The sequence below is a fragment of the Heptranchias perlo genome, chromosome 9 (genome assembly GCF_035084215.1).
Source record: "Heptranchias perlo isolate sHepPer1 chromosome 9, sHepPer1.hap1, whole genome shotgun sequence".
NCBI lineage: Eukaryota > Metazoa > Chordata > Chondrichthyes > Hexanchiformes > Hexanchidae > Heptranchias > Heptranchias perlo.
This window is the reverse complement of record NC_090333.1, coordinates 58,217,510-58,503,956: the sequence shown is the minus strand read 5'-3', so window position 1 is coordinate 58,503,956 and position 286,447 is coordinate 58,217,510. Positions and strand designations below refer to the sequence as shown.

Sequence of the window (286,447 nt, the reverse complement as noted above, 5' to 3'; positions counted from 1 at the left end):
ACATTGTCGTTAAGGAGGAGGAGTGTGAAATATTGGATGGGATAAACATAGTGAGGGAGGAAGTATTAAGGGTATTAGCATCTTTGAAAGTAGATAAATCACCAGGCCCAGATGAAATGTATCCCAGACTGTTAACAGAAGCAAGTGAGAAAATAGCGGAGGATCTAACCATCATTTTCCAATCCTCTCTGGCTTCAGGCGTGGTGCCAGAGGACTGGAGCACTGCTAATGTTGTACCGTTGTTTAAAAAGGGAGAAAGGGATAGACTGAGTAATTACAGGCCAGTCAGCCTAACCTCGGTGGTGGGCAAATTATTGGAAATAATTCTGAGGGACAGTATTAATTGTCATTTAATCAAGGACAGTCAGTGCGGATTTATTAAGGAAAGGTTGTGTCTGACTAACTTGATTGAATTTTTTGAGGAATTTTTAGCAAGGAGTGTCGATGAGGGTAAGGCATTTGGTGTCGTCAACATGGATTTTAGCAAGGCTTTTGACAAGGTCCCACATGGCATACTGGTCAGGAAAGTAAAAGCCCATGGGATCCAAGGCAAAGTGGCAAGTTGGATCCAAAATTGGTTCAGTGGTTGAAAGCAAAGGGCAATGGTCGACGAGTGTTTTTGTGACCGGAAAGTTGTTTCCAGTGGGGTTCCACAGGGCTCAGTACTCGGTCCCTTGCTATTTGTGGTATACATCAATGATTTAGACTTAAATATAGGGGGCATGATTAAGAACTTTGCAGATGATACAAAAATTGGCCGTGTGGTTGATAGTGAGGAGGAAAGCTGTAGACTGCAGTAAGATATCAATGGACTGGTCAGGTGGGCAGAAAAGTGGCAAATGGAATTCAATCCGGAGAAGTGTGAGGTAATGCATTTGGGGAGGGCAAACAAGGCAAGGGAATACACAATAAATGGGAGTGCTAGAGTGGATAGGGAGGATTTAATTCCCTAAGTAGAGGGCTTAGTGACCGGGGGCATAGATTTAAAGTAATTGGTAGAAGGATTAGAGGGGAGCTGAGGAGAAATTTTTTCACCCAGAAGGTGGTGGGGGTCTGGAACTCACTGCCTGAAAGGGTGGTAGAGGCAGAAACCCTCAACTCATTTAAAAAGTGCTCGAATGTGCACCTGAAGTGCGGTAACCTGCAGGGCAACGGACCAAATGCTGGAAAGTGGGATTAAGCTGGATAGCTCTTTTTCAGCCAGCGCAGTCACGATAGGCTGAAAGGCCTCCTTCTGTGCCATAAATTTCGATGATTCTACAATTCTAATGACAGTAGTAAGGATTGTAGGACTGTCGGTGTATTGGGGATAGGAGGGATGGTTCAGGTGATGCGCTCTTGACTGAGCTGGTCTCTGAGATCTCTGGCAGCTCGGGGCACTGATGGTTGATGCCTCTCCTGCCATTCCTTTTATTCATGCTGCTCCTGCTCCTGCCCCTCCTCCTTCACCTCCTGCTCCTCATCTTCCTCTTACTGCCTTTCTTGCCGCCCAGATGGTGGCAAGGGCTGATTTCTTATGATGGTAAAGTTATGGAGCATGCAGCACTCGACCACTAATCTGGATACCTGCTTAAGGGTGTACTGCAAAGCGCTTCCTGAACGGCCCGGCAGTGGAAACATCCCTTGAGCACGCTGACTGGCAGTTCGATGACATTTTTGATGGTAGCATAGCTCTCGTTGTAGGCCAGTTCTGCAGCTGTGCCCGGCTGGTTTTCTGACAGGAGTCATAAGCCATGTCCTCAGGAGATATCCCTTGTCACCCAGTAGCCAGTCTATAATCTGACGGCCTGTTTGGAATAAAGGCGGCACAGAGGACTGGCGCAGGATGAATGAATCATGACTGCTGTCAGGAAACCAGGCACAGACCTGCATGATATGCTGCTTGAGGTCACAAACAAGCTTGAGATTGAGGGAGTGGAATCCTTTTCTATTCAGAAAGATGTCAAGATGGTGATGGGGTGCATGCAAGGCAACGTGGTGCAGTCTATGGCACTGTGCACCCTAAGGAAGTCTGCAATATGATAGAAGCCGAGTGATGTCTTGTTCTGCTTTGCTGTATCCAGGGGAAATAGATGTAGGTGTTCCTCCTCGGGCAGAGAGCCTCGGTGAACTCCCTGATACAACGGTGGACTGCAAACTGGAATATGTCCCTGATGTCACCTGCTGCAGCCTGGAAGGAGCCTGTGGCATAAAAGTTAAGGGTCACGGTGACCTTGATAGCCACAGGCAGTGCTGTCCATGCCCTGGTTTGAGGCGCGAGTTGTGACTGCAGCAGGTGACATAGCTCGGTGATGGCCTCGTTTGTAGAAGGCGTTTGAGACGTTGTTCCTTAGAGAAGTTGAGGTAGGAGAAGTTCTCTCTGAAGACCCGCTATGGTATGTCCTCCTGCGAAGTGCCTTCCTCCCTCTTCTCCCAGCTTCTTCTGCTCTCTCATGTCTGCGTTGCTGCTCACCCTCATCCTCTGGTCCCAAAGGCAGCCTTCCAGACCACCCATCACTGCAATTAAACTTTGCAAAACAGCCAAAAACAGTCCAGCACCACCAGAAATTTCTTCTCAGAAGTCAAAATTAAGTTTTATAAGTCAGAAAACAGGCCAAAAAACACCGAGGTTAACCAGCAGCCTAAAAGGACAAACCATCAACAAACATGTATCTAGTGGATATGCCCTTTAAATAGCACTGCTGAAGGGTCCTTCCTGCCTGTTAGCACTAAGAGTTGCTGAGTGAGTTTATCACCTGGCGAGTCACGCACCAGGGCAGACCAATATCACAAAGGGTCCTGCAACAAGCATAGGTCCCTTATTTCAATATTTTAATCATCATTTTACATAATTCCAGCATGAGCCCTGGATGCCCGGGGAGCAACGTGATCCAATATGGCGGGTGGCGCACTTCCGGCACGGAATAACAGTGGACGTCTGGCATATTGGACATTTAGCGCCTGAAAAACGGGCATGGCGCCAACAAATTTCCAGACCATTGTCTTCAGCTTAGGACACCCCACCTTAAAGAAGACATCAATGCATTGAAGAGGACTCAGAGAATAGAGCAAGGATGATTCCAGCATTTAGGGCTCTACCTTAGTTCAGCACAGGCCAGGGATTGAACATGGGACCTTCCTGATCTGTGTTGCTTAATAGCTCACCATGTAGTGCATTTATTCACTAAGGCATCAAGACAACTACTAGTCCCACATTTTAAGCAGCACTAATTCTATGGATGTGTGATCAAAATTGATCCTGTTGGGTTTTACAGCAACTTCCCTCCCTGACTAAGCATTTGTACTATAGTGACAAAGCGATATGAGGAAACAGCTGTCCTTTTCCTGGGGTTGCAATGTGTGATAGGCTGGAGACTGGCAAGTGGATGTTCCCCACAGAGAATATGTAAATAAGGCCAGTTCCATTGAAGTGAAACACAGAAATTGAGGCCAGAGCAGTTCAGGACTTTGCAGCAACAAAGTATTTGAATACATTTGAGTACATTTAAAGAATGTTATGGATCAACAAACTTGATCATATTTAATTAACTATGATGCTTGTTACTTTTTCCTCCTAGTTTACTCCATTCCTCTCCCAAAGGTGTTGACTCTTGGTGAGGTGAGGTTTTATAAACGTTGGTAGCTGTATGGCATTTCACCCAAGTGGCCGTTCTTCATGTGTGAGCCTAGTTACTGAGTGTTAATATGGGGAGGAGGGGCTCTTGGCTAAGGCTGGTTGTTTTGGTGATGGTGCTCCCTCAATTGTGTTAGTTAGATTAGCTAACCTTGGACCTTCCTGTTCTGCATAGTTCAAGGACAGTGAATTTATCAACTGGGCCATTAGGGACCATATCTGATGTTTTTTAAATAAACTAAAAGAAGCTGTTATTTATAACCCTAGTACAATAAAAAATCAAATTAAAAAAACTTCAAAATGTTAATGAATTTAGTAATTGCTAAGGTGAGGGAGGTTGAACCGTTTGGTAAACATTTGGAGGAGTTGTAGATTGTGACAGTATTGAGTACTACAATCTGGATCTTTTATAAGGCCCTGAAACTGTATAACAAATGTCTTTTTGGTTCTTTCTTTGAATGAATTCATTCATATGGAAAGGCAGCATATGGTCACAATCTTGTGTGGATACTGACTTGCTGTGATCACTGCCTAATTAACCCTGTAGCTACTAAATTCCCAGTATGTTTGAAAGGTGATAAACTGAGGAGGAAATTTTTGGTTATGTCGGTGTTGTTTGTGGTGGAAATGAAGCCCCTTTGAACATGCACATTGCTTCTGCCTTTTTGGGCACAGGATGGCCACTGTGGGATCTCAGCCTCTCATTGCGTTGCAGCTGTTGCTGTTTCAGAGTAAATGTGACATTCGTTCAGCTTCTGTCCCCCTTCTCCCCACACAGTTTCCTCCCAACTTCTCCTGAAGGCACGACTCTTTCAAGGGTTAGGTTCCATGAGCACCTAGCAATCCCCAGAACCTTAATTACATGTCCATTCTTGATATGTTAGTGGAATGTGAGGGTATCATCATAGAGACCAATCCTGACCACACATGTATTCTTTCCAGCAGAGGTCGCTAGATAGTGATCACGAACATGAACCTTGGGTGATTCTTTTCCCCCCTTACTCTAGCCCAAGGAACGCTAAGGCCAATTGGAACACATGTACCAGTAACCCTCCCCGCGCCCCACACACACACACACACACACACACACACACACACACACACTTCCCTGAGCTGAGATCAGTTAATTCAACACAGATCAGCAATTGAACCAGAAACATTTCTGGTCTTTATGGTTCAGTATCAGAGTCTGAAAAGTATTTAACAAATGGAGTCAACGGGAGAGCTAATCCTGTCAGATGTCTAGCCTCTTTGTTTTTATCTATGTACAACGGAGGATTCATTTGAAATACTACATAAGAAAGCATAGGATGAGAAAAAGAACATTCATCCCATCAAGTACAGTTTGCACTGTTATGAACTCTCCATAAATTATTTAATTTCCTGAGAAGTACCCAAACAGGGAAGCACAATCAAGACGAGAGAATTCTGTGAAGCCATTTAAGCAAAAACGCCCATGATATCAATCTAATATTATTCAGCCCTGACTGGCCTTCCTCAAATGACATTTCCATGGTCCCAAAAGGTCAGAAAGCTTCCTGCTGTATGAAGTATTTGATGATCTCAGCCTAAGCTTACCCTTATAATCTTTAATCCTGTCCTTAGCCAGTTGTTCATCCAGATCCTTTCAGAGTTTTCTTGTGATGTTGTGTATTAGATATTGATCCAAGTTTATTCACTGATGAAACGTATGATTTCTGCCGGTGAATAGCTCCCATCTGCGACGTGCCTGCGTGGAAATTATTTTTCAGTCCTCAGGAGGTTCATGTAACCATTTGAATGTTGAATTTCCCCTGAGCAGCTTAAAAGCTTGCTGTCTTTGAAATGATAAATCCCGTTATTTACAAAAAACACTCATCCAAGTTGCATCAAACTGCGGCATTCTCCTTGAATTTCCCGGGTTCTCTTATTGGCTGCTGGCCCAAGCTCCAACCCCCTGTTGTACCCCTCAGTTACAAAGCATGCTGCTACATCTATTGAGTGATGATTTCCATCAGTAATAACCTTTTGTATCTCTTCAGGAGTACATTGGCTTAAAACCAATGAATAAATTTGAAATTGAACCGTTGAATTAGAGAGCATTCTCTTCTTGGAAGTGCTCTTAGCTGGTGAAGTAAGTTGAGGAGAGTTCATGACAGCCCATTCAGCTAGTTTGTGAAGGCATACCTATGTTCTTATCTGCACCACAAATGAAAGATTGTCAATTACTCCGGTAGTGAGTTTTAACACCCACACATGCAATATGAACCTATAGAACATCCGCTTGCGCTCATGAATATTTTATACTTTGTCATGGGCATTTCTAGGCCTCTTCCAAATTCTGGCCTCTTGCAATCACACATGTGGGGCCCACATGTACACACATCAGAAGACAATAAGCACCACAAGCAAACATGAAATCCAGATAAAGGAACACATGTAGGACGCTTGCATCAACACTATTTTTAAATGAACTGAACATTCTTGAGTGTTTGAATTTCTGTTTGGTTCGCAGTAAATCAGTGCAATACTGTTGTCACCTTTCAGAATATGTAACGGGGGACCCACAGCGACCAACAAAACCCAACGTCTGTAATTTCAGGAGAATGACATATGGGTTACGTATTTCAAAAAAAACGCACAGGACCTTGAAGAGTTATGGTCACGTTTGTGCCAAACTGTTGTTTTCTTTTCCAGAAGTCTGCCCAGGTCCGTGCTCCTTATAGTGCACAGGTGTGATATATCCTTGTGAATGTGCAGGCTGATGAGACTCTGTCTGTGTGTTTGAAAAAGCAGTCAAAGGTCGCAGACATGAAATAGTATGAAACAAGAGGAGGCCACGCAGCCCAATCCCTCCTACAGACCATGTGCAATTTTTCCTATCAGGGACTCTCCCCAATTAACCTGATCACCTGAAGGAGATGCAGAACCACAAGGAAAACTTCCAAGGAAACAAAACTCCCTGAAATTTTTCACTGACCCCGTGAATAATGAAGCCAAAAATCCACAACACCAATCTAGCACTGCTGTTCCACATGTGAAGTATTTAGAGAAGATCAAGGCTCATAGATTAGTAACATATTAGCCAGCTACCTGGAAAACTAGCTTGGTTTTTGGACCTTTTGGGATCAGGGAGAAGTTGTGCAAAACTTTCCTTCAGGAGATTAAATGGGTGGGGTGCATTCCATGAGAGAATAAATTGTATACGGTTTGTAGAAGGACTGGGCTAGAAGAGCCAAATTACCTTTTGACATCACATGTTTCTGTTATGTTCCTAGTCCGCGTGTATGTGTACATGTACATAACGCATACAACCACATTCTTTTGAATGAATCTTTTCTTTATTCTGCTTACATAACAACAGTGACTACACTTGAAAATTAATTAATTGGCTGTGAAGCACTTTGGGACTTGAGGATGTGAAATTCACTATATAAATGCAAGCTCTTCCTTCTATTGAAAACAAGTTCCGTTTGGTGAGTCTTTCCTAATAATGTAGAGTTGAAGTATTTGTAAGCCTGAGTGATAGGTGTTTAAGTTACCTCAATGTCAGCTGCTGAGTTAATGCAAATGGTTACAGTGTTAATGGAGTTATGTGAAGTGGAGCTGAGGATATATTCCTGTGGATGTTATTTTACAATCCTTCACTCTCACTGTACATTATATAGTAACAGCAGCCACTTGCAGGTAAATGCATGTTGAGCATTGGGAATGTTACAAAATATACCAACATTTTAAAATAATTTCCAGTTTTGATTAGTATTTGATACAGATCTTTTCCAAAAAGTGATGATATCAAATTATAGTGCAACAATCTGTCTTAATGTCACTGGTTAACAAGGCCATATTATTTGTTTGAAATTGCTTTGATGTGTCCACATCAAGCACTCACTAGAGCATAATTTAAGTGCAGCTTAGAGCTTCTTCTAAATTATCCTTTACAGTATATGTTTACTTCAGTCTCAATTGTGGAAGAGTGCTCCCAGCTGCACCAGTGTGATATCTCCATTTCTCACATCATCCATTCTTGTGAGCTCTTTGAGTGAGATTTGCAATTTAGTTCTCAATTTTGGACAGTGTTATGGCATCTGAGCGAGACTGCTGAATTTGTTCCGAATGTCAGCAGTTTTACACTTTGGACATGTAACCACTGGAAGCTAAGTTGAAGCTGCCCCCAAATGATCTCACCTCAGATCTGTACAAACTTAGAGAGAGGAGACTTTGGAGGTAATTTTGACTTTGGGTGATAGTGTAAAACTGGCAATATCGATTCAGCCCTCTGCTATACATCTCTGCCGATTTCATTTCCATTGACTTCAATCGATAGCGTTCATTTTACACTACCACCCAAAATCAAAATTATCACCATTGAATTCCGTTCATTTGGGCTGTGTTTGAACAAATGTGCCAAAGATTAAAGAGAAAGTAATTTAAAAACTAAAAAGGTCCATTGATACATCAGGGCATTTCATTAGAATTGAGATACTTTTTCAGCTTGTCTCTTTCTCCTGAAAACCAAATATCTCCGTGGTTGTAATTTTCCGACAGTTTAAACCCCAGTTCTGACCCAGTTTGGCTAACCTTATTTTACCCTCATCCTACTTCCTACTCCATCAGATATGGCAGTATCTTCTTTTGAGTTGATCCGCGTTTTTTACTTTTCATGTGCTCCAAGTGTTCTAACCCACTGACCCATCTAGTTCTAGATTTCAGATTGGCTTCCATTTCTCATAACCTATGGTTTCTCGTTCTAGGAAGACTCAGTAAATATTATCCATAATGGAAGCCTTTGCTGGATCTCTGTTGTGGACTCATTTCAATATCAACAAGCTGTTAAACTGTCACATCGTGTGTGTTCTCAGTCTGAGATCTAAGTGACTTGACTATTTCAACCCGGCTACTGAGAGGGAAAGGGCATCACTTGCTGAATTTTAGCATAGTTCAAACCATTCATGAATAAGAATTCAGAAACCATTTTTGTTTCAAAAATAAACTTGTATTTTCTGTGTTCTTCATTTCATCTTGTTATTTTTCAAGAACACGTAATCCATGTAGCTGTAATTTCTCTTTGTAATTAGTTCTGCCTTCTCCCAAGCAGCTGATTCGTGCTGAGGTATGATTCCACAGCAGCTCTCCAACACCTTGTCCAGGTCGCCATTCTTCATGTGTAAGTGTTTCACAGTCTATTTAACAGAAGAAGACATCACAGCCAGGCCCAGTGCTGTTCATAAATATTCATGTATCCACACTTACCGGCAGAGGTCACTGGAAAGTGAACAGGAGCAGCAATGCTGGCCAATTTTACCCCGTCTTAGTTCAGACACTAAGGCTAATTGAAGCACAGCCATGTAATCTTTGTGTATGTTCTCTTTGTGCACGATTGCTCCTTGTGAATATGAACGCTCATTGTGTACACAATCACTTGTGTCTACAGTCGCCCTTTGTGTATATGATCTCTCATGTCTACGGTCATTCTTTATGTATATGATCTCTCGCCTCTGTGGTCACTGTGTATATGATCTCTTGTGTCTACAGTCGTGCTGTGTGTACATGGTCTCTCGTGTCTACTGTCACTATTTGTGTATACGATCTCTTGTGTCTATGGTCACTCTTTGTGTATATGATCTCTTGTGTCTACGATTGCCCTTTATGTGTATATGATCTCTTGTGTCTACGGTTGCTCTTTGTGTATATGATCACTTGTGTCTATGGCCACTCTTTATGTGTATGGTCACTCTTTGAGGTGGATTTTCCCTAGAGCGGTATACGGCCAGTTGCCCGATAGTTCCACCGGGAGGCCTGATCCATTTTGAATACTGGGCATCATTTGCATCAGGCTAACAGTCTGTGACCAGAAACGAACACCCCGGGACAGCCCACCGGCTCCTGGCCATTGGAGTATCAGGTGGCTCTACCAGCCTCCAGGCCGGAGGAAGGTAGGTTCCTGGGGAAGGGGTGTGCCCAATCTATGGCAAAGTGGGAAGCTGGAGTGGCAGTGGTCCAGGCTGTGTTTGTGGAGCCTGAAGGAGCACTCCTGCTCCTCCTGGCCCCACAAAAATGAAGAGGAACTCATCTTACAGATCCTATTTGACCAGACCTGATGCTGGTAGTTGTGCGCACGGCGCACAATCCACCCAACTGAGGTCAGAAATGGCAATCATCCTATGTACATCAATGGACATAAGAACATAAGAAATAGGAGAAGGAGTAGGGCATGCAGCCCTCGTGCCTGCTCCGCCATTCAATAAGATCATGGCTGATCTTCGACCTCAACTCCACTCTCCTGCCCGATCCCCATATCCCTTGATTCCAAATGAGTGCGTCGCAATCTACGATCGCAACTCAGCCTTGAATATACTCAACGACTGAGCATCCACAACTCTGGGGTAGAGATTCACAACCCTCTGAGTGAAGAAATTTCTCCTTATCTGAGTCCTAAATGGCCGACCCCTTATCCTGAGACTATGCCCTCTAGTTCTAGACTCTCCAGCCAGGGGAAACAGCCTCTCAGCATCTACCCTGTCAAATCCCCTCAGAATCTTCTATGTTTCAATGAGATCACCTCTCATTCTTCTAAACTCCAGAGAATATAGGCCCATTCTACTCAATCTCTCCTCATAGACAACCCTCTCATCCCAGGAATCAATCTAATGAACTTTCGTTGCACCGCCTCTAAGACGAGTATATCCTTCCTTAGGTAAGGAGACCAAAACTGTACACAGTACTCCAGGTGCGATCTCACCAAAACCCTGTACAATTGCAGCAAGGCTTCCTTACTCTTGTACTCCAATCTCCTTGCAATAAAGGCCAACATATCATTTGCTTTCCTAATTGCTTGCTATACCTTCATGTTAATTTTCATGTACACAGATACCCAAATCCCCCTGAACACCAACATTTAATAGTTTCTCACCATTTAAAAAAAAATTCTGTTTTTCTATTCTTCCTACCAAAGTGAATAACCTCACATTTCCCCACATTATACTCCATCTGCCACCTTCTTGCCCACTCACTTAACCTTTGCAGACTCTTTGTGTTTTCCTCACAGCTTACTTTCCCACCTAGCTTTGTATCGTCAGCAACCTTGGATACATTACACTCGGTCCCTTCATCTAAGTCATTAATACAGATTGTAAATAGATGAGGCCCAAGCAGTGATCCTTGTGGCACCCCACTAGTTTCAGCCTGCCAACCTGAAAATGACCCGTTTATCCCTACTATCTGTTTTCTGTCCTTTAACCAATACTCAATCCATGCTAATACATTACCCCCAACTTCATGAGCCCTTATCTTGTGTAACAACCTTTTGTGTGGCACCTTATCAAATGCCTTTTGAAAATCCCAAATATACGACATCCACTGGCTCCTCTTTATCTACCCTGCTAGTTACACCCTCAAAAAACTCGAATAGGTTTGTCAAACACGATTTTGTTTTCATAAAACCATGTTGACTTTGCCTAATCATATTATGATTTTCTAAGTGCCCCGTTACTATGTCCTTAATAATGGATTCCATCATTTTCCAGACGACTGATGTCAGGCTAACTGGCCTGTAGTTTCCTGTTTTCTCTCTCCCCAATTATCATTTTAAATGGGCCCACTGCCTGTCTCGGGGCAACTCTGGCAAACCAGCGGTACATCCAGGGGAACATTGCCGTAGCCACAGCATCGGTGGGAACAGGGTGGTAGGTCATTGCCACCGTTTTCAGGGTGTTATAACCCCGTTTCCTCTAGGCATGAGGCCTCAAAATTCACCCCTTTATGTGTATGATTAGATTGTGTATGATCACTCTGTGTGTAGGGTTGCTCTTTGTGTGTATGATCACTTTTTGTGTCTGTGATCGCTCTCTCTATGTATCATCACTCTATGATTATATGATCATCCTTTATTTGAATGGCCACCCTTTAGGTGTATGATTTGTGTCTGTGATCACTCTGTGTACCAACACTCCTGTGTATATAGTTGGAACATGATTTCCTCTAACTTGTACTCTACTGTTCTGCTATATAGGTCAGCATCTATTTACTTTGTCGATTGTTGCTCTGCAGTGATTGGACATGTTGAATATCGAATCTATTAAGAAGCTAGGTCTCTTTCAACTTCCACCTCGGATATTTCAATACCATTCATGAAGTATAAATGACCCATTTTTTCTTCATATGTGCAGTACTTTACAGTTGTCCAGGTTAAGCTTCATCTGCCACTGTTCCTCCTATTTACATGTTTTATCTTAATTCATTCTGAAGAGACACCATGTGATAGGACTTTTCATAGTCCACTTAGGAGGTCATTTCCTCAGCGTCAGTGATGGTCAAACAGGACCTTCTCCTTTTTGAGAATCAATGCAGAGCAGGATCGAACGTGGGCCCTTTTGTCTATGGACTATCAGTATGCTGGGCATTAACCAATGGACCCTCAGAGCAGCTGCTCTCCTGTTCTTTCGGTCATCATCTTACTGTATTTTAAAAACACTTATATGTGCTGTTTTATAATTGGACCAGGACTGCGCCAAAACCTATTTGATTAATCCTTGCAGTGAATGTAACCAGTAACATGGCTAATTTGGTAGAAAGAATGTTCAGAATATTGGATTAATTCTAAAATCTTGCAGTTGAAATCTGATAAATACAGAACAAATGTTTGAAGAAATTTAGAAGGTGCAATTGGATAGCCTGCCGGCGCGAACTGGGCTATGGGCCAATCCCTGCACCAGAATGGGTAGGCCTGAGGCACACCCAATATTGGACCCTGTGCCTCATTTAAATTAGACCACTGAGCTGCGGATGCCTGCTGGGTGTCCCCAGGGAGCTCAACGGCAGCGGCCCACAGGTAGGTCCTGGGAGTTGGGGGTGGGGGAGGCGATTGGAAGGGTCAGGCGAGATGATCGGGAGGGTGTTGAGCGGGGGCAGGCAAAGGTCTTTTTGGCTGCTGTGGAGCTATGAGGTGCACCCCTGCTCCTCCTGGCGCCACATTCAGGTAAGAATTTTTAAAAAAAGTTACCTTTTTGATGGCGGCCTTCAGCGGTCCCTTTAAGGACCGTTGGTTAGGCTGCATGTAGATTGGTTTTCCTGAACACACCGGCTGCGTTGAGGGCAGCCCAATTTTGGGGAGGGATCCTGAAACAGGTGTTAGCCCCCCTATTTGCATATGTTATAGGACCCCGAATATCATTTAGAATGGGCCCATCACCTGGCGTCAGCCCTTTCTGGTGGACATGAAAGATCCCACGGCACTATTTTGAGGAAGAGCAGGGAAGTTTTCCTTGGAGTCCTGAGCAATATTTAACCGTCAACCAACATCACTAAAAATAGATGATATGGTTATTATCACATTGCTGTTTGTGGGGCCTTGCTGTGCTCAAATTGGCTGCCGCGTTTCCTACATTACAACTTCAAAAAGCACTTAATTGGCCGTAAAGTGCTTTGGGACGTCCTGAGGTAGAGAAAGAATAATAGAATCATAGAATCATACTGCACAGAGGGAGACCATTCAGCTTATGGTGCCTTTGCCAGCTCATTGAAAGAGCTATCCAATTAGTCCCACTCTCCTGCTCTTTCCCCATAGCCCTGCAAATTTTTCCTTTTCAAGTATATATCCAATTCCCTTTTGAAAGTTAACATTGAATCTGCTTCCACCACCCTTTCAGGCAGTGCATTCCAGATCATTATAACTTGCCGCGTAAAAGAAATTCTCATTTCCCCCTGGTTCTTTTGCCAATTACCTTAAATCTGTGTCCTCTGGTTACTGACCCCCCTGCCAGTGGAAATGGTGTCTCTGGTTACCGACCCACCTGCCAGTGGATACAGTTTAGTCAGTAGTAACATCGATCATTTAATATTATTTTCAAATAAATATTAAGGGACATCTCTCGATGACTGGATCTGAGGACAGCAGTATTGTAATTACAGCCGATGAGCGTTTCACGGCAAATATCATTATTTGCCGTGAAACACTCATCGGCTGTTATTACAAACTGGAAGAGAATTATAAACCTGGAAGAGAAGTTATTTGTGCATCTTCATACAAGGACCAAAGTTAAGAGGGGTAGGTGCTTAAAAAATTATCCTCATCTCCCCCCTGGTTCTTTTGCTGATTACGTTAAAAAGGTGCTATATAAATGCTAGTTCTTTCTTCCTTTCTAAAGTGGTTAACAGGATTGCTTCTCCAATGGCTGAGTGTGTAAAGGCATTACCCACTATAACTCTAAGTCATACAGACCAGCAAGACCACAGGTTTAACACCTGTTTTATGTGGTGACAGTGGGACACTGCACTTAGCCTCAGCCTCTGTGGTAGCGAGAAATTCAGCCAAGGTTCCCACTCTTGATTGCCATCCAGTGACAGGATTGCACTCAACTCTGGTGCACCTTCATAGTTGAATAACCTGCTAACATTCTTCCTCTGGAACTGCCCATGAAGAATGGTCATGTGAGTGAGATCCCACAGGGCCAGCAGCACCAAGGACACTTTACCCGAGAGCATGGGTTGGCACCTGGGAGAAATTTGGGAAAGAAACATAACAGTAATGAGTTCAGCTTTAACTGACTGACTGCCTTGAACAAATCTAAACGTAACCTGAGCCACTCGTGTGTGGAACAAAAATAACATAGTTATACTTAAAATAAATTATATTTTAGCTGGAGGTTTTTGTGTTCTTATTAACAAACGGACCCTAAATCAAATAAACTTTCTTGGTTTGTCAACCGTGCATTTTGAAAAGGCTCGATTTAGGATTACAAGAGAAGAGGTGGTTTAAAAAGCAACAGATTGTGGCATTATCCCAAACCATTAAATGTAGATTTAAGAAACAGTGACCCTTATCCCAACCCTCTTTAGGAAAGTTTGATTCAGCTACTGGAAATCTCTTTTCCAGGGCTTTAACCATTTTAATTAGTTCCAAAAATGGGCAAAATACCCCTCCCCCTCCCCCTCGCTTCCCGTGTATGTTAATTTCTGGATCTAAATGCAGAGTGTGTAAGGGGCTGAATGTGATCTGAAAAGTGGATGCTGAAGCACAGACTAGTCTGTCGTGTTCATCAGACTGCACTACACACACTTGAGTGTGACTCACAGAACAACAACGTTGGGAATGAGCTCAGTTTCAAATATTAAATGATGCACTGCGTTTAAAAAGAAAACTCACGCATAGGAAGGATATTACAACCCTGGTCATTTGAGAGTAAAACCTAAGCTCAACACTATGGAAATAAAATTAAAAATTACAATTCTGATCTCATCTGGAGCAGTGGTTGGGGCAGTAAAAATTGCCCTCAACACTCCCAGGCTAAGAAGGAGAAATACCAGCCAGGATTTCTGCTTCTGAACGCAGGTGGTTACGCAGGAGAATGCGCATAAACTCATGTTGGATGAGAACAGGACGTGATGCTGTACATAGTGGAATAGCCAATCAAATCATTGTCGGCGGTTAGAGATGAAGAGCGGGCACTTGGACGATGTTAAGGAGGGCAGTTAACACTCTTTGAGCCATACCCCATCAAGAGCCATTGCTTCGGGAAGGGAAGGGAGATAATAGGGGAAAAAATAATCTAAAACAGTGCGGACTTCACAGTTAACATTACCTGCACAATTCTCCAAATGAGAAAGAAAAAACACAAATGATTGCTGGAAATATTTGATGCTTTTATTTTTTTTATTTTCAGATGGAATATTTGTTTTACAAAACTCCAATATATCAGCAGTCTGTCTCTTGGTAATCAATCACAGATTGCGAATCACATGAGGAACAAATCTCCAAGATATGTTCTTCATGTCTAGTATGTTGGGTTATTTTCATGTCTTGTGGTTTGAGTTTGGCTGCTATCATTTCAGAGGAATTTCCTGCCATCTGTATTCAATAGAATTTTCTCACAGATTTGTGCTTGCTAGTAAATATTGGGTTCTGGCAATAGATGCTTTGTTCATCTTCAGTGACAGCCATTTTAGTCAAACTGTCAACAGAATTTTGGCAAAATCCATTAAGTCTGAAAGAGCTTCACACAATTATTTTTTAGAAAAACGACCCTAGGTAGGAGTTTGTGTAACTTAACGAGTGCATGACAAAGGAGAAGCACTGTTAAAATTCAACAATGGAGCAGCAATAAAACAACTCCAGAGTAAGTGTCAGGCAGAATGGTTAGAGACATAAATGAAAGAGTAAACAAGTGCTGCGTTTGGTTAAAGATGTCCGTTTGATGTTTTGGGGGAATTATTATTAACACAAGTATTTATTTATCACCCTGGAATTCAGTGCATTGGTTATCGATTCCCCGAGATGGTACCCATTAAACAGAGGAATGAAACGTTTTTTCGGTTTAAATTGAACAAAACACGTAGAGAATTTATTTAATGCACTGAACAACAATCAACCTCCAAAATAAAGAAATACAGTTCCTATTTCGTGCATGGTATTATTTATTTATACACAATAGAAATGAAATATTATAAACATGCCAAAATAACTTGAACATGGATTTTGTTTGATAATATGAGTAAGTTGTGCAAAGAGTAAGGGAATTACAAATCTAATCAAAGGGTCAGATGGTTTATATATCGAATAACAGATACCTGGCAGTGAGTTAGAGGCTGGGATCTAATTAAAGGGTGATGATTTATGTATAGAATAACGGGTACTTGTGAGTGATCAAAGGACTCAGGTAATTTATGCAGATATTAGCAAATACCCAGAGCAAGTATATCCATCTGAAAATATAAGGGCTAATTCCCCGATTGTTGCATTACCAGTGAGGAGTGGCGCTCACAGAGATTGCTCGTTGGGAGATCGTGGGCTTTTTCTGTTGATTGGTTTAAATGGACGGAAAAGCCAGGGCCTGTGACCAATGCTCCTTGCTGAGAGCCCCTGATTGTGAAATCAGCCTGATCATCAATGGCTTTGGATAGCATCGTAGGTCATGAGAAGCTGTTATCTTGATCCCCTGCATCCTTGCATCTATGATCTTTTCTTTAAGTTTTTTTATATATAGCCTGTATGTGCGAGTGTGTGTGTGTGCACACCATCTGAAGGTATTTGTGCAGGTGGTCTTATTTGGGTTGGGGTCAGGTTAGCATGCCAGACTGTGGTATATCAGCAGCCAGTGCTCTTATTCAGCTGATGCGCAGCGAAATAAATCCACATTGATGGATTAATATCTGCAGTGAAATTATTGCAAGTTTATTAAACAGTTTATTACCAGCATATAATGCACCAAATTTCACACCACAACATGTTGACCACCTAATAACTGAAACAGGAGGATTATAGGGAAGCTTGGTGCAGTAGGTACATCTGAAACCTGGATCTGAATGCAGCCAAAGCAGCGATAGTGAATATCTCCTTTGTCTGCTAACTTTAAAGTTTCTTTGTGAAATGAGTTTGGCAGCTTCAATCCTGTTCCTAAGAGGCACATGTCCCTAATTTGGCACTAAGTTGGCATCTCATTCAGAGAGGATACAAGAAGGATGCATGGAAATTAGAAATAAGAACATGTCACATTGTGGCATATGGGATTCTTTTGGGAGGTTGGGGCATTGAACAGCAAGATTCATTCGGTATCTAATCAAGTTATACCTAAGATTGCATGATGCTGACACTGAGTGCTGAAATGGAAAGTGCGGCATCCCTCAACACCAACATCCCTCAACACCAACATCCCTCAACACCAACATCCCTCAACACCAACATCCCTCAACACCAACATCCCTCAACACCAACATCCCTCACCACCAACATCCCTCAACACCAACATCCCTCAACACCAACATCCCTCACCACCAACATCCCTCACCACCAACATCCCTCAACACCAACATCCCTCAACACCAACATCCCTCAACACCAACACCCCTCAACACCAACATCCCTCAACACCAACATCCCTCAACACCAACATCCCTCAACACCAACATCCCTCAACACCAACATCCCTCAACACCAACATCCCTCAACACCAACATCCCTCACCACCAACATCCCTCACCACCAACATCCCTCACCACCAACATCCCTCACCACCAACATCCCTCAACACCAACATCCCTGACCACCAACATCCCTCACCACCAACATCCCTGACCACCAACATCCCTGACCACCAACATCCCTCAACACCAACATCCCTCAACACCAACATCCCTCAACACCAACATCCCTCAACACCAACATCCCTGACCACCAACATCCCTGACCACCAACATCCCTGACCACCAACATCCCTGACCACCAACATCCCTCACCACCAACATCCCTCACCACCAACATCCCTCACCACCAACATCCCTCACCACCAACATCCCTCAACACCAACATCCCTCAACACCAACATCCCTGACCACCAACATCCCTGACCACCAACATCCCTGACCACCAACATCCCTGACCACCAACATCCCTCACCACCAACATCCCTCACCACCAACATCCCTCACCACCAACATCCCTCACCACCAACATCCCTCACCACCAACATCCCTCACCACCAACATCCCTCACCACCAACATCCCTCACCACCAACATCCTTCATCACCAACATCCCTCACCACCAACATCCCTCACCACCAACATCCCTCAACACCAACATCCCTCACCACCAACATCCTTCATCACCAACATCCCTCACCACCAACATCCCTCACCACCAACATCCCTCAACACCAACATCCCTGACCACCAACATCCCTGACCACCAACATCCCTCAACACCAACATCCCTCAACACCAACATCCCTCAACACCAACATCCCTCAACACCAACATCCCTGACCACCAACATCCCTGACCACCAACATCCCTGACCACCAACATCCCTGACCACCAACATCCCTCACCACCAACATCCCTCACCACCAACATCCCTCACCACCAACATCCCTCACCACCAACATCCCTCAACACCAACATCCCTGACCACCAACATCCCTGACCACCAACATCCCTGACCACCAACATCCCTGACCACCAACATCCCTGACCACCAACATCCCTCACCACCAACATCCCTCACCACCAACATCCCTCACCACCAACATCCCTCACCACCAACATCCCTCACCACCAACATCCCTCACCACCAACATCCCTCACCACCAACATCCCTCACCACCAACATCCTTCATCACCAACATCCCTCACCACCAACATCCCTCACCACCAACATCCCTCAACACCAACATCCCTCAACACCAACATCCCTCACCACCAACATCCCTCACCACCAACATCCCTCAACACTAACATCCCTCAACACCAACATCCCTCAACACTAATATCTGTCACCACTTATATCCCTCAACACTAACAACCCTCACCACTAATATCTGTCACCACTTATATCCCTCAACACTAACAACCCTCGCCACTAACATCCCTCAACACTAACATCCCTTAACACATGATGTGGAGATGCCGGTGATGGACTGGGGTTAACAATTGTAAACAATTTTACAACACCAAGTTATAGTCCAACGATTTTATTTTTAATCCCACAAGCTTTCGGGGGAAAGCCCCCGAAAGCTTGTGGGATTAAAAATAAAATCGTTGGACTATAACTTGGTGTTGTAAAATTGTTTACAATCCCTTAACACAAGCATCCCTCACTACTGACATCGCTCAACAGAAACGTCCCTCATCACTAATATCCCTCACCACATCCCTCAAATCTAATATCCCTCAACCAAAGCATCCCTCATCACTAATATCCCTCAATACTAACATCCCTCAATACTAACATCCCTCAACACTAACATCCTCACCACTAACATCCCTCAACACAAGCATCCCTCGCAACTAACATCCCTCAGCACTAACATCCCTCAACACTAATATCCCTCACCATTAACATCCCTCAATACTAATATCCCTCAACACTAACAACCCTCACCACTAACACCCCTCATCACTAACATCCCTCAACACAAGCATCCCTCACTACTAACATCGCTCAACACAAACGCCCCTCATCACTAATATCCCGCACCACATCCCTCAAATCTAATATCCCTCAACACAAGCATCCCTCATCACTAACATCCCTCACCATTAACATCCCTCAATACTAATATCCCTCAACACTAACATCCTCACAACTAACATCCCTCAACACTAACATCCCTCAACACTAATATCCCTCAACACTATCTTCCCTAAACACAAGCATCCCTCACCACTAACATCCCTCGCCACTAGCATCCCTCAACACTAGCATCCCTCAACACTAATATCCCTCACCACTAACTTCCCTCACCACTAACTTCCCTCACCACTAACATCCCTCACCAATAACATTCCTCAACACTAACATCCCTCAGCATTAACATCCCTCAACTTGTTCAATGCAAAATTCACAACAAAAAAATGTGGGAACAGGAGGGTTAAAAGCATGATGTGTATTAGAATGCTGTGGGAACGAGCAATGGGCCAACATTGTCTGAACTGATTTCACTCAGTGTACTAACTAGATCCATCACAGAACAGTGAGTTGCCTTTCCCCTGCTCCGTGTTGCCATACTGCTACTGATGTTTGGAATTACAGTGCACACTTGGTCCCTTAGCAATGGTCTGCCCTATCAGATCTGTGCTGGAATTTTCAGCAAAAATGGCTAATTGCTAACTGAAGATATAAAATTAGGGGAAAACAATCCACTTGCTTAGGAATCTTTTAACATTCGGTTTCAATTTCATCCAAGAAGCTCACCAGAATTTTCAGATTAGAATACACTCTGCGAAATAAGCATCCCTTTCCAATTAGCCGGACTTGCTGTTTAAATGCTAAGTGTGCCTGGTGAGATTAATAGATGCAAGGATTTGAGAGTTTTTTTGACAGACTTGTTATTTGATGTAACTGCATTGTTCCATGAAAGAAAGTGAAGTGTATTTTGTTTCACTGGTGAAATATCGTGCTTATCAAGGTGAGGGATGTTAGTGCTGGGGAATGGAACACTTTTCCCAATTCAGGCATCAAGTGTCAGCACTGCGCTCTCCCAGGTCAGGTTCAGCACAGATGAATGCAACGTAAAGATTCTTCTACATTGTCCCATCAAAGCTTCCAGGTCAAGTACATGATAAAAATCTCTTTACACTGTCTTAACAACGTGCCTCAGCCCTAACCTCAGAAGATCAGACACTACTGCGACAATGTGTCATTTCCAATACCCCGCACCAGCCATCCTATAACCTGCCTGAGATTGCCAATTTGATGCTACTTAGTGTCAGTTTTGCAGTGTGGGCTAATGCTATAATGAACTGGCTTGAAATTCATTTCATGCAAGACTCTATTAGCAGGCAGACACCAGTCTTGGCTGGATTAGAACCCAAGCCTCAGAGGTGAAAAGATGGCATACCATCTTGCACCCAATCATCTGGGACAGTCCATTTTAAGAAAGCTGGAGCGTCACTTCACTCTCTCGTCATACAGAACCAGTTCCCTCAAACCCAATCGAATGGCGTAAGTCTTCCTCCATGAGCCAAGAAAATCAACTTTAGCACCACACCAACATTGGGCTGGTCATGAAAGTCTACTTGCGATGTCAATTTCTGTATTTCATTTACTCTATTTTATGAGGAGATAAAATACAAGATTGCCCAACTGCTCAGTGGATGAATGTACCATGTAATGTAATACTGTTTCCCACAAACCACAACAGTCCCAGGTTCAATTCCTGGTCTGTGCTCAGATTGGCAGTGATGGAGGTGCTACATTGGGCATGATTTTAGCTGGGAGTTTGTCCCATGATATTCACATGGGGAGCCTGGAAGAATATAAGAACATAAGAAATAGGAGCAGGAGTAGGCCACACGGCCCCTCGAGCGTGCTCCGCCATTGAATAAGATCTTGGCCTTTGTGTCGGTAATGAAATGCAGCAGTGAGAAGCCCTCCAGGCCTGAAGATCTGTTGGGAAGAGCCCTTCCTTTCCTTGCTACTTGGGTCCCCTCAGATCCTCCAACTTGAGGGAGTCCCAGGCAGAAGGCCCACCACCAGCATCTTCAGGCTCCTCTGAAAATTGGAGCCCTTCAGTCACACGAACAAGAAAGTGAGATGGAAGATCGGGAATGCACCCCCCCCCCCCCCCCGCCTTAATCCTATTGCTGTCCTGGCCAGCGCCTGTTTGAGGCAGAGGCGCAGGCTCATGGTGGATGTGCAGGCGCATTGCTGCCTGTTTAGAGAAGCCCTGAAATTCCAGGGTAACGTAAATAGAGCGGTTACATCACATCCCCACCCCCTTTACCTCTCCATGGTGCCCAGGAAATGAGCATTTCCCATGTGCTAAAGGGAGGAATATCTCGACCATAAACTCCAAATGCTCCTGTGGATGAACTTCATTGTCAAGGAGGAAATAATCATTGTGATGCCATCAATGACCACATTATTTCTCAGTTAAAATATCACTGCCACCACATTGGTGACTTTAAGGGCAAGTTAAGTTCCTGGAATAAGCTGCACTCATATCTCAGAGAGACTCTGCTCTATTGCAAGTGTCTTGCAACACTCAAACTGACATGCCCTTTAATGCTCCAGCACACCGCTTCACACAAGCACAAGATTAAAATATGTAAGGCGAGAGCAAATTCAACAACATTATCCATAATTGGATCTCGTTTTGTTTCTTTCTCGGGATGTGCGCATCACTGGCAAATTTGGCATTATATTGCCCATCCCTAGTTGCCCTGAGAAGGTGGTGGTGGGCCTTTCATTTGAACCGCTGCAATCTGTGTGGTGAAGATGCTCAACGGGAGGAATTGCCTGAGGGTATCGTACATTTGTGGTGAACACACATTTTAGAAAATGTGGTACTATTCTAGTCAACTTCTTAAGAAGAAAGGTTATTTCAGTTTCCAGTTTTATGATTTCACTGTGTAACTCGGCTTTCTCCCCTCCAATTTTCTCCTCCCCACCTCAAAGGCTCCGACTCCTGATGGGTACGGTATCACTGGTGCCTGCTGCATCCACTGCCTCACCCAGGGGGACATTATTCACGCATGTATCCAGACCGACAGCAGTTGTTGGGGGAGGGGGCATCAGACCCAAACCTCATCCTGTTCTCACCTGACGTCCACACACGTTCATTTTCTATTCAGATTCACTGGACTGTGATCAGGAGTGGGAGCCTTGCCTGAGGTTTTCCTCTGCTAAACCCAGGGGCGCTGAGACCAATTGTAGCCCCCAACTACTGCCCTGTGTGGGATCAGTAAGCTCAGCACGGACCGGGTGTGTGTGCCTCAGTAGCACACCATACAGTCGGGGTTGATTGAAACAGCGTTTCCAAACCAATGGACGGGAACTTTTATTGACCAGAGTGACTCACTGTGGGTGCCACCCAGTGCTGTACAATATGAAACTAATTCAAGCAAGACCCTTACTATCTTTGATTTGCATTTGATCTTCCCCTTTGGAGTAAAACATAAAATATTTAATTATCTGCAGCCAGTTCATTGTAAGATCCCTGGTGCCACATGTTGTGTGGGCTTAAATTGAGGTATCCCTTTCCTTTGCCTCCAATTAAGCCCGTACCGGAATCTATAACAAAGCACAATTTGTCTCCATTTGAATTCAATTTATTATTTAATCTCAGTAATTTTTTTTCTATGTTAGTTGAATTTTATTGTTGTAATCTGTTAATTGGCTGCTATAGTAAGTGGATTGATTGATGTATCAGCAATGAGGGGGAAATAATAGCTGGAGAGGAGTTTATTTGAGTTTGTTGTGACACTCTTCAATGCTTGGCCGAGTGAACCCCAAAGAAGAGAAATTATCCAAATTTGTCAATGGTTTTAAATCTTTTCTCAGATGAAATTCCTGACGACTGATCCTTCACTCACCTCTCTCGCCATTACAATTTTTCTCTTTCGATGTATCATTGCTCATCTGAACATCCCCCTCTTGCTCCCAAACTCTAAGTACACTGTCCTACATGCTGTCCTTTCTCCCCATAAAATTGGGTTTTAAAAGCCTGAAGATTATAGGAGGAGAGATTATAAGAGAATTCTGAGAGCAGGTCTACAATTGGCCTCACTACCTTCAGGCTGGGAAGAGGTAAAGCCAGCCAGGTGTTCCTACTCCTAATCACTGTCCAGTGGCCCTAGCTGGAAATATATGCCCATTAGGTGAGGGCAGGAACAAACTTGGCTGTGATGCCCTCCATGGTAAAATAGCCTGTCTGGGATCACACCTGAAGCGTGGCTAGTTGGGTGAGGCACTGGAGGGCTGACGGTACCTGAAGTGACAGTCAGCACCTTCAGGAGATGAGGGGAGAAAAAGGTGAGGCAAGAAATTGTGCCAATAAGCGTATCGTTCAAATAACACTAATCAGGAGATGGCTGGGTTTAAGTTAGGCAAATCTGATTTGATAACACTCAGATGAAGATAAATGTCATGAAGCTTTAAACCTCTTGAAGTACATTGGGGTTGATGATCTAACTGAGTGAAATATATCTTTCAAACAGGAATGAAGAGAGGCAGCCACTGGGTTCGTTTTGGTCATTGAATACAGTATAATCTGATTATCGGAATACAGCAGTTTTGCATTTTTCCTTGCTCCCATTCCCCACCGTCATGAATTAGATCTAATTTATAATTCACAAGTGATATGGAAATTTACAGCAAATGAATTGTGCCAGTTTTATCTCGACAGTTTGTGCTTGCAGTTTGAAGTTAGTGTTCAGAGATTGAGAATCAGGAAGGGATTTGCTCCTGCAGAATGTTTTTTTCCAACATTCAGGCTGCTACCAGTTTTATGGGAAACAAAATCATTGTTTTAGCTGCTAATTATGAAGCTAAATATAGGTCAGTTATACTGCAGTTTCAGTCGACGGAAAGTTGTTATTGTGCAGTTGCAATTGGGCTGTGAGAGGTCACCCAAAATACACTAAAGGCAAGAGTTGTGAGACCATCCCTCAGAGACAGGCTCCCATTGCTTCAGCTTTACACTGCAGTGCAACTACAGCCATTTCAACAAAAAAACTCCCAGGTAGTGAGTGCTTTGGACCAGAATATCATCATTAACATTTAACTATCATTCAGGTGCTGGTGAGTGGAGCTCTGCGTATGTACGCCAGCATATGTTCCCAGGCTTCTGTTGGCCCTTGGGCAAAGAAACCAGCAGAGTAATCTGGGTTGGTCAGCGCTCCAGCCATTCTATACAGGTACCAATGTGGGCTCAGCACACATAATATAACTGGCCCCTCAATGTCTCAAACATAGGTCGATATATAGTTACAGAAAATACTTTTCAAGTTCCACTATTCATTTTATTCAAACCAGTTGATTTACGAAGGGAGAAATTCTTCACATCATTGAAAACTAGCTTTCACTAAAAAGAACAATATGATATTCAGGAAACTGTGGTTTATACTTGGTGATGTGCCAATTGGATAAAACAGATTTCATTTCTTTTGTGTGTGGCACTTCACATACTGCTTGAACAAAAGGAACCACACTTAAACAAAGCACTTAAAGATTTTTTTACTGTAATCTTATTAATCCTACATCATGCAGCTGCGGGTGTACAAGGATCTCTTCTAAATGATTTTATTGTAATGTTTGTTGCAGTACTCCCCATAGATGTTCTGGCTCTGTGCTTGTGTTCTCTGTTGATGATGTAAAGTGAGACTGATAGTTTATCCAGTCACAACCAGTTGTCAGGATTCTGTCCAAAGTTTTAATTTCCACAAACCACTTCAAACAGGACTAGCACATAAACTGTCTGAAAGGAATTACCCAAGTGACTAGGGGTGAACATAAGTGTCTTATAATGAGGTAGATGAAATAAGGAGCGTAAAACCAACTCCCACAGGAGAGCTGATAAGTTAAACTTGATTACTTTGTTAGAAGGAACTGCATTTTCTCTTAGTTCCAATTATCTCCCTTTACTGAAGACACTGACGCATGCTAGGGTACTGTCGCATGGGCACTGGCATTCTTCTGATAACTCACTCAAGTGGCCATTTGTGCGTGGGCTTAGATTTGACTATGTCTTGTTGACAACCATGTCCCGGGGTATAGGGGGGGGGGGGAATGTTGGATGAGACATTACAGTTGAGCCATATCCTGTTGTCACCCATTGTATACATATGAGCATTTTCCAGCAGGGGTTACTAAAGAGCAATCAGGAGTGGGAACTCTGGAGGAATTTTCCCCTTACTAATTTTATCTGCTCCACTCATCAAATGGGTACCTTGTCAAAGTGGCCATTATTCACGTGTGGTCCTTGACAGTGAAGCCCCGGTTTTGCAGTCTCAGAAAAACCCGTGCCTGTGCCCAATCTGGCTGGGCCTGCTCATGTGAAGAATTAGCATAAGTTCCCAGCACAGCTTAGGTCTTGCACCGGCAGCTTGCCTATCGAGGCCGATGCAAAACCCGGCTGACAGCTCAAATTTAAAGGGATGCACTTACTTAAAAATGAGTGGTTGCATATGGGGAAAATATTGTTTCAGCCTGTATAAAACTTCAGAATGGAATTTAAATATCCTCCAGCCTTTGCCAGGCTGTGGGAATGTCAGGGGGCTTCAGGGAAGGGTGGGTGGGTGGGGGGGAAGAATAGCCAGGCAAAAATGAAATGAAAGGAGATCCTGTGGGGAAGTGACAAAATAGCACAGCACCAAAGTCCCTCTTTGATGGTGGTAAAGTGGGCATGTTACTCCATGAAGGTGGGTGTGAGGAGGGTTGCCTGTTTGGCACTTCAGGGCACCCTCCCTAGATGTCAGCAGTGTACTTTGCCTGTCAGGAGATGGCTGCCAAGCTCACCTGTCTCCACAATACATGGGCCATCTACACTGTTGGGAAACCTGGCACAAGGAATACGTTCTGTGCTTGGTCAAGCTGGTGTCAGTGTTCCACATTGAAAGTGCTGAACATTTTGCCTCTTGTAAACAAGGCATCTGCCATTTGCTTGATGCATCAGCTGACTGACTGATTTGGTATATGTCACCACTAACAGCTTGGAAGGATCCAGTGACAGAAAAATCTAATGCAGTAGTGACCTTCACACTCACAGGAAGAGTTATCCCTGTGGTCCAAGTTGGCTGCAGATTGCTCTCAAAGAGATTGTATAGAGATGTGCCAATTCCTTTGGGAAGTGGAGGTGTTAAAGATGGGTCTCCTCTGACATGCCAAGGACGGACTGTCTGGGCCAGTAAATGCAGGTCCTGGGGTAACGGAGGCTGGGTATGCAACGTCTGAAGCACAGTCACATTTGCCTTTTTGTCCCCTCAAGAACTATTCTTCCTCCTCCAAATCTTGGAGCACCATAGAAAAAAAATAGAAGCAGGAGAAGGCCATTTAGCCCCTCGAGCCTATCCCGCCATTCAGTTAGATCAAACCTGATCTGTACCTCAACTCCATTTACGTGCCTTTGTTGTATATCCCTTGATACACTTACCTAACAAAAATCTATCGATGTCAGACTTGAAAATTTCAATTGACTCAGCATCCACAGCCTTTTGGAGGAGCGAGTTCCAGATTTCCACTACCCTTTGAGTGAAAAAGTGCTTCCTGATTTCACCCCTAAATGACCGAGCTTTAATTTTAAGATTATGCCCTCTTGTTCTAGATTCCTCCACCAGATTAAATGTTTTCTCTGTATCTACCTTTTTTAAAAACCTCGATTAAATCACCCCTCAACCTAAACTCTAGGGAATACAAGCCAAGTTTATGCAATCTGTCCTCATGATTTAACCCTTTAAGCTCTGGTTTCATTATGGTGAATCTGCTGTACCTCTTCCAAGGCATCTTTCTGCAGCAATGGAAACCCCCAAAGGAATTGCCTCCCTACTCATCTTGGTTACTGCCATCAAAATAGCAACTAGAAGCAAGGTGGTTATAAGAAACTGCGTTGGAACTAAAAATCTTGCAGTGCAAAAAGATTCGGGCTTAAACAGCAACACAAATGCGGAAAAAGCTATCCAACCAAAAATTAAAAAGTGACTCACCTTTAAGAAACCTTCTCCCACAGGCCACACCCTCCATGAACTGCAGCGCCCATTTTGACCGAGCGAGCAGCGATTCTGGTAATAAGATGGCCAGAAAATCGCACGGACCAATGAGGGACCTTTTCAATAATTTTTGGAACCTTAATGAGACATTCATGGGTGAACAGCACAGCCCCAAGGACACTAGCTTTCCTTCAGTGTACTGAGCAGATTTCCCAGCCAGCACTTGCCCTTAGTGAGATTCTCCTCTGCCAGCATGGGCTCGTACGATCAGCCTAGTGTTAGCCGACTATTTGAGGGGTGCAGTCATCGCAGCCAGGCCTGACCCGATCCTCACTCCATGTCCAAATATAGATGCTTTCAGCAGATGTTGTCAAATAGAAATTGGGAGCAGGAGTCCAGGTTGATTGTTTCACACCCAAACCTGGGGCACTGAGCCTAATTGAAGCATGCCTACTGCACCTTCCCTCTATCATAAGGTCAGAAATGGGGATGTTCGCTGATGATTGCACAATGTTCAGTTCCATTCACAACCCCTCAGATAATGAAGCAGTCCATGCCCGCATGCAGCAAGACCTGGACAACATCCAGCTGATAAGTGGCAAGTAACATTCATGCCAGACGAGTGCCAGGCAATGACCATCCCCAACAAGAGAGAGCCTAACCACCTCCCCTTGACATTCAGTGGCATTACCATCGCCGAGTCCCCCACCATTAGCATCCTGGGGGTCACCATTGACCAGAAACTTAACTGGACCAGCCACATAAATACTGTGGCTACAAGAGGAGGTCAGAGGCTGGGTATTCTGTGGTGAGTGACTCACCTCCTGACTCCCCAAAGCCTTTCCACCATCTACAAGGCACAAGTCAGGAGTGTGATGGAATACTCTCCACTTGCCTGGATGAATGCAGCTCCAACAACACTCAAGAAGCTCGACACCATCCAGGACAAAGCAGCCTGCTTGATTGGCACCCCATCCACCACATTCACTCCCTTCACCACCGGTGCACTGTGGCTGCAGTGTGTACCATCTACAGGATGCACTGCAGCAACTCGCCAAGACTTCTTCGACATCACCTCCCAAACCCGCGACCTCTACCACCTAGAAGGACAAGGGCAGCAGACACATGGGAACAACACCACCTGCACGTTCCCCTCCAAGTCACACACCATCCCGACTTGGAAATATATTGCTGTTCCTTCATTGTCGCTGGGTCAAAATCCTGGAACTCCCTTCCTAACAGCACTGTGGGAGAACCTTCACCACATGGACTGCAGCGGTTCAAGAAGGCGACTCACCACCACCTTCTCAAGGGCAATTAGGGATGGGCAACAAATGCTGGCCTTGCCAGCGATGCCCTCATTCCGTGAACGAATAACAAAAAAACAACCATAGTTGAGACCAACAAAGTCAGCACAAGACAGACATTGAACCTGGAACCTTTTTGGTCCGCGTGGCTCTGTTACTCCCTGGATAAACCTGCTGAGCCAGTGAGGCAGTGACAGTTGGAACTTGGATTTAAATAGAGCTGCTAAAGGAGATAAAGGTCCCAACGTGCTTCACAGAGTGTAAGAAAAAACAGACGGTGAGCTAAAGAAAGAGGGATGCAGAGGGGTGACCAGAAGCTTAGTTGAATAAATGGGTTTAAAGGAGGTTCTTAAAGGAGGACAGGGATGTGGAGAGTAAGGGTTTAGGGAGGCAATTCCAGAGCGTGGGACCTGGGCGGTTAAGTGCGCGGCCGCCAATGGTGGGTCAAAGGGAGGAGGGCTTACACAAGAATTCAGAGTTGGAGGAATGGGGCATTTGGGGAGTGGGGGAGGAAGTTGTAGGACTTGAGAAGGTTACAGAGATAGGGAGGGGCAAGGTCATAAAGGGATTTAAACACAAAAATTCATTAGAAGAGGGAATAGTGCCAGAGGATTGGCAGACAGCTAATATTATTCCTATATTTAAAAAGGGAGATAGAACAAGTCCAGGGAACTATAGACCAGTTAGCTTAACATTGGTGTTAGGAAAGATAATGGAATCTTTACTCAAAGATGTGATAGAGAAACATCTAGAAACTGAAAATATAATAAAGAATAGTCAGCACGGATTTGAAAAGTGAAAGTCATCCTTGACCAACCTTATTGAATTCTTTGAAGAAGTAACAGAAAGAGTAGACAAGGGTAATATAGTAGATGTAATATATTTTGATTTTCAAAAGGCCTTGGATAAGGTACCGCATTGTAGACTCGTGGCTGAAGTCAGAGCACGTGGAGTCTGGAGAGGTAGCAGAATGGATAGCAAGTTGGCTACAAAACAGAAAACAGAGAGTAGAGGTTAAGGTAGCTACTCAGACTGCCAAAAAGTAGGAAGTGGTGTTCCACAAGGGATCGGTGCTGGGACCACTGTTGTTCACAATTTACATTAACGATTTGGATTCGGGAATCGAAAGTACAATTTCAAAATTTGTGGACAACACCAAATTGGGGGATGAAGTTAACACAAAGGAAGAATGTGTCAAAATGCAAGAGGACATTAATAAACTTGTAGAATGGGCATGTAATTAGCAAATGAATGTCAATATAGATAAATGTGAGGTGATGTACTTTGGTAAGAAGAAAAAGGAGACCACATGTTGCTTGGATAATAAGAGTCTACACGGAATAGAAGATCAAAGGGATTGAGGGGTACAGATATACAAATCACTAAAAGTAGCGACGCAGGTTAATATGGCTATAAAAAAGGCAAATCAAGCACCAGGGAACATTTGTAGAGGGATAGAATTGAAAAGCAAAGAAGTTATGTTAAATTTGTATAGAACCTTGGTTAGACCACGTTTGGAGAAGTGTGCACAGTTCTGGTCTCCATATTATAAAAAGGATATAGTGGCATTTGAGAGGGTGCAAAAAAGATTCACAAGGATGATACCAGAACTGAGAGGATACCCTTATCAGGAAAAGCTGATCAGGCTGGAACTCTTTTCTCCAGAAAAGAGAAGGCTGAGGGGTGACCTGATAGAGGTCTTTAAGATAATGATAGTGTTTGATAGGGTAGACATGGAGAAAATGTTTCCATTTGTGGGTGAGTCCAAAACTAGAGGTCATAAATATAAAATAGTCGCTAATAAATCCAATAGGGAATTCAGGAGAAACTTCTTTACCCAAAGAGTGGTAAGAATTTGGAATGAGCTACCACAAGGAGTAGTTGAGGCAACTAACCTAGATGCATTTAAGGAGAAGCTAGATAAGCACATGAGGGAGAAAGGAATAGAAGGGTATCCTGATGGGGTTAGATGAAGTAAGGATGGAAGAGGCTCATGTGGAGCAAAATGCCGGTTTAGATCAGTTGGGTCGAATGGCCCGTTTCTGTGCTGTAGTTTTGATGTAACTTGATGTAACAAGAATGAGAATTTTAAATTTGAGGCATAGTGGGACTAGGAGCAGTATTATTTATTCATCATCTCAAATTGCTCTCAGAACATCCACCACCAGTGACAGACATGACACCATGGGCACGATTTTAACTTTGAAGTCCAAGTGGGTTGGGGCCGGGGGTGGGGGGGGGGGCAAAGAAAATTGGGCATTTCTGGAGCAGGAAGGAATCCCGGCTCCAACCCGCTGGTAAATGCGCACGACCCAGACCCATCTGAAACACGGCATGGGAAACACAGCGGGTTGCATCCGGCAGCCATTTGGACATTTAAATCCCCATTTGGCCTCATTACAGCCTTGGTCCAAACATGGACAAAAGAGCTGAATTCCAGAGGTGAGGTGAGAGTGACTGCCCTTGATATCAAGGCAGCATTTGACCGAGTGTGGCACCAAGGAGCCCAAGTAAAATTGAAGTCAGTGGGAATCAGGGGGAAAACACTCCAGTGGCTGGAGTCATACCTAGCACAAAGGAAGGTGGTTGTGGTTGTTGGAGGCCAATCATCTCAGCCCCAGCACATTGCTGCAGGATTTCCTCAGGGCAGTGTCCTAGGCCCAAACATCTTCAGCTGCTTCATCAATGACCTTCCCTCCATCATAAAGTCAGAAATGGGGATGTTCGCTGATGATTGCACAGTGTTCAGTTCCATTCGCAACCCGTCAGATACAACATCCAGGCTTGGGCTGATAAGTGGCAAGTTACATTCGCGCTAGACAAATGCCAGGCAATGACCATCTCCAACAAGAGAGTCTAACCACCTCCCCTTGACATTCAATGGCATTATCATCACCGATTCCCCCACCATCAACATCCTGGTGATCACCATTGACCAAAAACTTAACTGGACCAGCCACATAAATACTGTGGCTATAAGAGTAGGTCAGAGGCTGGGTATCCTGCGGCGAGTGACTCAACTCCTGACTCCTCAAAGCCTTTCCACCATCTGCAAGGCACAAGTCAGGAGTGTGATGGAATACTCTCCACTTGCCTGGATGAGTGCAGCTCCAACAACACTCAAGAAGCTGAACACCATCCAGGACAAAGCAGCCCGCTTGATTGGCACCCCATCCATCACCCAAAACATTCACTCCCTTCACCACCGATGCATCGTGGCTGCAGTGTGTACCATCCACAGGATGCACAGCAGCAACTCGCCAAGGCTTCTTCGACAGCACCTCCCAAACCCACGACCTCTACCACCTAGAAGGACAGTGGCAGCGGGCACATGGGAACAACACCACCTGCATGTTCCCCTCCAATTCACACAACATCCCTACTTGGAAATATATCGCCGTTCCTTCATCGTCGCTGGGTCAAAATCCTGGAATTCCCTACCTAACAGCACTGTGGGAGAACCTTCACCACACGGACTGCAGCAGTCCAAGAAGGCGGCTCACCACCACCTTCTCAAGGGCAATTAGGGATGGGCAATAAATACTGGCCTTGCCAGTGACGTCCACATCCCATGAACGAATAAAAACAAAATGGGGATAAAAGGTGAGTTATTGCAGCAGGGCACTCATTTCTAACAGACAAACTTTTAGCTGGGAGATCTTTGTGTTTAGACTGAAAATTATTGGTTCACACTCAGAATTGTTCTCTTTACACATATTTACCTACTTTTTGGATGCCCTCAAACTAACACCATCAGGATGGGGTGGGTGGGGGGAGCGCAATGACTGCATTCACCAGTACATCCGAGGACGAGGAACATCACCATCCTCGTCAGGCAATGCGTGCACTTCTGCCACTTGGAGCTCCACAACACAGTGCTGGCCACAGGCACCTGCACAAGAGCACAGAGGGGAACGACAGAGGGACTGACATCGCAGGAGGCATTACCCTCGTGAGACGGTCTACAGACCGAGGCTGAGCTTCCTGGACCTCTTTGGGAATAATGCCTATGGAGGCTGAGAGTGAGTCGCCAGGTGGTCGCAGACATCTGAAGCCTCCTTCATGCCGAGCTGCTCCCAGCTGGACCTGGTGGCGTCACATTACCCGTCGCTGTTAAAGTGACCACTGCCTTCAACTTCTTCGCCTCTGGATCATTCCAGGGTGCCACCGGTGACATCGCTGGGGTCTCTCAGTCGCCTGCCCACAAGTGCATAAGGCAGGTCACCGATAGTTTGTTTCGCAGGGCGTTGCAATATGTCAACTTCCCCAGAGACGACCTCAGCCAGATGGAGAGGGCAGTGGGATTCCACTCTGTGGCTGGCTTCCCATGTGTACAGGTTGCAATCGATTGCACACATATAACAATCTAAGCACCTCCACATGAGCCAGGACTGTTTATCAACAGAAATGGATATCATTCCATCAACGCTCAGCTCGTTTCTGACCACCGCAAAAGATTTCTTCATGTGTGTGCCAGATTCCCTGGCAGCTGCCACGATTCATTCATTCCGAGGGAATCCAACATCCCGGCCCTCTTCCACGCACCAAACACCCTTAAGGGCTGGCTCCTCGGAGACCAGGGATACCCCCTGCATACGTGGCTCATGACACCTCTGAGGAACCCCATCAGCGAGGAACTGCGTCAATACAGTGACAGTCATATCACCACCAGGTCTGTCACTGATTATGCGATAGGAGTGCTGAAGATGCCTGGATCGGTCTGGGGGAACGCTTCAATACGCACCATCGCGAGTGGGTCGAATTATAGTCATCTGTTGTGTCCTGCACAACATAGCGCAACAGAGAGGGTTACTGGTTGGTGAGGCCCCATGCCTTCATCCAGCATCTACATCTGTCATCCACATTGAGGAGGAGCAGGAGGAGGTGGACGAGGAGGAGGAGAAGGAGGAGGAGGAACCCATCAGCAGAGCAGCGGCTCACCTGGCTGCTCGTGGGGCCAGGGAGTCACTAATATTTGAGCGATTCTCATAAGGAGATCACAAAGTGAGAATAGTCGAGTCCTCAGACCACCTGGAAAGAGCAGCGCCAACACCATCCCCTTCCCCCGCCTCGCACACAAAACAGGCCTGCAACTATACATACGCCCACTGTAAACTCACCCTCTGGGTGGCATCAAATCTCACCGTTCATGATGAAGCACATGAAAGGGCACTATCACAAAAGGTAGTCAAGAATGGGCAAGACGTGGCAGTAGTGGTGAGAATGATAACATTTCATGTGAATTTAATAAAAAACAAACATAAATGAAAAACCCTTGTGCATACTCTCTGTGATCACTAAACCTTCGCCTTTCTCTTCCTACTACTTCTATGTGGTGCATCCCCTGTGGCTGCAGCAGAGCTAATGGCAGATTGCTCATCTTCATGCCGTGATGGCTTAGATGCTTTCAGCCCACACCCTCTGGGTTTTGGTGCCTGTGAGGGCCCCTCCAAAGATTGCTCCACCTGCACCTGTGCAGGGGCAGATTTGGCCACCTGGAGAGGAAGCAGCATTGTGGGTACTGGTTGAGACGGGGGCAACGGGTGAGACGTGGGAGCGCTTTGAGTGGCGTCCCCACTTCCATGTCCCCTTTCACCATCACCCCTCTCCTGGGCCAGACCCACATCACTCCTACCATCTACTGGACGACAGTTTGGAGGACATGTGTGATGCCTTGGAAGCCCAGTTGTAAAGTTTTTGTCTGCCTGTTTATGGCGGCAGAATGTTGTTCACCCTGAGTCTGAATGGCCGTTGTTGGGCCTGAATGGACTCATTTGTGAGCTGTGCTTGAAGCTCAATGGAGGCTAGCCTTCTCTCCATGGCAGCCATTCCTGAACTTACTTGCAACACTAACTCAGACATTCCTTCATGTACCTGTGCCACTATTCCACTAATGCAGCAGTTGGACTCCTCCATCCTCTGGGTTATTGTGGAGAGTGTGCGTGGCACCTGTTCGAGTACCTCACAAATGTGCTGCTGACCCTTGATCATTCTCCTTCTAAAAGCTGGCCCCTGGGGTTCAGCACCTGCATCCAGCTGAGCAAAGCCTGGAGAGGAGTGCGCCCACCGACGCGGACTCTCCACAGCTGCCCCTGCCACCAGTGTCTGCTCGTGCTCACTTGTTTGTGGTGACTAACCAGGTGCAAACCCAACTAACAGACTACTAGGACCCACCGAGGTGAGAGTATCTGCGCTAATGGATGGCTCACTACGATGTGATGTTGCACCCTCAGAGGCCAGGAGCTTCTCTGAGGAATCGCCCTCTCCCGTCTCTGCAGTCATTGAAGGGCCTGCAAGAGAACAGAAGGCAATATTAAGCATCATCACAGATGTGTCATGTTGCGATGAGCACACTGAGGTGTTCAACATACCAATCATTGTTGACATCAATTCATGTTCTGTGTGTTGAATGTTAAAGTTGTATCACCAGACGTTTGTGGGGTGCCAGTCTCGGCGTCCCCAACGGACAGGCACTCGAGGATGCAGCTGATCTCCAGAGCCTCCTCCTTCACCTCTATGAGGACCACTATTTGTTGTGGCCCCCCTCCAGTTCTCACCCTCTCGCATCCATTTTGTGCTCTCCTACAAGGAGAGAAAGTACAGACATGTGAGTGAGTGAGGGTGAAGTGGTCAGCTGATGAATGCATTGCTTTGGGTGAGGCTGGCCATGAAAGAGATGCATCAGAGGATAACTATCAGACAGGGACATCACATTGGATCAAGATTGGGGTGAGTGGTTGTGGTGGATTCACAAATGGGGAGGTGAGGAAGTGCCCAGGAAGTGAAGGTAAGTTGAAGATGAGCCCTAAGTGGGTGTGAGGACTGAAGTAATGGAGTAGTCTTGGCAGTGTACAATGATGTGGGGGGGTGGGGGGTGTTGGTGTTGTGCACCACGGAATGGAGGAGAATCAGTAAGTGTACTCACTTTTGCTGATCTAGTTAGGCCATTGAAACACTTCCTGCACTAGACCCAAGTGCGGCAGATGTTGCTCCTGCTGGTGACCTCTCTGCCACCTCGAGCTAGCCCTTCTTGGTGGCAGAGGCAGGGCGCTTCCTCCTGTCGGCCGTGTAAAATAGTTCCCTCCTCCTCCTCACCCCGGCCAGCAGCACCTCAAGTGAGGCGTCACTGAATCTTGGAGCTGGCTTGTCCATCTGCTGCTCCATGCTCCAGCAAAAGCAATCGGTGCAATGGTCCTTTAAATCCAGATGTTGCAGCTGACAGCAGGTCACGCGGGTGCACAGTTCGTCCGCTGTGCAGCTTTCGGATAGCAAATCCGGAAACAACGTTAAGGGGCACCAATTAAGTCGCAATCGCGTGGGGAACGGTAAGATTTTATTATTCGGGTTTGCCACACGCCCATTGACCCCCCCCTCCCCCCCCCCCCCACCGCTGCCATCCCGCTGCCTTATTAAAATCATGCCCCATAAGTACTTCACCCCAGTGCTTTAATGATCAAAATTCTCACTCCAAACTTAAGTTTGGAAAGACAGAATCTGTATTTCTTATAATTTAACTGGACACACTAGAAACAATTCATACACCCACCATGACATTTCACTGAAATTCTAGTGACACCAATGCTACTATCCATTCGAGTTTAATCAATTTCACAGTCCCATAAATGGCAAGTTCTGTCTTATTTACTGTAGCAGTGATGCTTTAGTGCTTGATATAACACCAAACATCTGGGAATAGGATTGTGTTTGGTTAACAAATGGGATTGTGATCCTCATTTCTTCTGTTACTTTATGGTGCAGCAGCACGTACTCTGTTAAATGTTCTCAGCACACATGTATGTATCAAACTTGACTTATTTTTACCCCAACTTTAAAAACAAGCCATCCAGGGCATAGCTTTAAATGGTGGACTCACAGAGGACTCCTGAAGTAAACTTTTCTTACAGATTAGAGATTATTCCAGAAGCTTTCCCAGTACCTCAGTTGGTAAATATATTACCTTAGACATCAGATGACCCAGGTTCACATTTATCTCTGATCTCAGCCAGGGGGACAATAAGGGAGTCAGAATTGGCCTCAGTGCCTTAGGAAAAGGGAACGGAAATCAGTGGAGGCTCAATGCTCTGATTCAAGCGCATGTGAAATTCAACTACGGCAAGGGTGATCCAACAAGGGTGATCTAATAAGGGTAACCCAGCAAGGGTGATCCAACAAGGGTGATCCTTGAAGGACAAGAGCAGCAGGCACATGGGATCACCACCACCTGCACGTTCCCCTCCAAGCCACACACCATCCCGACTTGGAAATATATCGCCGTTCCTTCATCGTCGCTGGGTCAAAATCCTGAAACTCCCTACCTAACAGCACAGTGGGAGAACCTTCACCTCACGGACTGCAGCGGTTCAAGAAGGCGGCTCACCACCACCTTCTCAAGGGCAATTAGTGATGGGCAATAAATGCTGGCCTTGCCAGCGATGCGCACATCCCATGAACGAATAAAATAAAAATAAGGGTAACACAGCAAGGGTAATCCAGCAAAGGTAATCCAGCAAGGGTGATCCAATAAGGGTGATCCCATAAGGATAACCTAGAAAGGGTGATCCAACAAGGGTGACACAGCAAGGGTGATCCCACAAGGGTGATCCAATAAGGGTAACACAGCAAGGGTGATCCAAGAAGGGTGATCCAATAAGGCTAACCCAGCAAGGGTGAACCAACAAGGGTGACACAGCCAGGGTGATCCCACAAGGGTGATCCAGCAGGGGTGATCCCACAAGTGTGACACAGCCAGGGTGATCCCACAAGAGTGATCCAGCAGGGGTGATACCACAAGGGTGACATAGCAAGGGTGATTCTTAAGGGTAACACAGCAAGGGTGATCCCACAAGGGTGATCCAGCAGGGGTGATCCCACAAGGGTAACACAGCAAGGGTGATCCCACAAGGGTAACACAGCAAGGGTGATCCCACAAGGGTAACACAGCAAGGGTGATCCCACAAGGATAACACAGCAAGGGTGATCCCACAAGGGTAACACAGCAAGGGTGATCCAATGTTGTATTGGTGCTCTCAATGTGCTAATGAGCTAGTTCATTTCCTTTGTTAACAAGGTTATATTCGACGATTGGTTGGTTTATGAATGGGAGGTGCCTGCGTATTGCTGAGATATAGTTGGGATGTGGCTGGATTTGTTTGTCATGATATGGTTAGGTGTAAATGGGATAGAGCATGATTCAAGCAATAGTGGAATATGGATGGATTTGGCTGGGAATCATTGAGCTATGGCTGGAATTTACCAGGATGGTTTGACATGTTTGGAATAGGGCTGGATTTTACCAGAATGCCTGGGATATGGTTTGGAAATGCTTTGATTTGTCTGGGAATAGTTGGGATTTGGCTCATACTCGAGTACAGTGCCACCTCTAGTACCTTCCCCAAGATGCCACTTCTCATTTATGAGCCTAGCCTGAGTTTTGGCAGACTGTTTGACCTTATGGTACATTATGGCAAAAGCCAATCCTATCCTTATCCAAAGTCCACGCAAGTTAGAAGTAACAATCTTGGCAGATTTTTCCCTTTCCAGCTGAGCAGTGCCAAAAGCCAACTGTAACACTGCAACCGCTGCCTCGGCTGAGTCCAGCTAACTCAGCACAGGCCCGAGATTGGCCTGGATGACTCACTTATACATAAGGTTCATGGGAGAGCTGACTTAATCAGCCTGGAAAATATTATAAGCAATGTTGTTGTCCTATTTTAACAGAAGCAGTGAGCCTCCTCCACTGAAATTGCAGAAAGAGGAGGTTGAGACGAACGAACTGAGCATCCTTACCCTAACATCTGCCACAGTGATTTCCTGGCTATTGTTTTCTTAAACGGTCAAAAATCAGTATTTTATCAACACAGGAATCCTTGCATTTTGCAATTCAATCAGACACTAAGAGCACCATTGCAAAATAAAAACAGGTTACAGATAGTCTAAGACACAATAATGGAGAATAGAAGATGAGAAACATTTTCTTTGTGTAACATCCAAATCTTTTACTGGCGTTATCGAGCTGGGATAAGTTTAAAATAAAACGCAGTTATATATAAATTATTAACCAGCTCAATTCTGGCCATGTGATTTATGACTCCAGTCTATATGTGGTTAATTTGCCATAAACTATTCCCCCTACCATCCGTCTTCCAGCTTTGGCAGCTTTTTGTAACTTAGGCTCAGCTGCTTGCCTTGTAGCTTGCTGAAATTCCATTTTAAATAACTTAAATATACTGTGAAATCTACCCTCACATCTGCTTTTAATATCACGCATCTCGAAATCTGAAAGCATTAGCAGTTGGTTTTGGTGGAGGAGTGGGGGGGAGGTGGAACGTTTTCTATAGCCGTTGAATTTCTGCTTAAAGTACCTTAACGGGCTGCAAGAGAAAATGAGGTGTTGCTAAAATTAAACAACAAAAAATAAAATCACTTGTAATTATCATGGGTTAGAGATGTGGTTGCTGGCCATCTGCAGATCAGGGATAATTTCCCAAATGGGAGAAAAAGTATCTGAGGGGGAAGATCAATCAAATGTGTGAAGATAGAAGCTTTAATTTATTTTTAACATTCTGCTGTCCATCTGTTTTAAATGTAACTTGATTTTTTTTTTGTTGTTGGGGTGGGGGGTGCAAACGGGGTTTGTTTTTTCAGAGATACCCCATTTTATCACACCACAAAAGTCAGCTGCTTTAGAAGTTTTTTAAAGTCCGTGTGCTGATGCTTTCAGTTTTTAAACTGCATTATGCTCTGCACCCTTGTGCTGTATTCCACTATGGGCCCATCTGATTGACTATCCGTATCTGTTAGGGCCACATGATGAGACTGAGTGTTGCATTAGGCTAGGAATTGTTCTTTCAGCTATGTAACCTGGACCTGAATCCAGCCCAGACTGATGGGATGAAAAGCCACCTCGACTGGCTAGCTGTAATGAGTTTGAGCCAGTCTCAATCCAGTTCCCAGTCCCACAGCACAAAAAATGCCCAAACTTCGACGCAGAATTGGAGATAATTGTCAGTCTCACTCAGATAGGCCTTAAAGATGGCTGGTACAGTTGTGGTGCTATTTGAGTTTGAGGCTAAGACAAAATAGAGGGAGCTTTGCTCTGTGCATGATCTGAGCTGTGCCTGATCGTCTGACACTGGGTAAGGAAGTAGAAAATGTTCCATTCCGCAGCACCGACATCCCTAACCTTGATGAGAACAAAAAAGTTTCCGAAGTAATATTAAGTTATGTTATGTTAACATTGGGAAAAAAAAGAGGACTAGTTTTATGTTAATATCTTTTTGCAGAATTGTTCTCTAATCTCCCTACACAGACATGTATGCTGTCTGTCAGAGTAGAGTTACAAACAGCAGAATCAGAAGATCTGGTGATATCATAAACTATGACAGTGAATTTCAAGTCGTTTCTAGATGTCATCTGCACCCTGAGGTTGTATTACAAGCTTCTAAGGTCTCCCAGCATTATAGTGGCCTAGAAATTTGTTGGAGCCATACTTCAGGCACAAACCCAGGGCAAACTCGAACCATAGCACCGACACTGATCAGCTAGAGGACCACAGGAACACGGTCCTCTTGTGTCATCAGGCATGCTGGCAATGCCAGTCGCACCCCAAGAGGCAGAGCATTGGTCACGAAGAAGATGAATATTGGTCAGTGGGGACCGTGAGTTTGAGAACGGGTCGGAGGGGGAGGAGATCAGCGGGTGGTGGGGGGGCAGTGAGGAAGGAGATCGGGTTGGGGGGAAGGAGATCAGGATGGGGGGGAAGGAGATCAGGATGGGGGGAAGAGATCGGGATGGGAGTGAAGGAGATTGGGAAGGGGGAAGGAGATCGGGATGGGGTGAAGGAGATCGGGATGGGGTGAAGGAGATCGGGATGGGGGTGAAGGAGATCGGCGAGATGGGGGTGAAGGAGATCGGGATGGGGAGGGTAACGAGATCGAGAGTGGGGGCTGAAGGAGATCGAGAGAGGGGAGTAGAAGGAGATTGGGAGGAGAGGAGGAGATAGGGATGGGGGCTGAAGGAGATCGAGAATGGGGGGAGGAAGGAGATCTGGGGGGGGGGGAAGGACAGGAGGGGGAGGTGGAAGGAGATCAGCAGGGGGACGAACGGTAGCCGGCAGCGGCCTGCAGTTTTAATGTGGAGCCGGGAGAAACACTCCTGCTCCTTCTGGCTCCACATTCAGATAAGTAAAAAATGTTTTACCTCCAGTGGTCCCTTTAAAAACTGCTGTTTGCCTCCCCCCTGAGATAGAGTGCTAATTAAGAATGGAACACTTTCCACTTTGGGCACCCAATATCAACACCAAGGTTCAGATATAGCACAGTTAGATGTAAAATAAAGCTCCCTCTACTCTAACCCAACCTCAGAAGAGCATCCTTGTGATATTTTTCCATTTCTTACACTTGCCATCCTGAGTGACATTGCAGACTTAGTGCTGAGGGCCCAAACACACCAGAAACTGGGTCAAGATTGTCCAAATGTATTTCCCATAAGACCCCTTGCAGCCTATAGACATTCATTCTATCAGTCCAAGCTGGATTTGAACCCAGGTCCCAGAGGTAGTAGGCTACAGTCTAACCCATTGCACCGTCCTGTCCTCAAATGCAAAGTTTCCTAAAATCCAAATCTCAGATGTTAATGTTCTGCACCAAGCATCTATTTTCTGACTTGTTTGTAACTCTACTAGCCAAATCAAAGTGGTGAATGCTGCTCATTGAAGATTGAGTGAGCATTAAAATAAAAAATTCAGGGATTTGAGCTCATTTTCCATGAGCTCTCAGTAGCATATGATATAACATTCATGTACTTTGTCAATTAAATGCAAACTGAATTGAGTCACCTTAGCCTGGCAGAAACCCAAACAAAACGCTGTTTGGGGCTCAGGTTCTGAACTTTCTTACATGGATCCAATAATATACATACTATACTCAACACCCTCCCTCCAAAAAAAAACATTAAGTAAAAAACACAACCCTCCTTACCTAATTAAGCAAAGTCATTAAACTTATCTCAGCCACTGTTACTGAGACTCAGCTATAGGTGTGAACCCTTCGCAATAACAGTAGCTGCTTACAGCCGTTCTCTCTTGAATGGTTTGGTTTGTTTCCTCTGCCTGTCTTTTTATTATTTTTGATCCAATTTTAATTTTTCTAAATGTTCTATATTTGTTCTTTTATTTCGAGTCGGTTGTCAATCAGTCACCATACCCACACTGGCCAGTGATCCACAATCTCTGGCATCTTGTACTGTCCTCTGTCAGCTCCTGTACCTGCCTGCCTGGTTGTCAGTCTTTGGTCAGGTCTTCCTGTGCACTATCCTGCGAGTCCTTTTTCCAATTGCAACCCATCCCCTCTGAGGGTACCAATCTTCAACCATGCAGCACATATGCCTCAGCCATCACAATCCTCCCAGCTGTTACTGCACACCGACGACTCCTTCTTATCACTTCAGTATTGGCCACGCTATCTGTCCAGGTGATACGCAGCATTCTCTTTGCACAGCATGTTTTAGGGGCATTCAACCTCTGCCCCTGTGTCTTCATCAGGCTCCGGTCTTCAGTGTCAAAACAGAAGTTTCCACAGCCCTTCAAGACACTTTTAACTAGATCAACGTTTCCAACTGCTTAATGCCAATTTTGTTTTCACAACATCAACGAGTATTATAATTGGTATAGGAAAGTAGGTATTATTGCATTTCAACTGTCACAATGATTTCTGTTTAGTGGGAGTCTATTCTGCAGCTCCTTTGTCAATCCCAGCTTCTATGGAAGGAGGAAGCCTCCGAAAGCTTGTGAATTTAAAATAAAATTGCTGGACTATAACTTGGTGTTGTAAAATTGTTTACAATTGTCAACCCCAGTCCATCACCGGCATCTCCACATCACAGCTTCTATTCAGTCTGAGGACTTCATGTACACTTAAGGGTTTGGATTGTTTAATTGTTAACTACTGCTAATGGAAAATCTGTTTCACGTCTCAGCTAGCTGCAGTGCGAGGCACAAGCATAGTCTGGAACACAGTCTAAAGGTGATGTTTATTAAATTAGAAAGAAGCTTAGAGCAGACAGCATTAATTGTAAGCTTGATGCAGGTGCTGTATGTAATGGCCACCATCTCCTGAGTGTGAGTACACCATCTTGCGTGTGAGTATACCATCTTGTGTGTGAGTACACCATCTCTTGCGTGTGAGTGCACCATCTCTTGTGCGTGAGAACACCATCTTGTATGTGAGTACACCATCTCTTGTGCGTGAATACACCTCTCTTGCGCATGAGTACACTATCTTGTATGTGAGTACACTATCTTGTGTGTGAGTACACTATCTCTTGCTTGAGTACACTATCTCTTGCTTGAGTACACTATTTTGTGTGTGATTACACTATCTTGTGTGTGAGTATCATCTCTTGCGTGTGAGTACACTATCTTGTGCATGAGTACATTATCTCTTGCATGTGAGTATACCATCTTGTATGTGAGTACACCATCTTGCGTGTGAGTACACTATCTTGCGTGTGAGTACACTATCTTGTGCGTGAGTACACTATCTCTTGCGTGTGATGAATGCCTTTATTATTCCATATGTTTTCATAGATACTAGTGGTCATAATTTATGGTTTAATATCTGGGTTTGATTAGTAACTACAAATGAGCTGTTATTGTTCTCTCTGGCAGTGTTCCAACATTATATCGTTGGGGTATATTTGTATAGAACATTCCAGTTAACCTTCAGGATAGTTGGAATTGGTGCTCAGTTTTATATTGTGGAATTTTATTTTCGCCTCCAATATTTTGCCCCCTATCCTGGTGGCAGTGTCTGTTGGTGGTTCCATGGATGTTGACAGACCTTTGGTATCATGGCCATGTGAGTGTTCTTCAAGTGTGAACTCAGAAAGATGATTCAGCCAAGCCCGATCCTGTCCCCTTCCACTGTCCATACATATGCACTTTCTAGCAAGGCCACTGGACAGCGAGCAGGAGCAGGTTCATTTTCCCTTCCCTATCCCAGTGGGATAGAGGCCAAATGGAGATTCCCAACTGCTGTCCTGGCTGAGATCAGTTAACTCAGCACAGACCAGGAACCATGTTGAGACCTTCACATCTGTACAACTTAGTTATATACCAGGCGATACCTTTACTCACAAGGCCATCAGGAAAATTCTCTGTAAGATTTCTAGGTCTCACTAACTGCACAGCATTAAATAAATTATTTAGGATTATTTTGCAATCATTTGCATCAATAGTTCTTTGTTAAATGTGCATCTTATGCTGAATCACATAATTATACAAATCCTGACTGTAATTGAGAGTTATCAAAGTAAGCCATGAGTTTAGGTATCAGTCTTGACTCAGTGGTAGCACTCTTGCTTCTAAGCCAGAAGGTTGTGGGTTCAAGTTGTGCTCCAGCGACTTGAGCGCATAATCTAGGTAGTATTGAGGGAATGCTGCACTGTTTGAGGTACTGTCTTCAGTGCAGTATTGAGGGAGTGCTGTGCTATAAGAGGTGCCATCTTTCGGGTGAGTTGTTAAACCGAGGCCCTGTCTGCACAACTCAGATGGATGTAAAAGATCCCATGGCACTATTCAAAGAGGAGCAGGGGAATTTTTCTGATGTCTCTTATTAGTTATACACATAAATGATCTGGAAGGCATAACAAATTCTGACAAGGATTATGAAAGACAACAGGAGGACAAGATAGATCTGCATGATGGGCAGATAGCTGACAAATAGGGAAATGTGCAGTAATATAGAAATAAAAACAGAGAAAGGAAGTACACCTTAAGTGATAAGATTTTAAATGGAGTTGAGGAGCAGAAGAATCTTGGTGTACAGATACTCAGCTCAATAAAGGTGGAGAGCAAATAGATAAGTCCATAAAAAAAGCAAATGGAATCAAGAAGCATAGGAAACAAAAGCATGAGGTAATGTTGAACTCGTACAAGACCATAGTTAGGTCACAGTTGGATTATTGTGTGCACTTCTGGGCACCCTATTTTAACAGGATATAAAAGCAATGGAAAAGGTGCAGCATGGGTTCAGTCACAGAGAAACTTGAGAAGTTTAGTCTTTTGTCCCTGGAGTTGAGAAGGTTGAGCGGTGATGATCGATAGAGGTCTTCAAGGCTATGAACACTTATGATAAGGTAAATGGTGATACATTGCTTACACTGGTTGATGAAGTGGTAACTAGAGCACATAAACTTAAGAGAATCACAAAAGATTTAAAGGAGAGGTTAGAATTTTACACAGAGGGTGGTTAGAATGCCACGAACTGTTGTTAAAGCAGAGCGCACAAGTATCTTCAAAAGGTAATTAAATAGTTGCTTGCAAAAGAGGAGGGGGTCGGATTAGACTGGGTGACTCGTGGAGAAAAGTACTGATGGGCGAAATGGTCTGTTTCTATGTTCTAATACTATTCTATGATTCAATAAAGATATGAATAAAACTAATTAAATTGCCAGAATATCATTACATTTGTCAGATTTTCTCAGTGTGTGAAGATCTCTGTTTCTAATTTCTAGACCTCTAAAAGCTGTAGTATTGGATTTTGTTTGCCAGGAGTTACTCCCCTTTACTGTCCAATGTCCTTCTTCCAATATGATGTCACAGTGCCGTATTCCATCAGCGGTGTGGTAGCTTGGATGCATTAACAAGCTGAGAGGGGTTTGCTGATTTAGCTGTAGAAACGGCAAACTAGAGACAAGGAAAAATATTTATATAATTGTAAAAATGACCCTCTTTGGTATCAAGAGTGCCTGTTGAGAAAGTTGATTGGTCCTCTAGAATCATGTGGTATTATGCATCACATGGTTAATGTGAACCATATCACATATTACCGGGACTTGATGGTTTGACTTATAGGGAGAGGTTAGATAGACTGGGACTTTTTTCCCTGGAGAGTAGGAGGTTAAGGGGTGATCTTATAGAAGTCTATAAAATAATGAGGGGCATAGATAAGGTAGATAGTCAAAATCTTTTCCCAAAGGTAGGGGAGTCTATAACGAGGGGGCATAGATTTAAGGTGAGAGGGGAGAGATACAAAAGGGTCCAGAGGGGCAATTTTTCACTCAAAGGGTGGTGAGTGTCTGGAATGAGCTGCCAGAGGCAGTAGTAGAGGTGGGTACAATTTTGTCTTTTAAAAAGCATTTGGACAGTTACATGGGTAAGATGGGTATAGAGGGATATGGGCCAAGTGCAGGCAATTAGGACTAGCTTAGTGGTATAAACTTGGCGACATGGACATGTTGGGCCGAAGGGCCTGTTTCCATGTTGTAAACTTCTATGATTCTATATGAGCATCACAACAAAAAAAAAATCATAATTGCTCCTGCTTTTGAACCAACTTCAGTACTCTTGGGATCCAACCTCTGTACTCCCAGGCAGACTTGGGCCCAGCTTCCTCAATTTAGGGTTGCTGGCCATATTCCCTAGCCTCGTGCTATTTCCTGCCTGCTGCAAAAGTCCCAGCCTCAGCACAGGAAGCTCCACTCTCCTGGATTTAGTGCCTCTGCTCTGCTCTCCAGCTCCACATCTGCTTCACTCCTCAAGGCCTTAGTTGGTTCTGCTCTAATCCTCAGGTCACAGGCTGCTTATCCCCTGCACTCCTCTCTTGGTCGAGGCCCACCTTTGCTCCACACCCTAGGCCCAGACCAACTGTATTCCACTCCCTCAGCCCAGGCTTGATCTACCCTGCAATCTAGATCAGGGCCTTGGCCCACACCACAATCTGTCATTGCGCCAACTCTTGAGCACAGGCCCACTGTGATTTTGTAGAATGAATGTCCAGTAAGATTTACCAGCAGTTACTCTGGTCTCTTAGATTACATAATAACCCATAGGGAAAATATCTAGGAATGAGATCAGGTAAAGTAATGTTTATGTGCAAATTTGCTGAAAAATCTTTGCAACAATAGTCACAACTCTAACTAGATCACCACAGTCCTGTTTAGATTTATTTAAAGGGGAATGTCGCCCTATTTTTCATAAAAAAGGAGATAAAAAGAATAAGAAGAAGTCAGAGAGGTGGAGCCAGCGAAAACAGATTATATGTGAGAGGCATTGAGAAAGAGAGAGAGAAATAAACAGAAAAATTGATAGGAGACAAAAAAATTGAAGCGTGGCAGACAATCAGAAAAATATTTTTTTAATTTTTGTTTATGAGGAATGTCACAGGCGTTCAATTACTTGTTCAATGAATAATTACTTGTGTACAAAGTGTGTATTTTAAAAAAATTATAGGAGTAGTGGAAGGGTTAAGTGGTTTGTGATTTATTCTATCTATTATTATAGTGGATGATATTACCTGAGCCTTTCAATTGTAAAGGTAAAAGTAAATGTGTCTACCTTTACAAACTGACTCTATCGTAGCTGTGTGTGATTGATTGTAAAACTTAGTGATAAGTTTGAAAGACAAAATGTAAGGCTGACTTATAAAAGTGTAGTTCAGAAAAAGTGCTGAATGTAGAATTCCTTTAGAAATAAAAATTCGGTGAATCTCGTATTTTATTTTCCGTGCAGTACAAACCCACAGCCATATACAGAGCACTCTCTGTCCGTCTACTGTGTTTCACAGTGTGTGTGCAAGAAGAATGACCTCCCTGCACACAGACCTTGATGCACTGTGTTCAGGGCCTGCTCAGCTATGCTGTTGATTCAGGTTTGTAATGTTTGAATTCAAAGAGATCCATTTTTATTGAGAGACACTTTGGGCTTTTCAGAATTACATTTTTTTTGTTCTGCATCAGAACCAGATGAAAAATCAATCATGTAATGATGTATCACTCAGGGGAACCCTCTCCATCTGTCCTGGGCAAGCACTGTTAATACACAACAAGGTTTTTTCCCTCCAATTTTCTGTATTGAAGACATTGACTCATGTTTTGGGTGCAGTTCCATGGGTGTTGGTTGCCCTCCAGTGCCTCACCCAAGTGGATATTCTTCACATTGGAGTCTAAACATTGATTGTTGGCAGGCTATTTGACTACAGAGGGCATTATAGCACAGCCTGAGCCTGTCCTCCCATGATATGCACACATGCGCACTTTCCAGTAGGAGCTGTCAATGAACAGCGTTTGGGAAGGGTAATCCTGGCTGATTTCTATCCTCCCCAGCCCGGGGACATTAATAGCAATTGTAGCACTCAAACTGCTGCTATGACCAAGATCAGCTAACCCAGCACAGACTATGTCTGTACAGTTCATAACCGCACCGTGTGGTGCATTTAGAAGGAAAAAGAAAGAACTTGCATTTATATAGTGCCTTTCATGACCTCAGGACGTCCCAAAGCGCTTCGCAGCAATTAAGTACTTTTGAAGTTTAGTCACTGTTGTAATGTAGGAAACGCAGCAGCCAATATGCGCACAGCAAGGTCCCACAAACAGCAATGTGATAATGATCAGATAATCTGTTTTTTCTTATGTTGGTTAATGGATAAATATTGGCCAGGACAGTGTGAAATTTACAAACTGAGCTATTGGGGGAACTTGTGACACAATTTTTTTTTAACTGGAAGAATTTGAAATTCTCAAAATTGGTTTGGCTTTGCAGCTGGTTCACTAGTGACTGCACTAGAACAACACTGATTAACAGGTCACGTGATTGAACAGCATCGAAACCAAGTGAAGCTGGATTCATATTCAATTAACATTGTTACATTGTAAAGTATTATGAATCACTTTAGCTGTTCTAAATTATGAAAGAAAAAGAGAGCATTTTTATGAAATTCATGTGGAAAATAAATTGAAGTATTTCCAAAGCGAGAGAGAGAGACAGAAAAAACGTGGAGACTGTAAAGACCAAGAGCGCAGGGCTTATTCTTTTCTGAAGAACACGTTGTACAGAACAAAAATCCAGGGAAAGATCTAAATTACAGAGCAATTTCCTGCCCTCATTATATGCCACGTAATCTGACAATTTGTTCTTGAGGTATAACTTCATTGTCTGAGTACACTGTTTCATTTTTACACATTGATGGAATTGTAGAGAAAAAAGCAGAGTTGAGGTGAGGGATGATGTTGCTTGGGACCCGGATCATTTGTTCCTTCTTGTGTTGTGTGACAGCACTGAGCATTGAGACAAGTGTATGGTTGAGCTTCCTACTGTACCCTGCCATTGCACCTAAACCCCAAACTGAGAACTGTACCGGTGGGAATTTTCTTTTTGTATTTCTCGTACAATCTTGTTGTGGGCGTTCTGAGTAAGATTGTTGAACTGACACCAACTAAGAAGGCAGTTATGTGCTGCTGAATCATTTTTACTGGGAGTTAGATTGAGACCAGCCAAAATTATTACATATAGGACATCAATAATCATTGGAGAGTATGGAGGCATCACCATCGGCATTGGCTGGATTGAAACTCAGGTCCCAGACGTAAAAAGACAGTGCTCAAAGTTTCCTTTTTTTCTCATGATTGTTTTTTAGGTGGTCAGTTTTTGTGTTCGTAAGGTGAAGGATGTCAGTGCTGGGGATGGAACATTTTACCAATTTTGGCAGCATCAAGCACTGTCAGAACTTTCCAGGCTGGAGTGGAGTAGAACTCCATCATTCTTTTCCATCGACATGCCTTTTCCTCACTTTTAGAAAAGCACCCATAGTGCACCCTGTGACATTTCTGTTTCCTCCACCTACCTTCCTTATAGGCTTGTTATATTTACCTGTGCTACTTGAGTAAGATGCAATAAGTAACACTGCCTCACCCTGGCTGCCTGGGTTATATTGACAGTGCAGAGTGTTGCCTGGGTTTCCTGCCAAACTGTAAGTCCAATAGTTTTAATAGAAGGCTTTCACTGGCACTATGTTTGCTGGGATAGCCCAACCTCCATAACTTTGCTTCCTCTCGTTCCCTAGTGATTGAAATCAAGACAACTGTGAGGAATTACAAGTATAGCCGAAACAAGCAGGAACTTGTGATCCTCGGGTAAGAGTAATGGTGAAAGTGATCTCCCTCGTGTGATTCTCCCCCAAATGTAGAAAAATTCATAGTGCATCATGACATTGTGATGTCACAAAGCACTGGTGTGTTCTGCAGCTGCTGTGCGAACTCCAGCTGATCTATTGCCATCCCAATATGTACATTTTGGGATGCAGAGCACCTGAATAGGATGGCGATTGGGCTTCATTACACCAGGATTTTTATGCTGAATTTATGCCAAATTGCAGGAGAGTTTTTTGTGTCCTGGACCAACATTTGAGGTGAGACTTTTAAAAGATTTTGTTATCTGGATGTGGCAAGACCACATGTTTTGCTGATTCCACATTGCCTTGAGAAGGTGGTGGTGAGCCTTCTTAAACCGCTGCAGTACTAGTTAGTGATGGTGCTCCCACAATGGCGTTTGGTAGGGAGTTCCAGGATTTTGACCCAGCGATGATGAAGGAATGGCGGTAAATGTTCAAGTCAGGATGATGTTACTTGGAAGTGATCTTGTTCCCATGACGACTCCAATCACATTTGAGATGGGACGATTTCGCCCAGCGGAGAGAAACAAATGTTTAGTGAAATCATATACATGTTACACATGTCGATATCCTTAAAATTAAATTTATTTCAAATCAGTAAGTTCAGCGAAGGGCCAAGGTTCATAACAATGCAGTAGAAAAGAGTAAGAGAGAAGACGAGACCAATCAAGTTGTAATGGTTCAGTGATGGCAAGCTTGGGTTTTAAAAGCCTGTAGAGGAAGGGAAGACTGAGGGAGGTAAGGAATTATATTTTAAAATTTGTGTTGAAGAGATATTCACAAGTATGTTAATAATTTCAACATTCAACCATTCTGAGTAAGTCTTAACTATTCTCTGGAGCAGAACAAGCTGCAGCTATTCTTGCTACATTGGTGTGACAGATGTATCAGCCTGTAATCAGGTTATTGAGTTGTTGATGTGTGTCTATTTTTATATTTATCAATTGCTATATGTGTTAAGTGCTTTGTGTTCTTAGCCGTATTTCCGAGGCACTTTAAGCTCTTCAGGTAAGCAAATGGAATGCTGGCTGCATCCCCAACACCCCTAGTCAAGTTGCAGACACAGGTCTCTTTTCATTGACAGACACCATACCTTGATAGACTAGTGCGGTGCCATGATGAAATTACTGTGTGACCTGCCAATTCCTCTGAACTGTTGGAGCGCACAGCCCCTGCACACTCAGTGCTCTGTTACAGCTAGATTGATTTTTGTTTTGAGAAGTCAGCAGCTCCGGCTGTTAATGAACAGAAAAATCTATTCCTGTGTTACAATGTGGCTGCTTTATACCCCGTGCCAAGCTTAATCGCATGTCTCAAGTCAGAATAATTTTCTCAAAATAATGTTGTTTAAAAAATTACGCTAAATATTTTCACTGAAAAGCTCCCTCTATTTTTGTATGGCTATTAATATACTTTCTAACCATTACGATCTGTGAAGTTTTTAAAACCCGTGACGGTATTAAAAATTACATTTATTTACATAAGAAAGAATAGAATGAGAAAGGGCAATTTGCCCTATCAAGCCCACACTCTGACCTGTAATGGACTCTATCCCACATATTAAATCTACTGAAAGAAAATTCTGCAGTAGTATTTCCTTACCTCCCGAGGTAATCAGACAAAAGCAGAATATTCATCCATCCCCACAGATCCACAAATCAACCCTACCCTTTTGCGTTCTACAGACAACATTCCCTATTCCCTCCCCGCAACAGTACAGGAACATCATGTTTTGTGAAGTATTTGATCAGTTCAGTCGATATCTCGCCCTACAGCTTTTAATCTTTTCCCCAACAAGATATTTATTCAGTTCCTTTTTGAAGGAGGTAATCATCTCAGGCTCAGCTACAGAGCCACAACAGTAACAGCAACATGCATTTATATAGCACCTTTGGCATAGCAAAACGTCCCTAGATACTTCAGAGTTCAGGGTTGGACTCAGGCAGGAGCGGTCAAAGAAGTAGGCTTCAGGAGGATTCTGAGGGTGGGGAAGGATGAAGGATAATAAACTTGCAGAATGGGCGTGTAATTGGCAAATGAATTTCATTATAGGTAAGTGTGAGGTGGTATTTTGATAGGAAGAATAAGGGGGCCACATACTGCTTGGATAATAAGAGTCTAAACAGGTTAAAGGAGCAAAGGGATCTAGGGGTACAGATACACAAATCACTAAAAGTAGCAATGCAGGTTAATAAGGCCATAAATAGAGCAAATCAAGCATTGGGATTCATTTCTAGAGGGATAGAATTGAAAAGCAAAGAAGCTATGTTAAACTTGTATAGAACCTTGGTTAGACCACACTTGGAGTATTGTGCACAGTTCTGGTCTCCATATTATAAAATGGATACAGAGGCTTTGGAGAGGGTGCAAAAAAGATTCACAAGGATAATTTTTAAAAATTCTTTCATGGGATGTGGGCGACGCTGGCGAGGCCGGCATTTATTGCCCATCCCTAATTGGTCTTGAGAAGGTGGCGGTGAGCCGCCTTCTTGAACCGCTGCAGTCCGTGTGGTGAAGGTTCTCCCTCAGTGCTGTTTGGAAGGGAGTTCCAGGATTTTGACCCAGCGACGATGAAGGAACGGCGATATATTTCCAAGTCGGGATGGTGTGTGACTTGGAGGGGAATGTGCAGGTGGTGTTGTTCCCATGTACTTGCTGCTCTTGTCCTTCTAGGTGAAAGAGGTCGCGGGTTTGGGAGGTGCTGTCGAAGAAGCCTTGGCGAGTTGCTGCAGTGCATCCTGTGGATGGTACACACTGCAGCTACGGTGCGCCTGTGCTGAAGGGAATGAATGTTTAGGGTGGTGGATGGGGTGCCAATCAAGCGGGCTGCTTTGTCCTGGATGGTGTCGAGCTTCTTGAGTGTTGTTGGAGCTGCACTCATCCAAGCAAGTGGAGAGTATTCCATCACACTCCTGACTTGTGCCTTGTAGATGGTGGAAAGGCTTTGGGGAATGAGGAGGTGAGTCACTCGCCGCACAATACCCAGCCTCTGACCTGCTCTTGTAGCCATGGTATTTATGTGGCTGGTCTAGTTAAGTTTCTGGTCAATGGTGACTCCCAGGATGTTAATGGTGGGGGATTCAGCGATGGTAATGCCGTTGATCAAGGGGAGGTGGTTAGACTCTCTCTTGTAGGAGATGGTCATTGCCTGGCACTTGTCTGGCGCGAATGTTACTTGCCACTTATGAGCCCAAGCCTGGATGTTGTCCAGGTCTTGCTGCATGCGGGCTCGGACTGCTTCATTATTTGAGGGGTTGCGAATGGAACTGAACACTGTGCAATCATCAGCGAACATCCCCATTTCTGACCTGATAATAACAGAACTGAGAGGATATCCTTATCAGGAAAGGATGAACAGGCTGGGACTTTTTTCTCTAGAAAAGAGAAGGCTGAGAGGTGACCTGATAGAGGTCTTTAAGGTAATGATAGGGTTTGATAGGGTAGACTTAGAGAAAATGTTTCCACTTGCCGGGGAGTCCAAAACTAGAGGTCATAAATATATAAAACAGTCGCTAATAAATCCAATAGGGAATTCAGGAGAAATTTCTTTACCCAAAGGATGGTGAGAATGTGGAACACGCTACCACAAGGAGTAGTTGAGGTAAATCACATAGATGCATTTAAGGGGAAGCTAGATAAGCGCATGAGGGAGAAAGGAATAAAAGCGTATTCTGATGGGGTTGGATGAAGTAAGGATGGAGGAGGCTCATGTGGAGCATAAATGCCGGTATAGACCAGTTGGGCCGAATGGCCTGTTTCTGTGCTGTAGTTTCGATGTAACTTGATGAAGGGTTTGGGGGGCACGTTCCAGAGTTTGGGGCAAGACGGCTGAAGGCTCTGCCAGTAATGATAGAGTGAAAAGAGGGAGGGATGTGCAGTTGGATGTAACCAGGTATGTAGGAGATCTGAGAGAAGAGATTTGTAGACAAGGATTTTGGAGTCGATGCACAGAGGGATGGAAAACAACAAAGATCAGCGAGGAGTGATAGGTGAGCAGAGGTGTGGATGAATCGGAATTTATATATAGTGTTCCATGTGTGAGAAAAAATGGCTACTTTCACTTGAGGTCTGTTAGTTTTAAACCTGTGACCCTGTACAATAATGTGAGTTTATGTGGGAAGTATTGCGTGTTTGTGCATTTAATATTAATAAAATGATTAAGTAAAAGATTTAGTAGAAATGTTATGGATAGAATAATGGTCATGACCATATTGAGTAGCTTGTCACTCATGTGCCCTTGTGTATGTGACCAGAGCAAGCCTCGTTAAGAGGCATATTGTGGGGTGCGTTCATTTTAACATCCCTCTGCTTTTCTTCTCTCCTTTCCTGAAGACACTGACTTACACTAGGCTACAATTTCACAGGTGCTGGCTATCTGCCTGTACAAGACCCAAAAGCCACCCCTCATGCATGAGCCTTCGCAGTAAGTGACAGAAAGCTATTCAATTGTGCAGTGCATCACAGTGGAGTTCAATTCTTTTCTCACCAAGTCTCCACAAACAAGCAGGAGTTACTAAATAGGAGCAGGGGCTCCGGGTGATTCCCCCTTCCCAACCCCCCCCCCCCCCCCCACAGCCTCTCTAACCAAGGGTGCTGAAGCTGACTGTACCACTCTGATTGCTGCCCCAGGTGAAATCAGCTAACAACAGACTGGAGATGGAACCTGGGCTCAGGACCACCCCAGACTCACTGAGCCATTGGGTAGCTGGCATTCTTACCTCATGAATTGAAATGAATGTTAGCAGCTTCCCCAGCTTACTGTGCAGGAGGGGCAAGTAAATTCTGTTCAGTCCTTTGAAAAGGCCACACTGTAGCTGCTTAGGTTAGAAACTGCAATGTTTTTATTTCTGAATCTGTGAGGAGGAAGCAATCTCACACTAGTTGCTTTTCATTCTGTTACAGCAAACGGTGGTTACAGCCCGTGTTACGCTCTATCCAGCAAGAGGGATGAAATGAACCATGTCATGAGGAATGAGCCAATAGCAACAGCCAGATTGGAGCCAGTGATTCATTCAGGAAATCACATCAGTACCCGGCTGACTGTGCCCCACTCTGACACCAGGTTATTTTCTGCCTCCATTATCTATTTTGTATATGTCAAAAATCTGTACGTGGATGAAGGGTCCCAACTTGAACTGTTAACTCATCTTTTTTTTCCGACTTTATCGACTTGCTGTGCATTTCCAGCCGGCTGGTGCCTGAAAGAAAGTATTTACTTAGAATATTATCTAAGCTGAAATATATAACAAAAAAGTTTTATTACACTTTTCACTCGAACTTTGTCCGCTCATCTCCTGAAAATTTTCAAAGACTGAGAACGATAGATTTTTGTTGGGTAAGGGTATCAAGGGATATGGAACAAAGGCGGGTAACTGGAGTTGAGGTACAGATCAGCCATGATCTCACTGAATGGCAAAACAGGCTCGAGGGGCTGAATGGCCTACGCCTGTACCTATGAAAGCAAAGACTCTCCTGAGTTATGTTTCCATGGGTATTGGCTGCCCTTTGTGCCATGTCCAAGTAATCACACGTATTGGTGTGGTATTAATTATGCTTTTATTTTCAGACCCTCCAGAATATTCTATCAAAGAATAACAAAATAACACAAGAGAAGACATTGGAGTGTAATCCACAGCCAGTAGTCGAGGTCCATATCGGTTCAAACGACATAGGTAAAAAAAGGGATGAGGTCCTGCTAGGTGAATTCAAGGAGTTAGGAGATAAATTAAAAAGCAGGACCTCAAAGGTAGTGATCTCAGGATTACTACCAGTGCCATGTGCTAGTGAGTATAGGAACAGGAGAATAGACCGGATGAATGCGTGGCTGCAGGGATGGTGTAGGAGGGAGGGATTTAAATTCCTGGGGCATTGGGACCGGTTCTGGGGAAGGTGGGACCTGTACAAGCGAGACGGGTTACACCCAAGCAGGACTGGGACCAGTGTCCTCATGGGGGTGTTTGCTAGTGCTATTGGGGAAGGTTTAAACTAGAGTGGCAGGGGGATGGGAACCTGAGCGGGGAGTCAGAAGGGAGTAAAGTTGAGAGCAGCAAGAGAGGGGAAGACCCAGGGGAAATTTACAATACAAATAGTACAAACAGTTGTTCAAGAACAAGTGAAAGGGAAAAGCGTAGAGCAGCAGAAAGAAAGTGTACTTTAGGCACTACAGATAAAGTGAAAACTAGAAGGCGTAAGGGGATTAACCCAGCATCAAAGCTGAAGGTCAGGCTAGGGTGTGTGGCCCAACGAAGAGTTCTATATACAAATGCACGGAGTATAAGGAATAAATTAAATGAACTACAGGTTCAAATTCAAATTGGAGGGTATGACATGATAGCTATTACTGAGTCATGGCTGCAGGATGGTCAGGATTGGGAACTAAATATAACAGGTTACAAGCTCTACAGGAGAGATAAGGAAAATGGAAGAGGGGGAGGAGTAGCCTTAGTGATTAGAGATGAAATCACTTCAATGATAAAGGAGGATATAACGAGAGGTAAGCAGCCAACAAAGACCTTTTGGATTGAATTGAGAAATAGGAAAGTATCTAAGACTATAGTGGGAGTTGTGTATAGGACCCCTGGCAGCAGCTCTGAAGTGCTAGATTGTATAAATGCAGAGATTAGACAAGCGTGTAACAAAGGCATAGTGGTCTTAATGGGGGACTTTAACCTTCACATAGATTGGGAAAAGCAGACTAGCAACTGTCAGAAAGGTAGTGAATTTCTTGAGTGTGTCCGGGATAGTTTTTTACAGCAGTATGTCCCAGAGGCAACAAGGGGGCAAGCCATACTAGATTTAGTAATGAGTAATGAACCAGATTTAGTTAATGGCTTAACTGTGCGTGAACATCTATCCAATAGCGATCATAACATTGTCGAGTTCAATGTAGTGTTTGAAAGGGAAAAAAGTGAATCAACTGCTAAGATTCTAGACTTGGGTAAGGCTGACTTCAATGGGATGAGACAGAGACTGTCCACAGTAAACTGGGCAAATCTGTTAATGGGTAAAATGACTGATGATCAGTGGGAAATGTTTAAAGAAACATTTAACGAGATACAGAACTGGTTTATACCCCTGAGGGGTAAGAACTCTACTTGCCATAAAAAACAGCCATGGACAACTAAAGAGGTAAGGGACAGTATAAGACATAAGGAAAGGGCATACAGAAAGGCAAAAAATGGCACAGATCCTGGCGAATGAGAAAGATACAAAGATCAACAAAGGGTCACAAAACAGATAGTAAGAGCTACAAAAAGAGAGTATGAAAAGAAACTTGCAAGGGATATCAAAACCAATACGAAGAACTTTTATAGTTACATTAGGAAAAAGAGGGTGGTCAGGAGAAGTGTTGGCCCCTTAAAAACTGAAAGTGGGAATATTGTCATTGACAATGGGGAAATGGCGGACATGTTGAACAATTACTTTGCGTCAGTATTTACAGTAGAAAAAGGATAGCATGCCGGAAATCCCAAGAAAACTAATATTGAATCAGGGACAGGCACTCAATAAAATTAACATAAGTAAAGCAACAGTAATGAAGAAAATAATAGCACTAAAGAGTGACAAATCCACAGGACCAGATGGTTTCCATCCCAGGGTTTTAAAGGAAGTTGGTGAGCACATTGCGGATGCCCTAACTATAATCTTTCAAAGTTCTCTAGATTCAGGAACTGTCCCTCTAGATTGGAAAATTACACATGTCACTCCGCTTTTTAAGAAAGGAGAGAGAGGGAAACTGGGGAATTATAGACCAGTTAGCCTAACATCTGTTGTGGGGAAAATGCTGGAGTCTATAATTGAGGATAGGGTGACTGAACACCTTGAGAATTTTCAGTTAATCAGAGAGAGCCAGCATGGATTTGTGAAAGGTAGGTCGTGTCTGACAAACCTGATTGAATTTTTTGAAGAGGTGACTAAAGTAGTGGAAAGGGGAATGTCAATGGATATTATTTATATGGACTTCCAGAAGGCATTTGATAAAGTCCCACATAAGAGACTGTTAGCTAAGATAGAAGCCCATGGAATCGAGGGAAAAGTACGGACTTGGTTAGGAAGTTGGTTGAGCGAAAGGTGACAGAGAGTAGGGATAATGGGTAGGTACTTACAATGGCAGGATGTGACTCGTGGAGTCCTGCAGGGATCTGTCTTGGGGCCTCAATTATTCACAATATTTATTAACGACTTAGATGAAGGCATAGAAAGTCTCATATCTAAGTTTGCCGATGACACAAAGATTGGTGGCATTGTAAGCAGTGTAGATGAAAACATAAAATTACAAAGTGGTATTGATAGATTAGGTCAATGGGCAAAACTGTGGCAAATGGAATTCAATGTAGACAAATGTAAGGTCATCCACTTTGGATCAAAAAAGGATAGAACAGGGTACTTTCTAAATGGTAAAAAGTTGAAAACAGTGGATGTCCAAAGGGACTTAGGGGTTCAGGTACATAGATCATTGAAGTGTCATGAACAGGTGCAGAAAATAATCAGTAAAGCTAATGGAATGCTGGCCTTTATATCTAGAGGACTAGAGTACAAGGGGCAGAAGTTATGCTGCAGCTATACAAAACCCTGGTTAGACCGCACCTGGAGTACTGTGAGCAGTTCTGGGCACCGCACCTTCGGAAGGACATATTGGCCTTGGAGGGAGTGCAGCATAGGTTTACTAGAATGATACCCGGACTTCAAGGGTTAAGTTACGAGGAGAGATTACACAAATTGGGATTGTATTCTCTAGAGTTTCGAAGGTTAAGGGGTGATCTGATCGCAGTTTGTAAGGTATTAAGGGAAACAGATAGGGTGGATAGAGAGAAACTATTTCCGCTAGTTGGGGATTCTAGGAGTAGGGGGCACAGTCTAAAAATTAGAGCCAGCCTTTACAGGAGTGAGATTAGAAAACATTTCTACACACAAAGGGTGGTAGAAGTTTGGAACTCTCTTCCGCAAACAGCAATTGATACTAGCTCAATTGCTAAATTTAAATCTGAGATAGATAGCTTTTTGGCAACCAAAGGTTTGATAAGATCATGGCTGATCTGTGATCTTGCTCCATATACCTGCCTTTGGCCCGTATCTCTTAATACCTGTAAATAGATAAAGGATCGTTATTTTATTATTATGACTATTGTGATATAGAGCAAGTTGATAGAGTTCACAGAGAAATTACCTTTTATGTAACTGTCTTTGGTTTAGATCTTTTTGACAGTTTTATAAAGTCTACAGTGACCCAGTATTGGATAGCTTTCATAGATTGAAGGCATTAGCACATTGGGAAACATGAATTGTCTCCCTATTTATTTTTGGGAAGGTTCCCACAGTTAAAGAACTTATAAAACACAAAATAAAATTGTAAAAAGCAGAGAAGTGACAAAAATAACAGGTGCTGGAGGTGATTCAGCTCCATTTGTACTTAGCTGTGTTAGACTGGAGTCTCAACAAGTTTATGACTGTTTTTGTTTCAGATCTCTCACTTCTCAAGCTTCGTTGGCTCCCAGCACTCTTCGTTTGGATGAAAATCTCCCAAATCTACATATCAAACAGGAATGGCCACAAGGATATAAAGTTCTTCCAGCCCTTTCTGAGAGCGATGGGGTTTCCAACCACTCTGAGATAGGGGATGCCACCGGTCTGCCTTCGGAAGCCGAGCCACTGAACAGTGGCTTCACTAGTTCTTACTCATCGTATTTCTTCAGCAATGATATCAGCTCCTCTCCGGGCTTTGTGTCAAATGGCAGCCAACGTCACGTGGCCAAGCTGCAGCCAGGCAGTGCGAAGAAACGATCCGTTTCGATATCGCCGCTTTCGGCCGAAGGGCTTGACATCACAGCGATCATTCGCACCTCTCCGACGTCGCTTATTGCGTGCGTCAACGGAATGCGCAGCAGTTCCAATGGTCTGTTCCCTCACTCCGGAGGAATTGGTCATCTGGGAGCCCGGAAGAACTGCAGCTCACAGTCCTGCTCTGTGTTAGGCAGCCAGTGTAACTTGCCTTCCTCTGCGTCGTCTCTGTCCTCCTTCCCAACACGCAGTGCTGAGCAAGAGGGTGCTGAAGGCGAGCACATCCCTTTGCAGCAACTAGAGGAAAACATGGACTTAGGTTTGGTGATAGGCAACATGGTCGTGCAACATGGAGTGACAGACGGTTGCCATAAAATTAACTTTTTCAAACACGAGCCTATTGACGAATATTCACACGATACAAAACTGTTTCAGCACCATCATGGGCCGCCTCCCCCTTACCATTCCCAGCAGCACTTTGGTCAGGCCCATGGGAACATGCCTCACTTACACGGGCTGCCACCTAATGGACACATTCAGCTTGACGATGGAGGTGAGCTGGCCAAGAACAATGGGAAGCAAGTCTGTCGATGGATAGACTGTAACGCTGTCTATGACCAGCAAGAGGAGTTGGTGAGGCACATCGAGAAAGTGCACATTGATCAGCGTAAAGGAGAGGACTTCACTTGTTTCTGGGCTGGGTGTGTGAGGCGATACAGACCCTTTAATGCTCGCTACAAGCTCCTGATACACATGAGAGTTCATTCAGGAGAGAAGCCGAATAAGTGTATGGTAAGTCTAGTTACATTCTTGTCATTACAATTCCAGTAAAGTGTAATAGTGGACACGTAAAATTTTTGTACTGGGTGTAATTTCCTGAGGCTGCCTACTGGCAGTGGAAACTCGGGAAATGGGCCCTACTATCTCCACTTAAACTTGAAATACAAAAAGTACTAGAAGTAGATTTTGGAAATAAGTAGTCTGGAGAGAACACTTTGAGGTGTATAACACACTAGGGTGAAGTATTGGCGATTACAGGTCTGCCACTAATCGTAGCTGTGTGAGAATTTGAAATGATGAATTAAGAAGCATATCTCACATTATTGGAGTGAGTTGCCTGCCTTAAGTGTGTTTTTCCTGCAGTACATGCAGTAAATAAACATAGTGACCACATTGCACTTCTATACGCATACATTGATAGGCAGAATGGGCTCTTTGGATCAATGTTAGTAACTTTTTTCAAGGGCCTTAATTCCAAGCAGCATCTTGCAGTGCGACCATTTTCCAGAGTGCTGCAACCTACTGCCCTGTGGACATGGTCTCCAACTGTTATTCCTTACACTGCGAGTGAACCTTTGCCTGCAGTTAGGCTGCAGTGGGAAAATACTGAGTGGGCCTCTCACGTGCTGGAATAGCTTCTGTCTCTTAATAACGTTCCCTTATTTTCTTTCACTGGAAAGCAAAAGGAGAAAGAACTGAGCACTGAGTCCCGACTCCCACAACATCCTGAGGCCCAGAGACAAACGGAGTAACAATTCTGGCAAAGGCCACAGGTGAAGCACGAATGGGTGTGTTATGAGTAATACTGAATATGGCTGTAACACAGCCTGGATTCATTGTAACAATGTCATGTTTCTGGTTGCTTATTGTAGTGTTTTAAATATTCATGCTCGTGTCTCTAATTTCTTAATTTTAAAACATTGCATAAGTATCACTGTATGGTGTTGACATTTCCCACCTGCAATGACTTTGGATTAATACAGCGCTACAGCTCTGGTCAATATTGCATATCCCATATTATCTCAATAATCTTTCAGCTGCCAGAGAAGGAGAATGGTTTGGCCCAACATAATTCAGGTTTAGCTCTAATTAGCATATCAATCATGGGTCCTGTGAGCTCCTCGTTAGTTTTTTCTGAGGTTCTATACATACAAGGTTTCAGAAGGTTTGACCATGTATGTTATTAGACAGATAAAGAAATAGAGCAGCCCCCCCCCCGACCCCCACCGATAATTCAGCAATTTGATACGTTGAGTAGCTGCTCCATACAGACCAGGAGATTCTCAGATTTGATATGTGTTAGCAAATCTCAGCTGGGGTGAATGTATGGGTGTTAGAACTGGCCGTGGTGACCTACGTTGGGGTAGTAAAACTAGGCAGGTCTCCTGCTCTTGTTCACTATTTGGTGACGCTTGCTGGTGTATGAGTGTATGTGTGTGTGAGTGAGTGCGTGTGTGAGTGAGTGCGTGTGTGAGTGAGTGCGTGTGTGAGTGAGTGCGTGTGTGAGAAGTGCGTGTGTGAGTGTGAGGAGTACGTGTGAGAGTGTGAGGAGCGTGTGTGTGAGTGTGAGAAGGGTGAGAGTGTGAGAAGTGCTTGTGTGAGTGTGTGAGGAGTGCGTGTGCGAGTGTATGCGCATGCACCGCAAGGGTGGAATTGGGCTAGACTGTGATGCCCCTAGGATAGAATAGCCTGCCAGCAATCACTGTGTAGGCTCAAAGAAGAGTCAGTGCTTGTAGGAGAAGAAGGGCAAAAAGTAGGACAGTAACTATCATAATTCATAAAGCAACGTCACTTCTTCTATTCCCAGGAGTTTGCGTCCTGGCTGTATAATACCTGTGCCAGCTAGATGTCTCCCCAGATATAGATTTAAGAGCAGTTAGGAGAGCTAGGATATATTGCCTCTTCACCACAAAGCACAACAGGGGCCGTCACTATCAAAACAAAGGGAACGATTAGTTCACTACTAACATTCCAACTCTTTAATTTGTCTATCAAATAATATTGAGCTACACAATAATTACCTCAAAGATTTCAAAGACAGAGTTGGCTTAAATCAATGTTTTTCTTGGATGTTTGATTTAACGATACTGTACATGAAACCAGAATTAAATAAAATTACAATAACATTCGGATTAACTATAAAACATGACAGGATATTACACGAAATAGGATAAATTATGTGGTTTCCTTTCAAACATTTTCAGTGCCTCAAGCCAATTAAGAGGGAAAAAAGCAGTAAATTTAATGTCGTTTGACTGAAATTCGGTCTAATTTCTTACTATTCTGTTTTCAGAAGCTGGAAAAAAATAGGTAATCTATAAAGAAACTAATAGTTTGTAAGGAGCTGATTGTTACTTTGGCCAAGGGCCTGTTCCCAATATCAGATGCTGACTAAATGTGAAGCAGCTGTTTTGATGAGAGAATTCCACTTGCACTGGGAGAGGTTTTAACTCCCGATTATTTTATGGAAACTGTTGCTGGACGGATAAAAAGGGATTAAATAGGATTCTAAAAGACATTGACGTTTTTAACTCCAGTGTCTCATTAGTTTCCTGTGAGCAAATAGTTTGGATTCCAGGTTAACATTCAAGTTGTGCTGTACCAGGTAACAAACACAGCCATGGCAACGGATGCTATTCTCTCTAAGAATTTGTTGCACTTTGCAATTCTAATTTCCCTCCAGTTTCTCTGCCCTCTCCTGAAGGCAATAGCTTGGTTGCTAGGGTACGGTTCCGCAGGTCCTAGCAGCCTCTGCTACCTTGCCAAAGTGGCCGTTCTTTATATGCGGGTCCAGGCTGTGAGTGTTGGCAAGGTATTGCAGCTTATTCTGATGCTGTCTTCAACCGCTGTTTACAGCGATGCACTTTCCATTTGTGGGGGGGGGGGTGAGATTTGCTGGATATTATCATTAGTGGAAACCCTCACAAGCCCAGCAATACTGAGGCCAGTTTGTAGTGCCCCTAATTTTGCCCTGGCTGAGATAAGCTTACTCAGCACTAACTGGGGATTGAACCTGTGACCCTCATTGTCAGTACAGCTAAGTTCTTTTAGTTGGTTTTGAACTTAACCACTGAGCCATTTTTTGAGGTAATTTATTCCTCAGTTTACCTGTATGTGAAAACTGCCAATTTGAATCCCCAACCTTACTTCAAGTATCAAGAGATCTGTGTGTGACACAGGCCCTATAGAAGTTTGTTACTTTTCTAATATTCTGTTATACAGAGTACTGCTAAACAATAGCAGGGAACCAGAGCTGAAGGTACAAGGCTTTGAGTTGAAGCTTAGACAATCTCCTCTAAAGCTGTAGAAAGATGTACTGCTTTTGCATCTACAAGAACCCCCTCCCACCATCCTGGTGCTTTGATCTGAATAAAAGACCATAATTTCCTTCATCCACTGAGAGAATAAAAACTTTGAATGCTTTGAAAAAATAATGGTCAAAGTCAAAAATATCATTGAGTCCACAAAGTAGATCTGTTATTTTGTACATGCTTCTGATTTTCACTGTAATAAAGGTTGCTGCAGGAATCTGCTTCTGTCCCATCAAAGGGAGTGAGGAGTAATTATGAAAGACTTGCGTTAAATGTCAAAACATTTTAGACCCTTTTGAACGTGAGTAAAGAAATACATATAAAGACATGAACATCAGGATGTGCCAAAACGCTTTACAGCCAATGAATTACTTTTGAAGTGGAGTGACTGTTGTAATATAGGGTAACCGAGCAGCCAATTTGTGCACAGCAAGGTCCCACAAACAGCAATGAGATAGATACATGATCAGTTAACCTGTGTTGGTGATGTTGATTGAGGGATGAATGTTAGCTCGGACATGGGAGAACCCACTTGCTCTGCTTTGAATAATGCCATGGGATCTTTTATGTCCACCTGAGTGGGCAGAGTGGACCCCGGTTTAATGTCTCATCTGAAAGACGGTACCTCCAACAGTGCAGCACTCCTTCAGTACTGCACTGAGGAGTCAGCTGAGATTATGTGCTCAAGTGCTAGTGTGGGTCTTCAGTGTGCTACCACTGAGCCAAGGCTGACATGTGGAATTTTTGTTATATTATCGTAATAACATTTAACACATTTGTATCAAATTCCTTTGTCTACCATTTTAACAGTGGCGTTAATTCATTTACTTTAAATAGATTGATATCTTCATTAAAATAATAGACAAAAGAATTTCATAATGACATTAGTATTACACAGCGTAATTTCCAGGCTCCTGTAGGAGATTGAGGGAGGTTCCACAGTTTTGAGGTTCTGGGAAAAGATGATTTAGAGTAGGAGACAGAGTGATGGTTCTGGATTGAACACAGTGAGGATTCAGGGAAGAGAAAAAGCATGTAGGACAACATATTTGGAGGAATAAGAGAGGTAAATTCAGAGGAACAATGACCATCCTAATATTGATAAAAGAGGGAAGAGGGATTGCGGTAGAGAGGGGGTTGGAAGCTAGTGTTGAAAGCAAGATCACAGTCAGATGTCAAGCTTTTTCTTCTGTCCTGTCCAGGAATGAGAGAGAGATGTTGGAGGAGCCTCCTCGTATATGGGACCAATTTCACATTTTGGATGGTCTTAGGCTTAATAGTGAGTGAACAGTTATTGAGAGAGAAAAATAAGTATTTGGCACAAACGGAGATCGATGAAGATGGACTCGGGTGTGGAGACATCAAGAATTGTTTCTATTCAGGCTGGAATTTCAGGTGAAAATATGAAGAAAGTTGTACAGGGAGCTCTCACCTGTAGATTGTCACTTTGTATAAATTCATCCAGTACCACCAGGGGCTGCAGGTTATCCTTGTGACCTGCTGTTGTACCTTTTCATTAAAAAAATGTTTAATTGAGGAAGTGTCAGAGTGGGAGAGAAGCATTCTAGGGATGATGATGTAAAATGTGCAGACACTTCAATAATGTGCAAACAGTAATGTCAGAGAAACAGGGCTCATTGAACAAAAGTCATAAACCTCTGGCCTTAACATTGATTTTCCCTCTGACAGTAGGTGCTGGTAAAGTAGGATGGGTGCACCAGCGCTTCTGGGAATGAGAGAGGTTGTAGGTTCTGGGGACCCCCGATCGGTACATGGCCGGTAGGGCGGTCTGCACCCCTGGTGTCTAACTGCCTTTTTCTTCCACTGCACTCCCCGGCCTCTGGATCCTGCTCCGCTTTGCCAGATTTTTCATGCTGCCCTCTCCATCTGCTACTCTGCTGTAACCATTCACACATCCTCTGAGTCTCAGATACACCTTTTATTTCTCTAATTTCTCCCATCATGCCTCTTTTTATTTTACACCATTATCACTTCTTCCATTTAATCATCTCCTGTTCTCCAGCTAGTCACTTTGCGGATCATTCCTTTTCTTTATTTTGGGTATGTGGTCATTCTTTTCTCCCATCTCCTTTTCCCTTGCTCTGTTCTCCTTATAAGCTGTAACATCTTCAGGCTCTGCTGAAGGATCATGAGTCCTGAAATGTTAATCTTTTTCTTTTCTCCACAGATGCTGACCTGCTGAGTGTTTCCAGCATTTTCTGTTTTTATTTCATAAATTTCCATCTCAGAACATAAGAAGTAGGAGCAGGAGTAGGCCACACGGCCCCTCGAGCCTGCTCTGCCATTCAGTAAGATTATGGCTGATCTATAACCTCAACTCCACTTTCCCGCCCGATCCCCGTATCCCTTGATTCCCCTAGAATCCAAAAATCTGTCTTTCTCAGCCTTGAATATACTCAACAACTGAGCATCCACAGCTCTCTTGGGAAGAGAATTCCAAAGATTCACAACCCTCTGAGTGAAGAAATTCCTCCTCATCTCAGTCTTAAATGGCTGATCCCTTATCCTGCGATTATAGAGATCGGGCAGGAAAGTGGAGTTGAGGTCGAAGATCAGCCACGATCTGATTGAATGGTGGAGCAGGCTCGAGGGGCCATGTGGCCTACTCCTTCACCTATTTCTTATGTTCTTATGACTGTGCCCCCTAGTCCTAGATGCTCCAGCCAGGGGAAACAACCTCTCAGCACCTGTTAAGACCCCTCAGAATCTTATATGTTTCAATGAGATCACCTCTCATTCTTCTAAACTCCAGATAGTATAAGCCCATTCTACTCAACCTATCCTTATAGGACAACCTTCTCATCCTAGGAATCGATCTAGTGAACCTTCGTTCCACCGCCTCTAAGGCAGTATATCCTTCTTAGATAAGGAGACCAAAACTGTACGCAGTACTCCAGGTGAGGTCTCACCAAAGCCCTGTACAATTGTAATAAGACTTCCTTACTCTTGTACTCCAACCCCCTTGCAATAAAGGCCAACATACCATTTGCCTTCCTAATTGCTTGCTGCACCTGCATGCTAACTTTTTATGTTTCTTGTACGAGGACACCCAAATCTCTCTGAACACCAACATTTAATAGTTTCTCATCATTTAAAAAATATTCTATTTTTCTATTCTTCCTACCAAAGTGAATAACCTCACATTTCCTCACTTTATACTCCATCTGTCACCTTGCTTACTCACTTAATCTGTCTATAGTCCTTTGCAGACTCTTTGTGTCCTCCTCACAGCTTACTTTCCCACCTAGCTTTGTATCGTCAGCAAACTTGGTTACATTACACTCGGTCCCTCCATCTAAGTCATTAATATAGATTATAATTAGCTGAGGTCCAAGCACCGATCCTTGCGGCACCCCACTGGTTAGAGCCTGCCAACCAGAAAATGACCCGTTTATCCCTACTCTCTGTTTTCTGTCCGTTAACCAATCCTCTATCCATGTTAATATGTTACCCCCAACCCCATGAGCTCATATCTTGTGTAACAGCCTTTTATGTGGCCCCTTATCGAATGCCTTTTGAAAATCCAAATATACTACATCCACTGGTTCCCCTTTATCTACCCTGCTAGTTACATCCTCAAAAAACTCTAATAAATTTGTCAAACACGACTTGCTTTTCATAAAACCATCTTGACTCTGCCTAATCATATTATGATTTTTCTAAGTGCCCTGTTACCACTTCCTTAATAATGGAGTCCAACATTTTCCCGATGACTGATGTCAGGCCTGGTGCTTAAAGCAGTGGTGGCTGTTGGCTCTTCAAACATTCTGTTGTGAATTTTATGCTTGTCAGGATGAAAGATGTTCCCATTTTGGGCAATCAGTGTCAGCACCAAGTGCTTGCAGATCAGGTAAAGTAGAGGTTGGATGCACAAAGAAGCTCTCTGTGCTCTCTCCCTACTCTAGAGAGTGTACCCACTGCATCATTGTGCCATTTTCCATGCCCATACCAGCCATCCTTCGACATCTTTGAGTGAAATTGCCAATTTAGTGCTGAGCTCATGCCCCATCAGGATTGAGACTCCCTAACTTTATATCACATGGAGCTTTTGCAGTTGTCTTTAAATGTGAAAGAAATAAAGAACTTGCATTTATAAAGCACCTTTCATGACCTCAGGATGTCCCAAAGCATTTCACAACAAATTAATTACTTTTGAAGTGTAGTCAATGTTGTCATTGAGGGAAAACATGACAGCCAATTTGCACACGTCAAGGTTCCACAAACAGCAATGATATAAATGACCATAAAATCTGTTTTAGGTGTTGGTTGAGGGACAAAGGTTGGCCAGGACACCGGGAGAACTACCCTGCTCTTCTTCAGATAATGCCATTGGATCTTTAACATCCACATGAGAGGACAGACGAGGTCTTGGTTTAACGCCTCATCGAAAAGGCATTACTCCTAAGTGCAACACACCCTCAGTACTGCACTGAAGTGTCAGCATAAATGATGTACTCAAGTCTCTGGAGTGGGGCTTGAACCCATGATCTTCTGACTCAGTTGGAAATTAGCTACCACTGAGCCAAGTCTGACACCATGGCTGATAAATGTGGTTTATCTCTGTACTTTGAAGGAGTGCTGCCCGGTTGCTAAACTGTGGTATTACCTGATCTGGTTGTGTTGAAGGAGCACTGAAGAGACAGTTTTATCCTGCACAAAGGTTAAAAACAATTTGTACTGTAGAACAGTTTAATGCATACATTATATTTTTATACTCTTAATTTGTCTATGTGCTGGCAATGACCCCTGGGTCTCTCTCGCTCTTTTGTAAATACATTTTATTTGTTTTATGATGGTCTGTCTGTATTTTTGTCAAGCCTGGTGTCGGTCACAGGACATCACTGAGTCGACACTAAAATAAATTTGCAAATATTCAAAGTTCCTGCGTCAATAGTCAGGAGTCTTTGAACATTTTCTGGGAAAAGGACCTCTGGAGCCAAGTGCAGTCAGAGAGCACTGACTGGACTCCAAACATGCTGCATAATGTCTTAGTGAGCTCTCTGATTGCAACAACTGGTTTCTAGCTCGAGCGTGTTCAGCTAATAGTTAACAGTGTTCATAATTGTAGATTACTGTCTTTTTTAAAGTTATTTTTGGGGCTGTCGTTGGATAATTCTTGCCCTTTATTTTTCTATGCTGGTAGTTTGTAGCAAGCCTCCATTCTGCTCCTTCGCTGGCACTAACGCCCCTTGTAGCCGGCAACCAGCAGGCACCAGGGCTGCCAAAATGTGACTGTCTCCTCTCTTCTCCTCCCTAAAAAAAACTTACCTTTTGTTGGCGGCCATTGCTTAGGCCGATGCAGCTGCTGAAGAATCCGGAGTGGAGCAAGCCTGGCTCCTGCTCCACTCTGCGATGTCCAATTTAGCAGAGGCGGCCTAAAACAGGGAGAAACGGGACGTAAAATGGCCGCACGATGTCCAATTTCTATCCACATATCTTGTATTTGCGGATTTTGACTGATAAGACTAAGAAAAGTCTGTGTGGCATGTACGTGCACATCACTTCATAGCTGTGGCACTGAGCTGAATATGATACTGAAAGTTAGCATCAGACCTTAAGCAGAGTGAGCAAACGGACGTGACTAGGGTTTGTTAATAATTCTAAACTGTCAAAGGAATTTACAGATTAGCAGAATTCAGCACAGCTGTAAATGTGAAAATGAACAATTTGTAAACGTGAATTTGGAGAATGCCAGTAGTTAACACCAAAAACACTACTACACAGGGGTTTGGAGAAATTCTCCAGTGTGCTTTCATCCCAGATGGCCCCAAATGTAAAAGCACCAAAAGTGTTTTCTTTTCCTTTGGAAAATATACACAAATGACAAGGTTTAGTCTTGTCCAGCTTTAAAACACAAGATGTGAGCAGCAGCCAGGAACCTCAAAGGGATTATGTATCACAATCCTTGGGGTCTGGAGTTCAAACCCCAGCTTTGACTGAGTTGCATTTTTACTTCCATTGGGAAAGCATTTTTTATTCTTGGTCTGCCACTAAGTACAGCTTTAAACAAAAGCTATAGAGTTCCATCTCAAGGGGGATGAAAAACCATTAGGACAACTTCCCCCTCATACAGTGCCCATCAGCTGCTTGTGGATTTGGATTGGCTATTGCCATGGAGATGATCAAAGCTTAGACCACCTCCTGCCCTTCATCTGAAGGAGAAAACATGCACATGTATCTCAGTATCTACACCTCTTATTAAAAGCCTTGCGTATGGCTGTATTTCTTTACAATTTTGGAGTAATGTTTCGGTCAACATTTTCTCAAAATGGAAACACCATATAGAAACATTTTTGATGAAAACTCTGTATGTAAACATTTCACTGTCACACATTATTGATGAACCAGTCGAATCGCTCAAAATACTTTCTGAAAAGATTTCTAACTGCCATTTTTTCAAGGTAATTGAAACTGTTAATGTACAAATAAATAGTATAATCAAAATTAAAAATTCCAATAATTACATATTTCACAAAAGCATGATTAAATGTATCCATTGAATTGTACTTTGTGTCTTTTAATGTTCCATTAAAATTTTTATTTGAAGGCCACAGCTTCTGCTAGAAGCCTGGCCTTGGATTTGATATTTTTTGCCCAGAGCAATGAGTCTGAGAGTTGAAGGAAAATTGGGCTGGCGCATTACAGGAATTCGATCTTTATGCCTGATTTTCCTCTCCACGCAGGCGATAATTTACACTCAGGCGGTACAGATGAAAATCTACACTAGTGTATCTTCTGACTTGCTGTGAGCAATGCCACAAGAGATCTGCTGGTAGAGAAATAAAAATAATATTAAACATAAAAATGTTAAAAACGAGTAAAGTGCAATCTTTAACAGACCCAGGTGACCTGACGAAGGAGGAAAGCTCCGAAAGCTTGTGATTCCAAATAAAGCTGTTGGACTATAACCTGGTGTTGTAAGACTCCTTACATTTGCCCACCCCAGTCCATCACCGGCATCTCCACATCGAGGAGATTATAGGCTTTTCTTGCTAGGTGCGTGAACTTTGGTGGGCTGACTGGTCTTCCTCGGCTATTTATCTTGCCTGAGCTAGAGTTCTCACTGCACTTGTGGCTCTTCTTTTAATAACTAATAAAATGAATATATGTAAAATCTGTCCGATGAGGGGTATCACGTTCCAATCTCATTCAGATTTGAGTTCTCTGATTGACCAACAACTTTATCCACAGAATGAACAGACACATTTTTAGTGCAAAAGACAGTAGCAAAGGCAATAGTGTTTGATAGTACCTACTCTGTGCAGTACAGAGGGAGTGCTGCACTGTTGGAGTTGCCGTCTTTCAGATGTCATCTGCCCTCTCAGTTGAACGTAAAAGATCCCATGGCACTTTTCCAAAGAAGAATGGGGGAGTTCTTCTTTTGTTCTGGCCAATTTGTGTCCCCTCAGCCAACATCACTAAAAAACAGATTACAACATTGCTGTTTGTGAGATCTTGCTGTGTGTAAATTGGCTGCTGCGTTTGCCTCCATTGCAACAGTGACTACATTTCGAAAGTACTTCATTGGTTGTGAAGCGTTTTGGGAGGCTCTTGAGGTGATGAAAGTAAATGCAAGTTCTTTCTTTCTTTCTCATCTCCATTTGTGGAGGCAATATCAGGATAAAAAGGGCTTTGAAATTTTCTGTTTTAAAACTTTGGATGTAAAACATTCTTACAAATATTAAGGTGAAATACTTTTCTGGAAAATAAAGAATCAAAAGTCCACTATCAGTCTGTGTGTGTCTGTCATTCAGTCAGTCTCCTCTCTTTAACTCTCTTTCATTCGATCTATCTGTTTCGCTCTTTTGCCTCAGCGCCTCTCTCTCCTTAATCTTTCCCTTCCTTTTTATCTGTCTCCCTCTTTTTATCTCCGTCTCTATGGGATAGATTTTCAACTTGCTACCTGGGTGTAAAACTGGAGTTACAGATCAACTTCCCATTATTGAAACCACACGAGTTTCATTTCCATTCCATTCTGCCCCTTTGTAACTTATCCATTGCTTCACAATTCAGTCACAGATGGAAGTATCACTTGGTCGGTTTACATAAATAGAGTTACATAGAAATACATCGAGTTGCATAGAGTCTACAGCACAGAAACGGGCCATTTGGTCCAACTAGTCTGTGCCGGTGTTTATACTCCACATGAGCCTCATCCCATCCCTCTTTATCTAATCCCATCAGCATATCCTTCTATTCCTTTCTCCTTCATTTGCTTATCTAGCTTCCCCTTAAATGCACCTATGCTATTCTCTTCAACTACTCAAACAAGAACAAAGAGGCTTCATCAATCCAGGCAATTGGTCATTAACTTTTGGAGAAAAAAATTTAGGCTGACCCACCAGTAAGCAAAGGTTCCCAAATTGGATAGTAGGTTTATGTCCTTATGCTGTTACCTTGCAGGTTGGAATCTGCCAGGTTGTGCATTCTACCCTGCATCTCCCAAAGGTTATAAGTAAAACTCCAGAATATTCATCCATCCACATATCTCCACTACTCAACCCTGGTCTGCTTTTCCCTCCCCATCCGCACTGCACAGGGTCTCTGGCTAAATAGTGGTGTTTTAAAAATCAGAGTGTAAACTGGTTAGTGAAAGTCCTGAATAAATTATTTGGATGTGAAATAGTTCAACAATGACATGGTTTCCAAATCTTTACTCCTTGTGAATTGGGTATTTGTTTTTGGTTTAGAATTTCCAATCTAACTGCCCCTGTGAAGCTGCAGATTGTGTCTATTTCTCTTGGTGAAGGATGGGTGGTGCTGTGGTTTCGGCATGAGGTGAAAAGGCAACTTGTCATCAGCATATTTTAAGGATAGAAAACTGTCATCGGCAAGGGTTTGGACACTTTGCAATCTTTATTGTACACTGACCTGATTCTATGTCATTCGTTCTAAGCTTCTGTCTGTTTGCCTCTGTCTGTTTTATGTCTCTCTCTATGTGGTTCTCTCTGCCTTTTGTCTCTATCTATGCCCTGTGTCTTCTCTGTTTCTGTTGTCTCTGACTTTATTGCCCTCTGCTCATCATCTCTGTTCCCCTCTATCCTTCTCTCTCTCACTGCTTTCCATCCCTCTATGCTCTCCGCTGCCCCGCCTCTCTTTGTTTCTGCGTGCCTTTGCCTCTCTCTCTCTGCTCTTTCTGTTTCTGTCTATACCACTCTGCTCTCTGCATCTCACATTCTGTTGTCTGTTTTTACTTCCTCTCTCATTCTCTCTATTCACTATCGTATTCTGTTCTGTCTACTGATGTCTCCATATTACTGTGCTGAATATGACTTTAGAGGTCAGCCACAATCTTTAAAATGGGTGATTTCACCAGAATTAAGGTTACTGATAAAGTGAACTCGCTGATGGCTCAGTAGAAACAGTATGTAGTGTGATATTAATATATACATACCCAAAAGGTATCAGGTCTATTTCCTGGTCTGTGCTGACTTAGTAGTTCTCAGGATATGTGCCAGTTGGACATAACAACTGGCTTCTGTATCCCAGAGCTTTTGCTCCTGACCACCATCCAGGTACCCATGCTGAAAGACTGCTTATCTAATGCAGTACTGAGGGAACGCTGTATTGTCAAGGGTGCCATCTTTCAGATGAGATGTTAAACTGAGGCCCAGTGTACACTCTCAGGTGGACGCAAAAGATTCCATGGCACTATTGAAAGAAGAGCAATGTGGAAGGAAGGCATAAGGCCATTTAAGTTGGCTTGTGCACAACTTTGACCAAGTTTTTTTTGAGTTGAGTTGGCTGAAGTGTCATTTTAAAGGAATGCACCTGAAATTTCCATGGGGGTGGGGGGCTCTTACGCCCTCCCACTGTAACTTTGCAGAAACCCCTGAGAAATGGCGTAAACGGCCGTTTCTACTGATCTTCTGCCAAAGTTACGGTGGGTGATTGGGGAATCCCGGTGGAAATTCTATCTCATATTCTTTTTGCTAAATTGAAAAGTGATTTACAACATTAAACATGATTACCATATCTGTAACAGAGAAGAAGCTTTTATAAACAAGTCCTCTGTAAGGTTCTTGGACATTCTGTTGCCATCCAATTCTACCCCCATCTCACCCACCACTCCCAGTTTCAATCCCTTCAGTTTTACCTCTCCACCACTACCTTGACTGTTACTGTGCTGTCCAACTGCTTGTTCAACATAGAGTTATCAATGAGACAGAACTTTCTGCAGCTTAACACTGGCAAGATCAAATACATGGCAGCCACTGGAAAGGTAAGTTTTAATTTCTTTATTTACCTTATTGTGGAGCCAGGAGGAGGAGGACTGTGAGGGCTTGGCATGGCCATGTAGTAAATGTGGAACAGGTTGATAGGAAAGACAATGTGGCATGCAGTTTTGAGTTGTCTACCCAATACTCAGTTTTGTCTTACCTTAAAATCTTTTTATGCAGCTCTTCTCAGAAACCTTGTCGCCACCTACTGCCAGGAATGGTGTACTGCTGTCCTCTGCGGCAGGTACTCTTAAGAGACAAATAGGGCATTCTCCTCACATCCACTTCATGCAACTGCACATTTATTTTGCCAGCCATCAAACAGTTGGTTGAGTGCTGTACCACTCCATTACTTGCCCTCAGAATTGATTTAGTCCTCCACATTGGGTTTTCTTTCACTTCATTTTTGCCTGATGTTTCTTCCCCCCGCCAGGTTACCCCCAACTCACCCTTGGCAAAAACTGACAAATATGTAGAATTTATTTTGAAGCTTTATAAAGGCCAAAACAATATTTGTCCCCATATGCAACCACTTACCTTTAAGAGCACGCATAACTTTAATTTTTTTTGCCAGTTTATCCACATTCCCCTTTAGTCTGGCACCCTGCACAAGGCCAAAGCTACACAAGGAAACAATGAATAATGAGCTGACCACAAAAAAATTGCGGGTGGCAACTCACTGTGCTGGTGGTTAGGTTTGCACCAGGAACCCGGGCAGAAAAGCTAAAGCGCCACCCGGAGCAGAAAATGGGCCCTTAAAGCTTTGACTTAGATCTCTTATTTTATAGATGCCTGGTGTCGTAGTCATTCTGCTGAACTTGCATCCATGAAATTAGTGAAATATAGACCGGAGGAAGCTTTGTGCCCACTTCTCAGTCCAGCTTGGGCTTGCACAGCTCCACATGGTTTCATCGAATGAGCAGTAAATCTCACAATTTTGGCAACATAAAAGCACTTACCAAATCTGTAAATGATTACCATTGTAAATTGTCCTAGGATTGCTATCTTTGGCGTACATAGTAAGTTGAAAACGTTGGAGTGCATTCTGACGATATTTTACAAGCTGGTTTTAAGTCCCAGCTCAAAACGGAAAATATTTAAAAGCTGTATATTGGATCGGAAAGCCAAATTGCAGTGAGGTGTAAATTACTTAATATCGTTGCAGATATTTTCTTATAACATAAAATGTGTCTGAATGATTCATCATACTTTCGATGTGACTTGGGACTGAGAGTATCCTACTTAAAAAAATTATGGATTAGGACTTATAAATCCCTTTATACAGATCTTATATCGTAATGATAAAACATACTGTTGTATTTTAGGGTATTTTTCACTTTGTGTGTCCTTTCCATGTTTATTTTCCTATTGTAAAATGTTTATACTATTCACTGTTTAACATGAATAACAATGCACTTATTTTACATAGAATTACATAAAATGTGAAACCCTTCCTCTTGCACCATGTCTCTAGCCATGCATTATCCTGCCATGTCTTCCTATTTCTGTACTCACTAGTGCATGCTATTGGGAGTAATCCAGAGAAACTCCTTTGAGGTCTTGCTTTTTAACTTCCTCCCGAGCTCCTGAAACTCTAGCCGCTGGACCTGATCCCTTTACTTTCCTATGTTGTTGGTACCCACACGACCATGACATCTGGCTGTTCCCCTTCCCCCCGCAGAATGTTCTGCACCCTCTCCGTGATGTCCTTTACCCTGGCACCAGGAAGGCAACACGCCATGCAGGACTCACGTCGACGGTCACAGAAACGCCTGTCTGTCCCCTGACTATCAAATCCCCTATGATTACTATATTTCTACACTTCACCGTGTCCCCCCCCCGTGCAGCCCTTTGCTCCATGGTGTCACACTCAGGACTGCACTCCTACATGGGAGAACCTTCACCACACGGACTGCAGCGGTTCAAGAAGGCGGCTCACCACCACCTTCTCAAGGCCAATTCGGGATGGGCAATAAATGCTGGCCTTGTCAGCGACGCCCACATCTCATGAACGAATAAAAAAAAAGGTGTTGTCTCCCTCACTGGTATTCAATGCTGAATACTGGTTTGAGAATGCCACACACCCAAAAGATTCCTGCTCTGCCTGCCTCTTCCTACACTTTTGGATGGCCACCCACTTGCTATCCTGAACTCTCTGTGGCTGCGGAGTGACCACCTCCTGGACCGTACGATCCAGGAAACCTTCAGCCTCCCTTATGCTCTGCAGTGACTCCAGCTGCCCCTCAAGCTCAGAAACCCTCAGCTTGAGCTCGAGCAACTGAAGGCATTTCCTGCACTTGCGGCCCTCCAGGACATATGAAGCATCCTGAAATTCCCACATGGCACAGGAATTGCAGGCAATGGGTCTTAGCTGCCGTTCATTATATTTAGAAACCTTTATTTTTCTAAACTCCCTTTAGATTCTCGATTATTATTAATTTACTTACCCCGATTAACCTACCCTTTTATTCCAGGTCTTTCAGAGCTCCTTTCCCCTCTACACCTAATTCCCCCTCTCCAAATTCTCAAGTTGCCTCTCGGTTCACAATCCACTCCATTCGCAATGTGCTCTGTGCTTCAGCCCCTCATGAATCAGTGCAGTATCTAAATGATATGGTGCTATATATAAATAAGGGGATACTGTATATAAACGAGGGGATAGTGTATATATATGAGGATGTGCTACATAAATGAATCAGTAATCAGTACCATATATAAATGGGGGATGCTGTATGTAAATTAGGTGGTGTGTGTAAATGAAGGGGTGCTGTATATAAATGAGGTGGGTCTTTATGTAAACAAGGTGGCATTGTATATAAATGAGTTGGTGCTGTATATAAATGTGGGGATGTTGTATATAAAGGAGGGGGTGTTATATAGAAATGAGGACGGTGTTGTGTTGTATATAAATGAGGGGGTGTTATACATGTGTTATTTGTTCTTGGGATGTGGGTGATGCTGGCAAGCCAACATTTATTGCCCATCTCTGGTTACCCTGAGAAGGTGGCAGTGGGCCTTTTCTTGAACTGCTGCAGTCTTTATTGTTATCCTGTACAATGGAAGTACTGAAGATAGTATACCCATTGAATGTTATGTAGACAATCGTTCATTGTGGGATAATGTACACTCTATGAAGTACGTGAGTGAGAAAAGATTATGGATTGACCTTGCTGGCTTGAAACAAATGCTGGAGTGAAAGGAAATCTCTAAAATTAAATGGGTGGATTCAAGCCATCAATTGTCGGATTGTTTTACTAAAAGAAGTACATGTACAAAGAGATTATCAGGGGTGCTGAAGAAGGGTTGCCTCACAATGTAATGTTTTGAATAGTATAAGTTGTACAGAGTATGGCAGTGTTTGATTTTTGAAATTTTTGTTTGTATATATAAAGTTAATTTGTTTTTATTTAAATAGAGAGAAGGGAATCTGTTAATTATATCATGTGATTTATATCAATTAGTGTTAATTGTATTCAGGTGTGTCAATTGGGGACTCGCTTGCATCCTTTTTATATGAGAGCTTAGCTTGTGTGTGTGTATGAGAGAGGAAAAAAAATGAAAATGAAATATCTTTGGGAATTAAGGCTTGGAAACAGCTAAAGGACAGGCTGTAGTATTCTATGCTTCACCACATGGCTATCCAGTTTTAACATTTAGAGTGATGGTGTTCCCACAATGGTGTTAGGTAAGGAATTCCAACATATTGGCTCAAGGACGCTGAAGAAACAGCGATTACTTGTCCAAAGTTAGTATGCGGTGTGACTTGCTGGAGAAATTGGAATAATAGGGTTCCCACAACATTGTTGTCCTTCTTGATGGTAGAGGTCTTAGGGCTGGGAGGTGCTGCTGAAGTAAGATGGTGAGTTGTTGCAGTGCATGCTGTCCATAGTACATATTGCAGCCACATGTGCTAGTGATTGAGGGAGTGAATAATGAGTCCAGTCGCAGAGACGCCAATCAAGTAAACTGCTCTGTCCTTGTTGAGTTTTTGTGGCTGCACCCATCTAGGTGAGTGGTGACTATTCTGTCACGGTCCTGACAAGCTTTGTAGATGGTGGCGAGCCATTGAAGGGTGAGCCATTTGTATGTATGTAAATGAGGGGATGCTGTATATAATGTGGTGAGGTTGTATATAATACAGCAGGTTATGCTGATAGGGTTGGATGAAGTAGGCTCGTGTGGAGCATAAACGCCAGCATGGACTAGTTGGACCGAGTGGCCTGTTTCTGAGCTGTACATTCTATGTATATAAATGAAGGAGTGTTTATAAATGAGGGCATACTGTATATAATGTAGTGATGCTGTATACAAATTAGAGGTGCTGCATATAATTGAGGGAATGTGGTTTATAACTGAGGAACTGCTGTATGCAAATGAAGGAGTGCTGTAAAGAAATGAGGGGTTGCTGTTTATAAGTTGGTGCTGTATGTAAATGAGAGGGTGGTGTATATAATGGAGGGGTGCTGTATGCAAATGACAGGTGCTATATGTAAATGAGAGAGTGTTGCATATAATGTGATGATGCTGTATGTAAATGAGAGTGCTGTATATAAATGAAGGGGCGCTGCATGTTAATGAGGGGTGCTGTGAACTTTCAGTGTTTCTTTTCTGATTTTATTTCAAATTTCCAAGATTTATGTTTGTTCCATTTTACTTCTTTGTAGAAGAAAACATGTGTACAATTGGTATATATCAAGTACTAACTGCAAATACTAGAAATCTGAAATAAAACAGGAAATGCTAGAAATCCACAGCAGGTCAGCCAGCATCTGAAAGAGAAAAGGCAGGTTAATATTTCAGATCGAGACACTTCATGAGAACTGGTGATAGATCAACACCAAAGGATAGATTTTCTGATTCCTCGCAGAGTAAGCTGCATAGGAAAATCGTGGGCAGCAGCTCATGGTATTCCAACACGTGCTCGTAATGTGTGAGATACCCGGTCGTGTGCAAGGTATCAGACACTCGACCCTCAGACCTTAATCTGCCATTTCTCTTCACAGATGCCGTTGGAGCTATTTTGTTTCTCCAGCATTTCTGATGTATACTAACATGGATTAAAACTAAATTCAGAACAGAACAAAAAGAAAACAATGGCTTATACAGATTTACAAAATGTTTGCTGAATGTTCGTTCCCAAATAATAGTAATCCAGGATTTTGTCCAAAACTTGTATGTTTTTAGCAAATTGAGGTATCACAATCCTAAATGAGGCTGGCACTAAAATGTACCAAATAAAACGCTGTAAAGTAGTTTGCCAACTGATTCGGGTTTTTTTGTGTGATCGCCAGTTGGTTAGACTGGAAGATATCTGGAGTAGAATATTCACATGGTGTGTGGTGCAAGTATGTCACAGCTTTGTTGAACATCCTGACCTTTCCTGTACCATTCGAGAAGTATACCAGTTGATAATTTATTTTTTCCCCCCTTCTACTCCTGATGCCATTGACTTTTGTTAGGCCCTGGCTCCAATGATGCTGGCCATAAGCTGGTCCCTCAGCTTAACGGTCTCAATAGTGAAAGTTGGCAGACCATTGGAAACATCACAGTTGAGCCCGATTCTGTCATCATCCGCAGTCCGCACCTTTGAGCAGGAATCCGGGCCCGGATAGTGATCGGGCGTAGGAACCCTGGCCAATTCTTCCCCCTCCCTAGTGTAAGGGCACTATTTGCCAGTTGTGGTGCCCAGCACTGCCCTGCTTAACATCAGCTAGCGGCACATACCAAGTTGGAGCAGGATCTTTCAGGACTTGTGTGGCCCAGTTCCACACCAATTAGTGCACTTACCAATTGAGGCATTAGGGGAGCTCAAATAATAATCTCTCTTCAATTTCCTTAAAATAAACATTTCAATTCCTAAATAAACCTTGACACTTTTTTCAGCAATTTCTACAGTTAGTTCAAGTTGGACAGTAACAATCACTTTCGGATTAATAATCCATTTTGCTATTTTCACCTCAAGGGGGTTTAAAAAAATATAAATTATTGAAACATGTCTGAATTCATATATTCTTATTATGATCCAAAAAAGAAAAAAAACCTCAATTTTATTTTAATGTCCCACAAATGTCAAAATGATAAAAAGGAGTTTTTTATGCTTTGTCAGTGGGGACAACTCAGTCAGGACTTTTCCTTGCAGAACCTTGAAGCTGAGAGTGCATATTTGGAACTGTTTCAGAAATAGAACAGGTTTTCAGTTAACAAGAAAATAGTCGTTGGTTTTACAGAAAAAAAAACCCTTTAAAATATTTTCCTTTCAGTGTTGTGCAGACTTTCCAGCTAACCAATACTGGAATTGGATCCAGAAACACAGCCAGTTATAGACACAAGAACATAAGAATGTAGGGACGAGAAAGGACCATTCAGCCAACAGACCCTTCAAGCACTTGGCGTTCTCACAGATCTCTGCTTATAGTTTATTATTGAAAAGTAGTTTGTAAATTTGTACATTTGTAATCTTGGTTTCTTGTCCTTTCGTAGTTGCACATGGGGTGAAATTGTGTTGTGCGGTATTAGCATACAAATATTTTAACGTGTTGTCTGAAATTCCCTTGTCTGCTATGTTATCCTGTTAGTCAGTACCTCTGCTAAAATAGCGGGCAAAAGAATTTCACGTGACTGTATTAACTCCCTCATACACTATGGGGTACATAACGCGACCGGTGACACCCTGCATTGTGCGCCACCGATGCCTAATAAACACCTGAGGCGTGACAATGTACCCCAGAGTCTACTCAGGGCCTGTGCACAAAGCTCATTGTGCCCTTGAAAAATATTTAAATTCACGTTGTGCCTGAGCAGCACTTGAATTGCTCAGCACTCCAATGAAACAGGCGCTGGAAGGGAGGCACCTTCTCTCATCTTGAATCCTGGTTCTCAAAGTGGCCTCATGTTTTCCCAATAGCTGCCAGTACCTGCTGTACTTATTTGACCCAAATGAAAATAGTGTTTCGCTTTTTATCTGATTAGCTGTTTCGGGTCAAAGGAACTACCGACAGTCAGCTTCTTAAAGGTGCACTCCAACTGCTAGATCTGTGTGTTCTCCTGGAACTATCTCTTATTGCGTGCCAACTTGTCCTGCAAGCAAATTTAAAAGGGAGATACATTGAAACGAGGGCTGTAAGAGATGATGTATGCCCCTGAAGTGCGTAGGGCACTATTCACCTGTGAATATGCAGGCATCTTTTGCTGGCAGCATACTTGGTGCTTGTTGCTTGCCACATTTAATGGGCACTGCTTTTTGTTGCCGGGGCCCCTCACCTCCAAAAAGAGCCACCCTTCACTGCAGTAGGACCTCCAAAGTAGTGTTAATGAATTGTGCGGTCTCCTAAATCCCCCCCCCCCCCCCCCCCGCAAACTGCCTCCAGCCATCATTTCCCTCAATTGGTGACATATAATCTACCCCTGACCCTGTGGCTCTCGTAGTGTGAAGTGCAGCCAGAGAGCAGTAGCAAGAGGACTATTGTCCTCACTCCAATAGTTTTCTCCCCCTTCCTCTCTTGAAAGCGCTGGCTCATCCAGTGCTGCAATTCCAATCGAGTAGGGTTGTCAACCTCCCTGTATTATCGGGGAGATTCCCAGAATTGAAGGTTGCTCACCCGGCCATTGCTACGAGCAACCCGGGACAAATGCAGAGGGGAGAAAACCCGGGAAGTATCGCCACAAAGATGGTAAAATCCAGCCCATAAACTGGGAGGGCGGAAAAGGCCACGGACGTGCGGGTAGGGGTTATGAATTTGAGGCTGAAAAACTAACCTTCGTCCTTGCAGCGTTCCCATTCTACCCTCAATTTAAATTACCCGCGCGGAGTCATGAAAGAGGAGGGGGGGGGGGGGGGGAGAACCACATCAGCCACGTGGCTGATTGACAGGCAGGGAGGGGCGGGGCCAGAATAACGGACAAAAGTAAAGGGCGGCTGCGCAGTGAGAACTGATGGAAAACACAGGTAATGAGAGGGGAAAACATCGGGAATATGAGCGAAACGCAGGGAATGCGAGGGTGAAAGGGTTTGGAACAAATGGAAGGTGTTCTCTTGCTAGAGACCAGTTCAGCAGTAACCCCAAAAACAGCTCGGGGAATGGATCACCCAGACCTGCTTAGATTTATTAATTATATTGTAATTCATCTGACTGAAACCGTTCTATTCTATAAAACAAGAAGACTGAAATATTTTATTCGACCCTTGGTGATACTGAGACACTCAACTAAGGTGAATGCAATGAAAACACTTGCAGAAAGTGGGCAAATGTCGTGATCGGATAGCACATGATCAAATGTCACATGTTCATACTTTCAGGTATACGTCCAACCAGAGTTGACAATCCGACTTTCGACTGGCAAGCTATTCAACCATGGGAGTACATTACATTCCTGTCCTCACCTAACCTCCATACACGTGCACTTTTCAAGGGGTGAGGGTCAGGAGACAGCAATCAGAGCAGGACCCTTGACTGAATTTTATCTCCCTAGTCCAGGGACAGAGGCCAATCATATTGCCGCATCTATTGCTTTAGCGTTGCTAATGCCGGTTGGAGGCATTCCTGGAGGGTTGACCATATGACATATGATCACTTGATAGTTGATCACATGACTTCTACAAATGTTATTGCATTTAATTTATAAAGGTTGGGTCCCCTGTAGTTGACTAATTTTGCTTGTGATTTTGTGCCAGCGGTTGTTGTGCGACAAGTTCCAAGAACCAGGAGACCACCTATGAGCAGGGAAAGCTAAAGAACCCCCTCCGTTCCATTTCAGAGAGCCCCTCCGTTCCAGTTCAGACCCCCCCACTCCGATTGCCGAGACTCCCCGAATGTTGTCAACCTCGATTCCCGACTCCCCAGCCTCCTTCCAACTGCACTCCACGCAGTCTCCGCTCTGTGGATTCGGCGGGAAATTTAAATTGCTGATCTCCCGGCTGCTGGAGGCAGTACGATTCCGGGAAACTCCCTGTCATTCCGGGAGGGTTAGGAGCCCTATGTAGCTCCTTTCTAAGTGTTAACATAAGCTTTGCCAAGGTATGTGAATTACTGTGCTTCCAGTTGTATAGATCAGAATTTTTAGCAATTCGTCTTCCAACTGTTTTTCATAGTATCTGACTGTGGAAAAAATTGTTACTGGGACATGTCTGACTGCTTGTGTGCCACTGTGTCCATAACAGTGAAGCCTGAAAACACTTGATCTGCCCCTCCATCTGTCTATCTCAGTGTCTGCACTAATGTTGAACAAGAACCCCAGTGTGTTTCGTATCAACAAAATTCTGTGATGTTAGATTAAAAAGCTAGGTTTCCATCTGAGATAACTGTGATTTAGTACTTAATCCTAGACGTTGTAAATATACTTTTCTTTTATTCTAATGGCTTTAGTACAAGTCAGACGTGGAGTTTCCTTGGTGACATTTCATGGCTCATTATGACATCAATTGCTTAACAACATGTCAATGCCAGTTATAACATAATTTCCTTAGCAATAGGGAATGACATTTTTAAACATTTATTATTTGACAACACAGATTTACCTGTGATATTGTCAAATGTCAACAATGAATAATATATGTTATGATATCATTGACTCGTGAAACATACAGGCCTCAGTATAAACTGCCAGAGGCTGCTTACTGCACCATAACAAACATTACTCAATTGATGAATGTCTGTTTACGAATTAAACAAGCTTTACTTTCTCAGAGGTTTTCAGAGAAGTGACTGGGAAGACGAGGTAAAGGGCCAAGTCCAAGGTTGAAAGCAGTCGGGGATGAGCTCCAACAAGGTTTCATTGGCTAAACGGACAGTGTGCAATAGTAGTAAGCCATACAGACTAGTAGGGCCCATCTTCGATCTGTGGTCTGTGCTGAGTTTGCTGATCTCAGCCCGTGCAGCAGAAGTGCCACGATCAGCCTCAGTGTCTGTCAAAGATAGGTGGATTTTACTTGTTTCATTTTAATTAGAATTGAGATGGCAGTTCCCGCTCACCACATTAAGAGGGGTCGTTTGAGCTTGTTTCAAATTGCTGATTTAAATTGCTAATGGCTATATCAATGTAAATTGTGGAGTTCCCTTTATCTGGATAAGCTGGTGGTTATTCCATCATAGAATCATAGAATGGTTACAGCACATAAGGAGGCCATTCGGCCCATCGAGCCTGTGCCAACTCTTTGTAAGAGCAGTCCAGTTAGTCCCATTTCCCAGCTCTTTCCCTGTAGCTCTGCAAACTTTTTCCTTTCAAGTATTTATCCAATTCCCTTTTGAAAGCCATGATTGTATTTGCTTCCACCACCCTTTCAGACAGCGCATTCCAGATCAATACTACTTGCTGTGTAAAAAGGTTTTTCCTCATGTTGCCTTTGGTTCTTTTGCCGATCATCTTAAATCTGTGTTCTCTGGTTCTCGACCCTTCCACCAATGGGAACAGTTTCTCTTTATTTACTTTATCTAAACCCTTCATGATTTTGAACACTTCTATCAAATCTCCTCTCAACCTTCTCTGCTATAAGTCTATCCACGTAACTGAAGTCCCTCATCCCTAGAACCATTCTAGTAAATCTTTTCTGCACCCTCTCTAAGGCTTTCACATCCTTCCTAAAGTGAAGTGCCCATACTTGGACACATACACCAGTTGTGGCTGAACCAGTGTTTTGTAAAGGTTCAACATAACTTCCTTGCCTCTATTTATAAAGCCGAGAATCCCGTATGCTTCTTTAACCGCTTTCTCAACCTGTCCTGCCATCTTCAAAGATTTGTGCACATATACCCCCAGGTCTCTCTGTTCCTGCACCCCCTTTAGAATTTTAGCATTTAATTTATATTTCCTCTCCTTGTTCATCCTGCCAGAATGTATCTCTTCACACTTCTCTGCGTTAAATTTCATCTGCCATGTGTCCACCCATTCCACCAGCCTGTCTGTGTCCTCTTGAAGTCTATTACTATCTTCCTCACTGTTTACTATACTTCCAAGTTTTGTGCCATCTGCAAATTTTGAAATTGTGCCCTGTACACCCAAGTCCAAGTCATTTTTTTATATATATATAAAAAAAAGCAGTGGTCCTAGTACCAACCCCTGGGGAATACTACTGTATATCTTCCTCCAGTCCGAAAAACAAGTGTTCACCACTACTCTCTGTTTCTTGTCACTTAGCCCATTTCGTATCTATGCTGTCGCTGCTCCTTTTATTCCATGGGCTTTAATTTTGCTGACAAGCCTATTATGTGGCACTTTATCAAACGCCTTTTGAAAGTCCATGTACACCACATCAACCGTGTTGCCCTCATCAACCCTTTCTGTTACCTGATTAAAAAACTGATCAAGTTAGTTAAACACTATTTGTCTTCAACAGATCTGTGCTGGCTTTCCTTTATTATCCATACTTGTCCAAATGACTATTAATTTTGTCCCGAATTATCGTTTCTAAAAGCGTCCCCACCACCAAGGTTAAACTGACTGGCCTGTAGTTGCCAGGTTTATCCTTACACCCTTTTTTGAACAGGAGTGTAACATTTGCAATTCTCCAGTCCTCTGGCACCACCCCCATATCTAAGGAGGATTGGAAGATTATGGCCAGCACCTCTGCAATTTCCATCCTTACTTCCCTCTGTAACCTTGAATGCATCCCATCCAGACCTGGGTGACTTATCCATTTAAGTACAGCCAGCCGTTCTAGTATCTCCTCTTTATCAATTTTTAGCCCATCCAGTATCTCAACTACCTCCTCTTTACCATGACTTTGGCAGCATCTTCTTCCTTGGTAAAGACTGATTCAAAGTACTCATTTAGTATCTCAGTCATGCCCTCTGCCTCCATGCGTAGATCTCCTTTTTGGTCCCTAATCGGCCCCACCCCTCCTCTTACTAGTCGGTTACCATTTATATGCCTAGAGAAGACTTTTGGATTTCCTTTTATGTTAGCTGCCAGTCTATTCTTATACTCTTTCTTTGCCCCTCTTATTTCCTTTTTCACTTCTCCTCTATACTTTCTATATTCAGCCTGGTTCTTACTTGTATTATCAACCTGGCATCTGTCATACTCCCCCATTTTATGCTTCATAGTACTGTCTATCTCTTTCGTCATCCAGGGACCTCTGATTTCCCCCTCGTGGGAATGTACCTAGACTGTACCCGAACCATCTCTTTAAAGGCCGGCAATTGTTCGCTTACAGTTTTGCCTGCCAATCTTTCATTCCAATTTACTCGTGCCAGATCCGTTCTCAATCCACTGAAATTGGCCCTCCTCCAATTAAGTATTTTTACTCTAGATTGCTCCTTGTCCTTTTCCATAACGAATCTAAACATTATGATACTATGATCACTGTTCCCTAAATGTTCCCCAATGACACTGGCTCCACTTGACCCACCTCATTCCCCAGAACCAGATCCAGCAATGCCTCCTTCCTCATTGGGCCAGAAACATACTGATCAAGAAAGTTCTCCTGAACACACTTTAGAAATTTCTCCCCCTCTTTGCCCTTTACACTATTACTATCCTGGTCTATATTATGACAGTTATCAGTACTCTATAGTTCTTGCACCTCTCTGTAATTTCCCTGCAAATTTGCTCCTCCAAATCCTTCCCACTAGTTGGTGGCCTATAGAATACACCCAGCAGTGTAATGGCACCTCTATTGTTTCTTAACTGTAACCAAATAGATTCTGTCCTTGACCCCTCAAGGACATCCTCTCTCTCCAGCACTGCAGTATTCTCTTTAATCAAAACTGCCACTCCCCCTCCCCCTCCTTTTTTTCCTTCTCTATCTTTCCTGAATACTAAGTCGGTACCAACAATGTAGGTTTAAAAAAAGGGATGAGGTCCTGTAAGGTGAATTAAAGGAGTTAGGAGATAAATTAAAAAGCAGGACCTCAAAAGTAGTGATCTCAGGATTACTACCAGTGCCATGTGCTAGTGAGTATAGGAACAGGAGAATAGACCGGATGAATGTGTGGCTGCAGGAATGGTGTAGGAGGGAGGGATTTAAATTCCTGGGACATTGGGACCGGTTCTGGGGAAGGTGGGACCTGTACAAACGGGGCGGGTTACACCCGAGCAGGACCGGGACCATTGTCCTCGTGGGGGTGTTTGCTAGTGCTGTTGGGGAAAGTTTAAACTAGAATAGCAGGGGGATGGGAATCTGAGCAGGGAGACAAAGGAGGGGGAAACAAGGATAGAAACAAAAGACAGAAAGGGAAGAAGCAATAGTGGAAGGCAGAGAAAACAAGAGCGAAAAACAAATATGGCCATAGTGCAAAATAATACGAAGATGAATAGCAATCTTAAAAAGACAAGTCTAAAGGCATTGTGTCTTAATGCACGGAGCATTTGCAATAAGGTAGATGAATTAACAGCGCAGATCGATATTAACGGATATGATATAGTTGCGATTACGGAGACATGGCTGCAGGGTGACCAAGGATGGGAACTGAACATCCAGGGGTATTCAATATTTAGGAAGGACAGGCAAAAGGGAAAGGAGGTGGGGTAGTGTTGTTAGTAAAGGAGGAAATCAATGCAATAGTGAGGAAGGATATTGGCTCGGAAAATCACGATGTGGAATCTGTATGGGTGGAGCTAAGAAACACCAAGGGACAGAAAACATTGGTGGGGGTTGTCTATAGGCCCCCAAACAGTAGTGGAGATGTAGGGGAGGGCAATAAACAGGAAATTGGAAACACATGCAAGAAGGGTACAAATATAATCATGGGTGACTTTAATTTACATATAGATTGGTCAAACCAAATTAGCAATAATACTGTGGGGGAGGAATTCCTGGAGTGTGTACGTGATGGATTTCTAGAACAATGCGTTGAGGAACCAACTAGAGAACAGGCGATCCTAGACTGGGTATTGTGCAATGAGAAAAGATTAATTAACAATCTTGTTGTGCGGGGTCCCTTAGGGAAGAGCGACCATAACATGATAGAATTCCTCATTAAGATGGAGAGTGAAGTAGTCGAATCCAAAACTAGGGTCCTGAATCTAAATAAAGGAAATTACGAAAGTATGAACTTCAAGTTGGCTAGGATAGATTGGGGAACTTTACTAAAAGGGATGACAGTGGATAGGCAATAGCTAATATTTAAAGAATGTGTGGAGGAATTACAACAATTATTCATTCCTGTCTGGCGCAAAAATAAAACAGGAAAGGTGGCTCAACCGTGGCTTACAAAAGAAATTAGGGATAGTATTAGATCCAAAGAGGAGACATATAAAATTGCCAGAAAAAGCAGCAAGCCTGAAGATTGGGAGCAGTTTAGAATTCAGCAAAGGAGAACAAAGAGATTGATTAAGAGGGGAAAAATAGAGTATGAGAGTAAACTAGCAGGGAACATAAAAACTGACTGTAAAAGCTTCTATAAATATGTCAAGAGAAAAAGATTAGTGAAGACAAATGTTGGTCCCTTACTGTCAGAAATGGGGGAAATTATAATGGGGAACAATGAAATGGCAGAACAATTAAACACATACTTTGGTTCTGTCTTCACAAAGGAGGACACAAATAACCTCCCAGAAATGTCAAGGAACCAAGGGTCCAGTGAGAGGGAGGAACTGAAGGAAATCAGTATTAGTAAAAAAATAGTGCTAGGGAAATTAATGGGGCTAAAGGCTGACAAATCCCCAGGGCCTGATAATCTACATCCCAGAGTACTAAAGGAAGTGGCCCTGGAAATAGTGGATGCATTGGTGATCATCTTCCAAAATTCTATAGACTCTGGAACAGTTCCGACAGATTGGAGGGTGGCAAATATAACCCCACTATTTAAAAAAGGAGGGAGAGAAAAAACAGGGAATTACAGACCAGTTAGCCTAACATCAGTAGTGGGGAAAATGCTAGAGTCTATTATAAAGGATGTGATAACAGAAGGCATTAATGGGATTGGACAAAGTCAGCATGGGTTTATGAAAGGGAAATCATGCTTAACAAATCTACTGGAGTTTTTTGAGGATGTAACTAGTAGAATAGATAGGGGTGAACCACTGGATGCGGTGCATTTGGATTTTCATAAGGCTTTTGATAAGGTCCCACACAAGAGGTTAGTGTGTAAAATTAAAGCACATGGGATTGGGGGGAATATACTGGCATGGATTGAGAATTGGTTGATCGACCTAGCACAAAGGAAGATGGTAGTGGTTGTTGGAGGCCAAGCATCTCCGCCCCAGGGCATTGCTGCAGGAGTTCCTCAGGGCAGTGTCCTAGGCCCAACCATCTTCAGCTGCTTCATCAATGACCTTCCCTCCATCATAAGGTCAGAAATGGGGATGTTCGCTGATGACTGCACAGTGTTCAGTTCCATTCGCAACCCCTCAGATAATGAAGCAGTCCGAGCCCGCATGCAGCAAGACCTGGACAACATCCAGGCTTGGGCTGATAAGTGGCAAGTAACATTCGCGCCAGATAAGTGCCAGGCAATGACCATCTCCAACAAGAGAGAGTCTAACCACCTCCCCTTGACATTCAACGGCATTACCATCGCCGAATCCACCACCATCAACATCCTGGGGATCACCATTGACCAGAAACGTAACTGGACCAGCCATATAAATACTGTGGCTACGAGAGCAGGTCAGAGGCTGGGTATTCTGCAGTGAGTGACTCACCTCCTGACTCCCCAAAGCCTTTCCACCATCTACAAGGCACAAGTCAGGAGTGTGATGGAATACTCTCCACTTGCCTGGATGAGTGCAGCTCCAACAACACTCAAGAAGCTCGACACCATCCAAGATAAAGCAGCCCGCTTGATTGGCACCCCATCCACCACCCTAAACATTCACTCCCTTCACCACCGGCGCACTGTGGCTGCAGTGTGCACCATCCACAGGATGCACTGCAGCAACTCGCCAAGGCTTCTTCGACAGCACCTCCCAAACCCGCGACCTCTACCACCTAGAAGGACAAGGGCAGCAGGCGCATGGGAACAACACCACCTGCACGTTCCCCTCCAAGTCACACACCATCCCGACTTGGAAATATATCGCCGTTCCTTCATTGTCGCTGGGTCAAAATCCTGGAACTCCCTTCCTAACAGCACTGTGGGAGAACCGTCACCACATGGACTGCAGCGGTTCAAGAAGGCGGCTCACCACCACCTTCTCTAGGGCAATTAGGGATGGGCAATAAATGCCGGCCTTGCCAGCGACGCCCACATCCCGTGAACGAATAAAAAAAAAGACAGGAAACAGAGAGTAGGAATAAACGGATCTTTTTCCGGGTGGCAGGCAGTGACTAGTTGGTACCGCAGGGATCAGTGCTTGGGCCCCAGCTATTCACAATATATATCAATGATTTGGATGAGGGAACTAAATATAACATTTCCAAGTTTGCAGACGACACAAAGCTGGGGTGGAATGTGAGCTGTGAGGAGGATGTAAAGAGGCTCCAATGTGATTTAGACAAGTTGGGTGAGTGGGCAAGAACATGGCAGATGCAGTATAACGTGGATAAACGTGAGGTTATCCACTTTGGTTGTAAAAACAGAAAGACAGATTATTATCTGAATGGTGATAGATTGGGAAAAGGGGAGGTGCAACGAGACCTGGGTGTCCTTGTACACCAGTCGCTGAAAGCGAGCATTCAGGTGCAGCAAGCAGTTAGGAAGGCGAATGGTATGTTGACCTTCATTGGAAGAGGATTTGAGTACAGGAGCAGGGATGTCTTACTGCAGTTATACAGGGCCTTGGTGAGACCACATCTGGAGTATTGTGTGCAGTTTTGTTCTCCTTATCTGAGGAAGGATGTCCTTGCCATGGAGGGAGTGCAATGAAGGTTTACCATACTGATTCCTGGGATGGCAGGACTGACGTATGCGGAGAGATTGGGTTGACTAGGCTTATATTCACTCGAGTTTAGAAGAATGAGAGGTGATCTCATCAAAACATATAACATATAACATTCTAACAGGACTAGACAGACTAGATGCAGGGAGGATGTTCCCGATGGCTGGGGAGTCCATAACCAGGGGTCACAGTCTCAGGATACGTGGTATGCCATTTAGAACTGAGATGAGAAGACATTTCTTCACTCAGAGGGTGAACCTGTGTAATTCTCTACCACAGAAGGCAGTGGAGGCCAAGTCATTAGATGTATTCAAGAAGGAGATAGATATATTTCTTAATGATCAAGGGATCAAGGGATATGGGGAAATAGCGGGAACAGGGTATTGAGTTAGACGATCAGCCATGATCATTCTGAATGGCGGAGCAAGCCCGAAGGGCCGAATGGCCTACTCTTGCTCCTATTTTCCATGTCTATGTTTCTGAACACCTTGTATCCAGGAATATTTAGTAACTAATCCTGCCCTTTTTTGAGCCGGGTCTCTGTTATCACCACTACATCACATTCCCATGTGGCTATTTGCGCCTGCAGCTCACCAACCTTATTTAGCGCGCTTTGTGCGTTTACACACATGCACTCTAACCTATCTTAGATCTTTTCGTATTCTCTCTTTGTCTGATCCCACCTAATACTGTACTATTTCTTACTCTAGTGGAACCTGTCTCTCCCAATCCTTTGTGCACCTTGTTTCTCCTTTCTAATGTTACATCCTGGTGCACATCCCCCTATCAAATTAGTTTAAACCCTCCCTCACAGCACTAGTGAACTTGTTTTAATAATAGTCACAATTGGTTTACATCAACCCCAACTGGCATTCCTTCATATCTGCACCCATGCATTTTTTAAAGCAATACTCTTTCTCTGCTCCGGTTCGATTATTCACAGCTTAAACGACGAACAAGATATCCGCAAAATAGGAGGCCTCCACAAACCTCTACCACTCAACCCTCCTCCTTAACTGTTGGTAGTTTTGCTCTCACAAGAATACCATTTTTATCCGGATTTTTTTCAAAAACGCTATTATTGAAGCATTGGACATTGGTCCCAGCGCTGTTGAGGTGCAACCCATCCGTCTTGAACTGGTCCCAATGCCCCAAGAATCTGAAGCACTCCCTCTTGCACCATGTCTCTAGCCACGCATTAACCTGCCTTATCTTCCTATTTCTGTACTCACTAGCGTGTGGCACTGGGAGCAATCCAGAGATTACTACCTTTTGAGGTCCTGCTTTTTAATGTCCTCCCTAGCTCTTGAAACTCTAACCGCAGGACGTCACCCCTTTTCTTTCCTCCTCTATATCCTGTCCAAATTTCTTGGGTATATGTGTGTGTAGATATAGATATATCAGTATATATAGTTGCTTTAACCTGTAAAATCTTATCTGTTTAATATCTGCCAATCTGAAGCGAGTACGGCAGCACAGCAATAGACTATGTTCCTTCTGTCATGAAGATTACTGCAAGTTGGCTACTTGTTGATCCTAGGTTTATGCAAATCTGCAAAGCCAGATTACTGAGAAAAGATTGGATCTGGATTGAAGAAGACAAGGGGGTCAAATTTCCTCTTCAGTTCTGTGTCTCTGTTATGGGCCGTGATTGATTATATTAGTCAAAGCGGCAATTCTAAAATCAACCAAAAATATAATAGTTTCAGATCCTGTAGCAGAACACCCTATGCTGCAGTATGGCAGCAGGGCAATTGCCATTCCCCACCCCCCCAACCAAAGGTGGTTAACCTGGCGGTGAGTAAACATCTCCGGAGAACACTCAAATTCTTATACTACCAATTGCGGAGAGCTCATGGATTTCTTAGTCTGTTAGATTGAGACTGTCTGAGCCGCTGTTTCTGCCACCACTGTCTTCCCCTTCTCTCTCCTGACCTCCCAACTATCCTCCATCCACCCTAACTTCCAATCTCCCATCATGCTGCAGTTTCTTTCTCATCTACCCCATTGCCCTCTACAAGGTCATCTCTTCCATGAGGCCTTCTCCCTCAACCCTTTGCCACTTAATTATCACTCCAGGTCCCTGGCCTTGCTGACTTTGTTAACTGTCTCTTTCCCTTTCAAAACAGCCACCATCACTCCCTCCTCAAAAACCAGACCCTCAACCCATCCATCCTCTCCACCCAATCTTTAATCTCTCTTTCCTCTCTAAGTCGTCAAATATGTAGTTGTCACCCAAGTCTGTGCCCAGTTCAAATCCCTTCAGTCTGGTTTCCACCATATGAAACCTGATGCTCCGTTTGACCCAGAGCTGAGCTTTGAACTACACACACTATCCCTCACCAAGACCACTTACTTCCACCTCTACAACATTGCTCACCACTGCCTCATCCTCATCACTGGTAAAACCCTTATTCACACTTCTCACCTCTGGATTCGATTTCTCTAATGTCCTCCTTACTAGCCCCTCGCCTCCAGCTTCTGTAAGCTCCAATTTGTCCAAAACTTACTCACCCATATCCTGCCCCACTTGCCATAATTCCCAACACATCGGGGGAGACTTTTGGGTTGGGTGCCGAATGGGCCCGATATCAGTGGTGGTCTTGCAACACCCACCCACCCAACATGGCAGTCGGAAGGTCCGGAACCACATTCAGGTTTGGTGCCTCATTAACATGTTCTCAGCGAGCAGCAGACACCAAACGGGTGCCCTTTGCAGCTAATTGATGGGAAGAAAAATCGGTCAGCTACTGGCTGCACTAAGCTAGCCAGCAGGTAAGACTTATTGTGGGTAGGAATGGATGCTGGTGGGGGGAGGTGTTAGCAAGAACGGATTAGCAGCTGGCCAGAAGGTTTTTGTTAAATAAAAATAACTCTTAAGAAAAACAAAAAACGTAACTTTTGGATAGGCCTCCAGTGGTCCCCTTAAGCATTAGACCTTTCAGTGCCTCGAGAAAGTGGGACTGCCATGCGCTGTGCATGCTTTGTCCATTTCTCCTTGAAAGTTGCAATCAGAGTCCTGCAACAGACCCCGATTTGCATATTTAAATAGCTGCCTGCTTGTTTTAGGCAGGAATGCTGGGCACTCAATTATAGGTTTGCCTGAAAATTGATTCAGGTGGGCAAATGGGTGCACGAGGTCCCCACCATATTTTCAACTGGCGGTCGCCCGTTTTTCAGGCGAGAGTTGGACGGCCGGCAGTTGAAAGTCTCTCCCATCAAATTTAAAATCCTGATCCTCAACTTTAAATCCGTCCATGGCCACTTCTCACCCTACCTTTGCAAACGCCTCAAACTTCATGCCCCATTGTGCACCTTTTAGTCCTTCGATTCAAGCCTACTGTGTCTACCCTCCTTTGCCTCACCATTAGTGTCACAGCCTTCAGCTGATTCAGCCCTACTCTCTGGAATTCCTCTCCCTAAATCCCTCTACCTCTCCACTACTTTCTCCAACTTTCCTAAAACCCATGTCCTCGACCAAGCTCTTCATCAGCTTTCCCAACTCTCCCACCATGGCTTGGCATCCGTTCTTTTTATTTATTTACTTTTTGCTTCGTCCCTCTGTAAAGCACCTTGGGACGTTATTTACAAGCCATTTCAAACCATTGCATACTGTGCAAATAAAAACAAACACAGCTCAGAAAAAAATATATATTCTGAGGTAATCTAATAGTAAAACAGAAATACTAATGGTGATTGTTTGCTGTGAGCTATCAAATGACTTCCTTAACTTCACTGAAGATTTAAAAAAAAGTATAGCTTACATCATCTAAAAAATTCTTCATATATTTTCTTTGTCTGTGTATATCAACACTCATTTTGAAATGTCAGTCTGTTGTTGCTTTAAGCTTCATAACATTATCAATATAATTGACATTTAAAAAGAAGACAAATAAACAGATTGTTGTGAAAGAAAACAGTTCTATGACAACCTGCAATTGTAACCGCAGCCCTGGACTCAGAAGGGGAAAAACCGGCAAAGATTCCTGCTCCTGATTATTGTCCATTGAAAGCTGGAAAGTGCCCTGGATTAATGTTGGATGAGGACAACATTGGGCGTGGCTGTAATCCCCTCCATGGTAGGCTAGTCTGCTGACTGGGCATCCACGTGAAGAATGGCCATTTGAATAAAGTTCTGGTGCTGGTCCCCTGGAACTGTACCCCTGCTCGAGTCACCCTTTCAATAGAGAGGTGCAGATTTTGGAGAGAAGATGAGGCTAATCAATAAGTAGTGATTTGGTGACACAAAGTTTGGGTTGTAAAAGTCTGCAGCTGATTGGAGGACAGGAAGACTAAGAGAGGTCAGATGTTCTGCTGTGTTGACTTGGCAAAGAGTAAGTTAGATTAGGAGACACTGTGATAAATCTTGACCTCAGTGCAGTGAGCTGAGAGGAGGAAGACCATGCATTTGTAGGAACAAGAGAGGTAAGGCCAGAGTTGATGAGTAAACAAAACATTCCAGACGAACAATCATTACACGGGTCAATTATTTTCAAGGACTCACCAGCAGAAGCGGTAGTTGTATTCAGCCAAAATCATAATTAGGTCCTGAAAGATTTACGCAAAGTAGTGGAAGAGTAAACGCTTTAAGTTAATAAACAGACTTTATCCTGTGTAGCCATACTACACTGGGCTTGGCAGGAGGAGCAAAAACAAGTGAGGTTTCTGTTCATGCATGTAATAAGTTTAAGTTAAACAATATCCTAAAAGAAACAAGTATGGCAGCGGGCACTGGCTCAGTTACTTCTCTGGCAGGCTGCACTAAAAATAAAACCACATAATCCAAGAAATCGAGTAAAGATTGTCAGTACAGAAAATCACTTCCCAACATATGGCTAGTGGAATTCTCATCTTTATAGAATCCAGTGCAGCAATATGTACAAATTAAATCAGAACCAAGCTACATCACCGCAGTCATTTGATTTTAGTAAATCACTAGTGCCTTTTTTAAGGTACCAGATAAATGGTTTGTCATTCTATTTTAGTTTTATTTTGAGATTTTACTGTGTTTATTAGCTGTTTTTATTTGAGATTGAAAGCAAAGCTTACTGCTTTGCACAGATGGTAAAGTTGAAATACAAATCCAGAGTTGGGGCATGACCGGACTCCAAGGAGAAAAACAGCATGGGACTCCCTGAAGCAGTTAGTTTTGCACTGCTTTGGTTAGCCAGAACAGTAGAACACAAGTCAGAAGAAGTTGTGATCAAACTGTACAGTGCTCTGGTCAGATAACACCTTGAGCACTGAGTTGGCTTCTGGCCACTGAGACACAAGGGAGACATTCAAGTGTTGGAGGCAGTGCAGAGCATAGTCACGAGGCTGATCTCCAGTATTAGGGATCTGAATTATATTGAAAGACTGAAGAAACTTATAGAATCAAAGAAGGTTACAGCATGGAAGGAGGCCATTCGGCCCATCGAGTCCGTGCTGGCTCTATGCAAGAGCAATCCGGCTAGTCCCACTGCCCTGCCCTATCCCTGTAGCCCTGCACATTTTTTCATTTCAAGTACTTATCCAGTTCCCTTTTGAAGGCCATGATTGAATCTGCCTCCACCACTCCCTCGGGCAGTGCATTCCAGATCCTAACCACTTGCTGTGTAAAAAAAAAAGTTTTTCATCATATCACTTTTGGTTCTTTTGCCAATCACCTTAAATCTATGCCCTCTGGTTCTTGACTCTTCCGCCAATGGGAACAGTTTCTCTCTATCCACTCTGTCTAAACCCTTCATAATTTTGAACACCTCTATCAAATCTCCTCTCAACCTTCTCTGTTCCAAGGAGAACAATCCCAGCCCCTCCAGTCTATCCATGTAATTTAAGTCCCTCATCCCTGGAATCATTCTAGTAAATCTCTACTGCACCCACTCTAAGACCTTCACATCCTTTCTAAAGTGCGGTGCCCAGAACTGGACACAATACAGCAGTTGTGGCTGAACCAGTGTTTTATAAAGGTTCATCATGACTTCCTTGCTTTTGTACCCTATGCCTCTATTTATAAAGCCCAGGACCCCGTATGCTTTTTTAACCGCTTTCTCAACCTGCCCTGCCACCTTCAACGATTTATGCACATACACCCCAGATCCCTCTGTTCCTCCACCCTTTTAGAATTGTGCCCTCTAATTTATATTGCCTCTCCTCATTTTTCCTACCAAAATGCATTACCTCACATTTTTCCACGTTAAACTTCATCTGCCACGTGTCCGCCCATGCCACCAGAGTGTCTATATCCTCTTGAGGTCTATCACTATCCTCCTCACTGTTCACTACACTTCCAAGTTTTGTGACATCTGCAGATTTTGAAATTGTGCCCTGTATTCCCAAGTCCAAGTCGTTAATATATATCAAGAAAAGCAGTGGTCCCAGCAACGACCCCTGGGGAACACCACTGCATCCTTCAGTCCGAAAAACTCCAGTCCGTACACCACTAATCTCTGTTTCCTGTCCTTTAGCCAATTCTGTATACATGTTGCTATTCTCCCCTTTATTCCATGGGCCGCAATCTTAATAGCAAGCCTACCATGTGGGAGTTTAAGAAAGGCTTTTTGAAAATACATATACACCACATCAACTGCATTGTCCTCATCTACCCTCTCTGTTACTTCATCAAAAATAAGTTGGTTAAACATGATTTGCCTTTAACAAATCCATGCTGGCTTTCCCTAATCAATCCACACTCGTCCAAGTGACTGTTAATTCTGTCCTGGATTATTGTTTCCAAAAGTTTCCCAACCACCAAGGACTGGCCTATAGTTGCTGGGTTTATCTTTACACCCTTTTTTGAACAAGGGTGTAACGTTTGCAATTCTCCAGTCCTCTGGCACCACCCCTGTATCTAAGGATGTTTGGAAGATTATGGCCAATACCTCCTCAATTTCCCCCCTTACTTCCCTCAGCAGCCTCGGGTGCATCCCATCCAGACCAGGTGACCTATCTACTTTAAGTACAACTAGCCTTTTTAGTACTTCTTCTTTCTCAATTGGGCACTTCAGCCTTGAAAGGAGATGTCTAATAAGTGATCTTATAGAAGTATATAAGATGGTTAACAGTGCGCAGAAAATGAAAATGAAAGATTACTTCAAAGTAAATTACAGAGGAAAGCCTGTCCCCTGACCCGTCCCTCTAGAAATGCACTGCCAGTTGGTAAAACTTTGAATTTTCTGCCTACAACGCTGACTGGAATGATCCTACGATCAGTAAGACCTGGTCTGAATCCCATATTTGCAATTAGGGAATATTTCCTTTTTAAAGAAATTAAATTAATTCAAACTTTTTTTCCTCTCAGTAACAGATTATCTCTTGCTGCTGGGAGAAAGAAGTTTTAAAATCTAAAGAAAAATGGTCTATTTCTAAATAGAAACCAAAGAGCATTTTTCAATAAAATTGAGCAAATGCCTTCCTTTTTTAGATTAAAAAAAAATGTAATACCCATGTTCATTGTTGATTCCAAAATATTGGAAAATGCAGCAAATAACATGTCAAACATAAAATTTCTTACAGGATATGCACGCAGACCCCTGTAGAAAATAAATCTGTGCCTTCAACACTTGCCACAACCCTTCAAACTATTGTGCAATTACATTTTTCCCCTATAATATGATTAATGGAACGCTGGGTATTCCTAGAGTTACAATAGTGTCCCACTGCACTTTCAATTTAATTACTTGCTTTCACATGTCACTCAGAGGCCATTTTTTGAGTTATCAGCTTTTTTGAAGCTGTTGATCAGTTTTTGCTCATTTCCCAGGTCTCATGTATGTTATCCCATGTCGGGTATCACAGCTGAGCCCAATCCTGATCTCACATATGAACTCTCTTCAGCAGGACTCATGGTCTAACTGGCGCAGGGACCCTGGTTGATTTTCCCCACCTTAATCCAGGGGTGTTGTGAAGGATTGTATTGCCCCATCCCCATCCCAGCGAGGATGAGCTAACTCAGCATGGACTGGGGATCGAAGCTGGGACATTCTTTGGTCCCTGTGGTTCAGTATCACTCCAGGTGAGCTGTTGACGGGATGCTGCCGACAAATAATATTGTTTTATTTTCTAGTTAGGATCAACACGAGACTTTAATAATAAAAATATATTTACTGGAATTTAGCTCAAAAAACCGCCACAGAGCTCTCTAACAGTATAAGGAAAGTGCACAATGTACAATTCAAAGAATTCACCAGTACTGCAAACACTCGTGGACTCTGTGTTGCTGCAATTATAATTTTGTTTTGAAAAATTTCTATTTTGATGTAGCACACAACAGGGGAAGAATTTTTAATAAGTGACATTGTGAAGTTGCTTTTAGTGGGTGGGGCTGTTTGGATACCATGTGCCCCTATTTTCTAGAAGTTGGCCACTCAGTCAGGCCAACCAGGGATGGGCAATAAATGGCCTTGCCAGTGATGCCCACCTCCTCAAGATCAATTTTTATAAAATGGCCCTGAAGTCTTCTGATAGAGGGAGAAGGCCAAGGAGAGACCTCTTCTTTCTTCATTTAGGCCCAATTACTTATCTTTTTAGGACTTGGTTTCGGCCAAAACCTAAAAATTATTTCTGCCCCTTTAAGAATCTGGCTGTGTCTTCCTGTACTGTACTCGGATTTTCCTGCATCGCAGAAGGGGCCTCCCACTTGCTAATGGGGATCCTGGCTGGACCCTGTTCAGTATCCATAATGACCCTTGACCAAGCAAAATGGATTGGGGTTGTGGTGGGGTCGGAGGGGAAGCAGACTTCTCGCCCTGCCTTTGCTGCTATCCTGTCTCTACAAGGAAAATCCAGCCCTTAAGGTCCTAGGATTTTCTGGTTCATTGCTGAGTGAAACTGCTTTACGCTTACATATCATTTGAGAACAGAAATGTGTTGCAATTACCCCTTGAGTTCATTTTTGGCTGAATTTCTTCCCTCCTGTTTAATAGTTGCTTACTCCCCACCCCATGCTTTCTGTGTGACCTGGCAGGCAGGCCTGTGAATTGTGGGCTGCTGACACCAGTTCAGCTCACACGAGGCACACTTGCTGCAGGGCAAACAGTCTGTCTGAGAGGAGATGGGGTGTGTCAGCAGAGCACTGACCCTGGCCTGCCCAAGAACCAGAGAGACACTGCACATAGCAGTCCACCATCCAGCACCACACAGACTGAAAATTCACCTCAGTACTGACTGACTGGATTAGTACATAAAATGTACTGATAGAATTAATTTTTAATTCCGCCCCCCCCCCCCAACAAAAACTCAATTTTTACTGGGGTGCGTTCGGGATGGACGGGAGGGTTGTGGGCAGAAGGGAAACCCCCACAGGGATCTCAGTGTGAGGTTCGGGCCATTTTCTCTCCCGGGCTTCATTTAAATATTCCAGTAACGTATCCTGCCCAAAACCGGCAGGACTGACGTCAGGGCCAGCGGGCGAGAGCGGGAAATTGGGTCGGGAGCCATAGGACACCGGGAACCCAAGGGAATGGTTTTCGGCGTAAAGTTAGGTCTGGGCAAGGGCTTCAGCAGCTGGTGCCAGCGTGCGGAGGGAGAGGCAAGGCTGGGGCTAGGGAGGCCCAAGGACTCCTTGCGGGGACTGAGGGAAGCACTCCTGCTCCTCCTGGCCCACAAAGAGTTCTTACAAAAGTCATTTTTTAAATCTTACCCTGATATCTGTCTGCTTCTTAAACTGAGAGAATTATGAATATGTAAAATAATTGCTGGATCATGCATTGGGCTGAGGGAAATCTGTGCCCTGCCTGTGAGTATCCAATTACCAATTCTTTCTTGCTCCAAACCAGAAGGGGCAGTTTTTTCTCTCCACTTTTTAGTGCACCTCAAGGTACATAATGATGTGTTGAGGAATAGAACATTCCCCTTTCAAGCATCCCCCGGTATCAACATCAGACATTCGCAGGTCAGGTATAGCATAGGTTAGGTACAGAGTGACTGTCTATCTTCTCAGTCCCAACAAAGTGCCTGAGCCCCAACTTCAGAAGAGCACCCCCTACTGTATTGGTGAGATTTTTTTCCATTTCCAACAAATATCCTGTGTCCTCTTTGAATGAGCTCATTTCAATTTCCGCTATATAGTGAATAGAGGTTATATTAACATACGTGTAACAGGATATTTTAGTTTATGAAGTCATGATTTAATTCAGTGGTACTTATTATACATTTGAGCCCCACCTTTGCTTCATCTGTAGTCCTCAGCGGACTGGTTGCTTCATGTATCTCGCGATGTCCATTCACAGCCTGAGGGATGTTGAAAGAGCTGAGATTCAGTGAGGTTCTCTTTCTCTTCTTGCTCTCCGGTAAAAGAAGTCAAGAAATTGCTACTAGGAGGCTGAGGTATCCCAGCCTCATAGAACAAGTGAAAGGACCCCATCAAAGTAGAACTATTGGTCCTACAGTTATTTTCCCTCTTTCCGTTGGGAGAGAGACCCGCCAGGATTTGGCAAGGCCAGAGACGGCATGATTGAAATCAGGAGCTCACACTGTGTGGGGGAATTGCAGGACAGGCGTAATGTGCCATTGCTCCGTGGTGCATTCCCAAGGTGACCCTCCAGCAAGACAACGCTTGGGATGTTAGCCCCTGGCAACAAGCTAGTGAGTAATGTTGCTTTAAAGTAATTGCCAGTAAATGCAATAAAACAATTCTACAGGGCAAAGACATCTAATTTAGGTAGGGAGAAGTGGAAAAAGAATAAAAGCAAAAGAATTAAAAAAGTTACAGAATCCTTATGTATAATTCTCCATGAGCTGACCTATTGTTTCAAATGTGGGTGGGTTCTGAAATGAATTGTTTTATTTGGCTGGAGCAATTTTTGGAAAGTTTATTTGTTGTCCATATTGATATCAAATGGCAAGCCAGTGACTTCGTATCTCAGACAGCTGTGTCAACTTTCACCAAATCAAAGGCTTTTTTTTAACCCAGACTTTAGCAGTTAAGAAAGTAATGTAAAAACATAGGTGTGAGTAATGTTTTTGAATGAGTCCAAGTAAGAGGAGGTGGCCAAAGGCATTGTCAAAGAGTGGAGGCTTCAGAGAGTGGGAGTGGCAGTGGCTGAGGGGTTTACGGAGAGATTCCAGAGTGGTTGTGAAAATTATGCAACAAATTGAGAGCTGTGGGGGAAGAGAGAGGACACAATAGGCTAGAGTCAGAAGAGTGGGGGGGGTGCATGCAAACAATTTTTTAACATGTCTTTGAGCAACCATGTTATTTCCTTGGCCAGCTGACTAAACATCAAAAAAGTAAGGGTCCCAAAATTGGGCAGCCGTTCTGACGGATTCTCACTATAAGTCCAAAGGGAGTCTGCTGGAACAGCTGTAAATCAGTTGGTACCCGGATTGCCAGGTCCCGGCTTCGCACCAATGTTCCCTTGATCGTCTTGTGCGGGTGGAGCTTCAGCTTTCCCCAACAAGACCATTGACATCATGGGGTGCGGAGCCAGGGGCACAAAAAAAATTCAAACTTATCCATAAAATTGCCCATATTTTGATGAAAAGTGTCCAATAAGCTCTAACTCCAGAGGCCTACATTGTCTCAGGGCCTAGGACTTCAGTTTTGCTTTTTCCTGGTGCTTGATTTCCCTCCAAATAATTTTCTGGCATTTGAGAGTGCACAACATTTCAGGGCTCTGTGCTGGAGTAACATCCAGCAGGACATTGTAGCTTGTGTATTTTTCATTTTTTTCCCACATTCCTCCTCCTTCTCTGGTGTGTATGGCTTGTTATCACACCATTCAATGCATTTTCCCATCAAGCTATTGAGGCAACCACAATTAATAAGTGTTCAAGCACCCGAACCAAGCTTGGGAATTCTGTAGATAACACAACTATTCCTAGCCCAGATAACATTACAATGGAAGGAAATTTATCCAGGATTCTTCCCCTCGTTCATTATCCAGTGCTTATTGCTGGAAAGTGTGCATGTGTGAGGATAGGATCGGGTTCATCAATGAAGCCCCCAGAGCCTGCAAACACTATTATCTAGGGTCACACATGAAAAATGGCCACTTAGATGAGGTACCAGAGAGTTGGCAGTAACCGTGAAATCATACCATAACATGAATCAGTGCCTTTCACGAAAGGATGTGGAGATGCCGGTGATGGACTGGGGTTGACAAATGTAAAGAATCTTACAACACCAGGTTATAGTCCAACAATTTTATTTGAAAATCACAAGCTTTTGGAGGCTTTTGATGAAGGAGAAAGCCTCCGAAAGCTTGTGATTTTCAAATAAAATTGTTGGACTATAACCTGGTGTTGTAAGATTCTTTACATTTCACGAAAGGGGGGAAGGAAATTGGAAGGAAAAAGAAAAAAAATATATTTTAAAAATACCATTATGACACCAGTTGTGGAGAACCAACAATCATTTTTACAATGACAGTTCATGGTCTTTTTTAGAATTTACTCTAAAAACCTTTTATCAAGCTGAATAACTCAGATTAAAACTTAAAAGCCAAGCAATACACAGCTAAACAAAGTTCAAGATACATAAGTCCATTATTGTTAGACAAGAATAATTTGGTGTTTATATCCAGAAAATGTTTTGCAATGGAAGCGTTTAGAGACTAAGAAGCTGATTTTGAAAGGACTTACGACTCCGTAGGGTTTTGACAGAATTTGCTCTTTTTCCACAAATTGTCCTTTTGGAATTATTGCGGTTGTGAGCCATTTTCAAACAAAGAAGTTCTGTTTTTTGTTGTTCTGTTATGTTTGGCTGAGCAGGCAGAACAGAGAAATTTGGATACTGTTCAAGCGATCGGCAGCCCTGGAACCTGTGCCCATTTCCACGGGTGGCTCCTTTTTAAAAATATTTTTGAGAAACCCAGGTAAAGGATCAGGTCCAGGTAGTACTGGACACCACCAAGATTGAACAATCGGAGACAAGACAAGGTAAAGCGTGAAGACATCAGGGTAGGGTTTTAAAAACCTGTAGATTGCAAGAAGGAGGAAAGCCTGAAGTTCCACAGTTTTGAAATCGTGGGAAAGAATGACAGAGTAGGAGATAGTGTGCTGACTCTTAGAAAGAAAGAAAGAAAGAACGCATTTATATAAGCTTCTTTCACGACCTCAGGACATCATGAAGCACTGTACAGTCATTGAAGTACTTTTAATAGTGTTGTGCAATGTAGGGCAGCGCAGTGGCCAATTTGTGCACAACAAGGTCCCACAAACAACAATGAGAATAAATAACTAGATAATCTGTTTCTAATGATGTTGGTTGAGGAACAAATATTGGCCACGACACCGGAGAGAACTCTGCTTTTCTGCAAATAATGCTGTGGGATCTTTTACGTCTGCAGTGTCATCCACTACTCCAGTTGCACTATTTCATTTTCTGTAAAAAAAAATGTTCAGTCTTTCTAAGTCTACCAAAGTCTTAACTTGTTACACTTTAATAGATGCATTGTGGGCACTTACCACCTTGACCAAATGAAATCAACAGGATGGAGTAGGACTGATTTTCTGAGTGTGTTGAGGTGGTGGGGAGCCTCACCTGCTGGCCGCCTGCTTTGGCAGCTGCTGCAGTGTCCTGATATGTGCGGGCAGTGGGCCAGGTTACCCACTGGCAGCTAGCATTGAAAATCGGCCCCAGTACTGGGCATGTGCACGTATTTATTAATGAAAACAAAACTCTTAGTACATGAAAAATACCATTAGTTAAAACAATACATCAAATATTAAATTCATGACTGAAATTTAGTTTTGAAAGGGAGGTGTAAACGGCGGTGGAGCACGCACAATTCTGAGGAAATTCCAGGACTTTTCGTCTCTGTGCAACTCACTCCATGAGCCCCTCACAAATGTACAAGCAAGGGCACAGAATGTACTCTGGGTGGGGGACTTCAATGTCCATCACCAAGAGTGGCTTGGTAGCATCACTACTGACTGAGCTGGCCGAGTCCTGAAGGACATAACTGCCAGACTGGGCCTGTGGCAGCTGGTAAACGAACCAACACTAGGGAAAAACCGACTTGACTCGTCGACAACAATCTACCTGTCACAGATATATCTGTCCATGACAGTATTGGTAGGCGTGACCACCACACAGTCCTTGTGGAGACAAAGTCCCGTCTTCACACTGAGGATACCGTCCAACGTGTTGTGTGGCACTACCACTGTGTTAAATGGGTTAGATTCAGAATAGATCTAGCAGCTCAAAACTGGGCATCTATGAGGTGCTGTGGGCCATCAACAGCCGCAGAATTGTATTCCAGCACAATCTGTAACCTCATGACCTGGCATATTCCTCACCCTACCATTACCAACAAGCCAGGGAATCAACTCTGGTTCAATGAGGAGTGTAGAAGAGCATGCCAGGAACAGCACCAGGCGTACCTAAAAATGAGGTGTCAACCTGGTGAAGCTACAACACAGGACTTACTTGCATGGTAAACAGCGGAAGCAACATGCTATAGACAGAGCTAAGCAATTCCACAACCAATAGATCAGATCAAAGCTCTGCAGTCCTGCCACATCCAGTTGTGAATGGTGGTGGACAATTAAACAACTAATGGGAGGAGGAGGCTCCATGAACATCCCCATCCTCAATAATGGCAGAGTCCAGCACGTGAGTGCAAAAGACAAGGCTGAAGCATTTGCAACCATCTTAAGCCAGAAGTGCTGAGTGGATGATCCAACTCGGCCTCCTCTAGATATCCTCACCATCACAGAAGTCAGTCTTCAGCCAATTTGATTCACTCCACGTGATATCAAGAAATGGCTGAGTGCACTGGATACAACAAAGGCTATGGGCCCTGACAACATCCCGGTTGTAGTGCTGAAGACTTGTGCTCCAGAACTAGCCAGGCCTCTAGCCAAGCTGTTCCAGTACAGCTACAACACTGGCATCTACTCAACACTGTGGAAAATTGCCCAGGTATGCGCTGTCCACAAAAAGCAGGACAAATCCAATCCAGCCAATTACTGTCCCAGCAGTCTGCTCTCAATCATCAGCAAAATAATGGAAGGTGTCGTTGACAGTTCTATCAAGCGGCACTTACTCACCAATAACCTGCTCACTGATGCTCAGTTTGGGTTCCGCCAGGACCACTTGGCTCCAGACCATATTACAGCCTTGGTCCAAACTTGGACAAAAGAGCCGAATTCCAGAGGTGAGGTGAGAGTGGCTGCCCTTGACATGAAGGCAGCATTTGACCGAGTGTGGCACCAAGGAGTCCTAGTAAAATTGAAGTCAATGGGAATCGGGGGGAAAACTGTCCAGTGGCTGGAGTCAAACCTAGCACAAGGGAAGATGGTAGTGGTTGTTGAAGGCCAATCATCTCAGCCCCAGGACATTGCTGCAGGAGTTCCTCATGGCAGTGTCCTAGGCCCAACCACCTTCAGCTGCTTCATCAATGACCTTCCCTCCATCATAAGGTCAGAAATGGGGATGTTCGCTGATGACTGCACAATGTTCTGTTCCATTCGCAACCCCTCAGATAATGAAGCAGTCCGTGCCCGCATGCAACAAGACCTGGACAACATCCAGGCTTGGGCTGATAAGTGGCGAGTAATGTTCGCGCCAGACAAGTGCCAGGCAATGACCATCTCCAACAAGAGAGAGTCTAACCACCTCCCCTTGACATTGAATGGCATTACCATCACTGAATCCCCACCATCAACATCCTAGGGGTCACCATTGTCCAGAAACTTAACTGGACGAGCCAGATAAATACTGTGGCTACAAGAGCAGGTCAGAGGCTGGGTATTCTGCGGCGAGTGACTCACCTCCTGACTCCCCAAAGCCTTTCCACCATCTACAAGGCACAAGTCAGGAGTGTGATTGAATACTCTCCACTTGCCTGGATGAGTGCAGCTCCAACAACACTCAAGAAGCTCAACACCATCCAGGACAAAGCAGCCCGCTTGATTGGTATCCCATCCACCACCCTAAACATTCACTCGCTTCACCTCCGGCATACCGTGGCTGTAGTGTGATCTACAGAATGCACTGCAGCAACTCACCAAGGCTTCTTCGACAGCACCTCCGAACCCCACGACCTCTACCACCTAGAAGGACAAGGGCAGCAGGCACATGGGAACAACACCACCTGCATGTTCCCCTCCAAGTCACACACCATCCCTACTTGGAAATATATCACCATTCCTTCATCGTCACTACCTAACAGCACTGTGGGAGAAGCTTCACCACACGGACTGCAGCGGTTCAAGAAGGCAGCTCACCACCACCTTCTCAAGGGCAATTAGGGATGAGCAATAAATTCTGGCCTTGCCAGCGACGCCCACATCCCATGAACGAATTAAAAAAAAACATTTGTAATTATGTGGACAAAAAGGAGCTCGTATATACTGGGTAATGAAAAGAAAATCCGTTAGTGGAGATCCATTTTTATTTTTCCGAAGCAAACTTTTTGTTCTTTTGGCATATGACAGATGCCAGGTTGATAACACAAGTGAGAAGCAGGCAGAATATCGAAAGTTCAGAGGGGCAAAGAGGGAGTATGAGAATAGACTAGCGGCCAACACAAGGGGTTGGGAATCCAAAAGCCTTCTACGGACATGTAAACAGTAAACGGGTAGGAAGAGGAGGGGTGGGGCCGATTAGGGACCATAAAGTAGATCTACGCATGGAGGCAGAGGTCACGGCCGAGGTACTAAATGAGTACTTTGCATCTGTCTTTACTAAGGAAGAAGATATAGTTGAGATACTGGATGGGCTAAAAATTGAGAAAGAAGAGGTACTTGAAAGGCAAGCTGTACTTAAAGTAGATGGGATGCATCCTAGGTTGCTGAGAGAAGTAAGGGTGGAAATTGCGGAGGTACTGGCCATAATCTTCCAAACATCTGTAGATACGGGGGTGGTTCCAGAAGACAGGAAAATTGCAAATGTTACACCCTTGTTCAAAAAAGGGGTAAGGATAAACCCAGCAACTATAGGCCAGTCATTTTAACCTCAGTGGTGGGGAAACTTTTAGAAACGATAATCCGATTCAGAATTAACAGTCACTTAGACAGTGTGGATTGATTAGGGAAAGCCAGCATGGATTTGTTAAAGGCAAATCGTGTTTAACTAACCTGATAGAATTTTTTGATGAGGTAACAGAGAGGGTAGATGAGGGCAATGCAATTGATGTGGTGTATGTGGACTTCCAAAAGGCGTTTGATAAAGTACCGCATGGTAGGCTTATCATCAAGATTGCGGCCTATGGAATAAAGGGGGCAGCAGCAACATGGATACAGAATTGGCTAAAGGACAGGAAACAGAGAGTAGTGGTGAATGGTTGTTTTTCGGACTGGACGAACGTGTACAGTGGTGTTCCCCAGGGGTCAGTGCTGGGATCACTGCTTTTCTGGATATATATTAATGACTTGGATTTGGGTGTGCAGGGCACAATTTCAAAATTTGCAGATGACACAAAACTTGGAAGGGTAGTAAATAGTGAGGAGGATAGTGATAGACTTCAAGAGGATATAGACAGGCTGGTTGCATGGGCGGACACGTGGCAGATGAAATTTAATACAAAAATATGCGAAGTGATACATTTCGGTAGGAAGAATGAGGAGAGGCAATATAAACTAGAGGGCACAATTCTAAAAGGGATATAGGAACAGAGAGATCTGGGGGTATATGTGCACAAATCGTTGAAGGTGGCAGGGCAGGTTGAGAAAGCGGTTAAAAAAGCATACGGGATCCTGGGCTTTATAAATAGAGGCATAGAGTACAAAAGTATGGCAGTCATGATGAACCTTTATAAAACACTGGTTCGGCCACAACTGGAGTATTGTGTCCAGTCCTGGGCACCGCACTTTAGGAAAGATGTGTCGGCCTTAGAGAGGGTGCAGAAGAGATTTACTAGAATGATTCCAGGGATGAAGGACTTTAGTTCCGTGGATAGACTGGAGAAGCTGGGGTTGTTCTCCTTGGAACAGAGACGGTTGCGAGGAGATTTGATAGAGGTATTCGAAATGATGAAGGGTCTAGACAGAGTAGATAGAGAGAAACTGTTCCCATTGGCAGAAGGGTCAAGAACCAGAGGACATAGATTTAAAGTGATTGGCACAAGAACCAAAGGTGACATGAGGAAAAATTTTTTTAGACAGCGAGTGGTTAGGATCTGGAATACACTGCCCGAGGAGGTGGTGGAGGCAGATTCAATCATGGTTTGAAACTGAATATCCAGGGGTATCTGACATTTCGGAAGGATAGGAAGAAGGGAAAAGGTGGTGGGGTAGTTCTGTAAATAAAGGATGAAATTAGTACAATAGTGAGAAATGATTTTGGCTCAGAAGAGCAAGACATAGAATAAATTTGGGTGGAGGTAAGAAATAGCAAGGGTAAGAAATCACTGGTGGGAGTAGTCTATAGGCCCCCTAACAGTAGCTATACTGTAGGGCAAAATATAAATTAAGAAATAATGGGGGCTTGTAAAAAAGGTAATGCAATAATCATGGCCGATTTTAACGTTCATATAGATTGGACAAATCAAATTGGCAAAAGTAGCCCTGAGGATGAGTTCAGAGAGTGTATTTGGGACTGTTTCTTAGAACAGTACGTTGTGGAACCAATCAGGGAACAGGCCATTTTAGATCTGCTAATGGGTAATGAGATAGGATTAATTAATGACCTCAAAGTAAAGGATCCCTTAGGAAACAGTGATCATTACATGATAGAATTTCACATCCAGTTTGAGAGTGAGGATCTTGGATCTGAAACTACTGTATTAAACCTAAATAAGGGCAATTACAATGGCATGAGGACAGAGTTGGCTAAAGTGGACTGGGAAAACAGATTGGAAGGTACGATGGTTGATAAGCAGTGGCAGACGTTTAAAAATATATTTTATGACTCTCAACAAAAATGTGTCCCAGTAAGGAGGAAAGACTCCACGAGAAGGGTGTACCAACCATGGCTAACTAAGGAAGTTAAGGATGGTATCAAGTTAAAAGAAAAGGCATACAACTTGGCAAAGATTAGTGGTAAGCCGAAGATTGGGAAAACTTTAGAAACCAACAAAGGAGGACTAAAAACTAATAGAGGGAGAAAATAGATTGAGAATAAACTAGCACAAAATATAAAAACTGACAGTAAGAGCTTTTACAAGTATATAAAAAGGAAGAAAGTAGCTAAAGTAAGTATAGGTCCCTTAGAGGATGAGACTGGGGAAATAATAATGGAAAACAAGGAAATGGCAGAGGCATTGAACAGATATTTTATATCTGTCTTCACAATAGAAGACGCTAAAAGCATACCAATAATAGAGAATCAAGAGGCCAAAGGGGAGGGAGGATCTAAAAACAATCACTATCACAAGAGAAAAAGTACTTGGCAAACTAATGGGCCTGAAGGTTGACAAGTCGCCTGGACCTGATGGCTTGCATCGGACGGTCTTAAAGGAAGTGGCTACAGAGATAGTGGATGCATTGGTTGTAATCTTCCAAAATTCACTAGATTCTGGAAAGGTCCCAGCAGATTGGAAAACCGCAAATGTAGCGCCCCTATTCAAAAAAGGAGGGAGACAGAAAGCAGGTAACTAGGCCAATTAGCCTAACGTCTGTCATTGGGAAAATGCTAGAATCGATTATTAAGGAAGTAGTAGCAAGACATTTAGAGACTCAAAATAAAATCAAGGAGAGTCGACATGTTCAATGAAAGGGAAAGCGTGTTTGACAAATTTATTAGAGTTCTTTGAGGAAGTAACAAGCAGATTGGATAAAGGGGAACCAGTAATGCTAGCCTGACATCAGTAGTGGGGAAAATGCTAGAGTCTATTATAAAATTTGTGATAACAGAACACCTAGCACCTCCCAAACCCGCGACCTCTACCACCTAGAAGGACAAGAGCAGCAGGCACATGGGAACAACACCACCTGCACGTTCCCCTCCAAGTCACACACCATCCCGACTTGGAAATATATCGCCGTTCCTTCATTGTCGCTGGGTCAAAATCCTGGAACTCCCTTCCTAACAGCACTGTGGGAGAACCGTCACCACACGGACTGCAGCGGTTCAAGAAGGCGGCTCACCACCACCTTCTCGAGGGCAATTAGGGATGGGCAATAAATGCTGGCCTCGCCAGCGATGCCCACATCCCGTGAACGAATAAAAAAAAACTCATAGGATTGTGAACCTGTGGAATTCTCTACCACAGAAGGCAGTGGAGGCCAAGTCATTAGAGGTATTCAAGAAGGAGAAAGATATATTTCTTAATGCTAAAGGGATCAAGGGATATGGGGAAAAAGCGGGAACAGGGTACTGAATTAGACAATCAGCCATGGTCATTTTGAATGGCGGAGCAGGCCCGAAGGGCCGAATGGCCTACTCTTGCTCCTATTTTCTATGTTTCTAAATGTAGTGTATTTGGATTTCCAAAAGGCATTAGATAAGGTGCCATATAAAAGGTTACTGTACAAGATAAGAGCTCATGGTGTTGGGGGTAATATATTCGCATGGATAGAGGATTGGCTAACTAACAGAAAACAGAGAGTCGGGATAAAGGGGTCATTTTCAGGATGGCAATCTGTAACTAGTGGGGTGCCGCAGGGATCAGTGCTGGGGTCTCAACTATTTACAATCTATATCAATGACTTGGATGAAGGAAGCGAGTGTACTATGGCCAAATTTGCTGATGATACAAAGATAGGTGGAAAAGTAAGTTGAGAGGAGGACACAAAGTGTCTGCAAAGGGATTATAGATAGGTTAAGCAAGTGGGCAAAAATTTGGCAGATGGAGTATAATGTGGGAAAATGTGAAGTCATCCACTTTGGTAGGAAGAATAAAAAAGCAAAATATTATATAAATGGAGAAAGACTACAGAATGCTGCGGTACAGAGGGATTTGGGTTTCCCCTACATGAAACACAAAAAGTTAGCACACAGGTGCAGCAGTTAATTGGGAGGGCAAACGGAATATTGGCCTTTATTTCAAGGGGGATGGAGTATAAAAGCAGGGAAGTCTTGCTACAACTGTACAGGGTGCTGGTAAGAACACACCTGGAGTACTGCGTACAGTTTTGGTTCCCTTTTTTAAGGAAGGATATACTTGCATTGGAGGCGGTTCAGAGAAGGTTCACTAGGTTGATTCTGGGTATGGAAGGGTTTTCTTATAAGGAAAGATTGAGCAGGTTGGGCCTATACTCACTGGAGTTTAGAATAATGAGAGGAGATCTTAATGAAACATATAAAATTCTGAGGGGGCTTGACAGGGTAAATGCTGAGAGGATGTTACCCCTCATAGGGGAATCTAGAACTAGGGGGCATGGTCTCTGAATAAGGGGTCGCCCATTTAAGACGGAGATGAGGAGAAATTTCTTCTCTCAAGGTTGTGAACCTTTGGAATTCTTTGCCCCAAGGAGTGGTGGAGGCTGAGTCATTGAATATATTCAAGGCTGAATTAGACAAATTTTTGATCAGCAAGGGAGTCAAAGGATATGGGGAACAGGCGGGAAAGTGGAGTTGAGGCCAGAATCAGATCAGCCATGATCTCATTGAATGGCGGAGCAGGTTCGAAGGGCCAAATGGCCTACTCCTGCTCCTATCTCTTATGTTCTTATGTTCTTGTGGCCTTCAAAAGGGAACTGGATAAGTACGTGAAAGGAAAAAATTTGCAAGGCTACGGGGATAGGGTGAGAGAGTTGGACTAGCTGGATTGCTCTTACATTGAGTCCGCGCCGGCTCTATGCGCTGAATGACCTTCCTTGCTGTAACCTTTCTATGATTCTAAAAAGAGATAGACAGACAGAGACAAGGGGGCCGATTTTCGGATGGTGGAGTGGGGGCGTTGGGCTCGTAAAATGGCGGAATCCCGGAGCGGGTTTGGAGCCCAGCCCCAATCCGCTGACTTCCGGGTTCCCCAGTGACGCGTTCGGGTGTGCGTGCAACTCCCGACTGCAGGACTCCCACTGGCAATTAAAGCCGGCGGGATGATCATTTACATAGTTAGGCAGATAGTTGAGGTACTTGAGAGACCTCATTCAGTGGACATTTTGGCAGGGGTGCAATTTTGAAGGATCCTCAGCGTGTTTTCCGTGCTGTGGGAAACACTCCCTGTTGTAACAGACGTGTTTCAGCCAGCAGCCAGTGGGAGATGCAAAGGATTATTTGACAGGTGGGGGGAAAACCTCAATTATTGCAGCAGGGCACTCTGTCACTTCAGACAAAGTTTTGGCTGCAAGACCTTTGTGTTTCCACCCATAATTTTTAATTTATACCCAAAACTCTGCTGTGCAAACACATTTACCAACTTTGCGGACCCCCTCAAACTCACACCGTCAGGCTGGGGGGCGCCATAGCTGCATTCATCACTTCATCCTAGGATGAGCAACATCACCAGCCTCGCCAGGCACGCCGTCCACCTTCGCCACGTGGAGCTCCACAACACAGTGCTGCGCCACAGGCACCTGCACAACAGCACGGAGGGCAACAACAGAGAGAGCGACGGTGCAGGAGGCACTACCCTTGAAACAGGGTCTACAGACCGAAGCTCAGCTTCCTGGACCCCTCTGAGGAGCAGTGCACACAGAGGCTCAGAGTCAGTTGCCAGGTAGTTGCAAACATCTGCAGCCTCCTTCATGCTGAGCTGCTCCGGGCTGGCCCGAGCAGCATCTCCTTACCTGTCACTGTCAAAGTCACCACTGCCCTCTACTTCTTCGCCTCCAGATCGTTCCAGGGTGCCACCGGGGACATCGCCAGGTTCTCTTAATCGTCTGCACACAAGTGCATAAGGCAGGTCACCAACGGCTTGTTTCACAAGGCCTCGCACCAAGTCAACTTCTCCATGGATAACCTCAGCCAGACGGAGAGGGCAGCGGGATTCCACGTTGTGGCTGGCTTCCCACAGGTGCAGGGTGTAATCGATTGCACCCATATAGCAATACGAGCACCTCCTCATGAGCCAGGGCTGTTCATCAACAGGAAGGGTTATCACGCCATTAACACTCAGATCATCTGCGACCACCGCAAGAGATTCCTTCACGTGTGCGCCAGATACCCTCGCAGCTGCCATGATTCCTTCGTCCTCCGGGAGTCCAACATCCCGCCTCTCTTCCACGCACCGAACAACCGCAAGGCTGGCTCCTCGGGGACAAGGGCTGGCTCCTCGGGGACAAGGGCTACCCCCTGCACACGTGGCTCATGAAATCTCTGAGGAAACCCACCACCAAGCATCAGAGTTGATTATAACGACAGCCACATCGCAACCAGGTCTACAATTGAGCATACTAAAGGACTGCTCGAGGTGCACTTCAGGTGCCTTGATCGTTCTGGGGGAGCGCTTCAATATGCACCAGACAGAGTGGGATGCATTATAGTCGCCTGACGAGGAGGCAGAGGAGAAGGAACAATCTGTGGGCAGAACAGCAGCTCACCTGGCTGCTCGTGAGGCCAGGGAGTCACTGATATATGAACAGTTCTCCTAACATCAGACAGTGTGAAGAGTCCAGTCCTCACCACCTGGATGGAGCAGCGGCCACACCAGCGCCACCCCCCCCCGCCCCCTGCACAAAATAGTCCTGCAACTACACATACACCCACTGTAGAGTGATCCAGTGGGTGGCATCAAGTGTGGGTGTTCATGGTGAACCTCATGAAAGGGCCTTATTACTCAAGCCAGTCAGGAATGGCCAAGACCTGGCAGTAGTGGTGACAATAATAATACTTAATGTGCAATTAACAAAAAGCAAACATAAATGAAAAACATGACAAACTGTCAAACATCCTTGTGCGTCCTCTTTGTGCTCATAAAACCGTCGCCTTTCGCTTACGACTGCTCCTACGTGGTGCATCCCCTGTGGCTGCAGCAGAGGTAGTGTCAGGTTGCTTTTGTTTATGCCCTGACCGATTAGATGCTTTGGGCCTACGCCCTCTGGGTTTCGGTGCCCGTGAGGGCTCCTCCAAAGACTGCTCCACCTGTACCTGTGCAGGGGCAGACTCGGCCACCTGGAGAGGAGGCAGCATTGAGGGTACTGGTTGAGGGGGAGCAACGGGTGAGACGTGGGGACGCTTTGAGTGGCGTCCCCACTTCCATGTCCCCTTTCGCCATCTTCCCTCCCCTGGGCCAAGCCCACACCACTCCTACCACACTGCTGGACGACAGTTTGGAGGACATGTTTGAAGCCTTGTAAGGCAAGTGCCAGAGTTTAAGCCTGCCTGTTTAAGGTGGCAGAATGTTTTTCACCGAGACCAAAGGGCCGTTGTCAGGGCCTCAATGGACTCATTTGTGAGCCGTGCTTGAAGCTCCATGGAAGCTAGCCTTCCCTCCATGGCAGACATACCCGCGACAGAGATGTCCTCATGTCCCTTTGACAGTATCTCAGAGATGCCCTCCCTTACCTGTGCCACTGTTCCTCTCATGCAGGAGTTGGACTCCTCCATCCTCTGTGCGATTGTGGAGAGTGCACGTGGCACCTATTCCAGCACCATGCAAATGTGCTTCTGTCCCTCGATCATTCTCCTTTTCATGGATGGCCCCCAGGGTTCAGCATCTGAGTCCAGCTGACCAGAGCCTGGAGAAGAACGCTCCCACTGACGCGGACTCTCCACAGCTGCCCCTACCACCAGTGTCTGCTCGTGCTCGTGTGTGGTGACTCACCATGTGCGACTCCAACCAAGTGAGGATGGGGACCCACCGAGATGTGTGTTTCTGCGCTGGTGGATGGCTCGCTCAGATGTGACGGTGCCCCCTCAGAGGCTGGCAGGTCCTCTGAGGAATGGCCCTCCGCCGTCACGGCGGTCGCTGAAGGCCCTGTACGAGAACAGAGGCAATATTAAGCATGATGACAGATGTTGAGGTGCTGAAGATGGCAAGGCATGTTAACATCAATTGCTATTGTGAGTGCTGAATGTTAAAGTTCTGTCACCAGCCGTTTGTCAGTTGGCAGTCTCGGCATCCCCGACGGACAGGCATTCGAGGGTGCAGCTCAGTTCCAGCATCTCCTGCTCTGCGTCTGTGAGAACGACTAGATGTTGCAGCCCCCCTCCGGTCCTCGCCCTCTGCCCAGAGCATTCTGGGCTCTCTTCTCCTATAAGGTGAGAAAGCAGAGAGGCGTGAGGGAATGATGGTGACGTGGCCAACCGCAGAATGCATGGGTTTGGGTGAGGCTGACTGTGAAAGAGATGCATCAGAAGGTGAGTATGAGACAGAGCCATGACATTGTATGAGGATTGGGTTGAGTGGTAGTGGTGGGATGAGCACTGGGGAGGTGAGAATGTAATGAGTAAGTGCAGGTAAGTTGAGGATGAGCTTTGAGTGGGTGTGAGGAGTGATGTGATAGAGTAGTGTTGGCAGAGCAGAATGAATTATGGGGTGGGGGCGGTGATGTGGAAGACGGAGTGTCGGAGAATGAGTAAGTGTACTCACTTTGGCTAACCTATTTAGGTCATTGAAGCGCTTCCTGCACTGTATCCAGGTGCGGGAGACGTTGCTACTGCCAGTGACCTCCTCTGCCACCTCGAGCCAGGCCTTCTTGGTGGCAGAGGCAGGCCACTTTCTCCCGTCCGGCGGGTAGAATATATCGCTCCTCCTCCTTACCCCATCCAGTAGCACCTGGAGTGAGGCATCACTGAATCTAGGAGCAGCCTTTCCCCTGGGCTGCTCCATTCTGTAATTTTGGGTGTTTGTTCCAGGAGCAGCATTGGAGGACTGTCCCTTTAAATAAGGCTCCTCCAGCTGACAGCCTGTGATGCGGATGCGCAGTCTGCCCACTGCGCAGGTTTCGGATGGGAAACCCGGAAGCCACGGTAAGTGGCTTCAATTTATCCACGATCGCGTGGGGAACGGACGGATTTTACTGGGCGGGTTACCCATGCGCCCAGTCGCCCCCCCCCGCTGCCATCCCTCGTCCCTGGTAATATCGGGGCCAAAGTGTGTGCAATGCTTTCTCATTTCCAGTAAACATTTTAAACAGAAGGCCTCTCAGTAGCTGGTGAACATTTGAAAACTCACCAGAAATTTTTCAGTTGAAAGAAAGCTTCACCTGCCGACAGTGCCTCTTGCAGTGATCTGGGGCCAGTCTCTATCACTCTCTCCTGACTCTCCTGCTGACATCAGCTTGCTTCCCATTCTGATCTCAGTCTGTGAAATCACACACACACACACACACACACACACACACACACACACTACTCGATGTTCCAAGTGCCAGCATCCACTATACATATTGATCCGTGGACACAAGACCAAGAATTCCTTCCAATAATTTTTAATTTTGTTTTCTCAATTTTCTCTTCTTTCCTCTTGCTGGCTTACGCTGGAATATGAGTTCATGACAACTGGCTATACACCACTACCCCATCCAAGTGGCAATTCTTTACGTGTGACATTATAAGATATTTAACCATATTAGCATCACCAACAAGCCCAATCCTCACCAAAGCCCATCTATACATTTTCCAGTGTGAGTCATTGGATAGTGATCAGAAGTTAGGACCCTGGCTGATTTTTCCCTTCCTATCCCAAGGGCTCAGAGGCCAATTGTAGGCCAACTTTTATTAATATTACCAATGGTCATGGTTTCTCTGTACTTTCCTCTCTTATTCCTCTTGCATTCCATGTATGCTATCCTACGTACCTCTCCTGCTTCCTGCATCCTTGCTGTGTTAAAACAAAGTCCTCTTTCCCAGGCCCTTGAAATCCCTACCGCCCTCAAGATTGGCGCCACCTACCCACTTCTTGATTCACCTCATCTTCCCCCCAACTTTTTAAATGTTGGTGGAGTCCTGCACCATGAACATGGCTCCACTTGGGAACTTTGTGGTCTGTGAATGGCTTAGCACCATGGTGGGCAGTGTGTGTATCCACCGAGCCACCAAGACTCACAAGATTTGTGTTCTAAAACAAAAAACTTTGGGCACTTTCAGTTCAAATTATTTATATTTACACAAAACTTAATCAGTCCATCCTCCACCTTCGAGGAAGTACTTTCTGCATCACAAGGCACAAAACTTGAATGTGTCTAATCACTAAAGGCACGCAGGCAAATGCAATGACCTCCCTGGAGGAAACTAATTAATATGGAAATTTGCACCGAATGTATAAAACACTGTGATAACTATGTTGGTGTATTTTTAACTGACTTGAATTTTCCTAAACGTAGTGTTTATTTTGGTTACTTTTCTTCAAAAAAAATTCCTTCTGCCATGGAATGTTTTGCGATGTGTAATTACAGACATCTATGTGGTTTTTTTTGTTCAGTATTGCTGGTGATGCAGTTTGTGAATAACGTTACTGTTTCCTGCCTCTCCAGTAGCAACAACATTAGAAATGGCCTCTCTGATATCTGCCACAGAGTCATTGCCACAGTCACAGGAGCAGCACTCGAAGGTCTATTGTTCTAAGATGCAGGTGTGCGTGCAGGTCAGATGTGCAGAGTGATAAAAGAGTTTCCATTTCAGTACCCAAGTCACCAGCCGTCTTGGCATGAATGGAATTAGCTGTAATTTATAGATGTCAAGTGCAGAAACTGTTTCGCTGTTAATAACTTTGATAGATCCGCTGTAAATTTGAAGCTATTGCCATGTCACCAGTTTTACCCCAGTTAAATAATGAGGGGGTGGGATAACTGATTAATTTCAGGAAATAACATTGCATTTCAGACAAGAATTGAAAAGTCCCAGATAATGGAATAACTTTCCAATAAGAAGTGTCCAATGCCTTTCTGATGAGTGAACCGGTTTCATTACTTACGGAGTGCGACAAATTCAGGGGTGTTTGATTGTCTAGAGGGACTCGCAGGAAAGGCAGTTGATGCTGCAATGGTTATCTCCTTTAAAAAGAAGCTGGATGTAAAGGAGCTGGGGGATGTTTAGGTGGTTATAGGAATAGATCAAAGACACTAGGGGAGAGGGCTAGGATCGAATAATGGAGATGTGGAGGTAGATTTTAACTATTGGGCAACCGATCGACGAGGCGGGCTGGCCAACCACCTGATGGTCCTGACGGGGCCCGGTCCATTTAGACAGCTGGGCCTCATTAGCATCAGGCCGGCGGGCTGCAGGCCCAACTTGGGGCCGCCGTAATATCAGGCTGGCTTCTGAGCTGGAAGAAGACATGGTAGGGGATGGTTCTACCTTGGGGGGGAGACCTGTAGTGCCAGCTGCCCAAGTTGGTTTTGTGGAGCCTGGAGGTGCGCTCCTGCTCCTCTCGGCCCCACAAAAATAAATACAGATTCACCACTGGACCGCCAGCTGATACTGGGCGGTGTGTGCGCAACTCACACTCCACCCAGTGCTCTTCTAAAATGGCAACCAGGGTCCTATGTACATCCTAGGATCCAGATTTGCATTTTAAATGGGCCTGAATCAGAAGGGCACTCTGGATGCCCAGCGGTAGGCCTGGGGGATGATCACCACGGCAACAGTGATGGAGGGGACAGGCCAGTAAGTCATTCCCCAACATTCTCACCACATTTCCATCACGTGTGAGGCCTCAAAATCTACCCTGTGAGTTTCACTCAATGGTCTCTCAGTTTGAAAAGAAGTACGTTAGAAATAAAGATGAAAGAAAATGATCCCTGGGTGGGAAAGATTGTTTGAACTTAAGATTCTCCACAACAGCTATCAATGTCCCTCAGTGACCTGATGACAACAACTGGCTTTTATATTGCACCTTTAACGGAAAAATGTCCCAAGGTGCTTCGTAGAGTCTTAATAGAAGAATGGATACCAAGCCAGGGGAATGCAAAGGAGTGACCTAAAGCTAGGTCAAAGAGGTGAATTTTAAGGAGAGTCTTAAAGGAAGAGAGGGAGGAGGAGAGGTTTAGTCGGGGAATTTCAGAGCTTGAGGTCTAGGTGGCTAAAGGCAAAGTTGCCAATGGTGGGAAGATGCAGGGGAGATAGATGAGACCTGAGTAAGAGGTTTTGGCAGGATTGTAAGACTGGAGGAGATTACAGAGATAGGAAGGGGTGAGGCAATTGGAGGAATTTAAAAGCAAGAATAAGAATTTTAAATTTGAGGTGTTGGGGACCTAGAACCAATGTAGATCAGCGAGGACAGGGGTGATAATAAGAAGGGGCTTTTTCTCTCTGCTTCTACTGGAAGATGGAACATAAAATTATTTTTTTTGGTAAAAGTCTAGTTGAAGGACCAAGGCTCAGAATGCAGGGAACAGTAGAAAGAAAATAAGGTATTTCTGGAAATAGTGGTTAAGTGATACAAAGCTTGTGCTTTAAAAACTTGCTTTTATGGTAAGAGCAAAGATAGAGTCAGTGAAGTCAGGATCCTGAGATATAAAGATTTGGTGTCGGGGAGATGTGTGATCATCTCTGACCATGGAACCTTAGATAAATAGCTTTGGTTAGAAGTTGATTATCTTTTTCTTTAGCAGGCCTCAAGATGGGACATTGCTCTGTTAACCAGAGTGATGAGTAGTTGTTATTGCTTTAATTAGTTGACTTAAAGACTTCTATTCAAATTAACTTGAATTAAAGGACACTTGACTACTTTCAAATCTGTTCAGTCTGTTAAAGTTGCGGCCTTGCAAACAATCCCTTAGGTAGGAGGGAGACAGAGATTTCCTTCAAGTACAGATAGTTATCTTGTTTAGTAGTGTTTGTTGTACCACGTTGGATGGATATCTTGTTTCTTCAAGATAAAACATTGGGCCAGAAATCGCGCAGAGTGGCAAGGCAATGCACACCGCAGCACCTGCGAAATAAATTAACGAAAATACTTACTGCGGGCTCTGTGGCGCGAATTGCTTGATTTTGAACTTTAAGCAAAATGTGCGCTATCAACCCAGCCTCTGAGCAGCGATTTGCCGCAGGGCTGGAAAAGTGTGTGAGGAGAAGACACGCCCACAAAATCTGTCAGGAAGAGAAGTCACGGCCTCAGATTCAGGCTGCATTGCTCAAGCAGGCAAGCAGACTTCATTCATTTAAAGTTAGTATTCTGTATGTCATTGTAAATAAAAAAAGTTCAATTTTTTTTTACAAAAAGCTGAAGAAATAATTGAATTAAATTAAAGAGACAGAAGGGAAAAGTAAAAAAAATGTTAATTTTTTAATTTAAATAATTTTTTTATGACCAATAAGGAGTAATATGAGACTCCGCATTTTTAAAAGTTAATTTTTAGTTGTTTAGCAGCCGTTAAGACTAACCATGCTTTTAAAACTTAGTTTAGACCTGTATTTTTAAGCGTACCTGTTTGGTGGTGTAATTGTTACTTTCCAGCTGAGCAGATAAGCAAGTTGGCGCTTTTTCACTGATTTCTCTGGTTACAGCGTGTGATGGCCCTTTAATTTGAACTGTCATATCACTGGCAAACCACTAGGAGCAAGTTCTGGATTTCCGTGTTTCACTGCGCAAACGTGGGAACTTGCTCCTTCAATTCACCACTTAAAAACTGAGAGCGCTGTTGAGTTCCTCCGTTATTTCAGGAGCGATTTCTGGCCCAAGGAGCTTAGTTTGGGACAGAAGGAGAAATCATAATAGCTGAAAATCTCAAATGGAAAATGCTGGCATTGCTCAGCAATTTAATCAACATCTGATGGAGATAGATACGGTAATGTTTTGGGTGTGATCTGAATTATAAAGACATCTCCAAGGAAACAAGGGGACCAGAGAACAACAGGAGTTCAAATGTTCTAATGGTTTTAATAGCCTGTTAACAGATTTTAAAGGCTGGGAAGGGGATTCTCCAGGGATCCTGACTCAGAGAAGAAGCGACAGCAAGTTTCCTTTCAAGGTAGTAATATTAGCTAAATTTAGTTGCAGTCTTGGTTGGCCAGATTGAGGGTGAGGTAACATTTAAATAAATTAGGTCATCGTTCTGATCATTAGTCAGAAACATCTTTAACATTGTGTTGGGCTGAAGCCATTTGACCTCGCCTCAATAGCTCTTGCTTTGTTGGTAGATCAGCAACTATGTCATTGTTTTCATTTTTAAATAACAGTTTCTGCACAGATTGTGAAATGTTGCTTAAAACAGTTTTGGAAACAACTGTGACTTTCAAAATATTGAAACGAGCAGCCTGATTATTTTTTAAACACTTTGAGTCACTGTCGTGTCCGTACTACCTACGGAAGAGAAAGCTGTCGGCTTGCCTTGCACTGTTCAGATTTGCACCAACATTTGCACTGGGTACCAAGTTTAGAAGGCTAGAACAAACATTTCCAACAGAAACACTTTGGATAAATATAATCCATTGTAATCATTAGTTTGAATTGGGTGTAATTCTCATTTAAATGTGCATTTTACAGTGATTTCTGTTCTATTTTAGACTTTCTCAAAGATTGACTAATCGTGTAATGTGCACCTATTTGGAATAGTTGTAACTTTGCCCAGTGATTGAGAGTCTTTGTTTGTCATGTGATTGTTTCCTAGCTCTAAAACAATTCTACTACAGAACAGCAATAGCTTCTGACACCATGGGGTATAAATTGAACAACGTTATGCCAACAAGAGCCAATTTTGGGGACCAATGTCCTGCGCCCAAAGGACGCCTTAAAGATATCTGACCCGATTTTGGGTCGGGCCATTTTTCAGGTGTCCCTGGTGACCTCCTAAAACAGGCATTAGGCCCCTTACATATGTAAATGAGGAGCCGAACACCTGTTTTAGGCCCCCTGTACCAAATTTGATACCAATGAGCAGAGCAATAGCCAGGCCTGCTTCGCTCAGGATTCCTTAGCAGCTGCAACAAGCAGTGGGACCAAAAGGTTAGCGTTTAAAAAAAAAAGTTGAAGAAAAGTTCCCGCGGAGCCGGGAGGAGCAGGAGTATTCCTGCGACTCCACAGTATTCCGATTGCCACCCCTCCCCCTGTTGCCGCTTCATCCCCTTCCAGGATTTACCTTCGCAGGCCACTGCCGGAGAAATTACATTGTGGGATATTAATGTACAAACAGTTAACATGTGAAATGTACCTATGCTGTTATCTCACAACATTATTTCAGAGTCTTTGTTAGTAAACCTGAAGGGAGAAGTGAATCAGTTCCTGATGCTTTGTGGATAGTTAGCAGTGATGTTTGACAAGAAATAGCTGGAAAGAATTCTTGATGAGTGCTCTCGATGGCTTAGTGGGTAAAAGACACTGCCTGATTTGGCACTGAGCCATACAGATTGGAAGATTTCAGTTTTGATCCCTGATCTATGCAGAGTTAGTCGATCTCAGCCAGGACGGTAGTTGGACCACTTCAGTAGCCTTTGCTAAGGAGGCGAAAAATCAGCCAGGCTTTCCTGCTTCTAATTGCTACCCATTACCTTCCTCTGGACAGGATTGAACTCAACTACAATGGCCCCCATCTTATCAATATACCTTCGCAGCTTCCTTTGGTCTCCTAAGAAATTAACTATACCCCCAATTTGGTATGATCTGTAAATTTTGACACCACTTCCTCTAAGCCTATATCCAAAATACAGTGACCAGAAATGGCCCCAGAACTAAACCCTGTGGGGCACTCCAACCCACTTCCAACCACTCTGAAAAACTACCCTTAACTTCTATTCCCTGTTTACTCCCTTCATACTAATTTTTAATCCGGTTTGCTATCCTCCCCCTAATTCCATGCCCTTTAATCTTCTCCAGCAATCTCCTGTATAGTACCTTGTCAAAGGCTTTCCTAAAGTCCATATACACTATATCCACTGCATTTTCCCCATTTATTATATTTGTTACCTCCTCAAAGAATTCTGTGAGGTTTGTCAAGCATAATCATCCCTTTTGAAATCTCTGCTGGCTACTTCTAACTATTTTCTCTTTATCTAGATACATGGTAATTTCTCTTAATTACTCTAAAATTTTCCTTACCACAAATGTTAAATGAACTGACCTATAATTAATCAGATTAGCTTTTTCCTTTTTTAAAAATGGGTACTACATCGGCCACTCTCCAATCTTCTGGCACATATCAACACTCAGTAGAGCTCTGAAATATAGGCTTAGATTTTAACCCCCCTCACCCAGCGAGAATTATGCGTGGGAGGGGTTAAGATTAGGCTGAGTCAATTTGACGGCCTGAGGTCGCTCCATTCCTGCTCGGCAACATTTCATCTTCGCGACTGTCAAGTCAGCTGAGGCTCCTGCTACAGGCATAGCCACTACACTACCATACCCAACAGGTTTAGTACTTTGGGATGTTGTGACTGACTATCTGAACACCCAGACTCCCTAGTTTCCTTACAGTACTAATTTTCTAGAGTACTATTTTTTTTCTGAGCCTCCTTATTGACTGCTATTAATCTTGTGACCATGGTGCTGCTTTCTAGCAATTTTATTATCTAGTAGTGTTTACCTCACTATTCTGTGACTGTTGCTTTTAAGCAATTTCCTTGGCCAGTAGTAACCACGCCCTGGAGCGACTGCGGTAAAGGCAGGCACGGTGGAAAGGGAAATCAGCAGGTTTGGTTTACACAGTAATCATAGAATCAAACAGAACAGAAGGAGGCTATTAGGCCCATCATGCCTGTGCTGCCTCTTTGAAATAGCTATACAATTAGTCTCACTCCCCTGCTCTTTCCTCATAGCCCTGCAAAATTTTTCCCCTTCAAGTATTTATCCAATTCCCTTTTGAAAGTTATTATTGAATCTGCTTCCACTACCCTTTCAGGCAGTGCATTCCAGATCATAATAATTTGCTGTGTAAAAAATTTCTCTGGCTCTTTTGCCAATTATCTTAAATCTGTGTCCTTTGGTTACCGACCCTCTTGCTAGTGGAAACAGTTTCTCCCTATTTACTTTATCAAAACCGTGTGCAGCAGGGGCAACAAAAGTGAAACAGTGTCAGTGGAACTTGCAGGGAGAGAGAGAAACATAAGTAGCGGCAGTTGGAATAATAGGAGAGTGGGGATAGCACAGCGACAGGCTCGGGCACACAAGCGGCGAGTGGGGTACAGCAAAAGGAAAGGGTGGACCTGCAAGCACTGCCGTGAGAATTGCATTCATTTCTTTTTAAATTCCAAATCTGGGAACTTAATAGAAGTGACAAATCAAATATTTTTTGTAGCAGATAATAAAAATGTACATTCCGTTACCTAACATCTGGGGAAAGAGTTTCTCTGTTTGTTATTCGTGGTGAAATCAGAAGCACATTCTTTATACACGTGTTCAAGGGAATTATTCCTGTATAGACTCCTGTTACTGTAAATTTGTGTACTGATTTGTTACTATAATTGGGCAGCTTGGAGGCGCAGTGCATTAAAGTGCCAGCGTGCTGTGCCCTGCCGGGCCACAGTCACGCTCGTGACTCCATACATGAGTTCCTGATCTCAGCTGTGTCCTGAGGTGCCAGGTTCTTCCCACTGATGGAGAGAGAAATCAGAAGACAAGTGACTGGCTACATTAATACACAGAGGACTCCCCCACCCACCCCTCCCTCCCCCTTGCACGGGTGTGATGGATGACACAGTACAATCTAGGAAGGGTGGTAAAAGCAAAAACCTTAAAACTAACAACACTTAAAATGTGACAATTATCCAATTCAACGATTAAAAATATAGATGGAATTTGCAGTTGTGCCCCTACTATTAAATATTTCAACATCTAGAGAAACATGTCAAGTTGGTGAAGTGCTTGTATTTATTTAATTGGATTACGTGTCTGGCCTGCTCCCCTGTTGGTCCCTGTGCTTTGTAGCATGCCTTGCTCATGGATACCCCTGCCTACTTACCTCAAACACTATGAGCCTGAAGTTCAAATGTTTGCAGGAAGTGTTTTTACAAATTTTTCTATTTAATAGAGCCCTATATTTCACACCTTATTTTTAAAAGGTTTCACTGTGGCTCTCAGTGGCACTTTTGGCAGCTTCTAGTTACAGCGGAGAACTAGTGCGGATCTAACAAATGGGCAGCATTTAAAACCCCAAAGCCGTTGGCACCATTTCCCTGGCATGTTTCTGAATTCTAACTACCTGCTTTTGGTGAATACATCTTAGCACTAAGTTCAAGGAGTTTTAGTATGCTCACAGTTGGGGTATTAGTTGTGCAAATGTAGAATAAGCTTTGCCAAAAAACCTGCTCTGGTCTGTCCTATCCCAGAAACAGTGGAATTGCACTGGAGATCCCGGTGTTGTCACATTGCTTGTTTTCCCCCCATTTCCTCTTCTTGTTCCATGGGCATCAGTAGCACTCAGAACCTTATGTAATTGCCCATTCTTCATGTGTGAGCCTGGACTGTGAGTGTCAGCAACATGTCGACTATAAGGGACATCACAGTCAACCCCAATCCTTCCCTCATTCAGTACCCACACAAGTGTACTTTCCAACAGGAGTCACTGGATAGCGGTCCAGAGCTGGAAATCCTCCTAAATTTTCCCTTCACTAACCCAGTGTACTTCATAGCATCCCAGTCATTCCCAGCATAGACCTGGGATGAAGAATGGGACCTACCTGATCTGTGTGGCTGATGATGGGTGGTGCACTCACCGTCTGAGCTGTCGGGGGAGCTCTTTGCTTTAAGCTTCAAGTGTTTTCTTTACCGATGTGGTTACATCTGCTCGCACCTAGTTAACATGTCAAATAATCTTAATTTCACTACTTCTTACATTTTGTGGTCACGGTTCACTTGTGGAAACTGTTGATCCAGCAGACAGGAGAGCTGCTGTTCCCGCCACACTGTTAAAAAGTTCAATAATTAAACTTTAAACACTTCTGACTGTATTAGTAAATCATAATTATGGAGGGTGAAAAATCATGTTTGTCTTGAAGGGACAGCTTGCAGAGAAGCCTTTGGAACCCGCAGTTCACTCACACTGAAAATACTGTCAGACAACAAACTGTCTTTCATCAGGACAGTCTGCTGGAAACATGGGTGGAATTTCTGGAATGTGCTTTAGTTAGATTAAACCAATATTTCATTGTCCTATTAATATACACAAATAATGTAGCGACGACAGGAAAGAAATTATTTACTTTTCCTCTCAGTAATAAAAGCACTAATATACATACTTGTAAAACACCAAAACAGAGTCAGCCAGTGGTTTTCCCAGCTGGTTACTCTAAGACAAGGCCCAGGTCATTTAATTTAAAGAGGGGTAGATTTTGTTCTGGACCCATTTTGCGACAAATGCTCCCCTGAGCTGAGAGGCCCGAGGATTGATGGAAATTGTTCCTCGGGCCTCATCGGTATAATCGGTGCGAGTTGCTGGCGCTGGTCAAGCCTCCACAGTCAGTTTGCCCGAGTGAAGGGATCAATATTGGGCTGCCTGCAGTGGCCCTCAGGTAAGACCCAGGAGGGGGGATTGGAGTGTTGGGGGTGATCACGACTCCTGTGGAGTCGGAGCAGCACTCCTGCACCTCTTGGCTCCACAGGAATAGTGAACGCAAAAAAAAAAGTAGCTTTTGTTGGCGTCAGTTGAAGAATCCTGAGCGGGGTAGGCCTGACTCCTGCCCTGCTCATCAGTACTAATTTCAGCAAGGGGCTCTTCAACAGATGTTAGGTCACTAATTTACATATTTGAGGGGCCTAACACCTGTTTTAGGCACCAAATAAAAAAGGTCCCACGTATTTAGCAGTGGGACCAACGCCTGCACAGATCCCACTGTTCCATTACTTTGCTTTGTGCCCATTTTGCACTTGTAAAACGGCGTGCAATGCATACCAATTTCTACCCCAGAGTCTAATGATCTCTGGTCCTCTTTTAAAACCCTTTTAAAATGTTTGAAAATCTGTGTGTTACTAGCTTCCTTGTGCTATCAAACTCAGTAACTGATTCCAGTCAGTGCCATGCTCAGTGTCTATACAGAACAATTCAAGAAAATCAACAGAAATAGACTAAGCTATGTTAAGTTCAGATATTAAATTTTTTATAAACAGTGTTTATGAAAATGCTCCTTCTTTAAGAACTGGGTAATGCAGGATTAAGTGGTGTATTGGGTTAACAGCATACTTTTTCAGCTGGGTTTGTATCCAGCACAGACTGATGGGATGAAAGACTCCTCTCTCTGCTGGCTATGTTTCATATGTCAAATGAGTATGAGTCAGTTGCTAGTAAGCATGAGTCTACATCATCAAACCCCCATATAATTTGGCAATCTCACTCAACGAGGACATGGGATAGTAGTGTGGAAAATGGAAATATCCCAGTGATGCAGTGGTCAATGATTTTCTGAGGTTGAGCTGAGGTACATTGTTGAGGAAGAGGAGAGGGAATAGGCCCAGCCTATTTCTTAGGCCTTTAGTTGCACTCCTGTAATTCTGGCAGCCAGAAGTACTGTGAAATAGGCCAGGACCCAGACACATTAGTATTTTCTGTGGGGGTGGGAGGGGTCTTTGTCTGGGTCAGAACCTCCATCCATCCCAATCATGTTCTGCTGCATCAGTTTGGGCGGGGCCGAAAGCAGGGACTCCCTACCCTTGGAGCTCCTGCTTCTATGGCCTCAGTAGGACCCAGTATAAGTGTGGAGGCCAGTTCCGTGAGATTAGACATATTGGACTCCTGAAGGGCTCATCATAGGGGGATGGAGGGTTTGGGGTTCCAGGTCAAGGAAGCGGAGTGGACTCCCAAAGAAAAGTTATAGTTTTTAAAAAAACATTTATTACCTACCCCCTTTGTAAGGGGGCTGAAGGGGCTCAAACATTGTTTCTCCATGAGAAAGGATTGGGCACCCTTCCGTGGATAGCAGCAGGTTTCTAGCTGTGTTGGCTGACAGATTGCCGATATGCGCCCATAGTGGTAAGGGCACCTGCTGAGCCCATGCTGATGAAATGTCCTTCCCTGGAGCCAGAATGCTCTGGTGGGGTCAGCACTGGAGGGCCTGGAGCACATCCCCGAGCAGTTTCCGGGCCCCTTTGTCTGACCTATGCAATACTTAACTTTAAGTGCTTGACACTAACCTTGCGGCTAAAACTGCAGAAGTGCCCATTCCTCGGTGCAGGCTTCCTTTACTTTGATCACAAAATTAAATAAGAAAGTAATGTTTTCTTGACGGATCTCACTAATAGCTTATTGAGATAGTGGAGGCCTGGATTTTCTTTCCTTTATTAGCTGCGGCATTGAATATAAGAGCAGGGAGGTTATGCTAGAACTGTATAAAACATTGGTTAGGCCACAGCTTGAGTACAGCGTACAGTTCTGGTCACCACATTACAGGAAAGATGTGATTACACTCGAGAGGGTACAGTGGAGATTTACAAGGATGTTACCAGGGCTGGAGAATTTTAGCTATGAGAAAAGATTGGATAGGCTGGGGTTGTTTTCTTTGGAACAAAGGAGGCTGAGGGGATATTTATTTGAGATATATAAAATTATGACGGGACTAGATAGTGTGGATAGGGAGGACCTATTTCCCTTAGTGACCAGGGGGCATAGATTTAAAGTAATTGGTAGAAGGATTAGAGGGGAGCTGAGGAGAAATATTTTCACCCAGAGGGTGGTGGGGGTCTGGAACTCACTGCCTGAAAGGTGGTGGAGGCAAAAACCCTCAACTCATTTAAAAAGTACTTGGATGTGCACTCGAAGTGCCGTAACCTACAGGGATACGGACCAAGTGCTGGAAAGTGGGATTAAGCTGGATAGCTCTTTTTCGGCCGGCACGGACACGAGCGGCCAAATGGCCTCCTTCTGTGCTGTAACTTTCTCTGATTCTTTTTTAAGAAGGATGTGATTCTATTGGATATTCACTGACGGGTCTAATTGGTGAATGTGTGTATCTCTGTATGGAAGAAACAGAAGTTGTGATACATCATACCGTGAGTTAGAGCCTTGTGATTCAACACTGTCCCAGAAAAACACAACATTCAAAAAATATATCATTGTACAAGAGCTTTTAGGAACCAGAAACAAATCTTTTTTTTAGTAGATAAATTCCACCTTCTCACCAATTGAGGATGGTATACAGTGTTGTTTCCCAGGGGTCGGTTCTAGGACCACTGTTTTTGTTTATATATATATTAATGATTTGGACTTGGGCGTACAGGGCATAATTTCAAAATTTGCAGATGACACAACACTTGGAAGTGAAATAAACAGTGAGGGGGATAGTGGTAGACTTCAAGAGGACATAGCCAGGCTAGTGGAATGGGTGGACAGGTGGCAGATTTTTTTTTTATTCGTTCATGGGATGTGGGTGTCGCTGGCGAGGCCGGCATTTATTGCCCATCCCTAATTGCCCTTGAGAAGGTGGATGAAATTTAACGCTGAGAAGTGCGAAGTGATACATTTTGGCAGGAAGAACGAGGAGAGGAAATATAAATTAAATGGTACAATTCTAAAGGGGGTGCAGGAACAGGGAGACCTGAGGATATATGTACACAAATCTTTGAAGGTGGCAGGACAGGTTGAGAAAGCGGTTAAAAAAGCATACGGGATCCTGGGCTTTATAAATAGAGGCCTAGAGTACAAAAGCAAGGAAGTTATGTTGAACCTTTATAAAACCCTGGTTCAGCCTCAACTGGAGCACTTTAGGAAGGATGTGAAGGCCTTAGAGAGGGTGCAGAAAAGATTTACTAGAATAGTTCCAGTTGTGTAGATAGACTGGAGAAGCTGGGGGTGTTCTCCTTAGAGCAGAGAAGGTTAAGAGGAGATTTGATAGAAGTGTTCAAAATCATGAAGGGTTTAGATAAAATAAATAAAGAGAAACTGTTCCCATTGGCGTAAGGGTTGAGATCCAGAGGACACAAATTTAAGGTGATTGGCAAAAGAACCAAAGGCGACATGAGGAAAATCGTTTTTAAGCAGCGAGTAGTTATGATCTGGAATTTATTAGAGTTCTTTGAGGAAGTAACGGGCAGGGTGGATAAAGGGGAACCAATGGATGCAGTATATTTGGATTTCCAAAAGGCATTCAATAAGGTGCCACATAAGGTTATTGCACAAGATAAGAGCTCATGGTGTTGGGGGTAATATACTGGCATGGATAGAGGATTGGCTAACTAACAGAAAACAAAGAGTCGGGATAAACGGGTCATTTTCAAAATGGCAATCTGTAACTAGTGGGGTGATGCAGGGATCAGTGCTGGGGCCTCAACTATTTACAATATATTTCAATGACTTGGATGAAGGAACAGAGTGTCCTGTGGCCAAATTTGTTGATGATGCAAAGATAGGTGGAAAAGCAAGTCGCAAGGAGGACACAAAGGGCTCGATTTTGGCGTCGGGTTTCCGGCGGGTTTCCAGCGGGTTTCCAGCGGGGGGGCCCGGAAAATCCCGATATCCGGTCACGTGACCGGATCGTGACGAAATCCCGGCCACTTCCGGGTACCGCGCTGACGTGCGGGGCTGCCCTCCACCACCCCCCGCCAAGCCAGAGGACAGACCGACACGAAACCGCAGCCCCAGTCCGAGGAACCACCCACCTACCCTGCACAACCCCTCAGACCAACAACTGCCAGATGGGTGGTGTGTGGACACCCTCGGAGGACGAAGAGCATGACCAGCCCCAGCAGCCTCGCAGTCCACGCCGTCCGCCACAGAGACGTGGATCCCCCCAACACGATGTTGTTGCACGCCCACCTGCACAGCAGGAGGGAGGGCTACCGCAGAGAGAGACGCATCGCAGAGGGCACTACCCTCGCCACAGGGTCCACAGACCGAGGCGCTGCTCCCCGGACCTCTCCGAGCAGCAGTGCACAGGGAGGCGCAGATTCGCTCGACATGTAGTCGTGGAGATCTGCAGCCTCTTTCATGCCGAGCTGCTCCTGGCTGGCCCCAGCACCAACTGCTTACCTGTCGCTGTCAAAGTCACCACTGCCCTCCACACCTTCTCCTCCGCATCCTTCCAGGGTGCAGCCGGCTACACCGCCGATGTCTCTCAGTCGTCTGCGCGGACGAGCCCTGCAAATACACCTGCACCTACTCTGCAGTAACACGATGGGTGGCATCAGTGGTGGGTCCTCATGGTGATACCCAGGAGCGGCCATTGTTGGACACAACGGACAGGATTCGCGGAGACATGGCAGTGGTGGTGTCAATATAATGTGTGCTGTTTGTTGCTCTGAAATTCAATATAGGTAACACCCATGACAAACCCTCAGACACCCTTGTGCACCCCCTTCATGCTGACGACACGTTTGCCTTACGCTGCCTACTGCACATATGTGATGCATGCCCTGTGGCTGCAGCAAAGGTGGTGGCAGGTTGAGTGAGGCTGGCCGTGAGGGAGATGCACGGGAGGGTGAGTATGGGATGGAGCAATGAGATTGTATGAGGATTGGGTTGCGTGTTAGTGGCAGGATGAGTACTGGCGAGGTGAGTAGGTGGAGGTAAGATGAGGATGGGGTTTGAGTGGGTATGAAGGGTGATGTGACAGAATAGTGTTGGCGGTGCCGAAGGAGATGTGGGGTGGGGGCAGTGTTGTGGCAGACGGAGTGTAGGGGAAAGACTTCGTGTTCTCACTGCGGCCGACCTACTGCGGTCATTGCAGCGCCTCCTGCACTGTATGCAGGTGGGCCATATGTTGGTGGCGCAGGTGACCCCCTCTGCCACCTCGAGCCAGGCCTTCTTGGTGGCAGAGGCAGGCCGCTTCCTCCCGCCCGCCGGGGGGAAGATCTGTGTCCTCCCCCTCCTCCTCACCCCATCTGATGATACCTGGGGTGAGGCATCATTAAACTGGGAGCAGCCTTCCCCCTGGGCTGCTCCATGCTGCAATTTGTTCCATTGGTTGCAGCATCTGTCAGTGGAGGACTGCCCCTTTAACTAGAGAGCCTCCAGCTGACAGATCGTACTGCGCATGCGCAGCCCGACCGACGCGCAGGCCAGCGCCGTGGACCCCGGAGGAGCAGGTAATTGATTCCTATTAGTGGGTTGCCTGCTACGATCGCGTGGGCAACCCACTAATTTCGCCGAGCGTGTTGACCACGCTCCCGGAGGACCACCCGCTGGGAACCCGCAGGCCTGCTAAATTCGAGCCCAAAGTGTCTGCAAAGGGATATTGACAGGTTAAGCGAATGGGCAAAAATTTGGCAGATGGAATATAATGTAGGAAAATGTGAAGTCATCCACTTTGGGAGGAAAAATAAAGAAGCAAAATATTATTTGAATGGCGAAATACTACAAAATGCTGTGATACAGAGGGATCTGGGTGTCCTCGTACATGAAACACAAAAAGTCAACATACAGGTGCAGCAGGTAATCCGGAAGGCAAACGGAACACTGGCCTTTATTTCTAAGGGGATGGAGTATAAAAGCAGGGAAGTCATACTACAACTGTACAGGGTGCTGGTGAGACCAGACCTGGAGTACTGCGTACAGTTCTGGTGCCCTTATTTAAGGAAGGACATACTTGCATTGGAGGCAGTTCAAAGAAGGTTCACTAGGTTGATTCCGGGTATGGAAGGGTTGTCTTATGAGGAAAGATTGAACAGGTTGGGTCGATACTCATTGGAGTTTAGAAGAATGAGAGGAGATCTTATTGAAACATACAAGATTCTGAGGGGACTCGATAGGGTAGATGCTGAGAGGATGTTGCCCCTCATGGGGGAATCTTAAACCACGGGGCATAGTCTCAGAATAAGGGGCCGCCCGTTTAAGACGGAAATGAGGAGGAATTTCTTCTCCCAGAGGGTCGTGAATCTTTGGAATTCTTTACCCCAAAAAGCTGTGGAGGCTGAGTCATTGAATACATTCAAGGCTGAGTTAGACAAATTTTGGATCAGCAAGGGAGTCAAAGGATATGGGGAAAAGGCGGGAAAGTGGAGTTGAGGTAAAAATCAGATCAGCCATGGTCTCATTGAATGGCGGAGCAGGCTTGAGGGGCCGAATGGCCTACTTCTGCTCCTATCTCTTATGGTCTTATGGAATGTGCTGCCTGAAAGGGTGCTGGAAACATTCAATCGTGGCTTTCAAAAAGGAATTGGATAAATACTTGAAGGGAAAAAATTTGCAGGGCTGCTGGGAAAGAGTGGGGGAATGGGGCTAATTGGATTGTTGTTACAAAGAGCAGGCATTGGCTCAATGGGCCAAATGGCCTCCTTCTGTGCTGTAACCAATCAATGATTCTATGATTTCCTCTCTTCAGAAGTACATCTAATTGTCACTGAATCTACTTATGCTGTCCGCTTCAGTGGCCTTCTCTCGTAACTTATTCCACATTACCCTTCGGGTATAAAAGTTTCACCTACCTTCCCTTTGTACTCTGAGCTTCATAATGTTTATAAGTTGTGTTCTCTGGTATTTAAAGTTTTCACTATCATGGACCATTTACTTGGACCAATTCCCTTCAGATTCATGAAAACTTCAATTAGATCACCTCAAATAACTTCCTTAACCTTTTCTCATAGATTCCTAATACTTGGACTTGTCTCCTTTGCTCTCCTTTGTGATCCCTCAAGGGTAATATGATTGGGTGACCAGAACTGCATGCAGTACCCTAGAAAGAGTCTGACCAATACCTTATATGTCAACCGCACAGCCTCAATTGACTTGTTCTCTATTCCTTTTTAAAATATCAAGTATAAAAAAAAATTTATAAACTTGTTCGACTGAAAATAAATTGCAAGCTTTTACATAGTAAGTTTTATGGAGTTTTCTTTATTCATATGGTGTTCCCTGAATTGAAATGGAGCTCTCTAGTCAAGTTAAGATGTTTCCATATATTACACAGTAGTTTTAAAAACACCTCATAAAGGGTGTGATGTACAAAGTAAATAAATGTGCAGCTATGTTAGAATAACACTTTATAATTTTACAGTTTTATATCTACCACTTGAACATTGTTGTCAATCTGTTTGTTTCTGATGTATTATTTTGTTATTCTATAAAGATCTGCAGTGATCATTTTTCTTCGAATTGATGTCTTAGTTCTGACTGAATAGCAAGAAACTGAATAGTTTTGTATGTCTAACTTTGCCTCTTTCCTGAAGCTGTGGCCTCACACTGGTTATGGGGTCCTTGGCCAGGTCTATGAAATGAACACATTGATTTTACAAATATGAGCTTTTGATTGGCTGAAAAACATGGCCTTTGAAGAAAATTTTGAGCCAACGAAAAGCCAGATTTTAATTGGGTTGCTTCCACAATTCTTATTCGAGATGGGAGGAAGAAACAAGTGAAGTAAAAGGTTTTAAGCTTAATATGTTAGCGGAAAAGAGTCAAGGAAAGATATCAGATTAGGTAGATTAAAAGGGTAAAATTCAAGTTAAAAATGTAGATGTAGGACATGTAGAGAAGGAAAAAGAAGAGATAATGGGGAAAATAGAACAAGGTGAATGAAATTTAATTTTTTATGTTTAGCTAAAACTAGCCTCTCTTGCATGGTGTTGCTCACGGTGAGTCACAGGACTGCTGTTTATGACGGATTGAATTTTTATACAATGTAACGTAGAATATATTGCTCGCTATATAATTAGTGAATCCCCAGAGGTGTTGCTCATAGAACTGTATGGACTGGGTCTTGTGACAAGATGGTAGTGGAGGCCAGGGTCCAGAACGGATGAAGATGATGAAAATAAATGAATCTAAAAGGCTTCAGCTAGGAAAGGAATGAACTAGAAAGGAAACAACTTGCATTTCTATAGTGCCTTTCACAATCTCAGGATGTCCCAAAGCACTTCACAGCCAACACTTTTGAAGTGTGGTCAGTGTTGTAATGTAGGGAAACACGGCAGCCAATTTGCACACAGAAAAATCCCAGAAACAGCAATGAAATAGATGACCAGGATATCTCTTTTAGTGATGTTGGCTGAGGGATAAATATTGACCAGGACACCAGGAGAACTCCCTTGCTCTTCTTTGATTAGTGCCTTGGGATCTTTTATGTCCACCCGAGGCCTCGGTTTAACATCTCATCTGAAAGACGGCACCACCAACAGTGGAGCACTCCCTCAGTGCTGCAATGAAGTGTCAGCCTAGATTATGTGCTCAAACCTCTGGAGTGAGGCTTGAGCCCACGACTTTCTAACTCTGAGCCGAGGGTGCTACTAACTGTGCGAAGGCTGACACCCTAAATAAAAACGGAAGAGCTGAGCTGGTGAGAAAGAATAAGTGAAATAAATAAGAAAAAGGAGCAAATAAATTAATGAATGAAGGGCCCAGGGTTGAAAAACATAAGGAAATTTACCATATTGAGTGTTCAGAGCTATGAAGGAACACTGTCTAAATTATGTAAATGCACTTTGAACTTTCTATAAGTGTCCCTAATACTAAATAAAATAACAGCGATTAATTTAGGAGACACCACAGAGCAAGTGTCTGCCCTCCTGCTTGCTATTTACTTCTATCTATGATTATTTTTATTTTCACATTGTGGAATGCTGGGCAGAGTATTGGTCTCATTGTCTCCTCTGATCCTGATCTCAAGTGGAACTCCCACATCTCGTTCTTTGCTAAAGCTGCCTCCAAGAAGATTGGTTTCCTCTTCCATGCCAAATACTTCCTTTCTCTTCATCAACCCTTGTGTTTAACTCTGTCCAAAACTTGAATGCTGCTCCCATATAATGGAGGATCCGTGTTGAAATCAATTCTCATTGCATCTTATTCTAGTCCAGTTCATTATTTCTTGGGACCTAAAACAGTCTCTGTGTCTTTCCTTTCTCTTACAATCTACGGGCTTTTAAACCCAAACTTGACATCGCCTAACAAATGCTTCTTTATTTACATCGTCTTCTGCCCTACTCTTTTTAACCTTGGTGGCATCCCGTCCTACGGGCCTTGGCCCTTCACCTAAATGTCCGTATCCAATAGTCTTTTGCATAACTTCAGTAATATCATATGTCTTCAATCACTTGAATGGATTTTGAAATTGATGGAGATTTCTTTGGTTGCTCCAAATGTTTGTGATGAATTAATGTAACACACCTGGCCCAGCCTCTTAGTTGGTTTAAAGGGCTTAATGTCTTTCCCTTTTTTTAATTAGATTCAGGTTTAAATTTCAAAGACTGAAAATTAAATTTCTCTGTCATGTCTGGATGATGAAAGCAGCAGCCCGTGTCTAAGTTTCATTTGACTTCGTCAGAATGTACATTTGACTTGGATAAAGGAAAAACAAGGAATGAAGTAATTTTAGGAAACAGCAGGTCGTGACCGGCTGCTGTTACATTTCTTTCTTCATTAACATTTAAGAAAACCCTAAGAAACTTCTTACGTTTTATTAAATAGGTGCAATGCACATTGCTGTTGAAATAGAGGGCTAATAATTCCTTTGTTGCTATTGCAGTGACATTGTAAATGCATTTGCGAAGATTTCTAACGGAATCAAACCATGTTCTGAAGGAATATGTTTATGGTTTCACTAAAAATACTGAAATGTTTAGGAAGGAGGCAAGCATGAAGAGATTGTCCATTTTAATATTCTAAAACGATATTACACAATTGTGAGGAGCCAACAGAATCTTTTTTGTATTTTCTACATTTTTCAAATAAAATTTCTAATTGTGTTGTCTGGTGGAGCAGCTGCTGAATGGTTTAACTACTAGCAATCCACTGCTGGAATAACCTCATGATATGGCACTGCCTGTTGTGTGGTTTCGTACAGCTGGAAACCCAACATCATGTGCAGCTTTTCCCATGCTTCCCATCTTGCCACTCTGCTTCTGCCACCCTCAGCCTGATTGCTACCTAACAGTAAGAAAAGTAGAAAACAATATTTTTCTCACCTCTAATTCTCTCAGCCTTTCTCCCAAGATGTTCACTCATGCTGGTATATACCTCCATAGGTGCAGGTGGCTATTCTTTGTGCATGAGCCTAGATAGGAAATGATGGTGGGCTGTTCTCCTTTTGAGGAGAGAGGTATCACATCTTAATCTGATCCTGTTGTGGCCCAACATCCACAAACATACACTTTCCAGCAGAGACCATTGGATAGTGATCAGTTGTAGAAACCTGGGCAGATTTTTCTCCTCCTTACCCAGGGGTACTGATATGCTCCATGTCAGATGACACAAAATTTGGAAGGTAGTAAACAGTGAGAAGGATAGTGATAGACTTCAAGAGGATACGGACAGGCTGGTGGCATGGGTGGACATGTGGCATATGAAATTTAATGCAGGAAAATGTGAAGTGACATATTTCGGTAGGAAGAACGAGGAGAGGCAATATAAATTAGAGGGCACAACTCCAAAAGAGGTACAGGAACAGAGAGATCTGAGGGTATATGTGCACAAATCGTTGAAAGTGGCAGGGCAGGTTAAGAATGGGTTAAAAAAGCATACGGGATCCTGAGCTTTATAAATAGAGGCATAGAGTACAAAAGTACGGAAGTTCTGATGAACCTTTATAAAACACTGGTTCGGCCATAGTTGGAGTATTGTGTCCAGTTCTGGGCTCTGCACTTTAGGAAAGATGTGAAGGCCTTTGAGAGGGTGCAGAAGAGATTTACTAGAATGATTCCAGGGATGAAGGACTTTGGTTCCGTGGATAGACTGGAGAAGCTGGGGTTGTTCTCCTTGGAACAGAGACAGTTGCGAGGAGATTTGGTAGAGGTATTCAAAATCATGAAGGATCTAGACAGAGTAGATAGAAAGAAACTGTTCCCATTGGCGGAAGGGTCAAGAACCAGAGGACATAGATTTAAAGTGATTGGCAAAAGAACCAAAGGTGACATGAGGAAAAACTTTTTTACACAGCGAGTGGTTAGGATCTGAAATGCATTGCCTGAGGAGGTGGTGGAGGCAGATTCAATTATGGCCTTCAAAAGGGAACTGGATAAGTATTTGAAAGAAAAAAATTTGCAGGGCTATGGGGATAGGGTGGGGGAGTGCGACTAGCTGGATTGCTCTTGCATAGAACCGGCGCGGATTTGATGGGCCGAATGGCTTCCTTCCGTGCTGTAACCTTTCTATGATTCTATGCAACTCACTGCTAGCCCTATTATTATCTTTAAATTATTCATTCTTAGCCCTAAATTATCCTCTACGTACCTCACTGACAGCTCTCCATTATCCTCTTTATATTTTACTGCCAGCTCTATTATTGTATATGTAACTCCTGCCAGCTCTCTATTATTGTCTATATAACTCACTGCCAGTCCTTCATTCGGCTCTGTGTGGCTTATTGCCAGCTCCACATCATCCTCTGTATGGCTCATTGTCAGGCCTATATTATCCTGTATGTGACTAATTTCCAGACCTATAATGGGAGATATTCCTGGGCCTGCACTGGATCACCTGGGTGCAATGAATATCGAAAAATCAGGCAGTTCGGAGCGCACACCTGTGAAGAAATCCATGCAATTTTCTTCCATTCATTTCAATGGAGGATAATTGGGCAGGTTCCTTTACAGCCATGTGCTCCAACCTGCCTGATTTTATGCTATTCACTGGCCCAGGCCATCCAGTTCATCAGGCCGCAGACCAGGAAAGCCTCCCCTATAGTTCCCTTATAGTATCTTTGTTCCCTCTATGTAACTCACTGCCATCTGTTTATACACTATGTATAGCTCACTGACAACACTCTTTTATGCATTAGGTTACTGTAACTGTTACCTTCTATGTAATTCACTGCCAGTCCTATAATCCCTATATGACTCACTAACAGCTCTGTATTATCTTGTATGTAATCACTGCCAGCTCTCTATTATATTGTAGGTAACTTTATCTGTTATACTCTATGTAACTTACTACCAGCTTTCTGTTACGCTTCAAATAATTCCCAGATCTTTAAGGGGGGATTTTCCTGTCAGTTTTGTATTATCTTCTAAATAACTCACTGCCTGTTAGCTCTGTGTTGCCCCTCATATAACTCAATGCCAGCGCTATTATTTCCTCTGGATAGTCACTGCTAGCTCTGCAAAACTCACTGCCAGCTCTTTCATAGCCTCTATGTGATAGACTGTCAGCTCTCCATTATCCTTAATATATCTTATAGTGGTGTGTTAAAAAAAGAGTTAAAGCACAAACTGTTGGGATAAATTACAGCTTGTTATTTGGGTGAGAATTTCTGCACGTGGAAGGTGGAAAAGGACAGTCCTGGGCAAGTTTGTAGTACAAAAGGATATTTTGGTTGCCGGGTTTGATAATGAATAACTTGCATTTATGTAACACCTTTAATGTAGAAAAACATCTCAAGGTGCTTCACAGAAATGTAATCAGACATAAATGGACCTTGAGCCAAAGAAGGAGATATTAGATGTGGTGACCAAAAGCTTGGTCAAAAACAGGGTGATGGAGAGGCGGAGAAGTTTAGGGAGAGAATTCCAGAGCATTGGGCTTAGATGCACTGTGGGAGAACCTTCACCAAATGGACTGCAGCGGTTCAAGAAGGCGGCTCACCACCACCTTCTCAAGGGCAATTAGGGATGAGCAATAAATGCTGGCCTCGCCATTGACGCCCACATCCCATGAACAAATAAAAAAAAAAGATGGCTGAAGTCAAGGCCTCCAAGGGTGGGACGAAGAGAGGGAGGGGGATGGACAAAAAGCCAGAGCTGGAGGAACGCAGAGTTCTTGGAGAGTTGTAGAGCTGGAGGAGGGGCAAGGTGATGAAGGGATTTCAACAGGAGGATGAGAATTTTAAATTTGTGGCATTGGTGGATTAGGAGCCACGTAGGTCAGCAAGCACAGGGGTGATGGGTGAGTGGGACTTGGTGTGGGTTAGGATATGGGCAGCAGAGTTTTGGATGAGCTGAAGTTCATGGAGTGTGGAAGATTGGAGGTCGTCCAGGAGAGCATCGGAATAGTCAAGTCTAGAGGGCAGAATGAGGGTTTCAGCAGCAGATTAATTTCATTTGAAATACTGATACAGCAGACACGAACACGATCACCTGTGAAAGCTGATGCATGGTATTAATTTCAAACTGGGATCAAATCTGGGACTTTTTTAGTCTGTATGGCTCAGTGCCTCACTGGGCAGCGCATTTACCATCAAAGTCACTTCAATTTATATACTGGTAGCAGCATTATGACCGCTTATGCATCATGCCATATCCCTCTAGGTCCATGGCTGCTGTCCTTTAGTGCCACAAGCAATCTTAGCCTTGTGACAAAGTAATAACGTACATTGGAGTGTACCAGTGGACATTGTCAGATACTGTTCCATCACCTTGGAGATAAATAGGTGGACTGTTTAAATTGCAAAAAAGTTTGCTAGAAATATGTTTTATAAATGTAACTGTCAGGTATTTTAGTACATTTTTAACGTAGAAATTTTCCACTTCATTATTTGGATTTATATAACTGGTGGACCCATCGGTTGAAACACGTCTTAGACAAACTAACTTATTCTTGTAAATACTGCATCAACTCAACCACCACAAAGCACTGTTTATTGATTCTAAGGGGCAATCCCTTGTAGACATCTCGAACAGTCCAATAAAATGTACCAGTCGGCAGCCGCAATTGATCTAATGACATGCAAGTGGAGTAGGAACCTTGTGTCCGTTAAAGAAAGAGATACCAAATGAGTTCAGTGTTATTTCGTAATTCTGTCTTTTTGAAAAATCTAATTGAAGGGCCAAGGAAAGAAGATAAGATAAATCAAGAAATGGTAGTTAGGTGACTCCAAGCTTAGGTTTACAAAATTTGCAAATTGTACGAAGAAAGACAGACTGTGGAAGGTAAGGAATTCCATAGTTTTGAGAAAATGGAAAATAAAGAATTGGATTAGATGACAGTGGCATGGGCCTTGGATTTAACACCAGGAGGATATAGGGAGAAGGAGAAGCATATTTGCATCTTAGGAGCAATAAGAGCTCAGAAAAGGAATGTCCATAGCACTATCGATAAAGTAGAGAGACATACACAAGACGTTGCAACGGAGGGGAAGTTTACAGGCCAGAGGTGAGAGAAGGATGACTTATTAGACAATAAGATTTTTCTTGAAAAATCCTGTTTACGTGTGTGAAAGAGGCGCTAGAGGAGCCTCAGACATAGAAACTGTAAGTATTGGATAGACTTTAACTTTATAGAAAGTTAAGTGTTGTTGAAGAGAAAAACACATTTGGTATAAAACAGGAAAGGGCTTTTTGGAGCTAAAGACAGCAGTGACTTATGTGTGTTGTTGAGCCTTTGTAAATTATAGGATTTTCTCACTTGTGGATGAATTGCAATAATTCCTGTTGTTGGGAAATATTGTCTGTGTAAATGCCAAAATAAACAGCTGAAACATCCTTGTGGTGCTGCCAGCAGCCAGTCTTTAAACCATTAAGTAGAATTCTAGACTTTATATGTTAATAAGTTTGACTTCCCACTGGGTTGTGATTTGAATTTTCTCTGAAATTTCCTAGTTGGCTCAGGTTGGAGAACGAGATGTGATTTTAGGATCATGTTGGATGTTCTGAGTGTTTTGATGGGTCTGTGTGCAAGGTTCACTTTATTACATGAAAAATGTACTTACAAATCTAACCTGTCAGATTGTAAACTTGGAATCACACATAGGGCGATTCAACTGCACAATTCATTGCATGAAGACTTGTACATACTTTTGTGACCCCCACCTTATTGGAAACACTCTTAATTTCCTAAATATTAGTAAGATGGCAAGTCAGGTGGAACTTTTTAAACAAAGAAGAATTGAATTGTGCAATAAGTTACCACTTCTGGGGCAAGAATGGATTGGGGGTTATGGTGAGAAGGCAGGTAGGTGAGTTGGATCTGTCAAAAGCGGATGGGCTTGTTAGGCTTAATGGCCTCTTTTCCTGAAAACTCATGTTGTTCACACAAAATGATAGATGCAAATTGCACTGAAGCAAGTCATTGTATTACTTATGAGTGACATAGTTACAAAATTACATTTCTTCTGGTTCTGCGTCCTCAAATAATAATTAAAACATTGATAAACGCTTTTATAAAGACAGCACCCCTTTAAATATGCCTGTCGTGTAGCTTTTTGAACCCATACAGATTTAAAGGGGAAGATTACAATCTAAATGTTCTAAATTAAGGTACTTACCATTGTCTCTCAGTATTTCCTCGTAATACTATTCATATGCTTTATAAATTTGATACAGGCAACCCAGGAGCAGATATTTTGTGCCAAACTTGCTTTGCTGTGACATTTTAAAGTTCAGCTTCAGTGGCATCATAGATTGGTTACAGCACAGAAGGAGGCCATTTGGCCCATCGAGCCCGTGCCGGCTCTTTGTAAGAGCAATCCAGTTAGTCCCATTCCCCCACTTTTTCCCCGTAGCCCTACAAATTTTTTCCCTTCAAGTATTTATCCAATTCCTTTTTGAAAGTCATGATTGAATCTGCTTCCACCACCCTTTGCGGCAGCACATTCCAGGTCATGATTACTCGCTGTGTGCCACAATCACCAGGGCCAAAGATAATCTCCACAATATTCATCCAGCCTTGCTCTCCACTATAGAACCGTAACCTGCTGCCCATTACAAGTCAACATTGTTCCCACCGTGGCCCCAGGAGCAGAGGAACCATTTTGTCTTGTCTCAGCTCCTTTTTCATCCCAGGGCTACACTTGTGTATCTTCTAGTCCCCATCATTGACAAATAACTCGGAACAGGTCGCCTGTGCATCTTCTTGGTCTTAGGAAGCACATCACATGGCCTAGAGAGACCAGAAGAAGTGGGCAGAAAATAGATTTTTATCCTTACAAAAAAATTTTGGGCTGCCAAATAATACAATACTCCCACAGATCCTGGCATCTGTATGCAGGGAAGAATTGAATTGCTTCTAATTGCAATTGTATTCTCTGCAGATCTCAGCCCTTTCCCTTTTACACTTTTCAACATATAGTCAATTCAAGAAAAATATAACTATTGCAGCCAAATTTCTCTCATATTCCAGAATTGTTGGAGCGAATTCAGCAATTCTTTCCAAATTGTTTTTATCTAATACTTATAGCACCTAGGATCCTGTAACTGAAACACTGTGTGGACTATGTACTGAACAAAAGTCTTGACCTCGAGTTTTATATTAGCTCAGGACATTCTTTAAGAGAACAGGTCTCCACCATCTGTATTTTAGAAAGATCTCATTCTATCCCAAGATAATGTAATGGTAATTAAATAATCTGAGTTCTTAATATATAACATTCTCTCAAAATACACAGGCCAGGAAGAAAATGACTTTCAAAACTGTTCAGAATCAGAATTTAAAACAGTAAAAGAAAGAACTTGCATTTATAAAGAACCTTTCACGACATCAGGATGACCCAAAGTGCTTCACAACCAATTAAGTATTTTTTTGAAGTGTAGTCACAGTTGCAATGTAGGGAAACACAGCAGCCAATTTTCATACAGCATGGCCTCATAACAGCAATGAAATAAATGACCAGGTAACCTGTTTTTGATGGTGTTGGTTGAGGGATAAATGTTGGCCAGGACACCAGGAGAATTCCTTGCTCTTCTTGGAACAGTACCATGGTATCTTTTATGTCCACCTTGAGAGGGCAAACAGAGTCTCTGTTTAACATCGCATCCAAAAGATGGATCTTCCGACAGAGCAGGACTTCCGACAGTGCAGCACTCCCTCAGTACTGCACTGGACTGTCAGCCTAGATTATGTGTACAAGTTTCTAGAGTGAGATTTGAACCTACAACCTTTTGACTCAGGTGAGAGTGCTACCACTGAAGCAAGGCTGACACCCTACTTTTACTGTGGGGAGACATCCTGCAGACTGCATTTTATGTACAGCTCATGAAACCTCAAGAAAAAGAGGAGATACTGAGTTGATAATAGACTCAGTGGGTAAATGCATTGCCAGTGTTTACTACATCATGCAGACAGGAAGGTTTCCGGTTCACTGCTCGGTCCATACTGAGTTAGCTGATCTCAGTCAGCATGGAAATAGGACTCACAGCCCCTGGCCTATGTGCGAGAAAAAATCAACAAGAGTTCCCATGACTGATCTCTATCCAGTGACCTCGGCTACATAGTGTCTGTTTGTGAATGTCGACTCAAGAAAGGATTAAGCTTGGCTGTGATGTCCCCCACAAACCAAGCAGCCTGCCCACACCCATTGCCAAGGTTTAAACCCGTAGACAGTACACTCGAGTGAGGTACTGGATGGTGGCTGTCGGTTGTGCAATCATACCCTACCTTCAGGAAATGAAGGGAGGTAATTGGAGGGGAAAACAATGTGTCTTATTTAGTGGGATGACTTATTTCTATGGCATTAGTTTTCTTGATACAGTGAGGTAACCACAGGACAATTGTTTTTTTGAAGAAAAAAATAGATGCACATGTTAAAAAAAAAAGTTGCTTTTATATTTAGAGACCAGCTTCAACGCCATTACCGGAGATTGCAGAAGTGCTTGTAGTTTAAGAAAGGTTAGATGTTATTGGAATAATTACTCAACATACCATAACATTGACCATCAAATCTATTTTTTTGCGGTAGTTGTGGTTGACAACAGCATAAGTTTTTTTTAAATGTCAGTGATTGGTGGGATGATAAAAAGCCCTCCTTACCGGAATGGAGGATGATCTGTGCAGAACTAAGTTGTTCTGAACAGTGGCTTTAAGTTATAAATCAAGAGTAATAATGGTTCAGTTAACAGCAGTGACAATGCTTTATATAATACCTTGGGCATGTATGTTGTCGATATGCTGTTTTATATTGAGACGTCAAGGCCTCTGAAGCAAGGCACTAGCAATGTTGCAAAGAAGAAAAATGACACGGTAAATCAGAAAGTAATAGTTGATGCCCATCTTAAATTAAAAAAACTGAAGATTGCAGCAGGAAGAGAAGGAGGGAAGGAGCTCCACAGCTTGAGGTTCTGGGAAAGAATGAGTTTCTCCTGTGAAGTGGTGAAATGCGTCTTGATTCAGGGAGCAGGAAGAACATATATGACAACATATTTGGAGTCTAGGAGAAACAAGAGAGGAAAGTTTGGAGAAGCAATGATCATAGTAGTACCGCTAAAATAGAGAGACAAGGAAAGCTGCAATACAGAGAGAGATTGGGGACTAGAGGTGAGAAAAGGATTTCCTATCAGATCAAAGCAATGATGGTGTCAGTCAGTAATAACAACTGCTCAAACATCAGAGTAGAGAATAAACTATGCTTTAACTTTCCATAGCTTGTTTAACATGAATCAAACCTTGTTTCTTTTGACCACTTTCTCTGACCAGGTGCTGTCAAAGGAAAACAAAATTGCGCTTTATAAAAATTATTAAAACAATGTTAAGTTCTAAGTAAATCACTAATCAAAACCTGACACATTTTTCTCTAGCTGTAGAGTTTTCAGTACAAAACAAAAAAAAATGCTTTGGACTGAAAATCTTAAGATTTTCCATGTGTAGTCTGTCTCCGATGTCAGTAGTCTATGACCTGCTCTTTCCTTACTGTTGTATAAAGGCCATTTTGTTTATTTGACCTGACAGCAACTACCATGGATATTAGTAAGGTTGTTGAACAGCACACTGCTGCTATTTAGCTCTATAATGGTAAAAAAAAGTTTCACTTACTCCATCACAGCTCATTTCCCCCAGAAATGTTACTCAGGGCTACAATTGATATTCATTAAGACAACCTCAGTTTTACCAGTCTTACTTTCCTTTTTTTACTATACATTAAAGTTAAAAATGTGCTGAATTTTGCATTTCCCCAGAAAGAGATTATTTGAGTTGTAGGCTGATGCAGGATAATTCCAGAATGATCTACAATCTCAGTCCTACTTATACCATTGCCAATTTTGTGAAGTGTCTTCATTTCTCTGAGGGGAAAACAATTCAAAACCAGTCTCGACTAGGGGCTGCTCTTCCAGTACTTTAGAGAAAGCAAATCTGGTTTCTGTCACATATCATCCAGTCAAAATATTGAATTGGAAGCAGATTAGGAACCACATCAAGAATATTTCTTTATCTTGGTAATCTCTCAGTGAACTGATAAATGGGAGTACTGTAATGTATTTTTGGAAATCATGGAGAATTATAATTTATGATTTTTAAAGCTTTGAAATGAATTGTCAGTAAGTTAAATAATTCAGAATTTTGCAATTAAATAAGCTGTTTTATTATGAGGGTACCCTCTTTATTTCATTCTAATTCATCCTCTGTCTCCCACTGCTGTGTATTCCCTGGATCTGAGAGGATGGGCAAATTTCATTCTCTGAGGTGACTGCATGGCAGTGCCTGTGGATGACTCGTTGAATCATAGAATGGTTACAGCTCAGAAGGGGGCCATTCAGCCTGTCGAGCCTGCGCTGGCTCTCTGCTAGAGCATTCCAGCTAGTCTCCATCTCCCGCTCTTTCCCCGTAGCCCTGCAAGTTTTTCTTCTTCAGGTACCTATCTAATTCCTTTTTGAAAGCCACAATTGACCCTGCTTCCACCACCCTTTCAGGCAGTGCATTCCAGATTCTAACCACTCGCTGCATTAAAAAGTTTTTCCTCATGTCGCCTTTGGTTCTTTTGCCAATCACCTTAAACCTGTGTCCTCTGGTTTGCGACCCTTCCGCCAGTGGGAACAGATTTTCTTTATTTGCTTTGTCTAGACCCTTCATGATTTTGAACACCTCTATCAGATCTCCTCTCAACCTTCTCTGCTCTTAGGAGAACAATCCCAGCTTTTCCAGTCTGTCCACGTAACTGAGGTCCGTCATCCCTGGAACCATTCTCGTAATTCTTTTCTGCACCCTCTCTAAGGCCTTCACATCCTTCCTAAAGTACGGTGCCCAGAACTGGACACAATACTCCAATTGTGGTGAACCAGTGTTTTATAAAGGTGCACCATAACATCCTCGCTTTTGTATTCTATGCCTCTATTTATAAAGCCCGGGATCCGTAAGCTTTTGTAACCACTTTCTCAACCTGTCCTGCCACCTTCAACAACCTGTGTACATATACCCCCAGGTCTCTCTGTTCCTGCACCCCTTTAGAGTTGTACCATTTAGTTTATACTGCCTCTCCTTGTTCTTGCTACCAAATGTATCATCTCACACTTCTCAGCGTTAAATTTCATCTGCCATGTGTCCACTCATTTCACCAGCCTGTCTATGTCCTCTTGAAGTCTATCACTATCCTCCTCACTACATTTCCAAGTTTTGTGTCATCTGCAAATTATGAAATTGTGCCCTGTACACCCAAGTCCAAGTCATTAATATATATCAAGAAAAGCAGTGGTCCCAGTACCGTCCTCTGAGGAACACCGCTGCATATCTTCCTCCAGTCTGAAAAAAAGCCATTCACCATTACCCTCTGTTTCCTATTACTTAGCTTCAATTTTATTGACAAGCCTATTATGTGGCACTTTATCAAATGCCTTTTGAAAGTCCATATACACATCAACCGCATTGCCCTCATCAGCCCTCTCTGTACCTCATCAAAAAACTCAATCAAGTTAGTCAAACATGATTTGCCTTTAACAAATCCATGCTGGCTTTCCCTTATTAATCCATACTTGTCCAAGTGACTATTAATTTTTTTTTTATTCGTTCACGGGATGTGGGCGTCGCTGGCGAGGCCAGCATTTATTGCCCATCCCTAATTGCCCTCGAGAAGGTGGTGGTGAACCGCTGCAGTCCGTGTGGTGACGGTTCTCCCACAGTGCTGTTAGGAAGGGAGTTCCAGGATTTTGACCCAGCGACAATGAAGGAACGGCGATATATTTCCAAGTCGGGATGGTGTGTGACTTGGAGGGGAACGTGCAGGTGGTGTTGTTCCCATGTGCCTGCTGCTCTTGTCCTTCTAGGTGGTAGAGGTCGCGGGTTTGGGAGGTGCTGTCGAAGAAGCCTTGGCGAGTTGCTGCAGTGCATCCTGTGGATGGTGCACACTGCAGCCACAGTGCGCCGGTGGTGAAGGGAGTGAATGTTTAGGGTGGTGGATGGGGTGCCAATCAAGCGGGCTGCTTTATCTTGGATGGTGTCGAGCTTCTTGAGTGTTGTTGGAGCTGCACTCATCCAGGCAAGTGGAGAGTATTCCATCACGCTCCTGACTTGTGCCTTGTAGATGGTGGAAAGGCTTTGGGGAGTCAGGAGGTGAGTCACTCGCTGCAGAATACCCAGCCTCTGACCTGCTCTCGTAGCCACAGTATTTATATGGCTGGTCCAGTTAAGTTTCTGGTCAATGGTGACCCCCAGGATGTTGATGGTGGGGGATTCGGCGATGGTAATGCCGTTGAATGTCAAGGGGAGGTGGTTAGACTCTCTCTTGTTGGAGATGGTCATTGCCTGGCACTTGTCTGGTGCGAATGTTACTTGCCACTTATGAGCCCAAGCCTGGATGTTGTCCAGGTCTTGCTGCATGCGGGCTCGGACTGCTTCATTATTTGAGGGGTTGCGAATGGAACTGAACACTGTGCAGTCATCAGCGAACATCCCCATTTCTGACTTTGTGATGGAGGGAAGGTCATTGATGAAGCAGCTGAAGATGGTTGGGCCTAGGACACTGCCCTGAGGAACTCCTGCAGCAATGTCCTGGGGCTGAGATGCTTGGTCTCCAACAACCACTACCATCTTCCTTTGTGCCAGGTATGACTCCAGCCACTGGAGAGTTTTCCCCCTGATTCCCATTGACTTCAATTTTACTCGGGCTCCTTGGTGCCACACTCGGTCAAATGCTGCCTTGATGTCAAGGGCAGTCACTCTCACCTCACCTCTGGAATTCAGCTCTTTTGTCCATGTTTGGACCAAGGCTGTAATGAGTTCTGGAGCCGAGTGGTCCTGGCGGAACCCAAACTGAGCATCGGTGAGCAGGTTATTGGTGAGTAAGTGCCGCTTGATAGCACTGTCGACGACACCTTCCATCACTTTGCTGATGATTGAGAGTAGATTGATGGGGCGGTAATTGGCCGGATTGGATTTGTCCTGCTTTTTGTGGACAGGACATACCTGGGCAATTTTGCACATTGTCGGGTAGATGCCAGTGTTGTAGCTGTACTGGAACAGCTTGGCTAGAGGCGCAGCTAGTTCTGGAGCACAAGTCTTCAGCACCACAGCTGGGATGTTGTCGGGGCCCATAGCCTTTGCTGTATCCAGTGCACTCAGCCATTTCTTGATATCACGTGGAGTGAATCGAATTGGCTGAAGACTGGCTTCCGTGATGGTGGGGATATCGGGAGGAGGCTGAGATGGATCATTCACTCGGCACTTCTGGCTGAAGATGGTTGCAAACGCTTCAGCCTTGTCTTTTGCACTCACGTGCTGGACTCCACCATCATTGAGGATGGGGATGTTTGCAGAGCCTCCTCCTCCCGTTAGTTGTTTAATTGTCCACCACCATTCACGACTGGATGTGGCAGGACTGCAGAGTGTCCCGGATTATTGTTTCTAAAAGCTTCCCCACCACCGAGGTTAAACCGACTGGCCTGTAGTTGCTGGGTTTATCTTTACACCCTTTTTGAACAAGGGTGTAACATTTGCAATTCTCCAGTCCTTCGGCACCACTCGTGACCAAGGAGGATTGGAAGATAGTGGCCAGTACTTCTGCAATCTCCACCCTTACTTCCCTCAGCAACCTAGGATGCATCCCATCCGGATCTGGTGATATCTATTTTAAGTACAGCCAGCCTTTCTAGTACCTCCTCTTTATCAATTTTTATCCCATGCAGTATCTCAACTACTTCCTCTTTTACTGTGGCTTTAGCCGTATCTTCTTCCTTGGCGAAGACAGATGCAAGGTACTCATTTAATACCTCTGCCATGCCCTCTGCCTCCATGCGTATATTTCCTTTTTGGTCCCTAATCGGCCCTACCCCTCCTCCTACTACCTGTTTACTATTTGTATGCCTTTAGAAGACTTTTGTATTCCCTTTTATGTTATGACTCACTCTGATTTCCCCCTGTCCCATGCCCCCCGCCCCATGGAGAGACACTTAACCTCAGTGCTTCCCCTGAAACTCGAGGTGGTTGGAAGGAGAAGGAGGAGAATTGAGTCTCAATACTCCACATGACTCCGCAGTTACAATTTTTTTTGCACCCACCAAGGTGTTAGTGCTGGAGAATGGATCAGCTTCAAGGACAGCACTGGTTAGATGCAGAGCAAAGCTCTCCTAACTCTGCCGTGACAATGTGGCTTAGCCCCAGCCTCAGAAGAGCATCTCTACTGCATCAATGTGACGTATGACATTTGTCCCTTTCCCACACCAGCCATCTGTCCAGTATGCCAATTGGGGGAAGTTTTGTGTTGCGAGCAACCCGTGCCCACTAGAAATTGGATTAATTCTGCCTGTGTAGGATCCTTACATCCAGCAGAAAGCAGAGACTTTCACCCTTTCAGTCTGGGCAGTTCCCAGAGGTGAAAAGTCAATATCTAACCCAATGCACCATCCAGCCCCTCTTAAAGATCCCATTTGATATTCTCATGCCAAAAATCAGTGTGCAGCTTAGAGAAGACAGAATGACTTATTAATTAGTATAAACAGCACATGGGCTAAATCACCCCAGACAGGTTTAACAGTCAGCTTTGTGACTACTGATTTAAGTAAATCCCCGAAGGTTATTAATTTGTCTTTAGTGACATTCAGAGAGATCACTTTGAGAATAAAATACCCTCTATGTGTGTGATTTAAAACAGCTTAGGTAATGTATGTTTTTGAAAGAGTTGATGAAGCGTATTTCAGCAAAAAAGAAACCAATTCAATCTTGTGCTGTTCTAGGACATGTCAGTGTTGAAAGGTTAAATTAATGGCACAGAATTTTTTTTCTTTCATCCCTGAGTTAGTACAGATGTTAAGCTGTGGTGATTTACTGGATGAGCACTGTTAGTTTACACTGTGACCATTGTAGCTAAGCTGCCTTATTAACTGTTTCTTCATGGTAATATTTATATATTTTTTAATACTTTATTGCAGTTTGAAGGTTGTAATAAGGCATTTTCTAGACTAGAAAATCTCAAAATCCACCTGCGGAGCCACACAGGGGAGAAGCCTTACCTTTGCCAACACACCGGCTGCCAGAAGGCTTTCAGCAATTCCAGCGATCGCGCCAAACACCAGCGAACGCACCTGGACACAGTAAGTACTATACAGAATGTTTCGCATTATGCTGTAATTGGTAGTTACTCAGTACCTCACCTTTTCACGACATTTAGATTGCCAATCGAAGTAAACAAGGTGAAAGAAATGTGAATGTTGGAAATTTGAAATAAAAAACACAGTAAATGCTGGGAATACACAGTAGGTTGACCACCATCTTTTTAAAAAAAAAAATAGGTTAAAGCTTTGGGTGGAGTCCGTGATTTCCCACCGTGCACTTCCTGTGAGCGCCGCTCCCCACTGGGAGCGTGGAATTGACAAATGCTCCAACTGTGGCCTCAGGAGAAACAGTTCAAAAATGAGAGTAGTACCACTTTGATGGCTCACTGGCTGACTACACTATGTGCTGTGCTTAATGAACATGCAGGCCAGAAGAGCTTGGGTTCAATCCCCGGTCTCTGTTGAGTTGGCTTATTTCAGTGGGGTTTGGGTAGGGTCACTAAAAATTAGCCTAGGGGCCCCCGAACTAGGGGCAGGAAAATCAGCAAAACTTCCTGCTATCCAGCGACCTCTGCTGGAAAGAGTGTGTGTGTATGGAATTTGGTTGACGACAGGATCAGGTTTGGCTGTGATTTTCCCCACGCACCCCGCTCCCCCCGTCCCCCACCAAACCCCACAGTCAAATTGCCCGCTGACACGCTGTTATGGAACACGCCCAATTTTCATTTCAATTGAAAATAATTGGAAATGAAGCTTGGGCGGGTTCTATAGCGGACAGGCAATCTGCTCTGCCAGTTTACTGTCCATGTAGTGAAAGTGAACATTACCCTCTTGGATGTGTTACTGAACTACCAGTGGTGTTGGAACCATAACCCAGAATCTTGTTCTATGCATTCAATTACAGTGCAGCAAACTCATTTTCCACTCACTCTGTCATACAGAATTCACTTCATAGAATCTTACAGCACAGAAGGAGGCTACCGTGCATATGCCGGCTCTTCGAAAGAGCTGTCCAATTTAGTCTCACCCCAGCTTTTTCTCCATAATGCTGCATATTAGTCCTCTTCAAGCACGTGTCCAGTTGTCTTTTGAAAGTTCCTATGGAATCTGCTTCCACCACCCTTTCAGGTAGTGCGTTCCAGATCTTAACAACCCTCTATGTGTGAAAATGTCTCCTCATTTCCCCTCTAGTTCTTTTGCCAATTATTTTAAACCTATGACCCCTGGTTACTGACTCACTTTCCAGAGGAAACAATTTCTCCCTACTTGCTCTATCAAAGTCCCTCATAATTTTGAACACCTCAGTTAGGTCTCCCTTTAACCTTCTCTGCTCTAAGGAGAACAATCCCAGCTTCTCCAATCTCTCCACATAACTGAAGTCCCTCATTCCTGGTATCATCCTGGGAAACCTCCTCTGTACTCTCTCCACGGCCTTGACATCCTTCCTAAAGTGTGGTGCCCAGAGTTGGTACACAATACCCCAGCTGAGGCCTAACCAGTGATTTGTAAAGATTTAGCATGACTGACTTGTTTTTGTATTCCATACCCCTGTTTACAAAGACATGTATCCCATACGCTTTCATAACTGACTTATCAACTTGCCCTGCCACCTTCAAAGATTTGGGATTATGCACCCCCAGGTCCCTCTGCTCTTGCTCCTCCCTCAAAATAGTACCATGTAGATTATACTGCGTCTCCATGTTGTTCCTCCCAAAGTGCATCACTTCACACTTAACCGCATTAAATTGCATCTGCCATGTGTCTGCCCATTTCACCATTCTGTCTATGTCCTCCTGAAGTCTGCTACTATCCTGCTCACTATTTACTACGTTGCCACGTTTTATATCATTCGCAAACTTCAAAATTGTACTCCCTATACCCAAGTCCAGGTCATTTATATATAACAAGAAAAGCAATGGACCTAATACCGGCCCCTGGGGGACCCCACTGCATACTTCTCTCCAGTCAGAAAAACATCCATTCACCAATACTCTCTGCCTCTTATCCCATAGCCAATTACGTACCCAAGTTGCCACCGTCCCTTTAATCCCATGTGCTTCTATTTTCCGAGTAAGTCTGTTATTTATCAAATAAGTCTGTTATTTATCAAACGCCTTTTGAAAGACCATATATACAATATCTATTGCACTATCTTCATCAACCCTCTCTATTACTTAACTACAAGATCTTGATCAGAGCCTATGCAACTTTCAAAATCCTTGGCCACTATATACAATCAACAATTTGCCCAATGTAGCCGAGAGACAAAGACACAGTTTGAAACTCTAATGCCTTTTGTGTAAAGAATGTACTTTTATTCAATGTTTTTCTTTCACTGATTTAGTTTACAGTAAATCACTGATAGGCTGTGGAGCAAAGTTTGCAGATTCGTGATGTATCTGCAGTTTCTGCAGCACTGCTTCCAGGTTAACTGTCTTCCGAGGAGACTATTTCTTGGCAAACTCACTGGGCTAAATTTTCAATCCTCCCGCCCGATGGAAAGGAGGCAAAGGGCCCTGAAAATGGCATGGAAGAACCTACTGCCATGTTGCCGCTGTCTCCATTTTGCTGAGGTACTTCAAATAGGACAGCCACCTGAAGAAGGCAAACAACTTATTTTGAGATTTAAATCAATAGGACCCTGATGTCATTTTTGGACTGAACTGGGTGGAGCTGCACTGTGCACGTTCCGCCTGGTATCAGCTGGCGCACCATTTGGAGAGGAGCCCAGAAGTAACAGCATCTTTATTTTTGTTGGGACCGGAGGACCTGGGGAGCTCCTCCAGGTTCCACAAAACCATCCAGGCTGCTCCCGCTCCTATTCCCCGATGGACCTAATATCTTCCAGCCAGCGGGTTTCCCCCGGAGTGCTCGATCTCCAGCTGCTGCCCACCAGCCCAATGCTAATGATACCCAGCCCTTAAACTGGACCTGGCCTCCTGCCGGGGCTATCGGACAACCGGGAAGAGGGGAAATCTACCCCACTGTGTATATATTAGAATTCAACTGAACCCACAGTGATCTGAAAGTAAATAGCAGAACAAAGGCTGTTTACTAGCAATAATTTAAATGCAAGAATCATGCCACAATTTTCTGCCTCTTTATTTGAAAAATAATTGCTGTAAAATACACATTCACTTTGCTTTCAGTGAGCACTTGCGCTCAGTGGATTTCATTAACTTGGTATTAATTATTTTCCATTGTTACATTCTGCAGCTTTATCTTCATCAGTCTAGTTAAAAGTATGAAATATGCTCCCAGTGTATAAGTCAGTAAATTCACTCCCGCAGTGTGGTGCTGAGCCATACAGGCCAGGAAGGACCCAGGTTCGATCCCTGATCTGTAATGAATTGGCTAATCTCAGCTGAGGTACCTGTGGAAACATTACAGTTACCCTTAGTTTTTCTGCCTAAGAAGGGGAGAAAAATCAGGTCTCCACTAATAACTGTCCACTTCCTCCTGCTGGGAAGTGCTTTTATGTAAACGTCAAGTGAGGACAGAATAAGGATTGGCTGTAGTGCCTCTCATGGTAGAATAGCCAACCTACACTCATCTAGGAACACACATGAAGAATGGCCACTTGGGCCATTAGAAGGCAATCTGGTCCCCGTGCAAGCTTGAACTGTACCCAAATAAGAGCTGGAGAGAAAAATGAATGGAAATGTTTGCCAGCAAAGCTGTGCGATAGTTTACATATCGGGCCAGGTAATCTCTAAAACATATGTTTACGATCATTGGAGGGAATGTAATTAAATAAGATAAAACAGATGCTGAACCTATTTGAATTTACAAAACATTTGTCATGCGATACAGAAGATGTTGCTATGTCCTCCTGTTGTAATATTCAAGTGTTGATGTCAGTAATGCATAAGCGTAAAACTTTTAATTCTTCCTTCTTTTCTTTGTGCTTTCCTTCCTTTGCCAAGGAATCTCTGTCTTCAAAGCCCAGGTACCACTCATTCAATGATTTCAGTAAAAGAGGGTAGAGACATGTTTCAAATACAATGGGGTAAATTTTTATCTTCACCACATGGGCAATAATCTGGTGGAGCACGTTATAGAACCCACTCGATTTTCGTTCCATTGAAATTGATATCATGAATATCAGGTGGTGTCTATAGCGGGCGAAACATCCACTCTGCCAGATTACTGCCCATGTGGTGAAGACAAAAATTTACCCCGTTGTAAACCGTTACTTATACATGTGTCTGAAAAGTTTCTTCACCTTATGACCTTACTTAGAATTTAAATCCGGCAGTCCTCAATGACCATATAAACTCATTATGTTCTTGGGTATGTTATTATACAAAAGGTACCAGATCGCATTGCACTACCAACCGCTGCATCGTGCCCTCCCTGCCCAGGGACAATGAAGCTCTGTAGTAGTGCAATGTAGCAGTTGCGCCAATGGGATAGTAAAGTTAAATGAAGTTTAAAAATCTCCCGACTGCAGTCCAATCATCCTGCAGTGTGAGATTACCTCTTGGAATAGCCTCACCGCCTACCTAAGTACACCTCAGCATATTACACTGTACAACGTGCATTGATGCAAAGCTAAGGGCTTCGGGCTACACATCAACTGTGCATAAAACTGGTCTATTTGAAAAAAAGATACTTCTATATTAAGTATATACTCCTTAAAAGTGTAGCATGTAAATGTGACCATTTATAAATTATTGCAGTCAAACATTCTACATTGCAGCTTCCTGATAGTTATGTGATTAAGCACCAGTAATAATTATCAACAGCTACAGTTGTGAAAACTATTTCCAGCTTTTGAATCAAATCCAGGAGCAGGGCTATCATCTGACACCATGTAGTACTGGTCGGGTGCCAGGGCTGAGCTATTTGAGTGAAGTGTCTTAAAAAGAGGAATTTCTACATTTAGTAACAGCATTCTGGTTTGAACGTGCTTGCGCACAGGAAATAATAATTCACCATTTCGTAGCAGAAGGGATCACGTGTACACAGTCAGTTCAGAATTGTCTTAATGAGACTCAGCAGCGATTGCAAAGTGTAAAGCTTTTTTCTCTCTCAAACATTTACAGAAACCATATGCTTGTCAGATCCCAGGGTGCACAAAGCGCTACACTGATCCAAGCTCACTGAGGAAGCATGTCAAAGCACACTCTGCCAAACAGCAACAGGTGCGTAAGAAGGTAAGAAATAATCACAGATATGTCAACGTGTCACATACTGGATAATCAAAATATCATTTTTCAAAACATATTTGGCAAAAGAACCAGAGGTGAGATGAGGAGAAATTTTTTTACGCAGCGAGTTGTTATGATCTGGAATGCACTGCCTGAAAGTGTGGTGGAAGCAGATTCAATAATAACTTTCAAAATGGAATTTGATAAGTACTTGAAGGGGAAAAATTTTCAAGGCTATGGGGAAAGGGAAGGGGAGTAGGACTAATTAGAATAACTCAAAGATTTATTTAATTTCATTTATTTTACAAGAACTGAATGTGCTCACCTATATTTTTTTCAATTGAGAAACCTGGATAAAGGGTGAAGACCCAGAGCGCTGGGCATCGCCAAAGTTGAAAAGAATGAGAGAAAGACAAGGTAAATCAGGATTTAGTGGTTAGGAATGCCACGCTTGGGTTTCAGAAGCCAAATATGAAGAAGGGAAGACCCAAACATAAAGTAGTTTTGTCATCCGTGGAAAGAATGGGTTAGAACGAGACAGTGCAATTATTCTCGATTTCAATCCAGTGAGGAGGCAGAGAGGAGGAACAGCATGCAAGGCAGTGTATGTGGAGCTTAGGAGTCTTAAACCTGGCCCTCATCTAAATAATGCGATGAGCTGCTAGTGCCTCGTGCCTCCACAGGCAACTCACCCTTTAGCAGCAACTAATAGAAACATAGAAACATAGAAAATAGGAGCGAGAGTAGGCCATTCGGCCCTTCGGGCCTGCTCCGCCATTCAAAATGATCATGGCTGATCATCTAACTAAGTACCCTGTTCCCGCTTTTTCCCCATATCCCTTGATCCCTTTAGCGTTAAGAAATATATCTATCTCCTTCTTGAATACATCTAATGACTTGGCCTCCACTGCCTTCTGTGGTAGAGAATTCCACAGGTTCACCACCCTCTGAGTGAAGAAATTTCTCCTCATCTTGGTTCTAGATGTCATACCCCGTATCCTAAGACTGTGACCCCTGGTTCTGGACTCCCCAGCCATCGGGAACATCCTCCCTGCATCTAGTCTGTCTAGTCCTGTTAGAATTTTATATGTTTTGATGAGATCACCTCTTATTTTTCTAAACTCTGGTGAATATAGGCCTACTTGACCCAATCTCTCCTCGTATGTCAGTCCTCCATCCCAGGAATCAGTCTGGTAAACCTTCGTTGCACTCCCTCCATGGCAAGGACATCCTTCCTCAGATAAGGAGACCAAAACTGCACACAATACTCCAGATGTGGTCTCACCAAGGCCCTGTATAACTGCAGTAAGACATCCCTGCTCCTGTACTCAAATCCTCTTGCAATGAAGGCCAACATACCATTCGCCTTCCTAACTGCTTGCTGCACCTGAATGCTCGCTTTCAGCGACTGGTGTACAAGGACACCCAGGTCTTGTTGCACCTCCCCTTTTCCCAATCTATCACCATTCAGATAATAATCTGCCTTTCTGTTTTTACAAACAAAGTGGATAACCTCACCTTTATCCACGTTATACTTCATCTGCCATGTTCTTGCTCACATTCCACCCCAGCTTTGTGTCGTCTGCAAACTTGGAAATGTTACATTTAGTTCCGTCATCCAAATCATTGATATATATTGTGAATAGCTGGGGCCCAAGCACTGATCCCTGCGGTACCCCACTAGTCACTGCCTGCCACCCGGAAAAAGACCCTTTTATTCCTACTCTCTGTTTCCTGTCTGTCAACTAATTCTCAATCCATGCCAGTATATTCCCCCCAATCCCATGTGCTTTAATTTTGCACACTAAGCTCTTGTGTGGGACCTTATCAAAAGCCTTCTGAAAATCCAAATACACCACATCCACTGGTTCTCCCCTATCTATTCTACTGGTTACATCCTCAAAAAACTCCAGTAGATTTGTTAAGCATGATTTCCCTTTCATAAACCCATGCTGACTTTGTCCAATCCCATTAATTCCTTCCAAGTGTTCTGTTATCACATCTTTTATAATAGACTCTAGCATTTCTCCACTACTGATGTTAGGCTAACTGGTCTGTAATTCCCTGTTTTTTCTCTCCCTCCTTTTTTAAATAGTGGGGTTACATTTGCCACCCTCCAATCTGTAGGAACTGTTCCAGAGTCTATAGAATTTTGGAAGATGATCACCAATGCATCCACTATTTTCAGGGCCACTTCCTTTAGTACTATGGGATGTAGATTATCAGGCCCTGCGGATTTGTCAGCCTTTAGCCCCATTAATTTCCCTAGCACTTTTTTTTTACTAACACAGGTTCCTTCAGTTCCTCCCTCTCACTAGACCCTTGGTTCCCTAACATTTCTGGGAGGTTATTTGTGTCCTCCTTTGTGAAGACAGAACCAAAGTATGTGTTTAATTGTTCTGCCATTTCTTTGTTCCCTATTATAATTTCCCCGATTTCTAATATCAGGCTGCCTGCATCGCTGGCAGTGGCTTCAGGTAAGTGCCAGTTGCCGGTGATGGTGGTGGGTGGGGGGGGGGGGGGGTGGAGAGCAGGACAGCGGAATGGGGGCCGATCGTGGCCAGTAGGGGCTTTCAGGAGTTCTGTGAAGCCAAGCGGAGCACTCCTGCTCCTCCGGGCTCATCAGGAAGGATTTAAACATTTAAAAAAAAAACTTGCCTATAGTTGGTGGCCGCTGCTTAGAATCCTGAGCAGGGCAGACCAATTTTTGTGAGAGGACCTAAAACAGGTGTTAGGCCTTTCAACTGCACATGTAAGGGACGTAACACCTGTTTGGGCAGCCGCAACAGATGCCTGAAAAATGGCCCGACCCAATTTCGGGTTGAAAGTTTTTCAGACGTCCATGGGGCGCAGGACGTTAGTCCCTGAAACTTTGCCTTGTTGTGCCTGTAAAACAGGCACAGTGAGTTCCAATTTCTACCCCCCAGAGTTCTAAATGATTAATGGGCTAATAAGGCAATGGTGGGTGCCTAATGCACTAAATTGCATTGTATGCTTGTTCCTTCTATTATCAGGCACAGACATCTGAGGCCGACAATGTGCCTGAGGTGCCCACTGTAGGCAGGAAGCACAACGGGGGCTGAGAGCCAGTACACAAGCTGCATGCTTATTGTATTATCTGCTATCATGGCTCCATAAAGCATTAGTGAGACTATGCAGGATTTTGTGACAATTGTGGCCATTGTACTCACAATGAAAAAGGTTCAAAGATGGGTAGCAAGAATGGGGCTGGGCCCTAAATCAATGACACACTAAGAGATGCTGAGAGACGTCAACCAGTACTCATTGGAAAGAAAGAAACATTATTTTCCTAACTTTTCTTCCCCTTTCTCCTGAGGATTCCACCTCTTGCTGGGATATGGTTTCATGGGTGCCAGCAGTCATCTGGTGCATCACCCAAGTGGCTATTCTTCATACATGAGGCTACATTTTGAGTATTGGCAGGCTATTCAATCGTAAGGACATCACATCCTTGTCTGATCCTGTTCTCATCCAACATCTGCATGCATACACTTTCCAGCCAGAGTCACAGGATAGCATTGAGAAATGGGAATCCTGCCTAAATTTTCCCCTTCATAGTCTAGGGATGGAGGTGGTAGGGGGCTGAGGCCAGTTGTCCCTACCATCAAAGATTTATCGGCTAACTTAGCACAATCCAAGAATCAAACTGGACATCTTCTGGTCTGTATGCCCCTGGGACGTCAGCGGAGTTCAAGAAAGTCTTTTTTAAAATTGTGAAAGGAGTCGGTGGACAAATTGGGACGGTCTTCATTTAAAGCCTGTAGAAGAGAAACCATAATGTGACCACTTCACATTTATAGCTGCCAGTTGATGGAATAGATTGCCATCCAGTGCAGTGTGCAGTGAATGGACTCACTTGTTATAGAGTGCCACCTAGTGCATCAAATGCAGACTCAATTGATTTAGACTGGCTGTCAGCACAGCAAATTGGGACTCGGTTGTCATAGACTGGCCAGCGCAGTGAATGCTGCCTCAATTGGTATAGTCTGCCATCCAGTGCAATAAATTCAGACTCTGCTGCATAGACAGCAAACCAGCTCAAAGAATGTGAACTCAGTTGGCATTGGTTGTGATCTTCCAAAATTCCCTAGATTCTAGAATGGTCCCAGTGGATTGGAAAGTAGCAAATGTAGCACTGCTATTCAAGAAAGGAGGGAGAGAGAAAACAGGGAACTAAAGGCCAGTTAGCCTGACATCAGTAGTTGAGAAAATATTGGAATCTATTATTAAGGATGTGGTAATGGGGCACTCAGAAAATCATAATATGATTAGGCAGAGTCAACATGGTTCTATGAAAGGGAAATTGTGTTTGACAAATCTATTAGAGTTTTTTGAGGATGTAACTAGCAGGGTAGATAAAGGGGAACCAGTGGTTGTAGTATATTTGGGATTTTCAAAAGGCATTCGATAAGGTGCACTCAAAAGGTTGTTACACAAGATAAGGGCTCATGGGGTTGGGGGTAATATATTAGCATGGATAGAGGATTGGTTAATGGACAGAAAACAGAGTAGGAATAAGCGGGTCATTTTCATGTTGGCAGGCTGTAACTAGTGGGGTGTCGCAAGTATCAGTGCTGGGCCTCATCTATTTACAATATATATCAATGACTTAGATGAGGGAACTGAGTGTAATGTATCCAAGTTTGCTCACGATACAAAGCTAGATGGTAAAGTAGGCTGTGAGGAAGACACAAAGAGTCTGGAAAGGGACAGGTTAAGTGGGTGGGCAAGAAGGTGGCAGATGGAGCATAATGTGGGGAAATGAGAGGTTAGTCACTTTGATAGGAAGAACAGAAAAACAGAATATTTTTTAAATGGTGAGAAACGATTAAATGTTGGTGTTCAGAGGGACTTGGATGTCCTTGTACGCAAAACACAAGTTAGCTTGCAGATACAGTAAGCAATTAGGAAGGCAAATGGTATGTTGGCCTTTATTGCAAGGGGGTTGGGGCACAAGAGTAAGGAAGTCTTGCTGCAATTGTACAGGGCTTTGGTGAGACCACACCTGGAGTACCTGTACAGTTTTGGTCTCCTCTCCTAAGGAAGGATATACTTGCCTTAGAGGCAAGAGTGAAGGTTCACTAGATTGATTCCTGGGATGAGAGGGTTGTTCTATGAGGAAAGATTGAGTAGAATGGGTCTATACCCTCTGGAGTTTAGAAGAATGAGAGTTGACCTCATTGAAACATATAAGATTCTGAGAGGGCTTGACAGGGTAGATGCTGAGAAGCTGTTTCCCCTGGCTGGAGAGTCTAGAACTAGGGACATAGTCTCAGGACAAGGGGTCGGCCATTTAGGAGTGAGATGAGGAGAAATTTCTTCACTCAGAGGGTTGTTAATCTTTGGAATTCTCTATTCCAGAGGGCTGTGGATGCTCAGTCGTTGAGTATATTCAGGACTGAGATTGATAGATTTTTGGACTCTAAGGGAATAAAGGGATATGGAGATCGGGCCGGAAAGTGGAAGATTAGCCATGATCTTATTAAATGGCGAAGCAGGCTCGAGGGGCCACATAGCCGACTCCTGCTCCTATTCCTTATGTTCTTTTGTTCTTATAACCTGCTACCTAGCACAGTGGATGTGCTGTGGTTGTCATTGACTTCACCTACTGCAGTCAATGTGGGCTTGGCTGGCATAGACTGTCATCTGATTTGTTGAACTTGGATTTGGTTAGTTATCTAGTGTGCGGAATAGAGATTTGAGTGTTACATTTGAAAAGGAAGGGGACAGATTTTTGGCTGAAAAGTGACCAGGCGTATATTGGTGGAAGCTAAGGGAGATGATTAGGATCAGAACAGGTCATTAGCATGGATTGAGTCAACAGGTTGAGGTGGAAGGCCTAAATGGACTTGTTATTGTATTCTTAAGCCATTTGGGTCAACAAGCTTGTCCGTTTTTTATTTTTACTGAATCACCATGGGGAAAGTGAAGTTACTACCGGCAGTAATGCTATTAACACAAAATTCTAACCCCTAGTCAGTTGGAAAGTTCCTAGTTAGTACTGCATTCGCTTTTTTTTAGTTACCTGGGTATCTGACACACATCAAAAGCCAAAGCTAAGAAATCCAGCAAGTAGAGTTTCTGTTTGCTTGAAATGGATTTCACGTTCTCTCAATTAGGGACACACTCAGAGAACTTAGGCACAGAGCCAAGGCTTAGGGGCCCCTTTCTGCAGATTAGGGGTGCTGCTGGAGTTTAACCTGCTAAAACCAGACAGCTTACAGAGCACTGGTAGGCTTGTCTGTTAGGACATTGGCTTACAGGTTTATCTGGAATTGAATGGGAATAATCCTGGCCCCCAGTGACAGGGTTACCTCTCCAATGAGCCAGACTGGATGTTCAATCATCAACAGCATCTTGGAGAATTATGGATCTGCTTCAATTAGATTATCTGTTTACAGAGCATCAACTCGGTTTCAGTCTCCTATTGTGAGGGTTGTTACGCTGGAAATAAATTTGTCCCCAAGAGGTTTGTTCACCTCCCTCCCCCAGCAGGATAGTCACTAGTTTATTATTAGGCAGGTAACAGGATCTCTTCCCGAACAACATGGTGAATAGCATAATTCACTATAAAATGTGTAAGTGCATTGCCAGCATCCTCCTGACTACAGCATGGAGACAAACCACACCCCATCAAATATTGGTTCCAACAATTGGAAATGCAGAGTTCAAGCAGTCTGGGTATGCACTGAACCCTGGATACATGAGAGAATGTTTACGTACATGGGGGCCAATTTTCGGATGGCCGAGTGGGTGCGTAGGGGGCTCCTAAAATGGCTGAATCCCGGAGCGGCTTCGGAGCCCGGCCCCAACTCCTGAATGTGGGACTCCCACTGGCAATTAAAGCTGGCGGAATGCTGCCTTACATAGTTAAGTAGATAGTTGAGGTAGTTGACAGACCTCATTGAGTGGAGATTTTGGCAGGGGTGCAATTTTGAAGGATCCTCAGCGTGTTTCCCGTGCTGTGGGAAACACTCCCTGTTGGAGCAGATGTGTTTCAGCCAGCAGCCAGTGGGAGATGCAAAGGATTATTTGACAGATGGGGGGAAATCCTCATTTATTGCAGCAGGGCACTCTGTCACTTCAGACAAAGTTTTGGCTGCAACACCTTTGTCTTTCCACTCAAAATTCTTAATTTATACCCTAAACTCTGGTGGGCAAACACATTTACCTACTTTGTGGACGCCCTGAAACTCTCACCGTCAGGATGGGGGATGCCATAGCTGCATTCATCACCTCATCTGAGGACGAGCAACATCACCAGCCTCGCCAGGCACGCCATCCACCTCCGCCACGTGGAGCTCCACAACACAGTGCTGCGCCACAGGCACTTGCACAACAGCACAGAGGGCAACAACAGAGAGAGCGGCGTCGCAGGAGGCACTACCCTTGCCACAGGTTCTACAGACTGAGGCTCAGCTTCCTGGACCTCTCTGAGGAGCAGTGCATATGGAGGCTCAGAGTCAGTCGCCAGGTAGTCGCGGATATCTGAGCCTCCTTCATGCCGAGCTGCTCCCGACTGGCCCGAGCAGCATCTTCTTACCTGTCGCTGCCAAAGTCAGCACTGCCCTGAACAACTTTGCCTCCGGATCATTCCAGCGTGCCACCAGGGATATCGCCGGGGTCTCTCAGTCGTCTGCACAAAACTGCATAAGGCAGGTCACTGACGGCATGTTTTACAGGGCCTCACACCATATCAACTTCCCCATGGAAGACCTCAGCCAGACGGAGAGGGCAGTGGGATTCCACGCTGTGGCTGGCTTCCCATGGGTGCAGGGTGTAATCAGTTGCACCCATATAGCAATACGAGCACCTCCACACAAGCCAGGACTGTTCATCAACAGGAAGGGCTATCATTCCATCAGCACTCAGCTCATCTGTGACCACCGTAAGAGATTCCTTCACGTGTGCGCCAGATACCCTGGCAGCTGCCACGATTCCTTCATCCTCTGGGAGTCCAACATCCCGCCCCTCTTCCACGCACCGAACATCCGCAAGGGCTGGCTCCTCGGGGACAAGGGATATCCCCTGCACATGTGGCTCATGACACCGCTGAGGAACCCCACCACCGATCAACAGCGTCGATATAACGACAGCCACATCGCTATCAGATCTACAATTGAGCATGCTATAGGGCTGTTTAGGTGCCTCGATCGTTCTGGAGGAGCGCTTCAGTACGCACCAGATAGAGTGGGATGCATTATAGTCTTCTGTTGTGTCCTGCACAACATGGCACAACAGAGAGCGGTGCCGCTGGAGGAGGCCCCATCCACATCTGCCACCCATATTGAGGAGGACGAGGAGGCAGAGGAGGAGGCACAACCCATTGGCAGAACAGCGACTCACCTGGCTGCTTGTGAGGCCAGGGAGTCACTGATATGTGAACAGTTCTCCTAACATCAGACAGTGTGAAGAGTCCAGCCCTCACCATCTGGATAGAGCAGTGGCCACACCAGAGGCCCACCGCCCCCAACCCCCTGCTCAAAATAGTTGTGCAACTACACATACACTCACTGTAGAGTGAGTCAATGGGTGGCATCAAGTGTGGGTGTTCATGGTGAACCTCATGAAAGGGCCTTATGACACAATCCAGTCACGAATGGCCTCGACATGGCGGTAGTGGTGACAATAATAATATTTAATGTGCGATTAACAAAAATCAAATATAAATAAAAAAACATGAGGTGAATTCCAGAGGTGAGGTGAGAGTGACTGCCCTTGACATCAAGGCAGCATTCGACCGAGTGTAGCACCAAGGAGCCCTAGTAAAATTGAACTCAATGGGAAAGAGGGGGAAAACTCTCCAGTGGCTGGAGTCATACCTAGCACAAAGGAAGATGATAGTGGTTGTTGGAGGCCAATCATCTCAGCCCCAGGACATTGCTGCAGGAGTTCCTCAGGGCAGTGTCCTAGGCCCAACCATCTTCAGCTGCTTCATCAATGACCTTCTCTCCATCATAAGGTCAGAAATGGGGATGTTCGCTGATGATTGCACAGTGTTCAGTTCCATTCGCAACCCCTCAGATAATGAAGCAGTCCGTGCCCGCATGCAGCAAGACCTGGAGAACATCCAGGCTTGGGCTGATAAGTGGTATGTAACATTTGCGCCAGACATACTAGGTATGACTCCAGCCACTGGAGAGTTTTCCCCTTGATTCCCATTGACTTCAATTTTACTAGGGCTCCTTGGTGCCAAACTCGGTCAAATGCTGCCTTGATGTCAAGGGCAGTCACTCTCACCTCACCTCTGGAATTCAGCTCTTTTGTCCATGTTTGGACTAAGGCTGTAATGAGGTCTGGAGCCGAGTGGTCCTGGCAGAACCCAAACTGAGCATCGGTGAGCAGGTTGGTGAGTAACAGTGCTTGATAGCACTTTCGACGACACCTTCCATCACTTTGCTGATGATTGAGAGTAGACTGCTGGGGCGATAATTGGCCTGATTGGATTTGTCCTGCTTTTTGTGGACAGGACATTCCTGGGCAATTTTCCACATTGTCAGGTAGATGCCTGTGTTGTAGCTATACTGGGACAGTTTGGCTAGAGGCACGGCTAGTTCTGGAGCACAAGTCTTCAGCACTACAGCCGGGATGTTGTCGGGGCCCATAGCCTTTGTTGTACCCAGTGCACTCAGCCATTTCTTGATAGCGTGGAGTGAATCGAATTGGCTTAAAACTGGCTTCTGTAATGGTGGGGATATCGGGAGGAGGCCAAGATGGATCATCTACTCAGCACTTCTGGCTGAAGATGGTTGCAAACGCTTCAGCCTTGTCTTTTGCACTCACGTGCTGGACTCTGCTATCATTGAGAATACGGATGTTTATAGAGGCTCCTCCTCCTGTTAGTTGTTTAATTGTCCACCACCATTCACGACTGGATGTGGCAGGACTGCAGAGCTTTGATCTGATCCGTTGGTTGTGGAATTGCTTAGCTCTGTCAATAGCATGTTGCTTCTGCTGTTTAGCATGTATGTAGTCCTGGATTGTAGATTCACCAGGTTGGCACCTCATTTTTAGGTACACCTGGTGCTGCTCCTGGCATGCTCTTCTACTATCCTCATTGAACCAGGGTTGATCCCCTGGCTTGTTGGTAATGGTAGAGTGAGGAATATGCTAGGCCATGAGGTTACAGATTGTGTTGGAATACAAATCTGCTGCTGCTGATGGCCCACAGCGCCTCATGGATACCCAATTTTGAGCTGTCAGATCTGTTCTGAATCTATCCCATTTAGCACGGTGGTAGTGCCACACAACATGTTAGATGGTGTCCTCAGTGTGAAGACAGGACTTCGTCTCCACAAGGACTGTGCGGTGGTCACTCCTACCAGTACTGTCATGGACAGATGCATCTGTTACATGTAGATTCGGGAGGACGAGGTCAAGTAGGTTTTTCCCTCATGATGGTTCGCTCACCACCTGGCGCAGGCCCAGTGTTGCAGTTATGTCCTTCAGGACTCGGCCAGCTCGGTCAGTAGTGGTGCTACTGAGCCACTCTTGGTGACAGACATTGAAGTCCCCCACCCAGAGTACATTCTGACTATATGTGATCAATATCAAATGACCCCTGCTAGAAAGTCTGCATGTGTGGATGTTGTGGGTGAGGGCAGGATTGGGCTTGGCTGTGATAGTTCGCTGACATTCACAATGTTGGTTCACAAATGGAAACTGACCACTTGGGCAAGGACCACTTGAGTGTGCTGGAGTATGTAGCCATTGAACCAGCATGAGACACCAGCTTCAGGAGGGATGTCAAGAAAACGGGGGGCAACTCTACATAACTATTTACATAATATATACCTGAAACAAATTAAATACATAGAATTGTTTTACCAGATTTCTAATTTTATAAAAGCAGCGATGGAGTGTACTCTGAATTATCAATGATATTGGAGTGAGTTATGTGTTTATGCTGTGTCGTTATGTGAGCTGAATTATGCATGGTGACAGTGCATTGGCAGGGACTCCTGAATCTGAAATTGAAGATTAGAATAATTCTGCTTTGTTGGGTCCATTCCTCCTGCTGTTTTTAATCTTCCTCTCCACTTGTGTTTTAAGAAGTACATGTCTCACACAGTATTGCCAAGAGCATTTATTCTGCTGGCTATAAGATAGATGTCAAGATGATTTGCTACAGTTAGTTGAACGGGCTAAACTTTGCTGGTTATGATCCAATCCCAGCAAGTGTTTTCTGTTACTAAAAAAAAACCAGACTCATCAATTAGAAGAACTCAGCTCATGTGTTTCCCTTTTATAAAGCTCACAAAATCACAGAAACACTCTCTGTACATTGTTGGAGGTTTTTGCATCCCATTGGTTGTGTGAGATATGTCCTTTCATACATTGAATGCAACTGTATGTTAACAGGCTTTCTTAATGCTGCAGGTACATGTTCAGTCAAGTATGGTAACTTGGCTCTTTGATCAGTGTTTCAGTGGATGAAATACATAGCTCCTAGGAGACTGGGTACGGGATAATTTAACATGGTGTTAAGGTTCCAGCCTCTAAATCGCAATCATTTGCTCTGCTGTTGTTGGGAGGTATTGTAAGTTTGGACCCTTTACAAATAGACTTGTTTTCTTCACCAGAGGAGGTGTCGTAAAGAAATGCTGATTCACATTAAAGTATGACACAAATAGGAGAAGGGATTATAGCCACATGTGCTGTGAGTCAAGACACATAACATTATGTCTGAGATGTACTGCTTTTCATTTTCTAACAATGTAGTATGGGAATGAGCAAATTAGTCTGAACATAAATTTTGAGTTTCATCTCTCCTATTCAGAAATGAAAACACGTTCAGATTCCAACATAAGAAAACATGGAACAAGAAGATGCCATTTGCCCATCAAGCCCTTTCCATCCACAAACCATGTTTAATTTACCCTATCACAAACCCTGCTCAACCATTCAATCTTCAGAGGAATTGTTCTGCAAAATTCCACACTTTAGTGGCAGACAGTTTGGTTTTACAGGGCACCTTTGGCCAATAACTGGAACAGTGACAAGGATTATTCAGTGTGAACTGTTCCAGACTCTCTCACTTCTTCTCAGTCTTGCTTGTCTCTCTTTATTTAATTAATTTTACTGTGGTACTGCTTCTCTGAACTTTCTTGTTTCACTTTCTCCTCCTGCATCCTTAGTGTTCAAATCAAGGCTTATGGCACCAACTTCTATGCCAAACTCATTCCTTGTCAGGACTTCAAACTATGCAACTCCTTATCTTGCTCAATCTTCCCCTCCCTCTACAACCTACAGGCTTCTAAAACTCAGGCTGGGCATCAGCCATCTCAGACCTTATTGCACTATTTTCAGAAAACATCCTTTGTTTCACCAACTTCTTCGTTTGGCTTGGCTCATCGATTCTTTTCAATCTTGGTGGTGCTCTGCTATCTGGCCTTTTCACAAATAAAAATGAAAATACTAATTACAACAATAATGAGATTTATGTTTCCACTAACTGATAACTTAATAGCTTAGTAGCCACTGGTTTCAATAGGTAGCCATTTATTTAATAGGACCTCAGTGAGAATCGCATTGACAACTTATCTGGGGCAGAGAAAGCCTGGTATTCCAGGCCTCATTGATCTGCACAGGTCCAGCTTTGCCATGTCTTCCATTTACTTTCACTTAAATTCCACGTACAATCATGTTTCATACATCAAGTATGCCTCTGCTGTTTTATAATATATTTGTTTTGCAATAAATCGTTTTAGCAGTTGTTCTAATAAACACTCGCTTTAGAAATTGGACCACTGAATTACTGCAGCTGTATCAATAAAGTCCATTTAATCATTTCCTTGGCATCTGTTCGAATGAGCATCGGATTCCAGAGATAAAAAATAAAATCTATAGTGTGTTGTGTGTCGGGCCTGGTGATGTAGGGCAGTCATATTGTGGTGTTTGTTTCTTGGCGAGTACGTGGCTAGAACAGAATGATGAAGAAACCAATTGTGTGTACTGACATTGATGGAAAAGGTCCATATTCGGGAAGTTTTTTTTCCCAGTTTTCTCTCTTCCTTTCTTGAACACACTGATTCATGCTGGGCTAAGATTCAAAGGGGTTGGGAGCCAACTGTTACCTCACCCGTTCTTCATTTGTGAGCCTAGACAATAATGGTGGGAAATTTGTCAACGCAAGTAGCGCAAAACGTGATGCCGATTTGCTATTGGCCCATTTTGTGCTACTGGCGTTAACCAATTTCACCCATAAGTGTTGCTGAGTTATTCAACTGTGAGTGACATCACAGTTCAGTCTGATCCTGTTCTCACCTTAGATCAGTCGTGCACTCTTTCTGGCAAGGGTCACGGGATATCAATCAAGTGCAGGAAGCCTGGCGGACTTCCTTTTCCTACCACAACTGAGGCCAGTTCCACCGCTCTGGCTGGAATGACCTAACTCAGTACAAACCAGATATCAATTTGGGATCTTCCTGATACATCTCCACCGAGCGTATTGTTCCTATTCACTGAGCCATTGGACCCAGAAACCTTATTGCACTGTGTTCAGAAAACATCCTTTGTTTCACCAACAAAATCTGTAAATTATCAGCATCTCAGTGATACTGATATTAGACAGGCCTGCGGCAAAAGACAGATGCGATGCCAAAGAACTTTCCGATGAGGTACTTTAACAATGAGAAATATGTAAGTATTGTGCTTGGGAAGTGTTGGATTTTTTTTTTACAAGGGATGAGTACGAGCCAGCAACCCACCAGATGTGTGCTATTACAGTACTCCTGCAGATGAAATATAACAATGTTCGAGTCAGTACCACTCCTAAAATGATGAATAAGAGAACAGTGTGGATGAATACTACTGTTTAGATCACACATGATGATCTGTGCAAACGAGGACTTTGTTGTCACTTGTTAGGCAGTTCTGTGTGCCTGCTTGGTTTTGAAGCATTCTAATGAATGGGCCACATGGCTGCCAGATAACTTAGATTGCTTGAATGTACTGCACTACAGGTTGGCTAACAGAATTACACAAAGATTCAGGAAACGTAGAATTAAATGAAGGCAGCTGCTGCACAAACATAGCATTGTCCAAGTGCATTAATGAGCCTGAATACCACAAGTGATCTGTAACTTCCATCTGATTCAGCACACCCACTCCTTTTTATAGTAAAATCATACAAACCAAACTGAAGCATTTCTTTTTGAGGATTTGTAATCCTTCAGTTTTCCTGCCTCTGTCTCTTCCTCATGCTCCTCGTGGCTAAGAGGAAGGCTGGACAAGATGCCTCCCCTGTGTCACTCGAGTCAACCGCCAGGAGGCCCACAAGGGCAATCTGGTTACACAGACCTTTCAGTTGAGGTTTCTGCAGGTTCACCAACGATTTCCCACCTGAAGATGCACATGTCTGCAATCTGCTGGTAATTCCAAGAAATGTATTTAAGCTGTCTGGAGAGGGAGAGAGAGAGAGAGAGCACGCATGCGCACACAGGACATTGCTATGGAAATGGGGGGTCTCTCTGCATTCTTGACAGTAGTGCAAATACTTGATCAAAATTATAGAGCCTGTAAGTATGAAGCTGGCTCTTGCTTTCTCTCAGTCATTAGCGAGAGCACGAGAGAAAAATACCTTGCAATCCCACATTCAAAAGAAAGAGAAATACAGAAAAAGGCAATAGAGATATAGGGAAAATGGAAACATATCAAGAAGAAATGGATGGAGAAAAGGAGGTTAGTAAAAGAGGAGAAAAGATTATGTCAATGCCACTGTGCTCCATGTTTTGGCATGCCACTTTTAACTATGTTTGTATGTTTTGCTGTAAGTGGTTTCTAGGAATATAGCTCATGACTAAAAATGTCACACTGAGGATTTGTGTGAAGTTGACTGCTCTGGGTGTCTGGCTTCCACACAGCAGCAAGGCAGAGATCAGGAAATCAGAAGAGTTGGGGGTGGGGGGGGAATCAAACTGCCTCACAACTCTGTTGAAAACCTCCTTGGATTTTTTTCCCTGCCTTTCCTTACTGGTTAATTTTGCCAAAAAAACAATTTAGAAACTATTTTTACAAGCTACACTATGAAAATTAAAACAGAAATTGAATTCCTCTCAGATTGTAAATGGTTTTATATCAGTAATTATAGTCTAATGTTACAATTATATCCCCTGTTTTTCACTTATTTTAAATCTCAAATCTCAAATTTAAATCTTCCTGTTCTGTTAAGTCTGTGTATAAAAGAGGGAAATATTTGCCTCGTTTATTTGGTACAACAACATGAAGAATGCAATAGAACTATCTATACGCAGTGAAAGAGACAGTTCAGAAGGTTGTAGATACTGATTTAGAATTACAATCCCATTGCAATACAGTTCACATATGAAGTAGTTTCACTTTTATACTCGCCTAGTTTTTTAATAAAAACATTGAACATAAGAAAATATATCATCTACAGTAGAAAAGTGGAAAGCATTTAAGAAAATGTTAGTGAAGCTATAACCTAAACAGCATAAAGGACAACCAAGCCCAATATGGTTAATCAGAGACAAAAAGGGCAGAATTTTGACCTCAAGCCGGGAAGGGAGTGGGGGGGCAGATTTTCGGGACCGAAACCTGGAAGGTATGTTGGCGGGCTGGCTGGCTGTTGGGCAGGAAGGCCTGCGGTAGCAAGCCACAGCTGGGGATCGGATGGAGGGAGGAATTGTGGGCCTGGGAGGAGATCGGACGGGCCAAGGAGGAGATCGGAGGGCTGGGGAGAAGATTGCGGGGTCAGAGAGGACATCGGATGGGCCGGGGAGAAGATCAGATGGGCCGGGATTAAGATCGTGGGGCCGGGGAGGACATCGGAGGGCTGGGAAGAAGATAGCAGGGCAGGGGAGGAGATCGGATGGGCTAGAGAGGACGTTGCAGGGCTGGAGAGGATATCAGATGGGCCGGGGAGGAGACCGGAGGGCCAGGGAGAAGGGCATCGGGCCAGGGAGTTCATTGGAGGGCTGGGGCTTGGAGATCAGAGGTTGCTGTAGGTCAGGTGAAGAGTCGGAGGTAGGTGGGGGGGGGGGGTCACCATCAGAGGGGAGAGGTCGATCATGAGGGTCCTGTCGGCCAGGTGAGCTTGTTGGGCCTGGATGAAGCAATCCTGCTCCTCCGAGCTTTCAAACAGTGCAATGAAGGCAATTACCTCATGGACCCGGTCCTTCCCGCCTGCTTTCACCTGACTTGAATCAGAAGCAATGGGAAACCCAAACAGGTACGGTTAAATTCATTTAAGTTTTGCAATATACAAGGACTTAAGTACCTCACATATTTCAATGAGGTACATTGCCCCTTTAAGTATATCGACCTGCTGGCTTTAAGTGGGGGTGGGACTTCCTGGTGTCTGTTGTGCACATGCATCCATACCTGCTTGGGTTGAACCCAGAAGTGGGCGAGTTTGAGCCGGGATGCGGTCCTGCTCCAAAAAGCTGTTATTTTAACCTCCCACCCACCCCCAACCCAAAAATTACCCCCAAAGTATAGTATTAAGGATAAGCAGAAGATTTTCAAAACAACAAGGAATTTACTAGTCAGGGGCATTGGGTAGATTATAAAGACAAGGAAAAGCAGGTGAAAAAAAAATGAGAAACCAAGAAAAGCATTGACTGAAAGAAACCAAGAGCAGCAGTGAATGAAAGATTACTTAGGACATCTCAAGTAACAATAAAGGGTTTTTCAAATACATACATAGTAAACAAAGGATGAAAGGTTGTATTGGTACACTTAAAACATAATAGGAAGGTGGAACCTGGGAACAAAGAAGTGGCAGAGTTATTAAATAGTTACTTACATTTGTCCTTACTCAAGAACTTGCGACCATGGTGTAGATTTTGACTTTTATGTTGGCGAATAGACCGTCTCAGTTTTAAGGCCCGGGCTTTATACGAATCCGGATTCAAAACTATGCCAAATGGATGTCATGAGGCGGCTTGCTAGGCCGCTCTTAGGCCACAGGAATGTTGGCTGTCCAGTACTCTCCTAAAATAGCAATCGGAGCCCTAAATTCGTCATAGGACCCCGATTTGCATTTTAAATGGGCCTACCACCTGATTCGGGGGAGCTCCAAGGCGTCGGCGGGAATGGAATGTTAAGACATTCCCCACTATTTTTGGAGTGCTACCGCCCCATTTCCGTCATCCGGGAGGCTTCAAAATTCATCCGCATGAGTCTTAGAAGAAATGGGGACTTAAATTAACATTTCTGTAAGTTTCCTAAATTTTCAAGAAGTTCCTGTGACTTGGAAAGTGGATAATATAATTTAATTATATATTTTTATAGTCCAGAGGCATACCTGGAAACTAGACTAATGAGTGAACAACTGTTGTAGGCAAACTCTTGCGAATTGATTTTAAGACATGTAATGGATGCACATTTGTAAACGCACAACTTGTCAAAATACCATCGGTTTGTCTTCAGGGCAGGAAAGTCAGCCCTGAAATTCCTCCCGTCACAATCCTGGCAGTCCCCTCCCATGCTGATCCCGCTAGATGGGCAAAGGGAGGGCACCTCATCAGCATAGGGCTGGGAGGCACAACTACCACTTGGGGCACATATCCAGCAGCCACCTGCCCATGCTTGCCAAAAATTCTGGTGCCTGCCTGCATTTGGGGGCAGGGGGGACTCCCCTAGCTTCGTCCATGGTTTCATCGAGCCTCTGAGCAAGGGGGTCGATCTGCACCTCACCTCTTCCACTAAGACCTCCGGGGAGGCATCAGAGTACCTGGGGGCAGCCTTGCGACTCGTTGCTGAGATTCTCCACTTTCTAGCAGTATCACAGACCAATCTGGCAGCAGTGAATGCAACCTCCCTTTAAGAAGTGCATTCACACTTTAAATAGACCTCTGGAAATCCCACCCAGAAAGTGGGCGGACTCCACATTTTCGATGCAATCGTGTAGGCAGCCCATTAATTAAATGTAGATAATCAAATACAATAGTCTAGGCCTCAAATTGATGACATCGGGTGCATTTGGTAGAATTTTTGATAGTACTCTCCCTGAGTACGGCACTGGAATGTTATGCACTTAATTGTGGTGTGGGTCTTGAATCCACAACCTTCTGAATCAGCCGGAAATGTGCTAGCAACTGAGCCAGGCTATCAAAATGTGTAACTCTGGCCACGTACACATAGGGCGAATATTATTTCCCTTGAAGGGCATGGACTCATGCAGCGAAGGTGATCTGGGTATCAGAAATTTAAGTCATAAGAAGTTAGGCCTCTTTTCATTGGAAGTTATGACATTTTGGGGGAGATTTTGAAGTTGGGCCCAAAACAGATACAATATTAATGATACCTGTCCAAGGTCGTAATGGGATGCCCAAACCATTTTTAGGTGCGGTCCTCATATAAATTTCACTGGCAATCTGTGGGAGTCAAGCGGGCATTCCTCTGCAGCTCACCAGTTTGGTGCAGCAGAAGATCAACCAGTTTTAGCACAGAGCCGACTGGCTGGTAGAGCCTGCTGGGTAGATTGCTTCTCCTGGCACCACAGAAATTTTAAAAAAAAACAAAAGCATATCTTTCTGAGCAGCTTCCAGTGGTCCCTTTAAGGACCATTGGTTAGGCTGCTCAATGCCTGGAAAACCAGGAATGAGCATGCACTTCACATACTCCATCCTTCATGAAAATTACGATTGAGATTCTGCAACCTGCTAAGGACTCCAATTGCATATTTAAACTGCCTCCTGCCTGTTTTTTTTTAGGGGGGCGCGTGGGGGCAGGTGGTGGTGAGGAGTGCAGGGCGCCTGTTTAAAGGCCTGCCTGAAAATTGAATCGGGTTGGAAAATAGGTGTCCAAGGTCCCTACCAGATTTTCTTTTTGCCGGGCGCCCATTTTACAGGCAAGAAACGGGCGGCCAGCAGTTAACTCCCCGCCATTCCCACCCCCCCAACCCTGTTGTAATCTAATTGAAGTTTTCAAGAATATGAAAGATTTTAACAAAATTAATCCAAGGAAATTTTTCACTATGGCAAGTACCATGGAGACAAGTTAAAAATTAGGAAGTAAAAAATAAGAGAAGTCAGGTGGAATGTTTTCACCCACAGGATAATAGACTTATGGAATAAATTACCAAGGAGAGGACAGTATTAATGGACTCCAGAGACAATCTGATGTGTATCTGGAGAGAAAACAGATGGACGGATATAGTTAGAAATCAGATAGATAGGGGTTGATCTCTGCAAAGTGGAAGGGCTGTTCGCCTAATGGCTTTTCCTTGTTATTAAGATTATGTTCTTACAACATTTACACATATGCGCTCCTGCCCTCTGCCCCCCCCCCCCCCCCACCCACCACCATCTTAACTTACCTGAGACAAGCACGCGAGGGCCACCCGCCCCTGGCAGGCGGGGCCCTACTTTACTTTTATTTGAAGCTGCGTTCAGGCACTGAATATAAACATCTGAATTCTGCAAACATGATGCTCAGAGACTGTGCTGGAAAAGCTTTACCATATCTCATCCAATTCTTCGGTTGACTAATAGCTTTGGACTTGGCTTTTGCTCCCAAACACATATGAAAGCTGCTGTGTAATTCCAGTATACATGAAAGATTTCTTCTGTGCACAAATGTGCAGTCACATTGTAAACACATTTTATATATGTTTATAATACAATTTACAATCTTTACAAATTAGCGCTTGCGGTGCAGAGCTGTGCAGAATATATATTGCAATGTGGGTGTGGAGGTCAGTGTGCTTCACACAACTCTCTCTCCATTAATTATAATGGACTGAAATTCATGCGAGGTGCACTGACCTCCTTGCCTTGATTCTTGATAGAAACTCTCACTTTGCAAAGTTCTGTGCTAATTCATAAAATCTAATCCATAACACACAGGGAATCTTCCCCGCCAGTTCCCTAAGAGGAAGGGAGATTGGAATTTATAGTAAAAGATTTGTCAGAATTCTTTTCCACTCAATGTACGGTGCAGGAAGAGGCAATGTAATGTGAGGTGTTTGGGGTTTTTGTGTTCTAGGATTAAAGCAATGGTAGTGTTCTCCTGATGATTTACCTCTGTATAACATCCTACCATTTTCTATGATAGATCACTAAATGACAGTGAAAATAATCAACATTACAGCTCCCCCAGGTGGCTCACCTGAAATCAGCTAACTAAGAACAGATGAAAACTGGAATCTTCCTGGTTGCCATGGCACAGTTCACTTTGAGATGCGTTTACCCATTCGACCATTGAAGGAGCCCTGAGTGACTAATTCTAATTGAGTTGTTATGTTCCCACAGTCAATTCATTGTTTGATGACAGTTCCTGTAAATATTTAGACTATATGATAATGTACTACAGTAGCATCTGACATTTGTTGATTGGAGTCTTTTCTACTTTTTCTTCCCTTTTATTTGAAGCTACGTTCAGGCACTGAACTTGAACAGGATATGATGAATGATTCCCTGACTATTCAGCCTCTTCAGCCAGGGGCTTCACCGTGCAATGTAACAAACAACACAATTGGAAGAGCTTTGGCAGCCAGTCATGAGATATATCCAGGTATGTTTTAAATATTTCAAAATAAAATTGTCTAGTTCACATAGAAAACCCATGACCTCTACCACCTAGAAGGACAAGAGCACCAGGCACAGGGGAAAAACACCACCTGCACGTTCCCCTCCAAGTCACACACCATCCTGACTTGGAAATATATCGCCGTTCCTTCATCATCGCTGGGTCAAAATCCTGGAACTCCCTTCCTAACAGCACTGTGGGAGAACCGTCACCACACGGACTGCAGCGGTTCAAGAAGGCGGCTCACCACCACCTTCTCAAGGGCAATTAGGGATGGGCAATAAATGCCGGCCTCGCCAGCGACGCCCACATCCCATGAACGAATTTTTAAAAAATCAACCTCACACACAAACAAACTACTGTAGATTATAAAGACATTGTTTTTGTCTAAGTTGAGAAACCTAGGTGAAGTGCGCTCTTTCAACCACTATAACACCCGCCTTCTGGTACTCCCTCCTTAATTTCTCTACCTTCCCACTTACCTCCCTACTTTCAAGAACTACCTCAATATCCTTTCCTTTGACTGGGCCTCTGCCCATCCCCTCCTCGTCCTAACTTTCCCTTTCGCCCTCTTCCTTGGTATCTTCTGGCTTCCCTTCTTTGAGATGTCTTTCTGTGCACGAAGAATGTAAGTTGTTGTTGCTTGCAGTGCAGGATATCACCAAGGTTGAAAAGAAAAGATGCGATAAATCAGGAAGTTGTGATTAGATGACACCAAGCTTGAGTTTTAAAAGACTGTAGCTTGTAGGAAGAAGGGAAGACAGAGGGAGGTAAGGGGTTTCACAGTTTGTGCTCCTGAGAAAGACTAGTCAGTGCACTTTATCAACTGAGCTGTCAGGGAGCCCACATTAGACGTTTACAATAACCTGGAGGTGTGCAGGAATGCAGCCAGGAGAGCAAAAAAATATATAAGTAAATACTGTTTACAAAAATTTCACTGTGTGAGAAATAGCTCTCTATATTGCGCAGTGGAAGAAAGAGCAAGATGCAAAGTGTGATTGTGATGGAGATTAACACACAGCACTGCTGTGTTTACACTTCTTGTAGATTGCAGCACTGCACAATGCAAACCTCAAAAATTTCAAACAGTTTACTGCAAGAGTTTACCCAGATCTCCCCTCTCTTCAGCTAATGTGGCTTCTTTTTTGGTGCCAGTATGTCTCCAATGCACTTTCTGGACCCCACTTTACTTGCTTTCCAAACTTGGCAGATACCATAGTGATAATCACAGGCATAAAGTTAGCCAATTTTTTTTTACAAATGGGGCTAAACAGTAAACCATTTATAATCTTGATTGATGATCCAAGTGTATTGCAGTGATGTTAAATACTTACGCATATAGAAATTCTCGAGGTTGTGTAATAGAGTCAAAAAATATTAACAAGAGTTTCAACACTTACTAACAGATGTTATCCCTTTGGATGAGTCAACAGAAATTGATCCTGGTACCTACTATAGTAAAGCAACTAATTGTATATTAGGCTAAAGATGAAGGAAAGTTTGGGAAGAATATTTTTTCTTCAAAGTACTCCCCATTGTCTATTGAAAAAAAATAATTGATTATAAGAAAGTGTCATGTATCTTAATGGAGGAGATAATCTTCATGTCAGATCTTGCTGCTGGTAGACCACTATGTTGATGTGAACCAAAACAACTCCTTTGATTGCAACTGGGGTTGGGACTTTGGAACAAGCTGAAAGTGAATTGAAGCTGATCACCCCAGAAAAGCATGCTATTGGCTGGGTAAATTGCATATTTTGCTAGTGGCATGTTTACCTAGGGTCAGGCTCTGGATTGGCTTCCAGGTTGCTGTGAAGTTGTGGCCCTTATTAAAATCATTAGAGCCGCACCAAAATGCACAGGCCTCCTCCTCGTCAATGACATCATGGAGGGCCTAGAGGAGAGTAGGCCTGATGTTGCCTTGAAAGGAGTGCAAAATTTGATGTTTAAAAGATTGAATATTTTTATATCTCCTAGCAGGTCTCCTGTGGTGTTGCTGACAGTCGGAGGAAACATTTAGAGTATATAAGGGCAGGAGCATTATGCCATGTAATGTGCAATGTATTATTCCACTGCTAAGAAGGAGCTGGGTTTAAATTAAACTGTCCGTTTAAGGTCAAAAGTCTAATTGCTCTAAATCCTCAGACCAAGTAGAAGCTAACTGCTTTCTTTTTCTTTTTTAATACTATTTTTAAGATGTTAGAATCTCATTTGTAGGTACCCTATCTATTCGATTATTATTTGTTTTATGAATAATATTTGAGTAAATCTGGTGCAAATATAATCATTTGAAGTATGATGGATGTTCCAGATGCAAAAAGATATTTACATAAAAATGTTATTTCAATATATAATGGATGACTACTTCAAAACAAAAGGTACTCCCTGTAGGCTTTCCTTTGAAATCATAACATGATATTGGGCCTTTGTACATTTAGGGGTAATTTTAACCTAATCCACCGGTCTGGAAACTGACAGGATCGGATTGACCGCCTGTATTACACCCAGTTTTGCATCTGGAACATCCATCATACTTGAAATGATTATATTTGCACCAGAAACACTCCTATCTATTCAATTTTTATTTGTTTTATGAATAATATGATACCTACAAATGAGATCACAACTCCTTAAAAATGGTATTAGAGAGCAAAAGAAAGCAGTTAGCTTCTACTTGGTCTGAGGACTTAACAGCAATTAGACTTTTGACCTTAAACGGACAGTTTAACTTAAACCCAGCTCCTTCTTAGCAGTAGAATAATACATTGCACATTACATGGCATAATGCTCCTGCCCTTATGTACTCTAAATGTTTCCTCTGACTGTCAGCAACACCACAGGAGACCTGCTAGGAGATATAAAAATATTCACTGACACTTTTAAACATCAAATTTTGCACTCCTTTCAAGACCACGTCAGGCCTCCTTGCCCGATTTTACTTTGCACAATGGGCAGATTAGGTTGGAATTAACCCCAACGTCAGTTGTGAAGAAAGAAATATCGATACATGGTTTTGTTTTGTTCATCTAGGAATGTACAGTTGCTCTCCCACCAGCCATAGCGTGCCAGCAGCACCTGTTTTGTCGTCTCCGCATCTTACCCGAAGTCCGTCCTCTGATCGCCATTCCATTGAAGGGGACTTGCATAGCCCACGTGGTCATCTTGCACAACTGCCTACGGTGGAAAACCCAAGACAAGGGTAAGATTTACAGAATACCTGCCAGATTCAAGGAATACACACCACAGTGAGCTAGACTGCAATCATGGCTGTCTCTGAATATGTAAATAAATAAAAAGAGTTCACTCACTGTCTAATAGCTCCAGGAATAAATACTCTGACCGGTGTGAAACTGACAATACGAAACAGCAAGACATCAGGTTCGATCCCTGGTCAGTAATGTTAGTTGATGTGAGCTAGGGGAGCAGTGGGGGTAGTACAAGTAGGAGGGGAGAATGAATCAGCTAAGGTTCCAGCTCCTGATGGCTTTCCAGTGACTACTGCTGAAAAGTGTGTTGCTTATGTGGTAGCTCAGCAAATGTCCTTCCCTCCCATGGAAAATAGACAGTGAGTAACACATAGGGGGAGATTTTAACCCTACCTGCCCAGAGGAAACCGGGAGGGTGGACAGTTAAAATGCCTCGGGTGACTTACCGGCTGATTTCCTGCCTGTATTCCGATGATCCTGATTTCAACCTGCTCTTCTGAGCAGGCAGCAAAGGCATCCGCCTGAAACCGGCAGAGTCCTGCTTTAAATATGCAACTTGAAGTCTGATGATATCATTGGTGCCTCGACCGTGATTTTAACTCATCCGTGGGTGGGGAAGCCGCTGTGGCTTTTACCCTGGCTGAAGCAGGTTGGAAGATGTTCGGGATATGAAATGAATTTTTTCCTTTTCTCTGTGTGGCCCAGTGGAGCAGAAGTGCTCCTCTGGGCTCAACAAAAATAATGTGGGCCACACCAGGTTCCCCCTACTTCAGAAAATGTACCCCCTTGGAGCCCCAAGAATACATAATTGTCCAATAGGGGGAGATCTTCACTTGCCCCACTGGACAGAAACAGGGCAGTAGTGGCTTAGAATGGTGGGGAAAAACTTACTGCTTGTTCCTGCTCCTGATCCAATCGCACCATCTTTGGAAGGGCCTACTGCTGGGCGGCCGGAGCGCCCACCTCATTCAGTTGATAAGCCCCTTTACTATGGAAAGTCCTACGATGTACATAGGATCCTGGTTGACATTTTGGGACACAACTGGGTGGAGCACATTACGCCCATTTTCACCTCGCAGTCCACCTGAAGGAGACCGAGAAAGGTAATTTTGTAGGGCCAGGAGGAGCAAGAGTGCTTCTCTGGGCTCTACAAAAATAATGTGGCCCACTGCTGCACTGTGTTTTCTCCCACTCCCCCCACCCCACCGCGAATGCCCCCATGGACCTACCTCGATGCTGGACGGGTCGCTCTCTGGGTTGCCTGATATTGTGCTGGCCTGGAGCCGGTGAGCTGCAGCAAGGTGTCTACTTGCCACCGCAGATGGGTGGCCATATGATGATGGCTTTCTAAATGGACCAGACCTCCTGTTGGCAGTACTGGGCAGCTGGCCAGCACACTCTGCCTGTCGGCTGCCCGACAGTTAAAATCTACCCCATAATGTCCATTTCAATGGCATTCCATAAGAACATATCCCAAAAGTATGTTACCCAATAGGTAAAAAAACGAACCTTCTAATTCCTAATTTTGTAATTTTTAATTGTGTCCCCTGCCATTTAAATACTTCACTGCAGTCAACAATTTGCCTGGATCAATGTTGGCAAAACTACAGTTACCTCTCCTCTTTTCCAAAGAAAACAACTCCCAACTCTCAACCATTTCTCATAACGTAGATCCCTGATCCTTGGGATCATCTTGGATGCTCAGCTCTGTACCTTCTCAGAGACAATAATATCCTTCCTATGATTATCTTACTGGAATAGTGTGTAGTCCTTCATATAGAGTCTGGCCAATCATTTATATGACAACAGTTTTACCTCTTTGATTTGTACTCTATCTGTTTGCTAACGCAACCCAGAACCTCATTTGCCTTTTTCATTGGAGCTGTTCTAAACTTTCTTGATCCTTTTAAATTCCTCTGCATTGTCTTCCTCCTTTACTGCATCTTCGCATTGTTGAAATGAAGAATCAATACACCATCTCCTAACTCATCTTATCCTTATGGAGCTCGGATCAGAAATCTGTCCTGTTTCAAATCATAAAAGACTCTATATTTTTAATATTTTTATAAGAGCTTGTTCTGGTCTGTATTATGTTCACTTTCAGTTGGTGACTGCATAGTTGGGAGCAGCCAACCCAAATGGAATCCACAGTTTATCTAGACCAGAACTACCAAAACCTATGCCTCATAACTATGTAAATAGAATAACATGAGTTTCTTTTCTCTGATGTCTTTGTTATATTGGAGGAAACTTTTACATGGCCACAGTAAAGATATGGGAGGTGAAACTTTTCTCACCTTATTACCCCACAGTGAGATTTGCTGCAACGGTCTGTTTGGTCTGGCAATTAGTCTGTAAAGGTTTGGAGGACTAACGAGTAGCTTTTCACACTGCCTTTGTTGTAAAGGATGTAAATGTTTAAAAATTTGATTACCAGGCTATAAAAAGGAAATAGAATTAATCGATTAGGACTGTTGTCACATCAGGAGGTGTGAATCTGTTGCAGTAGTCATTTCATCCAGGGGATTGATGTTGATTGACAGCTCCATGCTCAGAGCCCTGCCTGACAGAGAGGTATGATGTGGAGATGCCGGTGATGGACCGGGGTGGACAAATGTAAGGAATCTTACAACACCAGGTTATAGTCCAACAGTTTTATTTGAAAATCACAAGCTTTCGGAGCTTACCTCCTTCGTCAGGTGAGTGGAGGAGGAAAGCTCCTTGTGATTTTCAAATAAAACTGTTGGACTATAACCTGGTGTTGTAAGATTCCTTACATTTGACAGAGAGGTAAATAGTGGAGTCTTTTCCCAGTTCATTATTTAATTTTTAACTGTACTACAAGAGGCAAACAGTGGACTCCATGAGATTTTTTTCATGTAAAACTATTTCATTAAGGATGCAAGTTGTTTAGAGGATGGCAGAAACCTGATAAAGGCTTCTAGACTTCAACTGTTTTCAGAGAAACATTGAGTTATAAAACAATGAAATCTGTCAAGTTTGCTTCTCTTCTACTCACTTTTGCTTCTCCATAAACCTAATTTGTAGTTTGATAGCTTGAGATATACAGTTTGTCCTAGTGTTATTTGTTTGTCTGTCAGAGATGTATAGAGGTTACGGTGGCAGTCTATTATTTCCAATGTGTACCTCATTGGTTAAAAGGTTCATTGATTACCCTGCAGCCCACTATCCTACAAAGCTTCATTTATAAAGTCATGTTTCGGATGATAGCGAGCAGAGGTTTGCATGAGGAAGTGTACCTATGCATTGGAGAAGAGGAAATGTATCTGGAGTGTGCTGGAATCAAAACACTCTACCTTCTCTCAGTCTTTTTCCTACATTCTACTGTGTTTTAAATTGCCTAATCATTCCTTTTAGATTTATCTTGTTTTTTCTCCTACTCTTTTCAACCCTTAGTGGCTTTCGGCACTATAGACTTTGGCTCTTCACAGAGGTTTCTCAACAATTATATAAAACACCAGGCTGATGGTTTCATATATATATCTGCAATAATCCGTAGATCTCTTTCCTGATTAGCACACTCATGAATGACTCAGTGATAAAAGGTGGCACTCTGTGTGGAATGAACAGGAAATATCTGATAAACAAAACAGCGTAAGGAAACTTTCTGTGTAATTGAAGTGAAGCCCCTGGTTTAGAGGATGTACTTTGCAGCTGTCTTACGTATAAGAACATACGAAAGCGTCAGACAGGAAGAGACCAGCTGATCCATCTAGCTTCTCATACAGCTGTGATGCCTTATGCATCATGTCAAGAGACTCCATACCCCCTAGATGCCATGTAGTCTCCTGGAAGAGTTGAAAAACCAGATCAAAACCCACGGCCAATTAGGCAAAATAAAATCTGGAAAACTCTTCTCCGATCCCTCCAAGTGATTAAAACTAGCCCAGGAGACCACATTCATAATTGAGATCATAATTGGTACCTACCTCTTGTATGATGCAATCTCTGCCCCAGCCAGGAACCTGTCCACCTCTCTCTTAAAGGTACACAGTGAATCAGCACTCACCGCACAAGCTGGCAGTTTGTTCCACAGGTCTCTTCTTTGGGAAAAGAAGAACCGCCTAACATCTAGCCTATTTCTGCCCTTGCAGAATTTATACACCTGACCCCTGTTCCTCCCCAGCCTATCAAATTGAAATAATTTGTCAGTTTGCACACAGTCTAGTCCCTTCATTATTTTATAGACCTCAATCAAATCATCCCTGAGTCCATGCTTCTCTAAAATATGTAGGCCAGCTCCTTAAGCCTATTTGGGTAGCTAAGTTATTTTAAACTGAGAATCATTCTTGTGGCTCTCCTCTGAATTATTACAGATGCATAATTAAATACATACCATTATAGTACTTCTGTCAAGCTGTGGTTGTGCTGTTTTTTTCAAAGATGGGACCTCACGGAATTCCCATTGTGATTTACAATTACTGGTTAAATTCTGTGTAAATAAAAGGCCATCTCCATACTAAGCAGAAAAAGCCCCAGGTCCAGTCCTTGATCTGCACTGAGTTACCCGATCTCAGCTAGAGCAGAAGTAGTGTGTTGCGGTTGACTTTAAAGCCCCTGGGCTAAGGAGGGGACAAAACAATATCAGCCAGGGCTCCCACTCCCGATTGTTCTCCAGCGACCTGTGGTGGAACATGCATATATGTATGGATGCCAGGTGAAAACAGGTTCAAGCTCCATTGCCATTCAAGGTCAAAAAGGCTACCAACAGTCATTTGGGGTAGCGGTAGCAGACACTTTAAAAGAAATGGAAGACCAGTCCGGTCCTAAGCTGGGGTACAGAACTCTCACACGTTTGACAGAGCTTCCAAAATTTGATTTAACAGTGTACGGTTCTGTGGTGCATCACCTTTGCCAAAGTCAATATGGAGTGCAGGACTTGTTGCTCCCAAATGGTTTCAGTGAAGACAATTTGAACATTTTTACAAAATTGTTGAGCTTGCTTGGAAATGCAACACCAGGATCCTGTCTGCATTACCAAATTTGTTTACACTGGCTAGACCGAGAAGCTTACAGTGAGGCTCTTCATGATGCACTAGTCTGAATACAGCAACTGGGAGCCAAGTGTGCCAATTAGATGATGCTAATCTGATTTACATGATTTAAAGAAATTACATTTAGATAGTCACATTGGTTTGATTCATTGGTTAATGAAAATATTTGGCTAAAGCTGAGAAAAGCATAAGATTTATGGTAAAAAAAATGACTTGTTTTAATTATTTCTGCATCAGTATGTTTAAAAAATTAATAATAACCTAAATTCAGTTTGCATAAACTTCCTTAATTACAGTATAGGTTTAGAACGATTTGCTACTAAATATTTAAGTGTAAGTAGCAAATCTGCATTTCTGTGAAATCAGAATGCCTTGGAGTTTAATGTATTGCTGGTAGTGATAAGACTCATCACTTCCAATGTCTAGACAATGCGGTAAAACAATTGACAAAAATAAATGGAATGTTGGGTTACATAAACAAGACACAAGTTATGCGAAAACATTACAATTACTTGGAGAACTGTGTCCAATTCTGGTTACTATGAAACAACAAACATATACATTTACTGGAGAGATTGCAGATAAGAGCAACCTATCTATTAGCCAACATCTCAGACTCTTCCATCACCATCCCTGTTATGTCCTGCCCTATTAGCAGAATAGAGGTGTGGGCACAGTTTTATACAGTTGGGTGGGAGTGGCCCTAGGAGTCCTTAACATTGACTCTGAACCTCAGGAAGTTTCATGGTTACAAGTCAAACAAGGCCAAGGAAACCTCCTGCTGATTACCACCTACCATCCTCCCTCAATTGATGAATCAGTTCTCTGCCATGTTCAACATTACTTGTAGGAAACACTGAGGAAAGGAAGGATACTGAATATACTCTGGGTGGGGGACTTCAATGACCACCACCAAGAATGGTTCGGCAATTACTTCTGATCACTACGAAACAACAAACATATACATTTACTGGTGAGTCTGCAGATAAGAGCAACATATCTATTGGACAAGTCCTAAAGGACTTAGCTGCCAGACTGGGTCAGCATCAGGTGCGAGGAAGCCAACATGAGGAAACTACATGTTACAGTTACGCCTGTCCACAATAGCATTGATAAGTGTGGCCACTGTATATTCCTTGTGAATTCAAAGTCTGGTTTCCATCATGTAGTGTAGCACTACTGTCATGCTAATTGGAACAGACTAGGGAAATATATAGCAGGCCAAACTGGTCATCTATGAGGTGCTGTAAGCCATCAGCAGAAGCAGAATTGTATACCACCACAGTCTGTAATCTCATGACCTGACGCATCTCTCACTCCTCGATTAGCTGGGAGACCAGCCTGGTTCAATGGGGAACATAGAATAGCATACCAGGAGCAGCAACTGGCGTACTTTAGAATGAGGTACCAATCTAGTGAAGCTGTTACACAGATCTACCTACATGCTAAACACCAAAAGCAACAGGTAAGGACTGAGATAAGCAGTTCAAAAACCAATGGATCAGAGCTAAGCTCTGTTGCTCTACCACATCCAGTCGAATGGTGGTGGACAATCAGACAAATAACAGGAGGAGGAGACGCTACATACAACCCCATCTTCAACCATGGTTGAGTCCAGCAGTTGAGTGCAAGAGACAAGTGTCTTCAGCCAAAAGTACCGACTGGATAATTCTACTTGGCTTCCTCCTGAGGTCATAACCATCATAGATGCTAGTGTACAGTCAATTTGGTTCACTCAGCATGACGTTAAGCAGTTTCTGAGCGGACTGGACACAACAAAGGTATGGACCCTGTCAACATCTTAGCTTAGTACTGAAGACTTGTGCACCAGTGCTAGCCATCCTTGTAGTTAAGCTGTTACGGTACAGCTATGATGCTTGATCCAGACATGGATACAAGAACTGATTGCCAAAGGAGAAGTGAGAGCAGCTTCTCTCATCATCAAGGCAGCAATCAACCAATAGTACCAAAGAGCCTTAGCAAAACTGAAGTCAGTGGGGGTCAAAGGAAAAACCCTCCAGTGGCAGGAGTCGTACCTGACACAAAAGAATATTGGATGTGGTTGTTGAAGGTCAATCATCACAGTCCCAGGACATCGCTGCAGGAGTCCCTTGGACTTTGTCCTTAGCTGCACCATCTTCAACTGCTTCATCAGGTCAGGAGTGGGTCTGTTTGCTGATGATTTCACAATGTTCAGCTCCATTCATAACTTGTTTAATAATGAGGCAGTCCATGCCAGCCTACACGAGGACTTGGATAATATCCAGGTTCAGGCTGTCGTGGCAGGTAACATTCAAGCCACAGTGCCAGGTAATGTCCATCCCAAAGAATAAAAAGCCTAGCCATCTCCCCTGACCTTCAGTGGCACTGCCATTGCCGAGTCCACCACCAATCTAAGTGGCGGTCACCACTTACCAGAAGCTTAACTTGGCCAAACATATCAACACTGTGGCTACAAGAGCAGGGCAGAAGCTGGTCACTTTATAATGAATAGCTCATCTCCTGATCCCTCAAAGCATCTCCATTATCTACTAGGCTCAGTAACCTGTTCAAACAGCTATGCAATACACTGCTGCCCAGCCAATAGTGAGATAGGTACAGGGAGCAGTTTATATTCATCCCACATGATTGGATTACTGTCTGCAATTCAGATACCCATCTATATAATCCATCTGTCTACCTATCTTTATATACTAGCAAAACATGTGTGGCATTGCTCACAGTAAGACAAAGATTATGTTTTTGCAATGGGGGAGGTGGGGGGCAGGGGAGGAGAGATGTTTAGATATGGTAGTGAGGGAGAAGTACAGATCTCCAGTGAAAGAATTTAGAAAGAAGTATCTAGGATAGAGACGGTAAAGCACATGTTTCTGAGAAATAAAAATTTGTGTTTTCCTTACCTACTGCAGCTGAATAAATAAATCTCTCAACAATCATTATTTTCAAATTTTCAGTATGAAAAAGCAAAGAGGCTCTAAGTCATCCCAATTGTTTCTATCTATCTCTCTCTCTGAGTCAGAATATCTGACTCTCTTAGAATTAAGCACTTGACAATAGATTTCATATGAAACTTTTAAAATTCATCCTCCAAATCATTTACAAAAACAAAATGTTCCTGTGTTAAGTGTCCTATATTCCTCCTCAAAACTATCATATTCTAAGAATTGAAACACTTCGAGCTTTGCACTGAGAAAAATAAATAAATCTTGATGTAAGCAACGATTGTTTTTAAATTTTCAGTATAAAATAAAGCCCAAATTGTCTTATCATCAATCTCTAACTCTCTTATGAAATGAAAACAAGCATTTGAAAATAGTTCTTCCTTCAAAACTCTACCTCAGAAAAGGTTATAAAATTCATGGTCCAGCTAGCTTAGAAATCATTTATAAAAACAAACTGGGGGTGGGAAGGGGGTTTAGTGTTCGGTACTGGGGCCGAGAGGCTTGGGGTGCTGTAATGGGGGCAGGTTGGGCTCAGGGAGGTACGTAGGCTGTACCCTCTGTGCGTGGCATTAGGGAGGGGGAAGGGCTCCTGGTACTGGGTGAGCTCAATAGTGTGGGCTGAGTGGAGGAGTTGGGGGCAGAGGAGTGAGGTACTGGGGGGAGTTTGGAGTTCAGTGTGGGGGTGGTTGGGGTTAAGTGTGCGGCGGAGTTTGGGATTCAGTACGGAGTGGAGTTTGGTGTTCAGTGCGAGGGAGTTTGGGATTCAGTGCAGGGGAGGAGGTTGGGGGGTCAATGTGGGGGAGGGAGATTGGGGTTCAGTGCGGGGGAGGAGGTTGGAGTTAAGTGTGTTGAGGGAGTTTGGGATTCAGTGCGGGGAGGGAGTTCGGGGTTCAGTCCGGGGGCGAGTTTGGGGTAAAAATTTTTTCGGCATGGACATGATGGGTCGAATGGCCTCCTACTGTGCCGTAACTTTCTATGATTCTATGAAACACGTAAATGTTGTCATACACTGTGGAAAAACATTCTTCAAGTTGTTGCACTGAGGCAATCATACTGATGTGTTCTGAGAGATTTTCCATACTACGTATGCTCAGAATGCACATCCTGCGAATTGCAAGCATGGATGTAGTTGGTAACTCCCTTTAGCTGGGAAGAATACCAATTCCAAGCTCAAGCTTTTGAGAGCAGTTGAAGCTACTTTGGGAAAATGTTAATGAAGTTTCTCAAAGACACAAACAACAGTTTAGTTGGTTATAAACTTACAGACTATCGCCTGGAATTTCAGCAGGGTTCTATGGTGGCAGATTGAGGGAACCCCCCCCCTGGAGAAAATGGTATAAATTGCTAAAAATAGCTGTTTTGCTGTTTCTCCAGGGTTTCCGTTAATCTTCTGCTGAAGTTATGGTGGGAGATGAGAACCTCAGGGAAATTCTCCCCCTATAAGTTTAATCACATTATTGTAAACTATAGAATTTTTAAAAATATATACTTTTATAATATCCTTAATTTGAGTGCTGGGTTCTTAAGTTTGTGAGAAATGGCGGATGAAAGGTTTTTGAAAAACCAATTTGAGTAATTTGATTGGTTCCGTTTTTGCTTTATTTATTAGTATATTTTGTCACTTCTGTTAGTGAGTTCTGAATTGTTTTGGAAATAATTTTTTTTCAGAATGTCAATTCAGTTGGTTCAGTTTCTGAATTTTTATGGTAGATTTTACTCGCTAGTTTTGATTAGTCACTATTTTATGATTATAAAATTAAAGTCAATCAGCTGCAAGAATTTTGCATATAAAGAAATACGAGATCAAAATGTGACACAGAAAGTGGGATAGACAGGAAATACATATGGGGTAGAATTTTAACATTGAAAGATGGGTGGGTTGGGGGCGGGGGAGGCATTGAAAATCGCAACCATTCCAGATCTGCCCCTCCCAGGAGGTGGGTTGGTGGCTAAAACCTTTCAAGGAAGCTGTGGACCTCCATACAATCAAAGACTTACCTGAAGACTTACCTTTTTACATCCTCTCCCTGGCTGGTCTCCTGTCTGACTGAGGCTAGCCTGTCAATCAGGCCAGCCAGTCGGATGGGAGACCGACAAAAAAAAGACGTCCTTACGTTAAAATTTCCACAACATTCACCTGAGGAAGGAGGAAGCCTCCGAAGCTTGTGAAATTTAAAATAAATTTGTTGGACTATAACTTGGTGTTGTAAAATTGTTTACAATTGTCAACCCCAGTCCATCACCGGCATCTCCACATCATCAGTTCAAACCCTAGCAGTCTCCAGATGAAAATATTAATGAAGGTTCTCAAAGACACAAAAGACAATTTAATTGCTAAGTATAATTAGAATCATAGAATGGTTACAGCACAGAAGGAGGCCATTCGGCCCATCGAGCCCATGCCAGCTCTCTGCAAGAGCAATCCAGTTAGTCCCACGCCCGTGCTCTTACCCCGTAGCCCCGCAGTTTTTTTTTCCCTTCAAGTACTTATCCAATTCTCTTTTGAAAGCCACGATTGAATCTGCCTCCACCACCTTTTCAGGCAGTGCATTCCATATCATAACCACTCACTGCGTAAAAGGTTTTTCCTCATGTCACCTTTGATTCTTTTGCCAGTTGCCAGTCCCCTGGTTCTCAACCCTTCTGCCAATGGGAAGAGTTTCTCTCTATCTACTCTGTCTAGACCCTTCATGATTTTGAACACCTCTATCAAATCTCCTCTCAACCTTCTCTGCTCTAAGGAGAATAATCCCAGCTTCTCCAGTCTATCCACGTAACTGAAGTCCCTCATCCCTGGAATCATTCTAGTAAATCTCTTCTGCACCCTCTCTAAGGCCTTCACATCCCTTCCTAAAGTGCGGTGCCCAGAATTGGACACACTACTCCAGTTGTGGCCAAACCAGTGTTTCATAAAGGTTCGTCATAACCTCCTTGCTTTTGTACTCTGTGCCTCTATTTATAAAGCCCAGGATCCCATATACCTTTTTAACTGCTTTCTCAACCTGCACTGCCACCTTCAACGACCTGTGCACATATACCCCCAGATCTCTCTGTTCCTGCACCCCCTTTTGAATTGTATCCTTTAGTTTATATTGCTTTTCCTCGTTCTTCCTACCAAAATGTATCACTTCGCACTTCTCTGCGTCAGCCCATTTCACCAGCCTGTCTATGTCCTCTTGAAGTCTATCACTATCCTCCTTACTGTTCGCTACACTTCCAAGTTTTGTGTCATCTGCAGATTTTGAAATTGTGCCCTGTACACCCAAGTCCAAGTCATTAATATATATCAAGAAAAGCAGTGGCCCTAGTACCGACCCCTGGGGAACACCACTATATACTTTCCTCCAGTCCGAAAAACAACCATTCACCACAACTCTCTGTTTTCTGTGTCTTAGCCAATTCCATATCCATGCTGCTACTGCTCCTTTTTTTCCATGGGCTTCAATTTTGCTGACAAGCCTATTATGTGGCACTTTATCAAACTCCTTTTCGAAGTCCATATACACCTCATCAACCCTCTCTGTTACCTCATCAAAAATCTCAGTCAAGTTAGTTAATCACGATTTGCCTTTAACAAATCTGTGCTGGCTTTCCTTAATTAATCCACACTTGTCTAAGTGACTATTAATTTTGTCCCAGATTATTGTTTCTAAAAGCTTCCCCACCACTGAGGTTAAATTGACTGGCCTATAGTTGCTGGGTTTATCCTTACACCCTTTTTTGAACAAGGGTGTAACATTTGCAATTCTCCAGTCCTCTGACACCACCCCCATATCTAAGGATCATTGGAAGATTATGGCAGTACCTCCGCAATTTCCACCCTTACTTCCCTCAGCAACCTAGAATGCATTCCATCCGGACCTGGTGACTTATCTACTTTAAGTACAGATAGCCTTTCTAGTACCACCTCTTTATCAATTTTTAGTCCATCCAGTACCACAACTACCTCCTCTTTTACTGTGACTTTGGCGGCCTCTTCTTCCTTGGGTAAAGACAGATGCAAAGTACTCATTTAATACCTCAGCCATGCCCTCTGCCTCCATGCATAGATCTCCTTGTTGGTCCCTAATTGGCCTCACCCCTCTTCTTACTACCCGTTTACTATTTATATGCCTATAGAAGATTTTTGGATTCCCTTTTCCGTTAGTTGCCAATCTGTTCTCATTCTCTGTCTTTGCTCTTCTTATTTCCTTTCTCACTTCCCCTCTGCACTTTCTATAGTCAGCCTAGTTCTCACTTGTATTATCAACCTGACATCTGACATATGCCCCCTTTTTCTGTTTCATCTTACTCTCTATCTCTTTCGTCATGCAGGGAACTCTGGCTTTGGTTGCCCTACGTATCCCCCTCGTGGGAATGTACCTAGACTGTACCCGAAGCATCTCCTCTTTAAAGGCCACCCATTGTTCGATTACAGTTTTCCCTGCCAATCTTTGATTCCAATTTACCCGGACCATATCCGTTTAAAACCCTTTGAAATTGGCCCTCCTCCAATTAAGTATTTCTACAATAATTATCTTATTGGGGCCGGATCTTGCTGGAGCGGGGTATCTCGCAGCGTGCCCCATTAGACTTTTTTCTTGTACCCTTCAACTCAAAAAAATGTTTGCACTGTAACTTGCTGGAAGTGCGAGCTAATAACGGCACAGCGAAGGCAACGGGGCATCTGGGACCTCAGTAAACGATGGGAACAACAGTGTATTTCCTTAAACAATGAGATTTAAAGATTGAGTAAGAAACAGAGGAATTAGAAGGAGGGTGAATTATAGTGGGTGAATTCAATGTCAAATCAGGAACAGAAAGAGAAATAAAGAAGGGGAAAGAAAGATTGGATTAAGAGAGAGAGAAAAGAGACAGAAAGGAAAAATAAGAACATTTTAAATTTGACATTTTTTAAATCTCTAAAGGACAATTTACCAACTGAAGCAGTTTAAATTGTTCAATTTCTGGGGCAGAGAGGTTGATTGAAATTGCATTAACAATTATCACATTATTGAAAAGGCACTTACGATGTTAATTACAAGACTTAACTTTCTGTGGTGAGTTTAATGGACAATTAATGTACAAATCCAGCATGTTGTTAAAAATATCAGGGAAGCTAAGGGCAAAATGACATTTGTGCGAAGCAAATGGCAGAGTGGCATAAATTGACCAGCGAGTTCTGGAGATTCACGGTGTATCTCTTAATCCTCTGATCTTGCTGGCCAATTTGCACATTAATAACAGGCCGTTATTTTTCCAGCAACATCCAGCCCAAAGTAAAATATGTCTTTATTATCTTTATTTTCAACAATTTTGACTGAAGAATCAAAATCAGTGACTAAAAAAATTTTGGAATTTATTTTTAAATGATTTGATTGGTTTAGTTTTTGCTTTTTTTTTACTGGAAGGTATTCCTCATTGCTTATAGTTCTGATTTGTTACAGCCATAAAATAAAAAAATACTTTGAGAAATTTGGTTCAGTTTTTGCTTTTTCTATTAATAGTTTTTCACTGCTCATAGTTAATGTTTTTGATTTCTTGCTGATTTATGAGTGCATAATATTGGCCAATTGGCTGCAAGACATTTGCACATAAGAAAATTTGATGCCAAAGTGTAACAAATCTCCCATGGCATTATGCACGGTGAGTTGAAGGATACAATAGTACCAGGGATAGGAAATATCATTGTAATACTGCGAAGGGGGGATCTTAGGGGTTCAGCAGATGCTCAGAGGGAAAGGATGTTAGGATTTTGGAGCAACGGAAAATGGGAAATCCTAGGATTTGGCAGATTTAGAGGTGGAGCTGTGGGCTTTGGTCGCCATGCGGAGGGAGGATATCTTGGGGTTTGGCAGCACTGGGGAGGTGGGAGAAGTTGAGGTTTGGCAGCCTGGGAAATGGGGATTTAGCAGCAGTGTGGAGGAAATTTTGTGGTTTGGTATTGTGAAATACATAGACTAGCTACATAATTAAGTCTTTATGTAAACAATATTTACTTTGGAATCCTAAGAAAGCACCCATGCTGTAAATTATATGCCTTTGTCTCTCTAAGGTAAGCTCTCTAAAGTAAAAAAAAGTTTTAAATAGTTTTGATGCAAAAATCCTTACTCAGGAAGCTTCTTAAATTCACCTTTCAGCATGTTTTTAAATCAGTTGGAAAACATACTCAAATACTATTGTAGCCTGAGCAAAGACACAATTTGAGATTTGTACTCAGAAAAGTACATACATACTGATTTTCAGTAAATGCAAAGAGCAGTTGGCAAAATCATTTCTCTCTCAGGTTTTCTCTGAAGTAAACATTGAGGATTTGATAGTTTAAATCTGAAACTTCATCTGAAAAAGTTTTAAAAAATTAATTCTCCAGCTTTTCAAATCATTTGAGAAAACAGAAAAAACTCAGAAATCATGTTACAGCATGAGGAAAAATACACTTCCAGTTCCACAAAAAAAATTATACTGGGAAATCCTTTACATTGCACGTATTCAGATTACAGCATCCTGGGAATTACAGGTGTTTGGTAATTCTCCATCTAACAGAGTGATAGCTCTTCAAAAACTATCAACTGTAAGCCCAGGCTTTACACCTCTGCCTCCAATTCTCAGCACAGCACAGTTGAAGCATGTACAACAACAACAACTTGCATTTATATAGCACCATTAACGTAATAAAATGTTCCAAGGCGCTTCACAGGAGCGTTATTAAACAAAATTTGACACCGAGCCACATAAAGAGATATTAGGACAGGTGACCAAAAGCTTGGTCAAAGAGGTAGGTTTTAAGGAGCGTCCTAAAGGAGGAGAGGTTTAAGAAGTGAATTCCAGAGCTTAGGGCCTCGGCAGCTGAAGGCATGGCCGCCAATGGTGGAGCGATTGAAATCGGGGATGCTCAAAAGGCAAGAATTAGAGGAACGCAGAGATGTCGGAGGGTTGTAGGGCTGGAGGAGGTTACAGAGATAGGGAGCAGTGGGGATAGTCTACCAGCATCATTCTCTCAAGTGTGTCTTTCCTTAGATTACAGTAGTAATTATGAGTTTGTTTTTGCAAATGAAACAAACTCATTTGCAAAACCTTTTTCAGTGAAGTTTGACAAGGAATCTATTTTGAAGTGCTTATTTTTACTTCAGAGTGAGTAACATAGGCTAGTTGAGAGAGAGATAGACAGACATTGAGGGAGAGGCACAAAGATTTAATTTTTTATATTTTAAATTTATTCTAGTTACAACACCTGTTTTTTTTATTGTACTGAAAAGTTCAAAAATGGGCGTTGTTCACAGAACAGATTTATTTATGCAGCTTTGGTAGTTATTTATTTCACTGTAGTGGCTAAGAAAAGCATTAATTTATTTTCCATAGGCAGTCAAAAAAAAGTTGCTTCAGTGTTTCTGGACACACCTTATCAACTTCTTTCCAAATTCTCTCACTCGAGATAGGCACCCCTCTTTCACTTCTACACACCTACTCCTTGGAGCAGCCTAACCTCTGACTGTCAGCATGCAGTGATCTCTTAATCTTCTACCATGAATGACACTTGGGAATCGTGAATTTTTGGAGTTTTTGATAAATAATAATATTGACAGAGAGTGGTTTGTTTGATGACACGGCTATTTTTTTGAAGCATTACCATGTGACATACAATACTCTAAGGCTAAGTACCTGTTATCCCGCTCTACCACTGTAACTATGGCGCAATTGGAGTCCAGCTCTGCCAATAAGCTTAGAGCCTGACCATGCCAACATTTCTGGGGCCATTCCATTTGCATAAAACGAGTGGGAGTTGACATCAGTATCGGTGCACCATGGATGCTCACTAGAGGTGAAGGCGTTCAAAATACAAGCCACATGAGGCAAAGCTGGCAAGATTGCCTGGGTACCACCCCATTTCCCATCTCCATCAGTTGTCTCTTGCCAGAAAACCATCTCAGAAAAGCTGCTGTCCCCAAGGATATTTGGGGCTCATTATTTCCAGCAGTGAATTATAAAGGAATTAACTATTCTCTGCATTAAAACTGATTTAAAAATCAATATTTCCTCATAAAGTGAACATTTTTTTTGGTGCAATGAAAGACTTGCATTTATATAGCGGCTTTCATGATCTTGATGTCCCAAAGGGCTTTACAATCAATTAAGTACTTTTGAAGCGTAATCACTGTTGTGATGTAGGAAACACGGCAGCCAACATGTGCACAGCAAGATCCCACAAGCAGCAACAAAATAAATGAACAGATCACCTGTTTTAGGTGTTGATTGAGGGATAATTATTGGCCAGGACACCCGGGAGAACTCTCCTGCTCTTCTTTGAATAGTGCCATGGATCTTTTACGTCCTTCTGAAAGGGCAGACGGGACCTCGGTTTAATGTCCCATCCTAAAGACACCACCTTCAACAGTACAGAACTCCATTATAATTTACTTTGTCAAATCACCATTACTATCAAAATAATGCAGTTGTGTTATATTTGACTTAATATAATATATTTGATCCATTTTTTGAGTGTCTTCACAAACAGAGAGCAAATAATGTAGGTTAAAAGAGAGCTGGCAGTGAGGTACAGGCTGGGAAGCAATCATGTTTTCTGGGAGGTTCTTCCCAATTTTCTCCATTCCCCTTCTGAAGGTGCTGACTCATTGTGCCGAAAGAATCCTACCTCACTATCACTCTTTGGCCAATTCGTTGTGTTCTGCCCTAGGGCAGGTCCTAACTCAAGTCTCACACATGAGATTCTTGAGCCACTTACTAGGGAAGAGGAGCTGAGGTGGTTTCCGTTTGCCTTCCTCACAGTTTTTAACTTCTGAGTACCTTCTCAAAGATGAGCTGTAACCAAGGCTAAAGAGCCCCACCTACCCTTTACAATGGAGGGGCCACGCGCACCTATCTGACACAAGAACCCCTGCTGACGTCAACCCAGTATTCAGAGCCAGGGCTCCAGTCTCCACTCAATGGGGCTGTCTGGAGTAGGGCTCGAACTCAACCTTTCTGAGTCAGAAGTGGGAATACTACCAGTGAGTCAGTGGTCACTCCAGCCAGATGCAAGTACCCCACTCTCTGGATGCCAACCCAGTATTTAGAGACCATATTCTAGTTTCCACTCACTGGGCTGTCTGGAGTGGGGCTCGAAAGCAGGAGGTGGGAATGCTACTACAAAGCCAAAGGTTCATTCCCAATCTATGGTACCTAACCCAAGTGTCCATTTCCCCCCCGACCCCCCCCATAGTGAGCCTAGACAAATAATATTGACAAGCTTGTTGACTTTGGGGAACATCACAGCTTAGTCTGATCCTGTCTTCACCTGACATCCACCTGAGTTTTCTGCTCCATAAGTCAGTGGTATTGAGGTAAATTGTTGTGCCCCAACCATCATCTCAGCTGAGATGGACTAACTCAACATACACTCGTATGTACAGTTCCACACTGGACAGTTCACTTACTCATTGTGACGTTGGGGATATTTTTTGGGTGTTTTTTTGTTTGGAGGTTTGTCATGTCAGACAATGAGACAGCACGGTCCCTGTTATTGAATCGCACAACTTGACAAGTAGTTATGTGGGGAATTATTTTAATAATTGTATGAGAATTCCACAGCTTCTGTATGTTCTGTACGCTATACTCTTAAGTAAAATAATTAGAATACCCAATGGGAAAATTACATTGAAAAAAAGTGAAATTGTCATCGGTAAGGAATTTCATTCTTTTTTAAAGTTGTATAAACTGTAACAAGAAACAGATATTGCTAACAGCTAAAATACATTTCCACTGAAGACTGCCAAGAGGCAATCATATTTTATCATTAAAGTTTAAACACAGGCACGCAAAAAAAGCCATTGGCTAGAGAAGTGCAGTCCAGTTAATGAAAAGAATTAAGTACAGGTGAGCCACATTCAAAATAGGTTGGGTTGATACAAGCCTTGTGGGTTTTACAGCCATGCCTCCATATGATTTTTATCAGTCAACTTTGCCTGGTATTAGATTCAACGCAGCTGGGTACTCGATGCTGTGAATAAATAGGGTGTTATAAAGCAGAACTGAACAATTACTACAGCTTCCCTAGTGGTTCAGTGGGTAAGTGCACTGCTTGGTGTCTCACTGAGCCTTAAAGGCCACAAAGGTCGCAAATTTAATCCTTGGTCTGTTCAAAGTTGGTTGACCTTAGCTCAGACCACTGTTGAGGAACTACAATTGGCATCAGTACTCCTGAGCTAGGAAGGTTAAAAGTCATCCAGAGTTCTTGCTCCGGATTGCTTTCGCTGCTGGAAAGTGAACATGTGTAGATGTTCAAGGGCTGCGATGCCCTCTATGATGTAATAGTCTTCCAGCAGTCACCATTTCAGCTCACAGGTGAAGAATAACCACTTAGATGAAGTACTGTGGCGCAATACTCCAACATGAGTCATCACCTTCAGGACAGAAGAGCAGCAAAGAAATAAAATTATTCCTGATCCTTTCAATTTAAAAAAAAATCAACGACCTTGTGAACAATCACAGATAGATCAGGGAACTCAGCTGCATTAGTTTGTCGGAAAGATGTTCCTGAACTGGCATGGATATTGAATAGTTAAGTTTTACACAAAGATTTATCACGTATTTGAAATATCCTGCACATTCCACAAGGCAAGGAAAGAATCACCTGGCAACAATTAAGCTTATGATACACTTTAAACTGAAATAGAGGAGAATTTGGCTTCTTAATTCAAAACGTTCTCTGAAAGTGAACAGCACAATTGTTTCCTGAGTTTGTACTGACAGTGAGTTCTCTGGAGACGGGACCTCATAAAGCAGCATGGGGCCAGAAACTGGGCCGCATCCAAACTCCAAATTAACACCACATCAGCACAGTGAACTGCAGCTTTAATAGGATTCAGGAAATGCTAATGGTAATCAGGGCATATTTCTGAAAACACACGAATCACACTAACTCTGTTCAAAAGATGAAAAGAAATCATGTAGAATAACTTTTATATTTTATCCCAAATAAGATTAACAATAATGTTTAAATTGTCTTTTAGCCTCCTCCTGACAGGAAAACAGAGACTGAAGTATGTTATACATAGGGTGATACCCAAGTATGCATATATTACATACAAGATAATACATAGGCTGGAGTGTGTTCCTTTAGATAAAGCACATATTTAGGATAAGACACTGCTTGAGTGTCATGCACAGAATAACAGGTTGAATGTTATATACAGGATAATGAGAAGACTGTAGTGTGTTATGTACAGGATAAAGTGCAGGCTGGGGTATTTTATATGCAGCACAATGTACAGTTTGGGAGTGTGTTGCATATAAGATAATGCACAACACCTAATGACAGGTGTCCACTTATGTATCACACGATTTGGTCAGAAGTGATATCAGGATTTATTTTGGTAGGTGTTGCTGGGAACATCACAACGTCTATCTTGTATATTTTGTTAATTGCCTAATTTTGTCCCATCTGGATTATTTTATGTTTGAGGTACTTACATTACATTCTTTTTTTGGCATAAATGTACCAAATGTCTGCCCCACATGTGCATTGCCAGTCTCCCTGATCCTGCTGTAGATTTCTCACGTGAAATGCCAGGAGTCAAAAGGCAAACTAATGGCTATGGTAATGAAACTGTCATATTCCATGGATGGTGGGGGAAGGGGAGTAACATTGTAAGTATCTATTTCCTGATTGGCGTGTGTGTGTTTGTGGAGGGGGAGCGGGTTGGCTGTGGATATATGACTGTGTGAGTTGGGGTATTGGCATGTCTATCTTGTATCTAAAGGTCTAATGGGAAGGGTTATAGGCAACAATATGGCTGCAATTATTAGTTGTTTGGAAATGCAACACAAAATGGGGGTTGGTGTAGGACTGCAGCCTTCTGGGTACTTCACTCAAGTGACTTTTCTTCATAGGTGAACCTAGACAGTGTCATTGAGCAATTTGATTCTGGGGACCCCCAAGGCAAGCCCAATCCTATGTTCACCCACTATCCACAATCACCTTCCAAGTAAGGAACCTTGGCTGGCTTTCTCTCCATCCCCCTCCCTAGTCCAGGAATGCTGAGACCAATTATAGTCCCCCTATTGAATCCTGCTCAACACTGAGCAGGATTCAAACCTGGGATCTTCTGTTCTGTATAGTTTAGTACCACGCTAGGGAGTAGATTTTCAACTTGCTGCCCAGTTGTAAAACTGGCGATGCGATTGGCCATCTGTTATAGAAACCATCCGATTTTCATTGCCATTACGCAACTTCAGTTTTACACCTGGGTGACAGGTTGAAAACTCATGCAGCCACTGGGGGAACCTCCATTTTTCAGTTTTGCCTGAAAGTTACTTTACTTTCGGTTTCCTCATAAATCTTACGTGTTATTTTTTCTGGACTCCTGTCTTCACAAATTGGGGAAAAAATGTATTATGACTAAATAAATTTAGAACAGATAATAATAAAAAAAAAATCATTCAAAAGGTGATAAATGTTTTGAAAAATCTACCAAGCAAGACAGTTAAGACAAAAACATTGTATTATTCAAAATACAATTAGATGCCAAAATGGAGAGTTAATATACTAGAGGGATGAGCTTCTGGGCAGTGGATGGCCTTTTCTGAGTCCTGACTTTTCTTATGCTGTGAAGGGCAGTTTCCAGTTTGTCTCACTTGGAGCAATAACTGTAGTAAATAATGGGAAACATTGGTTTAGCATGATTCCGAACTTAGTGACCTGCAACATATCTTGCTCAGCCAAAGCCCAGCTCAGTAATGCCAGAATTCAGAAAGTGGGGAGATTCCTTTGGTGCTGGAGGCCTTCTACTCCTGGCTATGACAATGGAGACTATTACCAGTACCTTCGGCATTAGGGAGTACACTGGGGTCTCTGTTCTCCCCAAAACCTGGCTGTGAATGTTCTAAGTCCACATACATTACCAGTTAAAATAGGTTGGATCCTTTGTCCCATTTCTCACAGCAACTGAGCCCCAGAGACCAAGCAGATGATTTGTCTTCATCCTTAAACATGCATTGCTCTGAGCACAGCACAGACATACCAACAAACTCAATTGATCAATTCACTCTGTTGCAAGCACTTTGCAATCAAATGTATAATGGCTTTTCTGCAAGGAATTTTTTGAAATCTATCATTTAAAAATAAAGACTAACCCGTGGTTAGTAGAGTGTACCGCCTCTTTTTTTTCCTGTGAATTTTCTCCCCTGGGCCATGCACTTCCTGATGCCTATGCTCATCTCATCCTTACAGTGTGCAATTTAAGTTGTACTAATCAGCACAGAGCAGGATCAAACCTTAGTCTAGCCACTGCATGGTGCTGTCCTGGTAGCACATGATTTTTGTAAAAATCTGCAGAAGGCACTGATTCATGCAGGAGTACAGTCACGCAGACATCAGTAACCATACTGTGCCTTACCCAACATCTACACAAGCAGACTTGAGAGCATGGGTCACTAGACAGCGATCAGAAGTGGGAACCCTGGCTGATTTTCCCCCTCTAGGCACAGTTCAGCTAACTCAGGATGGAACCGGCAATCCTCAATCTGTATTGCTCAGCTGCAGGCTGAGAGTGCGTTTACTAACTGAACCATAAGGAGAGCTTCTAATTTAGTGTTTATATTTGATGGATATTCATAGATTTTCAAAGTATTTTGAAAACTTGAATTTTTTGGCAATAGTTTTACAGAAGCCTGTAGTACCATGTGACCTGAATGGGCTTTAGCAGTAGAGGAGGAATGGGAAGTTGAGTTCCATGTACTGCAGTTTCAAAACATTATCTTGATAATATCTGAAATAAAACAGTCCTATGCCCTTCTACTATTTTATTGCTGTGCACTTATTATCCGATTAGCCTTTTGAATTCTGTTTTTACAAGGATGCCATTGCATGTTGATGTTTATACTCAACTCTGTCAGCATTATCAGCTACTGATCTTTATTGTATTGCATTTCTGTTTTGTCATGAAATAAAAACATTTTTTTTACTAAAATAAGTAAAATATCTCAATAGTTTCCATTCTGGCAAGCCAATCTCCATTTGATTTTAAGAGACAGTTGTTTAGAAGGTGTAGCTTCATTGGCTTATGTTCAATTTCTGGTTTGTTCGTCAAACTGTGCTTCCTATGATTAAGTTGTCTGGTGTTTCCCCTGTACAGAAGGCCTGGGGAGCCTGGTTTCTGCAAATCAAAAGAGACAGGGTATTCCTCCTATGAGTCTAATCAGGAATGTCATCCTCTTTCCTTTTGGAATATTTTAATTCCTGCAGATGGGATTATGGACTATGTTTTAAAAACAACTATTTGTAAATGCTAAATGCACAGGAACCAGAGTTGAAAAGCTAGTCTCAGGCCTCTCTCATGTTCTAGAGTAGATTTTCGATATGTCACAATGAGAATCCTGTTTACACCATTCAAATAATTAAATGTAAACACCTTTTGATTGTTTTATGTTGCACCCTTTCATAAATATTAAGGTGTTTCATATATATAAGATTTAATTTTCAGGAGATCAAATCTGGAAATGCGACAAGAAACTTTTCGTAATGATTTAGGATACACTATATAGAAAATGCTTTCAGAACATTAGCATTTTTCTAAGAACAGGAGAAGACTATTAGGTCCAACTAGCCTGTCCCTTTTTCATAAATCTTTAGCTCTCAATATTTACCTTCTCACCATAACCCTCATAGAATCTTACAGCACAGACGGAGGCCATTCAGCCCATCGTGCCTGTGCCGGCTCATTGAAAAAGCTATCCATTTAGTCCCACTCCCCTGCTCTTTCCCCATAGCCCAGTAATTTTCTCCCCTTCAAGTATTTATCCAATTCCCTTTTGAAAGATACTGAATCCATTCTGTCTCCAAAAACACATCTAATTATCTTTTAAGCCCATTTATACTATCCACCTCAGCGGGTTTCCTTGGTATCTTATTTTACAAAGCTGTGAACCTTTGAATGAAAAAAAATCCACCTGACTTACTTTCTTAATCCTAACTTAAAATGTTACGTTCGTATTCTCTGGTATTTGAACCCCTTCCATAGTGAGCAATTAGCCTGGATAAAATTTATCAGTTACCTTCATAATCTGAAAAACTTTCATTGGGTCACCTTAAAGTCTCCTGAATCCAAAGAAAACAAGCCTAACTTCCTGCCTTTATGTTTGGATCAGATTCTTCAAAGGCATTGAAGGTGGTAATTTCAGCCACTGGTGTTTTAAATGCCTCTTAAGCAAGAGGACCTACTATTTTGACCAAATGTCAACAGAAATGTTGACTCACTACCCATTAACTTCTAGATAGTTTTTTTTTTGCTTTCTCAAAGGTTGATGCCTACAACTGACTAGCTGTTAAGCAAATATATCCCTCCCCCCGCCCCGAAAATAATATTTGTTTTTACACAGCCCTTTATCATGTTGAAATGTCTCAAAACACTTCACATCATGAATTATTCTGAAATGTAGTGACTGTTATATGGGAAAAAATGCTTGATGACAAATTGCTCAAGGCAAGTGGTCCATGAGTCTTTGGATCCAAGGCTTTATAGAAGTCCTGAGGTTTCAAAATATTGGCAGGTACACAGTCTGGCAGAGGACTGAAGATGTAAATACTGACCAAAAACTGTACCCCACAGTTTCAGTTGAAACCGAGATTCACTATATAGTTTCCCACTCTAATTCCTTATTTTCATGAACCTAAAAGCTGTGGAACGTCTTACCTCCCTCAGTCTTGCCTTTCTCCTACAATCTACAAATGTTTAAAACCCAAACTTGGTATCAGCTAGTCATTACTTCTTGTCTTTTCCTATTTTCCATCAAACTCTTTTCAACCATGGTGCTGTCCTGCACTTAGGCCTAACTTTCCCCTAGGTTTCTTAAAAAAACTGGAGACACATGTGTTAAGTCACATTAAATATTTTTGCAATATTTAAGTTTCTATAATTTATTAATTAGCAAATTATTCACAGTAACAATTGTTTCAAAACTGTTCTTGTGTTTTTTTTTCTTCGCTTGCCTAAGTGAAGGATGTTATTCTGTGGGAATGGATCACTTTCCCATTTCAGGCATCTAGTGCACAAAGCACTTTGAGGTCAGATATCCGCCACATGTACCTTACCAGAGAAAAACATTTCAATTTCCCACACCAACTATCATTGTGCACCTTCTCAGTAAAATTGCCAATCACCTGCCCAAATTGTGGGCAATTTTGTACTGCCGCTAAAATACACCTAGCAGAGAAAAAGAGACTTAAATCTTTTCAGTTTGTGGTGGACATTGTGCTAATTGAGTTAAGTTGTTGGGTCAAGTACAGAGGGAGCTTTGTCTGCATCAAACCCATGCTATATGTGATCTGGCAGAAATTGATGCTGAGACTGGATGCCTAAGATGCAAAAGAGTTGTGTTCCTCAGCAATAACATCCCTTACCTTGAGGAGCACAAGATTTACCCTCAAAATTACAAATTTAAAGCAAACAAACAAAGCAGTTACTTTCACCGTCCTCTTCTTCATATCTGCTCAGGCCATGCATCAGCCACAACTGTGAGAGTAGATAGATGACCTGCTCCCATGCCAACGACACTATTCTGAAACCAGTAATCAGGAGATACACAAGACTAGGTTGGTGATGACTCTCCTTCCCTATGGGGAAGTGTCTTCTGACAGCTCAGCAACTGAGATAGGGGCCCTGAATTTCCTCAGCTGATGCATCAGGAAAGGGCGCAAAATGGGATGGGAACCTTTTATGTGAAGTCCCCACTCCTTTTTGTGCCTTTCCATAATCCTATCAGAAGTGGGGTTGGGTGCATAATACGCATACCCATGGGCAGGTGTATTATGACACATTGCATAATATTGCCTGGTGTTTCACATTGATGGTTTAATGATGTGCAATATTTCATAATCCTGATGTTTAGCCTTTTCATAATTTAGAAGAGAAAAAAAACTTGAAGAAAGAAAGCAGCAGGAATAATGTAAGAAAGTCAACCATTGAGTGTTTTAGAGAAAAAATTATAGTGTAGTATTTAAACAGAACCTTTTGGGGGAATGGGTGATGTAATGAGTTAAGCACTATTCTTTAATTTCTGGGATTCGATTTCAAATATAGCATAGACTGATGAGATGAAAATCGACTCTGTTCTAGCTGCAATGGTCCTGTGTAGACTGAGATTGGGCAGTCTCAGTCCATTTCCTAGTGGGTGTAAGCCCATGACACAAATCTGCCCCTAATTTAGAAATACATTGGCAATCTAACTCAGAAAGTCCGTGGAAATGGTCCACTCAGGTAAATGGAAAAATGTTGCACTGGTGCTGAAGAGGTGCTCTTCTGAGGTTGAGGCAGATGCACATTGCTGGTGCAGGAGTTAGCGTGTGCGCAATTACCGAACGCCAGGTGCATGTAAAGTAAGGAGAAAATGGATACAATCGGTGTCCAATGCTGATTTAAAGTGATGGACACCATTTTAACGCTCAACTCAAAGCACAGTCTTAACCCCTGACCATCTGAATGTGTCTTAGAGTGCCTGGAGGACCCCCACCAGCGCTATTAAAGGGACCATGCAGGATTTACAGGTTAGTGGCTGGATTATTGTTCCGGGCTGCTGAGACATTTGTAACTGTTTTTGGAAGTCTCCTATACTTGAATACTAGATTAGTATTCTAGATTAGTATGCTAAATCTTTATTCAGTGTTTTAGCATAACTCATGAGTGTTCAAATGTTATACTTGAATACTAGATTAGTATTCAAGTATAACATTTGGAGCTAGGACGTGGAGGAGTGAATTTAGGAAACGCTTCTACACACGAAGGGTGGGAGAAGTTTGGAACGCTTTTCTGCAAACGACAGTTGATGCTAGCTCAGTTGTGAATTCTAAATCTGAGATTGATAGATTTCTGTGAACCAAGGGTATTAAGGGATATGGGGCTAAGGCGGGTATATGGAGTTAGGTCACAGGTCAACCATGATCTCATTGAATGGCGGAACAGGCTCGAGGGGTTAAATGCTACAGCCACTTGCTGATTCCTGATATGTGCCACCTTCTCCTGCAAGAAAGCGGGATGTTTATCTGGGTGATGTGCCTGTCATGGTTGAATAGCTGCCAGTGTGTCTGGCCTGTGAGTTGTGGGTGGGCGGCTTGTAACAGTGGTAATGTGTAAGGGTGAGAGGAAGCATCTGATTGGAAGTGTTGAGTACTGATGGAAAGAGTTTGTTGGTATGTGGGTGATGGGGCACCCACTATGTAGTGCATGCAGCAGTGGATGCGGCTAGTGGTGCAGTTGGTAGGAGACGCCACTTGACAGTTGACCTCACTCACCTTGACCACTCATGTCAAAGCATTGAACTTCTTCCTGCAATGCATCCATGTTCATGGTACTGTGTGCCTGGCATTGACTTCGTCCTCTACTGCCTCCCACTGCCTTTTGGGCATATGTCTGGAGGGCCTCTTCCCCCTCCCCCCCCCCCGCAGATATAGGATGTCCCTCCTTCTGTTCACCTCTTGCACCAAGGCCTCTAATGCATCAGCAGAGAACCTTGGTGCAGATACTCTTGCTGGCCTGGTACAAACTCAGATTGGCAGATTGGTGAGGTCTGGCTTGCAGATTGGAGGATGTGGGATTTAATAATGTGCAATCTTTATTCAGTGTTTTAGCAGAATGTTATTTTTAGCAAATAACAGGTACCGTCTACCTTTAAGAGATTTTAAGGAAATCATCCCTTTAAGAGATTGGGGCTCCCCCTGCTGGTGGAAAGTGCAAATTGCATTGAATCGACATGCAAGGCCTGGATTTGAACGCAGCTTGCAGGTGAGTACTGAGGCAGAACAAAGTTCTTGTCCTGCCTGTGCAAGGGCCATTGGGTGCGGGTTAATAGCGGATCACGCTACCTACACCCAATAATAGGCCCTATTGAATTTTTCCCTCTGGGTGCCTGAAACCCGAAAGTGTCCCATTTCCCAGGACAAACATTACTCCCCAAGATGAATATAAAATCTTTCAAGAAATTACATGTGGAAATGTTTGAAGGTTTTGTAAAGTAAGTTACATTTCAGAAAGTTAGTATTGAGTATGAAGCTAAACCATTCACCATACGAATTATAATGTGGTGCATGTGACGATGCATAGTCATTTAATGCTGAGCACTAAATTAACAAAACTTGAAATCACCAGAGAAAAGTAGCACTGTCAGAGCTCAAGACACACAATGAAACCGGCAGTGAAAAAAAAACTTTTAATTTTATTTAAGTGTCACACTAAGTTCTTTTGTTCCAAAATCATTTGGGGATGTAGAATCCAAGTAATTTTCAGGATGGTTATTGCACTGAACTCTGAGGCTGTAACAGATAAATATGTAGCGATTTCTTTGGATTAACATAACAGATGGCACAAGTATGTATTCTAGACAAGGAAAGGATCCAACAATAGTGTGACTATCTGAAATTGTTATACTACCAATTTGTCTGAATGGTGGCGCCAAAGCACTTTGGGGCCGATTTTGGGATGGCCGAGTGGGTGCGTTGGGAATGGGGGGGCTCCGAAAATGGCGGAATCCCGGAGTGGGTTCGGAGCCCGGCTCCAACCTGCTCACTTCTGATTTCCCCAATGACGCGTTCGGGTGCACGCGCATCTCCCGCATGCGGGACTCCAACCGTCAATTAAAGCCGACGGGATGATAATTTAGATACTTATTTAGGTAGTTGAGGTACTTGACAGACCTCATTGACTGGAGATTTTGGCAGGGGTGCAATTTTGAAGGATCCTCAGCGTGTTTCCCGTGCTGTGGGAAACACTCCCTGTTGGAGCAGACGTGTTTCAGCCAGCAGCCAGTGGGAGATGCAAAGGATTATTTGACAGGGTGAAATTGCAGCAGGGCAATCTATCACTTCAGACAAAGTTTTGGCTGCAACACCTTTGTCTTTCCACTCAAAATTCTTAATTTATACCCTAAACTCTGCTGTGCAAACACATTTACCTACTTTGTGGACCCCCTGAACCTCACACCATCAGGATGGGGGCCGCCATAGCTGAATTCATCACTTCATCTGAGGACGAGCAACATCACCAGCCTCGCCAGGCACACCGTTCACCTCCGCCACATGGAGCTCCACAACACAGTGCTGCGCCACAGGCACCTGCACAACAGCACAGAAGGCAACAACAGAGAGAGCGGCATCGCAGGAGGCACTACCTTCACCACAGGGTCTACAGACTGTGAGGCTCAGCTTCCTGGACCTCTCTGAGGAGCAGTGCACACGGAGGCTCAGAGTCAGTCGCCAGGTAGTCGCAGACATCTGCAGCTTCCTTCATGCCGAGCTCCCGGCTGGCCCGAGCAGCATCTTCTTACCTGTCGCTGTCAAAGTCACCACTGCTCTGAACTTCTTCGCCTCCAGATCGTTCCAGGGTGCCACTGGGGACATCGCCGAGGTCTCTCAGTCGTCTGCACACAAGTGCATAAGGCAGGTCACCGACGGCTTGTTTCACAGGGCCTCGCACTATATCAACTTCCCCATGGATGACCTTAGCCAGACGGAGAGGGCAGTGGGATTCCACGCTGTGGCTGGCTTCCCACGGGTGCAGGGTGTAATTGATTACACCCATATAGCAATACGAGCACCTCCACACGAGTCAGGACTGTTCATCAACAGGAAGGGCTATCACTCCATCAACGCTCAGCTCATCTGTGACCACGTGTGCGCCAGATACCCTGGCAGCTGCCACGTTTCCTTCATCCTCCGGGAGTCCAACATCCCACCCCTCTTCCACGCACCGAACATCCGCAAGGGTTGGCTCCTCGGAGACAAGGGCTACCCCCTGCACACGTGGCTCATGACACCTCTGAGGAACTCCACCACTGAGCAACAGCGTTGATATAACGACAGCCACATTGCTACCATGTCTACAATTGAGCATGCTATAGGGCTGCTCAAGATGCGCTTCAGGTGCCTTGATCGTTCTGGGGGAGCGCTTCAATACGCACCAGACAGAGTGGGACGCATTATAGTTGTGTGTTGTGCCCTGCACAACATGGCACAACAGAGAGGGGTGTCGCTGGAGGAGGCCCGATCCATATCTGCCACCCATATTGAGGAGGAGGAGGACGAGGAGGAGGAGGCAGAGAAGGAAGAGCAATCCATGGGCAGAACAGCAGCTCACCTGGCTGCTCGTGAGGCCAGGGAGTCACTGATATGTGAACAGTTCTCCTAATATCAGACAGTGTGAAGAGTCCAGTCCTCACCATCTGGTCAGAGGAGCAGCCACACCAGCTCCCTCCCCTGCCCCCTGCACAAAATAGTCGTGCAACCACACATACACCCACTGTAGAGTGACCCAATGGGTGGCATCAAGTGTGGGTGTTCATGGTGAACCTCATGAAAGGGACTTATTACACAAGCCAGTCAAGAATGGCCAAAACGTGGCAGTAGTGGTGACAATATAATATTTCATATGAGTTGAACAAAAATCAAATATAAATAAGAAACAAGACAAACCGTCAAACACCCTTGTGCATCCCCTTTGTGCTCACAAAACCTTTGCCTTACGCTTCCGACTACTCCTACGTGGTGCTTCCCCTGTGGCTGCAGCAGAGGTAGTGGCAGGTTGCTCTTGTTCATGCCCTGACCGATTAGATGCTCTGGGCCGACGCCCTCTGGGTTTCGGTGCCTGTGAGGGCCCCTTCAAATACTGCTCCACCTGCACCTGTGCAGGGGTAGACTCGACCACCTGGACAGGAGGCAGCATTGCGGGTACTGGTTGAGAGGGGGACGACGGGTGAGACGTGGAAGCGCTTTGAGTGGCGTCTCCACTTCCAGGTCCCCTTTCGCCATCATCCCTCTCCTGGACCAGGCCCACATCACTCCTACCACCCTGCTGGAGCACAGTTTGGAGGACATGTGTGAAACCTTGTAAAGCCAGTGCTAGTGTATCTGCCTGCCAGTTTAAGGTGGCAGAAAGTTGCTCACCCTGAGTCTGAAGGGCCGTTGTCAGGGCCTCAATGGACTCATTGGTGAGCTGTGCTTGAAGCTCGATAGAGGCTAGCCTTCCCTCCATTGCAGACAATCTTGCACTTACCCGCGACACTATCTCACATCCCTGTGACAGTATCTCAGAGATCCCCTCCTGTACCTGTGCCACCATTCCACTCATGCAGGAGTTGGACTCCTCCATCCTCTGCGCAATTGTGGAGAGTGTGCGTGGCACCTGTTCCAGCACCTCGTAAATGTGCTGCTGCCCCTCGATCATTCTCCTTTTAAAGGATGACCCCCAGGGTTCAGCATCTGTGTCCAGCTGAGCAGAGCCTGGAGAAGAATGCTGCCACCGAGGCAGACTCTCCACAGCTGCCCCTGCCACCAATGTCTGCTCGTGCTCACATGTGTGGTGACTTACCATGTGCAACCCTAACTAAGTGAGGACGGGGACCCACCGAAGTGTGTGTATCTGCACTGGTGGATGGCTCCCTTAGATGTGACGGTGCCCCCTCAGAGGCCGGCAGGTCCTCTGAGGAATGGCCCTCCACCGTCACAACAGTTGCTGAAGGCCCTGTAAGAGAACAGAAGGCAATATTAAGCATGATGACAAATGTTGAGGTGCTGAAGATGGCAAGGCATGTTAACATCATTTGCTATTGTGAGTGCTGAATGTTAAAGTTCTGTCACCAGCTGTTTGTCGGGTGGCAGTCTCGGCGTCCCCGACGGACAGGCACTCGAGGGTGCAGCTCAATTCAAGAGCCTCCTGCTCCGCATCTGTGAGGACGACCTGATGTTGCAGCCCCCCTCCGATCTTCGCCCTCTCCCGTGCATTCTGGGCTCTCTTCTCCTTTAAGGGGAGAAAGTAGAGAGGCATGAGCGAGGGATGATGACGTGGCCAACTGCTGAATGCCTTGGTTTGGGTGAGGCTGACTGTGAAAGAGATGCATCTGAGGGTGAGTATGAGACAGAGCCATGACGTATGAGGATTGGGTTGAGTGGTAGTGGCGGGATGAGTACTGGGGAGGTGAGTAAGTGCAGGTTAGTTGAGGATGAGCTTTGAGTGGGTGTGAGGAGTGATGTGATAGAGTAGTATTAGCAGTGCCGAAGGAGTTGTGGGGTGGGGGTGGTGATGTGGAAGACGGAGTGTAGGAGAATGAGTAAGTGTACTCACTTTGGCTGACTTAGTTAGGTCATTGAAGCACTTACTGCACTGTATCCAGGTGCGCGAGACGTTGCTGCTACTGCTGACCTCCTCTGCCACTTCGAGCCACGCCTTCTTGGTGGCAGAGGCAGGCCACTTCCTCCCATCCGCTGGGTAGAAGATCTCTCTCCTCCTCCTCACCCCATCCAGTAAGACCTGGAGTGAGGCATGATTAAACCTGGGGGCAGCCTTTCCCCTGGGCTGCTCCATGGTGCTGTGTGGTTCTTTGCTGCAGGATAAGTCATTGCAGGACTGCACCTTTAAATAGGGCTCCTCCAGCTGACAGCCTGTGATGTGGGTGCGCAGTCCGCCTGCTGCGCCGGTTTCCAACGGAAAACCCGGAAGCCACGTTAATTGGCTTCAATTTACCCGCGATTGCGTGGGGAACGGACGGATTTTACTGGGCGTGTTACCCCGCTGCCAACCCGCCTCCCTGGTAATATCGGGGCCTTTGTGTCAGACCCTCCAAAATAAAAGGGTCTGAGTGCGCTTTCACCTTGCGGGCTCCAGTATAACAGCTGGACTCGACATAATGGCCCAGAAGTTGCTGGGAAAGTAACGGCGAGTTTAATGCAAACGTTGTTATTAGTATGTAAATAGTGCAGCAATTTGTGGAAGAGATATCCTGTGAATTGTCATATGGTGCGAAAACAAGAGCTCCTGGTCAACCTCCCCGAGAGTTTCAAAAAATTGTTGCATTTGCGCAGTACATACAAGTTAAACTTGCCGCAGAAAGTTAGGACTGGTAGTTAACTACATAAGGACCCTTTTAATGATGAGATTTATGTTCCTACAATGCCACTCAACCTCTCTGGCCCAGAAAGAGAACAACCGAAACTGTGGAGTCTCATTTCTGCGGTTGTAAGTTGTTCTTAGAGGTTTTTAAAAAAATTTAATTTAAAATTTTAATTATTTTTCCTTTCTGTCGGTTTTAATCCAATCTTTTTTCCCCTCTCTTTATTTTTCTTTTTGTACCTAATGTGACTCTAATTCACCATATTTCCTTCTCCGTCGATCACTTTCTTTTTTTCTCTATCCATAAATCTCATTGGTTAAGGAGATAGACTGTTGGCCCTGTCGTTCATCAAGGTCTCAGATGCCCCATCGAAGGCGCTGGAAAACCGTGATCAGCTCGCACTTCCAAAAATTTGCTGTACAAAAATTTTTTGAGCTGAAGGATGAGGAAAATAATCTAACTAACAGGACATGCCATGCTCCAGCAAATTCTGACCATTACGGTGAACTGCAATCAACCTAGTTAATGTGCAAGTTCAAACTTTACCCCTTCCCCAGCTTGGGTTGCTGGACCCATACCACTGTTTGGCTGAATGTATGAGCAGGTGAGATAGATTAACAACACCAGACATTCAGGTTTTCTCTGAAGGCTGAAACATCACTGCAGAACTTTAGAGGACAGATGTTCCTGCCCTCCTCTGTTTCAGTGCTAGACAGGAGCTGTGCATCCAAAGTCCAGTCCCAGGATCACAGTGGTTTACTGTACAGGCCATTTACATGGCCTGGTCCACCCGCAGTAAAGGTCCATGCCCTGGAAAGGCCTAGTCATGGTGGAAGGCGCAGAAAAACGAGGCATTGTTGTACATAGGGCCTTGAAGATTAGGATCTCCTGGCTGCCGATCCCTGTCTACTATCTCCTTGAGCATCTGGAAACTGTACAAGAAAATAACTTGTTAAAAAGAGATCCTTTTTTCACCTCTGGCCTTCAACCTATCTCTTACCATCACTGGCTTTTTATTGATACTACCATGGTCTTCACTGCTCTGAATTCTCCTCTTTTGCTCCTCATAAACTCCAAGTATCCTGTCCCACACAGCCTTCCTCCTTTCTGCACCTCTTTGTGTTGAAATCAAGACTCAGCTTGTGAGTGGCCTCAGCTTTCCAGCCCTGTCCAACCAGTTTTCCAGTGAATCCAGGGCACACATAAGGACACGCTTCTCCATACTCCAGCCTTCCTCCCTTGTTTAGAGCGCAGGCCCGGCAGCATAAAACAGCCCACCCATATATGGGCAGGCAGATGCAAAAATCATAGTAAATCATGGCCTCTACTGTGTTTACTGTCATTTTCACTGTTCAAACTTTGGACGCAGGAGCCACCTGTTTGGCCCATTGGTCCATTGCTTAGTGATCGAGAGACGGAGGGGGAAACGTTCTACTTGCAGCCAGAGCTTGTGCAAATGCTCAGGGAATACTGCTGTGCACAGCCCAAGAAGCGGATTAGAAATGTGTTTAAAAATATGCAGTTTTACAGGCTACAGGAAGGCTACCTTCATCTTGGGGCTGTGGCGACCCTTGAAGACGGATGGGTGAAAACACTGCTTTTTTGTTGGTGGGACTCCCTGATGGAGGCTGGGGAGCCTATCTCCAAATCGTTGGTGACTCTGAAACTAGAAAGTCGGGAGGGGGCATGTCTGTGGCAGGCGGAAGTCACCTCCATCCCGGAGGTGCACCTCGATAGAGGGGACAAGGGGCAAAGGCCTAGGCCAGTGCCTCTTACTCTAACTCATTCTTTACCAGGACCTTAAACAGCCTTTTCTCATGATGTGGAGATGCCGGTGATGGACTGGGGTTGATAATTGTAAACAATTTTACAACACCAAGTTATAGTCCAGCAATTTTATTTTAAATTCACAAGCTTTCGGAGGCTTCCTCCTTCCTCAGGTAAATGTTTACCTGAGGAAGGAGGAAGCCTCCGAAAGCTTGTGAATTTAAAATAAAATTGCTGGACTATAACTTGGTGTTGTAAAATTGTTTACAATTGCCTTTTCTCACACATTTTTCCATTCCTCCTACAATTTACAAGCTTTTGAAAACCAAGCTTGCTGTTAGATAACTACTGCTTACTTACCACCTTTTTCCTAGACTTTTCTGTCTTTGTATAATTATGCACTACAGACCTTGGCCTTTTACCTAGGTTTTTCAAGTGAGAAAAGTGATAGCAAGAACTTTGGGATTTCAGAGGCAGTGAACCACCAGACTGCTATTACTTGGTGGGTGTGAGTGAATGGATAAATGCCATCACATTCATTTAGTACAAGCACCGCTTTAATATTGTTATAACTGCAACATTAGAAAAATCTATGCAGCTATAACAATTACTAAAGTTATATGTTAGATTTGCTGTAGTTGCAAATGTTTAATGTACTGTTTGCAGATGGCAATCTGTGTAGGGATTTGTTTGTGGTTATACTGCCTGTCAGTATTTAAGAAGCCTCTCCCTCCAATGTAAAGATTTAAAGAGAACACTAGGGCCAATTTTCCAAAACGTCAGCCACTGATGGAAGTGGGGAAATGAGGCCTTTCCTGCATGTATCTGATTTCCCAACTGGTGATTTTGTAGGTAAAAATTAGATCATGCTACCAGCATTTAGGGTCTCATTTAAATAGAATAGCTATTTGAATCAAATCCTTTGCCTGAATATCCGACTGCAGACGATGGATTACCCATTGATGTGTTGCAGTTTTAGATGGGCGCATCTGGGATCGTGAGGCCTTGCCTGCTCAAGCAGGCAGCAAAAGGTCGGCGACAAAGTTATCAAATTTTTTTTTGCCTTTTCTGGTAACTTTGCCACATTTTACCCCATGCATTAGTTATTTTTGCTGGAGCCTGCTATTTTTGCATTTTGTTTTATTTTGCTGTCAATGCTCTTGCTTCAATATTCTTGGCTGCTGCACATGTAAATGGCACCATACAAAGTAACGAGCATGGACATACCCCATCAGTTTCTGAGTGTGCTGGATGTTTCAGATGAGGATTAGGAGTTCATGAGGTGCTACCAAATGAAGGTGCAATTACACCTCATGTAAGGAATCTTACAACACCAGGTTATAGTCCAACAGTTTTATTTGAAAATCACAAGCTTTTGGAGGCTTTCTCCTTCGTCAGGTAAAAGCTTGTGATTTTCAAATAAAACTGTTGGACTATAACCTGGTGTTGTAAGATTCCTTACATTTGTCCACCCCAGTCCATCACCGGCATCTCCACATCACAATTACACCTCAGGCATTTGTCTATACCGGTCACTGCACTGAGACCCATGCTCATAGATCTTTCCACAAGACAGACAGGTTCTGTTTTCACCTTCTCCACTTCACAAGACAGTTGCCACACAGTCATACCATCTGCTGAAAATTCTGGAATAGGGAAGTCTCTTTGTAGAAATGAACGTTACTTTGGCATGAAGCTTTCACCCTACTGGATCCTTCCAAGCTACCCAGGGACATTTACCATATCATAAGTGTGTTTAGAAGAGCACAGTTCCCACCACCTTTATCACTTTTCCTGTGGAAAGGATGCGCATCTTTCACCAGGTGGTAGGTGAAGTGTCACAGATGGCATCCATGTGACCATCAGGGTTCCTCAGATCAAGGATATGGTTTACATACAAAGAAAGAGTTTGTACTCAATGTTCACGTTTTATCTGGTCACAGAAGTATCATTATGGTCGTTATCTTGAAATGAGCTCTAATGCCATCAGCAAACGGCAGTCCATGGTGGCAGCATTTTTGGAAGGAGAAGAAATGGGGAATGGCTTTTAGGAGATTGTGGATAACCTCTGTATCCATTGTTGCTGACCCCACGAAGAAACCTTTTAATAGCTGAGAAAGACTTTGAGCTGGAAGTCTGAGCACCTGTTTGCTATCCCACTTCCATCACCTTCACCTCCAAGAGAAGTGTGCCATCCAACTTCAGCTCAATGAAAGCTTGTGTGCAAAAGCTTGTGTATAATGCTTAAAATGCTACCATCCTCAATGGGTTCCACGAGAAACATTTGCAACAGAGAATAGCGCAGTTCCTACCACCTTGCTCCTGATTACCAGCAAATGACTTCTTCATTTGCAGCCTGGTGGCAGGAACTTGGGTGACTATATGGACTCAATCAATGACATCCTTCAATGCAACTTACACTAGTGTTTTACTGAAGGATGGTCTTCAGCCTCAAATAGAGCTACCTTTCATGCAGCTCCTACAGCAGGACTTCCAACTCTTCAGCATAAAAAAGAGCAGTGTTGCCTACATACCTTTTCTGTTCCATTGTGACCAATTACCCTACTTTTCTGTCCCTTTTAATGATTACCTGCAGTCCTTTAAGAGTTGCTCCCTTGCTAGATTTTCCAATTCCCCAGCTAAATGTCCCACAGGCCAAGCTCTAAGGTGTTCCTGAACATCTAAGCCCTAGTAAAATTGAAGTCAATGGGAATCAGAGGGAAAACTCTCCAGTGGCTGGAGTCATACCTAGCACCAAGGAAGATGGTAGTGGTTGTTGGAGGCCAATCATCTCAGCCCCAGGACATTGCTGCAGGAATTCCTCAGGGCAGTGTCCTCGGCCCAACCATCTTCAGCTGCTTCATCAATGACCTTCCCTCCATCATAAGGTCAGAAATGGGGATGTTCGCTGACGATTGCACAGTGTTCAGTTCCATTCGCAACCCCTCAGATAATGAAGCAGTGCGTGCCCGCATGCAGCAAGAACTGGATAATATCCAGGCTTGGGCTGATAAGTGGCAAGTAACATTCACGCCAGACAAGTGCCAGGCAATGACCATCTCCAACAAGAGAGAGTCTAACCACCACTTCTTGACATTCAACGGCATTACCATCGCCGAATTCCCCACCATCAATAGCCTGGGGGTCACCATTGACCAGAAACTTAACTGGACCAGCCACATAAATACTGTGGCTACAAGAGCAAGTCAGAGGCTGGGTATTCTGCAGGGAGTGACTCACCTCCTGACTCCCTAAAGCCTTTCCATCATCTACAAGGCACAAGTCAGGAATGTGATGGAATGCTCTCCACTTGCCTGGATGTGTGCAGCTCTAACAACACTCAAGAAGCTCGACACCATCCAGGACAAAGCAGCCCACTTGATTGGCACCCCATCCACCACCCTAAACATTCACTCCCTCACCACCGGCACACCATGGCTGCAGTGTGTACCATCCACAGGATGCACTGCAGCAACTCGCCAAGGCTTCTTCAACAGCATCTCCCAAACTAGTGATCTTTACCACCTAGATGGAGAAGGGCAGCAGGCACAAAGGAACAACGCCTGCACATTCCCCTCCAAGTCACACCCCATCCCGGATTGGAAATATATCGCCGTTCCTTCATCGTCGCTGGGTCAAAATCCTGGAACTCCCTACCTAATAGCATTGTGGGAGAACCTTCACCACACGGACTACAGCAGTTCAAGAAGGCGGCTCACCACCACCTTCTCAAGGGCAATTAGGGATGTGTAATAAATGCTGGCCTTGCCAGTGACGCCCACATCCCATGAATGAATTTTAAAAAAACATGTAGTCTATTCAAATTAGGGGGAGGGACTTCCAGCCGAAAATTGGGCCAGGTAGCCCTCTGCACAGCAGGTGCTCTGCCCCATTTTTCTAATTTCAGGAAATCAGGGCTTCTAAGGGTAATTTTTCAACTGCTTCAGAAAATCATGTGCAGCATGGGTCTAAATTACCAGTATGCACTCCCTGAAGGCAAGGTTCGCATGAATGCAAAGTCAGAAAATTAGCCCTGTAAGTGCTCATTTTTGACTTCGGCAAGGTCAGGGCTGCACTTGCTTGTGCCGACAGTGGGAAAGGGTGGCCTTGCAAAATTAAGGCAAGTTCCTCTTGTTTATTTGAATGGATTCCCTGCGCATGAGAAATTCACGCAGGGGGTCAGGCCTGGAAGCTGGTTTGCTGCAAGTTGCAAAATTGAGTGAGCTAGCAGTGTTAAAAAAATGCTACTCATACTTAAAAGGGAATTGCCTATAATTGCTCTGCTGAAGTTTTAACAGAATTGGAAAGAGGGGAGTGTCAAAGAGTGCTTTTAGTAAAGACTCCTTGGAGATATTGCTGCAGGAGGTAAAGTGAAGGACGGTGGCACTATTTGGTGGCAAAGGGCATCCATCTGTAAAATCCCAGAGCAAATTGCATAGATACAGCAAATGAATGCAATCTTCCAGGAACACCATATCTGGGAATATATGTGGAAAAGTTCAGTGGTGCAAGGAAAAATGCCAAGTAAGTATGTGTGTGTTATGTACTCTTCCTTCATACAAGACATGCACCCAATGTAAACGTTCATCTGCTGCACCCTCAGGGAAATAAACTGCAAAGCTTATCTATTTATTTTTGGAACAATCTTGGATTAGCTGCAATAGCATCGCAGGAAAAGGTACTGATGAGGTGGCTTCTGCTCAAAGTGACTAGTAGAAAGAGGGATGAGGTCCTGCAGGCAGAGTTTAAGGAGCTAGGAAAAAGATTAACAAGCAGGACCTTAAGGGTAGTAATCTCCGGATTACTCCCAGTGCCACGCGCTAGTGAGTATAGAAATAGGAGGATAGAGCAGATGAACGCGTGGCTGGATAGATGATGCAGGAGGGAGGGCTTTAGATTCCTGGGGCATTAAGACCGGTTCTGGGGGAGGTGGGACCTGTAGAAGCTCAACAGGACACAAAAAACTTCCCAGAAATACTAGAGAACCAAGGATCTGGCGAGAATGAGGAACTGAAAGAAAGTAGTATTAGTAAAAAATATAGTACTCGAGAAATTAATGGGACTGAAAGTCAATAAATCCCAAGGATCTCATGATCTACGTCCCAGGGTTTTGAAAGAGGTGGCTATAGAGATAGTTGGTGCACTGGTTGTCATCTTCCAAAATTCTATAGATTCCGGAATGGTTCCTGCAGATTGGAGGGTAGCAAATGTAACCCCACTATTTAAGAAAGGAGGGAGAGAGGAAACAAGGAATTACAGACCTGTTAGCCTGACATCAGTGGTAGGAAAAATCCTAGAATCTATTATAAAGGATGTGATAACAGGACACTTAGAAAATAATAATAGGATCTGGCAGAGTCAGCATGGATTTATGAAAGAGAAATCATGTTTGACAAACCTATTGGAGTTCTTTGAGGATGTAACTGGTAGAATAGATAAGGGGGAACCAGTGGATGTGGTGTATTTGGATTTTCAGATGGCTTTCGATAAGGTTCCACACAGGAGGTTGGTGAACAAAGTTAAAGCACATGGAATTGGGGGTAATATACTGGCATGGATTGAGAATTGGTTAACAGACAGAAAACAGAGAGTATGAATAAACGGGTCTTTTCAGGTTGGCAGACTGTGACTAGTGGGGCACCACAGGGATCGGTGCTTGGGCTCCAGCTATTCACGATCTATATCAATGATTTGGATGAGGGGACCAAATGTAATATTTCCAAGTTTGCTGACGACACAAAACTAGGTGGGAATGTGAGTTGTGAGGAGGAAGCAAAGAGGCTTCAAGGGGATATAGACAGGCTAAGTGAGTGGGCAAGAACATGGCAGATGGAATATAATGTGGAAAAATGTGAAGTTATCCACTTTGGTAAGAAGAACAGAAATGCAGAGTATTTTTTAAATGGTGAGAGATTGGGAAATGTTGGTGTTCACAGGGACCTGGGTGTTCTTGTACATGAGTCACTGAAAGCTAACATGCAGGTGCAGCAAGCAATTAGGAAGGTAAATGGTAAGTTGGCCTTTATTACAAAAGGATTTGAGTACAGTTGTGAAGATGTCTTACTGCAATTATATAAGGCCTTGGTGAGACCACACCTGGAGTATTGTGTACAATTTTGGTCTCCTTACCTAAGAAAGGATGTACTTGCCATAGAGGGAGTGCAACGACGGTTCACCAGACTAATTCCTGGGATGGCGGGATTGTCATATGAGGAGAGATTGAGTAGACTAGTCCTGTATTCTCTAGAGTTTAGAAGCATGAGAGGTGATCTCATTGAAACATACAAAATTCTTACAGAGCTCGACAGGGTAGATGCAAGGAGGATGTTTCCCTTGGCTGGGGATTCTAGAACCAGGGGTCACAGTCTCAGAATAAGGGGTAGGCCATTTAGGACTGAGATGAGGAGAAATTTCTTGACTCAGAGGGTGGTGAATCTTTGGAATTCTCTACCCAAGAGGGCTGTGGAGGCTCAGTCATTGAGTACATTCAAAACAGAGATCGATAAATTTCTAGATATTAAAGGCATCAAGGGATATGGAGATAGTGCAGGAAAATGGCATTGAGGTAGAAGATCAGCCATGTTCTTGTTGAATGGCGGAGCAGGCTCGAGGGGCCAGATGGCCTACTCCTGCTCCTATTTCTTATGTTCTTAGGTATATCTTCTCACTCCAGCCAAGCGCTCAAAGGATTGATAAAGTGCCCGAGAGGAAGCAGGCTCTGTCAGCTACTGTGCTGTTGCACATGGCTACAGCTATTGCAGGAGCAACATGTTTCCTGCATCCTGTGGTTCAAGGCCACAGCTATCCCAATAGGGCCACACCACCCAACCTCAATCTGCCATTAGTTATTCCTCCCACTCAAGGAGCACACAGACACAGCCTTCGGTTAGGAAATAGGATAATGAAAGTATCATGGCTGCCCCCTGAATAATGGATATTAACATGCAGGATCACATTCTGTGGTCTGAAACTACCTGCGTATTTATAGAGTGTTACCCCCTCCTAAATGTATGCATTTAGGTTGACATGGAGCCCTGATGGCCAAATGGGTTTCTTCTATTAACATATTCGACTCTTGGGAAGACTGCCACAGGATAAAAGCCCTCTCTAGTCGGTGTCTCTTTTCTACTAGGAAAGTGGCATTAATCATTTCCTTTATTTAAGAATGAATTGCAGATTGGCTTATCTGGCAGATATTCCCTGTGATGGCCTGGAAGGATCTTATTGTACAAATCGGCCTGCAGCAAGTAAAATAGTACAATCACACTCTCTGCAATGAGGTGGACCTATGCCTACCCAGTTGGAGTGGCGTGATCTGTGATCTGTAAACATGGATCCTTGGGTATCGATGGCAGTGAAAATGCCCTATGATGTTGTTGGAACTGAAGATGTGTGCCCTCATGAATTGGACCTTATTTAATTCATGCTGCACTATGGGAACAGCCAAAATTATTACCATTCTCCCAACTTTGGTAGCTGCAATTTGTACTACAGGGGTTTGTAACAAAACTCCAGGAAAATGTACCTTGGCAAATTGAAGGTTTCAACAATAAAACAAAAAAGTTAGAGGGAAATAAAAGTATCCAAGATGTTGGATGCGCAAGTAGAGAAATGCTTACTGCCAAAACCATTTAACAAAATAACACCCTTGCTTCAAGAGAGATATTCCAAAGCAGACCATGTCTGTTTGCCCTGTCATGCATCCATTTTACATGGACGAGGTGTGTGCTTGAAGCACAGCCTCATTCAAAATCGTGAAATTCAGTATGGGACCTCAATTCCCTATATATGTCAATTAAATGAAGCTCAGCATGCCTGTCGCACAGCCTCGTTCAGCTCCCCCTAAGTTCATACATTGGGTATAGAGGACACTTAGAAAATATCAACGGGATTAGACAAAGTCAACATGGATTTATGAAAGGGAAATCATGTTTGACAAACCTACTGGAGTTTTTTGAGGATGTATCTGGTATAATAGATAAGGGAGAACCAGTGGATGTGGTTTATTTAGATTTTCAGAAGGCCTTTGACAAAGTCCCACGTAAGAGTGTGCAAAATTAAAGCACATGGGATTGTGGGTAATATACTGGCATGAATTGAAAATTGGTTAACAGACAGGAAACAGAGATTAGGAATAAATGGGTCTTTTTCGGGGTGGCAGGCAGTGACTAGTGGGGTAACGTAGGGATCAGTGCTTGGGCCCCAGCTATTCACAATATATATCAATGATTTGGATGAGGGAACCAAATGTAATATTTCCAAGTTTGCTGACGACACAAAACTAGGTGGGATCGTGAGTTATGAAGAGGATGCAAAGAGGCTTCAAGGCAATTTAGACAAGTTGAGTGAGTGGGCAAATACATGGCAGATGCAGTGTAATGTGGATAAATGTGAAGTTATCCACTTCGGAAGGAAAAACAGAAAGGCAGAGTATTATTTAAATGGTGATAGATTGGGAACCTGGGTATCCTTGTACACCAGTCACTGAAAGCAAACATGCAGGTGCAGCAAGCAGTTAGGAAGGCAAATGGTATGTTGGCCTTCATTGCAAGAGGATTTGAGTATAGGAGCAAGGATGTCTTACTGCAGTTATACAGGGCCTTGGTGAGACCACACGTGGAGCATTGTGTGCAGTTTTGGTCTCCTTACCTAAGAAAGGATATACTTGCTATAGAGGGAGTGTAGCAAAGGTTCACCAGACTGATTCCTGGGATGGCAGGACTGTCGTATGAGGAGAGATTGGGTCGACTCGGCCTATATTTACTTGAGTTGATAAGAATGAGAGGGGATCTCATTGAAACATATAAAATTCTGACAGGGCTAGACAGACTGGATGCAGGGAGGATGTTTCCCCTGGCTGGGGGTTCCAGAACGAGGGGTCACAGTCTCAGGATACGGGGTAGGACATTTAGGACTGAGATGAGGAGAAATTTCTTCACTCAGAGAGTGGTGAACCTGTGGAATTCTCTACCACAGAAGGCTGTGGAGGCCAAGTCACTGAATATATTTAAGAAGGAGCTAGATAGATTTCTAGACACAAAAGGCATCAAGGGGCATGGGAAGAGAGTGGGAATATGGTATTGAGATAGAGGATCAGTCATGCTCATATTGAATGGTGGAGCAGGCTTGAAAGGCCGAATGGCCTACACCTGCTCCTATTTTCTATGTTTCTATGTACACTGCAAATCAGGCATGTGATTGTGCAAGTGTGCGATGTTTTGACCTGTGCCCACTAACAGTGAGGCTCCAAGCTGCCGTTGGAGCCTCAGGAAACTGGAGCTTATTACTTGCATTTTTAGAAACAATATCAATGGAACAAGTGCTCTTGCAAGACTACATTGCTAAAATGCACGGATTTTCTTGCAGGCCCGGACCAGTTGTTCTTCCTTTTCCTTCTCTCGTCAGTCCAAGGAAAATGTTAGCTCCAGCGCTGCTGCAGAGGCACGGTCCTCACTCACCTCAGCCGTCCAACAACCAACTCAGCGCAGGGCACAACAAGTCCTACCCAGTCTTCCAAAGCCAGCTGATGCAACCCATCCAAGCAGGTACTTATAAATATTTTTTGGGAGATCACAGCAGAAATGTAAAGCATGGAATATAAGATGCAAGCACTGTGTTATGTTACGTTTTAGATTCTGGGGTTTTCTATAAGCAGTTTTCATTCTGTGTCAGTGCGCAACATCAGTGAACGATAAGAGAATTATCTTGTATAACAAACTCCTTTTAAAGGATTTCTTATTGTTGGTAGAAATTTTATGTTAACAGATTAAAAAATTTAATACTATTTGAGTATTAATAAAATTCTCTGGGCCCCCGTGATGGTCCAGGTGGGAACAGCACTGCTTGGTGTGGTATTAGGCCATAATGCTGAGGAAGGTTCCAAATTGAATCCCCAATTTTTGCTGTGTTGGTTGATCTCAGCCAGTTTGGCAGTGGGAGTACCACAATTGATCTCAGCCACTTCACTAGGGAAGAGAAAAATCAACCAGAGTTCCCATTCTTGATCACTGTCCAGCGTGTCCTACTGGAAAGTGTTTGTGTGGGAGATTTTGAGCGAGGACAGGATCATCTTGCTGTAAAGACGTCCTCGATCAAATAGCCTGCTGTCACTCTCTGTCTAGAGTCACGTATCAACTGTGATCACTTTAATGAGGTCCAGAGGGTGGCTAGTGCCTGTGAAATGTTACCACAGTATAAGCCAGTATATGTAGGAGAAGAGGAGAGAAAATGGGAGGTACTGAGGGCAGAGGAAACTTTGGCCACTCACAGTAACAGGCCAATAAATCAGACACAAATTTGGAAGTACCATAATTGGTTTTGGTGTTTCCAGGACGAGGGAAGAGAAAAGTCTGCCAGGGTGTCTGATCTTGATCACTATGCAGTAGCCCCAGATTGAAACTGCATGTTTGCAGACATAGGGGTCGATTTTAGCACCCGCCATCGGGTGCGTTCCTGGCGGGGGGCTCCGAAAATGGGGGATTCCTGGGGCGGGTCGGGAGCCCGGCTCCAACCCGCTCACTTCCGGTTTTCCCACAGACGCGCCGACATGCACGCGCAGCCCCCACATGTGGGACTCCCGCCGGCAATTAAAGCCGGCGGGGTGCCACTTAAAGTATTTATCTTGGTATTTCAGGTCGTTTACAGACCTGATTGACCTGTTATATTTGGAGGGATGGGATTTTGCAATTGACAGAGACTGTTTCCCGTACTGGGGGAAACACTCCCAGTTCAAACAGACGTGTTGCAGCCAGCAGCCTGTGGCAGCTGCAAAGGTCCATCTGACAGGTTGTGGGGGGAGACCCTTAACCATCGCAGGAGGCCACTCCGTCACTTTGGACAAAGTTTGGCCTCCACCACCCTCCTCCTAACAAGAAAATTCACCGACCTGGAACCTCAACCCTGGTGTGCGGACACACTTACCTACCTTGCGGACCCCCTCAGACGTACACCTTCCGAATGGGGGCCGCCGTAGTTGCAGTCATGACCTCCTCGGAGGACGAACAGCATCACCAGCCTTGCCGGCCACGCCGTCCGCCCTGACACGTGGCGCTCCACAACACGGTGCTGTGGCACATCCACCTGCACAGCAGGAGGGAGGGCAACCGCAGAGAGAGATGCGTCGCAGAAGGCACTACCCTCACTACAGGGTCTACAGACCGAGGCTGAGCTTCCTGGACCTCTCTGAGGAGCAGTGCATACGGAGGCTCAGAGTCAGTCGCCAGGTAATCGTGGACATCTGCAGCCCCCTTAATGACGAGCTGCTCCTGGATGGACCGAGCAGCATCATCTTACCTGTCGCTGTCAAAGTCACCACTGCCCTCAACTTCTTCGCCTCCGGATCCTTCCAGGGTGCCACCGGAGACATCACCAGCATCTCTCGGTCGTCTGCACACAAGTGCATAAGGCAGGTCACCGACAGCTTGTTTCACAGGGCCTCGCACTACAGATGGAGCCAGATGGAGAGGGCAGTTGGATTTCATGCTGTGGCTGGCTTCCCACGGGTGCAGGGTGTAATCGATTGCACCCATATAGCAATACGGGCACCTCCACACAAGCCAACAGGAAGGGGTATCACTCCATGAACACTCAGCTCATCTGTGACCACCGCAAGAGATTCCTACACGTGTGCGCCAGATACCCTGGCAGCTGCCACGATTCCTTCATCCTCAGGGAGTCCACTCACCCAACACCCGCAAGGGCTGGCTCCTCGGGGACAAGGGATATCCCCTGCACACGTGGCTTATGACACCTCTGAGGAACCCCACCACCGAGCCACAGCGTCGGTATAATGACAGCCACATCGCTACCAGGTGTACATTTGAGCAGGCTATAATGCTGCTCAAGATGCGCTTCAAGTGCCTTGATCAGTCTGGGGGAGCACTCCAATACGCGCCACGCAGAGTGGGACGCATCATAATCGTCTGTTGTGCCCTGCACAACATGGCACAACAGAGAGGGGTGCCGCTGGAGGAGGCCCCATCCACATCTGCCACCATATTGAGGAGAAGGAGGGGGCCGAGGAGAGGGCCGAGGAGGAGGAGGAGGAACGACCCATGGGCAGAACAGCGGCTCACCTGGCTGCTTGTGAGGCCAGGGAGGCACTGATATGTAACATCAGACTGTCTGAAGAGTCCAGTCCTCATCACCTGGACAGAGGAGCGGCCATACCAGCCCCCTCCCCTGCCCCCTGCACAGAACAGTGGTGCAACTACACCTGCACCCACTGTAGTATGACCCAATGGTTGGGACCAGGTGTTTGTCTTCATGGTGAGCCCCACGAAAGTGACCTATTGCACAAGCCAGTCAAGAATGGGCAAGACGTCGCAGTAGTGGTGATAACAATGGGGTTTATTGTGGATGTGAACTAAACAAATATAAATAAAAAACATGACAAATCGTCATACACCCTTGTGCATTCCCTTTGTGCTCACAACACCTTCGCCTTGCGCTTCCGGGAACCCCTACGTGGTGTTACCCGTGTGGCTTCAGCAGAGGTAGTGGCAGGTTGCTCTTGTCCATGCCCTGACCGATTAGATGCTTTGGGCCGACGCCCTCTGGGTTTCGGTGCCCGTGAGGGCCCCTCCAAAGACTGCTCCTCCTGCACCTGTGCAGGGGCAGACTTGGCCACCTGGAGAGGGGGCAGCATTGCGGGTACCGGTTGAGAGGGGGGCAATGGGTGAGACGTGGGAGCACTTTGAGTGGCGTCCCCACTTCCATGTTCCCTTTCGCCATCATCCCTCTCATGGCCCAGGCCCACATCACTCCTTCCACCCTGCTGGACGGCAGTTTGGAGGACCTGTTTGAGGCCTTGGAAGGTCACCTGTAACGTATCTGTCAGCCTGTTTAAGGCAGCAGAATGTTGCTCAACCTGAGTCCGAACGGCCGTTGTCAGGGCCTGGATAGACTCATTGTTGAGCCATGCTTGACGCTCAAGGGAGGCTAGCCTTTCCTCCATCGCAGACATTCCCGCACCTACCCACAACACTATCTCGCAGATACCCTCCTGTACCTGTGCCACCATTCCCCTCATGCAGGAGTTGGACTCCTCCATCACCTGCACGATTGTGGAGAGTGCGTGTGGCACCTGTTCTAGCACCTCGGCAATGTGCTGCTGCCCCTCGACGACTCTCCTTTTCACGGCTGGCCCCCAGGATTCAGCATCTGGGTCCAGCTGAGCAGAGCCTGGAGAAGAGTGCTCCCACCGACGCGGACTCTCCACAGCTGCCCCTGCCACCAGGGTCTGCTCATGCTCACATGTGCATGGTGACTCACCATGTGCAAGCCCAACTAAGTGAGGACGGGGACCCACCGAGGTGTGTGTATCTGCGCTGGTGGATGCATGGCTCGGATGTGACGATGGACCCTCAGAGACCGGCAGGTCCTCTGAGGAATCACCCTCCACACTCACGGCGCTCGCAGACGGCCCTGCAAGAGAACAGAAAGCAATGTTAGGCATGTAGACAGATGTTGAGGTGCGGCAGATGCCAAGTGATGCTAAGATCATTCGCTATCATGTGTGCTGAGTGTTAGCTTTCTGTCACCGGCCGTTTGTGCAGCCCCAGCCTCGGCATCCGCCACGGACAGGCACTCCAGCGTGCGGCTGATCTCTAACGCCTGCTGCTCCGCGTCCGTTAGCACCACCTGGTGTGGCGGGCCCCCTCCGGTCCGTGCCCTCTCCCGGGCGTTCTGGCATCTCTTCTCTTATCAAGGAAGAACACAGAGGCGTGATTGAGTGATGCTTGCATGGTGAGACGCTGCATGCATTGGTGTGGATGGGTTGAGCGTGAGAGAGATGGATGGGAGGGTGCGTGTGCAACCTGGCCATGACATTGTATGAGGATTGGGTTGCATGGTAGTGTTCGAATGGGGACAGTGGCGGTGAGTACGTGCAGGCACGGTGAGGATGATAGTTGAGTGGATGTGAGGAGTGATGCGAGAGCGTTGTGGTGGCAGTGCAGAAGGGGTTGTGTGGTGGTGGAGGTGATGTGGAAGACGGAGTGTGGGAGAATGCGTAAGTATACTCACTTTGCCTGACCTGGTTAGATCATTAAATCTCTTGCGGCACTGGACCCAGGTTCGTGCAACGTTGCCGCAGCTGCTGACCTCCTCTGCCACCTCCAACCATGCCTTCCTCGTGGTGGAGGGAGGACACTTCCTCCCATCCAGCAGCAGCTGGAGTGAGGAGTCCGAGAATCTTGGGGCAGCCTTCCCCCTGGAGTGCTCCATGGTGTCGCATTCGTTGTTTGCAGCAGGAGGAGCATTGGTGGACTGCCCCTTTAAATAGAGCTCCTCCAGCTGTCAGACGTTACTGCGCATGCGCAGTCCGCCCGACGCGCAGCTTAGCAACAGGAAACCCAGAACCAAAGGTAAGTGGCTCCAATTATCCTGTAATTGCGCGTGGAGCTGACTGATTTCACCAGGCGCGTTACCCACGCGCCAAATAGACCCCCCCGCCGCGAACCCACCGCCATGGTAATATCGGGCCCATAGGGTGACATAGGATTGGGCTGTAATTCCCAATAGTTGAATAATCTCCTGACACTCACTATTTAGGCTCATACTTGAAGAATGGCTACCTGGACAAGTTACCAGTGGGCTGCCAGTGGCAGTGATTGAAGCCCGGCATGAGTCAGCACCTGCAGGAGAGGAGAGAATTGTAAAAATGAAACGATGCTTTAAGATTTTGCTGGGTGTTTTACTTCTCTTTATAATTGTTTAATTGTATCAGTTTAATACTCTTTTCCTTGTAGCACTTCAGAACATACAACAGGTAATCCCCGCACAGTAAACTCAAACCACAATGGGTAAAAGAATCGAGAATGACCCTCAGCTCCCATTCTTGCTGTTAAAAGTTCAGGATTAGTTAAAAGTCTCTGTCAGATGAATGAGCATCAAAAATAAGCTAAATGCTATAAACCACCAGAGGAAGTGAGTTACCAGCCCATTACCCAGCAGGAACCTAATAGTCAGAAGTGGTTTCTCAGACATTATATAAAGAAGGGCTTATTGGACAGGACTTATTGATGTTGGGGAGTGGGGGGGTGGGGGAAGAAAGAAGAGTTGAGTCTCTATATTCACTTTTTGTTCAGTTTAATTACTGATGGTATTTCCTTGTGTGTCATTAAAACGTGGTTTTGTCATTCAAGAGTCAAATGTTGCTTGTTGAAACATTGAAGGAATTTTCAGCTAATCCACCAGTAATTATCTACCAGTGGTCTAGCGAATGGGACTACTGGTGTGTAAAGAATTAATTTAAAAGTAAAGTCCAATAGCATGGAATAGATTAAATTATGGCTCAAAAACTATGCAGGGATGTGGGATGGTAATCTTAAATTACAAGTGCCTATTCAAAGATTGCATTATCTTGCTATCAGCAGTACGCAACAAATGATTGTGGTCACAACTGCTAGTGTGCACTGAATGTTTATGTGGTCTGTGTTGCATGTGCGTGTGTGCATCTGTTCCCATTATCCCCCATGCAAGCATTTTATCAAATGTAAGAGTGTATTTAACTCATAAAACGCACTATTCACAAACATGTTCTTTGTGTGGTCTCATATTTATGTATAGTTTTTCAATTTTTGCCTCCCTCCCAGAGTTGCTGACTTTTTCTGAGTATGGTTTCATGGTTGATGATAACTCCCAGGTATCTCAACCCAGTGGTCATTCTTCATGTGTGAACCCAGACAGTAAGTGTTAGACTGATCCTGTTTTAGAGGGGGTTGCTGGATAGTGAACAAGAGGAGAAATCCTGCTTATTATTCCCTTATCTAGCCATGGAGTATGCCCCTACTGCCATCCCAGCTATGTTCCCTTTTTAATGGTGTTAACCTAATTCACTCATGATTTGTCATTTAAGGCAAAATAAAAACTTCAATTTAGATTCCTTATGGACATAAATTGTTACATGTGAAGTAAGCACAGTGTCTGATCAAAATGCTACAGTTGTTCTTTGTTTCCAGGTTACCAAGGAAGCTTTCACACCATGCAAAACACCTTCCAGTATGGTGATTCGTTTAGAACAATGGAGCAAACAGCTATTCACAATTCCCTTTCAGCAGATGATTCCCACTGCCCCAGTCCAGCTCGGCAGAATGGCTACCATTCACTCATTGCACATGCCAGTCTATCAGGTATACAAGTGTGGGGTAGATTCATGTACTTGAAGCTCAATTTAATGTGCCATTACAATGCTGTTCTTCCACACAGTTTGTGTCAATGTGAAGTTATTTTGGTTTCGCATAAATGCATGTCATAATTTGGGGCAAAGTTGCTTGAATTGTATTTACACAAGCAGTGCCATTTTGACAGAAGGTAACTTCACAATGCTCCAGCTTGACACCATAGGAACATAGGAGCAGGAGTAGGCCATTCAGCCTCTCGTGCCTGCTCCGCCATTTGATAAGATCATGGCTGATCTGTGATCTAACTCCATATACCTGCCTTTGGCCTATATCCCTTAATACCTTTGGTTGCCAAAAAGCTATCTATCTCAGATTTAAATTTAGCAATTGAGCTAGTATCAATTGCCGTTTGCGGAAGAGAGTTCCATACTTCTACCACCCTTTGTGTGTAGAAATTTCTTCTAATCTCACTCCTGAAAGGTTTGGCTCTAATTTTTAGACTGTGCCCCCTACTCCTAGAATCCCCAACCAGCGGAAATAGTTTCTCTCTATCCACCCTATCTGTTCCCCTTAATATCTTATAAACTTCGATCAGATCACCCCTTAACCGTCTAAACTCTAGAGAATACAACCCCAATTTGTGTAATCTCTCCTCGTAACTTAACCCTTGAAGTCCGGGTATCATTATAGTAAACCTACGCTGCACTCCCTCCAAGGCCAATATGTCCTTCCGAAGGTGCGGTGCCCAGAACTGCTCACAGTACTCCAGGTGCGGTCTAACCAGGGTTTTGTATTGCTGCAGCATAACTTCTGCCCCCTTGTACTCTAGTCCTCTAGATATAAAGGCCAGCATTCCATTAGCCTTATTGATTATTTTCTGCACCTGTTCATGACACTTCAATGATCTATGTACCTGAACCCCTAAGTCCCTTTGGACATCCATTGTTTTTAACTTTTTACCATTTAGAAAGTACCCTGTTCTATCCTTTTTTGATCCAAAGCGGATGACATCACATTTGTCTACATTGAATTCCATTTGCCACAGTTTTGCCCATTCACCTAATCTATCAATATCGCTTTGTAATTTTATGTTTTCATCTACACTGCTTACAACGCCACCAATCTTTGTGTCATCGGCAAACTTAGATATGAGACTTTCTATGCCTTCATCTAAGTCGTTAATAAATATTGTGAATAATTGAGGCCCCAGGACAGATCCCTGTGGGACTCCACTAGTCACATCCTGCCAATGTGAGTACCTTCCAATTATCCCTACTCTCTGTCACCTTTCACTCAGCCAACTTCCTAACCAAGTCCGTACTTTTCCCTCGATTCCATGGGCTTCTATCTTATCTAACAGTCTCTTATGTGGGACTTTATCAAATGCCTTCTGGAAGTCCATATAAATAACATCCATTGACATTCCGCTGTCCACTACTTTAGTCACCTCTTCAAAAAATTCAATCAGGTTTGTCAGGCACGACCTACCTTTCACAAATCCATGCTGGCTCTCTCTGATTAACTGAAAATTGTCGAGGTGTTCAGTCACCCTATCTTTAATTATAAACTCCAGCATTTTCCCCACAACAGATGTTAGGCTAACTGGTCTATAATTCCCTGGTTTCCCTCTCCTTTCTTAAAAAGCGGAGTGACATGTGCAATTTTCCAATCTGGAGGGACAGTTCCTGAATCTAGAGAACTTTGAAAGATTATAGTTAGAGCATCTGCAATGTTCTCACCTACTTCCTTTAAAACCCTGGGATGGAAACCATCTGGTCCTGGGGATTTGTCACTCTTTAGTGCTATTATTTTCTTCATTACTGTTGCTTTACTTATGTTAATTTTATTGAGTCCCTGTCCCCAGCGCTAATATAATTACAACTAATATTGTAAGCAATAAAAAGCAATATTTTAAAAGATCCCCCTGCCTGGGAACTTTTTATATTTAATTTTAATCTTAATAGCGAACATTAAAATTTACCTGGCATGCACAGAGTTGCATTTCCCTATTTTTCTTGGCCATAAAGTGACAAAGAGCATGTGGTATAACTTGGGTATGCCAGCTCTGTGTTGCTTTCAGCATCTACTTATCTCAAACAGGTGACATCCTTCCATTTAAAGAGGATTCAATTAGTTGAGAACAATGTTTGAGCTTTGTGAGATTGCCATAGGTAATGATTTTTATTGTGTATTTAGTTGTATATGAACTATTTTTAGAATCAGTTGCCCTAATGTATAGATTACAATTTCTTGTGTGTAAAGTGGTCAAGTTGGAGTTGTCTTTCTGGTCAAGGAGTTACATAACTACAAATGAAAAGAAGCTAAGAAATGGAGAAAAGTGAAAATACAAATGAATATTTACATAATTTTTGGAATTTTCAGAATATTCAGTTATTCAATCTGTGGCTCCTGTGATGGATAGTGAGTTTTGGACACAGTTCTAGTACTAAAAGATTAGTACTTTCACATTTATTTAGGAGACTGGCAGCACTTTAAATGTTAGTTACTACTACTGCCTCAGGGTGCAGAGAATGCACATTACAGTTTGGTATACAAGAGGCCATTTCAAGAAGCATTTTGTGATACCTATCTCCTTACATATTGTTCTACTCAATCTGGCCACTTTTCAACATAACAACTTGGTGGGCTAAGCCAGATAGCCTGGGAGATGTCTTTGACCTCTACATGTATTGGGCAACTGTATTTGAGTGAGTGGGCTGAACAATAGCAAATGAAATTTAATGAAGACAAATGCGCAAATGAAGGGAAATGGGAAAAACATCTACTCTATCAGTGGTCTTGAAATAGCTAAAAATGAGGTTGAAAGAAACCTAAGGGTCTTAGTAGAGTCAGTGCTCAACATGTCCAGCGACTGCAGGGCAGCAATCAACAAAGCCAATAGGACGTTGAACTACATAGCAAACATTAGAATATAAGTTATAGGTTGTGATGAAGCTGCACAGTACTCTGGTCAGACTGTAACTTGAGTATTGTATCTGTTTCTAGTTGTCAAGAGACAAGGGAGACATTCAAGCACTGGAGGCAGAGCAGAGCCACGAGGCTGATCCCTAGTGTCGGGGGTCTGAGTTTTAAGGAAAGACTTAACAGTCTTGGGCTTTTCCACCTTCATTGAGTTCACCAGCCCAGCTGAATCTACCAGAGAGAGATATAGGCAGCAGACTTGTGGAAGGTTAGCAGTGAGCCGCCATGTAAGGCTATGGCCAGGAATTGTGCTTCAGGTCCAGTTTTATGTTGAGTGTTAGGGCAGCAGATGTGACTGTTATTTTTCTACATTCTGAGGAGGAACAGTTAAGTTTGCGATTACAGTTCCCACAGCATATAGCGGGCGCATTTGTGTTAATGCGATTTGTCCGCTATACTCGGTGGATGGTTATAGCAACGCAATGAAATTATTCCCAAAGCTGCCTGAAGTCTCCACTTTCTGACTGCTGGGAAATTGACAAACTGGAACATGTGGAACTTGGTGTATTTTCTTACATGTAATTGTTAAAAGTGCGAACAGCTAATGAAGATTTCATGCAGTTTCAATCAGCTGTTCATAAGAACTTGAGAAATAGGAGCAGGAGTAGGCCATACGGCCCCTCGAGCCTGCTCCGCCATTCGATAAGATCATGGCTGAACTTCGACCTCAACACCACTTTCCCGCCAGATCCCCATATCACTTAATTCCTCTAGAGTCCAAAAATCTCTCTCCATCTCAGCCTGTTAACATCTACGGGAAGCAGCCAGAAAATGGACTTCCCGACTGCCTTCCGTAATTGTTAACAGTGAAAACAGCTGATTGAAACTGCCTGAAGACCTGGCTTTTAAATCGGTAAGTACAGGATAAATAGTTATTGAACTGCATGAAATAGCCGGCGCGCTTAATACGTTTTAAGTGGGATCTTTGTAATTAACGCCTATGGTAATGACACATGGTTAGTAGTGCAATTTTACTGTTTCCCATATCTACTGTTTACTTATCTGTTTACTGTTTAGTATGTCTGCTTGGTTATTTATAGCCTAAGATAGTGTTTATTTTACATTTTCCGAAGTCACAGAAATCACATGACAGCACATGATGTATTCAGTAAACCGAAATACAGAGATAAAGGTTTCTGTTTGATCACGTTGCTCGCTACAATTACCTGGATATTGACTAGATAAAGGCACACCCCAGGTCGTAGGGAGTGAGAACTCATTTACAGGAGCGGTATCTGGCACCGAACCAGGGAAAATATCTGAGATAAAGTTCCATAAATATAACAGCTCCCTTTATTATCTGGGATAGTCAGTTTTCTCAGTCACTCGCCAAATGCATCAACTATAATTCTGCCACATTTGGATTTAAATTCTTTCTACACTGATTTATTTGAGACTTGACCTTTGGAAATAATGCCTGGTTTCACTACGACATGTGTTGTTGGATGCTGTCCCGAAACTAGTGCAGCTAGTGTGACCAACTCTTATCAGTATAATCTTTTCCATTATTGGGGTTCGGTGGGGTGGGGGGTACTAATCAGGTGGCAAGTCAGTAGTATTGTCAACAGCCCTGGTGGTGGGTTCCTCCTGCCAGACCAAGGAACAAAGGGAAACTTGAATGCCTGGTGTTCTTTCCTGCTATTGACAGGCACCAACTTCAATTTCCATCAGCAGCAACAGTATTCCTGGCAAGCACTCCCATCAAAATCACAAATTCAGAAAGTTAGAGACAAAAGAAATGACTGAAAATACATATATAGAAGAAAACCCTTGCCCCTTGGACCCAGGACCCCACAGATTTAGGCAAAATAAATAAATAATTGGCTAGCTTTCAAATGCAATCTGTTTGGGCACTGGTTTAATTTTATTACACAAACAATACTTTTTTTTAAACTCTCCTATCTTGCTGGTATAATGTTGATGAAGAGATTAATTTGCTTTCCTTCTTGGGTCCAGTTGGAAGTAAACAGAATCCATTTAGATGCTATTTTGCAGTTTTTTTACGGCCTGATTCTAATCACAGAGGTTGTAATTATGCAGCTTTGACCTTGCCAAGATATATTATCTCTGAATTGAAATGTCCAGTGAACTGAATTACTCTACCTATTAAATGCAGTAAATTTATGCTATGCCAAGTTTAATTAAGCACCACTTTTTAAAACTTATTATATCATTGTTTGAATTGGACAAAGTTATATTTGTAGTTATTGGGTGTTTTTAGTTTTACTTTGTTTAACTTGGTTTCTTTACAGAAAACATTGCCAAAAGTCTTTAATGATTGCAAGACAATGCTAACTGTTGTCTTTTCATTTGCATTCTACTCTGATTATAAATAATAAAACCTAACACCTAATACTTATTCTTAAAGCTTAGTAACATTTTTTGCATTATGCAACATTATTAAATAAGAATGATTTGGAAACTCAGTGATGGAGATGGTTAGCACACCGTCCTTTCACATTTAGAAACTGTGTTCAAATCCTGTCCAAATTTACGAAATACTCTCTCTGTTGACTAGAAGCATATATGTAAAATGGTTTTGGCAGGACGCAATCTGGCTCCTAGTCGGCTTGGTCATCAGTACAAAACTACTCCTAATAAGACATTAAATGACAATTTCACTCAGAGAGACGGCAGAGTGGAAATATAGAAATTAAAATGTCACATTACTGCAGTAGGACTCACTCTTCTGAGAGTGGGATTAAGTACAATGGAGCAAGATTTCCTCTATTTGCTGTGTGTAATAAAATTGTAAATCCATTTATAAAGAATGGGTTTACAATTTTGTTACACACAGTGCACAGAGAAAATCTTACCCACTGTTTGGACTTTGCCAAGGGTGCTTTAGTCTTCATCTAATCAATTACTGGATACAAAAAGTGGAAAGGTTATTTCATTCCCTGGTACAAGCATCCTCCACCTCCAGCAGCACAAAACAGAGTAAGAATGGGTAGAAAGAATGATTCAAAGCCCATTGTTGAGACCTGTTTAAGTTATTTCTCTCACTATCGCTTTTCCGAGTTAACTCATTAAGGGTAACTTTGTGAGGCGAAGCTCCCAGTATGGAGTCTTGCTAGGTGAGAGCATGGGTTGTAGAATTGGCTGTACTGCCCTATCTCTGATCTGTGCTCCAATCTATTGAGGCTCCATGCTGTGACTGGAAGTTTGCAAAATTACTGCTATCAACTATAACACACCCTTAATAGTATAATTGCGGAATTCTATCCACAGGGTTTGACGCTGTCCCGGAATCTCACGGTACATTTGGAGAAACACTGCATAGCGAACTAGAAGACAATGGACTCTTCCAGGTCAATGCCATTGACCGTTGTCTAAGTCAGCTGTCATCTGTCTACACAGAGACCTGAAATCAACGTCTTTCAGCTGTATCTTCCTTATTGGACTAACAACTGCCTGGCGCGTCTCTGCTTGAGTTACATACGAAGATTGAATAATAAGCAATGATATTAGATTATTCAATGCAGCTTATTACATCTCAACATCATAGACTATTTTCCAACTCCAAAATGAAATGATAGTAGGTGGACATTATGTTGGGTGGAAACAGATTGCTGTGATGGTCTGTTGTACTCAGTGCCCATAAGCCTGTCATTGTATATACTAAATAAATCAGCTGTCATTGTGCGTTCAAGCCTCATCATCACCATAAAATTCTTTCCATTCATCAGCAATTAGTTGGAGCCAATCCACCTTTGTTGACCCATCGTCTAAGACCCCTGTTAAATAGTCAGTGTTATATTTTATTCCCACATGTTCAAAACTGAAATCTTCAAAGGAAAGGAATAAAAACTGCATATTTTATAATGTATGTGTACTAATGGCCAGGGAAACTTAAGCAATGTTAAGTTAAGAACATTAAAAAAACCATGAAATGAGCAAAAATTATTTGGTCTATCATGCCCCACCTCCTTCCACAGACCACGTACAATCTACCCCACCATGAACTCCAGCCCACCCATTTAATCTCCTGAGGGAAAGTTTATTTAAATACTTTCAATGCCCAAATGTAATCAAGCAAAACTTCAAATATGTATCCATCCTTGCATCTCCACTAGTCAATCATGGCTTGAGACCTACAGTCATGTTATCAGCAGAGATAGAAACATCCAGTGTTTTTTAACCATATCTTTCATTAGCTTATACATAATTGTAAGAAGTGAAATCAGAAAATGCTAGAAATGCACAGCAGGTCAGAATCTCAAAGATAACTTGATGTTTAAGGTGTGCAGTTCTGGTGGTTACAGCCATAATTTTAATCTATTTTCCCTAAACCCCTCCACCTGTCTCCTTCTTTAAGGCCATCCTTTCAAACCCATCTCTTTGATCAAGTTTTTAGTCATGCCTCATAATCTCGCCTTCTTCGGCTGGGTGTCCATTTCTTCATGCCTCTATGAAGTGCCTTGGGACTTTTTCTACATTAAAGATGCTATATAAATGCAAATGTTTTTGTTTTTCAGATAGTGACTGGCTTGCTGAGCATTTCTAGGACTTTCTGTATCATTTCAGATTTCCAGCATTTGCAGTGGTCCTTTTAACCAATAGTATGAAATATATTGTTGCTATTGCACTTTTGATACTAATGCTTCAGGCATCCAGTCGTGCAAAGAAAGCACTCTATTTTATAACTGTTGTTCATCACTTGTTTTTCTTGCGAAGGACAAATGTAAAATATCCTGGGTATAAGTTTGTAAAGAATGTTACTTTTTTATTTCAAATTCAAGTGTTCCCAGTCTCTTTAAAGCTAGCAAATTCACTTTTTTGTACAAAATGTTTGCATCGACATAATGTACATAGTGTGTGTAACAAGGAGTTTTGAGTATTCATATATGACATTTTACATTTTTATATAATTTTTGTTGAAGGAATTATTAAAAGCAAATTATTAATGGAGTTATATTTGTTGTCATTTATACTTAAATGGTTTGCTGAGTTGTTTCAGACCTCACAGGAATACAACATATGTTTGCAAATATTGCAGAAAATAAACTTTTCAAACATACTTAATTCCAAACCATATGCGCAAAATAACATCACCGGTACTATTTGTGGGCTGAGGCTTCGATGATCCATCTGCAACAAGCGCAGGGGACCACACATGGATTATGTCAACTCTGTTATTATACCCCAGCCACTTATACACAAAATACTGTGTTCTGCTCCCAAGTTATTTCCGATTAATGCTAATTTTATTTTTCAAGAACACTTTTTTGACCGATCTGTCAATGCAGGTACAATTTAGTATCATCGCTGCTCAGAATGTTTCTGTCTGGTATTGTGTATCGTTAATCGCGAGTACTAAAGCTGTCAGGCCAGCCTGGGCATCGGGAGTCAAGTCTCCCCAACTGAAGATGCGTCGTCACCTGTACTGTCAGCACGGGTGGAGCAACAGTCTCCAACAGCTGGACAGCGCGCGGGCTTCCAGGTATTGGGACACGTGCAAGGTTCGTTGGAAGGTGGCACGTGGGTTCTCCACATTCAGAAACCGTTTGTGGAAATGGGAACGCGGTGTGGTACAGCAGCTGAGTTTGAAATAGATTTTTTAAAGGTAGTTCAATTTTTAAAAAGGAGTCCAATATATTTATAAAGAAACGAGATTCCGAGCGGGAGGCTGCAACTCCACTTGGCTGGAGAGCCAACTTTAAGAGAGAACTAAAATGTCAACTGTGGGCACACGTATTAAGCTTAAAAGGTGTGCAAGCAGCTCAGTCGAGAAGACCGCCCTCTTCCCAAGAGAATGCACTGGGAAAACGGAATCTTCTCAGATCATTCCTGCACTAACTCTGTCGGCTGAGTAGAGAGACAAGATTTTGGCTCGTGGTTGGCTCCCCACTAACAATTTTGCCCTAGGATTTGCGCAGTGTCGACAGCCTTGTACAACCACATCTACTACACTGAAAATACAAGCTAACAATTAATTGCAAATGACTAATTTGAATATTGGGCACCGTTGAGAAGATATATACTAATTTTGATGTAAAACTGCTATTGCAAATCCACTTCCAGGCTGATTTCTTTCAACTACTAGTAGCTTCTGCCTGTATAAACCACTTTCTTCGTCCTCACGGTACACATTGCTTAAGACAACAAACAGAAACTTGTGCTAAAGCCTGGAAAGCTGAACTTGGTTTTGTCAAAAATGATAACAATTGATAAGAAGAGAAAGGTACGTTCATACACTGCACTGCCAAGTTTAAAATACAGGCTTTAAGCTATGTTCAGAGAAAAGCAGTGGGAGGAGGATTCATCTCAAATTGGATTCCAGCTGGTGATAGAGCTTCATTGGCAGGAAGTATGATGTCAGTTCCTCACCTGACCTCCCTGCAGGAGGTTGGGATGTATGACTCATCAGAAAGTTGAGAAAAATGGATTAAGTAATAATAATCTTACCAGCAATCTTTAGAGAGTTTCCTTTTATTTTGTCTAAATGCAAGCTGACAAGAAATGAAATGGAAAATGTTATAAAACATTTGCTCAAAATCCTGTGATTGCTTTTGGCGGTCTTATTTCTAATGGGATGTCACGTATTATACAGATTTGCTTTTCTTCAATATTTAACCAAGTGACCAGATTTCATGTTTTTTTTTGAAGAAAATGCAAAGAATATTCAGTTGTTCTAGAGGTGTCTGTTCATTGGTTACTAATTGTAATAACCAGTGGTTTTTGTTTTATTATGTAAACTTTTGAATATTTTATCCTGTAGCTGCAGTCAAGAGAACTCAGTAGATACAACAATGCTCAGCCCAAATTGCTTGAGTGTCTTGTATATTTTCAAAAAATTGATTAGAGGATACTTTTATAATTTGAGAAACCTAGATAAATCAAGAAAAAATATATCTATGTCATGTCTTATCTCTGAGAAAAAGCAATGTGATGAGTGGTAGTGTTGATTGAGGAAGAAAGGTTGCCCAGGGGCACCAGAATAAAACTCTAGCCTTTGGATAGTACCGTGGGATCTTTCATGTCCGTCTGAGCCACTGCAATAGTCAGAACGGATCTCTGTTCAGCATGGTATAGTACCTTCAACAATGCAGTATTCTCTCAGTAGTGCACTGGAGTATCAGCCTATATTATGTGTTCAAGTATTTGAGTTGGACTTGGACCTACAACCTCATGACTTGAAGGAGAGAGTGCTACCAACTGAGTCAAACTGACATTATAGAAGTAATAATTAGGTGTTGCCAAGACCTGTTTTAAAAGTGTGTAGGAGGAAGGAGTTCCAGTTTTGAGATCCAGAGAATGAGTTAGCATCTGAGACAGTGCAACAAGCTAGTGACATTGTAAAAATGCAAGGAGCTGCACAGTATTTTCGTTTATGTTCTGAAGTGTACTGTATATCATATATAAGTGCAGGCAAGCTATATTGTACTTGAAGACAAAGGCAACATCTGACATGAATTGTACAATTCGATACAGGCACTGCCAGCCATATTATTAGTATAAAGGGAGTTAAAGGAAATATTACCCCAGCACTTTGCAAATGGATAACAGGCACATGGACTGCTGTGCTATTCCCACATCTATTATCAATCGTACCAGTATTAATTTATCCTGAAGGCCACTAATAAAGCTAACAATCTCGCTCTTGTTGTCATTCTGCCATTTGAAGCATTGTTTAACTTTAAAACATTTAAATTAATCAACAATGGATGTGCATGTGTATCTTATTGCCAAACTTAGATATATTCCAACAGTGCAGCATAAGACTGAGATTCTTAGAGTTGTTTAGACTTATTCTGAGTTTGGTAATGTTTTAAGAGAATTTTATATTGAGATTCCTCATTTTTCTGATTTTTATCTGAGCCACTTTATTGCTTGTGATTGAGTCCAGTTGTATGTCCTCAAGAAAGTTAACTGCTCACAAATGAAAATTGAGAATAGGTCTTAGGAAATCAGACAACTAAAATTAAGAGTAGTCAAATTATTGCTAGATTCATTGTTCTGAAATTATGACTCATTAACCTCCAATGTCCCATTTTCAGGATTCCAGTACTGCATTTAAAAGGTCAAAGTGGAAGGAAAGCTGCTGTAGTGTTGATGCTTTGCACATAGGTGTCTAGCATCAGTTGTAATTCTTTAAGAGTTTAAAGGCTAGGGAAATTGGACTTGTTTTTGTTGGAAAAGAGAAGACTGTTTAATATTGTAGGAATCTTTATATGATTTTTATCTTACTGATATGCCCCTTGTAGTGTTGCCCATACTAAAAATGAAAGGGGGAAAGTTGAAGGAGACAAATGTAGATATTAAAGTAGTCATAAAAAGTTGAAAAATTCAGCACTTACAATGGATTCAAAAGGAGAGGCTGCTACAGGACAGATGAGATTTATAGGTGTCAGTACTAAAAACTAAGCTGCTGGGAGATAGATCGAGGGACTTGTAGGAAAAATAATGTGCAAAGCCTGTTACTATAATAAGAATTACTGTGCTGTTAAAATAATAAGGATGTACATGATCTCTCTCCTCTCTTGGGATGGTGTACAGGCATCGGATGGCCGTGCTGGCTCAGACTACGGCGGTAGGGGTGGCCGAAGCCGGTTGAAACCCTGCTGTTTTAAAAACCCCACAGCAAGATCTTCTCTGTCTTTTCCCTGAATGGGCAGAGCAAGATCTTCTGTCTTTTCCCTGAATGGGTGGAGTCTGACGAGACCATCCTGCCGAACTCAGCAGGGAAGTGAAGCATAGCTTGAACCGGAAGTGACATAGCCAAGGTGATTGAAGCACAGCTTGGACAGGAAGAGACACAATGAGCACACACCTGGGTGCTTAAGGGGTGCGGGACTGCAGATTAATCTAATCGTGGCCCGGTGCCAGCTAAACAAGGTACTTAACAAAAGGGACACTATAGGCCAAGGCCTGTACATGAGCAAAGGAACCAATTGAACGATGGCCATGCAGCTGAGGCCCAATTGCCGGGCCCAACAGGTTTGTGCATGAGGTGGCCGTGCACCCAAAAAGATATGAGAGGGATGCCAAGTTCAGACCATGCGGCGGAGAAGGACAACGAGACAGGAAGGATGTGAGGAGGTTCCTAAAGGCCAGAACAAGAAAGAGAAGTTAAGGATCCTGAGTCAGTGCGTTCCCGTTTTTCCCTTGGATGACGGAAGTAAAGGCTGTATAATATCTGTACATTACTGTCTTGTTTGTTAAACTATATGGATGCATGTGTTTAATAAATCTTTCTAAGTTGTTTTGAATGAATTGGTCTTACTGTCGATTTGTGCCAGTCGCAACATTAAAAGTAAGTAAAAATTCTTACAGACTGCCACAATACTGCCTACTGGATGGAGCCTTGAATTGTGACAACCCATTGTTGACAGAGATAGATAAGGAAATCCCATTATAAACATTGACATATGGGCATTAGATCATTTTTAATATAATTTAGATTTGTGAACGTAGCACAGACTTGCTTTCTCTGTATTTGAAAAGGATCACATTCACATGTGTAGCTGAAAATGCCATAGAGTATCAGTCTGCCTTTTCTTAAGGATGGTGCCTGCAAACAATCATCTCAACTGTTTGATTATTTATTCAGTCACCTCAGCCTATGGCAGAATAGTACAGGTCTGGATGCTACAGATGTATATTGTCTTTCCTAATGGTTGGGCCATGAGTTTAGTCTTTGTTCAGTACAAAAAAAACAGCCATGTGACAATGTATCTTTTGACGAATGACAATCTTAAATGCCTGCAAAACCTGAATTTAAGTAACTTGGTTCTTCTGGCAGGGTATGTACCAGAGTGTGTCAGTGGAGAAAGGGGTTAATTGATGGATCCATACCCAGGCAGAGAAATTTATTCAGCAGCTATTGACCAATTCAGCAGTTCTTGTTCTGTTTATATGGAAGTGAACAGGTGAAGACTGTGGGGTAGACTCAACTTCACGTTTATGTTTTGTGTTACAGATGCTGGTCCAGGTTCATTCATGAGGGAGAAAGGAATAGAAGGATATGCTGATAGGGTTAGATGAAGAGGGATGGGAGGAGGGTTGTGTGGAGCATAAACACCAGCATAGAACTGTTGGGGCGACTGGCCTGTTTCTGTGCTGTAGATTCTATGTAATCGTTGTTAAGAGTTAATGAAGCATTGCATTTCTATTGTTAATCAGGCTGGTTGTAAATTAAATATTGCAATCTGCTGCAATCTCTTGTGATAATGCTTTACTACTTTCAATTTAGTAATTTTAACTGTTAATTTTAGCCTGAATCATAATTTAAAACCTATGCCACACGGAATGATTAATCTTCTATTATCTAAAGCCCAAGATGATGACTTTTATTTTCAGAGTAATAAGGGTTTACCCTGGACATTGCTACATTACCTGATACTGTGTGCATAAGAGCATACTTTGATTTGTAAGGAACATTCCTGTCACATAAATGCCAGGTAATGACTATCTCAAACAAGAAAAAAATCCAGCCTCCCCCCTTGTTCTTCAATGACATCACCACAAATGAGTTCTCCATTCTCAACATCTTCGGGGTCACCACTGATCAGAAGCTTAACTGGAGCAGCCATGTCAACACTGACTACAAGAGCAGGGAGAGGCTTATTACTCTATAACAAGTGGCTTACTTCCTGACCACCACCCCCCTACCCCCCTCAAAGCCTCACCATCTACAAGGCTCAAGTCAGGACTGTGATGGAATACTCACCACTCACCTAGATGGGTGCAGCTGCAACTACTCTTGAGGCTTGACACCATCCAGGACAGAACGGTTTGCTTGTTTTACACCCCAGCTACGGGATTCAATATCGGCTGCGTTTATTTACACCACTGTGGTGCAAATATCCGAATTTCTTATTCTTACCGAGAGGAAGTGGGAGGACAATATTCATCCAACACTTTGTCTGGAATGTGTAATTTGATCCAGTCATTGTCAGGCAGGCTACAGAGTTCAGACAAAGCACAGTGCTAATGCTACTGATTTTAGAGAACACACAGCATTAACACTACCGAGTTAAGATAGGAAGCGGTGAGGCCATGGAGGGATTTCAACATAAGGATGAGAATTTTAAAATCAAATTGTTGGTGGACCGGGAGCCAATGTAGGTCAGTGAACACAGGTGTAATGGGTAAATGGGACTTGCTGCAAGTTAGGTTATGTGCAGAAGAGTTTTGGATGAGCTCAAGTTTATTGAGGGTGGAAGATGGGAGGCCGGGCAGGACAGCATTGGAATAGTGAAGTCTGGAGGTAACAATGGCATGGATGAGGCTTTCAACAGCAGATGGGCTGATGAAGGGGCTGAGGCAGGCAGTGTTGTGGAGGAGGTGAAAGTAGGTGGTCTTTGTGATGGAGAGGATATGGGGTTGGCAGCTCAGCTTAGGGTCAAATAGGATGCTGAGGTTGCAAAATTGTTTTAACCTGAGACAGTGGCCAGGGAAGGGGATAGAATCAGTAGCAAAGGAAAGGAGTTTGTGGCAGGGGCCGAAAATAATATCTTTGGTCTTCCCAATGTTCAATTGGAGTTTGTAGTTCATCGAAGGCTAGATCATGCCTTTGGATGATGTCTGATGTCGCCAAGGGGCCGCATGTAGATGATAACTAGGATTGGGTCAAGGATAGATCCATTGGGAACTCCAGAGGTAACGGTGCGGCACATGGGTATGATTCTGGAGAACGGATTTGATTGGGAGTCACATCTACTAAGTTAAAACTGCAGTTTCTGAGCATTCAAGGCTACTTTGTAAGACTGTCATCAAGGGAAGCAGTAACTGTTGCCAGTACAGAAGTGACAACAGCTCTTATACCCTCCTCCTAATGTCTGGCTGGCGGCTACATTAATCTCCTGGACTGCCAGTCACCAGGGTCTTTCTCTTTTCATGTCCTACCTCCCTCATTGCATTGTAAATGTGGGTTCGGGACTCCTCCAATTGTCCCATCATCAGCACCACGAGAGAAGAGACTGTCTCCTCTTTCTGCATGTGAGACTAATACTCCTGAATCATTGACCTTTAACAACCTAGACCCCTGAGATCTTGGTCTTGAAATCCTTAGCTGAGGGCTCTTGCTTATGTCACACCTGGGAAGAGACAGATGTCACTTCAAATTTGCCTAATAGCTCCTCCTGCTCACTGCTTCTCTGGGATCCACCCAGTAATATTTGCTCTTTGTCAGTAACAATGCCTCCCTGAATGGGTGTATCTGAGCTGTTGATTGAGTAAACAAGATGCCATGACAGAATAGATGGATCAGGTGCAGGAAGGATCCTTCTGGATGCACCAGGCAGCTCAGATGCTTCTTTCTGTAAGCATTCAGCACCATTGAGGGATGCAAAGGACAACCGACTGACTTGTGCGTCATAAGGTTGTGATGCTGTTCAGAATCGCAATGTTTCCCTGCACCTTGTCGAGAGCTGATTCTGCCATCGTAAAGGCTTAACTGTGATTCTCACAGAATTTTAGCCTGGATCTCGACCCCAGCCCCTCCGACTCCCGTTCTCTCCGTGCTCTGCTCCACCAGGCTCCTGCTTCCTCCCGCCCAGTGCTCTGCTTCCTCTCCCGCCCCATGTTGTGCTTTTCCCTCTAGTCTCCTGCTCTTCCCTCCCCCCCACTGTACTCTGCTACCCCACCCCGTGCTGTGCTCCCCCCTTCCCCTTCATGCTCTGCTTTTCTCTTCCCCCCCCCCCCCAACCCCCCCTCCCTTCCCCCCCCCGGTGCCCACTTCCCTCCCCAGCCTTCACTTCCTTCCCCGCCCTCCTGCTTCCCACCTCCCCCGCCGGTCTCCGGTGCCTCTATGATCCAGTGTTAACTGTATGATTTATATCGATGAGTGTTAATTGTATTCAGGCGGTGGGCATCGATTAGGGACTCTCTTGCATCCTTTTTATAGGAGAGCTTATCTGGGGTGTAGTGTGTGTGTAAGCGGAATCTCTGTGAATAAAGGCTTGGAAAAAACTAAAGCCTAGGCTCTAGTATTCTATCTTTCACCGCATGGCTATCTAATTTTAACATCCTGCTCCCCCTCCCCTCCCCCCAGTTCTCTGCTGCACCCCCAACCCCCTGTGCTCTACTCCACCCCCAACCCCTTGGGCTCTGCTTCCCCTTCCCACCCCCCCCCCCCCACCCCTCGGGCTCCTGCTTCCCCACCCTGGCCACCTGCTTCCCTCGTCATGCTCTGCTTCTCCCCCCACACCCCCCCTTCCCAAATCCCAGGGATCTGCTTCCCCCTCCAGGCTCCTGCACCCTCTCTAGGCTCCTCAGTAACCTGCTTCTCCACCCCTGCTCTTGCTTCCCCCTCTGGGCTCTTGCTTCCCGCCTTTGGCTCCTGCTTCCCTCCCTGGAATCTGTCAGTCATTTTCTTTTTGTTATTGGGTCATTTTATTATTGCTTTTTTAAGCAGTATAATTTGATTTAATCTGTTAGAATTATCTATTTGGATCATTAACAACAACTTGTAATCGCACGCAGAGAAGTGCGAAGTGATAACATTTTGGCAGGAAGAATGAGGAGAGGCAATATAAACTAAATGGTACAATTCTAAAGAGGATGCAGGAACAGAGAGACCTGGGGGTACATGTGCACAAATCTTTGAAGGTGGCAGGACAGGTTGAGAAAGTGGTTTAAAAAAACAGATGTGTTCCTGGGATTTATAAATAGAGGCCGAGAGCACAAAAGCAAGGAAGTTATGTTTTTTATTCGTTCATGGGATGTGGGCGTCGCTGGCGAGGCCGGCATTTATTGCCCATCCCTAATTGCGCTTGAGAAGGTGGTGGTGAGCCGCCTTCTTGAACCACTGCAGTCCGTGTGGTGAAGGTCCTCCCACAGTGCTGTTAGGAAGGGAGTTCCAGGATTTTGACTCAGCGACGATGAAGGAACGGCGATATATTTCCAAGTCGGGATGGTGTGTGACTTGGAGGGGAACATACAGGTGGTGCTGTTCCCATGTACTTGCTGCTCTTATCCTTCTAGGTGGTAGAGGTCGCGGGTTTGGGAGGTGCTGTCGAAGAAGCCTTGGCGAGTTGCTGCAGTTCATCCTGTGGATGGTACACATTGCAGCCACTGTGTGCCGGTGGTGAAGGGAGTGAATGTTTAGGATGGTGGATAGGGTACCAATCAAGCGGGCTGCTTTGTCCTGGATGGTGTCGAGCTTCTTGAGTGTTGTTGAAGCTGCATTCATCCAGGCAAGTGGAGAGTATTCCACCACGCTCCTGACTTGCGCCTTGTAGACGGTGGAAAGGCTTTGGGGAGTCAGGAGGTGAGTCACTCACCACAGAATACCCAGCCTCTGACCTGCTCTTGTAGTCACAGTATTTATATGGCTGGTCCAGTTAAGTTTCTGGTCAATGGTGACCCCCAGGATGTTGATGGTGGGGGATTCGGCGATGGTAATGCCGTTGAATGTCAAGGGGAGGTGATTAGACTTTCTCTTGTTGGAGATGGGCATGCCTGGCACTTGTCTGGCGCGAATGTTACTTGCCACTTATGAGCCCAAGCCTGGATGTTGTCCAGGTCTTGCTGCATGCGGGCTCGGACTGCTTCGTTATCTGAGGGGTTGCGAATGGAACTGAACAATGTGCAATCATCAGCGAACATCCCCATTTCTGACCTTATGATGGAGGGAAGGTCATTGATGAAGCAGCTGAAGATGGTTGGGCCTAGGACACTGCCTTGAGGAACTCCTGCAGCAATGCCCTGGGGCTGAGATGATTGGCCTCCAACAACCACTACCATCTTCCTTTGTGCTAGGTATGACTCCAGCCACTCGAGAGTTTTCCCCCTGATTCCCATTGACTTCAATTTTACTCGGGCTCCTTGGTGCCACACTCGGTCAAATGCTGCCTTGATGTCAAGGGCAGTTACTCTCACCTCACCTCAGGAATTCAGCTCTTTTGTCCATGTTCAGACCTCATTACAGCCTTGGTCTAGAGCCGAGTTGTCCTGGCAGAACCCAAACTGAGCATCAGTGAGCAGGTTATTGGTGAGTAAGTGCCGCTTGATAGCACTGTAGATGACACCGTCCATCACTTTGCTGATGATTGAGAGTAGACTGATGGGGCAGTAATTGGCCGGATTGGATTTGTCCTGCTTTTTGTGGACAGGACATACCTGGGCAATTATCCACATTGTCGGGTAGATGCCAATGTTGTAGCTGTACTGGAACAGTTTGGCTAGAGGCACGGCTAGTTCTGGAGCACAATTCTTCAGCACGACAGCCGGGATGTTGTCGGAGCCCATAGCCTTTGTTGTATCCAGTGCACTCGGCCGTTTCTTGATATCACGTGGAGTGAATTGAATTGGCTGAAGACTGGCTTCTGTGATGGTGGGGATATCAGGAGGAGGCCAAGATGGATCATCCACTCGGCACTTCTGGCTGAAGATGGTTGCAAACGCTTCAGCCTTGTCTTTTGCACTCACGTGCTGGACTCTGCCATCATTGAGGATGGGGATGTTTACAGAGCCTCCTCCTCCCGTTAGTTGTTTAATTGTCCACCACCATTCACAACTGGATGTGACAGGACTGCAGAGCTTTGATCTGATCCGTTGGTTGTGGAATCGCTTAGCTCTTTCTATAGCATGTTGCTTCCACTGTTTAGCATGCATGTAGTCCTGTGTTGTAGCTTCACCAGATTGGCACCTCATTTTTAGGTACGCCTGGTGCTGCTCCTGGCGTGCTCTTCTACACTCGTCATTGAACCAGGGTTGATCCCCTGGCTTGTTGGTAATGGTAGAGTGAGGAATATGCTAGGCCATGAGGTTTCAGATTGTGCTGGAATACAATTCTGCTGCTGCTGATGGCCCACAGTGCCTCATGGATGCCCAGTTTTGAGCTGCTAGATCTCTTCTGAATCTATCCCATTTAGCTTGGTGGTAGTGCCACACAACACGTTGGACGGTGTCCTCCGTCTGAAGACGGAACTTCGTCTCCACGAGGACTGTGCAGTGGTCACTCCTACCAATACTGTCATGGACAGACGCATTTGCGACAGGTAGATTGGTGAGGACGAGGTCAAATGGGTTTTTCCCTCGTGTTGGTTCGCTCACCACCTGCCGCAGGCCCAGTCTAGCAGCTATATCCTTCAGGACTCGGCCAGCTTGGTCAGTCATGGTGCTACTGAGCCACTCTTGGTGATGGACATTGAAGTCCCCCACCCAGAGTGCATTCTGTGCCCTTGCTACCCTCAGTGCTTCCTCCAAGTGGTGCTCAACATGGAGGAGGACTGATTCACCTGCTGAGGGAGGGCGGTAGGTGGTAATCAGCAGGAGGTTTCCTTGCCCGTGTTTGACCTGATGCCATAAGATTTCATGTGGTCCAGAGTCAATGTTGAGGACTCCCAAGGCCACTCCCTCCTGACTGTATATCACTGTACTGCCACCTCTGGTGGGTCTGTCCTGCTGGTGGGATAGGACATACCCAGGGATGGTGACGAAAGAGCCTGGCATGGCTGAAAGGTATGATTCTGTGAGTATGGCTATGTCAGGCTGTTGCTTGACTAGTCTGTGGGACAGATCTCCCAATTTTGGCACCAGTCCCCAGGTGTTAGTGAGGAGGACTTTGCAGGGTCGGTTGGGCTTTGTTTGCCTTTGTCGTGTCCGGTGCCTAGTGGTCCGATGCCGGGTTGTCCGTCTGGTTTTATTCTTATTATGACTTTTCGTAGGGAGATTTTACAACTGAGTGGCTTACTAGGCCGTTTCAGAGGGCGATTAAGAATCAACCACATTGCTGTGGGTCTGGAGTCACATATAGGCCAGACCGGATAAGGACAGCAGCTTTCCTTCCCTAAAGGACATTAGTGAACCTGTCCGTATTCACAGTGTTCAATATACAGCCCTCACCTACACGAGTACACTGTGACTGAAGCATGTACAATCTATAGGCTGCACTCACTGCAGCAACTCACCAAGATTACTTCAACAGGACCTCCCTTCCCTGTAGCGTCTACTACCAAGAAGGACAAGAACAGCTATGTCATGACAACGTCAACACCTCCAAATTCCGCAAATCGTACATAGAGTCATAGAGTCATAGAGTCATACAGCACGGATAGAGGCCCTTCGGCCCATCGTGTCCGCGCCGGCCATCAGCCCTGTCTACTCTAATCCCATATTCCAGCATTTGGTCCGTAGCCTTGTATGCTATGGCATTTCAAGTGCTCATCCAAATGCTTCTTGAATGTTGTGAGGGTTCCTGCCTCCACAACCCTTTCAGGCAGTGAGTTCCAGACTCCAACCACCCTCTGGGTGAAAAAGTTCTTTCTCAAATCCCCTCTAAACCTCCCGCCTTTTACCTTGAATCTATGTCCCCTTGTTATAGAACCCTCAACGAAGGGAAAAAGCTCCTTAGTATCCATCCTATCTGTGCCCCTCATAATTTTGTACACCTCAATCATGTCCCCCCTCAGCCTCCTCTGCTCCAAGGAAAACAAACCCAATCTTCCCAGTCTCTCTTCATAGCTGAAGCGCTCCAGCCCTGGTAACATCCTGGTGAATCTCCTCTGCACCCTCTCCAAAGCGATCACATCCTTCCTGTAGTGTGGCGACCAGAACTGCACACAGTACTCCAGCTGTGGCCTAACCAGTGTTTTATACAGCTCCATCATAACCTCCTTGCTCTTATATTCTATGCCTCGGCTAATAAAGGCAAGTATCCCATATGCCTTCTTTACCACCTTATCTACCTGTTCCGCCGCCTTCAGGGATCTGTGAACTTGCACACCAAGATCCCTCTGACCCTCTGTCTTGCCTAGGGTCCTCCCATTCATTGTGTATTCCCTTGCCTTGTTAGTCCCTCCAAAGTGCATCACCTCGCACTTTTCCGGGTTAAATTCCATTTGCCACTGTTCCGCCCATCTGACCAACCCATCTATATCGTCCTGCAGACTGAGGCTATCCTCCTCACTATTTACCACCCTACCAATCTTTGTATCATCAGCGAACTTACTGATCATACCTTTTACATTCATATCCAAGTCATTAATGTAGACCACAAACAGCAAGGGACCCAGCACCGATCCCTGTGGTACCCCACTGGCCACAGGCTTCCAGTCACAAAAACAACCTTCGACCATCACCCTCTGCCTTCTGCCACTAAGCCAGTTTTGTATCCAAAGTGCCAAGGCACCCTGGATTCCATGGGCTCGTACCTTCTTGACCAGTCTCCTGTGGGGGACTTTATCGAAGGCCTTACTGAAATCCATGTATACCACATCCACTGCATTACCCTCATCCACACGCCTAGTCACCCCCTCAAAAAATTCAATCAAATACATCATCCTGACTTGGACATATATCGTTGTTCCTTCATCATTGCTGGTTCAAAATCCTAGAATTCCCTTCCTAAAAGCATGGTAGGAGCACCATCACCACAAGGACCGCAGCAATTCAATGAGAAAACCTATCTTCTCTAGGCAATTCGGGGTGGGCAATAAATGTGGCCTGGTCAGTGTGACACACCCTGAAAACAAATATATAAAAAGTGATTGCGCATGGAAAGAATGGGCTTGTTGGGTAGAGTAGTAGTTCCTTATTCCATTCTTTATGTTCTTACTGTCGCAATCAAACTTCCGTCTGGTTAGAATGGCCAACTCATGACCGATAGACTAATCATACAAAACATAATGCTCAATGGTTATGCATTAAACAGGTTCAGATTGCCAGTATACTTGTGGTGCATTTAATTTCATTGAACTTGTGTCATTTGTCGCTGGTTGAAGCTTTGGTCTCAATGCCTTTCAAGTGGGAAATAATTACAGAGAAATAAAAGATCTGATCAATTCCTGTTCCAGTTAAATTTTCTGATTTGATCTTCAAATTTGGATTATTTTCACCTTTCTGAAACAATTCATCATGTTGATAATAGTTCCAAATTTCAGCAAATGGTTATTAATCACACTCAAAGCCATCCAATCAGATTATTCACAGCACCAGACTAGGTAAGGTTGGTTGCACCTGCAATTATGTCACCAACTACTTTAAAAATGGGAGGACAAGTTGATTTTTTAAAAAAGCATATTGGATCCAAAGTTTTATAAATTAGGCCACAGAGTACAAAAGCATATAGGTAATGCTAAACCTATACAACTCATTGGTTAGACTGGAGTTAGAATATTGTGTCTAGTTTTGAGCACCCTATATAGGAAAGATGTCCAGGCTTTTGGAGAGGAGGTTGCAGAAGAGATTCACTAAGATGAGACCAGAGATGAGAGGCTTTAGTTATGACTTTGCAGAGCAAACTGGAAAATGGGATTCAAATGGGTGGTTCATATTGCAAGAAACATTGACACAGACTTAATGGGCTAAATGGACTGTTTCTATATGGTAACATTCTATGATGTTCAAAGTGTTTTATACCAGTTAATGTTTAAGTGTTTAGCTATTGCAGGTAACATCTGGTTGATCAGTGCAGTTTTCTTGCATGATTAACATTATGGTGGTGACTGAGAGTAATAGCTAGAGTTAAAATGGAGACTCTGCCCCTTCACTAAGATTCAAAATGAAAGACACAGATGGTTTATTTGTGGAAAAGGGCAAAATGCCTTATGTTGAGGCATCAATTAAAACCGTTAACTTGATAGTTGGAATAGCTATTTGAAATATTAATGTATGTAATTTGACAGATGAAATTGTGATTTCCAATTGCTGTCTGGGTTAAAAACAGACTATTATGCCACCCAGTAGCCATAGTTCATGTGATTTCCATGTTGTCCAACTAAGTATTAAAATGGTCAAAATTTTGATTGCTGATTACTGAGAAGAAATCATTTGATCTTCAAAGAAAAAGAAGTTATAACCCACAGATTTTCTCAGGGTATGTAGTTCCCTATTTACCTTGCCACTAATATGTGGCAATAATGGCTCCAAGAAACTTACCACCAAGGACAGTGTTACTTCAAGACTGTGCTGAGGATTTCTGCAAGGATTTCAGATTCTTTTTAATCAGATGGAGCAGTTCTTGCATTGTGTAAATTTGAGCATTGTACTATCTTAGTAGATTTAATGTGTACCCATTGGCCTGGTAGCTTGTCTGCCATCTTCTAAGGTGGGAGACAGCAGACAACCTCGAAACTAAGATAGAGTCCATACTCTCAACCTGTACTCAGGACACAGCAGACCAGCTACGAGATACCGCCAAACAGACGAGGCAACGGAACTACGCTACCTACATGAAAACCAAGAGCAGGAAGCTTGAGAAACTCGGCATCACCACCAGCATCGACCAAGCTTCCCCTGGTACCACGGTTGCAACCACAGGGAAGTCTATCGTCAATTTGTCCGACCACACCCTTCAACCAGACGAAATCGAAGTTCTCAGCCGAGGGCTCAATTTCTGCCCCACTACCAAAATGGACCCCATTAGTCTCGCGGCGGACACAGAGGAATTCATCAGGAGAATGAGGCTCCGGGAATTCTTCCACAAACCCCAAGATTTCAGCAGCGAACCCAATGAGACAATCAACGATCCGGAACAGCAGACAGAGGGATCCGCGGTACAGCAACCGAAGAGGAAAGAGTCAAACTGGACTCCTCCGGAGGGTCGCTGCCCTCAGCTTGACATGTATGCTCAAGCTGTCAGGAAATGCGTCAATGCCAGATTCATCAGCCGCACTCACAAGACAGTCCAGAATGTCACCCGAGCACAACGCAACGCCACCAATGCTCTCAAGACCAACCGCAACATCGTCATCAAACCAGCGGACAAAGGAGGAGCCATCATCATACAGAACAGAACGGACTATTGCAAAGAAGCATACCGACAACTGGACAACCAGGAACACTACAGACGGTTACCTGCAGATCCGACCAAAGAACACACCGACCAGCTCAACAAACTGATCAAGACCTTCGATCCAGACCTTCAAAGCATCCTACGCGCTCTCATCCCACGTACTCCCCGCGTGGGAGACTTCTACTGCCTCCCAAAGATACACAAAGCCAACACACCCGGACGTCCTATCGTATCAGGCAACGGAACCCTGTGTGAGAAACTCTCTGGATACATCGAGGGCATCCTGAAACCCATCGTACAGGGAACCCCCAGCTTCTGTCGCAACACTACAGACTTCCTACAAAAACTCAGTACCCACGGACCAGTTGAACTAGGAGCACTTCTCACCACGATGGACGTCTCGGCACTCTACACCAGTATCCCCTACGATGACGGCATCGCTGCGACAGCATCAATACTCAACACCAACAACAGCCAATCTCCAGACGCCATCCTACAACTCATCCGCTTCATCCTGGATCACAATGTCTTCACCTTCGATAACCAGTTCTTTACCCAAACACACGGAACAGCCATGGGGGACCAAATTCGCACCCCAATACGCCAACATTTTCATGCACAAGTTCAAGCAGGACTTCTTCGCTGCACAGGACCTCCAACCAACGCTGTACACCAGATACATCAACGACATTTTCTTTCTATGGACCCACGGCGAAGAATCACTAAAGAGACTACACGATAACATCAACATCAAACTCACCATGGACTACTCCTCAGAATCAGTTTCTTTCTTGGACACACGAATCTCCATCAAAGATGGGCACCTCAGCACCTCACTCTACCGCAAGCCCACGGACCACCTCACGATGCTCCATTTTTCCAGCTTCCACCCTAACCACGTCAAAGAGGCCATCCCCTATGGACAGGCCCTGCGAATACACAGGGTCTGCTCAGACGAGGAGGAACGCGATGGACACCTACAGACGCTGAAAGATGCCCTAGTAAGAACGGGATATGATGTTCGACTCATCGATCGACAGTTCCGACGGGCCACAGCGAAAAATCGCATAGACCTCCTCAGAAGACTAACACGGGACGCAACCAACAGAGTACCCTTCGTCGTCCAGTACTTCCCCGGAGCGGAGAAACTACGCCATGTTCTCCGCAGCCTTCAACATGTCATCAATGACGACGAACACCTCGCAATGGCCATCCCCACACCTCCACTACTCGCCTTTAAACAGCCACCCAACCTCAAACAGATCATCGTTCGCAGCAAACTACCCAGCTCTCAGGAGAACAGCGTCCACGACACCACACAACCCTGCCACGGTAACCTCTGCAAGACATGCCAGATCATCGACACAGATACCACCATCACACGAAAGGACACCACCCACCAGGTGCATGGTTCATACTCCTGTGACTCGGCCAATGTTGTCTACCTCATACGTTGCAGGAAAGGATGCCCCAGAGCATGGTACATTGGCGAGACCATGCAGACGCTGCGACAATGGATGAACGGACACCGCGCAACAATCGCCAGATGGGAGGGTTCCCTCCCAGTCGGGGAACACTTCAGCAGTCAAGGACATTCAGCCACCGACCTTCGGGTAAGCGTACTCCAAGGCGGCCTTCGAGACACACGACAACGCAAAATCGTCGAGCAGAAATTGATAGCCAAGTTCTGCACCCATGAGGACGGCCTCAACCGGGATCTTGGGTTCATGTCACGCTACACGTAACCCCACCAGCGAACAAAAGTTATCTGTTTTTAATATAATGGGTCATTTGCTGTCTTTCTCTTCCTTCCAGATGTTTCTATGTTTCTGCCTCTCTCTCTTTTTGGTTGCTTGTATATTCGGTGGCCCTGTAGGTAACACCTCTCTGTCTGAACACTTTGATTGCCTTGGCAACGGGCAGTTGGAAAGACTATCTGTAATCACCAGGTATTGTTCTGTGATTTATAAATGCGAAAGATTCGAGGATTTCATTTCCACATTCACCTGAGGAAGGAGGAAGCCTCCGAAAGCTTGTGATTTTCAAATAAAATTGTTGGACTATAACTTGGTGTTGTAAAATTGTTTACAATCTTCTAAGGTGACAGAAGAGCATGGTGGACATCCCATGTTTTCCTCAGCTAGCAATTTGCCATGGCTATTAAACTCGGGCATGCTAACCCATAAATGGCAGTGAATAAACACTCTGGTTTCAGTTCATAAGGCACCTGTTCTGCTTTTAGAAACTATAATCTAGCCATGAATATGAGAAAAACCGTTGGAATCAAAGGTGACATGAAGAAAAACTTTTTTACACAGCGAGTGGTTAGGATCTGGAATGCACTGCCGGAGTGGGTGATGGAGGCAGATTCAGTCACGGCCTTCAAAAGGAAACTGGATAAGTACTTGAAAGGAATAAATTTGCAGGGTTACGAGGAAAGGGCGGGGGAGTGGGACTAGCTGGATTGCTCTTGCATGGAGCCGGCGCGGACTCGATGGGCCGAATGGCCTCCTTCCACGCTGTAATATTTCTATGATTCTAAGAGAAGGTCCAAACTATAACAGTGACACCTCTCTTCCTGCAAACCTGTATGCATTCTCATTTGTGTTATATTTAAAATGACAAGCTGTTATGGGAGAAGCCATACGGTGAAAGATGTGTTTAATCAGATTAATTTTGGCTTTGATCTGTGCCTCTGGCATTTGGATCAATATATAATTATGAATTTGTTAATGCATAGAGGGCAAATTCTGCAGTAGCTCAGTGCTAGTTACACAACCATTTTCCTGTGCGTCAGGAAAGTTGTGTAACTGGCACAGAAAGAGTACGGAACTACGGGGATCGTCCCTGGGACAATTTCTTTCTAGCCTGTAGTTCCACACCATTCTATTTTTAGTGAGCTCATGTGTTTGCTGCCATTTCATGTGCTTTATTAAGGTCCCAGATTTAATTCAGAAATATTTAAGTTAATACCTAGTACACTTTGGCATTTTGTGTTGTTTGTTCTTTTTTTCCTTTGTGCATACATTTGGAATGGGAGGAAGGACATGCCATGGGTTTAGAAGCTTTTAAAAAAGCATTTGAAAGGGTTTATTTGCAATGTTTAGAGTATCTTTTTAGTGCAGTGTTTCTGATAGACAATTTTTCCATATATTGTAAATTAAACAACAATTGGCCATGCTATTTTCACTCCTTCAGATAAGCATCTCAAACATAGTGGATAAATTTTAACTTTCACTATTCGGTGGTAAACTTTATGTTGCGGATCGGCCACCCAGTATGCAACTCTCCCGATTTCCTTTTCCATTGAAGTTGGTAGTAGTGAAAGTTAAAATCTACCCCGTTACTTCATGGATGAGGTGGTACAAGATGAAAGAAAGCATGCCAAGGAGATCAGCAGGCGCCAGACCTTTATGTAGACCTGACACACCTACCTGCCATTGACCCAAGACAACTACCTCAGCTTACTACAGCCCAGCAAGACTGAGCTTTGTTATCTGCCAGAAGGACACCTAAAGCAAACTTATGCTTGTAGTTCGTTCCCAGCTAGCACTGCAATATCAGGTACTGTGCTGCCCACATATGTCTCAAAATTGACTATTGAGTTGGTTAGAACAGCCAGTACTTTTATCTCCTTTCTCACTGAACACCATAACACATATGCCCATATCACTACAATCTGAATCTTTTGGAAGATGTGAATGTGGTGTGGCTTTCGATTGTACGTTGCATCTTGGCTGTATGCCCTGCTGAGGTTTGGTTATGCGTGCTCTACAACAAAAGAGGTGTACGATTGTGTGAAGTCTCATTATTGACCAGCAGTAAGTATGAAATAGGTTAATAGGCTACTCTTTGTGGTATGTACCATCTACCTTGGGGAAGGTTTAAACTAGAGTGGCAGCGGGATGGGAACCTGAGCGGGGAGTCAGAAGGGAATAAAGTTGAGAGCAGCAAGAGAGGGGAAGACCCAGGGGAAATCTACAATACAAATAGTACAAACAGTTGTTCAAGAACAAGTGAAAGGGAAAAGTGTAGAGCAGCGGAAAGAAAGTGTACTTTAGGCACGACAGATAAAATAAAAACTAGAAGGCGTAAGGCGATTAACCCAGCATCAAAGCTGTGGCAGGGGGTTGGGAACCTGAGCAGGGAGACAGAGGAAAGCGTGTCAGGAAGGGACAGAAGGTATGGAGAAAAAGGAAAAAGCAGGAACTAAGTGTCACAAAACATATTTGAAATTTCTTTATCTGAATGCATGTAGCATTCGTAACAAAATGGATGAGTTAACGGCACAAATAACTACGTATGGGGATGATCTTGTGGCCATTACAGAAACATGGCTGCAGGGTGACAACGATTGGGAATTAAATATGCCAGGGTATTTAACAATCAGGAAGGACAGGCAGGAAGGAAGGGGAGGTGAGGTGGCTATGTTAATAAGGGAAGGAATCACTGTAATATAGAAAAAAGATATTGGGACAAAGGATCAGGATAATGAAACAGTTTGGGTAGAGATCAGGAATAATAAGGGGAAAAAACACTCATGGGCATAATATATAGGCCTCCTAATAGTTGCAACTCTGCTGGAAGAAGTATTAATCGGGAAATAGTCAGGGCATGTAATAAGGGAACAGCTATAATTATGGGGGATTTTAACTATCATATTAACTGGACAAATCAAATTGGGCAGGGCAGCCTTGAGGAAGAGTTTATTGAGTGTATTAGGGATGGATTTCTTGAGCAGTATGTAACTGATCCTACAAGGGGGCAAGCAAGCTTGGACCTGGTCCTGTGTAATGAGCCAGGATTAATTAATAATGTCCTAGTTAAGGATCCCCTTGGAATGAGTGACCATAACATGGTTACATTCCATATCCAATTAGAGGGTGAGAAGGTTGGTTCTCAAACAAGCATACTGAGCTTGAACAAAGGAGACTATGATGGTATGAGAGCGGAATTGATTAAAGTGGACTGGGAAAATAGATTAAAGGGTAAGATGGTACATGAACAGTGGTGTTCATTTAAGGAGTTATTTTACAACTTTCAAAAAAAAATATTCCACTGAGGAAAAAAGGGTGTAAAAGAAATGACAGCCATCCGTGGCTAAGTAAAGAAATTAAGGATAGTATCCAACTAAAAACAGGACATATAAGGTAGCCAAACTTAGTGGGAGGATAGAAGATTGGGAAGTCTTCAAAAGACTGCAAAAAGTAACTAAAGGATTGATTAAGAAAGGGAAGATAGATTATGAAAATAAATTAGCAAAAAATATAAAAACAGATAGCAAGAGTTTCTACAGTTACATAAAAAGAAAAAGGGTGGCTAAGGCAAACGTAGGTCCCTTAGAGGATGAGACCGGGAAATTAATGGTGGGAAACATGGAGATGGCAAAAATGCTGAACAAATATTTTGTTTCAGTCTTTACGGTAGAGGACACTAAGAATATCCCAACACTGGACAAACATGGGGCTCTGGGGGGGAGGAGCTAAATACGATTAAAATCACTAAGGAATTGGTACTCAGTAAATTAATGGGACTCAAGGCGGATAAATCCCCTGGACCTGATGGCTTACATCCTAGGGTCTTGAGGGAAGTGGCAGTAGGGATTGTGGATGCTTTGGTAATAATTTTCCAAAGTTCTCTGGACTCGGCAAAGGTCCCGGCAGATTGGAAAACTGCTAATGTAACACCCTTATTTAAAAAGGGTAGTAGGCAGAAGGCTGGAAATTATAGACCAGTTAGCCTAACATCTGTGGTGGGTAAAATTTTGGAGTCTATTATTAAGGAGACAGTAGTGGAACATTTGGATAAACATAATTTAATAGGACAAAGTCAGCATAGCTTTACGAAGGGGAAGTCATGTCTGACAAATTTGCTTGAGTTCTTTGAGGACATAACGTACAGGATAGATAAAGGGGAACCAGTGGACGTAGTGTATTTAGACTTCCAGAAGGCATTCGACAAGGTGCCACATAAAAGATTATTGCTCAAGATAAAGAATCACTGGATTGGGGGTAATATTCTGGCATGGGTGGAGGATTGGTTATCTAACAGGAAGCAGAGAGTTGGGATAAATGGTTCATTCTCGGACTGGCAACCAGTGGCCAGTGGTGTTCCGCAGGGGTCGGTGCTGGGTCCCCAACTCTTTACAATCTATATTAACGATTTGGAGGAGGGGACCGAGTGTAACATATCAAAGTTTGCAGATGATACAAAGATGGGAGGGAAAGTAGAGAGTGAGGAGGACATAAAAAACCTACAAGGGGATATAGACAGGCTGGGTGAGTGGGCGGAGATTTGGCAGATGGAATACAATATTGGAAAATGTGAGGTTATGCACTTTGGCAGGAAAAATCAGAGAGCAAGTTATTATCTTAATGGCGAGAAACTGGAAAGTACTGCAGTACAAAGGGATCTGGGGGACCTAGTGCAAGAAAATCAAAAAGTTAGTATGCAGGTGCAGCAGGTGATCAAGAAGGCCAATGGAATGTTGGCTTTTATTGCTAGGGGAATAGAATATAAAAACAGGGAGGTATTGCTGCAGTTATATAAGGTATTGGTGAGATCGCACCTGGAATACTGCATACAGTTTTGGTGTCCATACTTAAGAAAAGACATACTTGCTCTCGAGGCAGTACAAAGAAGGTTCACTCGGTTAATCCCGGGGATGAGGGGGCGGACATATGAGGAGAGGTTGAGTAGATTGGGACTCTACTCATTGGAGTTCAGAAGAATGAGAGGCGATCTTATTGAAACATATAAGATTGTGAAGGGGCTTGATCGGGTGGATGCGGTAAGGATGTTCCCAAGGATGGGTGAAACTAGAACTAGGGGGCGTAATCTTAGAATAAGGGGCTGCTCTTTCAAAACTGAGCAAGGCTTAAACAATGCAGAGAATAGATTGAAATTATTTAAATGAGCTGAATTTACCGAATCTGATGAGGTCAGCCCCCTACTCCATCAGTGCAAGTGCGCTCGTGCACGCAGTGATTATGGGACTATTTATCCAGGGACTATTTATCCAGGAATTACAGAAGTGACCCTCAAGCTTAAAAATGCAAAGGTTTCTCTGTTTGAGAGTCATCTCTAAACGCTGACCAAGAAGAAAATGGTCAGCAACAATATATTGTGCTGTAAAGAGACAGAAAAGGAGGTTTTGTTTACAGTATTATAATAGGAAACTTTTTACAGTAAAATTGACTGTTTATCCTCACTTCTTCACCAGAAGATTCAAAATCCTTTATGGCCATTTCTGAAAACTTCATGATAGTTGTACTGTTCAACTATCACTCAATCCTATTTCTCATGCTGCTTTGCATTCTGAAAGTTATAAATAAGTGTGCAAGTTAATTAAGCCCTGTAAAAGCTTTTATCTGTGTTTGGAATTCTGCCACCCTGGCTGATTGATAATGTAGATCAAGTCTACATAAAGTCCAGTAAGCAGATTACTTCAAATGGGGTAATTGTTAGCCCTGGGTCAAGCACCATCTGCAAGGGTAGACTAAGAAAACGTATAGCTTCCAAATTATGGGCTTTAAATCCACTCATGGAAAAAACTATGAAATGGTTGTTAAAGAAAATGGTATTTAAAAAAATACCACATTGTAGCAGCAGTACTATGATGCTACTTTGTAGGCATGACTTGTAGTTAGCAGATGAATGTTAAACAAAATACTCAAGAGTTTCACTTATAGGTATTCTTTGCTTGAGCAAAAGCAATGTGTAATCTATAGATCATTAACCTTGTGTTCACCAAAAGCAACAGTCAGAATTTCATTGGTAAGAAGTTATCTTTGTGTTAAACAAAGCAATGGTCAGAATTTCATTCATTGGAAAATACCGTGTTAAACAAAAGTAATAGAGTTTCAATGAAAGATAGTTACTTTTGTCCTGAGGTTGTGGTCAGGTTGGAACTCCAACATATAGCACTTTGGAGCATCACAATATCATTTTTGTGCCTGCTGTACACCATTCTGCTACATTAGCAACTCAGCCAGTCCTTGCCACAGAGTGGAAGCAGGAATGGGACTAATAGTTACGTGTTCCATAAGTAGATGAGGTATAGCTACTAACTGTTGTGATTGACTGGAGCAGAATTAATTTTGTTTACTGCCCTCATCCTCCTACCATTGGTCAGCAAGCACATACAAATGCACGTGTACAGTCCTACTTATTTCACCCAATCCTTGGGAGGAGGGAAAAGAGGAGGAGAAATTCCAGAGCGCAACATTACATTGTGAAGCAAGTGATGATTCAATAGTCAGAAGTATGACTTTCTTTGCTGTCTGAAATGATCTATCTTTTAAGAAAATTATTGAGAGTAACTTGTGTCAGTTTCACTGGTTATTATCTTGAATTGCTTCCATTAAAGAGATTGATTGCAAACATATTACAAGTAGATGGATGCAATTTTCAATTAGTGGCAAATTATTTACTTGATGTGTGTGAGTATTAATTCCTTCTGTATATCGTAGTAGGTGGTAAGGGTTTCATTTCTTCCTCCACCTCCCCTCTAATAAGTTTATGCTGGGATTCCAGGACCATGTGGGAATAGGAAGGTTGAATACTTGGGTGAAAGGTTCCAGGATCAGGCAATGCAGTCACTGCATCGGTAACAGGCGATCTGTTATGATGTAGTGTGATTTCTGTCTCCTGCAAAGCTATGATAGCTCCCCTGATGGTTTAATCAGTAAATGCACTGCCAGGTGGCATATTGAGCCATTCAGACTACAAAGTTCTAGGTTTGATGCCCAGCATGTGCTACTTTGGCTGGTCTTCTGAGGCAGCATATTGAGCTCTACAATTTACCTCTTTGACCCTTGCTGAGCAGGTGATGGGAAATCAGCAATTTAAAGCAATGTGGAGTTGGTAGATCTAAATTGTATAGCTGGCTCCACATTGTGCTCTAGTCAAAGGAAGTGGAATTCAGATCAGAGATCATGCCACTAATTGCGATCCAGACACTTCTGCTAGAATGTGTGCCTGTGTGGATGTTGATTAAGGATAGGATCAGGCTTGGCTATGACTCAGTCTGAAGTCAATAAGCATGCTGACACTCTATCTGGGCTCACGCATAAAGAGTAGCCGCTTTGGTGAGCAGCCAGAACATTGCCACCTCCTGTGGAACTGTATCTAACATGAGTCTACACCTTCAGGATTAGAGGGAAGATAAGAGAGCAAGTTGGAAAGCAAAAGATATAACTCTCAATGTTTCACACTGCAGCTGGGCATTTTAATCAAGATTTGCTGCTCAACTGCAGAGAACATCAGGCCGAATCCTGCTAGATGGTAGCTCTTTGTCATGTGACTATGTGGCTGTAGTGCTCCAAGGAGAGTTCCCGGTTAATGCTGTACATTCTGTGTGGAAAAAGCTAGTGTGTGATTCCTACCACTGTGGTCCAATCCATCCAAACCCAGGTAAAGGCCTATGCTACACACTGACATAACGTATGTGGTGTACCAAAATCTTACAAAACAATAGGACAATGACACCAACAGGACAAATTATAACAAAAAAGGGTAGAAACAAATCGAAGAAAAATAAAATTATGCAGCAATACAAAAGCAAAAAAAGTCAATGAAATATATTTTAATATAATTGTGCTTTTTTTATAAAAGCAAAAATGAAGGAAAAAAAACTGCAAGAATCAGCAGAGGGACCTTAAAGCGTCCACAGAGTTCGGAGCTTTTGATTGGAGAAATGGGAAGGGACTGGAGAAGGGAAGCCCCAGTAGCCTGAGGCCTGAGAGGGCGCAACTAGCAGTTCGCAGCTGGGGACTGGGACCCAGATTCAAGTAGCTGGTTGATCCTGTCACTGTGCTGAAAGTGGGCCTTGCATCTGATTAACCCCTGCTAATTTTTTTTCTTAAAATATACTTTATTCATAAAATTTGCAGCAATACATACAATACAGTTGTCATATCACATTCCAAATGTACACAATACAGATTATACAATTTGCAGGTTACATCAAGTACAGTTCACTGAACACATTGTACATAATTACAGTTCATGACACTCTAGGGTGTCTCATTGCATTACACTCAATAAAGATTATTGATTACAGATTCATTACAGGTAAATTACAGATTCATTACAGGTACATTACATCAATTTGAATTTTACATTCTGCCCGGGGGGGTTTCCCTGATTGCAGCCCCTCGGTATACAATGGCGGGAAGGCTCTAAACGGTTGCCTTTCCCCACAGAGCTTTTGCAGCGGCCGCACCTAGCCTCAATGCGTCCCTGAGCACGTAGTCCTGGACCTTGGAATGTGCCAGTCTGCAACACTCAGTTGAGGACAGCTCCGTGCACTGGAAAACCAGCTAGTTTCGGGCAGACCAAAGGGCGTCTGTCTCCGAGTTGATGGTCTTCCAGCAGCAGTTGATGTCCGTCTCGGTGTGCGTCGGGATAAACTAATCAGATCAAAAGCCACATGTTTACCAGAGACCAACAAGATCCCAGAAAGTAAAGCTTCACCAGGCCCTTTTTCTATATTTTAATACACATTTTAAAAAATCTGATAAAGAAAAAACAAAGTAAATAATGATTTTACATGTATTTGCACATTGAGATGAAGGATCAAACTTTGGTACATGGAATTTATTGATCAGGTTGCATGTGCTTAGAAAGAATTGCATATTCCAGGGGATGAGGCTGTAGTTACTGGAAGGTAGAAGAGCTTTGGGAGAGTGGGGTGTGCTTTCCTGGAACTCCGCATGACTGCCTTCCCCTTTTTATGGAAGGAATTGAGCTGTTTGTGGATGGGGGTAGATGGTTCAGAATTGGATTGCAATTCCAGGCTTAGCCTGTACATCACCCATTTAGATTCGCACACATCCCATGAATACCGGAAGTTTTGTGGGCTCCCTTAATCAAGGATCCAAGCACTCACTGCTATCGGTGAGAGTTGCACTAACCTATATGCCTTAGAAGGGAGGGTTGAAAATGACAGGCTTTTGTTTTCTGGTCAGCATGCAAATGGCTCAGCCTGAGGAAGAGGTTTATGAGGCTGACCATTATGTGCTTGTAGCCTCTCTGAGTGCAGCCCAGAATGGCTGCCTAGTTTTGGGGACATAGCCAGAATAGATGCAGCTCCCCCCAGCTTGTTGGGGAAAGGTGTAATTTGATGAGTCCATGTGGAGTGCTATATGTTCAATGTATTTCTAGTTACCCCTCCCTCAGTTCTCAAGTGACTGCATTTTAAAAAATATGCATAAACGATTCTACAAATTAAATACTGTATGAGAATCTGAACTGAGTGGGGGTGCTTGTAGAATTAGTGTTCAAAACACTAGTGATTAGTGATTCCCAAATAATTTCTATATGTGGTACAAAGTTACTGTTTTGATGACTAAAAGCAGTTTAGTGACTGATGATCGTACTGAGTGCAGTAACGTGCCTGGTTTATTAAAATGACATTCTGGTAAGTCAGGTTAAAAAGAATACCACAAATATTGGAAATTTGAAATATAAAAAAAATGCTGAGAATGCACACCAAGTTGATCAGCATCTGAAAGAACATACGAATTAAGAGCAGGAGTAGGCCATTCGGCCCCTCGAGCTTGCTCGCCATTTGATAAGATCATGGCTGATCTGATTGTGACCTCAACCCTACTTCCCGTCTACCTACTATAACCTTTGACTCCCTTGTTAATCAGGAATTCAGCCTTAAAAATATTCAATGACCCTGCCTCCACCACTCTCTGGGGAAGGGAGTTCCACAGACTCATGACCCTCTGAGAGAAAAAAATTCTCCTCATCTCCATCTTAAATAGGAGCCACCTTATTTTTAAACTGTAACCCCTAGTTCTAGTCTCTCCCACAAAGGGAAACATCCTCTCAGCATCTACCCCTTCTAGTCCCCTCAGGATCTTATCTTCAATAAGATCACCTCTCATTCTTCTAAACTCCACTGTATACAGGCCCAATTTGTCCAACCTTTCCTCATAAGATAACCCCCTCATCCCAGGAATCAGTCGAGTGAACCTTCGAGTGAAAGAGAGAGTAGGTTACTATTGTTTCAGGTGTTCATCCGAACACACCAGTTCCACCAGAAACATTAACCAACTTTTCTCTTTTATCTCAAATTTGTTATTTCTTTTATTATTTGTAATGCATAGCCAATGAACTACTGTTGAAGCGTAGTTACTGTTAATGTAGGAAATGCGGCAACCAATTTGCGCATAGCAATGCCCCACAAACAGCAATGAAATAATGACCAGATAATCTGTTTTATTGATGTAGGTTGAGGGATAGATATTGGCCAGGACACCAGGGAGAACTCCCTTGCTCACACACAAATAATGGATAAGGTACCAGAAGGCAACTGGTGCCTGTGTGTATGCTCCCCAGCAAGGTGTCAACGTCTTCAGGAGCAAATGGGAAAAGAATTGGCAAAAAGGGAAAAACAATAAACTGGTATTTCAGTTGGCCTCAATCCCTAGCACCTTAACATTGATGTCTAGGAGGTTGTGCAGAGACGTGCCAGAATACCAATCTCTAACAGCAGAGGACTCAGTTGTGAGGATGGAGAAAGTTGCATTTTCAGTCTTGAAAGGATGTGACTGAGGTGTATATGGCAAACAGTGCAGGGAAGCTAAATCTTCAAATTAAACAGAGAGGCTATAGGTAGCATTACTACAACAACAACTTGCATTATATAGTGCCTTTAACGTAGTAAAATGTTCCAAGGCACTTCACGAGTGTAATGAGACAAAAAATTTACACTGACTAAAGAAGGTGACATAAAAACAGGTGACCAAAAGCATGGTTAAGAGGTAGGTTTTAAGGAGCGTCTTAAAGTAGGAGAGAGAATTGGAGAGCTTCTTACTAGTTAAGGGCAAATTTACAGCTAATATCTAGAAATATTTCTTCACACAAGGAGTGATCAATCTATGGGATGGACCTTTTGGGAGGAGAAGCAAAGATCCTGGAATTATTTAAGAGACATTTGTGCACTGTGATGGGGGTGGGGTGGGGTGGGTTGGTGGTGGTGGAGGAATTAACAAAGGATGTTGATACACTGATGCTTATTCAGACTCTTGTGCCATTGTGCTTGCTTGCTGTATTTACGTTGCTAACTCCAACAATCTTATCCTCGTGGAAAAATCCTAAACCCACTTTTTTATGCATGTACAATTCTGGCACAGGGATAAGACAGCTGGATGTAGCAGAGTAAGTATGGGGAGCTAATGGACAGCTGCTTGATTCCTGGATTATAAACTAAGCAAGCACCAGAGTAAAGTGGGCTGAATGGCCTTCTTTATATCCTGCTGCCTTGTAATTTGCTGGCAGTCACCTGTTATTGCAAGCTACAGTCATGGTGTGAAACATCATCTGCAGAAAGGGAGAAAATATAAATGAAGTCACCACTCCAGAATAATGGGGCATAATCTTAAAATTAGAGCTAAGCCATTTAGGAGTGAAATCAGGAAGCACTTTTTCACACAAAGGGTAGTTGAAATCTCCCCTAAAAGGCAAGGGATGCTGGGTCAATTCAATTTTCAAGACCCAGATCGATAGATTTTTGTTAGATAAGGGTATTGAGGGATATGGAGCAACGGCAGCTAAATGGAGTTAAGGTACAAGTCAGCCATGATCTAATAAAATGACAGAACAGACTTGAGGGGTTGAATGGTCTACTCTTTTTTTAATTCATTCATGGGATGTGGGCGTCGCTGGCAAGGCCAGCATTTATTGCCCTTGAGAAGGGGGTGTGAGCCGCCTTCTTGAACCGCTGCAGTCCGTGTGGTGAAGGTTCTCCCACAGTGCTGTTAGGAAGTTCCAGGATTTTGACCCAGCGACGATGAAGGAACGGCGATATATTTCCAAGTCAGGATAGTGTGTGACTTGGAGGGGAATGTGCAGGTGGTGGTGTTCCCATGCGCTTGCTGCCCTTGTCCTTCTAGGTGATCGAGGTCGAGGGTTTGGGAGGTGCTGTCGAAGAAGCCTTGGCGAGTTCTGCAGTGCATCTTGTAGATGGTACACACTGCAGCCACGGTGCGCCGATGGTGGAGGGAGTGAATATTTAAGGTGGTGGATGGGGTGCCAATCAAGTGGGCTGCTTTGTCCTGGATGGTGTCCTGTTCCTATATTCCTAAATAAACAGGTGTTTCTTAATGGCTCTCTGATAAATGCTTTTATTTTGTTGAGGGAGCTGAGTGCAAAACTCAGAAATGATAAAGCTACCAGTTATAGTTTACTGGCTCAAAATCAGAGTGCAAATTACACACACACTGGTGTTCAGCATTTTGTTTGTAATTCTGGGGTGCAAGTATTTTTTAAAATTACCTTTTAGTATTCAATAAAAAAGCATAATGTAATTGTGCTTAAGGAGGAGAGGGTTACTAGTGCATCAAGTACTCTGGTCAGGTACAGTATGGTTAGATGAAGAATAAATGTCCCTTCAGACTGCCTCATCTGGCAGTCTTTTGACAGGTACAATCTAACTTACATGCACCCTCTGCACTATCCCAACAATGTACCTCAGCCCAATATTCGAAGACCACCGCCTATTGCATATATCCATCATCATTCGGCCATCTTGTGGCACCTCAAGCCAATTTCATGTCAAATTATGTGCAGTTTTGTACTGTGTAGAACTTCCCCATTTGTGATATCATTACAAGGGGAGCTCAACATAAAATGACTGATCCCAGACTTTTTCTATCTTCTAATCTTGGGGCGTTTCATCAAGGTTCTGATAGACTCTCATCAAAGCTACTAGATTGAGCTCCTTTAAGTTGCAGCATGTTGTAGTATTCTGGTCTTTTGGCATCATGCAGAGCTGGTTCCACTCTTGGGGTCAACAGATCTTGGAGGATGGCTCAATCAGAAAATAATATTCCTTTGTTTTCTGCTAACTTTCTGCATGTTTGGTTTTCTTTCTTGCACTACTGTGCGCAAAGGTGTTGGATTTGTTGGTGTCTCTAGGATCCCATTTCTGCCCTCATCCCATGTTCACACATGCACATTTTCTGTAAGAGTCGCTGCATAGCAATCAGGAGTGAGAACCTGGCTGATTTTATTTTGCCCTTTCTAATCTAGGAGCACTGAAGCCAATTATATCGCCTCTGTAACTTTCAAGGCTGATGTCAGCTACCTCAGGATAGACCAGATTTGAATCTGGCATCTTCCTGGTCTGTTTGGCTGTGCTCCTCTTTGAGCCTCTCTGCCATTGGGAGAGAACCCTCCTTGATTTTGAGCTTATAAAAACCTGCCTGAAATTCCTTTATACTGGAATTAATGGTACCTTAGGGATAATCTGTAAGGAATGAGACTCTGTTAGGGTGCTTTTAGTCTTAGCACAAAAGGTACGTATTTAATGTTTCCAAACGGCAAAGTAAACATCAGTAATTTTTTTGGCAAGATTGTTCAGAACACATGTTGGAATCCTGCATGTACTAATTTATTTCCCTAATCACTTGTCAAAATTAGTGAAGTAAGGAACGATAAGGCACAGGCAATTTAATGAACCAGTAATAAAACGCATACCTAGTTTGGGCAAAATGATAGAGGTTTAAGATACTAGATTAGGGTTGTCTTTATTGGCATTTGCTGAGTTCATTATTCAATTAACTCATTAAAATTTAGTCCAGTTTACAAAGTAAAATCAAAGAGAGATACAGTTCAATTCTAAGTTAAAATACTCTGTTGCCCTCTAGTGGTAGATAGGTTTAAAATAAAGTGCTTTATTTTATAGTGATTTCACGATTGCATTTATTTTTATAACCCATATATATTTATGATACGGCGTAAATTCAGATCATATTTATTTACTTATCCACATGCACTATAGATCTCTGGAAAGTATATTATAGTGAGAGGTGTCTTGTTGAGAGGATTTTATATGTGGGTTCTCTGTTGGATAGGGTTCCATGTGTACTACATATATTCCAAAATAACTAAGATTCATCATTAACACAAATAGAAAATTAGATATTACTTTAGTAGTTCCTGTGTATGTAATATTTGACAGAATTTGTGTGAACTATGTTATTAAACTATATATAATGAGAACAAAATGTAAAACTGAGTAAGAATGAATTAAGATTCTTTTCAGAAGTAGTTTGTGATCTTTAAATTGTAATTTGTGTAACTTTCTGTTAAATATTTGATTGCTTAACTACCTAATAACTACTTTACAGACCTAAATTTGCATATTATTATTTTACATTTAAAATGGCAAAGGTTTCTGTACATATTTTATGTTTAAAACAGCAAAGATTAAGCTTTCCTATTAGTTCAGATAGTGAATTGGCAGGCCAGCAGATCAGATAGTCCCAGGTTCAGATGGTCTCAGTCTATGTTAAGTTAGCTGCTCTGTGTGGATGTTCCTGGGAGAGCAACAATTAGCTTTGGGCACCTTTGGTAGAGAGGGAAACAGCCCAGCATTACAGTGCCTCATTGCTATTCAGTGACCCAGCTGGATCGGACGTAGTTGTGATGCCCTAACAAATGAGTTGCCTGATGACACTCCCTATCTAGGCTCAAATATGAAAAATGCCCATTTGGGAAAAATTCTTGAATGCTGCAGATCACCTGTGAATTTTTACACCAACTTGATCAATGCCTTCAAGAGAGAAGCAAAGAAAATTGGAAGCAGAAAATAGGGTTGAATTTCCTCTCTGGACCTCTGCTGGGCAACTAACATGTTCTCCACCTATGAGGGGAGGAGTGGCCACAGTTTTGTTGGTCGGGACCATTTCCACAGAGCGTCCAGGCAAAGGAACTTGAGTGGAATTCCTTTACTCATCCCTTCCTTCTACAATCAACAGACTTTTAAAACTCAAGCTAGATGTCGCCTAACCATTACTTCTTACAGTATCCTCTCGTCAATTCTTTTCAACCTTGGTGGTATCCTGCACTGAGGTTTCTTAATAAAGAAAAACTCAAAGGAATTTAAAATATTCGTATCTATTTTTATGTCAATATATCTATCTATATAAAAATCTTATAGAAGATGCACACTTCCTGTCAGCAAATCTTGCCTCGTGTTGTCATTGGAGGCTGTGCCTTGACTTGGCTAGGTCCCACCCTCTAGATTTCCCTTCCTAAACCCCTCCGCCTCTCCAGCTTCAACTCCTCCTTTGCAGCCCTCCTTAAAACCCACCCCTCTGACTAAACTTTTGGATTCCCCTCCTAATTCTACTTCTGTGGCTCACCATCCATTTTTTGATTATGCCTCCGTGAAGTGCTTTGGGACATTTTTGTACATTAAAGGTGTTCTATGATGCAAGTTGTTATGTTTCTGGTAATGCTTTTGTGTTAACATTTCTCATACAATTTGGCTGTGTATACTGCTGCCTGTCATTATTTTGGATGAACCAATCAAATCACTCAAAATGCTTCTTGGAAAAAAAATGTATGCCAGTTTTTTTCATTAATTGAAGTTTCTGCTGTTCAAAGTAAGGTTTTAAACAAAATTAAAATTTCAAACATGACATATTTCACAATAACATGAATAAAGCTATGAATTGAATTGTTTTTGTATCTTTTAATACCTTCATTAAAGTTTTTACTTGACGGCTGGGATAGTACTTGACATTTTTGCCTAGAATGATGACTCTCTTACTTGAGGACAGGTCCTGCAGTCTTAGCATTTGCAGAGTGTATTAGTTTTAGCATTTGCAATTTTCCAGGGTATATTAGTACCATTTAAGATAACCAAATAGTAGAATAATTCTCTCTGTGTCTATTTGAAGACAAGCTAGAGAATAAATTTCAAAAACTTCAATCAGGTAAAATTTATTTGAGTTTTTTTATAACAGACAAACTGTATGTGTGAGAGAAAGAAAAAGAGAAAATGGGCTGATTAAACACATGTTGTAGCTTTAGTTGGTGTTCGAATTATATACTATGAACTTCAGAAAGCATATTAAGCTGAGAGCGACACAGACAGTGTCTTTCCTCATCCTAATTTGACTTTTTTTAAGAACAATTTTGAAACCAAACTGAAATTCTCTTACGTATCAACATTTTTTGAAAGTTAGAAAATGTGAACATTCTAATTATTGAAACCTTTGAAACAAAGGAAGATAGAAAGCAAGAATGACACTTGTACACAGATACATTTCCAAAAACCAATCACACGAACATCAAATTTAATGTTTGCAGATATCTCTTTTTATATAAAGATATAAATCAATGCTGATAAATGTGGGTACCCCCCACCCCCTGTAATGCTGTCAGGTCTAAGCCCTTCCATCACTGCTGACAGACACCAGGGGGGAATTTTAACCCCCCTAGAATGGATGGGTTGGGGGCAAGTAGGAGTTGAAAATTGCTGCTTTTTTGATCGTGACCACAACCTGGCTCCAACTTCCGGGTTTAACATGGGTGCGATTGGATGCGTGTGCGCAATATAATAGCTGTGGTCATGTCCCCAGGTGCCAGTAGGTGGGTCATTAGTGGGGCAATTAACATAGTTAATAGATGTCAAGTAACGTTTTCAAATTGAATGTCACCGGACTTCAAATTTAATGTCTCCAACGTGGGTTTCCCAGAACTTCTGAATCTCACCAGTGAAACGGAGGTGAGATTGAGTCGCAGTTCATGTAGGTATTTAAACTTTTGCATAAAAGCTCAGTTATTACAGCTGATGTCTCAGTTCCCTCTGACAAATGTTTGACAGAGAGTTCTTCTGTTGATACAGCTTTTGCAAAACTTTGGAGCCTTTCAAACTGACAAGATCAGAATGGGTAGTACAATGGATGTATTTGAGAGGACATCTGAGGAGGAAGAAAATGACCATCCATGGCAGCCACGTCATGTTGTGTTGGGATCTGCAGGTGCACAAGAACAAGGTACACAACAAAGATCTGGAGAACAGCAGAGAGGGCAGCAACAAGGGGCTGAAGTTGCAGGAGGCATTACCCACGTGAGAGGGTATACAGGCAGAGGCTGACCTGGTCCCTTCCTGGTCCTCTCTGAAGAGCAGTGCCTATGCAGGCTCAGATTGAGCCGGCAGATGGTCGCAGTCATCTGCAGCCTCCTTGAAGAAGAGCTGCTCCCTGCTGGGCCTGGTGGCTATGCATTGGCCGTGGCAGTAAAAGTCAATCCGAGGACCATCACATGAGCCAGCCATTTCCATCAACCATTAGGGGTTTCACTCTATCAATGCACAGCTGATGTGCAACCTCAAGAAGAGATTTATGTAGGTGTGCACCAGATTCCCAGGCAGTTGTCATGATGCATTTATATTGCGCCAGTCCAACATTCCAGACCTCTTCCAAACAGGAGTCAGACTTAAGGGTTGGCTCATTGGAGTCAAGGAATACCTCCTTCAAACTTGGCTCATGACACCTTTGAGGAACTCCACCAACGAATCACAAGAGTACTGCAACCAGAGCCATGTGACCACCAGTTGCCATTGAGCAACCCATTGGCATGTTGAAGATGCACTTCAGGTGCCTGGATAGGTCTGGAGGTGACCTTCAGTATTCGCTAAGAAGGGTGTCCAGAATCATCGTGGTGTGCTGCGTCATGCACAACATAGCGCAGCAGGGAGATTCAGAGGTGGAGGAGGACGACGGCGCTCATCAAACATCCTCTGATGGCGACAACGTTGAGGAAGAGGAGGAGAAATATGAAGATAGGGCACCCATCGCCAGATCAGCCACGCACATTGCTGCCTGGGATGCCTTGGGATGCCCTCACCTTTCACAGAGGGGGTTAAATTGCATAAGGTCCAAAACCAGGCGTGGATATTGCGATCCGCAATTAACCTGCACCCGGTGCTTCCATCGCAGGCAGAACGAGACATTTGTCCAGCCTCAGCTGGAAGTTCCGTTAAAACTGCAGCATTCTGAACCAGCGTTGCTACTGACAGCCTGCCAAAATCTCTTTAAAGGTAGCCGGTACCTGTTATTTGCTAAAAATAACAGACTGCTGTCTGCACGGAGTCTGAATGGAAATCAGACATCGCACACGTAAAACATGGATGTATGTGTTTACAAACTTAACTCATCAGTTTGTAAACATATTTTATGTTAAAACATTGAATAAAGGTTGCGCACTACTAAATCCCACATCCTCCAATCTGCATGCCAGACCTCACCAATCTGCCGATCTGAGTTTGTGCCAGGCCTGTGAGAATGCGTGCACCAAGGTTCTTTGCTGGTACACTAGAGCCCTTGGTGCAAGAGGTGGACAGAAGGAGGGACATCCTATATCCGCAGGGGAGGTGGGGGGGGGGGGTGGCGGCAAGAAGCCCTCCAGACATATGCCCAAAAGGCAGTGGAAGGCAGCAGGGGATGCAGCCAATGCCCGGCGCACAGCACTGCGAACATGGATGCAGTGCAGGAAGAAGTTCAATGCTTCGACACAAGTGGTCAAGGTGAGTGAGGTCAACTGTCAAGTGACATCACCTACCAACTATACCACTAGCTGCATCCACTGCTCCATGCACTACATCCTCCATCACCCACATACCAACAAACTCTTCCCATCATTACTCAACTCTTCCAATCAGATGCTTCTTCTCACCCTTACATATTACCACTGTTGCAAGCCGCCCACCCACAACTCACAGGTCACACACACTGGCAGCTATTCAACCATGACTGGCACATCACCCAGACACACATCCCGCTTTCTTGCAGGAGAAAATGGCACATAACAGGAGGCAGCAAGTGGCAGTGGCATTTAGCCCCTCGAGCCTGTTGTGCCATTCAATGAGATCATGGTTGACCTGTGACCTAACTCTATATACCCGCTTTAGCCCCATTTCCCTTAATACCCTTGGTTCACAGAAATCTCTCAACCTCAGATTTAACATTCACAAGTGAGCTAGCATCAACTGCTGTTTGCAGAAGAGTGTTCCAAATTTCTCCCACCCTTTGCGAGCTGAAGCATTTCCTAACTTCATTCCTGCACGTCCTGGCTCTAAATGTTAGGCTATGTCCCCTCATCCTAGTATTCAAGTATAGGAGACCTCCAAAAACAAGTACAAATGCATCAGCAGCCAGAAGCAATAATCCAGCAACTAGCCTGTAAATCCTGCATGGTCCCTTTAAATAGTGCTGGTGGGTGGGTCCTCCAGGCACTCTAAGACATGTTCAGATGGTCATGGTTAAGACAGTGTGTTGAGTGGAGTGTTAAGACCCAAAATGGCGTCTATCACTTTAAATCAGCATTGCAGACTTTTTTTTTATTCGTTCACGGGATGTGGGCGTCGCTGGCGAGGCCAGCATTTATTGCCCATCCCTAATTGCCCTCGAGAAGGTGGTGGTGAGCCGCCTTCTTGAACCGCTGCAGTCCGTGTGGTGACGGTTCTCCCACAGTGCTGTTAGGAAGGGAGTTCCAGGATTTTGACCCAGCGACAATGAAGGAACGGCGATATATTTCCAAGTCGGGATGGTGTGTGACTTGGAGGGGAACGTGCAGGTGGTGTTGTTCCCATGCGCCTGCTGCTCTTGTCCTTCTAGGTGGTAGAGGTCGCGGGTTTGGGAGGTGCTGTCGAAGAAGCCTTGGCGAGTTGCTGCAGTGCATCCTGTGGATGGTGCACACTGCAGCCACAGTGCGCCGGTGGTGAAGGGAGTGAATGTTTAGGGTGGTGGATGGAGTGCCAATCAAGCGGGCTGCTTTATCTTGGATGGTGTCGTGCTTCTTGAGTGTTGTTGGAGCTGCACTCATCCAGGCAAGTGGAGAGTATTCCATCACACTCCTGACTTGTGCCTTGTAGATGGTGGAAAGGCTTTGGGGAGTCAGGAGGTGAGTCACTCGCCGCAGAATACCCAGCCTCTGACCTGCTCTCGTAGCCACAGTATTTATATGGCTGGTCCAGTTAAGTTTCTGGTCAATGGTGACCCCCAGGATGTTGATGGTGGGAGATTTGGCGATGGTAATGCCGTTGAATGTCAAGGGGAGGTGGTTAGACTCTCTCTTGTTGGAGATGGTCATTGTCTGGCACTTGTCTGGCGCGAATGTTACTTGCCACTTATGAGCCCAAGCCTGGATGTTGTCCAGGTCTTGCTGCATGCGGGCTCGGACTGCTTCATTATCTGAGGGGTTGCGAATGGAACTGAACACTGTGCAGTCATCAGCGAACACCCCCATTTCTGACCTTATGATGGAGGGAAGGTCATTGATGAAGCAGCTGAAGATGGTTGGGCCTAGGACACTGCCCTGAGGAATTCCTGCAGCAATGCCCTGGGGCTGAGATGATTGGCCTCCAACAACCACTACCATCTTCCTTTGTGCTAGGTATGACTCCAGCCACTGGAGAGTTTTCCCCCTGATTCCCATGGACTTCAATTTTACTAGGGCTCCTTGGTGCCACACTCGGTCAAATGCTGCCTTGTTGTCAAGGGCAGTCACTCTCACCTCACCTCTGGAATTCAGCTCTTTTGTCCAAGTTTGGACCAAGGCTGTAATGAGTTCTGGAGCCGAGTGGTCCTGGCGGAACCCAAACTGAGCATCGGTGAGCAGGTTATTGGTGAGTAAGTGCCGCTTGATAGCACTGTCGACGACACCTTCCATCACTTTGCTGATGATTGAGAGTGGACTGATGGGGCGGTAATTGGCCGGATTGGATTTGTCCTGCTTTTTGTGGACAGGACATACCTGGGCAATTTTCCACATTGTCGGGTAGATGCCAGTGTTGTAGCTGTACTGGAACAGCTTGGCTAGAGGCGCAGCTAGTTCTGGAGCACAAGTCTTCAGCACCAAGCTGGGATGTTGTCGGGGCCCATAGCCTTTGCTGTATCCAGTGCACTCAGCCGTTTCTTGATATCACGTGGAGTGAATCGAATTGGCCGAAGACTGGCTTCCGTGATGGTGGGGATATCGGGAGGAGGCTGAGATGGATCATCCACTCGGCACTTCTGGCTGAAGATGGTTGCAAACGCTTCAGCCTTGTCTTTTGCACTCACGTGCTGGACTCCGCCATCGTTGAGAATGGGGATGTTTGCAGAGCCTCCTCCTCCCGTTAGTTGTTTAATTGTCCACCACCATTCACGACTGGATGTGGCAGGACTGCAGAGCTTTGATCTGATCCGTTGGTTGTGGAATCGCTTAGCTCTGTCTATAGCATGTTGCTTCTTCTGTTTAGCATGCATGTAGTCCTGAGTTGTAGCTTCACCAGGTTGGTACCTCATTTTTAGGTACGCCTGGTGCTGCTCCTGGCATGCTCTTCCACACTCCTCATTGAACCAGGGTTGATCCCCTGGCTTGTTGGTAATGGTAGAGTGAGGAATATGCCGGGCCATGAGGTTACAGATTGTGCTGGAATACAATTCTGCTGCTGCTGATGGCCAACAGCGCCTCATGGATGCCCAATTTTGAGCTGCTATATCCGTTCTGAATCTATCCCATTTAGCACGGTGGTAGTGCCACACAACACGTTGGATGGTGTCCTCAGTGCGAAGACGGGACTTCATCTCCACGAGGACTGTGCGGTGGTCACTCCTACCAATACTGTCATGGACAGATGCATTTGCGACAGGTAGATTGGTGAGGACGAGGTCAAGTAAGTTTTTCCCTCGTGTTGGTTCGCTCACCACCTGCCGCAGGCCCAGTCTGGCAGCTATGTCCTTCAGGACTCGGCCAGCTCGGTCAGTTGTGGTGCTACCGAGCCACTCTTGGTGATGGACATTGAAGTCCCCCACCCAGAGTACATTCTGTGCCCTTGCTACCCTCAGTGCTTCCTCCAAGTGGTACTCAACATGGAGGAGGACTGATTCATCAGCTGAGGGAGGACGGTAGGTGGTAATCAGCAGGAGGTTTCCTTGCCCATGTTTGACCTGATGCCATGAGATTTCATGGGGTCCAGAGTCAATGTTGAGGACTCCCAGGGCCACTCCCTCCTGACTGTATATCACTGTACCGCCACCTCTGGTGGGTCTGTCCTGCCGGTGGGACAGGACATACCCAGGGATGGTGATGGAAGAGTCTGGGACGTTGGCTGAAAGATATGATTCTGTAAGTATGGCTATGTCAGGCTGTTGCTTGACTAGTCTGTGGGACAGCTCTCCCAATTTTGGCACAAGTCCCCAGATGTTAGTAAGGAGGACCTTGCAGGGTCGACTGGGCTTGGTGTTTTGCCGTTGTTGCGTCCGGTGCCTCGTGGTCCGGCCGGTTTTATTCTTATTATGACTTTTCGTAGCGAGATTTTACAACTGAGTGGCTTGCTAGGCCATTTCAGAGGGCAATTCAGAATCAACCACATTGCTGTGGGTCTGGAGTCACATATAGGCCAGACCGGGTAAGGACGGCAGGTTTCCTTCCCTAAAGGACATTAGTGAACCAGATGAGTTTTTACGACAATCCGGTAGTTTCATGGCCATCATTACTGATACTAGTATTTTAATTCCAGATTTTTATTTAATTAATTGAATTTAATTAATTAATTGAATTTAAATTCGCCAGCTGCCGTGGCGGGATTTGAACTCATGACTCTGGATTTTAGTCCAGGCCTCTGGATTACTAGCCCAGTAACATAACCACGATGCTACCGTACCCTGATTGTTTGCAGACAGTAAGGAGGACTGTAAAAGACATTGGCTAGTGGATGGCACAGACAAGTGAAAAATGCAAATTAATGTGGCTAAATGTGAGTTGTTCCATTTTGGGAGGAAAAACAAGGAATGGGAGTATACACTTAATGGAAAGACCCTGAAGGATGAAGGTGAACACAGACCTACTAATTCAAAATATAAGTGCAGGTAGCTACCAGGTATGGTAGTGTAGTGGTTATGTTACTGGACTAGTAAGCCAGAGGCCCAAACTAATAATCTAGAGACATGAATTCCAAGGCAGTTTGTGAATTTGAATTCATTTTTTAAAAAGAAGCTAAATCAGTATATAAATCAAAGCTAAAAGAGTGGCAAGTAACATTCAAGCCACGCAAGTGCTAGGCAATGACCATCTCCAACAAAAGGGAGTCTATTCACCTCCCCATGATATTCAATGGCATTAACTTTGCCAAATCTCCCACCTTCAACATCCTGGGGATTACCATTTAACCAGAAACTTATTTGGACCAGCTAGATAAATGCTGCAGCTGTCAGAGCAGGCCAGAGGTTGGGTATTCTACAAGGAGTGCCTCACCTCCTGACTCCCCAGAGCCTCTCCACCACCTACAAGGCACAATTCAGGAGCATGATGAAATACTCTCCGCTTGCCTGGATGAGTGCAGCTGCAACAATATCCAAGAAGCTCGACACCATCCGGAACAAAGCAGTCCACCTTATTAGCAGCTCATCAACCACCTTAAACATCCATTCCCTCCCCCATCGGCGCACCGTGGCTGCAGTGTGTACTATCTACAGGATAAAAGGGAATCCAAAAATCTTCTACAGGCATGTAAACAGTAAACGGGTGGTAAGAGGAGGGGTGGGGCTGATTCGGGACCATAAAGGAGACCTACTCATGGAGGCAGAGGGGATGGCTGAAGTACTAAATGAGTACTTTGCATCTGTCTTTACCAAGGAAGAAAATGCTGCCACAATCTCAGTAAAGGAAGATATAGTTGAGATACTGGATGGGCTAAAAATCGATAAAGAAGAGGTACTTGAAAGGCTAGCTGTACTTAAAATAGATAAGTCACCCGGTCCGGATGGGATGCATCCTAGGTTGCTGAGGGAAGTAAGGGTGGAAATTGCAGAGGTACTGGCCATAATCTTCCAAACATCTGTAGATACGGGGATGGTGCCAGAGGACTGGAGAATTGCAAAAATTACACCCTTGTTCAAAAAAGGGTGTAAGGATAAACCCAGCAACTATAGGCCAGTCAGTTTAACCTCAGTGGTGGGGAAACTTTTAGAAACGATAATCTGGGACAGAATTAACAGTCACTTGAACGAGTGTGGATTGATTAGGGAAAGCCAGCATGGATTTGTTAAAGGCAAATCGTGTTTAACTAACCTGATAGAGGTTTTTGATGAGGTAACAGAGAGGGTAGATGAGGGCAATGCAGTGGATGTGGTGTAAATGGACTTTCAAAAGGCATTTGATAAAGTGCCACACAGTAGGCATATCATCAAGATTGCGGCCCATGGAACAAAGAGGGCAGTAGCAACATGGATACAGAATTGGCTAAGGGACAGGAAGCAGAGAGTAGTGGTGAATGGTTGTTTTTCGGACTGGAGGGAGGTGTACACTGGTGCTCCCCAGGGGTCAGTGCTGGGAACACTACTTTTCTTGATATATATTAATGACTTGGACTTGGGTGTACAGGGCACGATTTCAAAATTTGCAGACGAAACAAAACTTGGAGGGGTAATAAACAGTGAGGAGGATAGTGATAGACTTCAAGAGGATTTAGACAGGCTGGTGGCATGTGCGGACACGTGTCAGATGAAATTTAATGCAGAAAAATGCAAAGTGATACATTTTGGTAGGAAGAACGAGGAGAGGCAATATAAACTCGAGGGCACAACTCTAAAAGAGGTACAGGAACAGAGAGATCTGGGGGTATATGTGCACAAATCGATGAAGGTGGTAGGGCAGGTTGAGAAAGTGATTATAAAAGCTTGCAGGACCCTGGGCTTTATAAATAGAGGCATAAAGTATGGAAGTCACGATGAATCTTTATAAAACACTGGTTCAGCCACAACTGGAGTATTGTGTCCAGTTCTGGGCACCGCACTTCAGGAAAGATGTGAAGGCCTTAAAAAGGGTGCAGAAGAGATTTACTAGAATGATTCTAGGAATGAGGGACTTTAGTTACATTGATAGACTGGAGAAGCTGGGGTTGTCTTCCTTGGAACAGAGACGGTTGCAAGGAGATTTGATAGGGATATTCAAAATCATGAAGGGTCTTGACAGAGTAGATAGAGAGAAACTGTTCCCATTGGCGGAAGAGTTAAGAACCGGATGACATAGGTTTAAGGTGATTGACAAAAGAACCAAAGGTGACATGAGGAAAAGCTTCTTTACACAGTGGGTGGTTATGATCTGGAATGCACCGCCCGAGGGGATGGTGGAGGCAGATTCAATCATGGTCTTCAAAAGGGAACTGCATAAGTGCTTGACAGGAAAAAAATTTGCAGGGCCAGAGGGATAGGACGGGGGAGTGAGACTAGCTGGATTGCTCTTGCACAAAGCCAGCATGGACATGATGGGCCGAATGGCCCCCTTCCGTACTGTAATCTTTCTATGATGCACTACAGCAACTTGCCATGACTTCTTCAACAGCCCCTCCCAAACCCTCAATCTTTATCATCTAGATGGACAAGGGCAGCAGCCGCATGGGAACGCCATCACTTCCAAGTTCTCCTCCAAGTCACACACTATCCCGACTTGGACATATATCACCTATCCTTCAGCGTTGCTGTGTCGAGATCCTGGAACTTCCTACCTAACAGCACTGTGGGAGTACCTTCACTACACGGACTGCAGCGTTTCAAGAAGGTGGCTCATCACCACCTTCTCGAGGACAACTGGGGATGGGCAATAACTGCTGGCCTTGCTAGCGGCGTCCATATCCCAAGAATGAATTTTAATAAATAAAGCTATAAAAAGTCCAATAGTATTTTGGGTTTTATAAATAGGGGCATAGAGTGCAAAGGTAAAGAAGTAATGATAAATTTGTACAAAGCATTGATGAATGCACAGTTAGAGTACTGTGTACAGCTTTGGGAACTTCATTACAGAAAAGACATTAAAGCTAAAGAGAGCATACAATGTAAATTCACCAGAATTATGCCAGGGATTGGAAACTCTAGCAACGAGGAGAAACTTGAGAGATGGAACTATTTCCACTGGAGCAGAGGAGGCCAAGAAGAAATTTAATAGAGGTTTTTTAAAGTAGGAAGGGTTTTGATTGAGTGAACAGGGGAAGACTTATTTCCTCTGGTTGGGGAGTCAGTGACGAGAGGTCATCAATTTAAGAATGTCATCAAGAGAGTGAGGACAGAGGTTAAGAGAAATTTCTTAATGCAGAGGTTTATTGGAGCATGGAATGCTTTACCACAGGGAGTTGAGGGAGAGACCATTGTATCTTTTATGGGAAAGCTGGATAAATATTTGAAGCAGAGAAAGACATAGGACTATGGGGAGAGAGCAGGACAGTGGATTAGTTTTGGATTGCTCTAGCAAAGAGCTGTCACAGACATGATGGGCCAAATGGCATCCTCTGTGCTGTAAACTTCTATGATTCTATATATCTGTGGGTGCATTATACACCATAAATTATAAAGAATAACAAATGACTGTCAGTGATTTAATTCCATGATTCCTCACCACAAGTTACTCAAGCTTCAGTCTTTTGGTTTACAATATCACAGGAACTGCCTGATTGAATTATTGCCTCATAACTTGCTGGCAGCCACATGTTATCATAAGTTATTTTCACAGTGTGAAACATCACCTGCAGGGAGGGAGAAAATATAAATGAAGTCACCAAGTAAACAGGTGTTTCTGAATGGCTCTCTGTACAAATTGCTTTTATTTTGTCCAGGGAGCTGAGTGTGAAACTCACAAATGATGAAACTGCCTGTTCGTTAGTTTCTTGACTCAAAATCAGAGTGCATATTACAGACACTGGCATTCAACATTCTATTTATGACAATTGTGTTGCAAGTATCTTTTAAATTGCTTCTTTTGAGTATTCAATTAAAAGGCATAATCTAATTGCATTTATTGAGGAGAGGGATGCTAGTGCTGTAAATGGAGCAATTTTTCCACCATTATTACTGCGTATCAGCATCAAGTATTCTGAGGTATGATTAAATACAGAATAAATGTCCCTCTAGACTGACTCATCTGGCACTCCCATGTCAGGTACATCCCTGGCAGCTTCATTTGTTTTTCCCTCCGAAAACATCTTAAAGTCCTTATTTATCTTATAATTTATTTTGTTGTATTTCCCACAGTGTGTTTGCAATATTAACTTAAGGTATAGTACTTTATTTTCTTATCCTTCCCTCTCCAAAATCTATTTTTTTCTCTTTTTTAAACATAAATATAGAATTTATTTCTCCCCCTCCACCCCTCTATTTCCCATGGTGAATTTGAAACTGCTGTAGGAACTGCCTTTGGTGTTACACTTCTCCCCATTATCAAGTCTCCACTGACTAGCACCTTGATCAGATGCTTAGGCCTGACTGAGTATGGCTGCATGGTTTGAGCTCATTATCAAAGCATCATATAAACATACCCCCCTAACCTGGCACAAACATCAGTCTGCTCAGTGATACAAAGAAAAAACTTTGATAGCTCAGATTTTTTATTTAATGGCCTAAATTGTACAAATGTTGAACAAATTAAAATCTTACATTTTTAATGCTTTTTCCTACTGTTCACACCTCAGTTAGTTGTAAATCTCTTGCTTGGTTGTCATGTGACCTGAGTTTTTGTAATGGGTATTATAGGATATATTTCTTTAGGTATGCAGGAGGGTTTTGGAAATCTGCAGTCCACCATGGAGCTAGTGGCAACTCCATGGAGATCTGCAGGATGCCCCAAAAGCAAAGGCCCAAGTGCAGATACAGTTTTGCTGGCCATCATTGAGACCTGTGGCTTCAATTTACAGGAGGATCTCATTTCTGGCCTTGAGAGGCTAGGGTATTGGCATCAGAGAACCGTGATATCAGGCTTCAGACTCCTTAATAGCTGCCAAGGGTCTGTCTCCCCACAGATCTCTTGTCATCCGCCAAGGGAAACAAGCATTCGGAGCATTGCAGGAACCTATGCATTGCATCACCTCTCGATAATTGATGTACCAGTCTTCCAGGCTGCACATCAGCCTCATTTATTTCACCTTCTCCTCTTCTTTGTCTTCCTTCTCTGCCCAGGCTGGCCTACTGGTCCTCTGGCAGAAAGGTTTCCTTTCTGTGTATTGCAAAATTATGCAAGATGCAGCAGATGCTGATAATATTTGACATTTTCTCAGGACTGTAGAGCTGTACCCTACCTGATCTGTCCAGACAGTTCAGTTTCAACATGCCATTGTATGTTCCACCTCCAGATGGAAGCATGAGCCTCATTGTGTTTCCTTCTAGCCTCTGTTTGGTGGTTCCTCATTGGTGGTAATAATCAGGGGTCCAGAGATTAGCCCTTAGTCCCCTAGCAACCATCTGTCCAGTCTGCCTGCTTCTTGAAATAGTGTTGGTACAGTGCATAGGCACAAAATGAAGCCATCGTGGCTGCTGCTGTAGTATTAACCTGCATTATTCTGTTTTTGTGGTCCATCACCACCTGTACACTGATGGAATAAATCCTTTTCATATTCCTATATACCATGGGGCTGTAGCTAGAAGCTGTAATGGTTATATGCATGCCATCAATGAGGCTCTACAGTTTTGGGAAGCCTGCCACGTAAAAAATGCAGTGCTCTCTTGTGCTGTTGCCTCTTTTTCATTGAGAAATGGACAAAAGTGTTTCTCCTGGCAAACAACTTGCTTGATGCACTGAGGGGTTAAAGTCTGATTAATGTAGTAAATGCCACTAGTGGTGGCTTGTCCAGTTGCGTAAAAGTACAATGCTGTGGTGACTTTAAATGGGCAAGACTTTCTGCAAAATCTTGTCTGCAGCTCAGGTTCCAATACAAAGTACAACTGTTGCAGCCTCCCTTGTGAAGACCGGTCTCCTCAGAAATGTGCTGGTAGGTGGTCTGTGAACATTGGGCCAGAATTTGCTGGCAAAATAACAGCGAGTTTAATGTGCATGCCGTTATTAGTGTGTAAATCGTCCAGCAATTTGTAGCAAGGAAGAAATACCCTGAGTTGTGAATCGTGGCATTAGTCTTACGAAAATGGCAGTTCACCCTCAACCTCCCCATGAGTTTCAAGAAATTGCTGCATTTGCACATTAATTACCAATTAAACTTGCTGCAGAAAGTTAGGGCTGGCACTTAACAGTGTAAGTACCCTTTTAATGAGGAGATTTATGTTTCTCCAATGCCGCACTCAACCTCACCGGCTCAGAAAGGGAACAATTGAAACTGTGGAGTCTCAATCCTGCAGGTAGTAAATTGTTCTTAAGAGATTTTTTAAATTTAAAATTAAAAATGTTTACATTTTTTTCTGACTTTTCCTTTCTGTTTTTTTTCTCTCTCTCTTAATCCAATGTTTCTTTCCCTCTCTTTATTTCTTTTTCTGTACCTGATTTGACTCTAATTCACCCTATTTCCTTCCTCTTTTTTTCTCAATCCTTAAATCTCATTGTTTAAGGAGATAGACTGTTGGTCCCATCGTTCACCAATGTCCCAGATGTCCCGTTGCCTTCGCACTGCCAGCAATTTGCAGCACAAAATTTTTTCGAGCTGAAGGGTGAGGGAAAAAATCTAACTGACGAGGCACACTGTGAGATGCCCCACTCCAGCAAATTCTGGGCCATTATAACTGGGCTGATTCTTAGTGGGCGACAGATGTCTGGGGTGCAACCACACATGCCTTTCTTCCTTCTGCATGTACGTCATTCTCTAAATCCAGGACAGTTATTGGCAGGCCCAATTGACACCCAATCCTGCACAATGTGGTTAGAGTTTAGATCAGCTGCTGGCAGTAACATTGCTTTGGTTAGTGGGCTGTGCAAAAGGAGTCTTGCATTGCAAAATTTCAACAGCAAACAGCAGAAAAAAGTAATGCAAAAGCAATAATTCAGAAACAGCAGCAAAGCAGTATAACAAGACAAACACAGCAGCATAATCCAACTTTCAAAAACACAGTTGGCCCCAACTTTAAGAATGGAAATTCAGTCGCGAACAGCACAGAAGCTACGAAGTGCCTATGTTATATGAGTTAGTAGCAGACAAAGGGTGAAGAACCAAAAAACAAGGGGAATTTGTTGTGCAACCAATTAAACTTCATTTGCATTAAATTCAGGATATTATGAAGCCCATGCAAGCTCACAGCATGGCCTCCAAACAACCTATAAGGCCTGATTTTGCTGTGAGTGCCGAACAACCAGCGCCAGCCATTCGTTAGACTTGCACTTGCCCATAGACTTTGTATGGGGTTTTGAGTGGCAAGTTACTGTCAACGGGACATCCAAATGGCATGGTGCCCTCTACAGGGTATCTGGGACCTGTGTGAATAGGGCAAGCATTTGTGTATCTTCTTAACCAATCAGGTTGAAGAATCGTTAATAAACCAGGAAGTGTAAGTTAGAATAGTGAATTCAATGTGAAATCTGGTACAGAAAGCGAAATAAAGAGAGGGAAAGAAAGATTGGATTAAGAGAGAGAGATATAAAAGAGACAGATAGAAAGTAAACAAAAAAACATTTCATTTAAATTAAAAAAAAATCTCCAACAATAATTAAAAGCTGAAGGAATGAGACTCCAGACTTGTAAAAGTTAATTTTCAATACTAGAGAGGTTGTTTGGCAGTAGTTATGATTTGCCACGCCATTAAGAGACTGGAGTGGACAAGCCCTAACTTTTCGTGACGAATTTAGTCCTTATCTACAACATCAGTACAGGAACTTCACGCCATTCAATGCGTTTGAATGGGGGGCCAGATGGCGAGATGCTGTTTTCGTGCAGCGTATGGAGGGGCAGCGCATCTCGGACAGCAACTTCCGGATTTTCACATTTAACTGCGCTATGTGGGAAGTCATGGACACTACCGGTGTCCCTGGCAACTACGTGTGCAGGAAGTGTGTCCATCTGTAGCTACTGGCTAACAATATTTTGGAGCTGGAGCTGCGGGTGGATTCACTGTGGAGCATCCGCGATGCTGAGATTATTGTGGATAGCACATTCAGTGAGGTGGTCGCACCGCAGGTAAAGATTATGCAGGAAGAAAAGACATGGGTGACCGCCAGGAAGAGTAGAAGGACTAGGCAGGTAGAGCAGGAGTCCCTCGAGGCCATCTCCCTCTCAAACAGATATACCGCTTTGGATACTGTTGGAGGAGATGACTATCAGGGGAAAGCAGCAAGAGCCAAGTTCGTGGCACCATGGGTGGCTCTGCTGAAAAGGAGGGGAGGAATAAGAGTGGCAGGGCTAGAGTGATAGGGGATTCAATTGTAAGAGGAACAGATAGGCATTTCTGCGGCCGCAAACGTGACTCCAGGATGGTATGTTGCTTCCCTGGTGCTAGGGTCAAGGATGTCATAGAGCGGCTGCAGGGCATTCTGGAGGGGGAGGGTGAACAGACAG

General features: G+C 43.8%; 1 protein-coding gene across 2 annotated transcripts; it reads left to right on the top strand.

Moving 5' to 3' along the window:
- Positions 1-42,862: 42,862 nt before the first annotated feature.
- LOC137325433 (zinc finger protein GLIS3-like) lies at positions 42,863-237,565 on the top strand. Of its 2 annotated transcripts, none has more exons than XM_067990542.1 (10): positions 42,863-42,933; positions 54,665-54,824; positions 59,224-60,331; positions 151,046-151,207; positions 156,217-156,327; positions 176,682-176,823; positions 179,869-180,037; positions 222,979-223,157; positions 229,575-229,745; positions 235,950-237,565. In XM_067990542.1, exons 2-10 carry the CDS (start codon positions 54,715-54,717, stop codon positions 236,084-236,086), a joined length of 2,289 nt encoding a protein of 762 aa, XP_067846643.1. In that variant the 5' UTR covers positions 42,863-42,933; positions 54,665-54,714; the 3' UTR covers positions 236,087-237,565. The 2 variants fall into 2 exon arrangements, with proteins under 2 accessions (XP_067846643.1, XP_067846642.1); XM_067990541.1 differs by having other exon boundaries at positions 42,879-42,953.
- Positions 237,566-286,447: the final 48,882 nt, after the last annotated feature.

Bases quoted from the DNA above. Each gene is read 5' to 3' on its own strand.
- LOC137325433 (XM_067990542.1), top strand. From the start codon at position 54,715: ATGAACCATGTCATGAGGAATGAGCCAATAGCAACAGCCAGATTGGAG. The intron at 151,208-156,216 runs GTAAGTACTATA...AAACATTTACAG, and splicing joins AGCGAACGCACCTGGACACA to AAACCATATGCTTGTCAGAT. The intron at 223,158-229,574 runs GTACTTATAAAT...CTTTGTTTCCAG, and splicing joins GATGCAACCCATCCAAGCAG to GTTACCAAGGAAGCTTTCAC.